The 278,365-nt window shown below is 38.3% G+C and overlaps 1 protein-coding gene across 1 annotated transcript; it reads left to right on the forward strand.

Moving 5' to 3' along the window:
- The first annotated feature begins 53,941 nt into the window (after nt 1-53,941).
- On the forward strand, nt 53,942-205,398 carry MAN1A1 (mannosidase alpha class 1A member 1). Its single transcript, XM_064486733.1, has 13 exons — nt 53,942-54,217; nt 54,425-55,282; nt 92,404-92,500; nt 94,816-94,931; nt 105,501-105,581; nt 139,996-140,090; nt 176,600-176,723; nt 178,695-178,788; nt 186,619-186,734; nt 196,706-196,925; nt 197,691-197,863; nt 202,179-202,294; nt 202,675-205,398. The coding sequence occupies exons 2-13, from the start codon at nt 54,671-54,673 to the stop codon at nt 202,799-202,801; spliced, it is 1,971 nt and encodes a 656-aa protein (XP_064342803.1). The 5' UTR covers nt 53,942-54,217; nt 54,425-54,670; the 3' UTR covers nt 202,802-205,398.
- Nucleotides 205,399-278,365: the final 72,967 nt, after the last annotated feature.

The following is a 278,365-nucleotide window of genomic DNA, read 5'->3' on the forward strand; positions in this document are numbered from 1 at the left end:
GAACATTTCAACTTTCAGTCTCTCACTAAGTTAAGTATTTAATGATCTATAAATAAACACTTAAAAAGATGCTACTTAAGGGGACTCTGATCCCTCTGTAGTTTGCTAAATGAATGAATTCACTCTTGAATTTATCTTCAATTTTCAAGTAATCTGCTACAAATGTCAAAAAATGGGGGCTGAAGGTTGGGGGGTGTTGAGGGGAATGAGGCATCGCTATAGAAAGTGTTTGGGTTTTTAGCCCCCACACCAACTGGGGGTACTGTCTTCGCATAGAGGCTCTCTGGCCATCATAACTGGCAGGAAAGGTTAACAAAGGGGAAAGAAAGCAAAAGTGAAAGTGGAGGACCAAGAGGACACCTGACCGTGAGGGAGGAGAACCTGTGTAAGTGCAGGTTGAAATCCAAGAGAAACAGCAAGAAGAAAATACAAGAATGAGAGCGAGCCAGAGAGATTAATTTAAAAATAAAGATGAGTTTTTGGGCAGAAAGATATAATGCCAGAGAAAATATTAAAAAGCCAACAAGGAAAACAGAACAAAGGTGAGTAGGAAAGACAAGGATGTGATAAAACTACTCATTATCTACACACACTTCAGATTCTAAGAATGAGATTGAAGTTCTGCAGGTTCTGATGCTTGGAGCACATCCTTTTGAAACATGAACTTACCTGAGAGCTTCCCATTTCTTTAGAGAACTAAAATGTATCCCTCAAAATAACCAGTTGTCACAGGACTGTCATTTTTTTTTAATAACCACTCATGCCTCTTGGGTCCTTTTTAGAATCTCAGATTTTAAGATTATACTTTTTGAAAAGTCTGCCTCTACCTAGAAGCTAGAGTTCTTTCCTCTGGCTGCTACATATATCAGACATAGTCACTTACAGTTCAGCAATTAATCTTCCCTATTTTGTAAGATTTAGGTGCAGAGTGCCAGTTCCCCTTTTTACTTCTAAGAAATGAAACTGTCAGGAGGGCAAGTCAAGTATACTCAAATGTTTTTTTCGATTCTATTGTCATCACTGTCTCATCATAGTCGAAAATCTGTCATGATGAAGTTTCAGCTACAGTCCTCAAAAATGTTTGCATGTAACTCCCGACCTGAGATCATAGAAGTAGAAACAGATTCAAATGACTTCTAAGTAGGCTGTGCAATCACTGAAACCATCACCATGCAGGCAATACCATAAGGTTTCTTGGGTTTCTGAGACTTCCAGAGCATAAGGAGGTGGAAACGAGCAGGTTTCTCAGGGCCAGCATCACCAGCATTAAGTCCTAGCCTGAAGCAATGGGAAGCAGCAGTCAAAGGGAAAAGCAAAACTGGAGATGATGAGAAACAACAAGTGCTGGAGAGAATGTGGAGAAAAGGGAGCCCTCGTGCACTGTTGGAGGGAATGTAAATGAGTGCAGCCACTATGGAAAATAGTAAGGAGTTTCCTTTAAAAAAATAAAAATAGAACTGCCATATACTCCAACAATTCTACTGCTTGATATTTATCCAAAGAAAACTGAAACACTAATGCAAAAAGATATATGTACCCCGATGATGTTCATTGCAGCATTATTTACAATAGCCAAGATACAGAAGCAACCTAAGTGCCTGTCAGCAGATGAATAGTTAGAGAAGATGTGGTGTATATACAATGGAATATTAATCAGCCATGAAAAGAATATTTTGCTATTTGTGGCAATATGGATGGACCTGGGGGTATTATGCTAAGCAAATAAGTCAGAGACAAATACCATAAGATCTCACTTATATGTGGAATATAAAAAACAAAACAAAAAAACAAGCAAAAGCAAAAAGAGAAACAGACTCACAGATGCAGAGAACAAAAGAGTAGTCGCCAGAAGAGAGGGGTGTGGGAGGATGAAAAAAGTAGGTGAAGGGGACTGAGAGGTACAGACTTCTAGCTATAAGATTAATAAGTCATGAGAGTGTGATGTGCAGCATAAGGAATGCAGTCAATAATATCAGAATAACTTTGTATGGTAGATTATCTTTAGAAACATAGAATCACTATGTTGTACACCTGAAACAAATATATTATACTTCAGGGAAAAAAAAAAAAAACCCAGGGTGGTGAGATGTGCCAAGATCCCAAATGCCTGGAGGGGAGTGTGCAAAAGCATCAAACATGGTGTGCTTCCCGAATGGTGGGAGCCAACGTTTAGGTGTGGAGCCAAGAGTTTGTTTTTTTAAAAAATGGGAGTCAAAAAACACCTGGAGCAAACTAGTGGGGTTTATTTTGATTCTGGCTCTGCTTCATCTAGTTGTGGTGTTCTCCAGGTTCATGAAAGCAGACTCTCATCCGTTTGTTCACTACTCTGTCCCTGGTGCCTCTCACAGCCCCTGGCATAGAGTGTGTGCTCAAGAAATTAGTAGTGAATCAATCAAACATCAGTGTTTTCAATTCGATTTTTGTTTTAGGTTTTTGTTGTTGTTGTTGTTGTTGTTGTTGTTTTTAGTAGACCAGCCTGGGTGTGGGACACAGTGATTAAAGCTGTTTCAGAGACAGTGCCAAAGCAGAGAGTATGCTGCGGCTCTGAGTCAACCCATTTGGCCAGGGTCTATCCTCTGTCAGAGTTACAGCAATTTATAATTTTCCTGTAGTTTCAATACCACTAAGAAACCTCTGCTGTAGAAATGAGAGAGAACCTGCATTATGTATAAGTATGCTTCTCACACTCAAAACCTAGCATTTCTAAGTCTTTATGGGAATGCTAATGTTGTCTGCGCCATGGGTAAGGTTTAAAAAAGAATGACAACCTTTTGAAATTATAATAAAATACATTTTGAATCAACTAAGCACTTCAAACAAACAATTACTTTTTTGAAAGGTCTTTCCTAACTAAGATTAATCTGAAACCTTAGATGACACTATTCAGTGTGTTTTCACCTTGGTTAAAATTGTTACTCGTGGGAGTCTTTAGGAAGGCATTAAGGGGCTTTTTTTTGTTTTTTTGTGCAGCAAAAATGAATGTATTCAATACCTAGCCGAACTGTATAATAACTTAACAATTCTCCAATTCCAAGCTAAAATTTCTATCAGGAAAATGATCTCACTGTCATCATTTATGTGGAAGTCTGCCTAGTCCATTCAAAAGATTTCAGCTTCTTATAACACTACAGAGCAAGACATTTTCATCTGATAATCTTTGGGAAGATAGAATTCTAATATCTAACTCTTTGTAACTTTAAAATGTTGCGAATCTTTTCTGTGCTGCTCTGCCTGATCCTGACCTCAATTCCCGCCCCCAGGGGGGCGTGCCGGGCACCAGAAGATGTGGCAAAGGGTGAGCCTTCAAAAACACGTTTCCCGCGGAAGGGCTTTCCTGAGTTTCTCTCCTGATAATGGCTTGCTTTGGGGATGGTAATCTTGTGGCCATGTCCTTGCTGTTGAGCAAGTTGAGCATGAGGAAAGGCCAAGGAAACTAAAGGGGGAGTGGCACCCTGGTTCAGTCTTTCTCACATAATCCCGAGACACGGAAGTCACAAGGCTACAGAAAACGAATGCACAGATGTTGTTGTGAAGCATTCCACTCTATAAAGTGAAAGGACAGAGGACTTGAGATGGGGCCTAGGCAAATGAGTGAGAAAGCTTGTCTCTCGAAATCTCCTTCCAGGTACCCACAAAATGCTAGACTTCTACACATAGCTCACACATGCTCATGGCCATGATTGGAACAAAGGAGAGAAGAGAAAAAGCATTTAAGTTTCCCTACAGACTTCCCTTCCCTTAGCTCTGACTCTGGCCACAGTCCCTTGGGGCCTTGGCTGGATATGGAATGGGCACCTAGCTGGCTGCTGAATGTGGAATAAACAGAGGTGAACTGTGATGCCAGGCAAAGGTGAAGGTTACCCTTGGAGACAGGACATATGATCAAAGGGAAGCGCATTCCTCCAAGTATGGTACAATTCTGACTGCAATACCAACGTATGCGCGGTTTCTCACAGCACCATGCAATTCCGTGACACCAGCTGGGTGTCCTACAATTCAACTCAATTCTGACACTTTCTGCCTGGAGGCTGCATCAGATACGACACATTAAGGGCTCAGTCCTACAAGACTGTCCCCATCAACTTCAGATGTCAATCACGAGTTCAGGTTGTCACCTTTTCTTCTGACTGACCCACTGTAGATCTGAGGCTCCAGCAGCCCCTCTTTGGGTTTGATCAGTTTGCTAGAGCAGCTCATAGAATTCGAGAAACTTTTTACTTACTAGATTACCAGCTTGTTATAAAAGAATATGACTCAATAATCCTGCTCCTCCAAATTGCTGTGGTGGCCTTCTTCTTTCTTCCTCTCAGTGTCAATGATTGCTTCCAATATTGTCTTTGTCCTCGTTACTAGAGGGATGGTACTGTATGGATTACACTAAAACTCAGAATATGCCACTCTTGGGCCAGAAGAATCAGTGAAGCATTGAACTGTCCAGAGTCTTCCTGAGAATTTTGAAACAGAGGCAACAACAGTCAGCAGCTGGCTATGATATTATATTAAACTCAGATATTGTTGGGTCTTTTGACCTTCTGAAAGTTCCTTGAGTATTGTTTAAGTAGAAATAAACATTAGCTTTAAAAGAAAAGAAAGAACATGACTCTGAAACAGCCAGATAGAAGAGATGCTCAGGGCAAGGTATGTTGAGCTTCCCCACCCTCTCTACGTGTGCCACTCATCCTGCATCTCCACCTGTCCACCAGCCCTGAAGCTTCCTGAACCTCATCCTTTTGGCTTTTTATTAGAGGCTTCATTACATAGGCATGGTTGATTAAATCATGGGTCACTGGTGATTGGATTCAATCTCCAGCCCCTCTTCTCTCCTTAGAGAGGAGAGGGTAGTGTTGGAAGGACTGGAAGTTCTAACCCTCTAATCACTTGGTTCATTCCACTGGCAACCAGACTCCATCCTTAGGTTACTTAGAGGCTTTCCAAAAGCCACCTTATTAACTCAATAAAAGATGCCTTGATCACTCTCAACACCTAGGAAGTTCCAAAGGTTTTAGGAGCTCTGTCCCAGGAACAGAGATGAAGGTCAAATATTTATTTCTTATTATAAGTCTCAATATCACATCTGGACATGCTAGAGAGCAAGAGAAGCTCTAATGCATTAAGACTAAGGCCAGATAGAAAAATGGAATCTGAAGCTGGAAATCTAGAAGAATTTAAACAGGCAAAACCAAGAGAGTGACTTCAGGAGACTGAGTCCAAAAATATCCCCTGACACAATGCTAAGGGGAAAGGATATTAAAATCCATGTTTTCTTAAAAAAAAAAAAATCCATGTTTTCTTGGATAGGAAATTAGGCAGGAGCAGTGAAGGGCCTCATGCTTGTCAGGACATTTTTAAGATCATACCCCCAGTTCTTTATAAGCTTATATCAAGCATGTAGTGTGTATGTGTGTGTCTGTGTGTGTGCTTCTGTGTGTGTATGTATCTACCTGGCCCCTGAAAAATTCACAATGTCTATTAACTGTCTCCCCAGATAGGCAAGTCATTCATTCTATCACTTGAGCGAAGGTAAAGCCCAGCGTTGTGCTGGAATGCCATTTTTTAAATCGATAATCCATGCTCAGAGAATGTATTTTATTCAGCAAAAGGGAAAAAAGTGATCTAGATAAAGACTTTTTTTCTAAAGAGTTACAACATTTGAAGAAGTATGTAGGTTATTGTTAATGCCATATAAGCACCCTCTTAAAAAAAAAAAAAAGAAAAAATGCTCTTGAGGAGATGGGAATTACACATACGTGGAATACCTCCATATCTGTTTACCTGACCTGAGTCACGGAAAAGGGATAATTGTGGAAATAAAACAGGAAACATGAAACAAACAAGACCATTTATAACACATGGGAAATGGGCAAGCAAGAGGGTTGGTATGCATGAGGTGTAGAAAAAGGGTGCATTTCTACCCGATGCTTCTGATGAATTGTTCAAGAACACTTCATCCTTGGAGAAGGATTTCCTCTAATTCTGTCAAGGTTGCTGTCTGCATGGGTTATGTGCCAAGTAATTGTCCGGTCACAACTTAACAGTGTCGAGAGGCTATTTTAAAGATGAATGAGGACATAAACCATATTTTGTCCTGTTCTCCACTTTGAATATGTCTCTGGAACAAAACTTGTACTTGAAATGAAATGGAGAAATATGATTTTTATGAGTTACAGTTTTTTTTTTTTTTTTTGCCTTCACACCACTGACAGTAGAACAAAAACATTTAGAGGAAGACAGCCCAATGTCATGTAAGTATTTGTATATATTTGTTCTTACCCTTACACAAGGGACATATCGAACTCCCCCCCACCCCCCGACTAAAAGCAGGACATTATGTAAGCATTGCCATCACACTCCAATGCTTTTCAACAGCTAAAGGAATTTTGCATTTCTTCCCATAGGAATTGTTAACTCAAAAAGAAAGATTCTCCTGCAACATGCTCTATCAATAGATTGTATCCATTTTACTTTCTAAAATAGTTACTTTCAAAAAATATATGTTAAGAAAAGGTGAAAGGGGAAAAAGAGGACCTCCGTTTATGAATTGTGCTCTTTTATTCAAACTATTTCCAAGACCAGGCAAATTATCATAGTCTTCCCAACAGAGATACACAATTCCACCTAAGAATTAACCATTTTCCTAAATCAGTGAAAAGCAAAGTGTCTGTTAGATGCTGAAATATATCATCTGTACGTGCTCATACGTGCACTCTGGCAATTCCTTTTGAATTTCAAGGTTATAAGTAATTCCCAAACTCAACTTTGTGTGGGATTTTTAATATGGGTTATTTGTACTCCTCTACTGGTGTCGTTTCTTTTGATTTGATCATTATCCCTTACAGGTGGGCACTAGTCCATTCAGTTTGCTCACAAGACCAAGCCATTCATCCCACCTGGGAATATCAATTATGTTTTGAAAACATATGCTTTTATTCATGCAGAAGCCACTGTATATGCATCATGGTGTTTTCATAAGACTGACTTATTTACTCTAAACAGTTTTATGCCTTGCCCTGTATGGTCGTGAAACTGTTTAACTTTCTTAAGTCTTTTCAAGAAGAAATCTTAAAGAAGAGAAAGGAAAGTTTGGCCTCAAGAACACATTTTCTGTTCTTATAAAAATCAGCTCCTCTATGAATAGCTGAGGCAACGAAATGAGGCAGAGTTTCAGAACTGCAGCCTGAAGTGCCAAACATACTATAGTGTAGAGACGGCTTTCAACCATGTCTGAATCTGCAAAAGAAAGGACATTTCTGCCAGCTGGATGTGTGTTTCCCAATATTTTCTCCTCGTGCATATCTAAAAAGGATACTGGGCTAAATCCCTAGAAGCTTTCCTATTTAAGGCCTGTTAGCCAGGGATTCCCACAATCGAATCTGGAAACACACGCATGCACACAGGCGCACGCATGAACACCCTGCCTCACTTCTCTGCTCACTGAGAATTATCAGGACTCAGCTCCCTGAGCTGCTTGATTTCTGGAAGCACAAAGAGGCTCAAATGAGCCCATCATCTGTCCCCATCATCTGTCCCCACCATCAAAACAAACAAACAAACTGAAAAAAGCCTGTCTTTTTCTATCTCTGTTAAAGGGGATCATGGTGAGTAAGGTGTAACCACAAGGCTCAAGCCCTTTGATTCTAAGACCATGAGTGTGAAGAGCACCCACCAGCACAAACACACAGACGCACAGGAGCATGCAGAAGCAGGCGGTGACGTCAGCGGGGGCCACCCCTACCTCCACGTGATCATGTGCCATATGACAGAGACAGCAACAAGCGAAAAACATTACTTCACCTCCCAGAACCAGTTCCAGTGCCGGCTTCAGTGGAAATGGCACACTTTTCTGCACGGGGGCTTCCATGTAGGAGCCAGAAACCCTGTTCTTCTGCAGAAGCATGCTCATCTAGAAAGAATGAGCTCAACTGTACAGTGAAAGACACAGATAAACAATCACAGTACAGTTAAAAACTGCTCTGTGCAGCCTGATTATCCACAGAGTACCATGTTATGCCAGGGTCAGCGTGGCGGGGGAGGGGAGTCTCCCCCATGCCATTCTTTTAGGATCGGCTGTGTCAACTCATATAGAACACTCTTCATTAAAAATAGTCAAAAACAAAAACTGATATTGCACATGAGAGAAGACAGAGGAAATATTCATTCATATTCCTGTCCTAGGTGGTCTACAGCACTGTTTTCCTGTACCTACTTACCATATTCTTTAGGATGGATTTTGAAACATGGTCAAATGGTTTTGACCATTTCCCCTCATTTTGACTCTTAAAAATAAACAAGCAAATAAGAATCCTTGTCAGTACTTCTCCAACACTTTTATAGGCGTATCGATGCATTTTAAAAAATTAAGATCATTGTATACATGCTCTTCTTAAGTTTTTTCACTTAAACAGTTTATTTTTCCACTCCATACTCCTTGATAAGACTTTTTGTGATTAAATACTCTTTGGCACAACTTTTTTGATATTTATTAATTTAATTAAACATTAAACATTTAGGTGTGATGGAGGCCTGATTTGTCTTTTTGCATGTATCTAAGAAAACCTGCAGAAGTCCAGATCCAACCTAGCACGTAGAGACTTATTTTTGTTTTATCATCGATATTTTTAAAATGGATTTATCTGTTCTCACTGACGGTTTCTAATTCTTAAGAACTTATATATCTGTCTTAATTAAGTCTAGGAATGATACTAGCTGACTGGGTGTGAAATGTTACTTATCTCATTTGTAGGAATAAACAGTTCTTCACCTCTCCAGAGCCACAGTCACACTGCTGTCAGGCACTCTGTGTAGCCCTTATAAAGACTTAATTCTGATTTTTAGGCTGAAAGAGCAGGAGTAGAGTTGGTACCCTTTAGCATCCCCTCTCTCACCAGAGAGCCTGTTGAACTCTGAACTTCTTGTGAAGACATTTGTCAAGACAAAAAGCACAACACAGCAGTGATCACATAAGCATTTTTTTTAATTGAAGTATAGTTGATTTACAGTATTGTGTTAGTTTCTGGTATACTGCATAGTGATTCAGTTATACATATATATATATTTTCATTATAGGTTATTACAAGATATTGAATATAGTTCCCTATTCTATACAGTAGGACCTTGTTGCTTATCTAGTTTATTCATAGTATCTGCTAATCCCAAACTCCTAATTTATCCCTCCCCCACCCCCTTTCCCCTTTGGTAACCAAAACCTTGTTTCCTATGTCTGTGAGTCTGTCTCTGTTTTGTAAATAAGTTCATTAGTATCATTTTTTGGATTCCACATATAAGTGATATCATATGATAGTTGTCTTTCTCTGTCTGACTTACTTCACTTAGTATGATAATCTCTAGGTCTACCCATGTTGCTGCAAATGGCATTATTTCATTCTTTTTTATGGCTGAGTAGTATTCCATTGTGTATATATACCACAACTTCTTTATCCAGTCATCTGTTAGGTTGCTTCCATGTCTTGGCGATTGTAAATAGTGCTGCTATGAACATTGGGGTACATGTAACTGTTCAAATTAGAGTTTTCTTTTTCTCTGGATATATGCCCAGAAGTAGGATGGCTAAAATACATGATAAGTCTATTTTTAGTTTTTTAAGGAATCTCTATACTGTTTTCTATAATGGCTGCACCAAATTACATTCCCACCAACAGTGTAGAAGGGTACCTTTTCTTTACACCCTCTCCAGCTTTCATTGTTTGTAGACTTTTTAATGATGTCCCTTCTGACTAGTGTAAGGTGATACCTCATTGTAGTTTTGATTTGCATTTCTCTGATAATTAGTGACATGGAGCATTGGCCATCTGTATGTCTTCTTTGGAGAAATGTGTGTTTAGGTATGTATACTCTGTAAATTAAGCCCTTGTCAGTCACATTATTTGCAAATATTTTCTCCTAGTCCATAGGTTGTCTTTTCATGCTTTTCTTTGCTGTGCAAAAGCTTATAAGTTTGATTAGGAGCCATTTGTTTATTTTTTGCTCTTATTTCTATTGCCTTGGGAGACTGACCTAGGAAAAACATTGTTACAATTTATGTTGGGGAATGTTTTGCCTATGTTCTCTTCTAGGAGATTTATGGTGTCCTGTCTTATGTAAAGTCTTTAAGCCATTCTGAGTTTATTTCTGTGTATGGTGGGAGGGAGTGTTCCAACTTCACTGATTTACACATAGCTGTCCAGCTTCCCCAACACCACTTACAAGCAGTCATTCTGGTATGAATAAAAGACTGTTGACTGTTCTTGGCCTTTAACTCTGCAGACCAGGAGCAATTATAATTTAAGCTGTATGTCCCCAAGCTGGTAATTCTTACACAAAACCTTCTTTTTAGCAACACCAAGAGACTCAAGATCTGTAGAAAGCGTCCTAAAAGATCAAATCATAATTTAAACTTCTTTTAACTTATATTTTAACTAAATGAAACCTCTTTAGGATTATTTGAAAGTACATTCCCCAGCTACAGAGAGAAAGGAAAACATCCCTCCAGTACACTGTTGACATAATTTTATCGTTGTGAACTAATAGCAGCAATAGATAATTGTTATGGCTATCTAATGATTATTAGAAAAAAATACGTAATGGCCAATAATTCTGAAGGTAGAAATCATTATTTTTGGCAGCTATTCCCTGGTTTAATTAGTTTACATTAAATAATTCCATCTAGCAAATCATTCATGTGGTTACTGAGGACCTTGGCAGTTTCATTGGGAAGCTCTGTTGCTCAGTTTTGCCAAACCAGTTGTTTCTTGAGCAAACTACTAGGAGCTCTCCATGATTGTGGCAGGCAATTGGCAACTCCTCCTTTGAGGTGGAGGGGCTTTCTATACAGAATTCTATAGCCCACCCAGACATCTCCTTTTGAGTCACCTCAGTGGAGAATTTAAATGGCCATCCATTCAGGCGTGAGTTTTAGTTAGACTCCAACAGGAGCATCCAACATGAGACTGGCTGATAACAGAGGAAGATGAGATCAGGAGAGACTTCTAGAGAGTGTGACCCCTGATATGAAGGACCAGTGGGCTGGAGTTGGGTGGGGGCAGGGGAGGAGTGGCATCCCAGGTAGAAGGGGCAGTGTGTGGAAACAGCACTGCAGCCTGGGCCAGCATAATGTACTCAGAAGCTTGCATGTTGTTGAGAACGGTAGGAACGAGGGTGCCAGAGGCAGGGAGGGTGGTGGAAAATGAGACTGGAGCATGATCAGGAGACAAGCCCTGAAGGACATTCTGTGTTAAACCAAAATGTCTGATCTTTATTCTGAAGAATATGGGAGCTCATTCAAAGATTTTAAAAGCAGGGACATGACGTGATATTGTTTGCCTTTTGGAAAGGTTACTCTGGCAACAGTATTGGAGAATGAGGGTGGATGGAACTGGAGGCAGGGAGGACAGTATTGAAGTAATACCAACCAGAAAAGGCTCAGTAAGGTAGTGATAATGAGACTAAAGAGCAAGAGAGGGAAGTAAAAGACCCTTAGGAAGTAGGATTAACAAGATAAATTGAAGGTAGAGAAAGAAAAAGAGAGTGGAATTAAGAAAGGTACTCCGGTTTCTGGCTCGGAAGATTCTGTGAATAGTGGTACCAGTCTCTGAAATAGTCAATACTAGAGTAAAATCAGAATCTTATACCAAGGTAATGAATTTGATTTGGGGTATGTTGAATTTGAAGTGCAGGTAGGATATCCAGGTAGAGTTATCTTACACACAACTGGGTTACATGAATATGGAGCTTGGAAGAGAGACCTGGGTTGTGGGTATAAATTTGAGAATCATCAATACATAGGTGGTAGATTTGGTTTGAAGGAGGTCATCCAGCTTAAGTGAATGGTGATAAGGCAGAAGGGCAGGGATAAAGATGATTCTCCACTAGAAAATCATAAGTAATCTTAATGGCAGCAGTTATTGGAGTGTTGGAGTACAGAGGGCTCCAGCAGTGAGTTAAGAAGTGAATGGCAGGTACAGAGGTTGTCAAACTTTTGGACTTTGGTACAAACAACCAATGCAGAAGCGTGGGGGAGAAACGTGTTCCTTGTCAGGGATTTTAGTCATCACTAAGAAAACTAGGAATCTAGATTGAAGACAGTAAAATAACTACTCTGATCATAACTGGATTAAAGAAGTGCTGTATCTGGAAAAACAACAACAACAAAAAGTTGTCACACATGAAGTATTACACTCATTTTGGGCACCACACCTTAAATTCCATCTAAATGGCCTTTAAGTTTAAAGATTCACTCCTCCTTTTTATCACTATTACAAAGGATAAAGAAAAGATCTGAAGTATTAAGCCAAAAGAGAAACAAAAGAATGAGATTGATTAATTATTAATTAATAATGAATTACTAATATTAATTAATTAATAATAATTCATTATTAATATTAATTGTTATATGGTAAGTGTTGGGCTCCCTAGAAAAACAGGAGAAAGTAGTGGGACCCCCTCCCTCTTACACACTCTAAACTAAAAAGAGCCACTTTTACAGGGCATTGCTGACCTGCCCTACTCACCTAGGAAGCAGGGAAACTGGAAATTAAAGCAAAATGATGGAACTTTCCATCTAGAAGCCAGGCTTCCTCTTGCTGCCATCATGCTCACTGCCTGGAAGCAGGAAGGAGTAAAGCTGAGTCTGTAGTGTGATCCATGGGGCTGAGGCTGGCAGTGAAAGAGACAGGATAGAGCCTGTTTGTCACCTTTGAGTTCAAGTAATCCTGGTCATTGCGAGAACCTTGGCCCAAAGGGCTGTGTTTTCAATAGGCAGATTAGCTGCAGCTCTTCCTCACAGTGGGCTAAAAAAATAGTGGGTAGAGAAACAATAAAAATGTTCACACCCGATTCCCCTCCTCTGTGGATATATGTGTCCCCCAGCAGGACAGCACATTCTGAGCAAATCTGGTGGGCAATAAAGGATTGAAAGCTATGTCAGCTGAGAATATTTAGAGCAAAGCAAGAGAAATGTGTACCTTAAGTACGTCAAAATGTGTATTATTTAGATGAAATTAGTAATAGCACTACTTTGCGTAGCCCAAGATGGAGAATAGAGCCAATAGGTGAGGATTAAAGACAGAGTGACCGACTGTCCTGGTTTGCCCGGGACTGAGAGGTACTCCAGGATGCAGAAATTTCAGCTAAAGCCAGTGCTTTGCCAGGCAAACAAGAACACTGGTCAGCTGGGATGACAGATTGTGCCATTCACTTATGGGAAGACACCTTTTAACAGTCCAAACTCTCCAGTGAGAGGCAGCACCTTTCTTACCACTGGAGATGCTCAGACTCAGCTCAGTATGAGGCTGCTGATAAAGAGGAGGTAGGAGTTGATGACTTTCAAAGCTGAGCACACCTATGCAATCTAGGACTTCATGTACGTACAAGGCATGTGTAAAATGAGGAGAAAAATTCCTTGAGCCATCAAGGAAAAGAATTTCTTTACTTCCAAACATGCCTTGTATTCTGGTATTCATAACTTTTTTCTCATGGCTGACTGCTCACAGCTTAAAGCAAGTGCAGAGAACAGTCCTGGTGCCCTTCCGCAGGGCCAGCCCTAGGGCCTCCATTAAAGGAGAATAACCAGGATCAGCCCACAGGAGCCACCTTGAAAGAGGGAGAGCTTTCTGGCATCCCAGCTGTGTAAAAATTTTATTGGCATATAAGCGTATAAACATTGTCAAATTATTGGCTTGCTTTGGGCATGTGTATGATAAGCTTTCTCTACGAAACTTATTTGTTCATGTCTTTCATACACACACACACACACACACAGACACACACACACACACACTTTTCTTCTGCTACAAACTGCAAGTGCATTGCAAGTAAGATGTTCTCTAAAAAGGACTTGATTTTACTTGCCATTGCAGACTATGGGTTGCATTAAACAATGGTTGGGCTGGGGGAAGGGAAATTAGTTCATGTAAGCCTCTGTCTCAGTTCCTTCTTTCTCAAAGACATGTATTGAGGACCTGCTTTATTTTGTGAGAGATGAGGATCAAAAAGGATCGTAACATCGTGTTATCACAAAGTTGTGATATTACAAAAAAGCACCTGTAGCAATTAAACACATCCCTAATTCGTGACTAACAGTGCTTTCTATAATCTTTAAGCCCATGAACCCAAGGCTGCTATGAGTTACAGCTGCAGGGGCCAGATCCTCTGTTCAGTGTGCAGGAGGCTGGACTGATCCATAGTAGTCACCATGGGAACTTATGGTTAGAATGACTGTATGTTCCCATTTTCTCAACACAGCCCCTGTACACTCATGTGATTCCAGCATGATTATTAGAGCATCCCAGTTTGGATGGTAAATTAAATGAGCACCTGGATATGGTACTTTTACTGGATGTGGTCAGAGTAGTGGCTGAAATTGAATAGCCAGTGGCATTTGATTGTCCCTCTGGATCTTTTTCACTGTTTTTAAGTTTCTAGCACACACCCATGCTAAGGCCATGTCTCAAGGAGATGTTTATGCCTGTGTGTGTATATGGCAGCTTTTTAAATCATTAAATAATGATTAAAGGAAATTCATGACCACTCAGAACATATAATAAATTTGAATTTAAAATGTTTCTCAGTTAATACCTCTGTGGGCTTCGTTTTGTTTCTGTTTGTTTAACAATAGGAGATTGGAGAGTGTAACATTGCCTGGCTAGCAGTTGGTGATTTGTTTTAACTGGATATTCTTTTTGACACTACTGGTGCTTTGCCCTGTCAAAGTAGATGAACTCACCCTAGAAAAACGTGTAGGGACACTGGTAGGGACACTCCTTGTTTTCACTATCAGTATGCTTCACTAGGTAACCAAAATTTAATGGCTAGATGACAAAAGTCAAGCCTGCAAATAGCTTTGACCCAGATACTTAAGGTTTCAGAAGACTAGAGACAAGATCTGGAACTTAGCCAGCTGGCCCCAGACAGGGAAGTCTGACAGACTTAAAGAGCAAAGGTAGGACTACGATGTTCCCAGACTGGCTCACAGATGCCTACTGATCACACCAACACAGCAACCTGTAATTAGTATTTGGAAAAAAGGAGGTTTTGAAACTGAGGATAACATTAAAATAAAGAAAGACTAGAAATGTGTGGCCAGAATGGTACAGATGAGTGGGAAGAAAAAGAGGACGAGAGAGACGGGAAACACAGAAACCAAAATGAAGCTAGTCCTAAATGGGACTCAGACCTGTCCACAAATAAGAGTGGCCCACCAAGAAGCCTCCTTGATTGAGAGACTAGAAAGCTGTACTAATATTAGAGGCAGTCAAGCAGAAGCACCTCATCGAGTTAACAAAAGCTTAGTTGTCAGAGGGGAGAGAAGATTCTAAATAAAGCATTGTGCTGTCAGTCCACAGATCCTTATTGAGCATCTGTGATGTGCCAGGCACTGTTCTAGGCGGGGGCATGAGACACCCAGGCAACAAATGAATAAGAAAAATTCAGATAGTAGGTGCTGTGAAGAAACGAAAGCAGAATGATGTAATGGCGCCTTTATGGGGGGATGGGGGACTATTTCACCTTGAGTCATCAGAGAAGGTCTGCTTTAAAGAGATGCAAGCTGAATGAATAAAGGGAACCATCCTGTGAATGAATCAACTGAAAACTAGAAAGCATCCATTGGGTTTGACAGCGTGGAACTCACTGGTGACCTTAGAAAAAGCAGATCTGGTAGAGAAGTGCAATGCGAAATGGGATTGGGCTGATGAGGTGGGGACACAGTGAATGCCAGTGAGGAAGCAGAGACAGAGACCAAGGATAGCAGGCCCCTTCAGATTTTAAGCTTCCTAAGATTTCAAAGGCTGTATGCAGCTGCAGGAGGGTTTTTAGGACAGAGCAATCTGGAACATTGCCGAGAGGGAGAGTTAGACATGCAGAAAAGAGAAGGAGAAAAGTCCTTGTAAAAAACAGGACAGAATCAGATCCAGAACACATGGAGAGCATGGTCTTTGACAGAAAAGAGCCTACTTCCTCTGCATTGAGAAAAAGGGAAGAGAGGAAGGGACTAACGCAGGGGTGGTTTCATGTGGGTCTGACAATGGGAAGTTGAAGAAGTTTCCATCTGTACGTCTGTTTTCTTCATGAAGTAAGAAAGGAAATCACCACTGAGAGTGAGTGTAAAGAGAAAGTGTGCAAGCTGTGAAGTGAGGGAGAAAGTGTAAAATAATTACCTTGAGAGTGGTTGAGTTGACTAGGGAAACACTATACTGTCACGCAGTGCCAAGTGCCGATTTAAAGGTCTTAAATATAATGATGCATTCATTTAATGTAAAAAACAGTCAGCCTAGTTATTGATCTTTCTCCTGCCAGACACAACTGTTCAGGTGCAGGTACAAATGAGGTAGATGGTTGGGCTCATCCAGTGCTAATGTCAGGTGAGGGTGAGAGGCAGAGAGATGAATAAGGGAGTTGAGTGTCTCTCCAAAGACATGTTTATGATTTCAACTATGAAAATCTAAGCTGGGCAGAAAGAGAAGTGAAGAATAGTTGATGGATAATGAAATTATGGTGGCATTAGTGGATGTACCCTAAGACACTGGGCTGTGATGAAGTAGTGAGATGTGTGAGTTAGAGATTTCAGAGGTTGTGAAGGTTGCAGGATGTGTTGTGGCAGTGAGGTACCATGAAGAAAAGCAGAGAAGACAAAGGAAAAAGAGAAAGGGTAGGGAACGAGCCAATCACATACTATGAAAAAGCCTAGAAGAACTTAAGGAAAACTGGCTTCAAAGGCTGTGTGCCTTTGAAGGATATCATTACTGAATGAGGAGAGGTCAGTAGAATGTCGCCTGGCTGTGCATAATGATTAAGGATACATATTCTAGGCTCAGACTGCCAGGGTTTGAGTGCCAGCTCCCCTACCTTCTCAAAGTCTCCTTGGGCAACAGAATAACGGCTAACACTTACATGGTATTTACTGAGCTCTTTATGTCTATTATACCTCACAGTAAGCCCACTGGGTTAGGCACTGGAATGTCGCATTATTCACGTGAGAACAAGTTTCTTGACCTTTGTAAACGTCATGATGATATGATAATAATAGTTTCTACCTTACGGAGTTCTCAGTGAGATATTCTGTACAAAATGATTAGCACACTGCCTGGCTCAATAGGAGTGTTCAATAAATGTTAACTAATGTTGTTAGAAGGGAGAAAAGGGCTAGCTTCAAAGAGCAAAGTTTTAATGAGAAGGAATAATGGTCTGGAAGTAACATTGGGAGGCAAGGAGGACAATGACCCTTCTGGCCTTGAAGAAGATGGAACATGACACAAACAAGGAAAACACTACATCAGATTAAAAAAAAAAATCCTGGCTAAGAGTGCCCAACTGGGTTTCAAGCAAGGAATGGAACTGGAGAAAAGTCTACGAACATTGAAGAGTTTGCTACTCAAGAAAGAGGAGTTTTAGAGCATAGAGAAGAACAAGGGTAATGGAGAGTGTTGAGTTGAAGAGGAAATATACAGGGGAGTGTGAGTGGGGCTACGAGCCTGGTGGGAACTCATCACGTGCACACGCTTATCTGACAGGCTGACGTTAGATCTTAACCCTTAGGGAAGCTGTGACTCCACTTAGAGGTCATGAGACCAATCCCATGAAAGTGACAGCTGTTCAAAAAGGAAAAGCAACTTGGAAAAACAGGAAACAGGTGGCTCATTTTCAAAGAACAGTGTGTATATTAATCTGACCAAGAAAGATTTAGCCTCAATCCCAGCAAACTTTTCTTTTTTTGAGTAGTTGCTACATGCCAAAGCCTGAGCTAGGTATATTGATGTGTATTATCTCATTTAATCCTTACCACCACAAATCAAACTCTATATATATTAAGATTGCAAAGGTTTAATATTAAAACATAGTGGATTGGTCAGCAGATAAGCCAGAATGCTTCAGAATCCTCCACCCAGTTTGCCACCAGGGATGTAATGATGACTTTGAAGGAGACAAGTGAGACCCACCTATCTACATTCTTTCCCTTGATTCCTTCCTTTAGCCTTCCTCAGTGGTTCTCAAAGAATTTCTGTGCAAAAATGTATCCTCAAAACTATGTACACCATCCTGTATGGATAATTTATAGAATTTTCAAGAGTAATTCTGATTTTGCCTTAAACATTACCTGTATAACCCAATCCCCAAGTAAAGATACGTACCAATTTATTGGTACTTAGAGAGGCTTGTGTTTTGGGGGTGATAACCCACACAACAGGGACAACAGGCAAAATGGAATTGTTTTTTACCCCGTCTCTGATGGTTTAAGAGCTAAGTGCCCTGCAGTCCCATTATACACTGGGACACAAGGCAGCGGTACTTTGGCAACTTTCTAATGGGATATTACATCAAAATAAAGAGAGAATGTCTCCCTCAGCTGGCTTAGAGAAGACAAATCTTGGGAGCGAAGCTGAGGCAGGAGGGAAAACAGGAGGCAATAGACATGGAAGAGTAAGGATGAGGCCATTCAGTAATTCATGAGATGTGTGTGTGTGTGTGTGTGTGTAGACTTCCAGAAATTCTTGGGAAGAGGGAGTTTATAAGAGGCTACAGTCTTGCATAAGCAGGTAGAACAAGGTTACAGGTGGAAATTCTCAAAAACAAGGGAAATATTTGTGTGGTGGATTTTAGAAGGATTTTGGGCTTTGTGATTGTTATTTATATTTTCGTTACTTCTTTATTTTTGACTTTTTAGATTAAGGCATCATTAGGCAAATCAATTTATCCAACTGGTTTACAAATTTACTTTGAATTATAAGAATTTTTTTTTTACCATTCCACAGAGGCCAAATAATGTCTAAAAACCAGGTATGAATGCATACAACTGCAGCACCTAACAATATGTTTTCAGCCCCTAGTGATTGCAGGACACCAACATTACTGGCTGATTTATTTATGATTCCAAGTGACAGAAGCAAAAGCCAAACCCATTGTCCTCAGTTAAGTAGACAAACATTTGGGTGCCTAAATTGGTTTACTTTTCGACCATTACATTTGACAATGTAGAGACAATATTAAAATGGCAATGGAAACTTTTTTGTTTGTGGTTAATAAACTTAGTAAAGTATTTCAGAACACAGAAAATAAAAAGAAAGTACTTCTTCCCTTGGACTTTGAAACCTACATAGTCACAAACATTCTTATTTTGTTCTTTGCTAATTGAGAATATATAGTAATATTATTGAGAACAATAGTAATGTTTGAACAACATTACAGGTTACAGTAAAGCCAAGGAAATGCTAATTTCTCTAGCAAAATATCTTAGGAAAAGGTGCATTACAGTGGATCAACTTCTATATACATTACACGACTGAAAATAAAAAGCAAGATTGTTGTAAGAGTTATTATCAGACAGTCTTGCATCCTGTCTTTTAATAATGTTTGTATACGTATATATTTGTTTGACACTATAAAATATAAAATATGTGTGCCTAGTAGATACAGTTTTAACTTATAAAATATATTCTGGTCCTAAAATTCAATACTTAAGAAATTTATTGTCAAAAGCTTTCAGAAGGAGAACTAGAAATCATCATCACAATTGATTCTGTCTTCTAGGTAATGAAATTGAGTGGCTCTTTCAAATCTCAATGTAAACTAGAACAGGATCTCAGAGTTCTTTATCTGGCTCTAACAAAACAGCTAATTTTTTTTTCCAACTTCATTCATTCTTTTTCCATTTATTGAACACCAACTCTATCAGTTACTGTGTTTTCAGCCACTGAGAAATCACAGATAAAGTTCCCTGACCTCCAGGAGTTTGAAGAGGAAAATAATTTCAACATAAATGAAAAAGTACTGTGATCTAACAAAATGAACTCACAAAACAGACAGCTAAACCACTGAGAAGTTTCTCTGAAGAGTTGATTCCAGGCTGAGTTTTGAAGGATACATTGTATGAAAGGGGACAAGAAAGATGTGCCAAACAGCAATAATAGGATTTGCAAAGATACAGAGGCAGGAAAATGTCTGACCCTTTTCACAAACTGAGGGAGGCTTAATATGATGTGAGTAAAGGCTGCAAGAAATAAATGGCAGAGTGCGTTAAGAGATGAGTTTGGAGAATCAGAGAGGGACCAAATAATCTTTACTATGCTAATGAGTGGGATCTTTTTTTCCTAAAAGCATTGAAGGACTATTAAAGATATTAAATTGGATTATGACATGATATAATTTGAATGTTAGAAAATGTTTTTAAGATGAAGAATGGACTTTATGAAATCAAAGCTGAAGTTAGAGTAGTAAGGTGATTGTTTCTATCTAGGCGTGATAATGGTGAACCAGTGACAAGAGAAGACGAATTCAGAAGATATAAAAGAGGTAAAATTGACAAGACTCTGACACTAATTAGATATTATGTGAAAAGGGAAGTGCAAACCTAGGCTGTGTCCCAGTTTATCTTGGGTAACCGGATATCTGTTGGTCCATTGAACAGGAGACCACGCAGAAGAGAATCAGATTCAGTAGACACTCCAGTTTTCTGTTAGGTGTGAGGTACCTGTGACACAGTCAAGGGCAAAGTCCAGGAGGGAAATCTGTAATGTAATGTGGATGTGAGACTCATTATCATGCAGATCATAGTTGAAGCCAGCAAAGTAGAGAAGTTCTTTCATATAAAGTGGGTAGATTAAGAGGAAAAGAGGTCTATGCATAAACTATTAGTGAGTACCAGTGTTTAAAGGAAATGTTAAGGAAGAAAGATGCCAAATAGATATCTTGAAAACCATGAGAGATTAGTATAATAGAAAACAAGATGAAAAGGTTTCATAGATAAAATGGGCAAGAATGCTCAACACTGAGGTGAGAAGCAGTAAGAAAAAGACTGAAATGTGTCACATTTAGCAAGGAGAGACCTGATAATTTGGGCAAAGAAATTTTAGTTGAATGATGGAAGGAGACTGCAGTGAATTCAAGTGCAAAAGAAGAGATGAAGAGGTAGACACAGTGCTGTCTTCTTGGGAGAATTTTACGTTTATAAACGAATTTTAAAAATAAGCTAGTACACAGAGGGTGCAGTAGAGTCAATGGAGGGTTTTGTGATGGGGTAGATTTGTGAATGTGTTTGTTTTCCCTCTGATATGGAGACTTCAGTGTGTTTATATACTGAGGAGGAGGAAATCCTGAGAGGACAAAGATGAAGGCAAGTTGGGAGAATCAGTGGTATAAGAAGGTACAAAGAGGAGTTGGATCAGTGGAGCAAATGGAGAGTTAATTTCTGACAGTATGGAAAACAATTCCTTTAATATGGAGGGAGAAATTATGTCCTGGTCTAGATAGAGCTACCTTAGTAGAAGCGGGTGGAGAAAGAAATAGGAAGTTGAGGAAGTTGCCTCCTGATATTTCAGAGATAAAACAATAATCAGCTGAGAGATGGGGAAGCTGGTAGGATCTGGTCTAGAGAAGAATGCTAAGGGTCTGAAATAGCTTGATAAATGATGGTAGTGCTTGTCTGCTTATTGGTAAAAAGCTTACTGAGAAAAAATAATAATTTCACAAATAAAAACATTTGTCAAAATGGAAGTTAAAAATTATATTTGCGAGTATTTCCACTCCCTAACTTTTATTTCATATTTCACTTGAGTCTTTGTTTCCTGCCAATAAGTGGCACCGGTTCTCTAAGGCTAGTCTACACAATCAGCAGTGTGCTTTCTATTAGGCCAATTGCAACACTGTTGCAATAAACATAAAAAGTATTGTCCCAGCATATTTACTTCACTTAGCATTCTTACATTTAGCATTCTTTTCCAAGATGATGAAATTCCTTTCCAATACTAGTGGTGGGAGATAAGCCTGACTACTTTAATAAGAAAACTGTAAATTTACTTTTACATGAAGGAAATACAATGTAACACAGTATACCTAACTCTTTAATAAAGAGCTACATCGTGATATATTTTCACTTGTAATTTTTTTCTCTTATTCTCTCATTTTCTTTTAATTCCACTTTAATTGCATTTTGATTTTCTGAAAGGGAAGAGTAAAATAAAATAAATGGCACAATGCTTTGGATGCAGCAGTAGTTTAGCTTGGATTACAGGTTAATGATATATAACTAAGGTAATTGAAATATGCTACATGGGTGAGATTTTAAGGGGAAAAAACTGCCTATATTTCATGTATGGTTAATAGCTGAAGTCCTACGGAGTCACATTTCTAAGCCAGAAGTAATGATCTAAATCTGAGCAAAAACTTTTGGTGGAAATCTCCCAATAATTCATTGAGGATATAAATGCAGTGAACTGTAAATTAATATCTCCTACAAAGATTGAGCTGGATATTTCTCAAAGTAATAAATTTGCTCAATACATTTTTTAAAAAATTTGTTTCAAAGGACAAATGACTACTGAGAATGACAAAAGATCAGTTAATCAGCCGAACACTGGTACAAAACAACATAGTTGGCTGTTAGATGTATTATCTTGAAGTTGTTACTACCTCTCCAAAGCACTTCTGTAATTGTACTGTATCAAACTTGGGTTCAAACCATTTTCATTTTACAACAGTCAACGATTAGTCATTGGCAAAAACTAGTGCCTCTTTCTAGTGTTTATAAGAATTGTAGTAGATTGGTGAACAAGCAAGCCTACACATGCAATCTCCTAATTATAGTGCAGTGCCTGATAATAGAAAATGAATTTGTAATTGTAAAATGACCAATCTGTTGATGAACTTTACCTATTAAACTTGAATGCACAATTTAAGCAAAGTGGTTAATTTCAAGTGAAATTCCCGTTTAAGTCCCCAGCTTCCAGTATCTATAAATGGAAGGTACTTTTTTATGTCAAAAACATTTTTTTTAATTTAAAAGCAAAATGAAAAAAGGAATAGAAATGTATTTGTATGTTTTCTCAATCTTTAAACTTAACAAGATTAAATAGTGTGATTGGGGGGGTTTACATAACACTGATTGCCAAGTACTTAGCAAATGAGCTATTCTTTATGTTTATAAAGCTGCCCTAAAGGCCTGCCATTTAAACTTTCAGCCCAGTAGCAATGCCATGAAACACTGGGCAAACATTCAGAAAATAGCTGGCCATGATAACTGATGAAGAATCAGAACTTACAACAGAGGAAAAGCTAACTGGCTCAAAGAAAGACAACGACTGTTAAGCTTTGGATTAAAATTAAGTTTAAGGTCAGTGTTAAACTTTATTGCCTGCTTTAACTAATTGAGTTAATCAGTCGTCATACAGTGTTTACTTTTTTAAAATTTTTGTGTCTAATTGTAAAAAAATTTTTGTTACCATTTTAACCATTAAGTATACAGTTCAGTAACGTTAAATATATTCACATTGTTGTACAACTAATCTCTAGAACTTTTTTATCTTGTGAAACTCAAACTGTATGCATTGAACAACTCCCTATGTTCCTTGTCTCCTCAGCTCCTGGCAAACACCATTCTACTCTCTGTTCTATGAATTTGACTGGGTATCTCATTTAAGTGGAATCATACAGTATTTGTCTTTTTGTGGCTGGTTTATTTCACTTAGCATAATGTCCTTAAGGTTCATCCCTGTTGTAACATGTGACATGACTTTCTTCTTTTTAAGGCTGAATAATATTCGATTGCTTGCACATACCACATTTTTTTTTTATCCATTCATCCTTTGAACATTTGAGATGCTTCCACTTCTTGGCTTGTGAATAATAACAGCAATGAACCTGAGTATGCAGATTATTTATTTGAGATCCTGCTAGTGTTTATCTTTCTTCTTTAACCAAATAATATAAACTACATAAAACCTGTTTACAGAGGACATTGTTTTAATTCTTTAATAACCAGATCTTTTATAGAGAAAAGGCCCAATCAAAATTATGACTAACTGCACCCACCAACCATTTTCACTATTTAATTGGGCGATCACATTGAAAACAATAAGTACATCTCAGCTGTTTGTGAGGTTTTGTTTGTTTGTATCTTTTAGGGCCTTGTCCAGTGTTTGACTGACTTTAGCAATCAACTTAGCAATTAGTCCAGTTCAGTTTGTTTCTCTGGCCTCACATCCTGGCAGAGCAGATGGCTGAATGCCATTCTGGGAGAGGTTCAGATGAGGTTTGCATTAAGGTCTGATTATGAGCAGCATGACTGAGAGGCTCCCTGCCATCCCAAGTCTAGAGGCAGAGGATTCCAGTGGGGGGGGGGGGGGGGCGGGCGGGGACACAGAAAGATGAGAAGAGGCTCTCACTCAGCAAATCGTTTATACTGTTTGTCTTTGGGGTCTGACTTGTGGAGTATGGCTTATGTTCCAATTCCTCTCTAATAAATTTACTTATCAAAAGACAGTGGAACGCTCAGGTTGGAAGAGTTTATTTAAAGGAGGAATGAACACCATTCCAAAACATTTTCATTTTAAAACTAAACTTACAGAATGAGAAAAAAATCAATCATGGCAAAATGTCTAAATTAATAGTATTGCTAATTAACTTCCAAAAATTCTTATTCATATGCTTGACTCAAAAGATGACAGCTACAGATTATTGATAGTTATAGGGAGTAAGTAAAATGGATTCAGTAAAATGAAATTTCAAAAGGCATCAAAATATGTGTCCAACAATGTATAGATTTTTTTCCCCAAATGTTCTGCTATGAAATTCTTTTATTTTTATAAGAAGGAAAAAATATAATAAATACTGTTTTTCAAATGCACAGAAAATCAGTGAAAACAGTCCACTGACCCAGCAAGTGTTTGAAAGTATGGATTAGAAAAATACTTCATGTTCACAGACTGAGCTTGTTATGGTCAGAAAAAGTGAAATTTTGAGCCTAGAAACCAAACAGCGCTGCAATCAAATGTGGGCTTTTTGGTGTCAGGTGGACCTTCTCATCACTAGCATGCTGGTTCAAACTGTGCTCTGTACACTGTATTGAAAAACTGTTTCCTTGTAATGGCTGTATGGTGATTCAGCCTAGATTAAATATTTAATATTACAATCTTAGTGCAACTAACACTGCTGAACTTTATGTTCACAGTCCCAAAAAAGATCCACAGAAAGACCACAATCCCCAGCCACCCGAAGTCCAGGGTCTTGCCTTCCAGAGCCAGGTTAACATCTGTCACTGAGATTGTCTAGGAAGCTGATGCTGTTTCCTGTCTTGGAATCAGTTTGGAATGAAAACTAAATATATACGCCTGCAAAATTGTCAGCTAGCACTTCTCAAAAACCTACAAGTCGTGTACTAGGACTCCATCTTTGCTGATTTGTCAGGGTGTTAAGGGGATTGGAGGAAATTTTTTGAGACTATTTTCAGGGCATTATTACTCCCTTTTAGCAAATCTAATTAGTGAACAAACAGGAGATGCGTTGCCCTGACTTAATGGGAGAGGAATAGAAATAAACATAAATAAATAATCAATGCTAGAATGAACAGAGAATGTGAGAATTTGGGCATATTTCCAAATATTTACCTTGGCGAGAAGACAAAACCACTAATATAATTTACATAAAACATTTTTAATTGTGGATACATCTTTTTTTTCCCCCTCTACTTGAAATAAAAGCCAAGAATTCTATTTTAAATCTTTCAACAAGCAAAGCTGCCTGAGAACCCATATCTTGACTCTCTATCCTGGTGGTTCTCTGGGTTTGCAGACTTTGTGAAAGAATTAATTGGATGTTTATTAAGATGCTGATTCAGGGGCTTTAGCCCTAGAGCATCTGATACAGTAGGAATCTGATTTATCTACATATACCAAGTGATTCTGAGAACAGTCTGGGAAGCAAGACAAGCTATGTAATTTGTGGACCTGAGTGAAAAATGAAAAAGCAGGCTCCTTGTTCAAAAATAATTAGGAATTTCAAGATGGCAACAGCAGACTGTTAAACCAAGAGCAAGGCCCTTCTAAGTGTGGGCCCCTGTGTGACCACATCGGCCAGACACCCATTAAGTCAGCCTTATTGGGGAGTTTAGAAACACTGCTCCAAGTAGAATTGAAGCCAGACAGTCCTACATGTCTCCAGAGACCCTAAAAACCTCCTCTACTGCACCAAAAACCAGACACTAAGCCAGAAGGGACAGCCAAAAATGGTTTCTCTTTCTCAGAAATCCTTGAGGAGTGATGACTTAGGACCTTCTTCTAGAATGGAAGGATATCTTTTTAAACCCAATTTCTGGAAAAATTCAAGAAAGCGTCAAATGTCAATAGCCCCTTGGGGGCCAAATCTGTTTATTTTCATTTTCCTCTTTGATAACTTCTACAGTTCTGTTTCACTGATGAGACCACTATGAAGTATAAAGAGAGACAGAGAATTTAAAGAACAGTGTGGTCTGAAGTTTCTCTCCAGCTGTACTCAGACCTGGCCATGAGCCCCAGCATGGTTTTAACTCCTCAGTCAGAAAATGACTGTGGGCCAGGATGTCCACTGTCTTCAAGGACTGTCTGTCCAGGGGCTTTCTGCCTGGATCCACTTCCTCTGCACCCAAAACCCAGGCACAGGATAACGGCTCCTCCCCTCATGGTCAGAGGAAAGTCCAGGTGAATCATTGGACACAAAGGTCACAATAGAACATGCAGAAAAGTCTGAGCCAAAGTGGCAGTTCCTGGCAACTGAAACAAGGAAGCCTTAGATTTGCTTACAGAGGTCAGGAGGCCACAGAGAATGTGTGTACTTAGGTTACATGGCTCAGAACAAAACAGGCGTGAAAGAAACCAAGCCCAGCACAGGGATTGCAACAGAATCCAAGAGCTCTGAACAGAAAGTAGCAGCGCTGGCAGTAGAGAATTTATTGAGGCAGGTAGTCATCATACTGAACCAATCATGAAGGATAAACTCTTAGAAAATGAAATGCTATGGTGAAGAGCCGGTGAGGATCAGAGGAGAACAAGGAGGGCCCTGGCCAGGGCTCAACACTGGTGTTAGTCCTAGGAAGAGGGAGATGTTAAATGAAACCTCTTTAGTTATATTTATTGCAATGAATTCTCAAATAGTTTCTTTTGTTTTCTAATACCCTGAGTTTAAAAGAAAGAAAACCTCAAGAATTATAAATAAACATATTAAGCCAAAATGGACCCCACAGACAATAATATGCTTTTAATTCCTAATTGGGGAATTATATTTTCCAGGTCATAAATTACACATAATCCCTGCTACCCTGTTAATTAACTCAAATCAGTTTGGTCTTGATTGAGCATTTCCAGATGATTTCATTTTATAAATTGTGTCAAAATAAAACATCCCAACTTGGGTTTATCAAGACAAGTCTTTAAAACAGTGTTATCAAATAGTACATGGTTGAAATAGCTTGTATGTAATACAAGCTAATGAGACAAAAAGAGAGGGGCTGGCAGATGGAAGGAAGTAGAGAACAAAGCTATAGAGTTACATTGGAATGTGGACAGAAAAGGGAATTACAATGAGGAAAACAATCTCATGTTATTCTACTTGAATATAGGCTTCAAAAACTCTACTATGCTACTCATTAGAAGCATATGTTCCATTAGAAGCAAGTATCTGGGGTTTTCACAAGACTATGGTCAAGTCATGTAATTTTTCTGACTTCTGTCCCATCAATAAAATGGGAATAACCTTGCAGAGCTGTTAAGATTAAATTAAACAATATATGCACCAGGTTCTTTCAAGTTGCAAGGGCAAAGGATGCACAGTCTAGTTCCTTCAGTCTCAACAGCTGCAGCTCCAGGCCTCCTGGACAGAAAAACACCAGCCCCCTCACAAGTGAGCCTGCTCCCTCTCTAGCAAGTCTAGTTACTCTACCAGCTTCTCTCTCTGTCTTTGCCTCTGCAGCTTTTCTCTCTCTGATTTGCAACTTTCTCTCTTTTCCTATGATCCTCCAGCGTCCCGTGGCTTCTGCTTCCTCCTTTCTGGGCACACAGGTGTTAAAGCACTCCTACCTGCCCTGACAACCAACATTCAAACTATTGAGAGAGAGACACTGAATAAGTTAGTCAGACACAGCCCACAAAGTGCATTCCTGATGGACAGAGTTTGCTTGCCAGGCCCATTCAAGGTCACTGCCTTGCCTGTGGATGGTGCCTTCAGATCAGTCCTTTGTCCCACCAGCTATTGGACAAATCAGGAGGAATAACCACCTGCAATAACATTCCTCAGAAGGAGCAACAGCTGGGCAGGCACTTGGAGCATCCAGTCCTGTCCCTGAGAATGCTGAAGCTCTTAGCTCAGCAAGGAGCATGAGTGTAGATCCTTACTGAGCTGAAAGTATAAAATAAAGGAGTAGTGATTGGACTCAGCCATGCTGTTCTGTCCGTTTTCAAATGGCACACACCAAATCTTGACCAAATGCAATCTTCATGAATACTAGGAGGCAAAAAAAGAAGAAAATGGTGTGAGTGGGCTTCAGAAGACTAGGAATGTGGGAAAGAAAGAGTGATGAGGAAGGAGAAAAGGAGAAATGTGTGTGTGCAGAGATAAGAAAGGCAGTGAATAAGGATGGTTGACAGAAAATGTGAGCAAAGAAGTGAAGGGATGGACCTGGAAAAGGGGAGAGGAGAACAGTCCTCGGGAAAGGAAGGTGAACCAGGAGTGCTTGACTCAACAGGCACGGAAGAATACAGCTCACCACAGAAGGCCAGCCTCCTGACATCGTGGCCTCTGTGTCCATCTTCATTCTCCATCAACCTCAGAATCCAATGGCGGTAAAGACAGAGGCAAGAGCCCAAGCCGGCTTCACCTTCCTAGGTGTTTCTCGCTTCCTGCCTTTTAAAATGCTGCTGCTCTTCCCAGATGAATCTGTTTCTGTGACTTTAGAAACATCTCGTCAGTCATGTGTTAATTAGAGGGAAACATAAGAGCCTTTTGCCTTTTTGCTGTGCTCAGGAATCAAGGACTTGATAAAGACAAGACTGGCAGTGCAGGGAGAGACATAAGGGAAAGTCTCTTCTCTCTCTTAGCTTTTCCTCCTTCTGACCCCTCTACTCCCCCTCAACCTCCTAAATTTAGGGATTATCAGAGCAAACAGGCATATTTATCAACTCCCTTGAAGTTGATTCAGAGCAGACATAGTGATTATAACCAAAGTAAAGCCGGTGGCTCCATCACCCACCTCCTTTAAAGATGGTTTCTACACAGTATATCCTGTTCAAAAGATTCACCAATCTGACCTCCAAACACCGATGAAATCTTTATTATAGTCTCTCAAAGATGTCTAGGAGTCATTACATTTATAATGTGCAGCAAAACTTCAAATTATTCCTCCCCCCATCTTTCACCCGGTGTTTCATATACCATGAAGAGTTCTCTTCACTTCTAGTCCCCAAATCCCCCAAATATTTCCCCTCAAGACCAGCCCTTGTTGAATTTTTTCTTTCTCCTCCTTGCATTTTTCCTTTTCTGGATCTAGTCTGTTTTCCCTAAAGAAACTTTATGCTCTATCTAATCTAAATCAAGCAAATCTATGTCACTTCTGCATTTTTTTCTCTTACCTGTTATCTCTATGCTGCACAAAAGCCCAGGGTTGGCCCAGCCAAGGCCTCATGGCAGAAAGGAAGGGGGGGAATTGGAGGACATTTCTACATCAATTATTTTCTCCATCACAATCATCCAATTTTTTTTCCTAATTCATGACCTTACAACTTTAGATGGTCTAAAGCAGGAAAAAAAACTTCTGTTTTATCCCTTTAGTGGTACAGGCCCAGAGAACAAAATTCATCACTGGAAGCTTAAGGAAAGAATTTCTTTAGCTTAAAGAAAGAATCTTCTTCAAAACCTAACTTGGTAAGCAAGAAGTTTTATTTCTATCCCAGCTTCAAATTTATGCACCTCAACAAAAATTACAGTTCACGCTTTGTATTTTGTTAATGTGTTTGAGAAATCTTACTGCTCACGTAGTTTATTTGAGAAATTGTCTTCTTTCTGGCGCCTTCATCTTCTCTACAGAGGAGAAGTAGGAGGCCTTGTCTGTCTGGTATCTTACACCAGAACCAATAAAATAAGTCAGGAAAACTTAAGGTGTCAGTCCAGTCTTAAGCAAGCTTACCAAATAACCACCTGACTCAACTAAAATTTGTACCCAGTTTTCAGGGAAGACAAACTAGACAAAGCAAAACAAACAGTCAGGTTTACTAAATACATTGTGAAAAATGATAAAAACATTTCATGTTTTTTTTTTTTTATTTGAGAATTTTAATCTATGTCTAAAACTTAACAAATGTAAGTTCACTAAAACCATCATCCCACAAATACAGGTCATTTTTTTTCCTATGAAAAAGTGAATTCCCAAGTTGTCCCCATATCCTATGAACTATGTTTACTACTAATGAGAAACACATCCATTATAATAAGAGAAATAAGTAACATATTAAGGTATCTAGTGAATAAATCTACATAGCTTCCCACATCCATTCTTCTTAGAAAGACAAGAAGTTAGCTCTTTAGAGGCACAGGTGTAAGGTCATCTCCTCTCTGGCTCATCATGTTATATTTTGTCCTCAGGAACTCACAAGATTTTCAGGTCCCCCTGACACAGGACACCAGGCAGCATCCCATTCTATTGTGTCCTGATTAATATTTCCAAATACTGCAGAGAGAGCTGTCCTTCCAGGCTGCTTGGACTCCCTGTCTTGCCCTGTCACAGGAGCTCCTCCTGACAGAAGAGACAGTTGGGGGCTCCTAGTAGTCTGGGTGTTTGGAGTGTACATCCAAGCCAAGGCTTCCCCGCTGAGACCGTGGACTCCTTGCTCTAATGCTGGTCTCTGATCCGGGCAAACTCCAGGTCAGCGCTGCCTGCTGTGTGGCGGGATTCGAAGGATGGTGTTGCTGTCATGCTTGCAACAGAGAGAGTAATCTTTTCTAGCTTAGTATAATGTATCAGGACATCCTGGGAGCCTTTTCAATAGCTCGCTTCACCTTTGAAAACGGAAAGGAAAACTGTAGGTTATTTTTAAAGTTTATCATTATAAATACAACATATTCTGTTTTTTAAAAAGTTAGAATATACCCAAAAAAAGCCCCCCCCCAAAAGTCATCTATATTGTTTACAAAAACTATAATGTGTGAGGAAATATTTGTGATCAAAATTTGGCAAATTGACTAAAACAAGAAATAAAGTGGCTGATTCTATTCTTACTTCCTTCACCTCCCATTCAAATCATCAGAAAGGATATCAAACTGAAAGTCACCCTGCAACTGCTACCATTTGGTTTAACTACAACCTCTTTCTAGTCTTCTCTCTGTGTTTTTTAGTGTCTCCTCTCACTCACACTTTAATTCCTCCCCAGCCACACTGCCCTCCTGCCAAGCACATGCTCCCCTCAGGGTTTTTGTGCTTGCTCTACCTTGTACCTAGACAGCTCTTCCCCAAACTGTCACTTGTCCTGCCCTCTCATTTTATGGAATCAGCTCGTCAGAAAGGACACACACACACATACATACACATTACTTCATTCTTTATGCTTTCTCAACTTCCTTTTCAGAGCTCTTAATGCTACCTGAAATCATATTGTGTTTCTGTTATCACTTGTTTCCATCATTAAAATTAAGCTTATGAAGACAAGACCTTTGTTTTGTTCACCCATGTATCTTCAGTGCCTGAAACAGTGGTGTCTGGCATTTAAAACTGGCTTAGTAAGAAAACTGCCTTTCAATAACTACCTGACTTAATTCTGATAACTATTAGTCTCCTGTACCAAACAAATTCTGAAAAACAGGAAGGGTAGATTCTGGAAAGCATTCAAAAATAATATACAAGTTTGGCAATCTTGAAATTGGAGTGTCTTTTCTATTAATCTAAATAAGCTAGCTTTTAATTTCAAAGTTATAATTAGGATTCTGCCTCAGGGCAATAGAGGGTAAAGAACAAAGGACAAGAGACTTTTTTCTTTTTAATTATCTTTCATCCTCCCCAAACCCCCATATTTACTGAGCACACAGAAGCATTAGAAAGGAGGGAAGGGAGAGGAGGATGAAGTGCTAAACTTCCTTGGGAGACAGAAGGTGATGCCTCCCAACCCTCCTCCCACCATCAAAACCTGACAGGTTCAGACAGATTTCAGAGTCTGAGAATTTGGAAGTGAATAAACTCCATGAAGCCATTGCATCTGCGAGTGGCTTGTTCAATCATTTTATCCACTCAACTGGCTAGGAATTAAGTGATGACTAGGCACCTGTACTGCTGAACCCAGTCAAAGGACCAGCACCAAGGTCCTCTGTCCATGGCTTTTCTATTTACCTTTTCTGTATCCTCCTAGGACAAAAGAATCTTACTGAATTATATCATTAGTCCCTAATTTATAGTTATTTTTGGCTTACACTATTCTTAGTCATCATTTTCTGTGACTTATAGAGGTGAATTTATGCTATATAAATTCTATCCAATGCAAATAACTTTGTATTTTATGTTTTTTCACCCACAAAAGGTATTCATACTTATAACTAGAGGAGAAACCATTATAAATTGTTAATGGTAGTTAATTTTGGGTGGGGCTCACAAGTAAGAATTATCCCCCAAATTCCTTTTACCACATTGTGTTTTCATAATTTATATAGTTTAGATGTATTGTGCTAAATAACTGGAGGAAATAAAGATACCTCCTTTACATTGGATCCATTCTTTTCTGTGCTCCAGGAATTCATGATTACAATGTTTTGTTAGATACTTTGTTAGATATTTTGACTATCCTGGCCTTTATTACATATAAATTGTCTAAAACCATTCCTATGTGATCCACGGTTTGCTCATAAGATTATTTCAAAGATTTAAAAAATTTATGTAAAACATTTAACGTATATTAAGCATTAACAATATTAGGTAGTTTTGATTAATAGGTGATGATATTACACTTACATAGACTTATCTTATCCAGAATATTATAAAATGACTCTCAAAACACTGCTTCCAGTTTTCAAAAACCTAACTTACAAGGAATCACTAGTCAAAACTACATACAATGAAGGACACAGGATGTTTTTAAGAAACAGTAAATAATTTTATTATTTCCCCAGTCTATCCTACAGTGGGAGAATGATAGAAACATTTTATTCATCCCACAAATATGTATTGAGCATGTATTTTGGGTCAGGTGCTAGGACACAGCAGCAAACGGCACAGGTAGGCAGGCCCCCTGCTCCCAGTGAGCTTGCAGTCTATCATGAAGAGAATTATCAAGTGCATGACTTACAAGTGTAAAGAGTATTAAGAAGGAGAAATGTAAGCAAGTAACAGGCCCCTAAACCAAAGTTCATCTGGGTCAAGAAAGGCTTCTTTGAGGAAATGACATGTCTTTGTGTATTTCATTCCCTTAGAAATTTTGAAATACTGGGGACTGAAATTTCAAACTCACATATGTGGATATAATTAATTGTAATAAAGTCATCTTAAGCAGAAGTTGGATTCTGCCATTGCCACCTGGTTATGGTATACAGTAAAAATTACTTTTGGAAACTCCATAAATTACTCCCCCAAAATCAGTGTATGTAGTAATATTTATATACTATTGACAATGTTGAATTTTAACTGCACCCTGTGCTCCTGGAAAAGCAAAGTTTAAGTGATGCCTCCCACCTATTTGTGTTGCAAGAAATGAATCACTACAAAACGTGACCCTTCCCCAAACAGCTTAGATAAGAATTACAGATGCCCTCTGTCAACCTAAATAAAGAGGTAAACTGAGACAAACTCAAATTACTGGAAATTGAGCTTATTCAGGAATACCAGAGGAATTGCAATTCAGGAAACACATGCTGTAGCAAGTTATAGATGAGTCCACTGAGGGTTTCAGGTGGGCTGTATTCATGGGTAAGGAGCACAAAAAGGGGAGAAGTCCAGCCAGAGTCCAGGCAGTAAGTTCACTGGGCTTGAGGATGGAGAGAGATTCTTGGCAGATGTTCACTGGTCAGGGGATAAGTCTCTGTCTTCTGTAAATCAGGTATTTAGGGAAAATTATCTCTCAGTTCTTAAGCTGGGTTCTTCTGAAGACACATGCATGGGATTCTCCACTTCTTATTCTCCAGTTTCATTTTAGATTGAAATCCTTTCACTCCCCCTTGTTACCTATGATGAGACCTTCCAAGTTCTCATTCTTTGTTTCATAAATGATTAGTTGAACTGCGCATCCCCACTGATCAATGTTAAGAAAATGCTTCTTAACCAAATTTTGGTAACTTCTCTCCTTTCCCAAGGTTCCTGAACTTTGGTTCACCCTCAGCCTGAACCAGCACACAACCCACCTGAACAGACTGGCCTCAGAATAAAACATCCTCTGAACTACTACCAGATCATGCCACTATCTCATTTCACTTCTCCCCATCTGGCTCTTTCTAGTCTTGTTTACTCCTCTCCATAAAGTAAGCCAACTCTTTTTGCCTCACTCTTGAGATGCTTGCCATTCCCACATCTTGCAATAATCCTTTCAAATAAAGTCTCTCCTCACCAAGTCTGGATTTTTTATTTGACACTAAACACTGGAAACCAACACAATATCTCTCAATAAGTACAATACAATCAGGCTTTACTCCAGCACTTAAAGAGTTTAATGTTTTCTCAGTTGTTCAACGGATAAAACATTTATTTGGTAATAGAGCACAAAAAATATGTGCTTTCAAATGCTGCAGTCATAAAGATGCAGGAATCATGAGAGCCCTAAGAGCAACTGAGATTGAAGTAAAAGCAAAGGCCTGTCTTCCATCCCAAGCTCATGCCAAAATATGCACTCACTGCTGGAAGGGCTGGTGGAAACCCCACTAGGACTTTTTCTTTCTTTTCTTCCTTTTCTTCCTTTTCTTTTTTTGGTCTGGATATATATAATTCAGGTGTGAAGTGATAAACCTTCTCCATCCTCTAAAACACTACAATAGAAAGAGAGACAAAAGAAGAAAATACAATAAAATCTCCTCTATCAGGAATCCTTAGAGGATGTGTCACTCCGAAATGGTGGAGATTTGCTCACTTAAATCTCTTTATAGAACTCTTTCTGAATGGCACTGCATATTTTACTGCTTTCTTCAAAAGGTACTCTAAATATAACTTAACCTTTTCTTGGATGATGTACATTCATTGTTATTTTGAAAGAAAATTCCACTCTAGTCTAATGCAGTGATGATTGCATGACCAGCTGTGGTGCACAGGACTCTGTATTGCTGCGCTCCTGATTTCTTTCTTCCTCCTCTTCCTCCTCCATCTCCTCGTATTTCTCCTTCTTCCTTTTTTATGGCTACTATCTCCTTTCTACTATAAAAGGTCCAAGATTTTTTCCCCTCTGTCATTGTATCTGCCTATGACAGGAACTCTTCCCCATCCAAATGTTACTTATTATATGCTTTAGATTTAGGTGGGGGAAATAGGGAAGAGCTGCTTCTAGGACCATTCCTCCCAGGGAGGACTCCAGGAGCTTTGCTACATTAGAGACTATTCATCTGTGAGCAAATTACATGAGCTTTAGCACTGGGATCTTCTTGTTCCCACCTTGGCTGTGCAGAGCTGTCTTTGTTTCCTGACTTCCAGCCGTGTTCCAAATGTTGAAAAAGTAAAGTATACAGAAAAGAACATCTTAGAACAGCATGATGATGATACTCAAGGTAAAGGCTATTTTTTGGAGAATTTGAAGGAGCAGGCTAACAGATCATGTGAAACAATTTGATTGGAAAGACCAGTTCCCTCTCAGGTAATATTTCCAAATCAGTAGTTTTTTTTTTAAATAGATAGAGGGATCTGGAAGTATGACTTAGTGAAAAAGAACACTGAACTTGGGGCAGAGTACTTGGTTCAAACTGAAGACCTGTCGTGTATTAGTTGTGTGACTTTAAATAAATGATTTGTCTCCACTAATTTTTAGTTTCTCAACTATAAAATGGAAATACGAGTAGTTGCTCCATCTATACATCAATGTTGCTGTCAAGATCAAAGAAAGTAATGTAATTTTGAAGTGGCTTGTAAACCTTTGAAGTATTAAAAGTGAGTGGGTTGTTTAGCTAAACACTGTTCATCATGAATGAAGCACCAACTCACAAGTTTTCTGTGATTCAAGCCTATCATTGCCTCCATGGCAGGTTCCCTAAATCCCCTGATGATACCAAGCACCTAGCACAGTGCTTCTCAAATATTAAATGAACATGAATCAAGTTAAAATGCATGGCTCAATGCAGGTTCAGAGTTGGAAGGCTATCGCAGGGAGAGTTTGCATTGTTAACAAACTTCTAGATGATGCAGATGCAACTCCCCTGGAGACAGTTCGCCGCCTACCTGCAAAATCCCTGGGCACCCTCAGACCTACAGAATCAGAATCCACACTTAATAAACTAACCAGGAATTAGTATGTGTCTGAGAGTTTGAGAGGCATTTTTACAGCTTATAGTACTGATTCTTAAAGTTAGAATGGCAAATTCTCAAACCTTACTCCTCCCAGACTGATGAGGTCCCAGACAAAAATGAGGAACTCCGTATGGTGCTTCTTATAAAGTGGCAAAGAACTTGGCTGAATTATATTCTAGAGTTTTGTGAAAGGTACAACTTTAGAGCAATGAAATTGAATATTAGCAGAGGAGATTTCTAAGCAAAGTACTGAAGGTGCAACTTGGATCCTCCTTACTGCTGTAGTAAAATGTGAGAGGAAAGAGATGAATTAAAGAAGGACTTGGTCCGCAGAAAGGAACCAGAACTTGAAAACGCTTAGCCTATCCATATTGCAAAGAAAAAAAAAAGGTGGGGGACGGAGGAAGCTTGTTTGGAAGACAACACTAGGGGTGTGGCTGAGCAACTTTTGGTAAAGAGGTCATCGTGGGTGTGACTCATGGATTTAATCAACCATCTCAGTAGAGCCAGCAATAGGGACGCAATTATATCAGCAGTGATACTACCAGTTTGGACCAAAGGAAGGGCAGAAAAAAGTGGGGCAGAATGAAGGAAGACTGTCAGACTTCTTGAATTCTACAGGATGGAACCTTAGAGTTATCTGGCTACAAACATGCTTTATGCTTCAAGAAAAGGGAACAGTGACCCCAAAGGTGATTCAGAGATCATCAGGACCACCAACTCAGTTTCAACAGGCCAAATGGCCTCTGTCTGACATGAGACTGTGATCCCTGCCTAAGGTCCACGTAGGCAGGGCCACCACCCCAGTGTGTCTGAAAGGCAGGGCATCAGACCAAAGAGGATTATTCTCAAGCTTTAAGATATAATGAAATTTGCCTTGTTAGGTTTTGGACTTGCTTGGGAGCCATCAATCCAGTCTTTCTTTCCTATTTCTCCCTTTTGGAATAAGAATGTCTTTCCTATGCCAGTCACATCATTGTATTTTGGAAACATGTAATTTGTCTGGTTTCACAGGTTCACAGCTGGAGAGGAATTTTGCCTTACGATGAATCATACCTTGAATCTCACTCATATCTGATTTAAATGATATTTAGATGAGACTTAAGACTTGATGCTGTAATGAGCTAAGACTTTGGAGGCTGTTGGGATGCAGTAAGCGTGTGTTGCATGCAATAAGGACATTGATTTTGGGATGCCAGGGACAGAATGGTATGGACTGAATTGTGTGCCCCCAAATTCATCTGTTGATGTCAGTCAGTGTGATTGTGTTTGAAGATAGTGTCATTAGGAAGATTTTAAGTTTAAATGAGGTTACTAGAGGGGGCCCCTAATCTGAAAGTACCAGTGCTTTTATTATAAGAAAAAGAGATTCCCCACCCCATGTATCTCGGGACCTGTGCACTCAGGAAAGGCCATGTAAGAACACGATGAAAAGTCAGATGTCTAAAAGCCAGGAAATGGGCCCTCACCAGAAGTAGTGTGTAATGTGATCAGAATTTACATTTAGAAAAGAATGGATTAAAGGGGGAAAAAAGTGCAGGGAGGCCAAAAAGGTTGTTGTGGTCCAGATGAGATATGATGGTGCTTAGACTAGGGTGTTGATACTGATGGCGGTAAAGCTATAGCGAAGTGGATAGACTCAAAGGGTATTTAGGAGGAAAAATCAATAAAACTTAGTGGTGGATTAGATGTGGGGTTGAGAGAGAGGGGTTGTCAAGGGTACACCCTGGGCTACCAGCTTATTCAACTAGATAAATGATGGTGCCATTCACTGAGACAGGAGATACTAGAAGAGGACCAGGGATATGGAGGAAAGAGCATTACCATTTAAATCTGAGTTTCTTAGGATACAAATAACATATGCAAGTAATACAAATGAACTCTGACTCTTTAAGTGCAAGAAAATGGAGAAGAAATATTACCAAGAGTTTACCAAATCAAAGGATACTGAAGCACAATGCCTGGAAACCAGATAGGAATTAAAGCAGGTCCAGAAGTCCAAGAATCAGGGGGCATAAGAAGTATCTTTTAACGAGAATCATCTGAGCAGAACACCCCGACACTACAAGAATTACGCCACTGTACTACCAAAGATGGATCCTCACCCTATCTTTATTTATGTGCTCCATATTCAAATTTACAATCCAAGGTAGTAGTGTCTAATTGGCTAGGTCATATGCCTTTTAACCTGTCTTCCAAGGGCGGGGAAAGAGAGGAGCTGACATCTTCAAGGTCAGTTCTGGGAGGTGAAGTGCTTATCCTTTCCAAGACTATATTCACTGGGAAAGGCCTCAAATAGAAATATAGTTAAATACTAGACAGTCAGAAATCAAATGAAAAATGTATGGTCCACAATCTCATCAGTTACTCTATCCGGTCACAAGTCTATAAACTCCAGGTAATGCTTCTTCTTCCTCTAGTTTCATTGTGATATGTATTAGACTAAAAGATAAATTTTAGAGTTAACCACCACTAATAAGCCATATATATTATACCCTAGTATGGAGTGTAAAGAAAAGAACTCCACCAGACCTGTAATTTTGGGCTAGAGAAATAAAATGTGACCTTCGTAGATTGTTCTTCTATTTCAACGCCAAGGATTCTACAACCAATTAGTCACAGCAAAGTTCCCTATAGTAAGCCCATTTCATTCATGCTGCCGTTACAGTAACCAGGCCCACCATTCTTCCATGGGGAGTGACCTGTCTGGCTTCTACCACCTTAGAGACTCACTTATCCTACTGAAATCAGGAAACCCATTTCTATTTCAGCTTCACCCACAGCCTCCAGGGGAGCCACTACACCACTTATGTAATATGCCAGAGCGTCAACCACAATGTATGTCTCAAAACCACAGTGAATGGAAAGTCTTTAGGACCTGCTTGAGGAATATATTTACTGGATGAGTGGACAGGATAGCTCAAATAAATCAAATCCCATATTCCAATCCCCCAATTCTTTGAATTATTTTCTTTATATTATTCTAAGACATTTCTGACATCTCCAGTTCAGTTGTAAGTCTGGGGTAGTGTTAACTAGCCCAGCATTTTACTATCACATGCCATCAGGAATCTCTGACAAGTGAACTCACAGCTTAAGTTCAGTCTGATCAATCATGTTTCTCCATCTTTGGTTATATACCTTAAATTTCTATGCTTATATATGTTTTCTAAATTACTGCTGATGTAAATCCCACAATTTTTTGATATCTAAGCTTTCTCCACCAAGATTTCACCTTTATAACTGGTGCCCTGGGGCTTTCTAGGTTCTAACTCTGGATACAAGTCTACATATAATTCTAGTTCCCACTAGCAGCATAACTGCCTCATTTAAAGGACTAGTAGTCACACGCTGATTCTAGGAATCCTATGTATCCGTCTAGTAAGTCCCTCTACTCTCCTTTTACTGGTGGCCAAAGGAGGCCACCAGTATGATGGTCCTTTGAATTGATTATATTTTAAAGAGAAAAAAAATTAGGCAGCTCTCATCCTAAACAATTGTCTTGATGGTACCTACAGAAAGATCAAGATGAAAAGTAGATACAAAGGAATAGAACACTAGCCTTCGGGCGTTTCAGCCCTTAACTAGATGAAAGAACAGAAATTAAAATTAAAACATCCAATGTAAATTCCCCTTCTTAAAATCTGGCCCCATCTCCTCAACAAATTCCCTTACCTCCACCAAATCCTCCACCATCCTCAGAAAATTCCTTAAACACCCAGCTATTTATTTTAACTTTCCTTTCCCTACAAGATTTACAGAGAGTCTAGTCTCAAGGCCCAAGTTATACAAGTTACCAAGGTAAATGCTGAAAGCCAGGAAGTGAATTTAGCAAAAGCACCCAAGACAGACAGTAAAAGTTGCTTTGCTCTCCCTTAGAAAACTCCACTTTTCCGGGCTCTGTAATCAATCTCTGCCAGCTTCAGGCCTTCCTAAGCAAAGCCCTTTGCAGATATAACCTAGACCCCCACCCAAAGAGTCCATGTGGTCTAGACAGCAGCGAATCTTTTGAAGGATAAAGCATTTTACCTCCAGTTTCAGAATATCCTACCAAATTTGAAGATGAATTAAAAAGATTAATGGCCACTTACAGTCCCACTCTCAGGGACCTTGTCTGGCTGCTAAGGGGTGTCCTTCCCACCCATGATTATACTGTAGTTATCAGACAAGCCAGATGGCCCCCTGGAAAAAACCCTCCTCACAGAGGAAACAGATGGCCAAAAATTCTCCCAGGCCCTCCTACAAATGATCAGGAAATGGCTCAACTGGAGGCTGATATTCAGGGACTAACAGAAACATTAGCAGAAGTTTTGTCCTCTAAGGTGAACTGGTTTAAGGTTAAATCGTGCTCTCAAAAAGCAGAGCATCCAAAGGCCTTTCCTGAACGCTTTGTGCAAACTTTTCAAAGGCATACGGCACAAAATCCTAAAGCTCCAGAACGTAGAAATCCTCGAATTTCTCCTGTAACAGGAAATTTTCTCCCTGATGCACAAAGACAAACTCAAAACAGTGTGCTGGGTGGGCTAATCAACCTCTAAGCATCATCATAAAAGCAGCTACTAAATTCTTTGAAAACAGAGTGCAAGAGCACAACAGGGGGGGAAGAAAGGAGTTAGAATCAATAATTCGTGATGTGCAGCTTAGATTTTTAGAGAAACAAAAGCATAACTCCGAGAGCAACTCAAAATCCACTCACCCCCTTTCCTACTTGCCTTCAGACATGTGCAAATATAAAAATATCGGGACACTGGAAGTACAATTGTCTTGCACATAAGAAAAAGAAGGAAAAATATAATAGCAATTGCCTAGACTACTGATAATAGACAAATATACTCCAAAGCTCCTAGAAAAAACTTACATTCTTTCTCTGTCCCTTGAAGTTCTACATCTTACCACGTCTTTGAAATAGTAACACCTCCAAAAGCAACTAAAACACACTTCCCCACTCACCAGAGACTGAAAACAAAGGAGGGAAGCTTTTTACAATACAGACTGCTAAAGAAGCTTCATTGCTCAAAATCTAGTCCACAGCCTCCATAAGATTACTCGTCAAGGGCAAATACAAACCTTAAACACCTTCTCCATAAATGTTAGTAAAAAGCTTTAACCATTTGAGCAGGTAACTTTAACTTGTACTATCTGGCAGAGATACAGTTTGAATTCAACTGTTATTTATAACTAGTGAGTTTTATACTGTTATAATTGACTTGCGGGTAAAATTTTAGAATAAAAGTTTTGTGTCTGTCTGTTTATGTATGTTTATATATGTGCATTACAAATACAGAATTTTTCTACCTTCAGATGATACTGCCAATTAATCTGTAAAAGAGCTCTAATTAATTGGCTTAAAATTAAGTGCTTACAAATTAAGTATTCCTAAAATTCAGAAATATAGAAACAAACCCAAATGTGTTTTTTTTAAGTTTATGTGATCTGGGATAATCTTCGATAAATAAAAGCTAATCTAAGTTTGGCGGTTTAATTAAAACAGAACTGTCTTCAGAGTTATCAACATTAACTATAATGCAGATATACAACTTTTATTCTACCTGAGTTTACTAGTCAAATAAGTTCATGTTATCTTTTACAAAATTTATCAGCATGGAAAATAGCTTGGGATGATGGCTGACCTTGCCTAATTTCTCATGAGGTTTTCAAGTATAGTCTAAACATCATTGTTGGGAACAAATGATTTACATGCATATTAAGTGGGATAAAGGTTTATAGGTGAACTCTTCATCAATAATTATGTTTTCTAAATATTTTTGGTAACTTGAAGCTTGAGTAAGTTAAGTGATATTTATTAAATACCTATATCATTTCCAGTTAAGATTAAATACTGAAACATATGTTTTCCACCTTTGGCATCTTATTAAAGAGAAATTGAAGATATTTGGACCTGTCAATCAGCATGTTTTGTGCCACATTTTAAAAATGTACTATGAGAAAGTGTATGCTTCTTGAAAAGTATTCATAAATTTACCAATTTAAAGAATGCTGATTTGACAGTTCACAATTGCTTACTTCTTAATTTTCTCTAGATATTAAGGTTTTTAAGGGTTAAAAATTCTAATGTAATTAAATATTGAGAATAGTAAGAGAAGCTACTCTTTATGCAAGGAAAGTTAGTTGCATTTTTGGTTAAGAACAAGTATGAAGTATAGAGATGCATTTTTTTTTTTTTTAAGGAAAAATGAAGTAATTTTGTCCTAAAGTAAAGCTGATTATTTCAGAATGGGAGAGAGGAGGATAAAGGACATAGAAGTTTGGGAAGAAAGACAAAACAAAAGAGACAGGAAAAGAATCTTCTGTGGTCAAGTTGGCTAAAAATTAAATTATTATTATAGGGGTTTTTAAAATAAGCTTAATATCAGTAGTGTCCTTATGTAAAACTAAAAATTAATTTTCTTTCATCTGCTAAAAGGAAAAAGTTTTATTGAATTATTAGCTTACTCTTGATAAGATATTGTGAAAGGTTATTTTTTTTTTAACTTTTTAAAGTAATCTTCCTAGAAAACAAATATTTTATGTTTTATCAAAATAATTCTCTATGCTTTATATTATCTTTAATATCAAGTCTTTGATTACTTAAGTAAAGAGCTAAGTTTTGCTCAGCACTGTATAACCTTCTGTATTTGCCTTTAAAATATTTAATTGTCATTTGATTAAATGGTTAATTATGTATTGTTTCTTAGTTGACTTGTCATACTTTTAATTTGAATGTCCAAAACTTTTAATATTTTTGACAAACTTCCCAAAATCAAATTCTAAATGAAGTTTGTTTGTTTGTTTGTTTTGTTTTTGACCTGAAAGTGCCTAGAGATTTTTCAGAGGGCCACTAAAGTATGTCAAAAGATTTGTTTTCTCTCCTTATAAACGAGAAATACCAATCTGATTTGTCTTATTTGATGTGTTAATTTACATGGGAAGCATTGTCAAATAAGAAAATAATACTAAGCCTTCTTTATGTTATATTTATATAGGTATATGTCATAAGTGTTCCAGAAATTGTGTGAACTACTTAGAAATCTGATATGTCTTAGCATGTTATCACTTGTAATTCTAATTACTATCTATAAATACATGTCACAAAAATAACCAAAATTTCCTTGTCAAAAACCTTGTAATGAGCTCTCATCAGATCTTTAAGCATGGGTATTTTAAAAAAATTTTAATGGAGAGAAGGTAATTTTAGGTTTATTTATTTGCTTATTTTTTTTTTAAACAGAGGTACCGGGAATTGAACTCAGGACCTTGTGCATGCTAGATATGCACTCTACCACTGAGCTATACCCTCCTCCCCCCTAATTATGGGTATTTTTAAGTCTTCTGCATTTATTGTTTTTCTCTGATGCTTTTGCAAAAGTGTTCCATCTTCAGAGAAATTCATGGAAGTGACTCTAACAAGTACTCTAGAATACTGATCACTTTCAGATCATATCATTGAATTGGGTAAGAATTTACAAAACCCTAATGGAGAAACTAATGGCTTTCTAAAACTGCTAACAAAGATCAAGATCAACAAGAATTAATTATATTGGACTGAATGACTTGATGAGGATGATTATAGTTTTTTGTTTGAAACATTGCTGGTTCTTTAATGTTTTGTTTTTCCAGATTTAAGAAAATTTTTTTCTCTTTTTTTTTTTTTTCAAATTACTCCTAACTTAAAGCAGTTTGGTAAAGTATACCTTTGTGAACAAAGATAAAGCAATTACTTTTTCTCCCTACCTGATCCCTCCAGAATTTGAAAACTCTCAGTAAGTGTTCTTATTTTCATGGCAATACAGTTATTTGAATAAGTTCAATAAGAATCTGTTCTCCTTATAACAGGGCACAACTGAAAACACTGGTTGTATTACCGAGGTTTTGACTAGAATGTCATATTTGAGAGAGATGTGCATAGACTTGGATTTGACCAGTTTTAAGGAACTAAGATTGGGTTTATGGAGTCAGTAAAGCCACTTAGAAAACAACCTGGTATATTTCCCATAGCGTTCTTGGCAGCCTTATCAGGTAAGGAAGGTCACTTACTGGCGGTTGCAGGAACATCAGGATTTGGGGTTACCTCAAGAAGAGAGGAATGTACCCAAGTCTATAGATAATTGCAGGGAAAGTTTGATGGCAAGTTCCTGACTTGGCTTCTTAGCCTCAAGGAACTTTTTAGAATTCAATCTGAGACTTTTTATGAAAAGCTCCAGCAAAGCAGATTCAAAAGAGCTTATATGATCATTCACTATTCTTGCTACACTTATGTAAATAAGCAGCTCAAGTTTATTAAATTTGTTTATTGCAAACAAATTAGGCTTATTGTGGTTATCTTTAAAAGAAATGGGGGTAATTATAGGGAAAATTATATTTTAGTAGTACACTTTTGTGTTATCAAATTCTAGTGCTATTAATTGCCATTGAGGTTTTGTTCTCTGCCTGTAAACTAGACGGAATCTTGAATTCTAGTTTTCTCCAGTATCTAGTGACAATTCTCTAAACTAATATTTCTAATTTTTCTCCCACCCTTCTGACTCTAACTCATGGAGAACTAAAACTGCCCTTTTCCTGAAGACATGCAAGCTAAAATAGGACAAGCTGATATAAGCTTCAGATAACTGACCACAACAGCTCATATATGGACAATCTTTGCACCTGCTGCTGTGTGGGCCACTCAGACAGTCAAAGATATTCATACCACAAACCTGGAAAATCTGTCAGATGGCCACTGCCTGCTCTTATCTATCTGAAGATGCTCTGAGCCTGACGTCTAGTAATCTTCTCTACTGGCTCCCTTCAGAACTCAGAAACTAGATTTATGGTCTATTCCAGTTATTAACCATTGATTTTCTTTTATTGCAATCTAAATGCCCCATTAAATACCTGAGAGAGCTTGCACAGCACAGGCCTAACTTTGGGCACCCACCTGCATCACCAGCGCCTGAAATGAGTTTATCTGAACCAATCTATTATCAGGAATAAGCAACAGGTTCAATGAGATGGAACAATCTACCAAGTCAACTTTTGGAGACTAAACTTCTCGGGAAAGTTTCAAAGGCAGGACTGAGGGCAAACAAAATATGCTACCCCAAAATATGTCACTTTGATTATTTTTAATTAAAGTTACTTAAGAGCGAGCCAGTGCAAGAAGGAAACTTTGACCCTCCTTTGTCCCCCATGAAAGTAGGAAATAAATCTCCCATGTGAAGCTATCTTCCCTATATCAGGAAGGTAGAAGGCATTCTTATTACCAGAGATAGGAAATTCAAGGCTGAGAAGACTGTATAAACAAACTTTATTACTTCTTTATTAATTTGCTACCCCAAGCCCAAACCCCTTTGTTTTGTCAAATCTTCACAAGTAATTGTTTCTTTACCTGAAAGGTATAAAGGCTGCCTGCTTTGGTGACTTTTTTGACTCTCATATTTTTATTAGCTCCCATAAATACAAAATTAAATTTGTTTTTCTCCTATTAACCTGTCTCATGTCAATTTAATTATAAAACCAGCCAAAGAACCTAGAAGGGAAAAGAGAAAATTTCCTCTTTTATATAATATATGTACAAAGGCATTGTTGTGGGGAAATTGTTAAGTTTTTTTCTTTTTGTTGGGCCATATCTTCTAAATTTTAATAAATATGTATTATATTTAGATAAGTTTATAAAACTATAAAAATAAAAAGGTAAAAGTCAATTTAAGAGGAGAAAATGTAAGGTTACTACATGAAAACAGAAAAATAGAAAATTTCTCAGGATGTCTGATTTTTATTATTTATTGAAGGCATTCAGAAAAAAATGGTTTCAATTTGGTAGAATTAACTGAATACAGAAGAATCAGACATAGATTCTGCTATATATTTGAAAATATTAAATATTTGTGATTTAAAAAAGTAATAGTAGTCAATTCTTCAAAATATTTAAACTTTTTGAGTTAAAGATCTTGGAGATAGATGATAGATGAAAGGAAGAAGGAAAGAAAGAATTGATATAATAGATACAAATTTTATCCTTTTGGTCTTCTCAGTAATCATTGTATTGGGATTCTGATGCTAGATTTTCTAAGTGCTTAATAATTATTACTATAGAATAATAATAAAAAAACTGGTATTAACATAGAATATTATTATATCAATAACTAATAATATTATTAATAGTTATAATATCTTAGAATTGTAGAGCATTCTCTGATATACATACAGTATCTAATTTGATCTTCAAAACTTTTTCAATTAGGAGTCCCCATTATTTTACAGGAAAAAATTGAAGCTGAGTGTTTGAAAATCCACAGAAGTCAGAACTAGTTTCAAAAACAGGTCTTCTGATTCCTAATACAGCTCTCTTGCCCTTGTATCATTTTGCTTAGATTAAGGTGTCCATTCTGAGCAGTTAACTTCTTCTGGAAACATTTTGGTCACTACAGTGCTGTGAGGGACAGTTATTTTAATGGTAATTTTCCACACATCAAAAAATATGAGTGGAATTACTTGTCTATGTTTTACTTCATAGGAAAGAGTGTAGAGTTATAGAAGTGCTTCATAACTTTAAAACATTCTCTTGGTTTGACTACTCAATAAAAATATATCTTTCTCAAGCTGAGAATTTGTAACATTTTCCTCAGTGTTCTTGAAGATCTTTTTTGGCTTTATACTCTCTACTTAACTACTTTTTGGACTTAAATATTTAATAATACCATTTAGTGTGTTGTCAACTTTATCTTGTTTTTTTTATCTTTTTTTGCTTAAGGTATTCCATAGTTCTTAAGATTCTTATAAACAAGTTCTGAGAGGAAAACATTCTTTTTGTAATAGCTTTATTCAAATATAGTTCACATAAAATAAAAATCACTCATTTAGAGTGTACAATTCAGTAGGATGTATTATATTCAGAGTCATGTAACTATCACCACAATCAATATTATAATATTTTCAGTGTACAATTCAGTAGGATGTATTATATTCAGAGTCATGTAACTATCACCACAATCAATATTATAATATTTTCATCGTCCCCCCTAAAAGAAACCTTCTATCACTTAGCGGTAACTCCCCATTTCCCCAGGACGCCAGCTCAATGCAATCACTGATATACTTTCTGTCCCTATATATTTACCTATTCTAGATGTTTCTACAAATGGAACCATACCATTTGCGGTCTTTTGTAACTGGTATCTTTTTTTTTTTTTTTTTTTTTTTTTTTTAGTTTTATTTGGGAGGGGGTAGGGGGAGGTAATTAGGTTTATTTATTTATTTTTAGAAGAGGTACTGGGGATTGAACCCAGGACCTCATGCATGCTAAGCATTCACTCTACCACTTGAGCCACACCCTCCCTGCTGTAACTGGCACCTTTAACTTAGCATAAAGTATTTAAGGTTCATCCGTGTCATATTATGCACCATTACTTCCTTCCTTTTTATTGCTAAGTCATATTCCATTGTATGGATATACCACATTTTGTCAGTTGATGATATTTATGCTGTTCCACCTTTAGCTACTAAGAATAATGCTGCTACCTATTATGAATAATGCTGTTATAAACAGTCATATACAGATTTTTAATTACACAGATATTTTCATTTCTTTGGGGTTACACTTAGGACTGAAATTGCTAGGTCATATGTTAACTCTATATTTATCCTTTTAAAGATATGCCAAGCTGCTTTCCAAAGCAGCTGTGCTGTTTTACATTCCCATCAGCAGTGCATGTAAATTTGAAACACTTTTTTAAGGAGAGGGAAATGATGAAACTCTACACACTTAATAAAATGTACTCTGGCATATTATGTCTAGTCTATTCATTAATTGAAAAGTTTCACAAATTTACATTTCCTGACTTTCTTCTTATAGTAATTTATTCTATCCTATAAACATCTGTGGAATAAAAGAAAATAGCTCCACAATTACTTAAGTAAACTAAATTCTTACTTTTAAGAATATTGAAATTAATTTCTTGATAGAGATATGGATTTTAATATTAAGAATTTTTTTAATGAATGGCACTTCTAGGCACTTAGTATTTTCATTTCTTATTGGTTATTGTTCAAGATATGATATATCATCATAATAGAATGCATTATACCCACTTAATATTTGGGAGAAACTGGAGTACTTAATGATCTTAGTGGATGTTCAAAAGCTGCTAATAATCCAAGAGCCAGAATAAATGTCTCAAACTCAACTGTTGATATTTTAAGCCCAGTAATTTGTAGAAACCCTATATGAGACCCAGCCAGTTCCAGACCGTTAAATCTGATAGATATTTGGGTCACTGGCTTGGAATTCTTCTCTTCTCCTTTCCTATGTTAATTTCAGTGTGTTCCTCCCATTCCCACAGTCCAGACTGTACTAATTATACTGAATAAATAGACTACCAGTCACACATTCAGTAGATATAATTTGTTCAGGTTCTATCTTGAACACAGATCTGCTTTTACCCCAGCCCTTAAATGAAGCTACATACTGCAGGGGAACACTTCAAGTGAACTTGAAAAATAAGTTCTGTGGACAAAGAACCACAAGTTAATTCCTATTTATTTACAGAGACCCAGGGCTAAAACATAGTTCTGCCCTTAAAGGACAATATGAAAGACCAGACATGTAGTGCAAACAGCACATTTATTTTGCAACTGGGAAGCCAAGTGCTGTCGTGTCAGAGTTGTAGATAGTTTCTCCAAAATAGGAACAAGAACGTGTGGTTTCATTTCACTTTTATTTCATGAGAAAAGTTTCAATTGGGCAGAATAATGTATCATAATTTTTCCTTTTTTCTGAGTTTGGTTTTTCTGAAAAAAAATGTGATCTTTTTTGGGACAGAAATGGAGAGAAAAAATACTTTTTAAAATAAAAGGCTATTTTAAAAAAATATATAGCTAATGAATTTAAGGAAAAATTTTATCTCTTTTTCTGGCCAGAGGAAAAAAACTTTTTCCTTTAGTTTCACTCAGTTGAGATAGTATATTCTCCACAAGTCATAAAATTCATTTTATATACAAGGGCTCCTAAAGGGGGTTGTTGGCATTTTCTGCTCAGTCTTCTGGCCTGAATCCTTGGTTTCCTGAGCACTGAGCAGTAATACCATTCTCCTCACTTTGAGACCTTGCCATCACTCACATTTTCTCAAGACTTTAGGACATATAAATATGGTTAGTTGGCTTTTTGGTCCTATTTATACAAAGAATGGGGTAATATTGTAGGACCCTCTCTCTATCAAACCTGGGGCTCTTCCCCCTCACTTTTTCTACAGTGGATATTATCTCAATAGAGGACAGAAGTTGAAAAGTGACAACCATATGAAGAACCAAATAATCCAAAATTTCTGCCCTGCCACCCTTATCTGGTTCTTCTGTATAAGAATCCTATAGACACTGTTCTTTCACCACTCCTGACATATTTAGTTCCCTTTTTAGGGAAGGGGACAAATTGAATTAAATTTCTGAATGCCTATTGTGCCAGACACATTTGTTATATCATTTAATCTAAGAGCCACAGCAATGTTCTAGATGACGAATGAGAGATATAGAAGATAGGTGACTTATCACTCATGGTCACACAGCCAAGGACATGTGTGCCCTCTATAATAAATTACTCTCTCATTCAAACCCTTGCCCAGTTACCTCAGGAAAATCTCTCCAGGTGCTTATTTAACTTTTTCAGTTCCTTTGTTAATCAAATCAAAACGAAACAGGAACAAAAACACCCTAAGAGTAGCACTAGGGATACACTTCAAACCAAAGAAAGCTATATGCAGTGAAGAAAAACTATACCTAAGAACATCCATAAACCTTACCAACTTTGCAAGTTCATTTAGAATCTTCCTGAAACAATCACTGTATATCCTTGTCTTCCAAGTAAATCTGTTTGTCCTCAGGCTCCAACAACGAAGATAAATAAAACACTTTCTAATGCAATGCTGCTTTGATTACTAGCATTGCAACACTATTTTTTCCAACATTTTATTCTACCCGAGGGTCTTAGATCTTTGTAGAGCACACTAACAACCAAAGCACCATTTACAATGTTTCTGTGGAGAAAAATACTCTGAAAGTTCCAAAGAGCCAATGCACAAATATTCTGTGGAACATAATGTTTTTAAGTTGGAGACTGCTAGTATTTATGAAATGAGTGTTCAAAACAAAAACAGATCTTTCAATAGGAGCATGCAGGGACAGAGGGGGCTCCTTGATTCAGACTCTTATTTATTTCCCCCTCCCCTCAAACATACACAAAGTTTACTGGCGTGCCATAAAAATAAGCTACTCAAGCAATTCCAAAGTAAGTTGAAAAGAGGGTGGAAAAAAGAACCAGAGATGTGACTATAACCCCTCAAATGACCAAGAATATCACTGATAATTTATTTTAAAACTTTGGTTAATTTTACTAAACTTCGTGTAAAATTCAGCATTGCCCACTGAAGTATTGAAATTTCAAGATTAATGTTCACAATGAACTATTTTCTACATATTACATTTTGGTTTTGTTTTGCTTTAAATAAAAAATAGCAAAAAACCTATTCTGACCTAGAATTTGAAGACAATTAGAAAATCAGTATGGGAAGATTTTTATCAGAAATCTTACTTATTGGAGAATTTTACTAATCATTACACATACATGTTAATTCATTTCTTTTATTGGACAACTTTTTATTTTTAAATCAAAGAACAAAGGATTCTTCCATAAACCTAGTACATTCTAGAAAATTCCTACTAAGAAGTATTTTTGACAATTTAACTTTTGAGAACTTACAACTTTATAAAAACATTCATTCACCAGTTTATTTTTAAATATTGTCACTTTCCTCTATAATCTTGTTTATAATTATCTTTATATTTAATTTTAGGTATGTCTATGTAAAAGTTAAATCTACCCTTTGTTAAATGTTATTTTAAAAATAGCAAAATCCAAGCAGTCAAGAAACTTGGGGATTTATTTGTACTTTTGGTATCTCTAACCAAAACCAGTTTAAAAAATTACTTGATTCTAAACATTTTATCTTGAAACAAAAAAAAATTTACAAACTATCAAAGAAAGATACAGAGATATAAGTATTGGAAAAGGAAAAAGTAAGGATTAAGTTTGCAAGCAAACTTGCAAGAAGTACAAGGGGGTCATTTCAGGATTGGTTAGCCACATAAGAAAACATAGCAAGTATTTAAACAGAAAAACTGCACAAAATTTCTAAGGTTGCTAAATTTGTATTAGATTATTCATAATGAGAAAACAGCAACTTTATCATAATCATTGTATTCACAAAGATCATGATGTGTCTTCAGGTAGGTAAGGTCAGGTGTCTGGATTTATGGGACATAGTCAAGGTTTTATTATTTGGGGACCAGAACCAGTCCCCTTTATTTTTGCTTTATCTCAGGATACAAAACAAAGCATTGTGTTTCCAGCTGTAGAATATGAGGTGCTTGTTTGTGGTATTGAAATCAGGACAAAGTGTCAGATTTTGCTTCTATAAAACGCACATTTTTACGTATTGAACATCTTGTACTCCTCCCTTACCATGAATACATAGGCCTTTGCATGGTTATTTTGAAAGCCTTCACATGGTTAATTTAATTGGTATGTCTCTTCAAATACCTTCTCTGTGAATTTTTTTTAAACTTGCTCTAGCCCAAATATGAGCATTCCCACGTTTCTCATCTTACCTAACACAAACTGGCACCCTTTAATACGTATCCCATAATTAACCACCCATGCTAACTTCTTGTTTAACAGGTCATTAAAGCTAGCCTTCACTCATGATAAATCTGTTTTATATGAAAAATAGATAATAAGAAAGCAATATTAAAATAAGCTTAATAATGATGAACAGAAATAAACAGACCAGTTTAAAAAATTTAAACACAATATAGGTAAGTCAAATTTAAAGTTTTTAGAAAAAAAAATTATCTTTAATCTACATGCTAAATTTTGAATGTTTCCACCTTAACTGATGGATTAAATGCCAAACTGGTTTGATATCAAAAAGAATGCCAGAAATAGAATTATAAAGTCTTTTCATCGCCACTTTAACATGCACTTAAAAGTAGATTTTATTGCTTTTCTGGAATACTTAGTAATACTTATTTTAATGTTTCTAAATATTTTTGTGACTATAAGAAATAATTCCATTCTTAAAACATAATAGTTGAAATAATAAATCATCCCAAAAAAGATGATCATAAAGAGATTGGCTTTTAGGGTAATTATTATCTATTTGCCAAGAGGTAACTCAATTTTAGGATGTTGTTGGAAACAATATTCACAGTGACAAACTTTTCAGCCTATCTACAGGTTGCGGCTTGAAACAAAAATTACCCTTCCATCATTAAAAATAAAAATCATTTTTTTATTTTCAGTCCTTCTAGACATTGTTACCCTGCTTGGATATGCTGCACTCTTCTGGGCATAGAATTTCATAACAGTTATCAAAAAACCAAGCTATACAGTTGGCTTTATCAAACAATAATTACCTATTAACAGAAACTTTGGGTGTATGACTCATTTTACACAAAACAAATAATGATGGTCAAAATGAATACTTAAATGAAAACTGTAATAATGATTCTTTAATTTGATGTTTTCTCATACAGTTTACCACCTGAAACCAACTGTATTATGGGCATCTTCCTGAAAGGTGTCAGCTGTTTCCTTTTAAGACAACAAGCAGAAGCAGAGCTAAAAATCACGTTTCCAGAGAAGAGTGAGTGATAGAGAATAAGTTTGCTACAAACCAACCTTCAGAAATGGGAAATCAGCCAACTTTTTCCTCTTTGATAGTCTCATATGCAGAGCAACGGGGGAATAACGAACACATTTTGGAAAGTAACGCTGTCTTGAAGACACTATTGGATCAAGTCCGTCCTTCCTTAGAAGGAGTCAAACCCAAGACTTAATTTCAAGTGTTAAAATTTATTACTTGAAGCTATGGCAGCATAAAACTGTCTTCTTTAAATGGAAAATATGACCAACTTGTATGAGGTAAATGAATTTTGAAAGTGGGAGTGGGTGGGGGAGGTACACTTTTTTTTTTTTTTAAGGGGGAGACGATGTATACGAAGAATCCTAAGCAACCACAAAACCGTAAGTCTCTTAGGATGTAAAAGGAGGTTAAACCAGAGAGCTCAAAAGCTGAGCTCAAAAGCTCTTCGAATCACAGCTCCACACCGCTCCACGCCGAGGGACTTTTGGGTTAACCGCTACCAGGAACCGAGGGAATCCCTGGCTGGGAGTTAAAAAAAAAAAAGGGGGGGAGGGAGCGGGTAACTGGAGAAAAGACTCGCTTAAGAATGACCCAGAGTCTGACAAATCTCTGCGAGACCCTGCCCTTCCCGGGCTCCCCTCGGAGCGGGCCCCAGCACAGCCAGGCTCAGGTCCGAAAGTGGCTGCAAGGGAGGTCCCGCGTCAGCCCAGGCGCCTCCTCCGCAACTCGAGTCTAAGCACAACCTGGGACCCCGGCCGGAGGCCGGCAAAGGATAAACTCCCCGATCCGGAGCACCGCCCGCCACCTCGCGCCCCGGGCCTCCGCGACGAATCTGACTGCCCTCACTGCCGCCGCAACTCTCTCCCGCCTCGCGCCTCTGGGCCACCGCGACCCCTCCGCCCCCGGCCGGGCCCCTGCGAGGCTGCGTTTCCCGTAAACTCCCCGCCCCGCACGGCCCCCTCCCCGCCCCGCACGGCCCCCTCCCCGCCTCGGCCCCGCCCCCACGGGTCCCTGAGTGGCGCGTGATTGGCCCGGCCGCGCCATCACTCTCCGGACGCGTCACCGCCCTCATTTCCGACAGCCTCGAGACCGGCAGTGGTATTAGTGCTCGCGGGGCGGAGGCGGAGGGCGTCTTGCTCCCCTGCTCTTCTAATCGCCCGCGGGTCGGCGCGCTCGCCCAGCTGAGCGGCGACCGGGGTTGTGGAGTGGCGGGGTTGTACGCTCAGCCGCCTCCTGGGAAGCGGAGACAGCTAGTCCCAACTCCGGGATGGGGAGCGGGTTAAGTTGACGAGCCTCCCACCTACGCTGCTCCCCTCTTGCACTGAGGTGCGCTGCCCTCTCCAGGAGGTGCCCGCACGCGGCCCTGCTCCAGGTGTGCACGGGACACCCCGCCCCCGGGACCCGAAAACTTCACCTCAAGTCCAAAGAGTGGGGTCCGAAGGCGGTACCGGGAGCGGGACTCGACTCCGCGCGGGGGGAGCTGTCCTAGCGGCTCGCACGGCCGTCGGAGGGCGGAGACTGGTGGAAACTTTATCACCATCATCGTAATTACTACGTTTTACTGTTTCTCTCCCCGCAGGGGCTGCAGCTAGAGGTCTGTCGCGCGTGTTTATTTACCAAAGGAGCCGCCCCGGGGAGAAGACCGGGAGGGGAGTTGTTACCCCAGGGGATACCTGCAGTCCAGCCAGGGGGTTTGGGCGGCCTGGATGCACAAGACCCAGCCCCGCAGCCGCTGACGCCGGGCGGCGGCGAAGTTTGGCTGCTGAGCGGCGCGGCGCAAGGCCACTGGACAGCGGGCAGCCCGGCGACGGTGGCGACAGGAGCGATGCCGGTGGGGGGCCTGCTGCCGCTCTTCAGCAGCCCCGCGGGCAGCGGCCTGGGTGGGGGGCTCGGCGGTGGCGGCAGCGGCAGCGGCAGGAAGGGGTCGGGCCCCGCCGCCTTCCGCCTGACGGAGAAGTTCGTGCTGCTGCTGGTGTTCAGCGCCTTCATCACGCTCTGCTTCGGTGCGATCTTCTTCCTGCCCGACTCCTCCAAGCTGCTCAGCGGGGTCCTTTTCCACTCCAGCCCCGCCCTGCAGCCGGCCGCCGACCACAAGCCCGGGCCCGGGGCACGCGCTGAGGACGCGGCAGATGGGCGATCCCGGCGCGGCGAGGAGGGCGCACCCGGGGACCCGGCGGCCGCCCTGGAGGACAACTTGGCCAGGATCCGCGAAAACCACGAGCGGGCTCTGAGGGAAGCCAAGGAGACGCTGCAGAAGCTGCCCGAAGAGATCCAAAGAGACATCCTGTTGGAGAAGGAGAAGGTGGCCGAAGAGCAGCGGCGTGACAGGTCGGTGTTCAGGAAGCTGCCCCCGGTGTACTTGATGCCCCTCATCGGGCCGGTTGACCAGGAGCCCACCGACGCCGCCGTCCGCAACAAAAGGGCGAAGATCAAAGAGGTGAGTGCACCGGGCTGGAAACCCCTCCAGACCCGCGGTGTTTTTCTGGGAAGAAACGACAAACCTTTGAAACTCTTAAAAAGGTAACATTCTAGTGTAGGGGGACATGACTGTAACAGTACGGTGTGAGGGGACGTGGAGGTTTTCCACTTCTACCAGGCGCAGAGTCAAAGGCTCTTTCGTTTTCCTTTCTTCAGTGTCATAGTAGATGTGGCCATTTATGATCTGAGGTTGAATCCTGTTGTTTTTAACTTGCATGCTTGGGTGAGAATAAGCCACACGAGGTAGGTATTAAATACATGGGCAGGTGCTGTGCAGATCTCTTCTTTCACCGCCTGATACATGGTTATTCGTCTCTGAGAACAGTGGCAGTGAGGGTCTCAAACAGCCCCCTGATAAGGCTTGGAGTGGCTTGGAAATGAAGCGTGAATGTAAACGCAAAACACCAATCACGCATGATAATAAGGTTCTAACACTAAGCCAGCACACCTCGCCTTCAGTCATGTGGCCCCCATTCTGCCAAGTGGCATTGTGTCTGTACTTAACAGACTGTAAAGGTGAAACCTGACAACTTCCTATCATAGGGGGCATACTGTAGTTTACTTTTCAAAAAATGAAAAATGTGAAAAATCAGCCGACTGCCTCTTGCATTTCTGGTGATGTCAGAAAAAAAGAGTATTTCATGTGATGCAACAGGTTTGCCTCCACAGCAGCACAATGATGACAGACTTAATCTAGGGCAAACATGGACTTTGATAAGTCTTTCATAATTTCTTTCCTGTTATTTTCATTTAGAACTTGTAACGTGTGGTTAACTCATGACCAGCTTAAAACTGAAGAGGACCCTTAAAAATCATTTCAGACTATCATTTTAAAGATGAAAGTTGAAGGCCCAGAGGCCCAGAACGAGTTAGTGACTGAGTCAGGGCTTGAAGCCAGGCTTCCTCCTGTGACTAGGCTCTCTGTGGACATGCCTCCTTCCACAGCTACTCTCCCGCGTGAAACTATGCCAGCCTGGATTTTTACACACTCCAACAGCTGTAGCAACCATATTAAAAGCATTCTATCCCAAGTCTTGATTCTAATTTCTGCAATACATTATGAATGGAAGCAATGTTTTTTATCATTTTTTAAGGTTCGCAGAATCTCTGTGAAAACAAATTGTGTGTTTTGACATTGGACAGGTAATCAGGAAAGGAAGCTTCCTGATTCCCCCCATTTTCAGAGGGTAAAAAGAATTTTGAGGTGGTGAAGAGGTATTTAGCTTAAGTGGCTGCAGGATAGAGGCAGCTTGATTGTCGTAGGATTTGTGCTTTTATTATAAAGACCAAATGAATTTGGTTAAGCTGTAATTGAGCAAGTTAAAGTGGAATTGGTTGCCCTAGGCAGAATGTCTTCATTTGTCCCCCTGCATAGATAGCTTCCTTCCACAGCCCAACAGCCTTTCTGTTCTGAGACCCTTCCTCAGGCACAGAGCCCTCCCAGACTTGGGGGAATGGATTTTACTCCCCTGGATAATTTCTGTCTAGCAGTTTCCTTTCTCCATGAAATCCTGTCAGGGCTACAAAACCAGGAAGGTGGTAAAAGCTCTGCTTCTCACCAACCATCTCTCTCTCCTCTTCATCTCTCAGCTTCCTTGAAAATATCCAACCAAAACCTGTAGAAAAATTAGCCCCAAATCTGAATCTGCTTATGCTCCACTTAAGTTTGAAGCAGTGTAATTCACATGTTTCATGCCTCTAAATTCCCATGAGCTGCTAGTTAGTGCAGATCACAGTTGTCCAAGGAAATTATTTTAAATACTAAAGACGCATGGATATTAAAAAGCTGTTGATACTGAACAGTGGTTAAAAGTGCATTTAGAGCAGAAGCACTGGGACAGTAGCTGATTCAGGACAGCATATTAACAGTATGTATATCTGTCCCTGTTAGAGTCAGGTTATCTGTGTCTCTAAATCAAAAGGTCTTAATTAACCATGTAAAGGAAATTTATGTAGCCTTCTGTGTCCATGTGGTGCTAACATCTTAGTACTTACATGTTTTGAAACTGCCCAGTCTTGCATAAAGCGGTGGAACTAAAGGGTTTCTTTAAGTTTCATGTTGCCATGAGAACTGTCTCCCACTCCCTGCCCCCCAAAAATCCAGCATAATTAATTACCATTAGTATTTAGTCAAAAGCTAATGGGAAGAAATGGTTGTGTTTTTTCATCAGATTAGTTCAGGCAGATGTGTTCCTTTGTAAACCAAAAAAAAAAGTAACATGTTATTCTAAAACTACACTATAAGTGTTCCGTTTTGGAGAGGAAACAGTGGTATTGATGCCGTATTTTCTACTTTTCTAGTTCTCTTTATGTATTTAGATTCTCAATTACACCTGAATGTACTAATGGTTTTAAAAGTAAAATTTAGAAGCTATAAGCAAGTCTAACATGTTGGGAGCTTGGGCTATAATTTCTGAGCAAACTTTTATTTTGTAAATTTGGTTTAAAAAACAGCCAATGCTATTTTTATATTGCCAACACAGTTGTGTTGCTGATACTGCGGTTAAGTTTTTAACAAATCTGTGGCAAGGGGAAACAGTCTGTAATTTCAAATAGGATATTTGTTGCCTAGCACCTTTCACAAAAAGGTCCTGCCTGCTTTTCAGTACTGATTTGATGCATAATAAATATTTGATGTAAAACTTAAAATTGAAATAAAGACACCCCTATGAAAACTTTGTGACTAAATTAACTCTGAAATTTCCCTGAAATTTATAATACACACATGGTAGATATTTTCATGAGATTGATCCTTTTTAAAATTGTGTTCAAGTTGTCCTTAACTTTAGAGAGCAGTAGTAAACAGTGAAGTACAGAAGTTAAATAGTACCCTAGAAATTTTAGCAAAATAGTCCATTTCCCCTTCTACCCCAGTCTTTTTTAAAATCAGGAGGGTTTTTGGCAGGAGTCCACATAAAGAGCCTATGCTGTCCTTTAGGTTTAGAGCCCTAATCTTAATTTAGAGTATGAACAATTTTTTCCTTTTTTGGAATTATGGGGAGAGTCCCTAAGTAATAGGGGCTGAAGACAGATTGTCAACGGGATTCCCCCCTTCTCATTCTGGAACCCCCAGTCTAAATGGGATGGGGAGTCTGACAGCTATCTTTGGGTCTATCAGGAAAAGTTTTAGGAACAGACAGTCAGATATAGGGTCAAAGTTGTCTTCTCTAGGTTTCTCAAAACAGGCTTCTGTTTTTTATTCCAGACCTGTTTACTAAATCATAAGTTTAAAGAAAATTTTCATATAGATGGCTAATGGTGAAAGTGCATTTTTATGCCTTACACTAGCCTTAGGTTGTTCTTGAGTCTATAATTTATGTTAACTACTGACGATTAACCTTTTTATTAAAGATCAGACATAGGAATACTCAACCTTAACAGATTAACACAAAACATTCTTATTTTGAAACTTAACTTTCCAATTTATTTGTCTGGGTAGTTCTGGTGTGGAAGATGATATTTGCAAAATAATAAAGGTCACAATTTGAAGACCTGACTCTGAAGGAGCTTAGGTGCCCTTGGGTTACCTTGACTATTCTGCTCACCCTGTTCTGCAACACTGGACATTGAACATGGGCAAATGGGAGATTGCCCCCTGGTTAGGACCTTCCCTAGAGCAGGTAGGTCATGGAGTGTTTGTAAAAGATTTCTCTTTTTAGCAAGTAAATGAATAAATTAAATTTTCAACAGTGTAGGTACTAGAGTAGATGCTGACTGTTGAACATAAATATACAAAAGCAAGAAAAGATTGTTAGCAGATACATTAGTCATGCCCAGCTTGATTTTCTGTAAGCTATTGATCATTTGTATGGGAGGAGTATTCTGTCTTCCTCTTACTGGGTAATTTAACATTCCAATAAAGGAGCTACATTTAGGATCTAGAACCTAGTTAAGACTCTGGAAAAGAAGTTAAGAAAGATGCATTTTCAAGTAAATGCATTTATATTTCTTAGGTGAGCTAATAAACTAAACCACCTTGAGAAATTTACCCTAGTATTTCCTATGTGTAGAAAGTGTCTTTGGATGAGATCTGAATTTGCTAGAATTCAGTGGCTTACTTAACATATTTGTATTAAATTATTTAATAAGCTATGGCAGTACAAATTTTTTATTAGAAAGAGTTTAAAACATGTGTCTCAAGGTCAGAGGGGAGGAATACTTGCAGATCAGTGTGAATGATGAGGGCTAAATAGACGGGTAGATCAGCACTGCCCTGGACCATGCTTATACCCCACAACCCCACAGAGAACCTGTGGCCTTTTAAGTTCTTCATCACCCACAAAACCATAGAAATGCATGTGTTTGTCAAAGGGGAGTTTTAGTTGGTCAAAATAGGAGCAGCCACACCGTGAGCTCCAGGAATACTATGACATGCCTTCTCCTAAGCAGCCAGAAATGACAAAGGAGAACCAATGTTTGGTAGTTTAAGGAAGAGATTCTTTCTCTGGGGAAACTAAGTCTTAACTTTCCCCTCAGTGTTCTTAGTCTAGTGCCTTGTTTAGTGTTAAATAATTGAACTACCTCTAACCCCCCACCCTTCACTCCTAAATCTGTTTCAAGGTCCTTTACACAAAGTCTGCAAATGATTTGTTCTGTTGCCAAAATATGGCCAAAAAATATGCCATAAAAATAACTCTCTAATTTTAAAAAGTAAATGTTATGCTCTAAGTCATAAAATACTGTATCTGGGTGAGACTTTAGAGATAGATACAGTAGAGGCAACTGTGACACGAAGATTGTTCTGGAAGTCGCATTGCTAGTTAGTGGTAGAGTTGAGAATAGAAGTCCAGTCCTTGGTGAGTGTTGCTCACTGTTCTAACATGGCTTGCCTCCTAAATAAAATGCCAAAGAGGTGTATAAATTGACAGCCCATATTCATTATTTGCAGATCCTAATGTCGGGAATGTCAAGTGAGTACAAAACATGTACAATTCTGCAGTATTATAACTTTGATCTCGTATTTGTTGTTTACATTAACTATACATTAAAAAAAAATCTTACGAGCAGCATGATTTAGGAGGCCTCTTTTTAAAACCGCTCAGCAACAACTTGATAAAACATCTTTTCTCCTTTTAAGATATCTGCAGGAAGCAGAGACGTTTGTAATCACTTGGTTGCACTTTCTTTACGAAGAGAGGTGGGGAAGAAAAAAGAGGGAAGGGAGGGAGGAAAAAAGAGGGAAGAGAGGTAGCCTGGAGAAGAGGGGTGTGCTAGTGTGGGGGAGCTCTTTCACACTCAGTGTGCATGCTCTTTTGACATTGCACAAGAATTGAAAGCTAACCTGCAGGACTGTATATTTTTAACGGTGGACACCTATGGGCTCTTCATTATAGGAGCACACAGTTCTCGCCACCCAAGTAGGTCCTGGAGGTTCTCTGGATGCCCTTACCTGTGCCTGCTCCACTAATTTGTAGCAATGTGTTATGGTGAGAAGGGCAGGTTTTGGAGTCATATGACCTGGGTCTGAATCTGGCCTCTTCTGTTTATTAGCTTTGTGACTTTAAGTAGTTTGTTTAATCTTTCAGAGCTTCAGTTGTCTCACTTGTAAAATGGAGGTAATAAAAGTACATACTCTGTTGGATCGGAAAGCTCAAATGTGATCAACCACACAAAGCCCTTAGAATGGTATCAGGTATGCAGTAAGTGTGTAATAAATGCTGCTTGCTATTATTACTGTTTAGTCACTATCTAAAGCCATCAAGCCAAGATGACATTGCTTCCTATACTGTTTAATACATCAGGGAAGTGGGTAATGATGCTTCTGAAAGTTATCAAAGACAGTTCAAATTAAGTTTGCTTAAAGGGATGTATTTCCAGTTCATCAAGCTGATCTTTCCAGACAGCTGTGATTTTATTGTGCTACTGTCAACTCTGATTTTCTAAGATTCCTGCAAAATTGCAAATAAAATTTTATCTTTAAAATTACATACTTTTTCAGCTTCTGTAATTCAGAATATGTGTTAAAAAATTAACTTGCCTATTTCTCATAGTCAAAGGTGCTTGTTCCTGAAGTACAATCTTCTCAGAGTGATCACAGTTCTTGAGCTACCTCTTGAAGCATTGAAACTGTTCCCCAAAATAGAGGGAATTAGTAAAATGCATTTTAACCTGTTTTGTCTTTGGAGGAATGTTTTTAAGAAGGGAGAAGAAAATTCTTTACATTTAGCAAAAATTTATATAATTATGATTAATTCTATAATTAGAGCTCAGTCTGTCATCTTGTAGTCAGAATTCACATAAATCACTTGTACTTTGTAACTCACAGATTTGGGCTTTTTTTTTTTTTTTCTTTTGATAGCTTTGAATTTAGATTTACTAGGGTATCAGGCTCAGAAGGACCTCAGACCTCTGGAAGCCCAGTACTCATTTTACATAGGAGAAACAGGGCGCTGTGAGCTGTGACCTCCTGAGATTCCCCCAGTGCACTAACTGTTGAGCTGAGAACTGCCTGGGAGCTCTCAAGCCCTGCTCCACCTGGGATACCTTGATGCTAGTGAGAGCAAATTTTCTGGAGGCTGGCTGGCCTGGTCCTCCCCCTTCCTCAACTCTGAATAGCAGGCCAGCAGAGAGAAGCCCCACTGAGACCATCCTAGAAGGAGATGGAATGTCTTCATTTGGTAAGGTATTGCCTGAGAAAGCAATCCTGGCTAATTCTTCTGCTCTGAAGAATGCGGCAGCACTGCCCCACCCCCACGGAATCCTGATAAAGACTTCTGTGATCATTAGGTACCTGAAAGAAAACCAAATGAGATTAAGGCTTAAGAGCATTTAAAAGTCGAAGACCTCATTTCTGTCATGAATACCCTGGCAGTTGCTTTAGGTACGTTAGAGCCCAACAGACCTGCAGATAATCCAGAACAGAGATAATAAAATTCAAAAGCCCATGCATCCTTTGTATTTACTTGACTTTTGTAACTAAAATGCCTCCTTTGCTTCCTTTTTTTCTGTCGGTCTCTTTGTCTCCCTGGCTCTTAAGCTTATCAAAGGCCCCATCCCTCATTTGCTCTAATACTTTCTAGTCAGCCTTGCTCTAAATTCTTTCATACAGTGACACTCAGGCCATATTATACTAGCTTTCATTTGCACTTTTTTGTGTATATCTATGTGGATCTCCCAGCAGATTGTCTTGTCTCCAGTCTGTAGTGTGAGGGTGCTTAGTATGAGAGGAGGCCTGGAAATGAGGGGATAAAAACCTGGTGAAGGATGCCAGGTTCTGCAGGGGAGGTTTAATGACACAGCGCACTACACACTGAAACAGTCTTTGTTACAACACCGGTGGGGATGCCTGTTTGCCTAGGCCAGGAGTTTATGAAAAAAGGTGTGGCAATAATGATGTACACTGGCCTGTGAATGACTGTGGTTGAGACCTGAACCCAGGCCATCCGAAGACCGTGAGCTATTGATGGAATCTTCATATCTGGCAAATCCTTCTTTACCAAAGGATCTTTTCAAAGTCCTGTGAGGAGCACTTGATTCTTCTCAGGGAAAAGAGGGTCCAGAGATAGGAGGCCAGGGCTTTTGGCCCACACTGGGGGGTGGCCACATCCATCTTCCCTGAACTGATGTTCAGGGCATGATTGTCTGACCCTAATTAGTTCCTTTCTCCCAAGAATATGAGCTGAAACTACTAAAAGCTTGTGTCTCCTCACTGTGTATCTGCCTGTCGGGGCATAAGGCAAAAGGACAGACCTGTGGAATGATTAAGGCAGCACACGGTGTGTACCCAGTCTCAAAATCTCCTTCTCAGCTGCCTGAAATTTCACCGTCAGTGCCTCCTTTTCATTGATGAATTGCTTCTTAAAGGGTGTTGTTAAAACGTTATCACTAAAGTTGCCTGGCAGAAATTACTATCCTTTGAGATTTGTCTTAGCAAGGGTGAGAATAGGTTTATAGAAGCAAGTATCTTTCATGGTGTTATTTCATTATAAAGTGATGCTTGCTTAGGAAAGAACATTTTGAAAGTACACAGGAATAGAAGAAAGAAAAATCCTTCACAGTTCTATCACTCAGTCACAAGCAATGTCAACACGACTTCCCACCCCAACATGTTGGGTATTTTTTCCCACAGTTATAAGCACACTATGTATATATGTTTTTTCATTTTCTTTTAAAGTGCCATTTTATGGTAGCATAATATATGAAATAGAAGCATCATGATTTATTTAATCATTTCCTTGGACCTAAACATTTAGATTATTTCCAGTTTTCTGTTTTTATTTTTTTTTAAAGCTGAGATAAACACCTTTGTCCATTAAGATTCCAGCTCATTTTTCGTCTCCATCCCCCATAAGTAAGATTTCTCCTTAAATTCCTGATAGGGGAAATGAATGGGTCTAAGGATAGTAGTACATTTTGAGGGATGACTTTCCAAAAACAATGTACTTTCTCCTGTAATGTAATGAACACAGTCTTTAATTTTTATAAATTTCATAGGTGATGAAACAGTATCTTGTATATTTAGTTTGCCTTTCTTTGAGCAACACTGTCTCCTGAATTGGTTGACTGGTTGGATTTCCTCATTGTGAGCTGTATGGCACAAGGAAGTTTTGAAAGGAGCAGGATTGGGGCAAAGGCAGAACTTGGAGGCCTAAGGAGTAGGGTATCAGAGAAGCTGTCCAGAGGGACATTGGCTCCTGAAGGAAGCAAAGTCATGAAAAGCAATAGATAGCATTTAATTAAAAAAAAAAATTGCTCCTTCCCTGGGTTGGATGCCTAGGATAAAAAGTGCTCTTTGTTGATAGGTGTACCTACCACACACTTTGGAACAGCCCCCTTTCCCCCTTGCTGAGACCCAGCCAGCCAGCTTCCTTTGGCTTTTCTTCCTTATTGTCATTGGGTTTTTGTATCAGATATTTGAGGAAGGCAATGGCCTCTTCAGAGATCTTGGGAAGGAGGGAAGGCCCTTCTCTTTTTAGAATTCATCAAGATGGTTTCCTAATATTTTAAGGTCATAGTTGAAGCTCAGAAAGATTCTGAATAGAATTTCAGGAGTGATTTTAGTGATTCCAGAAAATGGCAAGTCTTAACAAAGCTGAATTCTTAAAGAAGAAAAATTAACCAAAAGGAAATTGTTGATAAGATTTCATAGCAATACACATTTTTGTGTTTGAAAGGGCAGGCTAAACTTTGTATGTTAGAGGCCTTTGGTGTTTTAAATAGGATAAATGTAGATTTTTGTCTAAGATATTTTATTTTAGAATAAAAGATTTGTTTATGAAGTTAGGCTCTGGGTTTTTGGGTTTTGGTTTTTGATTTTGTGCTAACTCCTTCAAATAAATGTATTTTTAGTCATACTTCTTTTTAAGATAGTGAAGAGCTGCACATTTTAAAATGTATTTATACTCTGACCTTGGTTAGTTCATAGAAGTCTGCCAAATGCCAGAACTGTTTAAATTGGGCTTTGAGACTGTGTTAACATGGTGAATAACGATTGACATAAATGTACTATGTTATTTTTATAAATTGTGGTTTGAGATGATAGTAATTTTTAAATATTTAGGATGCTGGTCTCTGAGACACATTATTTTTGTAGTCAACTAGCAGTGTTGTTACAATATATATAGTCAACTACAGGTTTTTGTCTCATGGTTAGAAATGCCTGAACTGTGCATATTGTGATTTCAAGAGTTGTTAGCCCAAGTGAGCAGTTTTGTAAGGCATCCTCAGTAAGTGTAAGAGAAACATTACATAGAAAGAGGCATATTTTATATTTGGCATGCATTTAATACATTGTGTGCATTCACTCATACTATGCATGTTGATTAGTCTTCATTATTTAATCCTCCTAGGATTTGCTTAACTTAAAATTTGTGATGAAGAATTTAGCTAAAAAAAAAAAAAAAAAAAAAGCCAGTGCGGTGGAGGCACAATTGGAGGAGCATAACAAGTGAAGATGATTTATTAAGTACTGTTGAATGCTGCTTTAGCAGTTAAGATGAATAAAAATTATGATTTATTAAGTGTTCTATCAGTATTAAGATAAAGTCATAGGAGAGATTAGAAGTACTTCTGTTTTCACTTCCTCTGAGTGTATAAAATGTCTGTGATGTTGGTTCTTCATAGTCATGAATCTGTTTCCTGACCATCATGCTGAGAGTATGAGAAAGGGTTGCCCCCTTATACATCCACCAGCGGGGCTAGCCCTGGACCTTGCCCATAAGAGGACCCAGTAAATATCTTGCGAATGAATACACCTTTTCAAACAAGTGTACTGGAAGGAGTTAAATATGACACCTTCCCCTCCTTTAAATAATCACATATTCCAAAAGTGGTTTCCACTCAATTGGGGAACCCTCTCTACCTGTCCTCATACGCTACAAGCCATTGTCTTGGAGTGAAGATTTGATTTTTTTTTATGTCAAAAGTCATTCAGAAGCAGATCTAGTGAATAAAGAGATTTATCAACATAGGAAACACGTTTTCTAGTTTTAAAGTTATTTTCAGAATGATTTATAAAATGAAAATCTGTACTCACTTTTTTACGTGACTTGTAAACTAGCTGTGAAGGTGGATCATCAAAAATCTTTTGAGCAGATGTAACATCACTGAAATAAATGTGGATGCTTGTGAGAGTCCTTTGAAGGTCGACTCTTACTTGAATATAAAAAGTTCTGTTTTGCTTAAAAGTTAATCTGCTTTATATTTACACCCAGCATTTTGTTTTTCAGGCCTATGATTTTTAAATTAGGTAGAGTCCTCATTTATTTTTCTTCATTATTATCTAGAGTCATGGGCTACATTTAATAAGAGTTGTCATTTTTCTTACATTTCAGCTTTATACATGATTCACCCTAAAGTTGGTGGGGTTTTTTTTTCCTATCACAACAAAAATTGTTGAGAGACAATTGTGTTTTTATAAGTAATGCTTACAGAGTACCGCATCAAAGTGAAAAATCATAGGTTAGTTGTTATTTCCACTAGAGAAATTAGAATTTAATAAAAATTTTCTCTGTAAGAAGGTGTGATATTTTGAGAAAGAACCTTGGTCCTCTGTTTCCCAATTTAATATTGTATCTCCTGAAAAGTGTAGTCTCATGTAAATAATTGCATGGTAGAGGCTTTATGAATTTCATGAATTTGCACACAGAATGAATTTCCAATTCATTCTGCAGATCACTATTAGATTAATCTCCCTAAAATACCCCTTCTCTCACGTTGCCCAACTCAGAGGTTTTGGCGGGCCTCATTTCCTATGAAGCACTGATTCACACTTCAGGCAGCTTCAGAATGACATGGAAGGCAGATTAGCACACAGATTTTTGGGTGCTGCCCCCAGAGTTTCTAATTCAGTAGATCTGGGTTGGCCTCAGAATTTGCATTTTTAACATGTTTCTGTGGGTTATGGTGATACCACTGATCTAGTGACTAAAGTTTGAAAAACATTGCTCTAGAACATCTAGAAGTCCAGACTCCTTAGGCTGGCATTCATAGTCTTCTACAAAGTCTGCCTCTTTTGCTGGAGTCATAGCCCTTAAATTAGGAAGGACTCTGTGCTTCAGCTAAACTTGCATGCTGCCTCCAAAACACATCTAATTTGAGGCTTTGATTTATTTTTTCCTTCTCAAATGGAATATCTTCTCATTTGCTCAGAATCTATGCCACCAAGAAGCCCTCTCTCACATTCCCAACCTTTACTGATCTATCCCTTCTCCAAACTCACATGCATTTGTTGTTTCTGTCTTTATGTGTTGCTAATTTCATGGGCATGTATTATCTTCCAGCTAGATTTTAGACCCCCTCAGTATGGAGATGAGTTTTTCTCTCCTTTAGACTCATGGCCCAGAATTTAGCAGTGGAAGACAGTTTGTCTTAAATATAACCAAGATGAGAAACAATTTAAGTATATCACCAAAATTCTTTACAAACTAGTCAGAATAGCAGAGTGGAAACCCTTCTTAGCCTCCCTTTCCACCTCTGTGAATTGGGGCTAATGATTCTCTTTTGCAAAGTTCTTTTAAGAATTAAAGTAGAAAATGTATGTGAATCTCTCAGTACAATGCCTGGCATGTAGCATTATTCAATAAATAGCACTTATTTATTAGCAACTAGGGATTGATTGAAGTAATAGGTTAAGAAAAGGGGTTGTTGGTAAGAACTGGATTTGAGAAGTCACTTCCAGGAAAAAGTTTTGGCTGTCGTGTTGCTATGTTAACCAATAGCTTGTATTTTCTGCTGTTACCCCCTCCTTAGTTGTTGCCAAAATCCTTGCTTCCTGTGGCAGGAAAGTAAGCATTCCTTTGCCTTGTTTAAATTGTTAGCCCACAGAAGTGATGCTTGTCCTTAGGAAAACCAGGGAGAGGGTGTCCATTCATCAGTGGCCAGTTACCTCTGGCTTTCTGGCCTGGTGTCACACAAACACTTAGATTTTGGGGGAAGGAAAAAAGTGGAGGGGAAGAATGAAATCTAAAATGCCTTAAGGGCATAGAAAGAAATAACAGAAAATGTTTCATTCAGAGATAGCTACGGGTATAAATTTAGCTCAATAATTAGGCGTATGGTGCTTTCATTTAGGAAGTATCTACACCCTCTGTGATAAGATCCATTGGTTATTAGAGCTGCTGCGGCTTTAACTACACTGGCAGCAGAGATTCCTAGTGCATTTCAAACAAGAATTGAAAAGTGAAATGGAAAACAGAATTAATAATTTGTTCTTGGTTGGTTTTAATCTGCTCTTTATTAACTTTATAGTTTATGCCTGGAGGATTAGATTTGGAAACAGAACACCAGCTAATGTTCTAAAAGTTTACTTCCTTCTATTGAAACATATTCTTAAACACTTTCTGGAGAACACTTTGGCTGAATTTAGTCTTAACATGAGAGATGGTACTTAAATTCTTATGATTCAACCTAAAATGATAGAAAACTTTTGATCTATGATTTTATTTTTAAGTTTTTTCATGGTAGATTTCAAAGTAAAATTTATTAATAAAAACTGATTGATATAAAGAAGTAAAGATATTTTTGTTGGCCATGAGTATGTTTTATTTAGTCTACTTTTATTCTAGCTTTTTATTTTTTGCCACCATATGACCTCCCTCACTCCAGCCCCGTCTTTTTTTTTCCAGATTGCTGTCAGATTGCTAGTCACCTTAATAATCAGGAATTTAAATCTGTTTGCCGTTGGTGGTAAGGAAAAAGAAGAAAAGTTAAAATAAAAGGAATATTTGTATTGCTCATGCCTTGTCAAGTGTTTCTCAAATTGATTGAAAACAAACAATTGTAATTTTATAGATAGGAAAGTGTCCTATTCCAAGATGTAGCATGGTGTGGTGACCTGAAATACAGAGCTTTAAAAACACTGCCCTCGGGGGAGTGGGGAAGAGAGATACTGCTCATCTGTTTCTTTCTTGATGCTTCTCTAGTATAGTTCATTAGAATATGCCTGTGAATCTGGGTTTCAGCATATGTGCTTCTGTGGCTGTAGTTCTCCACCCACCTGTGATCTGGAGAATTACACTCTGGGTTTTCATAAGGTAGAGGCACTAGAATTTAGGCATTTCGAAGGGTCTTTTGGGGGACTAGGAAGAAATTAAATTTGACAGACTATAATACCAGGACTGACTTAACCAGTTGCAGATTTCTCTTCAGGAAAACTACTCTGGATGTATATGTTCTTGATAAATGAAAGTTTTGACCTAAATCCTTTACTCTGATGTTGATGTGGTAACAGAGGCTTAAGATTTTATAGCCAAATACACCACAGGTAGTCAGGTATTAGCTGTAGCTGTCTCAGTGTAGCTGTATTTTTCTGTCATGCTGTTTACCCATGCTGTTAATCATCTTCCATCCTTTTCTGTTTCCTCTCAGAGAGAGGTGGTGCTAATGACAAAAAGGTAAATAGCAGAAGAGTAGCACAAGTGGGATTATAGCTGTTACACGTCAGATTGCTAGTCACCTTGACAGTCAGGAAGTGACTGGTTATCAGCAGGGACCTAGCAGCACTCTGGCTTCCTGGAACCTTAAGTGGTGGATTCCAGACATCAGCACTGAGTCACAGGCAAATCACCTTTTCCCTGACCTGCAGGCTCTCACTGCTACGCCGTAGAATCCCTGGGGGAGAAAGCTGTCCGGTTACATGATTGGTTAGCATTATTTGTGGGCCGTTGTCTCTCAGGGGAATTGCTTGAAAGCTGTCTCAGGAAGGAATGCCTTTGATCGGATTTGAAATCTCAGACATCACCGTAGTGTTGCTACAGTTTTCCAAAACACTGGAGGATTTTTGCAGACAGCACTTTCAGGAGCTGATGGGAAGGTGGTAATCTAAACTGGCAGGGAGGGCAGGTATCTTCCTCTACTTCTAGGTGAGATTACTGCCCCTGTACTTCACTCTGGACTGTCCTGTCTTCACAAACCCCAGGGGCACAGAACACATTAGTGATCATAAAAGGGAGGATATACTGCACTCCAGCTTTCTACCTTCATATAACAAGACCCCAAGTTAGCTGTTTCTTTATTAAATAGAATTTTGCCTTAATATTTTAAATAAGATTTTTATTCCTTAATTGACTCTTAAACCTCAGCTATTAATTTGTAGGTATATTTGTTTATGAATAACAACAATAATAGTAACAATGCTTGGTAATTTTCACTTTTTCTCTAGATTTAAAGTTGAGGTAGCTGTCAAGACTAAACATTTAATTAAAAAATACAGCTTCTTGGTTATACTCTAAAATATGCTCCCTTCTTTCCCCCAATAGCATGTGTGTGTTAGTCTCCTTGTTTTGAGAATAATCTTCTTAAGTGATTTTCTGCATAGCTTGATCTATATATAATTAAAACAACCAATAACTAGATTTTCACAATCTCATCTTTGCATAGATTGTGTCTCCTTTTTCTGCAGTTTTAATTCTAGAGTGGTGAAAAGTATGAAAGTAATTATAGCATACCATTTGTTGAGTGTTTACTTCTTGTTAGGCACAGTGCTAACCACTTTACATACATAAACGCATTAAATTCTCAGAACAATCCTGTGAATTCAGTATTATTTCCCCTATTTTACACACAGGAAATTGAGGCTGACAAGTGTCAAGCAAATTGCCTAGAGCTCCTGGGTGCCTCACCTGGGATTTGATATGGGGTCTGTCTGGCCCTGGCGCGTACCTACTCCCACTGTGCTAGCCCGGATGAAAGCCCCTCAGCCCCACCCCCCATGCCTTGGGGCCCCTGAGGAACTTACCCATCGTGACTCACCAGGACTCCTGCTACAGAGGCACTCCTTTACCTGTAGGAGTGTGAGAGTTGACACTATTTCTGTCTCAGCTTGTGGCAAACAACATTCTGAGTTGGGTTTAAAAAATTTTTTTTTAATACTTAATTCTGAAAGTAAAACCTCTGATCAATTCATTTGGAAAAGCTTTTCTTAAAAGCAGTATTGTATTCAATATATGTGTATACACCTCAATGATACGTATGCATATAATATATACATGATTATGTGTGTGTATATAATGATTTCAAATAATATTTGAGGCACCAGTGAAAGTAATTGGAATTTCTGGAAAGTTGTTTGAATCAAAATGGAGAGAAAAAAGATAGTCTCTGAAAGAAAGTCTGAATTTGCTTCCTGTTCTCCCCCTCGTCTTAGGGCAATTATGACTCCTAAATTTTAGAATAAATAATCTTGCAGTTACTTAAATTTCAAGTAAAACATTCCATAAAGTGTGACCATATTAACACAAATGAAATGTGAATTTTAAATTCATGAAGTATATTACAAAAAAATATGTGAGTCCACGTAATACATTGTTACTGATTTGACACTCAGGTTTTATATAGAAGTGACAACAAAGGCATGTTTAATTGGTCCTAAGTATGGTACACAGGATGGGATAACTCTTTCTAAAGTATATGCAGATGAGGCAGTACAGTAATCATGCACATCCAAACTTTTTTAAATAACTTTAATGTCATTTTCCTTTAACAAACTAAATTAAGAAACATTTCCAACAAGGTCCTTCTAGAAATATTTAGGCATTACCATCGTGTGGGAAGCACTGGAAAGACGGCAGTAAACAAGACAGATGGAACCACTGTGCATCTGGAACCCCCAGGAATAAAGAGCAGGGCCGTGTGATAAGTGCTTTGGGAGGGAAAGTACAGGGTGTGACGGGAGCATGTAATAGGAACAGTTAGCTCAGACTTAGGGGCTTCAGGAGCACTTTCCAAAAGTAGTAAAGAATTAGATATCGAATTTGCATTTTTGGTTGAGACTAGAGTCAGGGGCGTGTGTTAAAAGACTCCAGGTGAGAGATAATAATGGCCTAAATGCACAGAGGTACTGGGGATAGAGAAAGTGAACAGATCTTTGAGAAATTTTTAAAATATTTGCAGAACTTTGTGAGCACTTATATTGAGAGAGAGGGTGGATACGGAGTCAAAGATGGTGCTTGGGTTCCTGGCTTGCACAAGGGGTTGAGTGACAGTGGGGACCCAGGCAAAGGAGAGAAGTGGGGGGCTGTGATGGACTTGATTTAGGGTGCTTTGCATTAAATGAGAAGGATGTCCAAGGAGAGAAGTTCTTTCACAGGCAGTTGGAAATATATAAGCCTTGCAAAGAGAGCACTAAACGAGAGTTACCAATCTTAAGACCATCAAGCCATGGAAGTAAAAAGCTCCCTCAGGAATAGAGTCCTGTAAGAAGAGTCCAGGGTCTAAAGCCCAAGAAACACCAACATTTAGAAGATGTGCAGAGAAAGAACAGAAAGGAGGCATCAGAAGCGCATGGAGAAAACTAGAGTATGGCGCCCTGGAGCATTTTTGGATTTTTGCTGTTCTGAGAGGTGAGTCTCAGCAGTGTCAAAAGCTGCTGAGAGGCAAGAGAAGGACTGACTGAGAACTGGCCTTTGGATTTGGTAACAAGTTGGTAGAAGGAGACCCCTTCAGCAGATTCCGTTGCATATTTGGAGTGGAAGCCAGATTGTAGTGGAGGTAAGGAAGTACAGAGACAACTCTTCCAAGAGTGCTGCCGTGAACAGGACTAGAGAGATGGGATGGAAGCCGCAAGGTGACAGGGATGATGAGTAGAGAACAGGGAGCCTGCTAGGCACTGCTGAGCACACATTTGGGGCTGGCAGCCGTGGAGTTCTGATGGCCCCATCTGCTCACTTGTTTGATTTTCCTTTAGCAGGATGCAGCCGCTCTGACATATCTGGAGGAGGCAGACAAGTAGACTCACTTAGTCTTGGGGTTTTCCCAAGTGTTTGGAACTGAGAGAAGATGCCTGGTCCCAAGTGCTTTTTTGTAGAACCTGATACAAGAATCATTTGTTTGTAAGAATACAAATTCACTCAACTTAGGTTAAAGAAAGTTGGGGGGTGGTGCTATTTATTATTAAAATAAGAGGAAGTATCTCATGGATCCATGTGAGAAGTGCAGCAAGACCTTGCAGGGCCTAGAAGTACGAATCTGGAGGGCACCTGGCACCAGGAATGTTATTCCTCCAGTTTCTTATCCTGGGCTACTTGATCTTTCATCTGTAGATGTATCGGCTTTATTCTTTACTCTGCAAACAAGTTTACATGGCCAATGAGTTTAAGTACTGATGGAGGTTCTAAAAAGCATCTCAGAGACTCAACTCCACATTCCCAGAACAGAGAATCTGACCCAGCTATAGTTAGGTGTCTAATCAGCTATGGCTGGGGATGGAGAACTGACTTTTAGCACCAATGCAGCCATGGCACAGAGCCTCCTGAATGTTGGAGAGGAGAGGGTTGCCTGGCTGCACAGAGGTCTCCCACCATCTCTGCTGCATCCATCTTCATTTTTCTCAGTGGAAAACTCTCTGTTGTAGGACTACTACTTAGAGGCAGATTGTCTGGGGTTCTGGTATATGTTCACTACAGAAAGTTCTGCCTTCTTGAAAGGATAGTTCACCAGCCTTAGCATTTTCATGTTATTTCAGTAACTGTGATAACAAACATGCCTGAAAAATATCAGTTCATGAACCAAATGCACCTGCCCTGAGATGTTCACTATTTAATAACCTATCATATTGCTGCTTTGAGATGTGATGAAGTCCAAACTTTTTAATGGTGAAAACAGACACACAATAGAATTTAATTTCATATTTACAAAAAAAAAAAATCTTAGCATTCATCATCTTTCGAAATCCTATCAGCCCATCAAAACACAACTTAAATGTTATCAGTTCCACAGAGTATTACCTGTTCCTGTCCCCCTTCAGCAGAAAATCATTTGTCTTTCTGTGCTTGGTTTAAGCCTCTGTTAATATATTTATTCCAGTTTTACTGCTAAAGGCAGCACATGCAAAGGCAATGAGATGAAAGAGCTCTTGGCTTTGTCACTTATGAACAGCCTTACCCTGTGCAAGTACACAATGCCTTTGAGCCTTTCTCATCTGTAAAAGGGATGATAATGCCTTGTTTTCATGGCTGTTGTTAGGAGCCAGTGAGTGAATGGATGCAAAACTATTTGCTTCCACTATGACGCAGATACTGATTATCTAAGGAAATAGTTTGGGGGTTGAAAGACCAGGTTTCTAAACCCCTGTCAGCCACCTGGTAATTCATAGCATGACAATGGGTGAATTACTGCTCTTCCTTGTCTCAGGCATATTGTGTGTTGTGTTAGGTTTTATCGCTGCTGTAACAAATTATCACAATCATAGAAGCTTAAAACAATACAAACTAATGTTCTGTAGGTCAGAGTCTGAGTGGGCTTGTGTCTTTTGGTTTCTCTGCACTCGGTCTCATAAGGACAAAATCAAGGTGCCGGCTAACCCAGGCTCTTTTTTGCAGGCTCTAGAGGAGAATCCACTTAAAGGTTCATTCACATTGTTGCAAAATTTAGTTTCTTGTGACTGGAGGGCTGAGGTCCCCATTTCCTGGCTGGCTGTCAGCCAGGAGCCTCTCAGCTTCTAGAGGCTGCTTGCATTCATACTTACATAGCCCCTCCATCTTCGAACAGGCAGCATCTGCTGAGGGAAATGGATCTCTGACTTTCCTTTCTGCTGCATCTCTTCTGTCTCTAGCTAAAGAACATTTTCTGCTTTAAAGGCTCAAGTGACTAGATTAGGTCTGCCTGAATAGTCCAGGCTTATCTCTGTACTTTAAGGTTATCTTAATTATCCTCAAGTAACTTTCATTATACCTGCAAACTTTCTTTTTGCCATGTGAAATAACATTTTCACAGGTCCAGGGAGTGGACCTCTTTGTGGGGGGCAGTTCTCCTTAGCACCTGTGGGTATCATGTGTGATGCAATATGTGGAGCTAAGTGCAGTGCAGTCCCTTACATACATTACTCAACAGCCACTGGTGAATTATGTGGCCTGTGGCTGTGGTTTGTGATCAACCAAGCTGTTAGTCAGGAGGTATTTTGTGCCTCGGGTTACTGGTAGGGGAAACCAAACCAAAAGAAGCCAGGTTTTAGAGTAGTTCCTTCGTGTATAACTGACTCTTAATTGCTATATGCAGGTAAACAGGAAAGAAAAACCAGAGATGTATCCACATATAAAGAGTATTGATAAGTAAGAAAAATATTCTAGTCTTTATTCTTACAGCTTTTGTTGAGGCCTTTGATAAAGTATCTTATTTTCATTTCATTATCACTTTTATTTTACAAATGAGTATTCTGAACTCAGTAGGGGTGTGTAAGGTACCCAGTATTATAAACTATTAAAAATCTAGTTCTGATTTGTATTTATTCTCTGTCTATCATAGCAAGTGTGGTATAGAAGTTAGGAGCACAAACTCTAGAACCAGACTCCTTGGGTTTGACTTCCCTCTTTGCCACGTATGTGTTTAGTGACCTTGGCAAGTAACTTAACCTCTCTGGACCTCAGTTTCTTCATCTGTAAAATGGAGGTTAAAATAAACCCTACTTCATAGAGTTGTCATTGAGGATCAAATTGAGTTGTGCCCAGTACATGTGCTGTAGAAGTATTAGAATTATTATTCTAATTAAACCGTTTGTTTTAACCATTGCTTCTCAACCAGGGCTATCTTGCCCCCCACTGCACGGGACATTTGGCAATGTCTGGAGACATTGGTTGTCACATCTGGGGGTGTATGTTAAGACATCTAGTGACTTTTAACTGAGGATATTCATGCCTGACAGCCATGGGGCTCTGAGTTCTACAATAAAATAACAATAATAATGATAATGATAATAATAATGCACATTTTCCAGTGTCAAAAAGAAACCTTACTTTGGCTATCTACTTGTCTATTTTTTAATATGTATACAGATTTCACAAGCGTGTGCTTAACCTCTAGAATACATAATTGGGTGTTAGAAATAATCTGTTCTTGTGAAGAAATGAGTAGAATTTCTAATTTTCCTAATTTTCCAGTGAGTTTTCTTCTGGAGATCATAGGAAAGAAATTACTGAATTCGGGGATCTGCTGTTCCTCTGTCTGTTGAAACACGGTAACAGTCAAGATAACTACCCACTATAGTTACCAATTTAGAATTTACCTACATTGTAGCGTATGGCTTAGAGAGGCCTGAAACATGTATGCTGGTGTCAGTTTTATTTCTGAATTTTATATAAAGCTGTATTTTGTATTTGCTGTCTTCACTCCCTCCCCTTTCATTCTTACACATAGGCAATGATTTAGAATACTCTTCAGCTAGTCCTTTCCACCACCCCTCACCCATGTCCTCTCCACCTCAAGTTCAGCAATTTGAGTTGTCTCTCACTGTCCAGGATGTTTATTCCACTCTCACTTCTCATAGAATTTGTCCTTTTGATGATAGGGTCAGTTAGTCACCAGTACCTGCGCTACCACTGGGTGCACAGAATTGGTTAGACTGACATCCGGGAAGGAAAGCAAAGAATCTGGGGGCTTCCCCTTACCTTCCTCTGTGTTAACTACCTGAAGACACTGAGAAACACAAAGACACAAACACAATAACCTGTCGCTGTAAATCATCATGGATTAAGCAGAACACACATGTGCTAGGCACCAAGTAGTTACTCAAAAGTACTTGATAATTGCTTACACGATTAATGATACAGTTGCCAAGTATTGGTAAAATATATGATTGTATTATGATAGAACTAGATTTTTCTGTTGTATTTAACAAATTCTGGCCTTATATAAATATTAGCAAAAGAAGAGTGTTCTTTGGTGAGGATGACATCCACTCTGTCCTTTCTGGGTCATTATGTTATACACCTGTAGAGGTTCAAAGAGGAACAACCAGGTGCTCCATTTAAAAGGAACAAACAAAATGTTATTCATACAAACCGTACCTGCTATACTTTGTCATCAGGGCCAGAAACTGGGAAAAGCACTTTACAACAGAATTACAATATTTACTGTGGTCTTTTTTTAAACTTCACAAGTTTGTTTTTGTGATACTCTTTAGAAATGGTGGAACAGTGATAACTACTTCTTCACAGACTTCATGATTAAGAGGAATTAGTTTTTGGAGTAATTGGCATCTTTCAGGGATTTGGACAAGGACCAGCTCATTTCCTGTCGTCTCAGGCTGTGAGAATAGAGAGCCTTGACTGTCTGCAGCCACCTCACTAAGGATTTGGCTGCATCTTTGAGCACCAAAAGATCAAGCTACAGAGCCATTGAAAATGCATTAAAGACTTACTTCAATTTTGAAATGACTGTAACCCAAGTCTTATTTTGCCGCTTCATAATATAGAGCCTTGTGATGAAGACATTTTGGAAAAACTCTTAACAGCTTTACCAGTGAAACACAGGGATTGCTTAAGTTTCTCCACTGAGAATTAGTTGATCTGGGGGAGAGGGGACCTTAGATCACAATGAATCAGTACTTACATATGTTACACTATAGGAAGAACTTTGGTAAACAGGATCATTGGCTCAGCAGCAAACATAACAGAACTATGCTTCTTGCCTGTACTTGTACGTGTAGAATGGCATTTTATTGTGGAGGGCTGAGCCAGTGGCTGGAGGGGACTGGGCTGAAGGTAGTGATCATGCTAGGAAGGCAGTTCCTTTATAAGAGGTGGTTACCAGTAGTCCTGAGAATAGAGCTAAGGAGGGAGTGTGGGTTTCAAAGAATACCAGCAGCAAGGCATATTGTAGTGGTCCTGGGTCTAAACTGAGCAGATTCCAGTACCCAGAGGTGCAAGTCAGGGAGAGAAGAAACAGTGGGACCAGAATTACAGCACTTAGTAATGCTGGTCAGACTTATGACACAGACGTACAGCTGTGCACAGGTTAGCCCCTGGTGGACAGTCTGTGAATGTGGTATCAGCCATGTAGCTGTAGGCACACAGATGTTTGTGAAAGGAATGGACAGTTCAGCCTGGCATAAAGGAACAGGTGGCAGTGTTGGGAGTTGGAGTCCAATATGAGGACAGCTGAGCAGTTGCACCCCACTGGCCCACTGAATCTGTTCTGGAGTTTGCTCTCTGCCTGGCTGACAAAGGTTTCCTTCTGTGAACACATCCTACAGAAGCTGACCATTGCATGGGGTAGATGTTTGCAGGTGATATATTTTAACCTATTTACTAGATTTTAGGACCTCAGATCTTTACCAATAAAATTTTGAAGTGGGTAGTTAGTTATTGGGAGGGTGTCCTTCTAAAACAGGACTAAAGCAGCAGGCAGAAGGGACAGATCTCTCATAAATCCTGACAGAGCATCTTGGGAGAAGGCAGAATATTCTCCTCGTTCTGAGAAGCATTTTAAACAAGGATATTCTAAATCAAGTTAGAGAGTCCTAAGCCAAGGACAGTATTTTATATTCAGTGCTAGGAAAGTACTTCCTGTCGATGGTAGAAGGTCATACTTCTCTATTTGGAACAACAGTCTTGTTTCCAGAAATGAAGGATATAGAATTCTAATATTGTTCAAACAATGAGAAGAAAATACATAGTGTAAGACAGTCAGTTTATATGGAAATTGATAGTTGAAGATCACAAATATACTGACCTATTTTAAATAAGATTTGATGTCATTATAATAAAACATAGGGGAAAAAGTTGTATTCTTTCCTGTATAAATATATATACATATACATTAGAGGGAGAAAATTTTTACATTAGAGAGAAAGATATTGTAACTCAGCTATGACACTCCATAAAAGTAGATAAAAATTAAACACTTCAACTATTATTGTTAGTTTTACTAATCAGAAGCATAGTATCTAGTAAAAATATGATTTTACAATTTTTTTAACCAGAGCACTTTTTAGTTAGCTTAACAAGAATGGCATACAAGTATTAGGGTAAATCAGTTTTTACCAGCATCACAGATAGGTTCTCTTATAGAACTTATAATCCAAAATTATAACATAGCCATCTTCTTTGATAGTAATATTTACTTGAATAATTTATCCCACTTTGAATAAGTATTTTACTTTTTTCAAGCAAAGTGGAGGAAAACAGCTCAGATTGTCCCATGAAGTTACTATTTTCTGGGTGAATCCAAGAACCCTGACCACATCCTTTTTCTTTTTTTTAACCAGTTATGCCTCTCTCCCCAATCCCTGCAATACACTAGACCTTTAAAGATTGAGGAAAGGACTCAAGTACCATAATTTCTTTGATTAATCGTATTATTTATTATTATGCAACTGTTCTGATCAAACCTTTAGAGTGGTTTCAGCTACCAAACAATATTATGAAAAGAAATAATACAGAGGAAAACTTCCCATTTCCGCAGATTAGGGGTATGGTATAAGTCCAGTTTTGATATGATCACTTAAGTTTTTAAAAAGCAACCAAAGGAGAGCTCCTCAAATGTTAAATTCATTAGTGATTAGTAATCAATGAGTTAAGTAACAAAATAACCTTAAGTTTGAACTTAAATAGAAGGGGCAGGCTGTTCTGCCTCCTCCATCAGGATGATGTGTAGTCCTCCTGGATTTACGCTCATTTACAGCCGCAGAACAGCCGTGCGACAGCGCACCTACCTGCATCGCACCTCCTTTCAAGGCAGAGAGAAGAGGGACAGCAGGGCTGTTGGCAGACCTTGACAAATGTCTCATTGGCCTGGGCTTTGTCACATAGCCACCTCTAGTTGTGGAGAGTTAGAAAAGCACCCTTTTGGCTTTTGCAGCTTCTGTTCCAGGGACAAGCAAGGGAGAAGGAGATTTGGGTATGGGGTGAATTAATATGCAGGTAGAATGAATATTCATATTTTCCCATTATTATTATTTTGTAATTTTATGTAGTCTTTTTGAATAATAAAATGATTTGACCTCTCTGACAAACCTGGCATTGTTTTTCCTCTTTATGAAGATCTTTGCCTGATTTTTAAGCCATAAAATACCTGAACAAAACTGGAAGTCACTGTACCCAAAGCTAACACTAAGTAATGCAGTCTGCTTTAACAGGTCACTGAATCTGGCGTGTAATTAATTCTGGGCACTTGCCATCCAACAACTGTAGAATGAATGATGATTATCTCTTTCCACTCTTTGGGAAAAAAATCTAGGCTTATCAGAATTTGAAGTTCTAACAGAATGGTTAGAGTCATGCATTTTTAGCCTCAGGCAATACTTCTCATCACTTACAAAAACCTTTCAGGTGATCATCAATCCATGGAAAATATGGCTTATAGTGTGGTAATGACACAGGCATATTAGATGTTAATGCTTGTCTTAGAAATGACACCACATATAGTCCAAAATTACCGTGTTCTATCTTCAGTAATAACCTTAGTAACATAGTAGAAGGCTAAACAAAACTATAGGAGAAAGAGCACTGAAAAATAATCAATATTGCTATACTTTTTTGTAGGTGTTTAGCAAGAAATCTGATGTTGCCAATTTAGGGGCAATTTATAGAATGCTGTTGGCATTTAAACTCATATTGAGGAAAATTATCTTTTTTTTTCAGTTGCCAAAAAACCAAAATTATAGGGTGTTCTGTTGGTGATGAAATGTCACCTACTATGAAACTGAGAATAAAGATTATGATCTAACGCTGTAGGATGCTCAGAGAAAAATGAACTAGTGTATTTCACTGGAAGGAACTTTTAAATGTTAAAATGTATGTAAAGCAAAATTCCTGTTCAATGTATGTAAGATATCTTTTTCCACAGGGCACCAGAAGCAAGAGACATTCTTATTTTCATTTTGACTCCTTAATCTACTAACATATTTAATGTTTCTCTCCTGAATCAGCGAGGTTTTCAGAATGGAAGGATTAGAGGGTGGCTTTGTATGTCACATTTCTAAGTCTCACTATTGAAAGTTGAATTTATCCAGATAATTAGATAGGTAATAGAAAGCATGCAGGCATGTACATCAGTAACACATGAGTTAACAGTTTGTTTGGAAGCTTATTTGGAAGGCAAGTTCTCCAGATTGCAGGGCTCACATGTTTAGCTCTGGACAGTGTACAGGACAGTATGTCATAGGCTTCAGAGTCAGCCTGAATTCAGAGCCAGCCTCCACCCCTGCTAGAGCGTTGACCTTGGGGAAAATTACTTAACCTCTTGATTTCTTCATCTACTGCTTTCCTTGAAGGGTTGTTGTGAAGGGTGAGAGAATATGTAAATGCTTTACGTCCTTCCTGACACGTAAGTGTTCAGTACATGCTGGCCCTTTCTACTATTAAAGATGCTAAGACAGTGCCTTTTTGTGACACATCGGTTGATTATGTATTTTAAGTCTTAATAGACGCACTAGTTGCTACTCCAAGATTAGGAACCAGCATTTCTGGTATTTAGTATACATAAATAATACATTTCATAGGTTATTTTTAAAATAGCGCCTTTTATGCAACATTTTTTATTATTGCTCTGCCCAGATAATAGTGCCTAAAACTGTTATCTGCAGTATACAAAAGGATTACTTTCATAATCTTATAAAATTATGGAATCTTGAATAACAAGGAGTACGCCTTCTATTTATTAATAATGGACAGTTTTAAGGGTAATTATTTCAGAAGTTTTAAAAAATATTTCTCTATAATATGTGGCATTTTATAACCCAAATATTTTGTATAATTCTACCTTCAAAAAGTAATAACTTAAAAAATCATAATTCATAATCCTTTAGTTAAGAAAATAGGATTTCTGGTTTTAATTTTGAAAAGGAAACCCTTGTACCCTGAAACTCTCCTGTTGATAACAGCTTTATTCCTAATTGCCAAAACTTGGAAGCAAGCAAGATGTCCTTCAGAAGGTGAATAGACAAATAAACTGTGATGCATCCAGACAACAGAATATTATTCAGTACTAAAAACAAATGAGCTACTAAGCCATGAAAATTCAGACAGAGGAACCTTAAGTATATATTTACTAAGTGAAAGAAGCCAATCTGAAAAGGCTACGTATATATGGTTTCAATTATATGACATTCTGAACAAGGCAAACTATGGAGACAATAAAAAGATCAGTGGTTGTAGGATGGGGTGGGGGAGCGCAGAGATAGAAGAATAGGTGGAGCACAGAGGCTTTTTAGGGCAGTGAAATGATTCCGTATGATACTAAAATGATGGATACAAGTCATTATCCAGCTTTCAAAACCCACAGAATGTACAAAACAACAAGAGTGAACCTTAATGTAAACTGTGGACCTTGGGTGATAATGATGTGTCAGCGTAGGCTCCCTGGCGTAACAAATGTACCATTGTGGTCCATGATACTGATGGTAGGGGAGGTGGTACAGTGTATAGGCAGGGGGTTTAGAAAATCCCTGTACTTTCCTCTCATTTTTGCTGTGAACCTAAAACTGCTCTAAAAAGGAAAGTCTGCTAAAGGAACATACACACAAAAGAAAAGAAAAGAAACGCTTTGTCCCACAACTCTCCTCTTGATAACTGAAGCAGAATAGGGCTTGACTCTCTAGGGCTAGTTTGATTTTTTGTTTCAAAAAAATAAGAAAAGAATATAATTTTAAAAGATAAATATCTCTGACTTTTGCTTATTCTTATAAAATTTAAGCCAATTCTTTTGAATTTATAATTAATTATGTTCTAACTTCCTAATATTTATAAAGGTTTAAAAAAAGGAACCTTAGAGGGTGGGGAGTATAGCTCAGTGGTGGACTGTGTGCTTCTTGTGCACAAGGTCGTAGGTTCAATTTCCAGTGCCTCTGTTAGTGAGAAAAATAAAATACACAAGGAAAAAAATGGAAAAAATGTTTTTTAAGAAAGGAACATTAAAAGAATAATTAAGTGTATTAGTCTTTGTGGGCTTGACAAATCTTATAAACAAATCCCTTAAAGAGAACATATTTCAGTTCTAAAACATTGTTGTGTCACTACTGCCAAAAGATAAATGTAGTAAAAACTGGAAGCTGTAGAGTGACAGGCATGAGGTAAAAGAATGTTTGGACTTGCCTCTTTATTACAAATGTTAAAATTAAGAAGACATCTTTTGAAATAAGACGCTCGCTAATGAGGATAGTATTTGTTTCCTATGGGATAATTTTTTAGACCTCTGACTTAGAATAAAGGAAGTTTCAGGATATTCCAACAGGAGATAGCATTTCCTTTTGATTGCTAGGAAAGATCTGTAGTTACTGATGCTTCCCAGGTTTGGAAAAGCCCTATAAGTCTTTACTTGGGGGCTGGACAGGGAAGGTCAGCTGCCATTGGGCCTACGAAGGACCACTTGCTAGTCTCCCACTGACTGCAGAGGCCTTACTTAGCCGGGGAAAATCTAATGAAGGCAGTTTTAGGTCGACTGTAATAACCTACAATGATAAAGAATATGAAAAAGAATATGTATATGTATAACTGGGTCACTATGCTGTACACCAGACATGAACACAACATTGTAATACAATCAACTATACTTCGGTCAAAAAAAAAAAAATTAACCAAACACACACCAAAAACCCTGAGGTTTAACGTTTGAACTCGAGTGACAGCTTATGTGGAAAGAGACCAGAGTCATTAACCACAAGACAGATATTTCTGATGAAGAAATAACTGCAAGTGATAGACCCTTGGCTGATCCAGAGCTTGTCCGTGTAAAGAAATCATTCTCGCCAATAGTGCTTCTTTCCAAAAAAGAGAGGCACTAGATAATTCACATATGAACAAGCCTTTCTCTAAGGGCTACATTTTGAGATAGGAAGATACTATCCCTTAGAATATTTTAGAGATATATGCTTACATTTTAGTGAAATTTGGTTGGGTTTTTTGTTTGTTTGTTGGGGGGGAGCATAGGGTTCCTAGTACCCTTTTGTTTGATAATAGCACAGAAGATTTAAAATAATGTCAGATTTGAGCACAAAGAAAGAGAACCATTAAATAGCATATAACCAAATTCCCTGATCTAGACATAGTAAAACTGACTTTTTCTTAGGAGAGTGAGACACTTCTTAGAAAGAGGACAATCTGTCCTCCACAAGTGATTAACTAGAATTCTCTTTTCTTTAAACTGGCTTTATCAGGCATTCTGACTCTTTTTCTAAAGAGATTGCTGCTCTAACTGCTCTTTCAATTCACTAGGGAATTAATGTTCTTTGGCCCATTAGTGTTCATGCAATAATAGCCTTAAATTATTACTCCTCCTTTATGTATCTCCTGCTATCTTAAAAAAAAAGTATACTGAATGGGCTGCACGAGAATTCAGGACATCTGAAGCTGAGGAAAATACATACATATATCTATCCACTCAGTGGTTATGAGGCAGCCTGGGGTGCCTGGTAACAAACAACTTGCACAGGCAAAAAGCAGTAGGGTAGTGGAGAAGAGGAAGGAAAACTGGCCACCCTCAGCCCTGGTGGTGGTGATGCCGTTTAGGAAGCATTGGAGCTGAAGTGAGCAGGTGTCAGCACAGTCAGCAGCTTGGTGTGAAGGAGAGGGTTTCACGGTTCTCCATAAATCCAATGATGGGCAGGGTTGGAGGAGGACAGAGCCATCTTGTCTTCCCAGGTAGCCTTCACGGCCCGAGGAGAAGAGTTGGGCAGTGGAGCTGGAGAGAGAAAGCTGAAGTGGAGGGAAGGAAGGTCATGAGGGCTGAAGGATATAATGCAGGCGAGAAAAGCTGTTGCTGCAGGGTCCTGTCCTTGAGCCAATTTATAAGCCAAATTTAGTGTGTGCCATTTTGGTGGCAGGCCTGGCCGCATCTCTTTGGACCCACATAGAGCTGACCTCTGTGCATGGAGCAGGAGGAGAGCTCAGAGGCTATAGCTGACTATCTTAAATTTCGCAAGCAGCAAAAAGGTCAAGCTCTTCTAAGTGATGTAGAGGAAAGAATCAGAATGGGAGCATTTGAAGCCGTGCTTTTCCTCAGCTTCCTCATCTGTAAAATGGGCTAATAATACCCCAGAGGGGTGTTGTGAGGGTTAAATGTGTGGTAAATTGTTATCAGTTTCCCTTCACAGTGCCTGATAGGTGTTGGACAAAGTTAAGTCACTTTCTCCTTCACAGCTTCTGAAGTTTCATTTGTAGAACAGCGTCGTGTTTAGAATTCTAAATATTTTCTGAAATGTGAAACAACCACTCATCCAGCAAGAAGAGAATTGCTGAGAAGTCTGAGCATAATGCTTTAGATATCTCAGGTCTCAAGGACCTTGCTAATTCTAGGCAGAGAGACTGCGCCAGTGTCCTGGGGGGCTGGGACAGTCCAAGAGCAGGCACCGAGGTCAGCTTGTGGCAGAGTGGGCTGGTCACTGCTCACTGAGCTGGGGAAAGCAACGTGCCCACAGGCCTAATTAAGCACAGAGCAGTACAGTGTAGACATGTGCCCATAAACCATGGTCTGTGGGCCATCTGTGGCTCACAGATATTTTCTCCCCGTAGCTAGCTTTTTTTTTTTTTCCCCAGACCCCTGGAAAACCTGGCTCAGACCTTGAAAGCAAGCTTAGTTATTTTTTTTTCAGAGTTTTTTTTTTTTTTTTTTTCAAATGGCTTTAGTCAGGGCCCTCATCTTGTTTGGCCACATTCCCTGTCATTTTCAGTTTCCCTAGACCCGGCCATTCTGTTTCTTCCTGGCCCTTGAATTTTCAGTCCCTCTTTTGAGCCCATGGCAGAGAAGGGCACAAGCCAGGGAGCTAGCCCTTGACACAGAACCAGGGATTGAATGTGTCCTATCCCCCAGCTGTAGGGTTCCTGGATGAAATACAGGACTCTTTGTTAAATTTGCATGTCAGATAAACATAAATACTTTTTAGTATAAGTATGTCCGATGCAAGCTTTTTATTTCATAAGTCTGGTACCCCTACTCTATCCTCATTTGTAATTCACACCCTGCCTCCAATAGGCACTCAGTTAGTAGTACCTGTCATTGCAACATTGGGAAAAAGAACCTTGGAAATAGAACACCCAACAGCCTTGGGGAAAGGGAGAGAGAACTAATATATTTCACCATTGGATGAGAGAAATTGAGCAAGATGCTGAAGAATGTTTTAATTTGATATGGGGTAAAATTGGAAACTGTCACGGCTGGGAGGGGTTTCCTTCATGCTGGACAAGGACAGATAGAAGGTGGCTGGACTCTGGCCTTGCCCACTGCACTGTGTTAAGTGGGGAGGAACTTCCCAGCACTGTCTTGGGTGGCGTCCTGATAGCAGTTAGGTGAGAGGGTACGAAACACTGTAATTGTGGTCGACTCCAGGCTTGCAGTGTCTGCGAATGCAGTCTGCCATGCTCTGCGTTCTGTCAGCTCTGGGTGACTTTGGCCTCTTTCCTACCCTGCTAATTTCCCTCTCCCTGAATTGCCCTGTCCACTGTGAGTGTAGCTAAGTGTCTGTTTTCCTTTGGGCTGATCTCCCTTTTCTCTGTTTGTCTTCTGCACCTGGGTGGGGCAGTGAGTAGGAAGTGTGGATGAAGGCCAGGAAAACTCATTGGATGTCTCCTTCCAGACAGGTGCATTATCAGATTTGATCTCCTGACCATGATGTGAGGAAGGTAATGCTATTTCTTCTTCTTTTTTAAAAAATACAGATTTTAGTTTTTAGAGCAGCTTTAGGTTCACGTCAAAAATGAGTGGAAAGTATAGAGTGTTCCCATGAATCCCTGCCCCAGCACACACCCACTGTTAACACCTTGTGCCACAGTAGGACATTTGTTACCATCCATTATTTTTTTTAAAGATGAGAAACTCAGAGTCTGAGAGAGCAGGGACTTGGGCAGCCGGGTTCTGAGTCTCCCAGCTAAAGCCCGCCTGCCTTGCTCCCTGGGACAGCGTCCTCAGCACTGGGTCTCCTGCTGGCCCTGTACTCCTTCTGGTCCTCTCTGTCTTCATTCCCACGGGGAAATGTAGGGCGTGGGACAGCACCAGATAAGAGGACGGGGCGGCTAGATTGTTGTCTTGTGTTCACATATCTAGAAATTCTTTTCTGACAGATAAGTGAAGATTTGGAGAAGCTGTGACTTGATTCCCTGAAGTTACTTTTTATCTTCTTTCCTTTCTTCCGTTTCCTAGTCCCATCAAAGATGAAAGGAAAGATGGTTGATACAGGATCCTAAAAATGTTTTGTGTTGAGATTTTTATCTGGAAGTTTCAGAAGTTACTTTCATGTGACAATCAAGTAATTTCAGACATAGTTTGGTGGCAACGACTGACAGGCTTTTAAAATCAGCGTTTTACAAAGCACCAACTGGAAGTATAATGTTAAGAGCCAAGGCCGCCGATTTCCAGGTTAACAATCAGTGAGGTAGATTGACCTCCCCCACTAGTCCTCAGCTGAACCAGTCACAGCCCTTTGTGTCCTCTAGAACAGCAGGAATGTGAGTGTCACTGGACTTGAGTTTCTTCCCGCTAGTGCCAGATGGCAAGCTGTGACATCAGTGAGCCAAAGAAGGCCTCTGCCTTGTTCCTGAGTTTGCTCGTTTCTTCACTATGGGCTGAGACGTGTTAGCTCAAAAGGCCGTTGGCATCAAATTCAAATTTTTACACATCCAGTTATTTTTTAAATAGCCAGACAAGTAGATTTTTAGCCATTTAGAGCCTGCCTGCTTTACATACCCCTCGAAGCCCAGCATCTGTTGGCCCTTGGTAAGATAGGGCCTTGTGGTTTGAAGACCCCAAGCTGCTCCTGTTCTTCGGAGTTCTCTGACCCAGAGGCTCCCTGCCATGCTTCTGAGTGACACCATCTAGACAGGGAAGCCCCCTCTCTGACCTGCTCTGCCCTGGGAGTTCCCTTGCCTTCCTCCTCTTCTGGACGCTGGCCCCCCTCCCGTTAAGCCTCTGGACAGTCTCATGCAGCCCTGTCCAAACACCACCCAGTAAGACCTGGATGTTACTATCTCTCATGGGCATATATTTTTCCTAAATCAGCCCCCCAAATCCCTCAAACAAATCCCCTACATAAGGATGCCTAGCACAACCAAGATTTCAAGAAAGCTAGTGTGTGAACCTTCAGAACTAAAATCGACCCATGTCACCCTACGTCTGGAGAAGATCTTTTGGAGAAAGGGCCTTCATCCTTTCTCTGTCCACATTTTGGATACCGAGTAGTTGTGTATGTTTAGAGTTTGTACGCTGGTTAAACCTGGTTTTGTGTATATTTGCCTTCCCTGTTTAAATATGTTAGTAGGAATAAGTAGGAAACTCTTTCAGATTGCAAAGATCAGAGCAATGTTTAGATTTTAATAAAAATAATTCTAATGCCTGTAATTTATCGAGCACTTACTATGTGTCAGACAATGTGTTATTTTATTTAACGCATTGTTTTATTTAATCATCACAGTAACCAATGAGGTTGGTTCTTTTATTTATTTACACTTAATGGATGTGGAAAGTGGGCTCAGAGAGATTAATTGTCTCGCTTAGAGTCACACCAGTGATGGCAGAGCTCAGATATGAACCCAGTTTGTTAGATGCCTGCCGCTGGTGACCTGCTCTTACACATTCCTCCTCAAATAAACAGGAGGGTTTTCTGTAAGGACACAGAGGGGAAGTAAGTAAACAGTCTCAGCAGGCAAAGCGCCATGCCTCAGGAGGAGAGGAAGAGATTCCTCAACAGTTAGGATTCAGCAGCGTTGTCTGAGGTCATACAGCATCTCTACAAACCTGGTTCCCCTGGGGCACCGTGCAGATAACTGAGCCCCACCCCCAACTCTGCCCTCCCCTCCCCCGTCTGCCTCCCAGCCTCCTCTTATTTTTCTCCCCTTGCCTTCCATTTCCCTCATGATTTCAATTGTTTGTGACTTCTTATGGCTTTTTTCCTCTATGTATTTGTACTCTCTGCTTCTCCATCGCCTCTGGCCTCCAGATTCTCTGTGATTATCTTCCAGTTACACTCCCCGAGGTGCAGTAGATGACTGGGTTTGTCCATCCACTGGAGAGAACATCACCCCTGGGTGCCTCACCTCAAAGGCTCATGGCTCATGTCTTTCTTTGGATCAGACACCAGGGCCTGGATCAGTCAGCCAGAACCAGGAACCCAGATCATACTGCCAAACTATGGAAATTTTGTGTAAGGCCCCACAGGAGGGGCCTGTAAGTGGGACTTGAACATGTGTGCTTTTTAAAGGCACTGAAAGCCCCAAATCCTCATCAGACCTGTCTGAAAAAAAACAGATTTTCAAAAAGAATTTTAATGTGCCTTATGAATAACTTAAGATCATGTGATTAAAGTGTCAGCAAATAAAAATATTTGCTAAGGGTAGTTGCTAGTGACAAAAATGTCAATTGTGAAATGTACACATACCTGGGGAAATTCAAGCATATTTTTGTTTATTCATGGCTTCCCATGTCCTTGATTAGGGCATAAAATGGAAACAAACTGTTATTTACAACAATAGAGTTAGGCACAACATTTAATTGGTTTTCTTATTATTCTCTTATATTTATTGTAAACATTTGTGAGTGTCGTAAGAAGGGAGAATGTTAAGCTTCCATACGTTATCTATTAGGTTATGATAGACCTGCGGACATTTCTCTGTTAGTCCTTTAGCATCTTATCACTCATAGGGTAGCAGATACCCAATAATCAGCTTTGCCTAATTACTCAGCACTGATGCCAATTGAGAAGAAAGTGCTAATTGAGGAATATTCTATAGGCATAGAGTCAAGAATGCTAATTTTGATGTTTTATGCCTTAATGTCAGCTTCTCTGGGTCAAAACAATGCATTACCATTCCAGGATCTTGTATATTTCCCTTTACAGGTTATGTTAGCTGCACCTTTTACCAACACAAATATAAATATTCAGGAAAAAATAAAATTCAACAAAAATTTTCGACTTGTTTTCAGTTTGTCTTTTTTTGAGAGAGTCCGAGTTCTGGGTTTGACGTCCTAATCAACATCTAATTTAGACCTATTTTAATCTTTCTACTTAGTATGTCAGGCTGTGTAACCCTAATTAAATTGATGAAAGACTGCAAAACAAAATGAAGGAGCTTATGAAAACCGAGCGTTAATCCCTTCTGTGAGCTTCTACGTTAGTAGTTGCGTTTTAGAAGTGCCGTTCTTGTCCTAACAGCTCTTGAGCACACTGAGTCTAGAGGGAGTAAATGCTTCATTCTCACTGTCCCTCAGCTGGCTAGTGGCTTAGCACTGTACAACTAGAAGCTAGTAGCACTTCGATACTTTCAAAATTTGTGTAAGTCATAAATCAGAGTTACAAAGTTGCTTTTATATATGACTTGTGAATTTAATCTCATTGTTATTCTACACACACACACACCCCTAGACACATACACGCACACGAAGTCTTGTGTGCTTTGCGAAGTCTTGTGTGCTTTGACGTGGTAAATCATCTCCAGAGGTGAGCAACTGTTGGAATCCAGTAACAATTTGGCTGATCCTCTTCATTTCACAGATTTCTGGAGAAATCACTGTTGATGCTCCATACAGGACATTTTGACCACGTCGTTTCCTTTTTCTTTTCTAAACTTAACTCATAGAAATCCCATGGGGTGAGGAACCCATTTTGAGAAGTGTGTCACAGCAGCTTTTGAGATACAGGCAGATAAGCAATTAGTGTCAGATTTTGCCTTGAAGGAAAAAAAGATAAGAAAAGTTAATATATACTACAGAGGTAACTCAAGGAGGTTCTGTACTAGTGGCACATTGTGTAAGTGAACAGTTTTGAGAAAGCGACAGCCTTCTATGGGAGAGCTTTATGCTGTCTTTGAGTCATTAATAGTATACGGCACTGGTTTCCATTCAGCCTTGGAGCTGAAGCAAATCATCATAGCAGTTTTTCTCTGTTCTTGCTTTAGGTACATTCCAAAAGCTTTTGAATTTATAAAGTATCTTTGGAAATGTACAGGAATGAAGAGTTTACCACATATCGTACATTTAATGGGAAAACACAAATCAAATTCAGATGTAATCTCAAGGTGGTTTTGTACCTAGTGTTCGTGTCCCTAGTCTTTTCAGAGGCTCGTTAGTTTCTACTTCTGTGATGTGACTTTAATTGGTTTCAATCAGGTTTAAAATTCAATAGGTACACGATTATTCGCCATATGCCAGGCAGTGTGCCAGGTGCCATCACACAGGCCTTGCTCTTGTAGTCCTTACACACACCCTGGGAGGAATTTTGATCCCACTTTTTCTATGACTCATCCATGATTATGTGACTAACTGGTGGTATTGGGATTATAAATCAGGTTATTTTCCCTTCAAATCTCTTATACTTTTCAATAAAATTAATTTGTAAGGAGAAAGTCTTCAAAACACTAAACACATTTCATCGATTGTTAGAAGATCAACAATCTGATTCACCAAAGGAAGCTTCTGTTTTTGACTCATTAAAGGAAGCTGATGTAGTGTGGGACTGATGCGACTGACTTTGGAGCCTCAGCGAGGAACCTGGCTCCTCAGCTGTGGAGAAATATCTTAATTTTGAGTCTCAGCTTTTTCATCTTCTGAGTCTCAGTTTCTTCATCTACCAAATAATGATAATACACCTCATTTCATCGGTTGTAATGAGAAATGAACACAAAACTGAATATAGAGCATTTAGCAGAGTACCTAGCAGATAGTACAGATTTTTGATAGCTAGGATTAGTAGCAATAGTAGTGAGAAAGAAGGTAATATACAAATTGATTAAATAAAAATGTTCACTATGTATTTATCAGGGACATTTGAAGACTTTCTTATTAATAAAGTTGTATTGATTTTGCTCTAGATTTTTAGTGATAAACAGCCTTTATGTAATATTTATAGCTTTATGTGGTGCTTTTTAAGATATTTTAAAATATGGAGCCAAATTAGAATATTTCCAAATTATGTCCATATTTTAATTACTATTTCTAATGGATTGGGAATAGTGGCATGAATAAATTCTAGACAGCTGAGGAGTCCTCAACACTTCTTAAAAAATGTATGCAAAAATAATTATCTGCAGTATACTCTTGGAGTCATTGAAAATAATTTGCACAACTATTATACAGTAGTTATACAACTATTTTGATAAGCTCTTAGAGAATAATTTTTCCCCTTGAAAATCGTTCACTTTCTACTACAGTTAATATCTAGCACAAAAGATCAGAACTTTGTCTATGAACCAAAAGAAATTGGTTTTCACTGTATGTAGATAAATTAATTTTGTTAAAATTAACAACATTTTAAAATGTATACAACTACTTTATGGGAGTTTTGGACTTTAAAAACATTTTTGGTACAAGGAGTCTAGGATGGTAATATACAGAGTCAATCTTCAGTTACATAGGTATACACAGATATATATATACAGTTAAATATTAATTTTATTAAAATAGGCTGAAGTTTTCCAAAATCTCTTTATACCCATAGAGTTTCTTTTTTCCATCTCCTATAGATACTTAAAAATACTTCTCCATATTGACTTGGTCAAGATACATCAAAGTGTTTAAAGTGGTAACCTTGGATATTTGTCTATATACTAAGTACAGAGAACCTTATGCAAAAATGTGAATTTTAAATATAGAGTTATTGCAGATTTAATGTCAATAGGATGAAATAGGTGTAAGAATGGTTCATCCTTTTATGATAAGCTAAATTTCTGTTGCTGGGAACTGACTTTTGAAAATGATATGTATATTAAATAGGGCTAAATGGAGTCAGGAAAGTAAAATCTCCATTTGTAAGCATAAAGGGACGGTGTGCATTTGTGTGTTATGTGTGTGTTCTAGCTTATTCATACCATCGTCACTTTTAATTAATCATCATCCTTTTCACTAAGCAGTGACTTTTAATGTTCTAACTTTTAGGTCTTCAATATATGCTCTATTTTGAAGCAAAAACATCCCAACTTCAAATTATAATCCTATTTTCATTTCCTTTCTCAGATGATGAAACATGCTTGGAATAATTATAAACGTTACGCCTGGGGGCAAAATGAACTGAAGCCTGTATCAAAAGAAGGCCATTCAAGTAGTTTGTTTGGTGAGTAGCATGTACTTTGGTTCTTTAGTGACAGTAACTCCTCTTCAATCGCCTGAACTTGTGGGTGGTGGAGAAAGTTTGTGTGACCCTCCAGGCTGTGTTGCTAGGAAACTTGCACACCTGATGGAGTTGTCTGCAGGGAATGTGCATAGCGTGTCCTTCAGACAGAGCACTGGCTGCACATTAGAACCACCTGTGTCCCTTGAAAAAATACTGATGCCTGGGGCACACTTCCAAAGATTCTTGTTTAATGGCTATGGATGCAGCATCATGATTTTTAGCTCCCATGTGGTACCTAGCAGAGGAGCATTTGCTGGCTGCATTAACTGCTTCCTGTCAGGTGAAAGCTGTGTCTTTATCCATAAGCTGGCCAAGGCAGCCAGCCGTGGTGACCTTCACTGTATTTTAGTGACTCTCAACTTTGGCTCTAAATTTCTCCTGTTTGTGCCATGGGAGAGAAAGTGAGGATGGATTAGGCCAGTTATTTGAACTCCCGTTTATCCTCTTTGGCATGCTCTTATTGCGTTTGGTCTCTCGGCATCCCTCTGCGATTGGTTCTCTGGGTGTTACACAACATTCCCATTGTGGAGGTGAGGAAGCTAAATATCAGAAGTGGTAGGTGGATTCCTTGGGTCACAGAGCTACCCAGTGCCCTTCCCACTGTACTCAATTCGGTTTTAACTCCCGTAGTTTTGTCTGTAACAGGATGAAGGGGAGGGAGTCTTATTCTAATGCTTCTGAATTCACCATAGAAAAGGTGACTTTCTATACTTCAACTGAAGGTGTTAAATAGTATCAAATCATAAAACAAATAGCAGTATCATCTGACAGTATGTGCCACATGCCATTTGTGCATCTTCTCATTTAACCTCATTATTTTATGCATTTTATACATGAGAAAAATGAAGCTGAGAGAATAGCTTGCCCTGTGTTAGCCACCTATTAACTGGCTGAGCTGGGATCTGAACCCAGGTGTGGCTCAGGTCAGAGTCTGCTCCTAATCGCCACACTGTGCTTTTCCACTTATTTAGGACCTTCCTTGAGTTTGGCTCTTTCTCCAGCACTGGTGTTAATAGACACTATACAAGTCTTTGCAAAGTTCATGGCCTAGTGCAGAAGACATATGTGTAGACAGTGAATTATCAAAGCACTGGGTAGCTCAATAGATGCTCATACGAAGTTCTGAAGAACCGTAGGCTCTCCGGTAGGGAGAAGGGCATTGCAAGAACAGTTAGGGAGAGCTGGAAGAGTGGGGAAAAGGCTGGTTGGTCTAGTATAGTGACACACTTCAGAGATGAAGAGAGCCTGAACCTGCTGTAGTGGCAGTTCAACTGATTTCAGATGTTTCTGAAGTCATCTTCTGGGGATACAGTGACCAGTTAACATAAGTGATGAAAAGTAGGAATTGAAGAGAGAAACTCAGCAACTTCACACAGACTCAGAGACCTTAAATTTATTGTTTACTGTAATTTAAAAAAATTTAACTACACTTTTGTTTTTATCTCTATGAAAGTTGTTCATACCATTAAGAAAGCAGTTATGTGTAGATTTTGCCATAATCTTTATCAGAGAGTTTATTTAGTTCTCTGTTAATACAGTGGTGGTTTTTAATTTATTATTAAGCATTAAAAACATACTAGAATTCTTAGTATGGACTGTGGAGATGAACAAGACATGACTTCTCTGTTCTAAGGAAGTTTACAGACTGAAAGGAGATGCATATAAGTAGTTAAAATAAAAGTAAAAAGTAATGAGTGTAAGAGCATGTGAAGTCTTCCTGTTGAGGGAGTTCAGAGAAAATAATTCAGAGTCAGGACTGGCTAGGAGGGTGTGAGGGGAGGGGAGGATCTGTCAGGGTGCAAAGAGGGGGTAGAATTCCATTTTAGAGTATTGGTTTCTTAGCACTATCACTAGACAATCTTAGATCTAATTATATTTAGACAGTTTTGCATAGGTACACTTTGATATAATTACATTAAAATTAATATGTGTGTTGCTCCTTGTTTCAGGCCTGTTTTTTTTTTTTCCTTGCTAGAGAATGCAATCACAAATGAGATTTCTGAGGGATTTATTTTCTGCAACTCAGAAGAGACTCTAAAGATTAGTGTACCAATCTATAGCCTGTGATAATTTTTGGTTTGGTTTTGATGCAGCTTTTATGTTTTCTTTCACTGAAAGAATTTCAGGGCGTGTTCAGGATTCGTGTTTACTGATAAATTTGATATTACCCTCTCTCTTTCCAAGATATGGTCAATTAGCATGTATGTATCTGTCAAAAGTATTTTATTGAGTAAATGTTTTCCTGATATTTTCAGGTAATTTCAAAGGAGCAACAATAGTAGATGCTCTGGATACACTTTTTATTATGGAAATGAAAGATGAATTTGAAGAGGCAAAATCATGGGTTGAAGAAAATCTAAATTTTGATGTGGTAAGTTAAGCAAAAGCTGTTAATTCAGTTCTTAAATCTCAGCTAACATGGGCAAATTCTGTTGTGGGGCAGATTATTGTACCCTAAGAGAAACAAATAATGCAGTTTTAAATAGTGTCATACTATAGTCTTAACTTGCCCTCTCTCACTTTGCAAATACATGTCTTTGTTTTTTTGGCAATAAGAGTAAGGAATAACTGAATCACCATGCTGTACACCAGGAACTAACACAACATTGTAAAACAATTATACTTCAATAATAAAAAAAAAAGAATAAGGAAAAAGAAAATAATATTTATCAAGACCTACATGTGCCAAGTATTCTTGTTCAAGTCCCACAACAACCCTGTGAGACGGGTATTGTTTTCACACCTTTACAGATTACAAGACCGGTAAGATTTTCACAGCTTTCTAGCCTAGAAATCAGAGCCTCAGAGGCTTATCCAGACCACACAGCTCGTTGTGTGTCAGAGCTGTGAGCCTAGCACAGGTCTGTGTGGCTCCAGTGCTCCGTGGTGCGTTATTATGACGTTGTTAAATTAACATTTGTTAACTGGCGCACAGGGTGCCAGATGGTGAGCTGCAGTTCAATGGAAGGCCACAAGAGGAATTGAAATAGAGAAGTTTATTATTTACAGGCCCCAAGAAGGTACACGACTCACCTCCAAGGGTCACACAGGGAGGTCACGGCAGAGCACAGACAGAGACAGGACCTGGGGCACATGCCTTTATTAGGGTGGGTGGAGTGCTTTGGGGTTCCAAAGCTAAGACAAAATTGGTCGATTCAAACTAAAAAGAGCTAGGTTTTGGTAAGCTCTGCAGTGGTCTTTTCTAAGAGGTGCACAAAGGGATGGGCCTAGGAGGTGGAGGTCCTCCTCCTAGGACCACAAGGAGGAGTCATATTAGGAACTGACATTTGCTTGTGACTCTGCGGACTGTTGTCAAGGGCACAGTCTTGCATTTAAGGCTCCTGCAGGCCACTTGGCCAAACAAAATGGTTGCTGAGGCCGTAATATTATGAAGCACTCTCCACATGCATCCAGTTGCAGCTGCAACCACTTCCCCATAAAGAAGGCGCTAAGCTATGTTAATTATATACCCTTATCAGTATAAATTTTTGTCAACATATATTGGAAATTTTTTTTTAAATTTTACTTATGTATTATCATTTTTAACAAACCTCAAAGCCTATTATACACCAATGAAAATTTCAGAATTAAGGATAGTGGACTCTTCTAATACATCTTGATAATTTTGACTTGGGAGGACTACAGCTTGTCAGAGCTAATCTAATTCCATCATCATTGCTCATCGTAATGAGGTTGACAAAGAGCTTGTTTCAAGAAAAGTGTTGGCCCTGCTGTGTTTTAGTCATTCACTTATGTTTGCATTATTGGTATTATTTTTAATCTGAGATTACTTTGCAGAAATCCTTGTAAGCCTCTCGTCTATCTGGTAAGCATTTGATAATATCTGTAAAAACCCATGATCAAGCACAAGAAACTTGCTGTAAGTTGAGAATGGACCAAGAGTGCTTCCCTGATGCTCCCTCTGCTTTGTGGAGCTCTTGTTCTTCTACAGACCAAGGGAAGACACCAGTGTCATTCAGAATATTCAGGAAGAGCATATAAAGCTGAGTCTTTGTCCTATCCTTTTGGATTAAAAAATATATAAAAGTTCTAATATTTTGTTCCTACTCCCCTAATTAATTGCCGTGTATACCCATTTTGGAGAGCACTGCCTTAACAGACAAGCAGATGAATCTATGTCTAATCTGCCTTATAACTGAATTTAGATTGTAAATGAGACAGTATTCCAGTATAAAAGGACCTTGGAGATTGAGATGTTCAGTCTTTTTATTTCAAACATGAGAAGACAGGCCCAAGGAGTGGGTGATTTGCTAAGGTTCTACAGCCCTTTGGTTGGATATGACCTGTGGATAATATTGGGTATTACCAATAGAACTGAGTGTGAAAAATTAAAGGCAATGGGAAAAAATTTATGTTTCTTTTTGAGGGTTTATTCTTTCTTCATAATACCTCTGACCTGCCTCATTATATATAAGAGAATCCTTGTTATTTGTAAGAAAATCCAGCTACACACCAGTAAGTAATTATGGACTTGTCTTTTGCTGCGTGGAGGGTAGAAAACAGAGACTATGTTGCCTCCTCCACCCCCTCTTCTGGGAAGGGTAGGCGAATGGAAACTAGATTCCTTCAGGATCCCATGTTGAAAGACAGGAAAGTAGACTTCAGTGACACTAGACCTGAATAGTGTCCAGGTCCTTTGTTTGATGATTATAGCCTTGCTGCCCTGACTCCTGCCCCCCGCCCCCCGAATACTGCAACAGTTCTTTGCTTTCATGACCAGTGGTAGTTTGAAAAACTCTGGAATCATTTATTTAAAAGGACCAAGCACAAAGGCCTCTCAAGGTGATGAACAGGGTGACAGAAGGCAGTTGGCATGGTCTCAACCATGACCAGGTGTCGTGAATGTGTTCCGTGGACCGTGGGGACCTGTGAGGAAGCAGTGGGAACCTAATAGGGGATATCAGACTGTGTAGAAAGAAGAAGAGCAAATTCTTTGGCTTCCTTACTTGTAAGATAAAGGGATTGGACTGCTGTTGAGTGATTGCTAAGATACTGAGCTTTGTTTCCTCATTTATTTAAAATTGTATTTTTGTATTTTTATAAGATTTTTATCAATTAGTTGACAGATGTGTAAAATATCATTTTAGAACTATTATTGATCATCTTGGGCTATACCCTCTAAAATATACTTTTAAAAGTCATAGTCACAGGTCTCAAATATCTGTTTATTAGATTCTTCCTAATGTGAGAGATCTTAAAACATTTCTTGCAGTTGTCTCTTTGGATATTGCCATATTTTCCTTTAAAATATAGAAGTTTATCAATAACATCCAAATGATAGTACTTTCCATATTAAAATTAATAACAAATATAAATTCAGGACAGCTACATTGATTTACTCTTGTAATCATTTTAAAGTTCTTCATCTTACAGTTTTCCAATTGATTTTATTATATCCCATATGAGAATTTGTCTTATATTCACTCATTCTACCCAGAGATTCAAGTGATTATGTTAACAATTACACAGTTTTCCTTCTGAAAACACTGAAAAATTTTTTCCATTTATCTGGAGGAAGGAAAAATTGGAAAAACTTAAGCAAAGAGAGAGAAAACATTTTTATGGATAATATGTAGTATCATTTCATTGTGGGTAAATTATTGCTTGTTTTCAAATTAACACTTTTTCCTGATAAAGTATTTTAATTGACAGAGGGTATTGCAAAAAAAAAAAAATTAATGCATCCAAATTTATTGCAAGGGAAAAATAAGAATGAAACTGAAATAGAACCATTGTTGTTAAGAGTTGGTTTATCCTGTGGTGCTCCTATTAGCAAATCTTACCGTCAAAAATAAATTTGTTTATATGTGAAATACTCAATTTGCATCACTTAAAGGTGTAAAGTAAATGTTTTTTATTGGCTCACACTGTCATTAACTAAAACTCATTTTCTTTTAATTAAGGCATAGCAAGTTGATTGAATTTGCATATTTGGTTCAAAGTTCAAATGGATTTAATAACTGGTGTAAAACAAATCACTGGGATAATGTGTAGGATCAATGGCTTCAGGTGGAGCTTTGTATTTATTTCAAGTATCTGTAGGGGCACGTAAGTTTGGGCAGAAAATTCTAAGAGTAGACTCCAGTGGATGAGTTTTCTGGTTTTAATTCAAAGTAATCGTGGGACAAAGACTCTAATAAAACAGATCCTTGGTTATTCATTACTCATTCATTAACTCATGCATGTATTAATTATTCACTAAATACCTTTTTATTGTCAGGTACTTACCCACATGGAGTTTATAGTCCAACAGGAAAAGTAGTCAGATTGCCTAGCTAGGGCCAGGTTTTTTTAAGGAATGAAGAAAGGACAAAGGAAATTACTGTTTATGGAATACTGATGCCAACTATTATGCTAGGTGATTTTTTTCATAGATTATCTGGTTTAGTCTTTGTGATGACAATACAGGTTAAGTGGTATTTTCCTTATTTTTTTAGATGAAGAGGTAGTTAACTAATTGGCCCAAAATCATACACCAATTAAGAGCTGTGATTTGAACAAGGTCTGACTAACTCAACGACCCTGTTTTTATTGGAGAGGAAGTACAGAGTTGAGAAATGCATAGGCAGCCAGAGAATTTGAGTCTTCCAAGGTTAGGCATGTAATCTTAACATCAATTAATGTACTCATTAGGGTACGTTGTTCTGTAGGTATTCAATACATATGAATTAAATGATTGAGAAGTTGTTATCTTGACCTGCTTCCTGACAAACTGTGCTAGACTCAGCTAGAAGACAAGCTGACAGGGTGCAAGGGTAGCTGTATTGTGTCATTTTTTTATATAGTTAGAAATGATCTGGAGTCAAGTGCAATTGATCTACTTGTTTTTACCTAACTTACTTCCGGAACAGATTTGTGGTAGCTTCTGATACAGGAAGATCATTAATATAAGGACAAATGATCAAAAATTACATATTTGGGTGTTTCCAAATTCAGTCCCAAACTTTCTCCTCTTTACTGTCACTTAAAAATAGTATTAATTACCTAGATTCTTACATGAGAAATGTTGGAAACTACCTTCCATGAAACATTTTATAGAATATGTAGAAATTTTCTCCAGATAAGATAGCTAAAGCTATATTAAAATTATCATTAAGCATTTTTCTTCATTGAGGTAAACTGATATCTCTGTATGAGAGGCTGAGCTTTGAGAGTGACAAGGGATAGATGGTGAGCTTGCTCCAGACACTAGGAACACAATGAGACTGATCTTTGGCAAGTGCCTGGATTGTGCTTTTGATTGTAATGAACACTGTATGTTTTAGATAACAGAGGTATTGGTGGCAAAACTAAATTTACTTTTTTAAGATCCTGTTTACTGTCTCATCCAATTGGAGTGCCATCCTGCTTTTTAGAAAAATAAGCTGTAGGATTCCCTATCCAAGGGATGTAAATTGACCTCAAGAAGTGACTTTGGATCTCCTCAAATGCCTGAATGAGTTCTTGGCTTAGTCCAGAGCTCCATGCCAAGGAGCATGAAAGAAGTGACTTTTGCCTTAGTATTGTTCTTGCAAAAGGTCTGCTTTAGAGCAGCATTGCAACCTGATGGTGCAGATAACTAAGTTAATTATCCTGTCCAATGGAATTATGTAGTATTTTCCCTTTGAATGCTAGTTGGAGTCTGCCAAGGTTGATGATTTGGGTTTTAGCTCTAAGGATACTGAGCTGTTTCCTCTGATTGTAATTACTGATGGATTGGACTTCTACTTGAGGGCTCCCTGGACCTGCATAGTAAAACCAACCTATTGACAGAGAGAAGATGGTGATTTGCCTAACTTTGTGGCCCAGAGAACTTACACTTTGTTCATCTGAAGAGGTTTATCATGTTACTTAAATATGAAATTAAAAATTGCCAAGACATAGGTTATTCTAAGCTACACTGTTTAATATTGTGATTTAACCTGTTAAAAGGAGTTTTAATCCTCAAAATGTTAGTACAACACACACTCTGAAGTACCATTTTTAAATAAATGTGTACGCTAAGCCTAAACATAGGCAGATCTCATAGGCAGTTACCTGTCTTTGATGAATGACAAGTCCTGTGTTGTTTCCAGTGGTTCTCAGTAAGGGAAAGCATAGTTATCACGTGTGTTAGTAGCAGAGCAGTTATTAATAAACATAGCTATTGCACTGAGTTGTAGTGGGGCAGTTGTTATTAATGCTTGCTTATTCCTCACCTGTAGTTCATTGAGTAGAAAGCTAAGAGGAAGACTGGAGGAGTAGCTAGCAAAGAAGTATTCTCTGAATTCAGGGCTCAGAGAATTTACCCTTAAAAAAAAAAAAAAAACAACTCTCAGAATTGGGATCAAACACTCAGAATAGGATTAAGATATTTCTGAAAATAAAATTTCTTTTCCAAGAAGTCTTTTTCAGTTTGATGCTATCAGTCAGGTCTGTCATGCTGTGTGGAATCTTAAGAATTAAGGAGAGTCCCTTAAACTTGATGCAAGTTTGATTCTAAACAATTATCGTAAGGCCTGAGGGTTCAAGGAAACAATATATCCATTCTTCAAGGAAACCTTGTGCCTTTGTAGTTCCTCAGTCAAAAAGAAGCTGTGGCTGAATCTGTTCCACAACCTAAATTTGTTATTTTAATGGTCAAGCCTGGTATTTCACTTACTAAAATGTATTACTTAATAGATAATTTTGGTGAATAAGTTGCCTATAAAAAAAACCTAATAAATTTCTCTGAGTTATTGAAAATACTATCTTGTCTAGTAGAAGAAGGTTGGTCTTTTAGGTACTCAGGTTGAAACAGGTTGACGTGTTCACTTTCCCTCTTGTCCGGATACAGTTAGATTCTTCATGCCCATGAGCTCATGAAGGGTGCCTTCCCAGTAGAAAGATGGAGAATGATGTTAAAGATTGTGGGAGGGAGCCATACACAATGGTTTATTGAATTAAATTCTTTTTTCCATTTTAGCCATCTTTAATCCTATATCTCATAATTTTACATACAGGTATAGTAAATGAGACAACAGCAGTACTAAGGAAAGGGACAAACTTAAGGTGGAAATTATCAGTCTAAGACACCCAAGACAATATGAGCGATTAGTACTGAGGCCTAGTCTTTTCATGATTTCACAATACTCACCTCTTGACTTTAGATGTAAACTTCACTATACCATACTATGTGTGATTCTGGTCAAGTATGTTCTTTGATTCAAATGCTGTTGGTGAAGGAAAGTCAAAAATGAAAGAGCAATATCTCCAATCTACGTTGTTTTGTTGGGAGACCTTTAACCCAAAAATGTCCAACTTCCCCTTGCTCATCAGTTGTGATATTGATTAACAGATGTGTGCAATTTAAATAGAAGTCTGGATCTACTTTCCAAACTGGCACTCTATATATACTGAAACTATATAGTAGAAGCCGCAGACTACAGTGGGTCATATTCCTGGGATGCAACTTTACATAAAGATTTAAAGAACTTAATTTCACTTTAAAACAAACACAGATTAAGAAGACTATACAATTCACATTGTTAGGATAAGTCACACAAGATTTTAGAGTTGCAGGCTGTTTGGGGTTCCCGTCCGTTACATATTATCCTCTTCCTGCCCTAATCCCTCTTCTGTCATTAGAGTAGGTCACTGGAAAAGTTTTAGAACATCTTAAAAGATCCTGCATGAATATTAATAGGATGAATATCTTCATTTGAATTTAGTAAGTTTATGGAAATCAGAATCAAAAGTTTATAAAAATGGCCTAAAATTCTCAGATTGTAGGAACTCACTTTTGAAAATCCAGGTATCACATAAAGCATATCAAGCCCAAAAAGAGGTTTGGTCAGGATACTGTATTTCAAAAGAGGATTCTGAGAAACATGACTCCCATGAGGGTCAGAGAAGATATATCAGTTTGCATTATAGAATTTATAATATTATGATTCTGGAGTGTCTGATTTTCCAGTAACCCCTGTGGAAGCTAGGCCTTATTAGCTAATGGAAGCTGAGCTTCTGTGCAATATTAATGTCAGCAGCTCTTCACTGAGGGCTTTACCTGTGCCACGCACTGTTCACAGTACTTATGTTCTTGTAAGGAATGCATTGTCCCTGTTTAAAAATGAGAAATCAGGTCTCAGAATACGTGACTTGGCTGGGACCTCACAATCTGCCGGCTTCTGAACCAGCTCTTCCTGACTCTAGGGGGCTGTTTTTATGGTCTGCCGCCCCCAGTTTAGCCAACCAATTTCTTACGTTTTTATTTGCTTAGTTCTTTTCATCTAAGGATCTGTAAACAGGGACCTAAAGTGTCTAAATTTCAGTCTTCTGACCTAAAACATAATATAGCCCAGAAAGTTAAGAGCTATCAAATTAAGGTTTCTGAATAATTTAGATTTAACTTTGAAAAGAAGAAAAGAGAAAAAATTACATGTTGGGAATTGAAATGTAGTTTTGCTTTTCAAAGGAAGGTAGATATGATGACCACTGAGCACGACCAACGATGATGTGACATTCCTGAGCAAGATTCTTAAAGACAAGGACACAGCAATCACTGCATGGATTTATTAACAAGCCAGATGTGCTTTTTGGACAGGCTCACCAGACTATTAGATCCATGAAATTCAAAAGACAAAGCACCTGACTTTGAGCATGGCGCACTTGGCAAAATCATCTCCCAATATCTTACAGACAGAGCAAGATAAATATAACTTAGGTTCTATCTAGAATATATTGCTGGATCAATAACTGGTTGAACAACTATACCCAATGGGTGACTGACATCTTGCTGAAGATACTTTTAGGGTGGTGTCTGACATGGCTCAGTCTTCTACCTTGCAATAATTTTTATCAGATGTCCATATAAAAGTCCTGATTATCCAAAGTTTTCCTAGGAGGAAAAGAATACCTATCAAATGGACTGAAAGCCAGAATAAGAATATGAAATCATCTTAACAGACTTCAGTAGGCAGAAATGTGGAAGACTGTTCTTAGGTTTAAAAACTGAAAAACACAAGTACAAATTGAGAGTGGTATGATTTGTGGGTTTAAATTTATTAGATTTTATTATTAGACTTTGTTATCTTTAGACATAAGAAGTATAGCTATGTGAACCAAAATAAACTAACAATTTCCTTCCTTTTTCCTTATCAGTAATTTTGTGGAATATTAAAGCTTTTACCAATATTTGTACAATACTGAGAGTGGTACACCTCACAGATAAATTGCACCTATAAAAATGCTTTTAATCAAATTATACTATGTTCATGTTATAGATTATGAAATACAATTAAACAAACTCACCAGAGTCTTATATTATGATGCTTTTGCCTAATACTGGCCCAATAATTCTCTTTCCTAAGTAATTTTCATAATCTTCCTTTTTTTAAGAATTTTTTGAAAACGTTTTTTAACTTTAACAATTACTTAGCTTTATACCTTTTTAGAGAGAGCATGTAGAAATTAAATGAAAATATATCTCCTTTTTTTTCTTCTGGAATTGTTTTCTCCCACTAAAATGTAGACTCCATGAGCTTGAGGACCTTATGAGTCTTCATTGCCATGTTCCTAGAACCTAGGATAGTTCCTGGCACATAGTAGTTGCTCAATAAATGTTTGTTAAAGGAAATAATAGCTCAGATGATTTTGACTAAGCTCATCAGCTGGATATTGACTCCATATAGTGTAGTTTGCTGTTTGCCTCTGTGATTTCAGTGAATGGCTTTATTTTAGACAAAAGTGAACAATTATTGAGTAGGCCCAATGAACAAGAAAAGAAGTTAACTAAAGCTTGCAGTGTACCTAACATCTATTGTGGATTACACGTACTAAACAGAATGTAGGAAAAATCCCATGTAGTAGTCAAATGTTGTAAAATAATAAAAAGTATTGACAATAATCACTAATTATATGCCTCAATTTCTGGCCATTAATAAAGGGACTTGATACATTATCATGTGAGGTGATACAGGAGTCAGGATAAGAGAGCCCTAGGCCAGGAATCCGAGTACTCAAGTTTAAATCCTGATTCAACCACATATTAGTTGTCTGACCTTAAAAAAGCCAAAGTAACCCCTATAAATCTCAGTTTCTCCATTTGTAAAATGGACATAAGAATAGTCATCATTTTACAGGGTTGGTATCAGGATTAAAAAGACATAGTCCATGTGAAGAGATTAGCACAGGATATAGCACTTTGTAATAATAACATAAACAAGCTATTATGGTGTAAATAAGAGCAGTTTTAGCAAGGTGCAACACATTTTTATCTCTTTTGTGCAGAGATGAACTTTCTTCTCAGAGAGACGTGACCATCCTAGGCCACAGACAACATTTGGGAACCAGCGCTAGAACCCAACTCCTCCAACTTGAAATCCTGTTTGTTTTGTTCTTTTGAGGGGTGGGGTGTTATTAGGTTTGTTTGTTTATCTTAACGGAGGCAGTAGGGATCGAACCCAGGACCTCGTGTATGCTAGGCATGCTGTCTACCACTGAGCTATATACCTTCCTCCCTTCAAGCCCTGTTTGCGTTCTAGCTGTGCTCCTTTAACATGATATGAGAAGAATCCTAGAATAATTTTGAACTACCAGCCAAAGTATAAAGAGTCTGAATGGCCCTTCAGGAAGAAAAACATGCAAATGAGTAAAAGAACACAAATAGAAAAATAGAATGTCCTGGGTCTATTGCACCTGCATTGAGAATATTGAATAGTGTATCTGCTGTTGAATAGAGGGAGGAAATAACTTTATTTTAGAAATATTTTTATTATTTATTTTAAAAGTCAAAATGATTTTATCTATCTACATGTATTTTTGGCACTTAAAAGACAGGGCTTTTTGCTCTTGTGTATAAATTTCTCTGGGCAAACACTTAAGATTGAACAAAATTTAAATATTTAATGCAACTTTATTATGATGTTTTTCTCGTTTGTGTACTACCATATGTATGTGAATTGCCTTTATTTTGTTTCCACAGAATGCTGAAGTTTCTGTTTTTGAAGTAAATATACGCTTTGTTGGTGGACTACTCTCAGCCTACTATCTGTCGGGAGAAGAGGTAAGATGAAAAGCAGCATATGGGAAGTATAAAGTGTCTTAAAATTATATTTTCTGGGTAAAATATGTCTTTTGCAGCATCCATTAAATTTTCACATTTCAGTAGGCCACTAGCATACACTAAATTTCTTATAATATCTACTAATTATATGAGCACACTGGGAAAGTCTGGCAGAACATGTTGTCAGGAAGTGTTTAGCAATGCCTTTAAAAAACCCTGGCTCCGTTATGTTATGTGTGGTGTGATTACAACTACAAATTATATATGCCTGTGGACAGAGTAAAGAGGCTTAGTACAGTGGCAGGCTTGTGGATAAATCTGTTTCTTTAAATACTATTTTAATGTTAGTAAAATGTTCACTTAATAAAAAGTTTTTAAAGTTAAGAAAGCTTGGCAAGTGAGATACAAAAATTACAGTGTTTTAAGAAGTTGAGGGGGTAAGGGAGATACCCAGCTTCCCAGCGAGAAGTCCGTAGGCCGGTATCCCTGTGTACAGTGCTGCCCTGGGTTGAGGCCTAATTAATGATCCACTGCTCAGAGCAAAGCAGGAGTGCCTTTAGTTGATAGATTAAGAAGGGGTTTTTGTATCGTGCTCACGAAGAGCACGGATTCTATTTTCTTGAAAAGTTTTGGACAACTTTATGAATGACAACCTCAGTGTCCACTAAGAGTCACTGGACTGGGCCTCACCTTTCATGTCGACAGTGTTAAAAGCTGACATCAAGAAGAACAGTCCTGTATTTCAATTGCGTATCGATCAGATTTGTGTTAGCCGCAACACTCTGGCTAGGGGAGGAGTGGAGCTTACCTGGTGTAGTAGTTTATGCATTTCTACGCTCCTTCAGACAAATTTAAGCAGAACAATAAATGTTTAATGAGAAAGGCTGTTTTACTTTGTTTCTGTCTCTCAGGTACTTTCCTAGTCATAACAAAACAGCCTGCACAATCTTAACATTCTCTCTCTGCTTAGATTTTATTCTACCTCATAGATTTTAAAAGTCCGTAGATGGCTTCTCTATTCCCCATATCTGTCCTGTTTATGTGTTAAATTCTGTTCCTCATTATCCCTCTTATTCCCTTAAACCTGGGAATCCATATTTTTAAGAACTCATACTTAAAATTAACCACTGTTTTTTCTAACTAAAAAAACTGCTTTTAGAGTACTTGTCTTTGAGTATTCAGTGCCTGCGTATTCCCCCTGTTTTTGACATGGCATGCTTAAGATGACCTTGATTTTAACTTTCTTCATCAGTTCCGTGGGAGTGAGACAATTTGGACGAATTAAGGATGCTTCATTCTGTATCTGGGCTCAGATAGGGTAATGGAGCGTACAAAGAGAAACAATTACGTATTTCTTCTAAATATACATCATATTTAATTAAGATACTTTTTTCACTCATAACAATGCCTTAAGTTTATATGCAAGTGTTTATTTCTATATGTGTGTATGCTTATTATAGGCATATATATTTATATACTTATAAAAATATAATACCTACAGATATTATAGTTTATTGGTAAAATCATTTGCCTAAGATCTTGTAAGGGTATTTTTAAATTCTATACTTAGCTAACTTTAGTAAGCAAAGGACTGCAAAAACACCTTCACTGAAAATAATTATTCTTTTAGTACATTTGCTTTGTCCTTATCCCTGAGCAAAACATTGTTTTTATTATATCTAGATTTTCTTTATTTTAATTTAATAAAAATTACTTTAGATATTTCCTTTTTTATATACTTTCCTATGTTTCTGTAGAATATGTGTTAATTTTGGTTCTTAAGGATTCATCTTCTCAGCTTTGTTTTTGCTAACTATTCCCTAAATGTTGCACAGTTGGGTTGTTCCTAGTATTTCTGTATTTTGAATAATATAGTTATAACCAGCCAGTTAATGTGTTTATTCTCTAAATTGGGATTGCCAGGTGGGAAATGATCAGTATTAGACTATTTTACCATCATCTCCTGTTTCTTCCTCCCAGTTATCTCATCACTGTCAGTTGCCTTTCATTTGACCAGTGCACTCAGGAGACTGGCTTTCAGGAATGTGATTGAGGAGAATTATTTTACCCCAGGTCTGTGCCTAAGCTATTTGTCTCCATATCACAGTAAAAAATTAGGCAGTCATTTAATAGAAAGAACATCAACATGGCCAAATTATGAATTAGTTGGTTTCAGATTGTTGAGAAAGTTCTATACTGCATACTCTTCTATGTGGATCAAGATATTTACTAAGACAGTCTAGGAAAATTCATCTTCCTAAATTATCTCACAGAGGGGCTACTAAATCATCATAATTTAACATTCTCTTTTCATCTCTGTGGCTCAGGAGTATTCTGAGAACATCTTATAAATCACCATCAGAAGTATATAAGTCCACATTGGTATAAGCTCAAGATTCTTAAGTTTATATTGCAAAAACAGAAGAGGAAATACCACTGATTTGTGTTACATGCTTCAGGAAAATTACAAGTAGAAACACTGAATAATAATCAAGAATGTCAGTGGAACTCTATCTAACTCACGCTACCTAACTGTCTAATGAAGCCTACCAAAAGAACAATAGAAACGTGAAATACTTGTTGACAAACACTTTGATTACAGGGACATATTCAAAAACTTAAAATGTCCTAACTCAGTTAAAATATTTTGTCATGTTATTTTTTTTAAAGTCAATCCACAAGACTTCCAGAGTCTAAATAAGAAATGCAAACAACCATAGGAATTACAAACAGATGGGATAGAAATAAGATGAATACTAAATACTAAATGATCAGTATTAAAATAAAGAGATAGTATTGCTCTATTATAAGTTCGAGGGAAACTAAAATCCTCATTGGAGATATAGTGAATAGCAGTACCTAGAATATCATTATCCATTATGTTCTACAGCTCACTAGTTTCTTGAGATATGGCAGGATAAATCTGTATCTGTATACGTACTAAAAATAAATCCAGAAAAAGCTACATCCTGCATTCTTTCTTAGAAATTCACAATTCACAGAAAAAGAAACTGATTTTATTTATCCCTATGTCTTCCATACTTACTTCCTCTCTTATGTTTTTAATGTAACATCCGCTAACACTGAGTTACAAATATAGTTTCCCAGAACAAATTTTGGAAAATGCCACTGTAGCATAAGAAAAATCAAAGCAAAAATGATATTGAAAATTGGCAAATGCAAAACAGGACATCACAAAGGAAGATGATGCACGTAGAAGGTAGCATGTATGAAATTACCATGGATTATTATTTGTTTTATGACAGAAAGCAGTGGCTATGTTGAGCAGAAAGAGAGTGTAATGGAATATAGTGACACTACAGACTCATAGAGAAGGCTGAGGAACAAGTTAGAACTAACACTCTCAAGTTGCCACAGAGGATCTGCAGCTCAATAGTCACTCTGGGACATCCTAGGATTAATAATAAATATGCACTATTTTTTCTAACCTTGTAAGGACACAAAGTCCCAGAAGAAAGAGGTCAGTTGGCAATTTTGGTTACATGTGGCGCCTTGACAGTCTTGGGAAATGAAAGAGAGGATATGATAGAAGAAGTCTTCCACAGACTTTGAATTCGGTATCCTATGCAGACCGAGTATAGATAATTCCTGAACAGGAAATTGAGACCCTTTTAGAAGAGTAAGAAGAAAAGATGTTTGGGGGGGATCAAAAAAAAGACATAATTCCACTATGGTGAATAAGGGTGTCAGAGGAAATAGACAAACTGTATGGAAACTGATAATTTAATGAAATGCTTGGGAAAGATTTTTCTGATTCGAAAAACTGCTTTATTCCATAAATTGAGAACATTTAGAACTGCCAAGATATTTAATCCTTAATGGAAACGCTCGATTAGTATGTTTTAAGTATGTAAACTAGAAAAACAAAAAGTCAACTCATAAAAGCTAAAAAGATTAAAGAATGAGCTTTCAATGAAAAAAGGTAACAAGGGTACCTGATCCAAAACTGTGGAAATATATATAATGGATTCTTACATTAGATCATTTTACTCTGCCGAGATAGCCTGCATTTTGAAGGTAGCAAAAGAATGCTTTTTCCCAAATCCACCAAAAGAAACCCACTGCTCCAGACACATCAGTACAAAAGATTGCTGAAGGACTTACCTGAAAAAGAGAAGTAGCTAATGCCACTAATTTTAAGACTATCAAGGGGAAGACATGGAGGAAGGGGATGGAATTGTGGGTTAGGGAGGAGAGAGGTTAGACTGAGCGTGTGAATGTGATGGTAGAAAGATCTCTTTTCTTTCTTGTCATAGGATTCAGACATTTGTGGGTGCTTAGGAGGCTGGACGTCAACTTTGTAGAGTTTGTTTAGTGATGAATAATCATACAAGTGTTTAGAAATCTCATAGAAAATTAGGATGCACTGGTGGGGTTACCTTTCAAACTCAGTGTCTGCCACAGTCCACTAAAAAGAATAGTCATTTCCCAGAACATCTATCTGTCACGTGCCTTATTCTGTAAGGAAGCTAAGGTGAGTTAAAGAAAATGTACATAATTCAGAGCTGTGGAAAACAGCATAAAGACAATACTAAAGTCACATAACAAATAGCTGTTAGAGCAACGAGGCTCTGGGCAGAAAGTTATCGTCAGGTTTCCTGAAGGCCAGAGTGAAAAGGGGAGAGAGCTAATAGTCATTTAGTTTTAGTACTTTTATGAACACTAAAAATTTGATAACATAAAATCACCCACATATAATATTACCTATATACAGACTAAATTTTCCATAAAACACGTGATCAATTGGAGTAAACAAGAAAAAAACAATACAGTTGGATCCACCAGGAATATTTTTGCACCTCTAATCCTGCTTAAATTGTAAACACTGGGCTCAAATATATCCCTCTCTCTCAAATATATGGAAGGTAGTCTAGTTACGGTCTCTTAAAAAGTCGGTTTGAATCCAGAAAGCAGAGAGATCAAGAAAGGGCATATTTGGAAAACAAAAAGGTCAGATTTTGAGTAATACAGCTATAAAAGAGAGGCTTGATTGAAATAATGGCGCAATGAAACAGAAAAATGAAGTAATCAAATTCTTAACCAATATTTACTATGTGCTACAGATAATGAAAATTTTTCAGTAAATATATATATAGTATGTATGTATGTATACAATGTTACAATCAAAATATAATATTGGAAGTATGTGACACATATTTTAAAATGGTGAAACCACATGAAGACTTTTAAATAATCCCTTAAATAACTAGATCAGGGAATTGATCTAAAATACTAAAATAGACTACTTAGCAAATAGCTGAAGTTTTGCTTAGAGAAATACATGTTTCTAAATGTCTATATTATAAAAAATTACTGTTTGGTGAACTAGGTTTATATTTTATTAATTAGAAAAAAAAATCAAGAAAAAAAGTAATAATAAAAATAAGAACATAAATAGATTATAAAATTAGAAAAAGGGCTGGACTTACCAAGCTTCTCCCTCCTCATCAATATTCTTACTGAGATGAATTTTCTGGGAAAGAATTTGGCAACAGGAAGAACTGTAGTATTAAGTATTCATCTATTAAGTGACCAGGGGTTGACGAGGAGGAGTTTGAGGGGCCCCCTCAGCAGGAAAACGCTCACAGGTGTGGGTTTGGGAGAAACTACGGTGACATGGCGTTCGTCAGGTTGGGCCACGTCACAGAGAAGCAGTGAGGGCCACGTCCACAGACGCAGTCACGGCTGGGAGAGGTTCAGTAGATGTTGCTTGCATTCCTACCACCTACTAGACATAGTTCTTTGCCTTGAGATGCACCTGAGAATAAAATCACCTCAAATCCCTGCCTGTGGAGCTTGTCTGTTAGTGAGGAAACGTAACTCTCATAAACCAAAGCTGGGAAACTTGAACAGACCTGCATGAAAACAAGGTTTGTGTTTTGGTTTATTTTGTTTTGAGTATCGCAGGATAATAAGCAATCAGAACTGGTTTAGAGATAGACACCTGTCACACCTGACCTTCGTACTCCCAGCGTCTTCCCTTGTTAGTCACTCTCCACTTGAACACTGAAGACGTATTGTGCCCCACAGCCCTTCTTGGAAACCTCCACCGGTCCCTGTGGCCTTAAAAGTTGAGTCTTTTGACTTTGTCCACAAAAGCTTTATAATCTGGCCTCAGATTACATTCTCTGGATTTGTCCCTTACACACCTTCCTCTGTAACTACAGTGGGCTTTTTCCGCAAAATACACCAAGCACATCTGCATGCTTTTTATTTCCCTCTGCCTAGACTGGCTCTCACCTGCTCCTTCCAACTCCCCCAGCCTAGATATGGCCCCTCTGTGGGGCCCTCCCCTGACTGCACTGCCCCCTCCTCCTTCGAGGAGGAGCCAGGCACCTGCTTCCTCCCCTGCACTCTCTGGGGTTGTTGCTGTTACAGTTCCTTGTATATGGATGGGTCTGGGGTCATCTTACCTCCTCACTCCACTTTCCCCAGTAGCATTTGTGCAGCTTAAAAGTAAGGTTTAAGTTTCTTCTGTTTTTTTCTTTTTTTTTTAATCCCTTTACTTAGCACTGCATGCCTGGCACTAGAAAATAGTTAAGTGCTTGTTGACTAAACCTTTATGAGGTTTCCTGTGACCTTTATTTTTTAAAACTCCAGTAGAAATTTTCTCCAATAACTTCCAAGTAAAATCTTAACACTGATAACAAATAGACAGCTGTCCAGGAAGGCTTGAGGTAGAGTGTGGGGACAAAGAGAATGCAGAAAGGTGATTGCAAACATACAGGATCTCTAACCTCCTCTATAACCCCCTCTACAAATCCACCCTCTTCCCCACCGCAGCCCTCTCTGCACTAATCCTGGCAGAACATCTTTTCATCTGTTCTGCATATACCAGTTCTCCAAAAGAGTTTTGAAAACCAGTGAGCTAGAGACTATCCAAATTGAAATCATTACCAAATATGGTAGTTTGTTTATTTTGAATTTTTAAAATAGAATTTACATCTGAACATTTTGTGAAATTTTAAACCTAAGAAGAAAATATAAAAGGTAAATGGGAAAGAGATTCTACAATGTAGAATTAATTTGAGGAAACTATCCAGCTAAAACTTTCTAAATGGTTTAATGATATATTTATGCTAATTTTCTAGAAAGAAACAATTTTAATCATATTAATTAAATGATGTTGATTGTTTCTTTATGTTATTTTGTATTAATATGTTTGGCCCTATGATTTCTTGGAGGTTTAGATTGAGCCTTACACATATGTTAGATATTAATTTACTACTCAGCATTCACTATTGAAATTTTTATAAAAGGAATGACTACAATAAGCTAAATAGATAATATTCTTATTTAAAATGGTTTAACTTAACAAAGTGATATTAGATTCTAGTGGTTTTGCTTAAATTTATAATTAAGTTTCCATGGTTAATGAGTTATAACTGCTGCATATTAAATTTTTTGATTGGAAAAAAGGGATCTGGGAGTATATGGAATTGATTCTAAAATAATATACGTTTTAGTCAAATGAAATTACTATCTTTTTTTGTCTCAAAGTGAATTAGAAATCAGACCTACTCCTTAACCCAGATTTGCTATATGTGTCTCTCTCTGTATAAACCTCTGTCCTGTGTTTATAATTGTTTTTAGAAGCATGGAAGTTGTATTAGCTGTAAGAACTTTATCTCAGTAATTCATGAAAATAGTTCTACAGTTTCCTAATAATTCCAGCTCCAAAACTTATTTATGGCTAATGTATAAATGCCAGAAGCTGGTATAGATTTCCATCTGATTGATTAAGGTGGTAGAGCAAACAAGAGGGCTTGGGGCCCAAAGGAGAGGGAAACTCAGAAAATTAACTTCTTAATGAAATATTTGTATCCCCCTTTTAGGTGAGCATAGCACTTTGCACATAGTAAGCGGACTACAAGTTCACATCAGTGAGAATAGACCCAGGTTACGATGCAGCTGGGAGTAGCAGAAGATAAGAATTTGTGAGAAGAGAGGAACTTTTTCAAGGGTCTCCAAACTGGAGTCAGTCCTGCACCACTAGGAAAAGATGTCCATCCTGTGGTAGAAAGTAGAGAGTTGTGCCTTGGGATAGGAGTACGTTTCTTCATTAACTTTTCAAGTAAAAACCTACTCCTCCAGGACTTGTCTACAGAATTTTGCTTCTCCAGGAAACACCTCCTATGCTAGGCTTCTCCTCCAACTTCCCAAGTTTCATACAGTAAAGTTGACAGCATAAACTACCGTATAAAAAAAAGAATGCCTGTCACCAGCATTGTGGTTATCTGCTGGGAGAGCCAATCAGTGCTCTGTGGCAGCACCTGACTGTGTGGAGCAGACGCTGGGGACCTACCTGGTGCTTTTCCTCTAACCCGTTTCTCTGTGATTTAAGTACTTCCCTAAGCCAGGCACTTCTCTTTTTGCAAAAGCCTAATGTAAGAGATGAGGTAATATGTTTGTATTTAGATTTAATGTTGAATCATTTCATAATTCACAATGTCTGTTAAAACCAATACTTCAAATCATTTTTATTGCCTGAACCGTATTGACATAGATTTCTAATACTAGATTTGTGTGTGTTATGTACATGTGCGATTTAAACAGAAGTTATATTTTTCCAGGAATATTTCTATGTGTTTTTTCCTGTGAAATTTTGATGTCCTTTAGAAAGGTATAGCAAGGAACCTAAAATTTAAAAGGACTAGTAGAAAATTCCTGAGAATTGTGATAATTTACCATCTGTGAAGTCCGTTCATTTAGTGGATCAGCAGATGCTTATTGAATACCTGCTTTGAAACACTGCACTTGGTGCTACAGGAAAAACAAACAAGAAAAACAGCCTCCAAAGGGGAGAGTATAGCTTAGCAGTAGAGCCTGTGCTCAGCATGCACAAGGTCCTGGGTTCAATCCCCAGCACCTCCATTAAAAGAATAAATAAATAAACCAATTACCCACCCACCCCCCGTTTTTTTTTTTTTTTAAAGAGAAACAATCTCGATTGATGAATATTAATTCGTATAAATGTCACAACAACCCTACAAAGAGAGTTAGGAATAGTTACTGTTTTTATCCTCATTTTACATAGGGAGAAACAGAGCCCTGAGAGTTGAGTACCTTGCCCAAGGGCACATGAAGTGGCAGAGCTGATGTTCAAACTTGGGTAGTCTAACAACAAGACACCAAGTAGCAACTAGACATTAGGGATCTCAAACACAGAAGACAGATGCAAGCAGTAGACTTGAACTTAAGAGTCATTGACAACTAAACGATACTTGAAGGGATAGAAGGGAATGGGGTTGCTGAGAATACATTAGACTAAGAAAAGAGAGCATTAACATTTAAGCATTGGTGAGAGGAGGAAGCTAGAAAGAGGGACTAAGAAGTAGTGGACCCAGAAGAAGGAGGAAAGCCAATATAATGTGTTTATCACAGAAGCAAAGGGAAAAATAGCATTTTGAAAAATGTGAAAGTACTCAGTTGTGTCAAAAGTTGCTGCTAGGGCAAGATATTTAAGGAGTGAAAAGCATCTTTGGACATTGCAGTGTGGAGGTCATGGATGACTTTACTGAAAGGACTTTTGGTAGAGTAATAGCAGAGAATTTAAATTGGTTTTGGTTGAAGAGGAGAAGGTCTTTAAGAAGGTGGGGAAGAGTGGAATTCAGAGGACAGATAGCCTTAGGGAATGGTCCCTCCTCCACTGCAGTATGAAAGAGTGGAGGAGAAAATAGGCACACATGTCAGTGACTTGGTAAATCTGATAACAAAGATATGAGATAATTACTGTCTGGTGACCCCTGTTAACTGTATGAAGAAATAGAAGACAGGGACATCTGCTGAGACTCACAGGGAAAAAATAGACATTTGAGATGAGTGTATATAATTTGAAATTGTCATTCCGGAGGTGGTTGACTAGAGGATCCTGGTAGAGTTTCTGGACAGTATCTAGGTGGGTGACCATGAATTCATCATGGCGTTAATTCTCAGGCATATATTTCTTTCTCCAGCAGTTCAGATACAAGCATGGAGAAAGTAGTTGATTGGTTTGGTTTTAGTTGAGTTTTGTTAGACAGATACCAAAAAAAAAAAAAAAAAAAAAAAAGCATGGATTTTATTTAAATTATGCACATAAAGTCCAAGAATGGGTATAAGACAGTATGAAAAAAGCAGGGAATCATTGTTAGAGAGAAAAAGAGGTTAAATTGCTTGATGTTTAGTTGAAGTAGGATGGTAGAAGTAACAGTAATTAATCAGGTGACTAGAAGCTCTGAAAGTTAAGGCTATAAAGTGGAATGTATGACTAAGAGTTTTTAAAAATGGAGCAGTTTTAAGGGATGTCATAATCCAGGATAACATGAGACTGAGTGATGAAGGAGAGGTTTTGCCAGAAGCTGTCTGCGTGGCTGACTATGCAATATATTTTAATTGAAAAAAAAATTGGTTTTTTTTTTAATTGAAAAAAAACACCAAGCATCAGTGAACTTGTTTTTAAATTTGCTGAGATTTAAACCCTTTATATAATCATAAATCTGTATGAAAGTATGTGCTGAACAAAGGTCACTGCTTGAACAAAACAGAGAAAAATATTCATGCAGTGTGAAATTTAAATATATGATTGTTGGACAAATATTCATGACTCTAGAGTCTTAAGAAGTTAGTGCAGATGATTACAGTTGGCAGTAGAAATGTAAACAAAATGCTTATCCGCTAATTAGTTCAATTTGAGGCAACTATATACCTATGCAGTTGTTTCTTTTAAGCTATATACTAGATGAACTTTTATCTACGGTAAATTTAGTATATTTGATTGTGGTGTTGTAAATTTGCTTTGGATTTCCTTTAGTCAATTCAGGCTGTAATATGCTATACTGGAATATCATAGACTGGGTGGCTTATAAACAGACATTTATTTCTCATAGTTCCCGAGGCTGGGAAATCCAAGATCAAAGTGCCAGAGGATTTGGTGCCTCGTGAGGGCCAGCTTCCTGTTTCGTAGATGGCCATCTTCTTGATGTGTCCTCACATGGCAGAAGGGATGAGAGAGTTCTCTGGGGTCTCTTTTATAAAGGCACCAATCTCATTCATGAGGGCTCCACCCTCATGACCTAAGCACCTCCCGAAGGCTCCACATCAAAATTATCATTACATTGGGGATTAGCATCTCACATATGCATTTTGGGGGACACAGTCTATGGCAGGTGCCTTCCTGAGTCTTCTAAAGATTCCATTTATAAAGCTTTCTTGTGTTACCATTTTATAATGTAGATTTGTAGTTTATGTATTTCTTTAAAGTTTCTTCTTTAAAACATTTTAGAAAATAGTTCATTGACAAATCTTGGGGTTAACCATCCTAGTAACTAAAGCCATTTCTGCCTCATTTTGAAGTGTTTCTCCAAGAGAGATCTGCTGATATATCTGAATATACCACCATTAATTTTGCATTTGAAAGTTCATCTTATAATTTAGCTGAAAATTCTTTTACATTGATGATAAAGTGGACGTAAGCCTTAAGGTTAGTGTTTGTTTTTAACTTAATAATTGTTCTGATTTTAATCTGAAGTGTCACATTCCTCTGAAGCACTACAAATAGTGATCATTTCCAGGGTCCTGCAAAATGAGAAAACTTTAAGAACTCTAAGAACTTTAGTGGTATGTTCAGAGAACACAAGAATTTTTTCACAGCTCTTTATTATAAACTCTTGTTTTTCATCCATACCAGAAGGTAGAGGGTTAGAGTTAGAACAGATAAGTTGAAGAGGTTGTCATCTTTGTCTAATAAGTCCTGTTTGGTTGATATATTTATTTGTTTAATCTTTTTTTAACAGATTTTTTTAAAGTTCTTGATAGAACAGGTCACAATTGCTCTAATTTATAATTGCTACTAACTTTTGTGTTTCAATTCTTACAGCTATGCTGGTATTATAATTATTATATAGTGGTCTCTTTCTTTAGACTTCTCTTACGAACTTCCTCTAGTCAGGTAGAAAGTACACTTATTATTCACTTTATGTTTAACTGTTAATTCAGATAACAACCATAGCATGAACGTTGACTGTGTGCTATCTAATCTTTATGACTATTTCACGGTATCTAGTGCTTTATGACTAGACTTAGAATAGTATTAACCCAGAGTTTAACTCTGAAGAATTAGGGGTAGTGGACCTTAAATCTCTGTCATCTTGTCAGGTTTACAATTATTAACATGTTTAGTTGCTTATGATTCACATCTTTATTCAGCAAATATTACGTGCCAGCTGTGATTATTTTGAGCATCTATTATGTGCCAGGCTGTGTTCTTGTCTCTGGAGGATTCGGCGATGCTCTCATGAAATGTACAGCTAGCGAGGTAAAGTAATAAATAAGTTCACAGGATAATTTCAGATAGCAGTAAGAACTGTGAAGCAATACAATACAGTCCTGTGATAAAGAGTGACAGGGAGAGGGGCAGGAAAAGGAGGACTACTTTAGGGTGAACTGAAGCTTGGATCTGAATGACACTATTGAAGATTTGGAGAAAATAACATGCTGAACAGAGGAAGCCGAGAGTCCTGAGTTTATGGTAGATTTCTTTCTTCCCTTTGGGATGCAGAAGAGGAGGAGGAGGACAGTGGTGGTGATGATTATGGTGGTGATAAGACTGTTGAACTTTTCTTCACAAGTAAGTCATATAAATAATTGAAAGCGCTGAATAATGTGGATGTACATAATTTAGAAAAAAGCATAGTATTTTCCAGTTTTGAATCATATTTTCTAATAAAGAAATATGGAGGAAAATGGTAGTATCTTATTTTAAATGAAATTAGTTTGGCTTTATTAACAGACATAAATTGTGAAAGTTTACCAATACAATTGGAATGCTTTCATGTAATTAGAGAATTCCAAAAAGAATTTAGAAATAGCTCATAAGTCTACCATATGTTGACAGCACTTTAATAAAATTCTTCTGACTATGAATGAAACTTTGGAATCCAGTTACCTATTTACTTTTTATATTTTATTCACCTAGACAAAGAGAAGAAAAACTCGTATTTATTGTCATATATCATAAAAGTAACTGCAAAAAAGTGATTAAAACGCCTACTTATCATTGTCATTGTTCACTAAAGATTTTCAGTGAACCATTTTATAGTATGTTCTCCTTCTGTTAAGTTAACTGTTGTCAAAAGATAAGACTCAGAACCAGGGCCCTTAGGTTAAGCTAAGATTAGATCCAGGGACCTGGCATTCCTCCAGGAGTTTTTCCTAGGGGTTTGTCCATTGTGGAATTTCAAGATGCCACCTCAAATGATGGAGTTTAATTAGCACTCAGATAAATGGATAGTTGCCACACTTTTAAGGATTACAGTCTCGTGTCTCCACTGCCTGGTGCACACTTCCCACTGGCTTTACTCATCCATTCAGTGTTTCCCCCCCGCCATGTTCAGACAGGCGCAGAATAATCACTTACTCTCCTTACAGACACTCAAAGTAAAATACCAACACTCTGACTTCTTTATCCGCCCCCGACCTTTATTTCCCTATCAAATTAGCAAAGACTAAAAAGCATGTTAATACCTAGTTTGGAGAGAATAGGGCAAAAATTCACTCAGATATTGCTGAAGGGAATGTAATTTGATACGTATATAAGAAGATCCTCAGTAAAGGTATTTATTTAGCTCTAGTTATTCGACACTGGAGAGTCTATCCAAAGGAAATAATCCAAAATGTAATCATATTATACCTAAAGCAGTTAATGAATATATTTTATATACTCAGTAAATAGGAAGCGACATCTCAAATACCCAACACTAAAAGAATTGTGGAGCAGATCATGGAATGCCCACACGATGGCATATTGTTTAACCACTAAAGTTTATGCTTGTCAATTTATTTAATGGCATGGACAGGTATTCATATAATAAATAAAGCAAGATACACAATTTCATGTATAATTTGATTATTTTTGACCATTCTCCCAGCCTTCCACCCCCACCTCTGGCAACCACCAGTCTGTTCTCTGTATCTATGAACCTGGTATTTTTGATTGATTGATTGATTGTTTTCAGCTACAAAAATACAAAGAATAACAAATGGGAAACTATTCCCAAATATAAACAGTATTTGCTTCTAGTCGGTATATGATCTTTCCCCTGCCTTTTTGTTTTTGTATATTTATCAAAATTTTCATAGTGAACTAGTAATAATCTTATGATCAGAAAAATATTAAAGGAAAACTGTAATAAACTTGGAAAAAAATCATTACCAAACTTTTGCCCCTAGACTTCCTCAGGATTTAGTTCCAGCTTTTTTAAGATTTGAATTTTTTAAACTTTTCTTACAAGAATACACCCTGTGAAGTCTTGAAAGTCACCTTTCTCCCTTTCTGACATCTGTTTCATAAAGAAAATGACTTCACTCAGTGATAATTGAATTTCCTGCTTTATAGCCAATTTATAGATTTCCATTTCAGACGGTGGCTTATTTACAACAACATCTATTAGATGTTAATATCATCCTCAGTTCACATGGAAATGGAGGTGACACAAAGCTTAAGTAAACAGATTGTTCATAAATCCTTGCATAGTCTCAGATCCAACTATTTAGTCTTTGTATTTTCAAGAGCAGTTTAAAAAGAAAAAAAGCTAATTATAATACCAAGATTTTTTTCTTACACGCACACAGATCTATTTAAAATGTGATACAAAATAGTATGTAGAGTATTTCATATTCTTAAAAAAATGTGCATTGGAAATCTCTGCATTTTTCACCCTCAACCATTTAAAAGCCAAAAGAGTGGAATTATTTGTGATGATTATTATAGACTCACAATAAGGTGTATGTTCATTACTAACATAGAAGGAAATCTGGGACCACTGAGGCACTTGGCACAATCTGTGACTTCGTCTTTCTCTACAGGATCTAATTGAAAGAAGGTATTAGGAAAGACTTAGCAGAGAGCCATTTTCCTGTTGTTACAGCAGTAAATATCCCTTAAGAAACTTCAAAACATGCATGCTTGCTTGAAGACGAAGAGAGTAGGAGAAAAGCTGTTCAGTAATGAGCCAGGGGAAAAAGAAAACCCTGTCTGAGAGATAAAGAAGGTGACTAGAAAAAGGGGAACATACAGTCTACCAGACACTCGTGAGACTTCTCAAAACAAAATCTAGAGTCGCTTTATGATGGAAACCCAAGATAATTAGAAACTGTATTTTAAAATTTATAATATTTTCCTTTATCTTTTAAAATCTAAAGCAAATATGACTACATGATATGAATGAATAGAGCTTGCTTATGGGTACCCAGGTATAGGAAACTTCTGTGTTTTTGAAATATTTTGTTTAAAAGTAATGTTTGGGGGAATCTATAGATGTGATGAAAAGCCAACAGTGTCTTCTTTCACTTCCCTCTATCCTCACCCTAAAAGTCTGCCTCTCCTTCCGTTTATGAGGATTAGCTGCTAGTCTGTGATCCTGTAACCGGAGTGGACGTTTGTGTAATGCTCTGGGTCTCTCACTATAATTGTATTTCTAAGGGAAATTGCCAAATTTTGGACCTATCGTTAAACTGTTTGTAAACAGGGGGTTACTTGAAATACTCACTGCATTGGAGACATCTGCTTAGTGAACTTAAGAAGTAGCTCGATCTACTTTAGTGAACTTAAGAAGTAGCTCGTAGAGAGTGGAAGTTACATTGCTCCTAGAATCTGGAATCCTGGCTTCTCAGACCCTGTTTGGTGGTTGACTCACTGCATTACCTCCAGCAAGCCATTTTATCACTTTCAGTTTTTTTCATTAAAGTACTAGACTATGGAATAAATGTACACTAAGCATCTTCTAAACGCAGTGTTCTCTAACTATGGTACACTGATTTCCAAGTTCACAGAATGTTGTAAATCGGAGGAGTGAGTGTGGAAGAACTTTCCTCCTCATAACTCAAAACGTCTTAACTCATTTTGGGGTATAAACACAATGACTCCTTTTGGTGAAAGGTAGATTTGTGCTTCTGTTATGTAATGCTTAGGTAGTACAGATTTGTAAATACCTGGGAATGAAGAACAAGTAGGAAAGTTGGACATCTTTATGCCCTAGAAAAATCTTGTGTCCTATGGAAGAGAAATTGGCTGATTGATAGTAAAAGGGAGATGCTAAAAATTTAAAGAAAACAATAAACTGCTATAGACAGAGAAACAATTAAAAACATGTGCTGATTCTTTACTTATGGAATAGTCACAGTCATAACTCCTTTCTTACCCAAAATTTGAATGGAGATTACTTTCCTTTTTGAACAGATCTCCCGTTTTAATGACAGACTCAAGGGGAATTCTGGCAGCTGTAGCAAAAATGAGAAACAAGGATTTTATATCCGGCAAAACTGACTTTCAGGTTTAAGGGACACAGGCAAGAGATTATCTGCATGTAAGAACTTGGGGAATATTATTTCCCAGAGCCCTTCCGATGAACCTACCAGGCAATGAGCTTCAGACAACCAGAAGACCATGTATCATATGATTGCATTTTTATGAAATGTCCAAAATAGGCACATCTAGAGAGACGGAAAGTAGATTAGAAGTTCCCTAGGACTGAATGGTTTGGGGGAAATGAGGAGTGACAGCTAATGCGCATGGTGTTTCTTTTCGGGGACATAATAAAAATGTTCTAAAATTTATTGTGGGAATCAGTTTAGTGTGACTATAATAAAACCACTGAAATGTGCACTTTAAATGAGTAAATTATATGATAAAATGTTAAAAAGGAAAACATTGTAGCTCTGAATTTTAATTGAAAATATTAAGAGTTTATGAAATATTTTATCTTAAATTATATAAATGTGCGTGCGTGTACGTGTGTGTGTGTATCCCCTGAAAAAGCCTAGAAACAATGATGAATTCATAGTCATGAGCATCCATAGCACCCAGATTGGGTCTTATGTTTCTATTTCTTACTAACCAGGGCTTCTTGGAGCAATACCTGAAATAGAAAATGTAAAGATTAGTCTCAAACATCTCATCCAACCAGGTAACAAAGAAGCTAACAAAAACTAGTAGAGTAATGTCTAAAGGACTCAAGAGCCAACTTAAAAGAGGCTTTATCCAGCAAAAGATGAGAATTTTGAGTTTCAGTAAAAATAAGAAATGTAACAGATTAAAACTCATTAAGTATGTTTAAGTTGATAAGTTCATAGTGATGTTAAAAAGTAAAAACAACTGGACACATTCAAAGAAATAACAGGGAAGCAATTTATTATCTTGAAAACTGATAAAGGGAAAGAGTCAAGGCTTTATCTTGCCTTTCCTAAATGAACTGTATCACTGGAAACCAAGTCCTAGATAAGCCAAGTGTCTGTTAATAAAATTATTTCTGTTAATAAATGAAAGTGAACTGATAAAAGTAGAAGTTCACCCATTTTTATAATTCCTGATAAATTAATGGATCTAGGCCATGGTCATCAAAGCTGCTAACTTCTCAAAAGGAGAGCAAACCACATATGTGCCTCCTGATAAGGGAACATATCACCCAGGGTCTTGTCAAAGGGATCAGTTCTCTGGATCCGGCTTCCAATATGTCAAAAATAAAGAAAGAAGAACATATCAAATTGCACTACACGTGTGCAGAATGTGGCTCCTTTAGTTCAAATGACTCCAGTTTGTCCAGATAAACTATAAGGAAATGAAAGGGGAAAATGGGGAGCCTGTGGTGTGAGACTCAGAAGTCTTTTTTTTTTTTTAAGTGGGCAAAACTGTAGTGTCGAAGGATGTGCTGTTGGTTGATGAAGAAATATAAGAGAGTAAATGCCAGGATGTGGTTACTTTTGAAGAGAGGGAAGGAGCAATGACTGGGGCCAGCACACAGAGGGCTTCTAGCCGGGCTGGCAAAGTCCTGTTTCCTGACCTGGATAGTAATTATTGGGATATGTGTCTTTATCCTAGACTGTACATTTTGTAGGTATGTGTTATGGGTGGGAGGATCTGTATCTCTTTGTGTCTTTAGAATTTAACTGTGTTTTTAAATAAATCAATAATAAAAGCCATTACCCAGAAGGATAGTCAAACTTAGTGGAATGAATTTTGGATCTGGGGATCTATTTGGATCTCTTTCTCTCTGTAAAAGAATGTTTAATGTATTTGAATTAGCTTGATATGTATAAATTAGAGATCATATTTCAGACACAAACATAATTCAAATATAAAGTACATGTAAGTACATGTCTTAAAGTGCTGACCGAAAAGGTATTTTGATATACAGCATTCGTCATTTTACATTATGAAATAGATTATCCAAATAACTTGAAACAATTTTGCATTGACCATTTCAGGTTTAGTCGTAAATTTTCAAACCATAAGCATGCTGTATGCTTCATAGGACATACTATGATATGTATTGTGTAGAGGACAGTAAATAGATCTTTAATTCATTTCTCCTTTTACAACAAAAGTTACTTATGTTCAGAGCTGTTCTGAAAATTGGTTTCAGGGGCGTGGAGTAGTGGGGAAGACTGTGGCATTCGAATCCCAGCTCTGCTTCTTGCTGGCATTGTGTGAATGTGATCAGGGATGATAACCTTTCCCGCCTCAGAAGCTTGTTAGAAGGATTAAGTGACTTAGTAAGTGTAGACATTCAGGAGAGTTGCTGGAATGTATTGAATGCTATATAATCATCAGCTATTATTACTTGGCCAGAATCATTTATGCAGTTCAGTCTTTGGAAAATTATATGGCTGAAAGCCTACTTCTTACTCCTGGCATCCCTGAACTGGGGCGTTCTCACCACATGATTGTTTTCACGGAGGTCCTCACCCTCCTTAAGCAGCTTAGTATGAGACAGTGATATAAACAAAGCATGTTGTTCAGATTTTATAGTTTATGTCTGAATATTCACTTTCAAATACAGTTAGCATGTTAGAGGTAACTTGGAGTGGCATCTATGTTCTTTATGTCTTAAAATGTCAGTTCACAGTGTAAGTATATATTACAAGAGCTATGAAAGAGGAAGATGTTTAGAAAAGAAGGGAGGGGGGCAAGAAAGAAGAGAAAGGGAAGAAGGAAGTGGGGAAGAAAGTAAGAAAAAAAAACCTCATGGGGAAAAGGAGTGCCTTGAAATATTTGATTTGCAGTCCACTTTACCAAGATGTGGGTGGTCTGTGATTATAATTAGTTGTGTGATTATTTCATTTAAATATATTTATATTTCTTAGTGGAAAATCTTTATCATGATTTTTCAAATGTAAAAAGTTATTCGACCAGCACAAAACCAGTAGTAACCCCCTCCCCAGTTCTAGATTTTAACTAATCTTTGATAAATGCAGCTCCACCTGTTTGAAAAGAATTTGGAGAGGCCTTAGGAAACTTATAAATGTTAAAAAATTTAACTTTTCCAAGATCCTAAGGAATCTAGACATCAAGAAATATTTGCATATATCTACTAGTGCCCATTTCTTTCCTATTGATTTTCTTATTAAGAACTTGAATGGAAATTGTAGAATAGATAAACAAGATTATACTGTATACCACAGGGAAATATATACAAGATTTTATGGTAGCTCACAGAGAAAAAAATGTGACAATGAATATATATATTTTCATGTATAACTGAAAAATTGTGCTCTACACTGGAATTTGACACAACATTGTAAAATGATTATAAATCAATAAAAAATGTTAAAAAGAAAAAAAAGAACTTGAATGGAAAAAGGCCCAAAATATATCATAAGAAAGTTGTACATAAATCTTCTTCACAGTATTAATATGACATGACTCATTTTACAAATGTTTATCAATTACATTATTCCAAACCTATAGTATTGGCATAGCTCTGTCAACTGAAAAAAAAATGCACAACCTAAAAGTTGAGAATTTTATTTTATTCGACAAATTTTCTGAGAACTTAAACCCAGAAGACAGCCTCTCAGATCGCTCTGAGGGACTGCTCCCGAGAGGTAAGGGAAAAGTCAGGATACAGGGTTTGTGCAACAAAAACCAGGTAGTAGGAACATCAAAAGATTACTGTTAATTAAAGAAAACCAGACATCTCAAGTTAATGAATTTAGCACTGTTGCATGTATGGGAAGAAGCAAGAGTCTGGGCTGGTTGAAATCATTCCTTTGATGTGCACCTTTAACTGTCTAGGGGCCACCATCCTGAAGCCCCTGGGGTGCACAGCTGGGGTGTCCGCAGTGGCTGACGGCTTGATGGCTGCAACGGTCTTTGTTTACTGATATGGTGGGCAACATATTTCATCCACAGCTCTCATAGTTGAAAAATAATTGTTTTATTGTTTTTTAATGTTTTTTACCTTGTATGACCAGTTTTATGCTAAAACAAGGTTATTTTACCTGTGAACTACCAAAAATAGACACAGAGCTACTTTACATATAAATGGCCCTTTAAAACAATACTATTGTGTACTGATTTGCCACAGAGTCTGTATGAAGGAAGGAAAAAAAGCTGCTAAGTGCTGTGTTGTGAACCAATAATTAGATTCTCAATGTGGTGTAAAGTACTCACAGGAGGTTCCTTCTTGGCCTCATAAATTTGACCCTATCTTTCCATTCTACTGCTATTAAGTGACTTAGAGACATGACTTAACAGTAAAATAAGCTCCTAAGCCACAGTGGCAAGCACATAAGACTGAAATTATGCAGTGATGACTGCTGTTCGTTTAGGAATTGGCTGTCCCATTTGTTGTTAAATATCAGGCGGATGGCAAATGGAGAGTTGGCTGTTAAACTGTGAACTCAGCATCACATGGCTTCAGACCTCTCATGCTATTTGATAAACTTAAAGATTATTAAAGACTTTCTTTGCTTCATTCACTACAGAAACAGTATATATTATACCGGTGGCAATAAATGTTTTGATAAAAGTATTCTTTCCAATCAATTTCTTTCGCTAGTTCAGGGCTTCTCAAACTGTGATGTGTATCAGAATTCCCAGGAAGGCTTATTAAAACGCAGATTTGTGGGCCCCGCTATGAGAGTTTCTGACTGTAGATCTCAATGGGGGCCTGGTAATTTGCATTTCTTGTTCCTTATAAGTTCCCAGATGATGCTGATGCTGCTGGTTTGAGAATACCGTGAATCCGTCTTCTTGGAATTAACAGGATTCCTTTTTTTAAAAAAATGAACTAAGAAAATAGACATCCAGGTTTGGCTCTCACCTTTGTTGAGGAAACCATGTCCTAATTTGCTGGATCAAGAATTGAGGGAAACATTTTCTCTATTGGAAATTATAATGAGGCTCCTTTCTAAAATCTGATAAACATTGTATCAAATGGAGCATAAGCTATTTGGGGTTTCATTTATATTAAGGACAATTCCAGTTAAATAAAGCAAATAAAAAAGCCCTGCCACAATCCCTAAGGAATATGGGGCACAAATTTCTATCATTACTCTGATACGTATTGAAGTTTTTAAAGAGCCTTTTGAAATCTTATTTCCTCAAAGTCCAGGATCCATGTTGGACTTTGCTAAAATTTTTTGTTTGTTTACTTTTTTATCCGTAAAAAAAGAGACAACTTCTATTTTCTAACCCTTAAAAAGAGATAATTGCTTTTTCCCAGGGTCCTTAGTCATTTGTCTTCAACAGTACTGCCTTGTAGTGACTAAAATTAGGGCCAAAGTAAGAATACTCCACTTTTATTTTGTTAACAGATGAAATTTTTGGCATTCATGTCAAGTTTTAATCAAGTGCATTGCTGTTTGTTTAATGTTAAAAGAGCTTGACTCCACATCCTTTGCATCTTGAAGCTGCCTGGCCCTTAGACTGGACCGTGGACTTCTGTGCATCTCCATCATTTCTGTTTTACTCCCCTTTTATCCTTGACTGCCCTGATTTTTGTGTAAGTTTAAGGTGTACACAGTGTTGATTTAGTCATTGCAAAATGATTAACACAGTAGGGTTAGTTAACGCCTCCATCACTTCACATAATTATCATTTCCTTTTTGTGGTAAGAATATTTAAGATCTACTCTTCTAGCAACTTTCAAGTTTATAATACAGTATTGTTAACTGTACTCACCAAGCCTTGCATTAGATCTCCAGAATTTATTCGTCTTATGGAAGTTACACCCTTTCATCAACTGGAAGTTACACCCTTTGACCAACATCTTCCCATTTTCCCCATTCTCCCTACCCTCCCTCCTCTGCCAATCACCATTCTGCCTCTATATCCATGAGTTCAGCTTTTTAAAATTCCACATATAAGTCATTTCATACAGTATTTGTTTTTCTCTGTCCCTGAGTCTTTTTAAAAGACTATTCCAGTGCTTTCTATTGGACTTAATTCTTTTTAACAGATCTAAAAGATCAGTTCCTTAACTACTGTAGGTGATTCCCACCTGAATGATAACCTTCAAGATGTTGACTAATCACCAAAAACAAAAAAAAGGACATATGATGTGCATAGGTCACAGTGGGAGAAGTCTGCTTAATCTAAAACTGTATTTAAGATCTTCAAGAACACCCGAATGATAACTTTCTCTACAATTTTGTGCAATTGTTTTTCTGTATATCTGATACCTTTTCCCATTTTACATGGTCAGGCTAATGGCCAGGATTTGTCTGATTACCTTGTGCAGTACTACAACAGTATCATATTTGTCTTCAGTTTCTTTTTTGGACAAGAAATGAAAGTTATTACTTGAGCCTTCCCTGTATATCATAATATACTCTGTGGATGTTCTTCCACTGTCACACTTCAGAAACAAGTATTATGAGTCATTGACCACAGCTCTCTTGTTTACTTATGTATTCCAAGTGCCTTGTGCGACTTGGCCTGTAGTTCATAGGCACTCAATAAATATTTGTTGAATATTTGAATTTACATCTCTAAAAGGTCAGAATTACAGAATAGATTCCTCTTTGAAAGCTTGTAATTTAGAAAGTTTAAACTATGTTGACGTCTGTGTATGTGTGTAATCGCTTTTCAAAGGCATTCAAATAGTACAAGAATGGTCACAATTGACAAAATACATTATGTTTCATGTTAGTGATTACTTATGCTTATATTTTAAAGAGGAAATGCCCTCCAAATTATTTCAGTTTGATATATTCAAAACTTTTCTAATAAGGAAAGTATTGAGTTATGTGACATTTTGTATTCTGATGATGATTGTTTCATTGAATTATTTATGGTACTGTAAGAATGTAATACTGATCTATTAAAAACATAGTATTCTCATCATGAAATAGAATATATGAATATACTTTTAAATCTCTTAATTTAAGTGAAAAATATTTAAGATGCTTTTAGTCAAATTAATGTAATCCAGGAGTTGGCAAACTACAGACACGCCCGTTCATTTCCATTTTGTCTATGGCTGCTTTGACCCCACAACTATAGTTAGTGAGTAAATGAATGCGTGAATGCCCTCTGACCAGAAATTCCATTGTCAGACATTCAACCTGATGAAATTAGTCATGCATGCATACAGATAAGTATGTAAATGGATATTTATTCACCGCTGTTTGCAATATCAAGACAGTGGAAATCTCAGTGTTGAATAGTGGGAGATTGGCAACTAGGTTCTGACATATCCATACACTGGTATACTATATAGCTGTTTAAAAAAAGATATTACAGAAATGTATCCATTGATATAAAACAGGGGTCAGCAAACCACAGCACAAATTCAGTCTGGGACCTGTTTTTGTACTATCAAAACTAAGAATGGTTTCACATTTTAAAGGATTATAAGAGAAAAAAACTAAAAAATCTGGCAAAGCCTAAAATACTTACTCTCTGACTCTCTACAGAAAATGTTTGCCGACCTCTGATGTAGAATGATGTATTTAATGTAGATTAAGTTGCTAGGGATGGATTTAAAACATTACAAAATAGTATATATGGAAAGATGCCATTTTGCAAAACAAATACAATCAATATCATTTAGAAGATAGATGCTTAAGATGTTAACAATAATTGTGTTTGGGTAGATAAGATTAATGGGGCTCTATATTTTTTGTCTATTTGTCTAATTTTATGATTTTTCAATAATAAGAATGTATTGTATAAGAAAATTAAAATTTTTCTTGGTAAATGGGAAAATAATAGGGAAACAAGAAATTCTCTGAGTTTATGTTTCTTTATTTTGTAGATGAGGAAACTGAGACTAAGAGAGATTAATTAGCTTTCCTGGGGGGGCACAAACAAGACAAAAATAGCACTGCTGCCAAATTTTGTGTCCATCAGCATCACCCTTTGATAACTTAAAATGTTCATCCATCAGTTGACATATGAAATTACAAACTCTGCCCAAAGGCACTTGGAGGTGTTGATGCAGGAAAACAGATGTGGGGCATGAGGAGGGGCCATGTCCCAGGTCTCGGCTGAGCCCCTGGGACGTGCCCCACCAAGCATGGGTCCTTGGCTTCTCGCAGGAAAGAATTCAAGAGCGAGCCACAGTTGAGTGAAGGTAGATTTATTCAGAGATGCATTGAAAGGCAAGAGAAAGGCCACAAGGTGTGAGTGTTGGGTGCTCAGATTAAAAGTAGGTACACATTCCATAGACAGAATTCAGGCCTCTCTGAAGAGAGAGAGAGGGGGGTGGCCGGGAGGCGCTGTGTTGCTGGTTTTTATCATCTTGGTGGCTTCCTATGCTAATAAGTGGAAGGACCATTCTAAGTAGCCTGGGGGAGGGGCTGGGATACCCAGGAAGTTGGCCATTTCCCATTCTTTGATCTTTTGTGGCTAGCCTTGGGACTGCCATGGTACCTGTGGGCGTGTTATTCACCATGTTAATATATTACAATGGGCTCAAGATCTACTAGAAGTTAAATCTCTCATCATCCTGAGCCTCAAGGCCTACTGGGGGTTGAATCTTTTACCATTTTGATTTTAATTGCTGTAGCATTCCTTGAATGGCTATGCCCTGCCCCCTTCCTGTCTCAGTGTCAGTGTATAAATAAAAAACAAACAAAGGCAGGTGATGCAGAAATCAAAATACATCAGTTTAATGGGAATAGATGTACAACTAGATAGGTTTACATTTGCTTAGATAGAATGAAAAAGGTGTGGCTTACATTTTGCTTTAAAAAAAAAAGCAAATAAAACCTATGTAGACATAGGTGTTTAGGTTACCTTGTAAACTTGCAAACTACTACTCTGAATAATATACTAATTAATTGTTTTTCCATACCTGTAAAGTTAGTGGTTCAAACGCAGTCATCTGAGAAAAAACAGGGCACATTTCCTGAAGCTCACACCCTGTACTACAGAATAGACCCAGAAGAGACATTTGACTTATCCTCAGGCCTTGGTGCCAACAACTGTTTATAAAACTAGTCTGAAACTTTTTGAAGGAGAGCAAATACACTACAATGGTGAGAAACCGCCATTGTAATTAACAGAGTGCTAATAACAGAAAGAAACAGTAGACTATAGAAAGTAGACATAAAAGCTCAGCAGTTTTTGAACCATTCAGTGTAAAGTCGAATATACTTCAATTATTCCTGAGGGAACCAGTATCTTATAGCGAAGAACAATGATGGTGATAATTGTTACGCTCTTTAAAAAGCACTTGTGCATTTAATCACATTTAATCATCTTGTGAATTGGGAGATCAATCCCTATTCACATATTTAGAAACTGAGGCAAAGAGGGGGTTAAGTGAGTGCTCAAGATCATACAGCCCGGTCAGCTGAGGACCGGGAGCTCATCTTCTGGCCCCAGCCCAGGGTCTGCACGTGATGCTGACGCTGACTCACCAAGATAGGATCCGTGTACGTTGCACTAAATCAAAAAAACAGAAACATGTTTTTTAAACCGATAACAATAAAAAGGTTAAATAAACTACAAATAGTTCGAGGCTCTTTAGAGGTGAGATTCAGTACTTGGAAAAATTCGTTAGCAGAGAATGCCTCCTAACTCAAAAATGCCAGAGATTCACAATATACTTACATGGATGAGGCTGTCATTCTCTTCCTCTTACTTTTTCTCTTGAAGAAAGGTTTCTGAGCCTAGATTTTGGTATATTTCCAATGATTTGTGATGTTTACCTACAAATGTAATAATAAACAAAACAGTCCCTATTTTAACACTATGATACTAAGTATTAACAACCTTTGTAATGGTGGTTTCCACAAATTCTATTAGAAATAATAGCCAGATAGGGTACATGCTTTCATCATTCCCTGTCTCTTTAGTAGGCATTATGTTTTCAAAAAAAAGTTTTCATTTTGATGTGAAATGTATGTTCAGAAACTATTTGGCATACTTACCTAATATTAAATATTATTAACAATAAACTGCACATTTAAAACATTATGTTAGTTACTTGCCCATTTTTTTAACTTAAATTGAGATTGATCAACTCAAAACCCCATCTTTAAGCCCTGTGTAATGCTTGGACTGTTACGGTGTTATTTATTGTTCTTGGGCCAGTGCTTTAGGCACCTAAGATAACATACCGTGTCATACAGCTAGCAATAATTCTAAGCATGAATGCTGCCTAGCCATGGTTTTTTTTCTCCTTTTCTGTGCATTTTTAACTTCCATAGTGAGTGTATGTTAGAAGAAGGACATATAACGATATCATATTGTCATACTTTATCATATGATCATACTTGTTCCCTTTTTTTCCCAGCTCCACTTCTGCCCCATTTTTCTCTATAACACATGTATACTTTCTCCTTGAGGAAATGTTATTTTAAAGGACCCTAATTCTTTCTCAAGGTTTCTCCTTCAGATAGCCAGTGTAATGTTTCTTGGTGTTGTGATTTATGTATCTTTGCCCTTGCAACTCAGAAAAGTTCCATAATCAACGAGAACCACTGCCTTTCTCCCCGCCCCATCTCTCAGGACCCTGATGATCAAGAAATCCTTCCACTTGTAAATGAAGGGCACCAAGATCGTAAGTGTTGGAACCTTCTTGATCCAACTGATGTGCTTTTTTAACCAGCCCTTTAACTTCTGTCCCTGATAGTTAAGGTTATTAGCTTGCCTTCTTTCTTCTGTTTCTTTCTTGCCATTTTCTAAACCCTATGAATCTCTCTCTCCACCCTGCTCTCTGTCAGGCTCCTTCCTCTCCCCTTCTGCTTTATCTCTTGTCCCCCACCACATTAACCTAGAGTGTGCACGACATACGCATACTCACCTACAGGAGTACCCCCTCTGCCGTCCTACTCTCCCCTTCGACCTAATTCAGTCTCTCCTTTTGTTTTATTCCCATAGTTAGAGCCTATATCACTCAATTTATTCTCTACTGATCTGTTGGTTCGTATTGTTGTTTTCTGGTGTTATTTTATGTTTCTATAGTTTTATATGGTTGACTTGCCTTCCTGGTTATAAGCTCCTTGAGACAAGGATCTTATGTTTTCTGGTGTATCTCCCTTATAGCTCTTAGGACATTGGGAAACATGTTGTAAGTGCTTCTTAAGTCTTAAAACCATGCCGCATCGAGCAGAAAAGTACCTTAGAAAGTGTTTTATCTAGTGCCCTCATTTTACAAGAGAAAGAATTAGAGAAGTGAAATGATAACTAATCTTCACTGTGGCAGAACAGGTAGGTAGTAACCCGGAACTAGAACTCAGGCCCTGTTTTTCAGTGTGCCTGTTACCAGGCCACCTTGACTCTGGCTTATGCTCAGGGAAAACACAGGATCACTTCCTCAAGTAGGTGGCGTTGGTTTCTGCCCACACGGATGCTGATGATGTCCACCTTGAACAATAGCATGAATTCCCTCCAGTATTTCTCACTATTTTTCATCTTACTCTTTTAACTTTATAAAATCTTTCCCACTCAGGAGTTAGGGCATGAAATTGAACCCCCACAGAAAAAAAAATTAGTATTAGATTATAATTTTATTAATTCCTTTATTAACACTTATTTATTTTGACTAGGGGATAGTATGAAAGCAAACTTTGAAAGGTTTCACTAGCTGTTAATTTTTTCATGAAAATAAATATTTTTTAAAATCCTGAGTCTAACAGGATTCACTAACAGCACTCTGCATCTAGATTTTTTTATTAATATACTTATCAGAAGTTTTTTCTTTCATTTAATCTTTGTGCTTTCATATGTTAGAAACTCAAGCCTAAGGCACTGTTATATTGATTCTTCTTGGTTATGACCTATGGTTACTAGCTGGTTAGCATGCATATCCTTATTTATTTTGAATAAACAAGATTTTAGTGCTTTAGTTTTGCAGGAAAATGAAGAATACTCTCTTCATCTAATGGCCTAGAGGCTAAAAACTGAATTATACTGAATTACAGGGAAGAAAAACAAAACAGTTGACATAAGTTTTCATCTAATTAAATTTATACATTTTAAAAAATGAAGTTCGTAATACAATTTGATAAATACAACAAGTAATTCTTTTAATTTAGGAAAAATTCAGTTTGGGGTTTTGATTAATGAGAGAGAGAATGCAAAGAGTAGAAAGAGGCAGTGAAAGATGTGTGCACATTTTCAGTTAAAAAAGAAAAGAAAGATGTATGCACACTTACATACAAGGGACTCACAGGGGAGATCCTTCCAGATCAAAAGACTTATGTGTTATCTGAAATGGCACAAAGCTGGCGTTCACTTGGCTGTAGCTGTCATCAAACCGTCCCATACCGGAGCATTTAATTAGAGGAAGAGGGCCTCTCTCAACCTCAGTTTTCTCATCTATAAACCAAGATTATGCAATTAGATGATATTTGATGTCCCTTCCAGCTCCAAATTTCTCTTGGATTAACTGTTTTTATATGTCTTTATTCAGATATTTAAACCTTTTGAGGTTCCCCTCTAAACTGAAAAGCCAGAGTAATTCAAAAGTACTTATTGGTTGAGTGATTAAATTTGGCCCATATTACATGTGTTAATCAACTCAGCTAACGATATATGGGTTATTCAGTTATTTTCAAACAAAGACATTTATCATGTCTATGGCATTTCATGCTGGAAGCTTTATGTAGCAAAAATGAGTAATAGGTAAACTCTGCTTGTACTAATGGGGAATTAGTGTTTGATCTTTTAACAGTGAAGTTTTCAGCATAAGGATTTGAAGAAAGGCTTTGATATTTATTGTACATTTCAAACCAAAGCATGTCTGAACTGAAACTGGTTCTTTCCAGAGCTGTCTGTTCATATTCATATCTTCTTTCCTTACTCTTTGCTCTGGTGTATAAATATTCTTGTACAGTTCTTCAGGGATCTGCAAACTAGAAAGGCAAAGAAAGCCATACATCTTATTTACAGCCTTGTCTAATCCTATCTGTACAGATAAAGTAAAAAGATAAATGTTTTTTATTTGATAGGTTCTAAAATATGAAGTTTTTTTAAACTTTAGATCAAAAATAGCAATAAGACTGATGATGTTATTTAAGGATAATGAAAAGATGCTGTTTGGGTGCAGTTATTCTGAAATTCTTAACTTGAGACCATAAAAATTTTTATTTAAACCTGTTTGTTAGTTACATGCTTGAAAGATTATTTTAGAAGCTATTTCATCATATTTTACCACCCTTTTTTTCAGCAAATTGTATTAGTTTTGATTTTTGCTGTGAATGTAATCAGAATCTCTATAATGCATAATCTTTTGGAAGATTCCTTTTGGACCATTAGGTGTCTGCCCATTTTGAACTGATTGGTGCAAGTTGCACAAAAACTCTATTTAGTGGTAATGGTCATTTAAAAAAAAGAATATGTCTTCTATTATCATCATGGATTGTATTTTATTGCCTGTCATTTTTCATTTTCATCTTGCTCTCTTTATAGAATCCTCCCCAGCAAATATAAGTACCAGCAAATCCTGGAAACCAAGATTGACTAAGAGTTGGGTGGCAAATCAACTCTATCTTTATAAAAATTATAATAATTTTTCTTTTTTTTTGCCAGCTTCATTTTAGTACCAGTTTTATGACTTCTGAGTACTAGTTTTTCAGTAACAAATCAGAAGTAGAAATTATCAGCCCTGCTCTCCCATTTCTCTGGGGAAACTGAGAACCAGAAAAGTTAAACAGTGGGCCCAGGCCTCCCACTGAACTGTAGCAGAGCCAGTCCTAGGATCCAAGTACTGACCTGTCCAGTGCTGCCTCCATCATGCTGCCCCATTTGAAGGGGCACTGAATTGAAGTACCATTTTTTTAGTGTGCTCTTTGTCATCATTTGCTTTTGAGTACATTATCTAAGATATGCTAGTTAAAACTTAACTACCCTTTAGAATGATTTGTGACATTTCTCCTTCATTCTTTTAACAATATTAACTTTGTAAGCTAGTTTGGAATTTTACTACTCACCATTTTGGGTTAAAAGATGTTGTCTTTGAGACTCTGGATTCCTCCTCCAAGTAACCTCTCTTCATGTCTCAAGGAGAGGTAACAAATCAAACACTAAGAATTGGAATTGACTTAGGCTCACATGTGATTTCATTTAAAGCATCAATAGGTCAATTAATGTTTTCATCCAAAAACTATTTTGTAATTGTGCCCAAGGTTGAGACTCCAGAATCCTTGATGTAATTATTTGCAGACAATAGAAACTAGTGGAATAGAACACTTTGCAAATACTAGAATATTAGTGGTTTCTCATTCTAGTGCTCCAGGTACATTTATTAATATTTGACTCATTCATTTATTAAATGAATGTTTATTGAGTACCAGCTACTTTACAGGATACTGAGTATATACACACAGCAATGAACAAGACCAAATCCATGCCCTCATGAAGCTTACATCTGGCAGAGTTGTCCAACAGTCAACAAGTAAGCAAATAAGATAATTAGGATATGATAAATAGTGGGACAGAAATAAACAAGATAATATGATAAATAATAAGTGAGAATGGCCAACTTTATGTGTGGTTGGTAAGAAAGACCCCTCTTAGAAGGGGACGTTCAAGCAGATTCCTGAAGTTAAGAATGAACCAGTCATGTAAAGAGCTAGGGAAAGGGCATCGCAGCAGGAGGAAACAGCAAAGGCAAAAACCTTGACAGAGGAAGGGCCACTGTTTCCTGTTAACTGAGAGTGTAAGTATCTTCCCACCTGCAACTCCTAGGCATACGCTAGCAACATCAATAAATTTAATACAGGATGACCAGATCTGGGTTGGATATGTAAATAGGCAATGGAGAAGAAATGGAGATCTTTTTCTCTATTTTTAAAGATAATTACTTGGGGATGTAAGAGAGGAACATAAGGAAACATTTCGAGATGTTAATCTTGCCTTCTGTAGTCAAATGCTGCATTGTGTAATGCCAGTTGTCAGTGTAAAAGTTCACAGAAGGCAGTGATCTTGGCCTGGACCTAGGCCTGGAGAATGGGTGAATTTGGATTGGCCAACAGGAGGCAGAAAAGGGTGTTTCAGGATGAGCGAACTGGGTGAACAAATATACTAATGTGGCAGGACACACACACACACACAAAAGGTAATTATGCAAGAAGATGGAAGTGTCAACCTTATTGTGGTAATCATTTCACAACACATATGTGTATCAAATCATCACGCTGTATACCTTAAACTTACACAGTATGTCCATGATATCTCAATAAAGCTGAGGGGGAAAAAACCTTTTTTAAAAAAGATACTAAAGTGGACCAAACTTCAATGAGTGCTCAAGACCAAGGAGACTTAAGCTGGAACCAGACTGATCTTTGAAGGAACAAAAAATGATAAATGGTCCTATTCTTAGAGGTCATTGAAAAGTCAGTAATCAGTTTTGACTTGAAGTTTTAGATAACAGAGGGAATCGTTGTGGTTTCTTGAATAAGAAACTTGTATGGTAAAAAGAGGAATTTGGCAATATAGATACAGATTAATGGAGACAGGAGGATGTGAGACCAGGTAGGAGGACCTTCTTTGCTATGGTACCTGGTGATGAAAACATGGACTATACTCATCATAGAAAGGGAAGAAGCCATATATGAGACATTTCCAGGAACTTCCATGTTGATACTCAATAACTAAAGAGTAAGAAATCAAAAGTCAAAATGCAGCTCTCTCGGGCCTCATGGACTAACTGAACAGTGGTGTCAGTGATGGAACTGGGGAAGTTTACCCAGGACGTTAAATGATTGATTTCACCTTGGACATGTTAAGTTTCAGAAGACGACACCCAGATTGTGATGTGAGCATGCAAGTAGAAGTACAGAACTAAATTCAAAAAGAAAAGTTGAATTTGGGAGTGCAAACGGTGATGAGAAGGCGGGCTTAGCTCTTGAGCATGTATGCTTATGATTAAGAGTGTGTGTTTGGGGGAAAGGGGGTGTACATGCACATGCGCACGTACGCACACACACTCAGAGAATCTGAGTATAGCGTATCAAACAGCAGTTGGATTAAAGACAGAACAAGAAACATTTTCAGGCAGTAAATAGGGAAAGTATTACTTTACATGAAAACTACCACTAACCTTTTAGAGTGATTACTATGTATCCTAAGTATTTTTTTCTAAGATCTTTAAATATAATAATTCATTCCTTTCTTTCCACAACCTTTAAAATAGCAAGTGCTATTGTTATCTCCATTCTATAGATGAGGAAGTTTAGGCGCAAGGAAATTAAGCCAGTTTGCCCAAGATCATCCAATTTGAAGAAGCAGAGCTAAGATTCAACTACAGGCATTGTGTTTTCAAAGCCTCAGCCCTTAACTCCCATGCCATATGGTTATAATATCCATGATGGTGTTTTAATTACAAGTCTGACTTCCATCTTATGTAAGTTTCTTGCAAAGGAGTTAATTAATTAACAGTTTTAAAAGTTGGGTGGAAGCTAGAAAGTCAGCAGATGGCTGGGCAGTGATTGGATAATCCCTTACAGCAGAAGAGAACTTAAAATTCTCTAGGGTAAGGCAGAGAAGGAAAGGAAGACTGTACTTTTTAGTTTATTTTTCTTTCTCTTCTTCTTCCATTCACTGTTTAGTTGTTGAAACAGAAAATTGTCCACTTTAAAGAGGGTTATAATAATAATTTGTGGGAAAAAATGGTTCTGTTTTTTTAAGAGCCTCATATAGTACAAATGTCTGTGTCCTCATTTGTATCCCAGGAATACTAGTTTATCTAAATTGACTGTCAGCCAAATTGTTACATGAAAACTTAGTCTTTTCTTAACTTTCATTACAAAGTAAGATTCCAAAAGAGTAGGGTTTCAGAAACAGTGTCAATATCAACATGAGTGGATTATCTTCAGTCCAGAAGCCCCGGTGCCTGGCTTCTCTCTGTAGGGAGGCTGTGTGCTTAGAGCAGAAGTTGTGGGCTGGAACTCTTCCCTCTGAAGGAGCCCCCCAAGTCTTCTCTGACAGTGGCCTTAATGAATGCTTTTCCACACTGGGAGAGAATCTTACTTCCATTCTCCATGCTTTCCAGGGCTCCCCTAGCCTTTGTTAGGAAGAGGGAAAAGGAAATAGTAGGTTCCCAGCCCACCACGCTTGGTCACACAGTATGGCAAGGAGAAGGGACAAGGCCCTGCTGCAGGGAAAACTATCACAGTCTTTCCTTCAATGAGCACATTCACTCAGTGCTTTACTTTGGACCTAAAACTGTGAATGGATATCACAGTTCTGCTCAGGTGGACTGGCTGCTCAAAAACGTTCAACATTTTTCCATTTTAACAGAATGAAGTTTTTAGCCTTACCCTTGAAGATATGGGCTGTGTATATCTGACTTTATTTACAAGTGTTCCCCTTTTCTTTGGACAGGCAAGCTGACTTACTGCATTTCTTCTGCAGGCCCCCACTTGCGGGTGTCTGTGCTTATATTCTTACACTGATGCCTTCGGGGAGGCCCCCTCCGCTTCCCACACCTCACACGTCTCTAGTACTATTAACCTCATTACATGCTGCATACAATCCTCATCTAAATGCCATCTCCACCCATAGAGCCTTAGTGAACTCATCTGAACTCCTAGATGGTATTATGCCAGGCTCTCATTTTATCTGTGTTCCAGATATTTGCATGCATATTTTGCTTTTGTTACTGAATTCTGGGCAGAATTTGTATCTAATTTAACTTTGTATCTTCCATATCACCCACACTTGGCATCAGAGGAGGTCAAAACTGCAAAGGGCTGAGTGGACATATAGATTACTGGTAATAAGATGTCTTTTTCACAACTTCTTTCTCGGTGCCCTAGTAAATAAATGAAGCTGAAACAGGACCAGAGCTCCTGATTTTCAGTCCAGGACTTACCACCAGCAACAGTGGTTCTCTCCCTGTCTTGCACATTGGAATCACCTGAGGTCACCTGTGGTGCTTTAAAAAAAACTGATTTGGGAGCCCCAAGCCATAGAAATTAGAATCTCAGGAGTGCAACCCAGATATCAGTATTATTATACTGATACCCCCTATGATTTTAACATGCAACCAAGATAAATACCCCAAAGAACAATGGCTCCTGGACCTTTCTTGCTTTCTAGGTAAGTCTGTTAATTTGAGAAACTTTTATTTTTTCATATAAAAAAGTTTTAAGTAGAAACATGCTCAATGTGAGATAGCAGTATAGTGCATTTTGTTTTTCTTACAACAGTAGCTTACTTAACTGTTTAACTTTTCAGATATTTCGAAAGAAAGCAGTGGAACTTGGGGTAAAATTGCTACCTGCATTTCGTACTCCCTCTGGAATACCTTGGGCGTTGCTGAATATAAAAAGGTAAAATGCTTCATTTTCAACATGTTTTAAGTTGAAATATTCAACATTATGGTCTAACAAATAGACCCTGGATGGATAATTACTGGAATTTTGTTGGTGACTGACACTATTGGGAGTCTTGGCATCTGTCCTTGTGTTGGAAGTTATTAGTATTTTTCAGTGTTCCATGGCTTAAGATGCGTCCCCATCATGGGATCAAACAACCCCAAGAGACTCATCCAAATGAGACATAATCTGAGGTTTTCACTATTTCCTGGTGATGCTGCATCAATGATACAGTCTCTCTCCATAGATTCCAAGAGCATCCCGTTATTTTTAAAATTGTCATCAAAGCATTTCACTTCCAGAGAGGCCAGTTCCTCAGGTCACTTCCTTCGGTTAAGCTTCTGGTTAGAGATATTGCAGATACAACACTTAGACTGGTCCGATCTCCCGTGCAACGAGCTGGTGTACCTGATACTGGGAGCACCTGAGGCTGCTCACCCACAGCTGTAGAGAGGGAAGGGAACTGCTCCATTGACCCAGATCAACCCAACCTTTTCATCCCACTTGGGTGAAAAACCCTGGTGTGCCAAGTCCGTGGGAAAGTACCCCAAGGAACACGTGGGCTGAACAGACTTACTGGCATTCTCCTAGTAAGTGGTTTGAATTTTCATGGTAGCTTGAGCACTTTGTTAGTAAACGATTTTATCTTAAGCTTTCTTTATAACTCCTTTTCCCATATAAGTAATTAATTGCATATGTGTCTTCTTGTGATAATGATGATAATGGTGGCTCTTTTATCATCATAAAGTATGAGGCTTTGTTCTAGGTACTTTACACATATTACCACTTTTAATCCTCACAACAACTCAGTAAGGTCAGAACTGTTATCTCCATTTTACTAATCAGGAACTTCACTCACAGAGAAATTAAATCATTTGCCTAACATCATAATGTATGCAAAGGGTAGAACTAGAGTATGTACTCAGACGTTTACGTGCACACTGATTCATAGGCATAAATTAAACGGTTTTCTTAAAGTTTTAGAAATGCCTAGAGGATGTACAGGGTTACTTGGCAGGATTAACGTACCTTTCTCCTTACTTATTTATTTTAGTGACAGTCTTTCCTAAAATTAATCATGAAAAATCATGAGATTAATTGATTGGCTAATAAATCAGGTAAATGTCATGCTTCGTTTTCATCTTGTTTATATATCTATACCTTGAAATCACTCTGTACCTGTCTATAATTGTATGTATGTAGATGTTTCCATGTATGTGTATGTGTGTATGTTTGGGGCAGGGGTGGGGGTGCTGAGGAAGTAAGATGGGGAGAGTCCACACCCTGGGCATGTTAAATCAAGGTAGTTCTCCATTGTGTGATGTGATAGCTCAGGATCCATTTTTCTCTTTGGGGGCCTCTGGCTCTCTGTCAGCATGGAGACTGTGGCACATGCTGCAGGGACTCAAGGCTGGAGCAGGTGTATAAGCTTGGTGTGGAGGCAGCATCGTGTTGGGAGATTTGTGAGTTTTTTATTTGGCTCATTTAGATCACCTATATTACTTTCATATCTTCAGATTTTGTATTTATAGATAGTATTGTGACCTAGAAACTACTCTGTTACTTGAAATGAGATCTAGTTATGAAAGCCCTGTGCACACTTAACACACATTTTTCCTACCTGCCCTCTGAGAAGAATGATATGGCCCTAAGAGTACACTGAGTTTACCGGTTTTGTAGAGACCTGGTTCTAGGTGTTTTATAGCTATCCTGGGTTTGCCTTTAGAGCAATCATTTCAACTCTCCAGGCTTATTTGTAAACTGGAAGTTAGGCTAACTTAACTAGTTTTTTTTTCTGTGAACTTTTTCAGGTTCATAGCACACTTTGAAATTCTAATGAAACATGGCCCTCTTCTCATAAATGCATATTCCTGAATACACATATTTTCGCTCCATTCCCAAAAGCTAACAGTACCATAGGAGACCACCTAGGACCTAAGGACCCCAGGTTTAAAATACTGGAGTGAATGATCACTCCAAACTTCTGCTTAAGATACTGTGGAGCTAGTTCCTTATTGCTTCCTGGGAGGTGATGGAATTAGATAAAAGCTTCCTAAAACTAATACAAGTGTGGGCCTACGTCTTTGCAAAAGTTCAATTATTGTAAGGTGCTGATATCATTTAATTAGTTCTAGCCTCTCTTGAAATAAGCATAAGAAATTGGATTATTTTAAAGCATACTTAAGTTTACTCAGTGTTAATTTTTTATAGCCAAGGGGATTTTTTTCTTAGTTAAATCTATCTTCTGTATACAGTGGAGATATTTTTCAGCACATATAGGAATACTACTAAAAACTACTCAGTACTGAATCCTCTATTATCTTTTTTATCTGTATCTCTTGAAAATTCATTAACTGGGACTTTCAGCTTTTTCACAAGACCTTATTTTGAGTCTACAGTATTTTACATTAGAATTTTTGTTTAATTTCAAAGTTTACAGGAAAACTATTTTGGGTCAAAAAATAATGTGCCATTTTATTTGTGTATTTTCTGATGTCTTCAAGTTAAAGTAGAGGAAATTAGGTGACCATTTTACAACTGATAGGAACATCTAATTTCTTCTTGGCAACTTGTATGAATTTTTAATTATATATTTTATTCACTCTCAGCCCCATTTACCAAGTAGCAATGACTTACCCAAATTCATGCAATAAGCCTTGGCAAAATTAATAGTAATATCAATCCACTAAAATTCCTCCTATTCCTTGGCCCAGTCAAGTACGTTCATAGAATCCTCTCTCCTTCCAGCTGTGAAGCTGATTTATCATCTTGAAGAACTTTCTCTAGGGGACAAAAACAGCATTTCATATTTATCTGCAGTAATTACATTTCAGGATGTGCTGTTGATGTCAACCTGTACATACATGTTGTTTTCTCCAAATCTCTGTGTTTTCACATTTTGGGCCAGGGTACAAGGGACAACTGGCATGGAACGTATTTTCTTTTTTTTTTGCAGGCTGTCACTAGTACAAGTTTCAAAGGAGAAGGGGGAAAGTATGTCTGGCAAAATTATATTTTCTTAATTACCTTCTCAGAATAAGGGACTATCTATAGAAGGATGCCCAAGAGAAAAATGCTAAAGGATGCTTTTTAGAATAGCTACGTGTCACTGTTTGCTGGCTTTGAAACTCTTGGCAATAATAACGATGGGAGAAGCACAATATGCTGTCTGTAATATCATAATTCTGTTCTTCCCTCTCAATTTTGAAAATAGTTATAGAGGCTACTCTTTGCCAACACCTACAAGTTAACAAAAATGTGAACTTATTTATATTATCTGTTCACATCCTTCTAGTATTCAAGTTATTGCCAAAAGATAATTGGTTTCTTTACCTATCCTTTGTAAGAAATAAACATTTATTTTAGTCCTTGCTGTGATGAAAGTTCTATGCTAGGTCCTGGGTAGATTTTCTGCTTCTCTTCACTTTATTTAAAAAGATAACAGAATTGGTCTTTCTCTCAAGGTATTCATATTCATAACTTTGTTTAGTAAAGGAGAATACATATTTTATGTGTTACATAATACACTCAATTAATTGTATGATTGACAAATGTAAGACAGTATGTGCCAAGGAGAGATAGTAAGGACTCACCAGCTTGAATTTAAAGAAGCAGTATTTTGAATCAGGGAGGTTTATGTGTTTGGAGACCAAACACCAATAAGCCAAATTACATTTCAGTATTTTTGCAAACTGAGAATTGCAGAGAACCTAAATAATTTACTCATATCCTATATTAGAAAGTCTGTCCCAAAATCTGTTCAGAAAAAAATGTTGCAATTATCTCTCCTGCTACATCTATAATAAATTCTCAACTCAAGAGCTGCTATATTAAGTTGTAAATTAATTGAAATTATGATTTAAGACTGAGTGGTAATTTGATTGAACAGACACCTAGGTGCTATACACAGTACCCGATTAGACCAACATGCTTGCTTCACCGGTACAACGGTAAAATGAAGATGCGTGAGTACATGACACCTCTGCTAAAAGGAAAGCGTTGCCTTTTTAACAGATTAGATTTTGGTAGAACTCAGTTGCCCTGATGTGAAAATGTCAAAATTTGATGTCTGATCCTGTTACTACTATTAGCAGGAGACCCTATGCATTTTTTTTTTTCTCCAACCTGAAGAAGAAAGATCACCTTTGTGGCTTGTAAAATCAAGCAATTCACCATTTCCATATTTTTAGGTATAATTTAAACCGAAGTAGAATACATTTCTTAATTTGAGGTTTTCTAAAGTATGTTCTTAATTTAAAATAATAAGGTTAATATTCCCATTATTCATTTCTATTGCAGGGCACATAGTCTGGGCATTCCTAACAATTATTTTACCTTTATTATGAGTTAGTTTTAACTGCTTGGTGTCTTATTGCTTGTTTCTCTTTGTGGGCTTCTCTGAGCTGACACTTGCCTGGTGGCTGTATTAGTTTAGTGAAACTGTCTACAGCGTGTGCTTTTATTGTGCACATCAAGGAATGTGCTGGGAAATGACTGATCTCTGTTCCAGCTCTCATTAGTAAGCAAGGAGATGACTGAGCCACAGCTCCCTCACCTGTTTTCACTTCCTGCTTTGTAAAGCTCTATTTACCGACTACTATAATTGTCCAACACAAATGCATACTATGTCATTAGTTACATTGCAGTTTGTATTATTATAATTAAATTGCAAATTGCTTTACTTTAACTGAAATGGGGCCTTAATTAAGAATAGTACATAGCTTAATGTTTTCTAATAGTGAAAGATTATCCTATATGAAGCATGTAGTATATATATTGTAACAAACTCCTTTTTTGGGTTTCTTAATACTTTTGTATTGAATAGTTAGTTTTAATAGACACAAACTATGAAAAACAGTCTAATTAGGGTAAATATTTTCCATGTATTTCCCTGTGTTTTACTTGACAGTTGAAATATAAACTTCTGCATAATTAAATTTGCTAACCATTTTTTAAAGTATCCGGTTTCAGACTTGAAACACATGTATTACGTTTTAAAATGAAGCAGAATATAATTCCATACTTTAAAATCATAAGAATATTAAAAATATCAAGAAACAAATTTTCTGATATGAAGAGATCAAACTTACTTAATGATTTGCTAATATTCTAAGAAGCAAAATAGTACTTAGTTATCCTAAAAGTGTTCTGTAGCAGTTATGTAGCCCAGGTATAAAATCAGAGCTGCATCTTATAGTTAGTCTTTTATTTATATGTTTTGTGGATCTGTTAAGAATTCAAGGATAAGTTCTACCAGAAAAGTAAAGAAGCAGTTACAGACTTTCCAGGTATTTTAAGTTAACCTGCTTTATGCTTTTATTTTGTTCTGATTGGATGTTTTATTATTTCCCTCTTTCGCCTATTTTAATTCATTTGGCCCTTTATAGTCTTCTGGAAATAATTATAACCATACTTTGAGGTTTTAATACTGACATGCACAAAGTTACTAATATCAGACATCAGAATGTTATTAACATAGTTAAAGAATGCTATTAACATTGTCAGTATAGCTCTTAGCTTTGGATGATTCACTTAATTGAGTTTGTCTTCTTCTCCTAAGTAAAACTAAAATGACAACAATGATAGTGTCTCTCCTGATGATCTCATAAGGCATTTTTGTGGAAATCTAATGAACTAATATGTAAAAGAAGATTACTCATTGCTATGAAATAAATGTAAATTGGAATGATTATTAATTTATCATCTTGTTCTCAATTTTCATTCTAAAATAGCCTATGTATGTGTCACATATATATAAATATATAGATAAAATGATAAAATAGTATATAACTAAAACTGACTTGGTTCTGATGCCTTTTTATAGTAGTCTTCAGGTTTTTAAGCTGTTTAGTGCCCCAAACATATTCTCAAACTCGAGTCCCACTTTTCTAGGTCAGGAAGGGAGACGGTACTGGTAGAACCAGCTAGGGGTGTGGAGAGTACAGCTTCCTGCAGTCCATGTAAGATTGTGGTAGCTCCATGCTCAAACTTTTATTATTTTTAAAATTATTTTGGAATCAGCCTATAGGGTCAAAATTCAGATTCCTCTCTCAAATTATATTTATTGGTGAATGATCTCTTCTAGAAATAAGAATTGTTCAATTCATGAGCTTTAAGAAGAGTGTGAGGCAATAAAATGTAATGTTATTTTCACAAGTCCGCATTTTAGCTAGTGCTTAATTAATATGGCACAAACCTAATCTATAAAAAGGTGTGTGTATTCTTCCCATAAACATCCACAGGGCCCTACGTTCTAATTCCTCAGCTGTCCTACTGCTATTAAGGGTCTGACTGCTGTGGCTATTTTCTACCAGTGATTCTCAACCTTCCCAGGGCTTTAGAATAACTAGGCCGTGGTTTCAGTTTTTCTGTTTGTTTGTTTTTTTGTTTTTTTGTTTTTTGTTTTAATATCATCACTGCCTCTCTACCCTCCAGTCTGTTTCAGTTGGCTTGAAGTAAGATCCTGGCATTTTTTAAGCCTCTTCAGCCATTCCAATATTCATCTAGGATTGAGAATCACTGCTCTAAGTCTAATATTTTTATCCTAAGGATAGCTTCATTTCTCTTCTCAGTGACCTTTGAAAACTTTTCCCTCCATGTTGATGGTCAATTTAATTATTGAAATATAGAATATTAGACAATTGGTTTGAAAATACCCAGCTGTAAGAAAACCGTGGTTCTCAACCTTTAGAGTAAGTAAGAATTGCCTAGAGGGCTTGTTAAAACACATTGCTGGGCCCCATCCACCGAGTTTCTGATTGGGCAGGTTTTTAGTCAGGCTTGATAATTTGCATTTTACCAGATCTCAGCAGATGCAGAGGCTGATTGTTGCTTCTGGTCCCAGGACCACACTTTGAGAACCATTGTAATATAAGAAACGATTGAGACATCTGAGCTTTTGGGGTTCTTTAATCTCAGAGCTGCTCAGTGAGGCAGGCAATTCCAAACATCCATGGCATAGAGGTAGGGGTCTGGCGGGGGGCGGGAGGGGGGCGCTGTTTCTATGATTGATTTATTTTTGTTAATAATTACACAACATTTTCACTTATCCCTAAGCAGTTTGTTGGGTCTTCTCAAAGGCAGCTAATTCCAGATATTAATTACCCCAAAAGAATTTATATGTCCTTTTTTCCCTTGCAATATATAAATTTTTTAATCCAGTAAGACTAGAAAGCAAAGTGTGGGCCATTTTAGCATAGAAGGAGGGGAAAAAAGGCATTTTTAATTAAGGGCTTCAGGGTAACTATTAAAAAGAAGAGCCATTTCCTTGAAGCCATTCTTGTTGCTTCAGGCAAAGCGACTTTATTCAAAGCAGCTGGTGACCTGTCCTTATACCTGAGGGCATTCCAGGGCCCAAGAAAAGAGGCTGAGACTATCCTTCCACCAAAGAAAGAGGGAACCTAGGCTTCTTCTGAATCATTTAATCCTCTCACCAAGCTTCAGATCTCTTACGTGCATGCTAGGCACTCAGTAGCTTGACCAAATTAGAGGCATTTATTTATTGCAAATGGACAGTAAGGATCGCAACGCTTAATTTAAATGTACTTTGTGTGCAGCCTCCTTTGTTGAGATGCAAGGGACAAGCGATTCTAAGCAAAGGATGCTTTGCTGTCTCTTTGTCATGCACTGTGAGGCAGTAATTTGGAGAGCCTAAGGGTAGATGAATTCTTTGTTCCCTTTCTTCCCACTCCTCTGGTCATAATTGAAACTAATGTCCAGGTAAATGGGCTTTTCGATGTCTTTCCTTCCCTGCAGGAAGAAGCAGGCCTAATCTGTCTCTGAACACAGGCTCTAACAGTCCTCATTACTTCTCCACACCACCCACCTTCTTTCTCCACGATTCCTCACCTGCCACAGACCACTTCTGCTGTGCTTCCAGAAAGGCAGTGGCAGAAAATTGACATGTGAATGGAGTAGACTGGCTGACCTTTTACCCAACCATGAATTAGATATTGAAAAAATATTTTTTGTATATTTTCGTAAGGTTCTGCATTTAAGGCTCAATTACAGCAAATGAGTAATTCAAGTGCAGAAATACATTAAAGGTGATATGTAGGCAATTTAGAAACACTCTATCCCAAGAGGATTGCTTAAAGCCCTTAAACAACGACCTGTAGTATGTGGAAATTCTGTTAGGGTACCTTCCTCACTCTTCAGTTTTGGGCAAGATAGATCCTTGGTACGAAACCCACGGGATTGGATTGTTAGATATGACCGTGACTTTCCCCACAGCAGCCCCACTGTTTGAGTGGTTAACTCACCGGGGAGTTTTTGTTTAAGAACAATTACAGTTATTTGAATACAGCAAACTCAAAGTGGCTTTCATCTCAAGATTTTCAAATGCTCAAAACTCGTAGTGTTTTACCTATTCAGCTTTGTTCACTGTGTTCACACATTTGGTAGCAAATCAACCTGGGCAATTGGAAACGTATTCTGTGTACAGAAATTAGATTAGGAACAAATCAGAACACATAATTCATACAACGCCTTCACAGGTCAGCAGTGAAATAATCTTTTCAAGTAGTTACAATCCCAGGATTTTAATGAAGCAGCAATCAGTTTACCTGTGATGACTCTAAAGATCAGGCTCATGTTGTTAGTATGGTGCAGACCTTTCAAATACCTAGTAAAGTTTAGTTTAAAAGTTATGAAATCATTTGAACAGGTGTTTGAAAATCAGCCTAGGTCTCAAGACACTTTGTCAGCCCTTATAATTGTTAATCATTGTAAATGTTCAGCTAACTCCATTGAATCTTTGAGTGGGAATTGGAAGGTCAATATAAAATATTTATGCTACAGCCAATAATTTTTAAAAGCCTCACAATCTCCGTGGGTCCATTAACCACTCCGTGTTTCCTGCCTATGCAGTAATAGCTGTAGCTGATCTGTACTGAAAACTGGGATGAACAATAATTGATTGCAGTCTCTTTTATTAACTAGAAAAAGAAAAGTGATGGAACAATAGTAAGAATTAATTATAATTTACTAATCTGGAAATTAATGTGCAGCTGGGCATGAGTACAGGCAGTGCAATTTGGTGATTTAGCAATCATGACAAATTATCTTTATCTGTAAGGTGGAAAGGGTTGCTAGCTTTCCATTATTTGATTTTTAGTAGCAGACCCAGTTTCAGGAAGACTTTATATGAATGCTCACGTTGCCCTTTTATCCTGGAAATGTCAATGGGAGTCTAGCATTATTAATTAAATCTCACTTTCCCTCTTTGTCATGTCATACTACGGTTTTTATGGAACATTTGTACAAAACAGTGATTACTGGTAATTGACCTGCATATGTTGAATAATCTTAAGATGCTACTGAGAGTTTAATGTACCTTGTAAATCGAGAGGCTTCCAATTAAGTCGAGTTCTTAAGATAATCACTTTCAAAACTAATCAAGTAATAGGATATTAGTAAAGCTCTTATTGACTTAATTGTGACAAATTAATAAACAGACCCAGTGCAATTACTATAATGGCTTTATCAGTGAGCAGTTTTCCAAAATTTAAGCATAAATCTATTCTACTCTCTAGAAGTACAATAAAAGTTGGATAAGCTGTTTTAAGGTAGATATTACTTCTAATAGTTGTGTGCGAGTACATTGTACAAAGAGCATGGACTTTTTGTGTGTTTCTTTTTTAAAAAATATGATTACATTATTTCAAAGGTCAGTGAATCTACTTGCCAATCCCTTAAAGCATAAGATTTTATAAATGATCTTTTATACACCTTGGACGAAACTCTTACACACTCTCGTGTTCTCTCATCTCCGTTTTCTATGCCTGTGCCCTTGGGCTGTTGCCCTCTTCCCTCAGAGAGCTCCAGAATGCCCTGTCCCACTCTCTCTGCCCCAAACTGCTGTCAGCATAGTGATTTTTTATACCTGGTTGGCACTCTGCAAATGGACTTTGGAAAATAAATGAATTATGAATTATAGATTTGCCATAATTTTTTAATATCTGACAGTGCCAATTGCTGTAACTTTGCCAATTGTGAGTGTTTAAGAAAAAGGCAGCAGAAAGAACAGGAATACAATCCTGCTTCCACTACCTTAAGAATCGTGTGACAACTGTATATATATTTCTCAAAACACATCAAACTATGTGTTTAAGATTCTGTGTTGTACTGAATATAAGTATAATTCTATTAAAAACAATGTGGTCACATATCTTCTTTCTCTAGGTCTTGGTTTTCTCATTTGTTAAAGTGGGATTAATAAATAGTATCCATTTTACAGGGACAATGTTCATGACAGGCCCTAGAAATTCGAGAAGTCGCGGGTTTTTTAGACCCAAAAGAGTGGATCACTGTGAAATTTCAGGATCCTGACATCATTATGGTATCCATCCATATCACCTGTGTTTAAGTTGGGACTCAAGAATGGATTTTCAAGTAAAGAACTGTGTGTGTGATTTGTGCGTCTGTGTGTATAATATGTATGCACACATCCGTAATTCTAACAAGCCTCCCATGTGTTCAGTTTATAACTCATAATCTTCCTGAAACAGGGAAGCATTATAGAGTCCTCATAGTAATTGTCAGCATCTGAGACAGCAAAGGATCGTACACAATGAAACTGCCCAGCTGAAGAAGGGTTATTTTTAAATTATTGGAATACCCTAAAATAAGAACGAAAATTGTGGCAGTTTCCTTCGTTGTGAGGTATAGAAATCGTGGTTCCTGAATTTAACTGGAAAAATTAATGTTAACACTGTATAAGTGCATTACTTTTAGCCATTTATTTACATGCAATTACTTTAACTAGTTGTATGATAGAATTTGTGCTGCACAATTGTATCAGGATCATAAGCTTTTGGTTGTTAAGCCTTTTTTCTCTCTTACCAGTAATATATTTTGGAGCATTCACCCCAGAACATGTATTTTTATTTATAAATTATATAATACATGTGCCACTGTATTAATATGTTACATTCATTTTAAAACACTCAAAAATTAGAATTGTAGAAGGACAAGGTATAGATGAGGAAATAAAATATCTTACTAAGAGTCAATGAATGATATTTTTAGTGAGAGCAGTGTGAATTTTTTTTTTTTTTTTTTGGTTTCAATTTAATGCTTGTGAGACATTAATTCAAAGATCTTGTTCTGTGTTTATTTCAAAACTTGGATTTGTCCAGGTGAGCAAATTAAAAAGTTGTGTTGATGAGAGAAGTGTGGTATTGGCTAATCTCCCTAAAATATGATGCTTGTTTTTGTTTTGTTTTTCTTTTTTAATGCTTGTTTTAAATCCTATCCTTTAATTATGCAAAGAATATTCTTGTAATTCTGCTGGAAAACTTCAGCCTTTCCTGATATCATCATTTGTTCTTGCAAACTAATAGAAAATTAGAAAAACCTCTGGAACTCTAACTTTGGGAGATTTAAAAGCAGGATAGAAAATTCCATTCCATTTGATACAAATATGAGTTTTAAAGGTGAATCACATTAATATGTATTTTCATATACATTCAATTTCAAAATGATCTTTCCTTAGAAGGAGTTTCTTTCAAGTTCATGTTTTTTATTCATGTTAAATTGTTACCTTTATCTTCAGGTGATAGATGAAGCATGTTTTCTGTTTCTTTTCTTCTTCCTTTTTTTTTTTTTTTTTTAAATTATCTGGTAGGTAGCATAATCCTGACAACTACTTGTACCAGAAAATATCAGCACATAGGGACACATTTCTTTTGTGAAATATCAACTCTTGGTTAAATGCTTTGCCTCAAGACAATCAGAAAATCTATTTAGTGCAGAATATTTGCATGGTCACTCTCCATCTCTTTACAAAGTGTTGTAATACTGTAACTGCTCTACTGTGTAGAGGTCCTGGACTTCAAAATTAACTGCATCAGTGACCTTCTGTAGCTCTGAAACCCCAATACATCCAGAGTTGCTGAGAGCTGTAGAACAAGTAGTGGTCCCACTGCAGGCCTCTGCTCATTGTGTAGCCTCTGCAGGAACCTCTGGGTATCTTTTATATAATCACCAAGGGAAGAGAGCAGTATATATCTGAATATTTAATTTAATAAAGCTTTTTTTCTTTTAGATAAAAAATTTAGAAATAGCAGCTTTGATAGTTTCTTCCTGCACTCTAATTAAGAGTCTTGCATTCTGCTTCAGAGGCTGCTGCCATAAACAATAAATGTCTAAGTGTCGTTTGCCTTTATCAAGCCCATACCAATGTCTTATCATTTGGCAGTTTATAATGGGCATATTGTCTCATTAGATTAAGTGGACTTTCATCCTGTTTAGATTACTCTAGAGAATATTTTTTAAATTGGTTTCAAGGGAAGTTCTAAATTACTTTTAACCAGATCTAAATATTACAAGACTAAATAATCTTGTGGTATTAATTTTCTCCACTTTAAAGTGGGCCAACTGTGAAAGTGTGCCTGAAAAAGTTGTTAATTAGATCAAGAGCTTTTCTTAGGTGAGTTATTGGTTTTAATATGAAATAGGTCAGAAAGTGCTTAAAGACATTAATCTTTAATATTGATTGGGTAAGCAATAAAATGGCTGAGCGTGTCAGTCTATACTGGAAGAGTGATATTTTAAAATGAACAATGTATTTTGTGCTAGGATCCAAAATATTTGCTAGATTCAAAGGACTTCAAATTACAGAATCTGCTAATTTGAGTTTCTGAATCTTATGGCCAAGAGAATGGTGATTTCATGTTTGCATTTTAAAAAGATGTTTCAAAACTAGAATTTATAGATCTTTAAGAATAATAAACTTGCTTTTCAAGTTTCTCTAAAGACAGTAAAGCCTAGGGTTTCTTTTCAAACGAAAGGTGCTACAAAATACATTTATTATTATGTTGATCCTAAAGGAAAAGATGTAAAGGGGAGGAGATGGGGAGATGGGAAGCAGGAGGAATTATGAGTGTCCAAGCTACAGGCAGCTGGACAGCTAATGTTAATACCTTCTGCTTCTGCAACTCTGACAAAGGAGTTCCAAATATATGAATATATTAAAACTTGTATTAGTTTGATTTAATCTAGTCGGACACAGACATAAATATACAATTCTGTAATTCACATTCCCTTTTGAAATATTTTGGAACTGTTGGAACTAAAAGAAATAATTTTATGCTTTTAAATTTTCTGTTACCTGGCAGAAAGACAGGGAAGAGAAAACTGTCCTAATATTTTCTTGCCATGGTAGGCTGTCACCATGTTTATCTGTTTTTACTATATTGATCATTCAGCACTCCCAGGTTATTAAGTGTTTTAGATGGGCTTGGTTGAATTTCGCATACCTCCAGAATGAAATTTCACCAGTACCTTGCGGTTAGATATATACGTTTTGTTAAGCCCACTTTCACTATTTAAAGGTAAAAATAAATGTAAACAAATAGAATCTCCTTTCTAAAAAGTTAAAAATAGAAAATTAGGTGGCAAGCATCTTTCTTACCTGGATGCAAGAACTAAGATTATGTCAATCTTCCTTTCCTCTTCTCTTTTAGGATAAAGAACCTGTATTCTTTTCAACCTCTTTTGTTAGAGCCAGTTTTTCTTCTTTCCTGCCATCTTAGCGACTCCTCTACTTCTGTACTTTCTCCCCATCTTTGTGATAGTGTCAAAATGATCAAAATTTGAAACTGTATTCAATAAGAATCTAAGTGACACAGGAAGAGTGAGAGCATTTTTCTACTGTTCAGTCTCTTCCTACTTCCTTTAGACAGTGGCCAGGCCCTCGGTGCAGTGAGGAAGGACTTTGCATCCTCTTCTCCACCTGTCCTGACTCTTCAAGACACCAGTCCTTCTCTCTTCATCTTTCATACGACCTACTCATCAACACCTCGTCCTCCCCACTCTGTAGAGATGTTAAAGTATTCTCCTATGACCCTTCTCTACATAGAAACATCTGGTTATTCCACTATTAAGTCCTAAATTTATGGCAGTCACCATCCCTTAACCCAAATCTCTAGCCCAGTCCTTACTGAAGACTGTAATCCCTATATCCTTCTTAGTACCAGGCAGCTCCTAAACTTAACCGGTCGAAAGTCACCTGCATTATTTTAATCCCCAAACTAGTTTCCCTTCCAGACTGACCTTTGTTGCATCAGTAACCACAGTTCAAACATCCCAAGGACATACTGAAATACATTCCCTGATGGCTAGTCTGTCATCAGATCCACTTCATTCCCATTATATTTTTGACATCTCTCACAGCCGCACTTCTTTCCCATTCTCATTTCATCACCTAGTTCTAGCCCCTGTCAGTTCAGTTCTGGGCTGCAGCAATAGCTTTGGAAATCGTTGCCAGTTCCTCTTCCCTCCAACTCAGCTGCACACATGTATCTATCACAGCTAGTCATCTTCTCAAAACACATTATCCTTCTGCTCTCCACACTTTTTTCCTCTTATACAAGAATCTTTAATAGTTATCCAAAAGCTGGCAGGCTTTTCTTCAAACATGCACTGTGCTCTCAAACCCCCATGTTCGTGCATATTCGGTCCCTTTGCCTGGAAAGATCCCTTCACTGCCAACAAAACTGCCATTTTTAAGGATCCACTTGTGTCACCTAACCTGTGAAAGGTTTATTCAGTTACTTTCTTTCTACCTTGTCCTTTCCCCACCCTGGACAAGTTTAATCATCTTCCTTTGTTTGTTCTAACATTTTGTTTACTTCTACAAATATAAACTATACCACTGAGTTGCAGGATCTCCAAAAGTTCTCCATAAGGATATGCTGAATTCATGGAGATGAAAGTTCGTGAGTGAACTAAGAAGTAATGTGATCATTTATTTTTTCCCCTATAACAAAAAAAAAATGATGCATTGAGGTATGATTAGCAAAAGTATCTTTTTGGTTCATCTCTGTTGTATAAATATGGTATTAATTATGTAGTGAAATAATATAGGCATCTTTTCACAAAGTGGTGTTTCATCATTTGCTGTTTTTTTCTGTTTTACGTAACTAGAGAAGAGACTGAGGTTCCCCTATCATCTAAATCTAAATATTAAACTGGTGCACCAAGTCCAGTGATTTGTCTTAATAACATTTAGATTATCTTATTCTGACATAAGAAAATTAGACTTCCAAACATAGGAATCATAGGAGAGATTTAAATTAAATTATATCTGGATACTTTAAGAAGGATGGAAGAAGAATGTAATGGAAGAAAATGGAAGACAATGTTTGGTTCAGATAGGCTGATTTGAAAAGTAGAGATACCACTTTGGGAAAACATTCTTCATAAGTTTCTAGTATGAAAGCATTTTAATTAAAGGGTGGGGTAAAAAGCAAGTTCTGTTAAGAATATGTATATGCGTGAATCTTGGATCCAGTGTATCTGAAATGACAGAGGTGGAATACCCCAGTGCAGTGTGGCAAGTACTCCCCATTTATCACCAATCTACTGCCCAGACAGTGGCCCAGTAGTGCGTTTCTCTTACCTTTGCCTTTTAAACTTTAGGTAAATTCCTTTTGTGTGAAATTTTCCTAAGACTCCAAAATAGTTTTAACACTGTGATATCTTTACTCAATTACAGTCTCCTTTCCATTAGCATTTTGATAAGCGGTTTCAAGGGTTAATGACGGTAAAATAAGTATCAGTAATACTTGCTTTGGCAAGATAAGAAAGCAAGCATGCTGGTGTGGAGCAAGCACAGAATTGTATAATCAGCAGAAGGACCATGTGGTCCAAGACAGATTCTTGCACTTGTTATCTGAGGTCCAGTTATGTATTATTGTAGTCGCTACAGTTATATTAAACCGGGGTGAGCACTGGCACGGAGAAGCTGCTCTGGGACAGTAGTCTGGGAGCTAGACCTGTGCTTCCATCGCAGTAAATTAAAGGAACCTGCTCACTTATTCAGCAAGCATCAAGTGAACACTCTCCTCATTCTAGATCTTTGCTGGACGCCAAAGATAAACTGGTAACTATAAACACTTTCTTGGTGACTCTCATGGAGTTTACAATCTATGAGAGAGACAGACATTAATTAATCACTATAACATATCAAATTTCAGGGAAGTCAGAGGCAGCACTCCTGAAGAAGTGATTTTCAAGCTGAGATCAAGGGGATGCATAGGTGAGATCTAGATGAAGAGGGAAGAGTGGACCATCCAAGCAGGGAGGCCAATGGATGGGAATCTCTGTGTCAGAAAGGACCAGGGTAAGGCCAAGATGCAGAACAAAGGCAAGGCTGCCTGGGGCCAAGAGGAGCAAGGTGTTTCTCTTGGCATCAGTGGGAAGCTGTTGAAGATTTTAAGCAGGGTGGGCAACATGATGGTGCTTGAGGTTAGCTGAGTTAGGCTTCCTGCTTATTCCTGCCTCGAACGCCATAAAACATATGATCAGATTGTGCTGACTCTCAGAAGTGATAGTTTTGGATCTCTGTATCTTCCTTCTTTCACGTTTATTTAACTTTTCCCCAGAACATAAGCCTACAGTCCTACTTGTGAAAGTTCACAGTCAGTTAGGTCCTCAAAATGCTGGGTGCAGTTTTAAACTTGGTCTTTTATCATTGGTTTAGTTATCAAGCAGCAATTTCCAAGATTTCCATTCAGTTGAAATGATCTCTGAAATTAGATTGTTTGACAAGGGACTGATACCAAAATGACTAACTTAGGAGGAAATAAACCTATGCTTTATACTACTAGCAAGTTTGCATTTTTCAGTTCTCTTTATTTGTTTCTGTTAGTCAAAAATAACTGAAAAAGGAACCTGTTCATTTAATTTGGAGAAGAGAGCATCACGTAAAATGGATTCAGGTTCAGAATTGCTGCAGCTTGGGATGAGTCCCACCACCAAAATCTAAACCTTTATCAGTTTGTTTTTTACATTTTCAAAATAGATAGAGAAGAGGGGGATTACATAAGTTGAGAACGACAGAGAAAGTGGCACTGCAGAGGAAGAAAGTTTCATGAAAGATACAGCATTCCTCTCTGATGTTGGTAGAGCACTTACCTCATAGGATATGAGTGGGTGCTGTTGATTCTCAATCAGAAATGCTTGCAACCCAATTGCATTTGTGACATATATATATTTTAAACCAACATAGCAGAATTTATAGGTAAGTTGTGTTTCACAAACTGTGTTTCATAGAATATCATGTCCTTGAGATATTAATTGGTGATCTATGAAAAGAAAACAGAGCTTTACTGTAGGTAAATGTGAACCCTGGGTTACAGAGACTTCCTCACCCTAAACTTCTCAGAGCATTTAGCTAGCCAGTGTGCAAAGTGCAGTGTGCATTGCTAATCTCTGGGACAGAGCTTTTTTACAACTTTCCAGACTTCTTTCATGTGGGACTTCTTTTATCCAGAACAACTGTTGCCATTTCTGATCCACAGTTGTCTCCAGAGCACTTTCATAAATTTCTGATTCAGATGAATGCTGTCCTACGTCCTTCAAAGTAGTCATCTTGGTAAATACATTATTATTCTAGTAATAAACTTACTGCCCAAAATATATTTGGAAATGAATTGAGATGTCATGTATTATTCATTTATGTTAGTTACTAATGGGGATACCATGTGTTTAGCAATATGAAATTCTTAATCTCAAAAAGACCCACTGTAGAAAATTAGCATTATTGCTTGTATTTATGATTCTTTTTAATAGAAAAGGAGCAAGCTTACATGTTTGCCCTCAGTGAGAGTTTTGAACTCTGGGAGGTTAAGTAGCAGGAGTAGTTATAGAGTTATATGCGTAGTCAGCTGTGTGAAGCTTTGTTATGGGCCATTATGGGCCACACTTTTTATTTCTATATTTTATAATTTTTAAAAGGTACAAGATTGACACAAATGTAACTGTTTTCATCTCTGGGCAGATAAAGCATCTGCTTTTTATTTAGAAAAAATTTAGTATTGCCTCCACGTTTGTTTTTTAAAGCTTCTTAGATTTATTCCAATTTCCATAATCTTGTGACTAAGAATTTAGTTTAATAATTATCCTCCTAAAAGAGTCTGACCTTCCCTAAAAAGTTTGAGCTATTTATCTCGTAAGAAAAATTTAAGATGTATAGTTGTAAAACACTTATCTTCCTAAATTACAGGTACCTTTTGTGTGCTGGTAACTTATTCCATGATGCATTTTTGAATGGCCAGTCAAGATGGTTGAGTTTCTCAGCAAAAAAACTTAAGAGAATCATTAAAAGATGTTTGGGACTTATCAATATATATTAAAGAAAATATTAAGTCAATATCATAATGTCATGATATTGTCAGAGTGTGATTATTTTTATTGACCAAAGCTTTGGATTCATTGTAAACACATGCAATACCAGTAGGGTTAGAATGAAATTAATCAGATTCTTTGCCCCTGAACTAAAAGTAAAACTTTCTTCAATTGAATTATCAAAGAATAAATATGCTGGTGAACAATCAATAAGTAATTACCACAAAGCTATATTACAAGGGTCTCTCTGAACCATGTCACTGTCACAAGTCTAGTAAGTTAAATATTCCAACATTTAACTTTCAGTTGAATATGTTAACCTAAGAGCTAGAAAATCAAGCATTTTTTGTTGTCTCCTTTTTCATTCCAATAAGTATTTTTACATTTTTAGAAAAATTCTGGTTTTCTAAACATTAGTGTAGAGCAATGAAATACTATGGATGTATTTCTCTCTACATAATAAATTTTTAATAACTTTAAAGGTAAATAAATGATCTTTGGTTGAGTGTATTTTTAATATATTTTATCGTTTTTTCTTATTGTAAAAGAAACTATTTTAATTGGAGAAAATAGGAAAATGAAGAGAACAAAAAGAAGAAAATAATCATTCACAATTTCAATCCTGTATAAACACTTTATGTATCATTCAGTTCTCATTTTTAGAGTCAACAATAAAATCATATACTTTTCCCATTCTTTTTTCTTTTCATCCACTTTATTAAGGTATAATTTACAGCTAAAAATGCACCCATTTTTAGTGTAAATTTCAATGAATTTTGACAAATGTATATACTTTGTAACCATTATAATCAAGGTATACAGCATCATTTCATCACACACAAAACTTGCCTTGTGAACTTTGCAGTCATTTAGCCCCTGTCATTTGACCCCAACAACCACTTATATTTTGCTGTCACTAGAGATGAGTTTTGCCCTTTCTAGAATTTTATACAAAGGGAATCATACAGTAAACGTTTTCTGTCTGGTTTCTTTCATACAGCATAGTGTTTGAGGTTCATTAATGTCATTCTGTATATAATAGTTCATTCCTTCTTATTGCTGACTAGTATTTTATTTTATGGATATACCATGGTTTTTCCATTCTCCTGTTTTACGGGCATTTGTGTTACTTCCAATATTTGGTGACCATGGATAAGGCTGTTTATGAAAGTTCAAGACTTTATGTGGACCTTTTATGTATTTATGTCTCTTAGGATAAACACCTAGGAGTGGAATTGTTGAATCCTATCAGGTTTTTTTCCTGATTGTCTTTTCAAAGATGTTTTGAACAGCCTCAGAAGATAAAATATCTAACGTGTCTTCTTCTAGGGCAGTGGGCAGTTCTGTTTTGTTTGGTTTTGTTGTGATTTTTTTGCTGTCCAAGATAATAAAGATAATGTCCCCATTTGGAGCAAAGATTGGGCAAATTTGTTAGTAGCTCCTTTAAAAGATTAAGGTTCTCTACTGTAATACAAACACACACAGCATCCACCCACCCACTGTGCCTCACCCCTGAGTGATGTGAGGGCACGGGACCTGATACCCATATGAAGTTCATGCTGCCTGCTGTTCTTTTTCTTTTCTCCTTTCCTGTATTATTATATGTGAACATATATTTTATATATTTACATATAATATATATAATATCTAGATATAGATATGTAGTTGCTTTAGTCTATTTAGAGTTCTTACTCTATTTCAGAAAAATTATATAAACTTTACAACAATATATAGTCAGCTCTTGGGACCCAAGGGGAATATATTTCAGGACCTCCTTCAGATACTAAACTCCGAAGATGCTCAAATTCCTTATATAAAATGGCATAATGTAGTCTACCCTTTGTATCGCTGAGTGTTAGTTTTCTGCTGTTATTGCTGGCAACAAATAACCTCAGATTTTTGCTTATCTGAAAATACGTATTTCCTTTTTACCTTTAGAGGAAGACTTCATTAGATGTAGAATTTTTAGTTTTCGGGTCTTTTATCACCATTTTGAAGATGTCATCCCTTCAGATTGTGGCCATCATTGATTCTGATAATAAGTCAGCCGTTATCTTGTCCTTATTTCATAACTTGCTGTTTATTTTCTGGCTGCTCTCAAATTTTTCTCATTATCTTTGGCTATCAGGAGTTTGACCCTGTACCTATCTAGGTCTGGGTTTCTTTGTATTTATCCTGCTTGTGTTTACTGATTAGTAAATTCATGCTTTTCAAAAAAATTAGGAAGTTTTGTGCCATTATTTCTTCAGATTTTTCTTCTTCTTCTTTCTCCCTCCCTCCTTTGGGAATTTCAATTACACTTGTTTGACCTCTAAATGTCCTCCACAGGTCTCTGAAGCCCTGTTCATTATGTTTAAACTATCTTCTTTCTGTTCCTGAAATATGATCATTTTTATTGCTGTCTTCAAGTTAACTGTTTCTTTTGCCCATTTCTTTGGCAAGTTTCTCTTTAATTCTTTGAATGTGTTTAAAGAGTTGCCTTGGAGTCATTGCTAAATCCAGTATCTAGACCCATTCAGAGTCAGTTTCTGTTTAACTCTCCTTCTTCCTGAGCATGGGTCATGTTTTCCTGTTTCTTTGCATATCTAGTAATTTTTGGTTAAAAACTAGATATTGTGGATATGTTTAACAACCTTTGATTGTTTTATCTTCTTCTGAGAATTATTTTGTTGTTTAGTATGCAGCTAGCTCTTTTAGACTCAAGCCATTAACTCTTTCTCCCCTGCAATGTGCAACCGCTGAGATTTCTGCTCAGTTCTTTTAGTTTCCAGCTTTTGTTGTCTTTAATCTGGCCTCCCGGGGAACTTTCTTGTACCTGTGCAATGCATGTTAATACAGTCAAGGTTTGGGGCAAAGTTTGTGGTAGGCCATCAACAAGCTCTGTCCTCTGACACTTGAAATCAGTAAGGCTTTCGCTTTCTGCCTCCTGGGTTAAGCATATGGATTCAGGAGTAACTTGAGTCAGACAAAGCAGCAAACTCACAAATCTCATTTAGTGCAGTTCTGCCTTTCAGAGGTAAATATGTTCCCCTTCTTTCGGTCAACTGTTTTCCTGGTGACCTAACGGTATCTTCTTTAGTGGCCCTCCAAAGATTCAGGCAGAGATTAGCCTGAGATTTTTTAGTCCCACTCCTTCTATGGCTCACTCATTTCTAGGACTATCCTCTCCCCTTTCCCCCCCACCACCAGATTTTCAGCTGCCTTGCCAACCTTTAACTCTGTCTATAGTAAGACTGAATTTTTGTGAAATCAGGGGAAAGAAGTCACTAACTTGAATTCCAACTCATTGCAGTGGCTGTCTTTCTGTGGTTAATACTTTTTTTTTTTAGTTTAAGCCTAATACTGATCACTTTCTAGTGCCTTTAAATGATTGATAGATAGATAGATAGATTAATTGATAGATAGATAGATTATATCTGATTTTATAATTGTTATTTCCTGGAGGATTTGCCAACCAATTCCCTTCACCATTACTAGAACTCAGAAGTCCCTTCCTTTTTAAAAAAGTATTAGGAAGAAAACTACATATTGTATATTTTCTTACAACATGGCTGCATGCTATTAGATCTTCTAAATGGGCCATCAGTTTAAAACTTTCTCTTGTTAGATAGTTAAGCTCTATTCAGTCTTACAGTATATAAATAATACCCTAATATGTAAGTTATTTATTTATACTTGGGAATATACATGTTTATACTTATGAATAAAATTAAAATTACTTCTTTAGGGTACATTTCTGAAAATAGAATTATTAAATTAGTGACTGTGAATATTATTCATACTTTGGATACATTTTACCAAATATCCCTGCAGAATGGTTGTACCAGTTGTCAGTGTTAACTATGAAATTAAGATTATTTCCTTCCTCTCAAGTCACATAACTTTAAATTTATTATGATTTTTTTTAGCTTAAAAAATTATTTGGTTGGTTATTATAAAGCAAAAAGTCATTTCTGATTTCTCTTTTTTTATAAACTGTTTCCACATATAATGCTTACGTATACAGTAGTCACAGTTGTAATACGGTTACATAATCAAAATAATAGAGGAATTTTAGTACTTTAGTTTAATTATTAGGCACTTTTTTCAGTAGTACAAATACATAGAAAAATTTTAAATTCCACTTTAGGGAACTAATTCTGTTCACAGGATTTTTTAGGATGAAATTTTATATGTATTCCCTCTCTTCTCTTTTCAAAACTGCTTTATTGAGATATAATTCACGTACCATACAATTCACCCATTTAGCATGTACAATTCAAAGGTTTTTAGTATATTTACAGAGTTGTGCAACCATCACCACCACTAAGTTCCCTTCCTTTTGAATAATAAAATGAGAATACTAGGTAGAGTCCTGGCAGGGTCAATGAGTAGAGTTTGTGGAACTGAGAGAAGGAAGACCCTGCCACAAGAGGGGGCTGGACTTTCTCCTCTCCACTTCCTACCTCTGCTCAGGATGTTAGCTATAATTATATAAATAACATTTTTGAGGCAATTTTGTGCATGTCAAACTGTGGAAGGCTACCCATGGTGAGGAAAATTTCCTACGCTAATGTCAAAGAGAAGTTTAGTCAATATTTTTTCATAGAGATGAAAGGTGCTAATAAAAATAAAATGACAACAACCACCAAAATGAAAAATAAACACTATAAACTTTTGATATTAGATAATATACCTCTTATGTTAATAATACTGCAGCCAAAAAGATAAAAAATAACAATTTTGTAAAATTCTGTAAAAAATAACAATTCTTTACATTTTGGGGTCAATTAATTGATGAAATTGAATAAGGACTAGGCATTAGAGGATTTGAAGAAATTATTAATGTTCTTTGATGCCATATGATATTGTGATCATACAGGAAAATGTCCCTACTTTTTGATGAATACTGAAATACTTTGTGACTTGATGTCTATAATTTCATTAAAAACAATTCCCCAAAAGAATACTAATATGCTTACATATAGATAGACAGGTGAAGCAAATATGGCAATATAAATATTAATAGTTACTAAATCTAGGTGGTAGGTATATGGGTAAATCTGGGTGTTTATTAAAACTTTTGCTTTACCTTCTCTATGTATTTGAAATTTTTCATTAAAAATAAAGTTTTTTAAAAGTTTGAAGACTTTTTAATATTTTATTTTATTTTATTTTTATTGAAGTACAGTTACAATGTGTCAATTTCTGGTGTACAGCACAATGTCCCAGGCATGCATATAAATACATATATATCAAAACTTTATTTTTAATGAAATTTTTTCATTAAATTTTTTTTTCAATTTTTAAAAATGGGTCTGTGAATATTCCAAACATGAAACAAGAATATAGTCTTAACAGTGTTTAGTCTGCTACTATTTATGTAAAAAGTAATGGATATTTGTTCGTATTTGTTCATATATGCAAAAAATTTATCTTTGAAAAGCAATTCAAGAAACAATAATGTTTGTAATATGTCATTGGTCTATGCAGCTCTCTTACTTCTAGAAATAATTTTGAATTACCTTTTTTCCAGAGGACTTGCAAGAAATAAAAGAGCTTTCTTAAAGTGCTACATATATGGTAGCTGTACAGCAATTAAACTGCTTTAAGAAAGTTGACTGTTAACAGTAGCAATTTGTTATATTTTTAAATCTTGGGAATGCCTTACTTTGTTTCCTTATTACTTGTGTTGTAATATCTATTTCCAAATAAACATTTGGTTAATTTATTTTTATTGAGTAGATATCTCTAAAATTGGAGAGAAAAACCCAAAAGCAGATTTCTTTTGGTTAGCTAAATGTCATTTGCTTAATGCAAAAGATAAGAATAATTTTCTGGGATAAACTATATTTTCAAAATGCTTTCACGTGTTTGTCCTGTTTGATCCCATTAAAATCTAAGACGGTGGGTTGCACAAGTGTTACTTTGTTTTAAAGATCAGGAAACAGCTGCCTTAGAGAGTTTAAGGGACTTGCCCAAGGTCACAGTTAAAAATTCTCTAAATGCACAAATAATGTTTAAAGATTATGTAGCCCATTCTCTGATTTACTTATAGCCTCTCTGTTGTCTTTCTGGATAAAATGTTCTCCATTATTGTTTAAATGCAACTTTTTTCTTTTCTATTAATGAGGAAATATTGATGAAATTGCTAAATCTCTATGGGGAAGAAATCAGTAAAGATTAAAGAGAAATACTGAGAGAAATTAACTTTAGAATACTTAAATATTCAACAGCTATAATTAACTAAGCTATTGAACAGGTGAGCTGAATACAATTTTTTAAAAGATGTCAAATGACTTGAGAAACAAAACACTTATAGTTAACAATATAAATTTTGTTTATATACAATAATACTATGATTTTCACTATTGAATCTAACTTAAAAAAAAAGTCATTGCCCACATTTTCAGGATTTTTAAAACATAATCTTGGGTGAGGAGAAAAGGCTTTCTATATAGGGCACAGAACCCAGAACATATATAGAGGTATAAATTGGAAATTTTTACCAAACAAAAATTAGTAGAGCCAAAAAAAAAAAAAAAAAAAAAAAGAGCTGAGGGTAAAAGCAAAAGACAAACAGCAACTTGGAAAGAAAAATTGGCAAACACTTGATGGATAAAAGGCAGGTATTCCTAATGTATAAAAAACTCTTTCTAAAAGCATTAATATGAGTATGGGTGATTAATATGGCATGACTGTAGTATTTAAAAATTAGAATAGATCTACCTGTTTATCAGTAGAGGATTGGCTTAATGAAATGTGATTATCCATTTTATGGAATATTATTGTGCAGCTGTTAAAAATGAGCATCCTAAGAAGTGTCTATGATAAGCTGCTAATTGAGACAGGTGCCTTACAAAGTAATAGATACAAGTAATCCCTTTTATTAAAAAGAACAAATCCTCAAGATATGTATCTACATAGATATATGTCTCTGTATGCATGTATGCATGTGGGTGGATGACATTGGTTAACTAGGATTGACAGGTGGGAGACATTACAAGGGGGTACGGGTACAATATTAGCTGTTTCTCAATTCATCTTTACATTGTTTCATTTACAAGAATGTATATACATTACTTTTAAATTTTTTTAGTTTATAAAAGGTAACAAGTGGGAAAGGCAGCAACACCACATAAATGAGACAACTTCATAAACATGTATGTCTCAGCAAAAGATGCACATTGGCCATTAAACATCAGAAGCTCATAAGAAATGCAAATTAAAATAGCATTAAGATGTTATTTTTAACCTAGCAAATTCACCAAGTTTTTAAAATTTGATAGATGCTCAGAGTTAGCAGCTGTAGTATTCTCATGCACATTTAGAGGGGGTGTATATTGGGACAAACTCGGAAGGTAATTGGATGGTGTTTATTAAATTTGAAATACATGCTTTATCACCTGGAAATTCCACTTGTAGGATTTTATCCTAGAGACCTACTCATGAATGTGCAACATTGTTTATAATAGCAAAACTGGAGACCAAAGAAAAATGACTGAATAAGTCACTGTACACCCATACACTGGAATACTATGCAGCTATAATGAGGTACAGCACCAAGATACTTAACTCTTTCATGAAAGACAGTGTATAGTAATACGTATAGTATATTTTCATTTGTATTTATAAAAATTTTTCTAGTGCATGCACTAGAAATTTTGGAAGAGATTTCAGTTAATTATTGATGGTGTTTACTCTGAGAAATAATGGTAGGATCTAGAATATGAAGCAGATTCATTTCCATTACATATTCTTTTTTTGTTGTTGTTATATATTCTTTTATATGTTTTTAATTTTTTTCCATATGTGTGTTATTTTCATAATTTTAAAATAATTTCAGAAAAGGCATTGCAAAAGAAAATTTCCTCAAATTAAATACACTGATCTTTATAAAAAATTGAAAAAGAAAAATTAAAGTGATCAAATTTGGCTTTTTCCTCATGATTATAAATGATGGTTATTATAGCAAAATTCAAAAGACAGAACTCAAATTTTTTTAATCATGCCTGTTCCTACTTCAGTCTTTTGCATCTTCATAAGTGGCATCAGTATCCACCTAGCTGCTAAAGCCAAAAAACTAGAAATCATCCGTGATTCCAGTCTTCCCTCAGCCCCAAATCCGGTTCTTCCTGGCAGCTCTTTCCTCCAGACGTAGCCTGAATCTGTCCGCATCTGTCCCCCTCCACTATTAGCACCTAGTCCAGGCCACCATCTGCCTCTTGCCTGCATGCCTGTTTGCTTGCTTACTTCCCGTCTTGCTCTCCTATAGTCCATTCTTCCCACAGTTTCCAGAGTGAACTTCAATAACACAAATCAGATTACATCACTTCCTATTTAATACCCTAGAGTGAGTTCCCATTGCACTTAGAGTAAATCAGATGCTTGCTCTGGCCTGTGGGTCCTTGGGGATCTGCCCTTTTTTATCAGCTCTCAGTGTCCCTGTCACTACAGTCCCTGACACATTGTCCTTCAGCCACACAACCAGCCTCTGTTTGCACACTTTGCAGAGTCATGGCCACCTTAGGGCACTTGCAGAAACCGTTCCCAGGTCCTCACTGAAAGATTCATTTTTATATTGCTGGTCTCAGCTTGAAAATCTCCTTTTCCACATGGCCTTCTTCCCAACAAACCCATCTAAAGAAGCTCCCCATCAGACTCTGCCACTTCATCCTGTTTTATTTGCTTCTTAGTGCTTAGCATTAAATGATAATTGTGCCATTTTTCACATTGGCATCCTACAATTAACAGAAGTAGGTAATCTTAAATTCCAAGAAAGTGCATTTTCCCCATGACCCAAGAGAAAGTTTTCATTTTGAACTGGGGGAGGAAGGTGGTCCAGAAACATTGTTATTGTTCTTAAACTGACATTCATGGAACAAGAAGGCACTCATCAAAGCTGTAAGATTTATTTTGTAGCAAGAGTAGCCCCAATCCTTAAAACCCTGGAATCCTCCTGCTAGTTCATTGTTTTATTTCACAACAGCTCATTTCAGACCAGATCTGTCTGAAAAGTCTGGTCTTACTTATTCTAGTATAGTTTGTCCTAAGTTTACCCTCTCCCCTTTCATTCCAGATTCCTGTATCTCTCAGAAATTCTTCCCATAATATTACCAAACTCTATCCTTAGTGGGTTAAGAACAGCAGTGTTTGAGGCCTAATTATTACATGAAATTCTCTGAGCCAACAGTTTGTACTGTATCTTAAATGCAGTATAAAATCCAAACTCCATTAGCAAAAGATAAAGAAGGAATTTTTTCTCTTCCTTTTTCTTACAGGTAAAATGAGAGTGGTTACCATTTCTAATTTCAAAATACTGCTTTGATGTTTTCATCATAGCATTTTATAATGCTTCCTAACAAATTAAATTTCCCCAAAACTACATTTTTTGTGTTAGCACTCACTTATCTGAGTATTTCCTTAAAGGTAAGATAAGAATGATTGTATGGTCTCAAAATACTGTACTGACTATTCACTTCTGCATTTTACAGAGCTAACACACATTCAATAAAAAGTTTTTAAAGTTCGTTATGTTTGTCGACACTCAAATTTTAAATATTCTATTAGGAAATAGGTAGTTTTACTATCAAAGTTCCACCAACCATTTACTTAGTATTTTGAAACACTTTTTGAATGGACAGATTAGCATTAGGAGTCTACCAGAAGTTTAGACGTTGTAAACTATTTGTTTTGATTATTCTTACTTTGTGAAAGTTGCTTGGAGTTTAGTTACATTTTTCAGTATTTTTCCATGTGATATAAAGAATCTTAATTACTAAAAGTATCTAAACATGCAAGTTAAAGGTAAACATAAATTAAAAGTGTCAATAAATGTAAAATATTTTAACTATAAATTAAAACCCTTGCTTAGACTACTTCCTGAATTTTATAGGAAAAAAAATGAATTACAGAATTGTTAGAAATGGATTTGTTGCTGAAATATACAAATGTTCCAATCATCTAGTTATGGCACCTACTATATGAATATCTTTCTGCAGAAAGAAACAGAATTCTATCTCCACCTTTAGATCTTATTCTCCAGTTACGGGGATGAATTTAAGCATGTAGAAAGTTAAATAACAGAGAAGACGTCACAAGGCAGCATATAGCTAATTATACGCAGATGATCCTTTAGCACTGACTGTTTTATATAAGGATGTCACTGACAGCCAAAACAGAACAGATGCTGATTTCATCATAATAGTTCATATTCTGTTGAGGACACCTGTCTTTATTGTTGAGTTTTCCTCAATGATTTATTTTTCCTCTTTATTCTTTATTTTCCATTGTCCTCTTTATTCTTTTGTCATGATTTTTGCTAATCTTTATGTTTTTAAAACCTTAGTTGCCACACTGTTTTATAACACAGCTTCCCACAGCCTCTGAACCATACGTTGTAGGCAGAAGGCAGGGAAATGAGAATGCAATAGCTTGGTAGCTTTATTCTCCAGCATCTGTTCCAAGTATTCCCTGAATCTGTTTGTTCTTCCCACAAGCTATGCACACATTTTTGTTTGTGTAATGCCTATTATATAAAAATTCAAAACTAAGGAAAGTTACCATTTTAAATTATAAGGTGGTTTAATTAACTGTGGTAGTTTCTTTTGGTTGCTTAGATTTCCATTAGATAGTAAGAGAAATATTTGAATTTGCATAATACAGCTTAAAAGAACACACTAATTATTAGCTGTGATTACCCAGATATCATCTGTTTTCTTGAACTTTCTTGCTTATTTATCATTAGAAATTTGAATAGCATTTGTAGCATTAAGCTATATTTTCCCCCTACAGGTTCCATAATTTTGCATTTATTTTACTGATCTTGCCTTAAAAACAATTTGTTACCCACCCTGAATTATAGTAATAGCTAATTTATTAAGCATTAGAGAATGAATCTTTCCCAGTTACTCCCAAGTAGTTTAATACCTGGAAAAAACCTCCCTACAGTCAGGATCTACTGAACTTGGTAATGAGATAGAGGGAGAGTGCTTTATATTCAGGTGAGATGAAATTCATTTTCTTTTATAAAAATTGAATTAGACTCACTTGAGTTTTTCACTAAAGACCTCAGAGGAATGGCCCTAGGAAGAACAGAAATGGTTCTCTAAGAATTGTTTTACCTATACTCAAGTGACTGCACAAAAATTGTGTTGAGTTGCAACTGATACCCCAAATCTCCACATTTCAGAGCAGGCCATCTTGACCATTAAAAACCTCAGCATGCATTTTATAGCGTTTGATGTTTGCTTTGCACAGCGCCTGGCACTTAGGAAGCACTCAGTAAATTATGGTTGACTGATTGGCTCAGTCTTACTTGCTGAGTTTGGCAAGATGTTCCCCCAAAGTGCTTATTTTTTTAAACTGTTGAACAAAATCATTTAATATTATCCTTTTATACCTCAGAATTTCTGCCAAAAACTAACATTAGTTTTGGCATAATTGATAGTGACCTGTTCTTTCCAATAGTGATTCTCCATAGCTTCAACTGTATCTTAAGGTCACTGGTGCCAGACTTTTCGCATTCATGGACAGAGTAAAATTTCCCCAGTTAGTGAAACACTGTCCCTAGGTTGCCAGTGTTTCTATTTGATCAAAAAAGGATACCCCTCCTCCTAAAAACCCTCAAAACAAAAACTACCTACTGTCACTATTTCATTTAAAAAGATAAGCTTAACATCACAAAAAATAGGGAAGGTGTAAATTCAGGATAAAGGCAATCATTTAAATAGAGTACATTTTAGCCTTCATAAAAATTTACCATCCTGTCCTTATTTTCCTCATTTCACCACGTCTCAACTCTTAGAAATCACAACCTCAGACCACTTTAAGTTTGTGATAGTAAACTATGTGATCAGCCCAGTGAGAATGTTTTTCTCAAATTGACTTTGAGGGTGTGCATGTGGTGACACTAATGTAGGATTATATTATTTAGATATAAGTTAGGGGTAGGCACCAATAACACAACCCTTTCCTTTTTTTTTTTTTTTTAATTGTATTTAAGGAAGCATGTGTTGAGCACTTTTCTTTCTTGGCGGTGCCCTAGACTTTGGGATTACACAGGTGCATAAAGCAGAATCTATGTCCCTGGGGATCTTAGAATCTAGTAGAAGGGAACAATCCTGGCCATGCTGGTTATGAAAATAAACTAGAGTATAGCATTTGGAGAATTAAAAGCCTGGGGTCTGTACTGATTTCGGTTAGCTTGATCCATAGGTGATCGTTAGCTTGACCCATAGGTGATCAATCCATAGATCCATAGAATGAAAGGCAAAGAGATGAATAAACAGCCAAATTTGACTGTAGTCTTGGATCTTAGTAATGTCTTGAAATAATGCTGTGTGTTAAACTCTTACAGTAGTGGAGCAGTTGTATCTAAAATCAAAGGAAGGGAATGTCTGGCAAACCAGTATTAGTGAATTACCATTTCTGAAGATACGGAATATACTATTCTGTTTCATCCTGAAGTTTATTAAAAGTGTCTGGATATAAATCCTTGCTGTAACTTCCCCCTTTCCAATTTTAAAGGACTTAATGTGATGATTTACAGCAAATGAACTTGAGAGATCCCAAGAGTTCTAGAGGCTACCAAATGTGCTGGGATATAATAGGCCTACTTTGTAAAGAGAAATAACTCATTTCTCTTTCTGGACATTTATAACTTCAATACACATTCCCAAATCCATCCTCATTATCAGTTTAGACAATTCAACTAACATCTTCCAACCTGAAATGATGTAGACATTTTTATGTAAAAATAAGTTAGCTTTGATTTAGTAGACATACCACTAAATTATTTTAATGGTAAAAAATTAAAAATGGAAAATAAATTAGCTTTGGTGTCCATCAATAGGAGTATGTTTAAATAAATTAGAATATATACATTCAGTCAAATACTATGCACTCAACACTCAACAACAATGATGACAAACATGATTTGCATGGGAAATGTCAGTAAGAAATGTATATTTAAAACAACAGGTAGAATATAATTTTTTAAGTATGATAAAGTAAATGTGTATGCATGCCCACACGTCCTGAATGCACTGAAATACTTTCTCATTAGTACTGCCTTCTGGTGGTGTTCCCCAACCTAATGATATGATATCCCAGTTTGCCCAGTTACTAGGCAGAAAACTACATTCAGCTTATTCTCAGTCTGTTGAAAGTGGTTAGCAAGGAGCTACTCATACTCAAAGGGTAGCTGTAAAACGGAATTTTAGCATCTTTGGACTCCAGGAGCAAGTTAGTTATGGAATTAAAGAGTATTTCTCATCACCTCAGTCTTTGTAGCATCCCCCCCAACCTCTCCCCCAATTCAAGAAAGCCAAATACAAGGACAGCAGTAATGAATATGAGAATAAACTAAAATAATAAATATTCAATTTCAATTCTGTGTAAATACCCACAAAATGAAGCAAGATATGGATAATTTTGAAACAATATTTGGGCCCTTGGTTAAAAAATTTAAATGTGAAAATTCTTTGGAGATATAATCCACATATTGCTGTTCAGAAGCAGTAACTATTGGATTACGAATTAATTCAGTCAAATGCCCTTTATTAGCCAGCTTTACCCAGTGAGATAGCTCTCAGGGGAGTAGTTCTCCCCAGTCTAAATTTCAGTGCATGACCTCCCTGTAGAATCTTGATCAGTCATAGAATGCCAGTCCTTGGAATTGTTAGTCCAAGTCTTAATGAGGTCTTAGATTACAAACATGAAAGATCAGCACTGTGCAAACCTCTTCAGGAAGGAAGCATTTGAAATAAGTGAAGCTGAAATTGTTTAACCTCAAAATCAACTAGCTTTGGAGTACAGTTAAAGGAAGCAATCATCGTGAACTTTCCAATTATGTTTTTCCTAATTTGTGCTAAAATCCAAAAAGAATTATTTTTGGATTATCTGCTCTTTTGAATTAAGTATCCCTGTGTGCCCCTTCATTTGTGAATATAAGTAGAGCTTTACCATGATGTATGGAATGTGAGGAATTTTTTTCTTCCAAAATTTGTTAACTCCATAGCCCTAAGGAATAACCTGTATTCTGGACTTTGAACTTGAAGGGAGTTTGTTTACTGATCAGCTAATCAGAAATTACTCAGGCAAGGATCCTCAAGAAATTTCTTTATTGGCCCATTTCCCATTTTGCATGGAAGAACAAGCAGCAAGAAAGAGTAAATTGAAAGTCTACAGCTTATCAAGACTTTAGAACTATTTAATGTTTTGTTTATATATTCACCTGGCAATTTTTTAGAGTTGTTTCAGTTGTTCTATAAATTCTTTATTTGTTAATGTTCCAAATTGTATCTGGGAAGTAACTATGACATATAACTTTAGGTACCTAGATTTCAGATTATTTTGAGGGGATATACCATCAGTCCAGAACAGCCCTCCAGCTACGTGATTCATTATAAGCTCTAGCAAAAGAGAAAGCAGCTCTCCCATGGGATTCAGACGTGGGTAGAATAGCATCATTAGCACTGTACTTTCCTTCTCTGGCGCTATTAACCATTCCCAGGAGAGAGAAGGAAAACCTGTAACATCCATTGCTTATCAGAGTTATGAGTTCAGTAAATAATTAGACCTTGTTGCTTTTGAGTGCAGTAGAATGAGGAAGTATATTCCCAGTGCTAATAAACCACATTCAAATTACATTCGCGAAAGCAACAAAATAGTATTCCACGTTTTCAAAAGAATCATAGCAACTCAATTTTCTAAAAGACATGTTTCTAATTGCAGTTGCCATAATCATTTATTTTCTAATGTGATGTTTTATGTTCAAAGAATTATTGCCTTTCTAGAATACTGAAGTTTTACATTAAATTTAAAGTTGAGGCTTATATATTAAACAATACTCCAGTTTAAAATGGAAGAACTGGAGATTAAAGGAAACAGAAATAAATGAAATCAGAATGATACCAAAGTTTGAAGCTCTATTCCAGGATTCTTTGAACCAAACACTTGGCAGCTCCCCAAATCATGTTCATTGCCTTTTTGTGTATACATTTCCATATGCTGAGTCATCATTTTGGCTTAAAATGTAGTCATAACAACAAGATTGGCAGTATTTAAATATTCTCCCCTTTCATGCCTGCCTTATGGAACTTATAGTTTCTGAACACAAACTGTTATCTTATCTTTAAAATATTTCTCTAAAATATTATTAGTGCTTATAAAATAATGATATTTTAAAACAGATAAAGAACATCATGATTGCCTTTAAATGCTGTAATAACAGAACTAAAGTTAAAGACATTTTAAATTCTCTGCTCTCTCAGGTGAAATTTGTTTTGAGCCAGAGGTCTAGAAAGCTTAGCCTTTGGTATCATGGGATGGATGCCCAGGATGCCTTGGTCTGACTCCCAGACCAAGGGAGCAGAATCTTTCTGGACTCAGTTCCTTATATCACAAATCCACCATTTTGGTGTCAAATGCCCACTGTCCTTATATATTATTTTAAAAATTAGAACCATATAAATATGTATATTTCTCAGTAGACTCATAGAATTTAGAAACAAAAAAAAAGGTCTTAGAAAGCATCCTGTAAGTGAGCAAAACTTGGTTCTGACTCAGTGCACATTTGCTGTGCAAGGAGACAGCCCTTTCCCCGACACACACGTACTTTAGCTGTGATGGCCATGGCGTGTGCCCCGTGCTCTCCAGGCCAATCTCCATGTCTTTGAAGCTTTGCCTAAGAAGAGGCAGGTGACCTTCTTTAATATCTAGATAAAATGATGCCCTACCTGATTTCCTGAAACCCTTGCCTGACTTACATTTAAGAGCCAGCAGAACTGTTGATCTTATAATTTTACCAGAATACATTAATTCTGTTGGCTCAAAGAATGGTAACCAAAGCCATCGTTTCATAGAAACATACATGTGTTCTAAACCCAGCTTCTTTTTTGTTCACATGACATATCCTTTGCTAGTGCCTTTAGTGTTTTGCTCCCTGTATAGTGATAGAGTGCTGTTTTTCTTCTCATAGGAATTTGTGCAAAGACAAGAAAAAGAGAATGAATATATGTATACATATATATATATATATATATGTAAAATCCTTTTTAAATCTTCATTTTTAACATATTGAAAAGTTTTCTGTATATCTCTAGTTTGTTTGTTTTTTTTCCTGACTGACCACATTAATAGCAGAGAACAGATGCCTGGATACAAAAGTAATTTGTATTTTATTTAGTACATCTACTGCATAAGTTTCGCATCTAAGCGTGCCACCACACCCTCTAATATCCTGAACTGAAAAAAAAAAAAAAAAAAAAAAACAGCCTCTGAAGATCTGGAAACTGGGCTGTATTCCTTGGCATGCTGTCCTCTCCCTTCTCCAAGATGAAGTCATCATCCCTCTTGCCCTGATATTGTGGCTTTGTTTTTTATAGTTTCTCTAGAACATGGGAATCTGTAGTTTTGCTTAATAGGTTTATTGACTTTGGTCAGTGATGGAATGGTTGGAATAAAAAAATTAATATGTCATGACAGCAAATTAATGACCAATTACTATGTGCATTTGCCATATGTTAATACAATTTGAAAGTAGCTGTTCATCCTGTTTGGATGATTGGCTAGTCCTTTTATCTAAGCCAACCGTGAAAATAAAAACTGACTCTCATTCCCAGAAGTTAATAAATGTAAGACAGTTTCTAAAATAAATGCATATGTGGTTTTCAGATCTCTGTCTTTTATTCCTGTTTACTTTTGATTAGGTTTACTATAAATCTATGTTTGGGAATAAAATTTAGATTCTGCTCTAAAAAGAATCAGGGACTGAGAGGAAGGCAGTCTGGACTGTCAGATACCAGTTGTCATCAGTGTTCTCTTTTTCATCAGCGTCCTCAGCAGCCCTGCAGCAGAAGCAGTGACAGAACTAGAAGCTTTTACCTGGAGTTGTGAATGACATAAGGCAAAAACAAAGGGGGTAGAAAACCTGGGGGACAGGGAACACCAATAGCAGTATGTCAGTAGGACCGACTTAGAAAGAAAAAAGTGAGAAATTCACAAGCCTCTGAGTTTGGCTTCAGCTTAACCTGCAGCCTTCTCTCCTGCTACCTTCTCCTTCCCTCCACTCACCAGTATCAGGAGTTACCTCCAGCTCCTGGCTAGCCCTTCTGCTGTGTGTCTCCCCGTGTCCAGATTCTCCCTCTCTCCATTCTTCCTTCACTACTTCTTACTTACCCTGCAATAATCAACTCAGGACTCTCCTTGAAGAAGCCTTCTGTGATCCCTACCATGTTGGCTTGCATGTCCTGGCTCTAGGTGCTCAGAGAACACTTAACACATTTAACTTGGCACTTGCTATATGTGATTGGAATTATTTATGCTTAGGTCTTTCTCTCCCATTATGCCAGAAGGTCTTTTAAGTAAAGAGCGATTTATTCATTATAAGCATCCTTGTAATCCACTGCCCTACATAAGTCCCTGGCAAATAGTAGGCATACAATAAATGTGAGTCTGAATGAAAACCAAGATGTGGGTTTTCAGCTTTCTTGAAGGGAATTTATTGACCAGGAGTATCATTGACTTTATTCTGTATTTGAATTATCACCTATGTTTGACATTTTAAGTAGCTCTCCACAATAAACTGTACTCAAGGGTATGACCATGTCTCCAAAGCCACTTTCTGTGTCTTTGTGCCTGAGTGTGTTTAGGACTAACTCTTTTTTAAAAGCATTTCACTGGGATGGGCAACAAGGCAGTAATTTTTTAAGCTTATGTCTCTTTGAGATTTGAATTACATAATTTTTTGAAATCCTTGAGCATAGATTAAGTAGGTCACAGGGTACATGAGTGCCTTAGAAAACAAGTAAAATTGTGTGAAGGGAAACATAAGAAAGGAAGTCTAGTAAATGCGGGGAAGGTTTGAAGCAGAGTGGAGTGAGTATGTAACTAGTGAATCTTTGAAATATAGCCAAGAAAAATGTTGTATATAATCAGAGTATCTATAAAAGTCCATAACCTCTTGAGCTGAAATTAATTAAAATGTTGAAAGGCTTTATGTGGGATTTGGAGCATGGTGGGAGTGTTGGGCTCTGATTTTGTTTTATATTCTACTTGGAATGGTTGTACATGTCTATGTGGCACCTGTACCTTCTAATATCTGTTCATCAACGACAAGCACATAACAACTTCTTTCTGACTTAAGTCAAAAGTCATTTTCAATTTGGTGCAGGAGTCAAAGCCTGAAACCAGTAGCCAAGGAAAACAGCACTGGATATTTTAAAATATATGGAGTGTGCGATAAGCTAGTTGCCATTATTCAAAAGCTGTCTCTTTGACTTGTACTGTTTAGAGCTCCAAAAAATGGAATCAGTCTGACCCATAACCCTTCACTCTCTTCCCTTCCTCAGTGGGATTGGAAGGAACTGGCCCTGGGCCTCGGGAGGCAGCAGCATTTTGGCAGAATTTGGAACTCTGCATTTGGAGTTTATACACTTGAGCTACTTGTCAGGAAACCCCATCTTTGCTGAAAAGGTGAGATTCTCCAATATACTTTGCATTACAAAAAAAGTACTTGTGAGAAACGATACCCTCCCTGGGGAGATTTAGTAATATGGGATGTGGAAAAGAACCGCTGCGTTTAATGCAGCCCTTTATGAAGTTTGTTGCTGGCAGCATTTCATTTCACCCAACTGTAAACCCCTCTTTTCATGGCACCCATTCTAACTCGGTGCTGGAGGGCCTGGCTTACCTGTCTGACTCTCTACACCTCAAGCAGGTAACTTTACCTCTCTGAATGTTTCCCTTATCTAAAAACATATCATTTGTGTGGACTATATGAGCCATATATGTGAAAGATTTTTTTTTAAATCAAAGTGTTTTACGAATGTGAGGTAGCAACTGAATCGATTTCTAATTTTTAGGAAATAATCCCATAGATATTCGAATAAGTTCGTATTCACCCTGCTGCTCTGCCCCTAGCTTTCACCCCCACTTCTCAGCATCGCTTCACAGCAGAATTCCTTGGAAGAGTTGTCTGTGTTTATCTTGTCTTCTTGCCTCTCACTCCCTTGAGCGCTTCCCAGCCGGGCTTTTCTCCCAGCCACCCCATTGAGCACCATGCTGGCAGATCCAGTGATCATTCTCACCTCTCCATCTTCTTCATCCTCTCAGCATTTGACACACTGATCACTTCCTTTTTCATGATGCATTCTCTGCACTTGGCTGGGGACACACAGTACCCGCCTGGTCGCTTCCTTCCTCCCCAGGTGCTCCTTCTCCGTCTCCTCCTTTGGGTCCTCCTCATCACCCCAACCTCTAGACATTGGAAAGCCCTAGGACTCAGACCTGGGCCTTTTCTTTTTACATTTACTCTCCACAGTATTTCATCCAGTCTCATGGCTTTACACAACATCTATACACTGCTGACTCCTAATTTGTAATTCCAGTCCCAACCTGTCCCCTGAACTCCAGACTGTGTCTCCAAGTACCTGTTCAGCGTTTCCCCTGAGCAGTCTGTCAGACAGCTCCCACTTAAAATGCCTCGGACTCCATCCCCAGACCTGCTTCTACTCTAGTCTTCACTGTCTGGGGAAATGACACCCCAGTGGCTCAAACCAAAAATCTGGAGATCATCCTGGTTCCTCTCTTTTTGGTAAACCTCAGGTCCAGTCCACCAAGAAATGCTTTGTATCCTGTTACCTGTGCTGCTCCCCTGGCCCAGGGATCCATCATCTCTCACCTGGACAGTGCAGTAGCCATCTGACTCCTGCTTCCTCTCTTACCCCCTCAGTCACAGCCATCCTGTAAAAATACAAGCTTTCAATGGCTTTGCATCATGCTCAGAATAACATAGCCCACATTTTGGTCTGTGAGGCCTGCAAGACATGGGTCCCGGCTACCTCGGTGCTCTCTGACATTCGCTCCTTTGCTTCCTCGCCTCCAGCCTCCGTGGTCTTGCCAAACCCACTCTCTTCTCAGGGCTTTTTTTGTACTTGATCCTCCTCCTGCCCAGGTGCTCTGCCTCCATTGCTCTGCATGACTTGCTCCTTCGTTCCGTTAAATTTCTGCTCACTCTCCGAATACCACACCCCCCAGACCACCCCGACTAGCATAGCACAGCCTCACCACCTCTCATCCCTCTCTGTCCCGTTACCCTTTTGTACTTTCCTCACAGCTTTTTGCCATTGGACATACTTGCTTGTTTCTTAGCTGTCTCATCCCACTAGATGCAATTCCAAGGGGGCAATAACTTCGTTTTCCCATCGACATAACCCTAGTTCCTTATATGGTAACTGACTTATGGTAGATCAGTGTGACTATTTTCACTTACTGTTACTGTTTTTGTTAAGCTGCTGGCGGCTGTCTTTGTTCTAATTCTACATCATTTATATCAGGTCTTTTTTTTTTCTAACGTGGAAAAATGTAATCAAGAAAGAGAGAATATGAATAGCACCAAAATTGTTTTCTTAGATTTTTGTAGTAACTTTTGATTTTCTATTGTAGGTGATGAATATCCGAAGAGTACTGAATAACCTGGAAAAACCACAAGGTCTTTATCCCAACTATCTGAATCCCAGTAGTGGACAGTGGGCTCAATGTAAGTCACAAGTTCAGCATTGTTTTAGCTCTTTCTTTTTGTTACCCAGCACTGTTTTAGTAACAGAAAGAACATCCAAAAAAAGCGATAAATCTTGTTGGAGAATCTTTAGGAATAGGGGAAAGGGAACATGGTTCCTTTAATAAGTAGGCTTCTGTCTTAGGGCAGACTGTAAATGTTACCGGGGGAACTAGATCATTTATTTTTCATGTATAACTGTGAGTATGATGGCCTGTACACATTTGAAGCTGTTCTGGTCAGGATAGTGTGCGGACGCTACTGTAACAAACTGGTCATGTAGATGGACGGGGAGATTGTCCCTTTGTGCTGATGACTAGCAGGGCTTGCACAGAGTAGCTGGATCATTCTGCTTCGTAACGTTTTCTCTTTCTGCTTGGCTACAAGATAAGAGAGGAGCCTGAATCGTTAAGGGTTGGGAAATTGGAAGAGCAACAGGGTACTTTCTTTAGTTAATTTTAAGCCAGCAGATAAAGGCTTCTTGCCAGGAGAGCTACCTTCACCACAGGAGGAAGTATTGTGCTCGAAACCCTCACTTCACGTCCTTAGGGACTTTGACCAGAGGTACAAAGACTCCGAGTAGCTGAAAGCCATGCTGTTGAGCTGACTTGGAAGAACAGTGGTAGATTAAGCAGCAACTGAGAGCAAATGAAGAACACTGAGTGAGATGTTCAGCTGTGCCAAGGGTGTTAGCGATGCCTCAAAATTTTACTCTAACGTGAGTTTTTCTTTATATTTAAGTAGGGTATTCTTAGATGATTATGCCTCACTGTTACTTTAAAAATACTTTTCTTAAAGAATAATTTGGTAGAAAAAAAATTGCACTGCCATCTATGTTTACATGTTGGTGATGTCCATGGAAGGCCTAGCGTTGAGACCGTAAGACCATAATCAAGGTTGTCACTTAACCTATGTGTCGTCTGCAGATCCCTGGATGTCCTTGAGACCTCTCAGGAGATCTACAATATCAAAGCTATTTTTATAATAGCAATAAGACTTTCTGTCTTCTTCCCTGTGTTGACATTTGCAGTTCTGTTGCAAAAGCAATGGTGGTAAAACTGATGAATCCACAGTAAGAGCTTTGGCAGAGACCAAAGGGTGGTAACACCAGACATGCCTCAGAGACATTGCCGTTTCAGTTCCAGACTGCTGCAATGAATCAAGTATCGAAACAAAGCAAGTCTCACAAGTTTTTTGATTTCCCAGTGCATATAAAAGTTATGTTTACACTATACTATAATCTATAAAGTGTGTAGCATTATGTCTAAAAAAAATGTACGCACATACCTTAATTTAAAAATACTCTATTGCTGAAAAGTGCTAAACATCTTCTGAGCCTTCAGCAAATCATGGTTAACATCAGAGATCACTGATCACAGATCACCATAAAACATCTAATAATAATGAAAAAGTTAGCAATGTTACAAAAATTACCAACATGTGACACAGAGACATGAAGAAAAGCAAATGCTATTAGAAAAATGGCACTGATAGACTTCCTCGATGCAGGGTTGCCACAAACTTTCAATTTGTAAAATTTTGTAAAAAATGTAATATCTGCAGAAGGCAGTAAAACGAGATATGCCTGTCTGTGGTCATATCCTTCACCACAGATAACAGATAACAACAACAAATAGATACCAGTATCACTCGTGAATGTTCTTAATGAAGCAAAAAAAACCTTATCAATTCCAGTGAATCTAAATCGTTGAGTATACATCATTGTACTATTCTGTGTGATTAAATGGAAAGTACGCTTAAAGCACTTGTGCTGCATGATAAAAAATAGTACTTGCCTCATAGAAAAGCACTTGTGTGGTCGTTTGAGTTGCAAGCTGAGCTAGCTGCATATTGTTTTATGGGTCACCATTTTCAGTTGAAATACTGCAGACAAATTCTGGTTATTCAGACTTGGATAATTGGTAGACATGGTCCCAGAAATGAGCATGTCACTTCAAGGAAAACTGACAGTATCTATGCCAAAGATAAAACTTGAGCTTCTAAATTCTGAATTAGAATTTTTAAAAACTTGCATTTGCCACCATAAGCTTAATGCCTTTCACCAACACTAAAAGACTCTTCTTCTGGGATTGATAGTGGTATTAACAAATATGTTTTTTTGATGTTGTATAATCAAATGTGTCATCATCTGGAAGATCTGTGTAATTCAGTGAACCTTCAATGTTTTCCAAATGACCAATGCCTGCTGTGACAAAATCATATTATGCAAGAAAAAGTACATTCAAAGTGCAAGATAGCCCAGTGGATTTTAATGTAATAGTATAAAAATTTACTGACGTGGTTTCTAATTCCACATTGCAACTGTTAAGAAACTTTGACCACTTGTCAAATTTTGTTGTAATACCAAAGAAAAATTATCCATAATTATCTGAAAAAAACTTAAAATACTCTTCCCTTTCCAACTGTATAAATGTGTGAGGCTGAATTTTCTTCCTGTATTTCAGCCAGAACAACAGATAGCAGCAGGTTGAATGTAGAGCACGTATGAAAATCCAATTGTCTTCTAGTACAGTGAACATTAAAGAGATCTTCAAAAATGTAAAACAGTGTCGTTCTCACTGTTTTTGTTTTTTAAAATATAATACACTTTTATGAAAAAAACTATATTAACACAATGGGTATATTGTTACTTTAAATAAACTAACAAAATATTTTAAATTGTTTTAACTTCCAACATGGTAATTATTGATAGATACTACATGAACAATTTCTTTAGGGTTCTTATTCATTTTTAAGAGTGTAAAAGGGTTCTGAGGCTGAAAAGTGTGAGGGCCTCTAGAGTATTTGGGATAAAACAGATCTTGAGTAGCTTTCTAAGTGCAAGGTAACGAGAGAGGATTCCCTACAGGTGTTTTTAGAGTTCCCCTTAGGAAAGATTTCAGAAGTTGAAGAAAAGTTTCTATGATTTACTGTTTTCTTCCTGTGATTTAGGATTTAGAGGTCACTATGAAGAGGGACAAAGGGAGTCAGTTGTTCTGGAACATCCTGGCTTCACCTTCTGGGTCACCAGTATACTATGTATTAGGCCATGCTTCCTGGTACAAAGGGCCCTTTATAGTTGGATTGCTTATGGGCCAGTTTCCTGATGGAAAAACAAATAGGGTTCGTGAGTCCCCGGTCTCTCTTCCCCTACCCCCATCCTGTGCTCCAGCACTTTTTTTTTTTTTTTTTTTTTGATCAAAGTCTGCTTGGCCATATCCAGGTCATGGCTCGTGCTGTTTTCCTTGTCCTTTTACTGCTCTTCTAACTCTACCACGCGCAGCTTGGTCGCCATTTCTTCCGGGCGGCCTTCTGCAAGATCCTGGTTAGAAATGCTTAGCACCACTCCTCCTCTGCTCACCCCCTACTTCTGCCCTGGCCCAACACTTTGAGTACTTCCCTATCACAACCCTTTTCCTGATGATTCATATACATACCCATCTTCCTAGGGATCTACAACCTCTAGGGACAGTGACTTAGTCATACTTGTTAACCCCAGCAGATAGTACCTTACAGCTAAAGGAGTTTACTTAATTGAATTTTGTGGGCACTCATGCCATCTATCCAATCTGACTCTTTTTGCCTCTGCTTTTAATGATGGTTCTGTTTTTCCTCTTTGAACAGTTTGTCTCCTGCTTCTCAGTTGTGGCTGAGAGGCAGCATCTGGTCCTGGTCACTGATAATATCTTGTGACTGTTGAGGCCAGATGTGGGGCCCCATGTCTATAAACAGAACAATGATCACCCTACTTTGATTAATGTAACAACATTAATATATATATGGTGTTACTAGCATCACTAGGGGATTGCTTTGAGAAGTTCAGACTCAGATGAACTCTACAAAATATTAAAAAGTGAAGCTGTTGAGTATTTCATACTTTCGTCTTGATTCTTTTACTATTTTTTCTCTTTTTAAGTATTAGGTTTCACATATGAGTGATATCATGATATCACTCACTTTTTTTTTAAAGATATCATGATATCTTTAAAAAAAAAAAAAGAGGACACTAATGAACTTATCTACAAAATAGAAACAGACTCGCAGACATAGTAAACAATCTTACGGTTACTGGTGGGGGAAAGGGGTGGGAAAGGATAAATTTGAGACTTTCCGACTTGCAAATGTTAACCACTATATATAAAAATAGATTAAAAAAACCGAATTTTTTCTATATAGCACAGGCAACTATATTCAATATCTTGTAATAACCTTTAATTAAAAAGAATATGAAAACAAATATATGTATATATATGCATGGCTGGAATATTATGTTGTACTCCAGAAATTGACACACTTCAATTTAAAAAAAATTAAATAAACTGTTTTAATTAAAAAATCTTTATAATATTAGGAATCATTTTATGGGACCTATTCCTATTGAAAATAGAAGAATAAATTACCCCCTTTATAGAAGAACATACTATTTGAGTGGCAATGGTACACATTACCTTTAGAGCTTTTGGGAATAAGAACATGATATATGTTCTTTCTAGAAGTAGGCAGTCCTTTCCTGCTGGTAAAACCAGGCGTGTTCTCTCTTACATCCCCTAAGATATTTACATAGGATTTTGTTGCCAACACAAATAGTCATCCAGATATGGGGGAAACTTAGTAAGTGATACGCTAAATTATCAAAATAAAACTTTCTCTTGTTTCTCCTCTACATTCCTTTACTTTGATTCTTTCCAAATATGAAAATTTTATAAGTAAGAAATAAGAAAATAGAAAGTTAACTAGCACTTTGCAACATTAATTAAAACAAGTTTATAAACCCTTTTCCCTTTTTAAAAATCACCAAATGCCCAAATTTGCTTCTTCCTCCATTCTAGAATCATAACCCAAGGGGGAAGAAAATGAAGCTGCATCTGGCTGTTACTTTTCAAGTCTTATTGCTTTAACTCTAAAGGACATGTCTGGATCATGGCCATCATTTCCTATTACCTCATTTGGTCCCTGTTATTTTGACAGTAACTGGACAGTGATTTGCTTTAGCGCACATCACTTGCGCTTGTCTCGTGCAATCATGTTTACAACAATAGGGCTTATCACTGATGAGATACTGCTTAGTCTGTTTAGTTTGTAAATGTCAGAGGTTTCTTTGTTGATTTATTTAGAAAACTCTAAAGGTCACTTCAAACTACTATTTTAAGAGTCACCCTTACAATTATAAAAATAACAATTTTACATTACAATTAAGACTATAATTCTGGACTTCCTGCAAAGGCAAATCAAGTATTTAACTACTTAAAAATAAATCCCTTCTAAACTTAATAGGTGTAGTTCCTTACTAAGATTGACTTAAAAGGATTTTGCTTTGTTCATCAATTATTTGCTGAATACTTACTATGGGCAAGATACTTTTTAGGGGCTGATGTGCACTGGGAAACATAATAGGCCTGGTCCCTGCCTTCCTGGGTCATAATTTCATGGAGGAGACAGAAAAAATTTCACCATTTTATGAAAGTACAGGTATGGTAGACTGCGCTATCAGAAAGCATATAATGAGAAAACCTAGGGGGCAGTCAGGGAAAGTCTCTTTGGGGAAACAATATTTGATCCCAAATATGAAATATGAGTAAGAATTATTCAAAGGGGAAAAGGAGTCAGGGAGTGCACTGCAGGCAGAGAGAACAGTGCCTTTAGAATCCCTGAGGTAGGAAGGAGCCTAATGGTTTTGAGAAACCAGAAGAAGGGCCAGATAGCAAGAGAGCAGAGAGCAAGAGGAGCAGGACCAATGGCAGAGAGAAGACTGACATCATTACAGGGCCTCCCAGGTCTCCGAAGACCCAGGATTTGCATCTTTGTCATTGAAGGCTTCAAATAAGGGATGATCCGATCCACACATTAAAAAGGTTGCTCTGGCATTAGTATGGGAATAGACTGGAATGGTACTGCCCTTGGAACTTTGTGTGGTGATGGAAGTGTTTTATGTCTCCCCTCTCAAGGGCAGTAGCCAAAGGACACACGTAGCTATTGAGCTCTAGTATGGCAAAGGAACTGGTTTGTTTTGTTTTGTTTTGTTTTTGTATTTTAACTAGTTTAAATAGCAAAGTGTTGTCACAGTGCAGGAAACCAGATAATTTACCATTGCAGACTCAGGCAGGACATAGTGGTAGCCTGGGCCAGAATCATATTAGCGAGGACAGAGAGGAGTGTGTAGACTCGAGAGAGAGATTAGGGGTAAAATTAGTAGAGTTCGGTAACTCATTGAATATGGGAGTAAGGGAGAAAAGAAGTAAAGATGCCTATCTGATGTCTGACTTGTGCAGTCGGGAGGATGATGCTGCCACTTAGTGAGACAGGGACCAAGGCAGAAGATAAGGTTGAGGAGGAAAAGGTAATGAATTCAGTTTTAACCTGCTCAAGTTTAAGTCCCCATGTCCAAATGGAGTTGTTGGGTGGGTCTCAGGAGAAAATTGTCTTGAGACTTGTGTATAAAAACTGATTTACTTTTGTGTAACTAAGTCAACAAGTAAAGGTTTTATTTTTTATAGATACATGAAATTAGTTTTGAGTTATAAAACTTCAAACACAGATTTCCCAAATAGGACCATCTTATTAATGCTCAAATTCACTATGAGTTCTAGGAATGATATTTCAGATGTCTCTGTGGGTAAATATGCTTCAAAAATAAAAGTATTAATTCAAGCAGTAGGCAAAAGAGTATTTACATTTAGTTACATGTTGGAGAGCAAGTGATTCCAAATTTAAGATCCTTTGTGAGCCAAAGAGTCAGCTGGCACCTACCAATGTTATAATCTCGTTTAGACCCTCTAATGTCAGTTTTCACTTTTAATGAGGGTTACCTATCCTACAAGTTGCAAGATTGTTGGTAATATATATAGTCGATGGCATAATACATGGCAGTGGAGGGGGATTGTAGAATGGAGTACAGGCATCCTTCTGTGTCTGCAGGGGATTAGTTCCAGGACCCCCATGGATACCAAAATTCATGGATGCTCAAATCTTCATGTAAAATACATAGTATTTGCATATAACCTATGCACATCCTCAGGATACTTAAAATCATTTCTAGATTACTTGTAATACCTCATACAATGTAAATACTATGCAAATAGTTGTAAATACAATGTGAATGCCATGTTAGTAGTTGGCCATACATAGCAAATTCAAGTTTTGCTTTTTGGAACTTTGGAATTTTTTTTCATGTTTTCAATCCACAGTTGATTGAATGGGGACCTCACAGATATGGAGGGGTGACCTCACAGATGGGGACCTCACAGATATGGAGGGGTGACTGTTTTAGGAAGAAAAACTTCTACTGCCCTGCCCTCTTTCTTACTGGTCTCCCCAAAAGGATTTTGACCCTTCAGATTGTTAAAACTAGAAAACCTACCAAATAATAATAATTACAAGTAGCTGAGGACCTTCTTGTTATATTGCAATCCAGTTGGGTTTTTTTTTTTTAAGATTTGATTATACCCATAGCTTTGACATAGTTTCTGTTATTGAGAATCAAAGCAGTTAAGAATACATTTGAATATATATGATGAAATATTTTAATTTGGTATTTTTACTAAAGAAACAGTTTTGGAAATTGGGTTGATTATTTTTTTTATCTGAATGTTTACAAAACTACATTGGTATTTATTCAGAGTACATCACATTAGTTTATAGCACATCTGTTCATTTCAGAATATCTTTCTGAAGACAAGGGATTTGTTGGAATTTAAATGTAACATTGACTTGCAGTTGACATAGGGTTCTGCATTCTAGTTACTAATGTGATTTTGCTGCATTATCTGAATTGAAGGCTGAATCACTCTAAAATTCATTTCCCTCTCTTTGCAGATCATGTATCTGTTGGAGGACTTGGAGACAGCTTTTATGAATATTTGCTAAAGTCGTGGTTAATGTCAGACAAGACAGATTTAGAAGCTAAGAAGATGTATTTCGATGCTGTTAAGGTAAACCCAGATTTAAATCATCTTTGCCACTCAGTTAACTTATAAGTTGCATATTAATCAAGCTTTAATGAAAAAAAATGGAATACTACCTGAATGGGTTACAAAATATTTCCAGTCAGATAGAAGTTAATGGGTGCTAATATAATTATAGTAATAATAATCATACTTGATATGCTGAGTTCTAATAAGGCAGTTAAAAGTGTTTTTCATGGTTTAAACCTCAGCTAAGATTTACGTATCTGATAAAGAGATATTTTTCTTCATTGAGTATGAGTTTCCTGTTAGAGTCACAATTAAAATTATGGGGAGGAAAAAATCCTGAATTTATATTCTGAATATTGACTAAGTTAGAATTGCCAGATAATACTAACGGCTGCTTCTATTTGAAGTAAACTTATCTCCAGAGATAGATGAATGGCACTTTCAAATAAATCTGAGCTAACCAAACTAGTATTTAAGATTATTAACAGTTTCCAAAGGTCCTTATGATGGAGGAGGAATGAGAGGGAACAAATATTTGTTGAGTTGCCTGCTGTGTACTAAGTAGTGTATTAGGTAGATACTTTATATAATCTGTTTGTCTGTTTCTTTACAGTCTTTTTTTTAAATTGAAATATAGTTAATGTACAGTATTATGTTAGTTTCAGGTGTCCTACATAGTGATTTGACATTTGTATGTTATAAAATGAACACCATGATGAGTCTAGTAACTATCTGTCCCCGTATAAAGATATTACAATATTATTGACCTTATACTGTATATTGAATCCCTGTGGCTTATTTATTTTATAAAGAAGTTTGTACCTAATGATCCCCTTCACCTATTTCCCCACTCCCCCATCCACCTCCCCTCTGGCAATGACACATTTATTCTCTGTATCTGTGAGTCTGTTTTCATTATGCTTTATGTTTTGCTTGTTTGTTTTCTTTTTTAGATTCCACATATAAATGAGATCATATGGTGTTTGACTTTCTCTAACTTACTTCACTTAGCATAATACCCCCTAGATCCATCCATGTTGTTGCAAATGACAAAATTTCTTTTTTATAGCTGCGTAATACTCTGTGTGTGTGTGTGTGTGTGTGTGTGTGTTACATCATCTGTCTATCGATGAGCACTGAGGTTGATTCCATATCTTGGCTTGGAAAAACTGCAGCAATGACCATGCAGGTGCATATATCTTTCTGGATTAGTGTTTCTGTTTTCTTCAGATAAATACCAAGAAGTGAAATTGCTGAATCATATAGCAGTTCTGTTTTTAATTTTTTGAGGAAACTTCATACTATTTTCCATAGTAGCTGTACCAATTTACAATCCCAAAATAATGCACAAGGATTCCTTTTTCTTCATATCCTCCCCTCACTTGTTATTTGTTGTCCTTTTGATGATAGCCATTCTGACAGGTATGAGGTGATATCTCATTGTGGTTGATGTGCATTTCCTTAATGATTAGTGATGTTGAATGTCTTTTCATATGTCTGTTGGCCATCTCTCTGACTTCTTTGGGAAAATGTCTATTCAGGTCCACTGTCCATTTTTTAATGGGGTTGTTTGTTGAGTTCTTTGTGTATTTTAGATATTAATCCCTTATCAGATATATTTGCAAATATCTTTTCCCATTCAGTAAGTGGCCTTTTCACTTTTTTGTTAGTTTTCTTCACTGCAGAAAAGCATTGTAATTTGATATAGTCCCATTTGTTTATTTTGGTTTTTGTTTTCCTTCCTTAAGGAAACAGATCAAAAAAAAAAAGCATTGCTAACATGAGTGTCAAAGAACGTACTGCCAATGTTTTCTTCTAGGAGTCTTATAGTTTCAGTTCTTACACTTAGATCTTTAATCCATTTTGAGTTTATTTTTACATATGGTGTGAAAAGGTCGTCCAGTTTGGTTCTCTTTCATGTAGCTGTCCCGTTTTCCCAACACCATTTATTGAAGAGGCTATCTTTTCCTCATTTCTCATTGTGTATTCTTGCCTCCTTTATCATAGATAAACTGACTAGGCTCTCTATTCTGTTCCATTGATCTATGTATCTGTCTTTGTGCCAATACCTTACTGTTTCTATCACTGTGGCTTAGTAGTATAGTTTGAGATCAGAGAGGGTGATATCACCAGCTTTGTTCTTCTTTCTCAAGATTGCTTTGGTTATTCGGGGTCTTTTGTGAGTCCAGACAAATTTTAGAATTATTTGTTTTGTATCTGTTAAAAAAAAAATGCCTTTGATATTTTGATGGGGATTGCATTGAATCTATCAATTGCCTTGGATAGTATGGCCATGTTAACAATATTTATTCTTCCAATCCATGAACACAGTATATCTTCCCATTTGTTTGTGTTGTCTTCAATTTCTTTCATCAATGTCTTATACTTTTCAGAGTACAAGTCTTTTACCTCTTTGGTTAGATTTATTCCTAGGTATTTTACTCTTACTGATGCAAATGTGAATGGGGTTGTTTTATTAATTTCTCTTTCTATTAGTTTGTGATTAATGTATAGAAATGCAACAGATACCTGACTATTAATTTTGAACCCTGTGACTTTACTGAATTTATTTATTAGTTCTAATAGTTTTTTGATAGCATCTTTAGGATTTTTCTATATATAGTATCAGGTCATCTGCAAAAAGTGACAGTTCTACTTTTTCCTTTTCAATTTGGATTCCTTTTATTTCCTTTTATTGTCTAATTGCTGTGGCTAGGACTTCCAAAACTATGTTGGACAAAAGTGATGAGAATGGTCATTTTGCCTTGTTCCTGATCTTGTTGCTTTCAGCTTTTCATCCTTTCAGCATTTTATTCATGTTAGCTGTAGATTTGTCACATATGGGCTTAATTATGTGAAGGTATATTCCCTCTAGACCCACTTTGTTGAGAGTTTTTATCATAAATAGATGTTGAATTTTGTCAAAAGCTTTTTCTGCATCTATTGAGATTATCATATGACTTCTAGTCTTCAGTTTGTTAATATGATATATCACATTGATTAATTTGCAGATATTGAACCATCCTTTTCATCACTGGGATAAATCCCACTTGCTCATGGTGTATGATCCATGTAATTTATTGTTGAATTTGGTTTGCTAATATCTTGTTAAATATTTTAGCATCTATTTTCATCACTGATATTCACCTGTAATTTTCTTTCTTTCTTTTTTTTCTTCCGGTTTTGGAATCAAGGTGATAATGGCCTCATAGAATGAGTTCAGAAGCATTCCTTCCTCTACGATTTTTGAAATAGTTTGAGAAGGATATGTGTTAACTCTTCTCTAAATGTTTGATGGAATTTACCTGTGAAGCATCCAGTCCTGGACTTTTGTTTGTTGGGACTTTTTTAAATTACTGATTCAATTTTATTACTAGTTATTGGTCTATTTATATTTTCTATTTCTTCCCAATGCAGTCTTGGGAGATTGTATGTTTCTAGGAATTTTTCCATTTCTTCTAGTTGTCTATTTTATTGGTATATAATTATTCATGGTAATCTCTTATGACCCTTTGTATTTCCATGGTGTTATTTTAACTTCTCCTTTTTTGTTTCTGATTTATTTATTTGGGCCCCCTTTTCTTCTTGATGAGTCTGGCTACAAGTTTATCAATTTTATTTATCTTTTCAAAGAACCAGATCTTAGTTTCATTGATCTTTTCAATTTTTTTTATTTTAGTCTGTATTTTATTGATTTGTGCTCTAATATTTATGACTTCTTTCCTCTTACTAACTCTGGGTTTTGTTTCTTCTTTTTCTGATTCCTTTAGGTATAAGGTCAGGTTGTTTATTTATTTTTCTTATTTCCTATAGTTGGCTTGTAGTGCTAAAAACTTTCCTCTCAAAACTGCTTTTGCTGTGTCCTGTACATTTTAGATCATTGTAATTCCATTTTCACTTGTCTCCAGGTATTTTTTTATTTTTTCTTTCATTTCTTCAGTGATTCATTGGTTATTTAGTAGCATATTGTTTATCCTCCACATGTTTGTGTTTTTTGCAGTTTTTTTCTTATAGTTGATTTCTAGGCTTACACCATTATGGTCAGAAAAGATGCCTTATATGATTTCAGTTTTCTTAAATTATCTATCCTGGACAGTGTTCCATATGCACTTGAAAATAGTGTGTATTCTGCATTTGGATGGAATGTTTTTTATATATCTATTAAGGCTATCTGGTCTAATGTGTCGTGTAAGGCCAGTGTTTCTTTATTGATTTTTTTGTCTGGATGATCCGTCCATTGATGTAAATGGGGGGTTAAAGTCCATACTATTGTTGTGTTGCTATCAATTTCTTCCTTTATGTCTGTTAATATTTGCTTTATGTATTTAGGTGCTCCTATGTTGGGTACATACATATTTACAATTGTTTTATCTTCATCTTGGATTGAGTCCCTTGATCATTATGTAATGCCCTTCTTTGTCTCTTTTTACAGTCTTTGTTTAAAGTCTGTTTTGTTTGATATAGATATTTCTTCCAGCTTTATTTTTGTTTCCATTTGCATGGAATAACTTTTTCCATCCCCTCATGTTCAATCTGTTTGTGTCTTTAGATTTGAAATGAGTCTCTTGCAGGCAGCATATATATGGGTCTTGTTTTTTCACCCATTCAGACACTCTGTCTTTTGATAAGAGCATTTAGTCCATTTACACTTAAAGTAAGTACTATAGATATGTATTTAACTTTGTTAACTGTTTTCTGGTTGTATTTATAGTTCTTTTTGTTTTTTCTTCTTCTGTTGTTCTCTTCCCTTGTGATTTAATAACTATCTTTAGTTTTATGTTAGATTTTTTTCTCTTTTCTTTGTGTGTATATATTATAGGATTTTGGTTTGTAGTTACCATGAGGTTCATATATAATGTCATTCATATATATATATATAGGTAGGTATGTAGATAGATAGATAGATAGACAGACAGACAGATGATTATTTTAGGTTGATGATCTCTTAAGTTTGAATGAACTCTAACCACTATACATTTTTATTCCCCCACCACCTGTAATGTTTTTGACATAATATTACATTTTTTTGTGCATCCCTATTACTTTTATGGATATAGATGATTTTACTGTTTTTGCCTTTTAATTTTTCTACTAACTTTTTGTATTTGATAGACTACCTTTACTGTATATTTGTCTTTACTAGTAAGATTTTTCCTTTCATAATTTTCATATTTCAAGTTGTGGCCTTTTCTTTCCTGCTTGGAGAAGTCCCTTTAACATTTCTTGTAAAGCCAGTTTAGTGCTTCTTAACTCTTTTAGCTTTTGCTTGTCTGTAAAACTCTTTATCTCCCCTTCAGATCTGAATAATAACTTTACTAGGCAGAGTATTATTGGTTTTAAGATTTTCCCTTTCATCACTTTAGATATATTGTGCCACTTCCTTCTCAACTGCAATGTTTCTGCTGAAAAATCAGATGATAGTCTCATGGAAATTTCCTTGTAGATAACTAGCTGCTTTTCTCTTGCTGCTTTTAAGATTGTCTTTTTATCTTTAATTTTTGCCATGTTAATTATGATGTGTCATAGTGTGGACTTATTTGTGTTTGTCTTGTTTGGGATTTTCTTTGCTTTCTGGATCTGGATGTTTGTTTTCTTCCTCAGGTTAGGTAAGTTTTCAGCTATTATTTCTTCAGGTAAGTTCCCTGCCCCTTCCTCTTTCTCTTTTGCTTCTTGGACCTTGTAATGTGAAAGTTAGTATGCTTGACGTTTTGCCAGAAGTCTCTTAGACTAACCTAATTTTTTTAATTCTTTTTTTCCTCCTTTCTGTTCAACTTTGGATGATTTCCACTATTCTGTCTTCCAGTTCTCTAATTCTTTCCTTTGCATCATCTAATGTACTCTTTATTCCTTCTAGTATATTTTTTATTTCAGTTATTGTATTCTTTGGCTTTTTTTCCTTATATCTTCTAACTCTTTGTTGAAGTCTCAGTGTGTTCATTCTTCTCTTGTTAGTGAGCATCTTTATGATAATTACCTTGAACTTTTTATCAGATAGATTGCTTATATCCACTTCATTTGGCTCTTTTTCTATCTCCCCTTTCCTCCTTGTGTTACATAGGTAACTTACATATCCCGATCTTGGAGAAGTGACCTTATATAGGAGATGTCCTATCAGGCCCAGCCACTTACAGTAGTTTAGATATGATTCACCCAGTTTTACAGATAAGAGAACTGAACCTCAGAGAGGTTGAGTGTGGAACCAAAATTCAAACTAAGATTTGTATTAACACCTATCTGTTTCTACCTCACCACTGTGGATTTGTGAATAAGAATTTCCATACTACACTTAAATGTCTTTCTTGGCATAAACTTCATAAGATAAGTTAGAAACTACTTAACAAAATCTGTAAGAGGTGGCCATTGTAAGAGTAAACTAAGCCTTAGTCAAATTTAAGCCTTAATCAAAAGTGAAAATAAAACTTGAAAATAAAGTTTAAAAAGAAAATTATTTTATATAAAATACTTGAACCTCAAATCCAACTTTTTAGGAACAAAAGCTTTTAGCAGAATCAAGTAACTTTGTGATTGATAAGTATTTTATATGGTAGCTCATGTTTTTTAATATTAATCATTATCAGACATCTTAAATAATGTAATTACTAAATCATCAGAAAATTGACTTTTTTATTGACAGCTTAGAAATTATTTTTATAATCAATAGTAGTAATTTGTAGGGGGAAGAATGGAAATCTGTAATCTCAATGATGTTACCATTGTTCTAAAATTAATGTTCCTAGAAAGAGTTCTGGGTGGTTTTGAAACAGGACAACTTACTTATTTAAATATAAATACAACATACTTTGCTCTGGTTGACCAGATTCAATATTACATTGGTTCCCTCCAAGGTAAACAGTGAACTTCACTAAGTAGAGCAAATACTCTGTACTATTCACATATAGAAACCAGAACACCTTAGTTAGACATTGGCCATTTCACACATTCACAGCTTTGAAGGCACATGACACATATTAAAAGCAAACTAGGATATGGTCCAGATGGCCTCCTCCAGGTTTATTTTTCTTCAATCCTATGAGGTTTCAGGTTTTAACTTAAGGAGTTCTCTATACAGTGTGGTTTCCATTATGTCATTTTTCATTACTGTCCTGGCAGATATTTTAATTATTCTAATCTTAAAGTCCTTCCCTAAGATTTTGAAGTACCAGGAAAGGCAACTTTAAAATACCCTCTGAAATACTTTCTCCCCAGTTTCTAGAACTATACCCACACAGCTTTCAACATATTGTATTTAGGCAGACCATGGATAGGAAAATCCATTAAGAACAAATGAAGTCGAAGTGTTTCCTGTTTCTCATAATAGTAAAAACATTTTCAATCCATTGTGTATTTCCAACTTAGCAAAGCTAGAACAATTACACTTCTGGTTTTAAGAAGTAGTCATGTCTTACATAGTAAAGTTTCTTTGTGCTGGTTGTACTTTAAAAGGTCGTTATTGTGAAGGAGAGAATCCCTTACAGTATTGTTTTTGACAGTTGGGTTACTGGAGATATAGTTCATCAGTTTTAGCTTCCGGTGCATTTTGAGAATCATTTAATCCCAGAGTGGCATGTTTTCTTTAGCTGTTTTAATAACAAAATACTTTGAGTTTTCAATTGGCTGTTATGGCCTCATCTGGAGATCATTCTGAGAATCCATAGTGGTATATGTTAATGCTGCCAGAAGTCCATTGGAGTGAATGATACCTGGGCAGGTGATGTATTAGGCATTTAGGATTCTATAGGCACAGCCAACTAATTTTTTTCAAATATTGGAGGATGAAATCACAAAATACATAATACTCTCTTTTCCTAATCAGTTCTCACAGCTCTCACATCAGCTTGACACAACATTTTTAGAGCCACTAAAGGCTGTTTTTTCCCCTTTATATTTTTTAAAATTTTCCCATTGCCACACAAACATTGTTTTAAAAATCTTGGAACTTCGTTGTAGTTTATTTTGAGAGGTAGCAACTTGGTCAGAATTATGACAAAAATAATATAGTACTTTATTCAGGATCCATAACAGGGTAATAATGGTTCTGTAATCCTTGCTCAAAAACCATTACTCTTGTCATGTAGAAAGAATCATTTCTTGGGTGATGAACAAGTATCTGCTTGAAGGACTTTATTGCAATTTGTGCTATAAATGTAAATAGCTAAGATATTCAGTTGCATTAAATAAGAATGAAATATTAATGTAATAACTAGATCATCAATAAAATTAGCTTAACCACAGTTAATGAGCACAGTAGTGTGTTCATTTATTTACCATCTTGGTTTAATTTATTTCCAATAAAGGTGGGAGAGGTTTCATCAGTGTATCTATTCATTTTCATTCATTCTTCTCTATCACAAGTTTTGTCTGTACCTGCTACAAGCATACCTCAGAGGTATGGTGAGTTCAGTTTCAGACCACTGCACTAAAGCAAATAATACTGTAAAGCAAGTCACATGAGTTTTTTTGGTTTTCCTGTGCATATAAAAGTTATATTTTCACTATACTCTAGGCTATTAAATGTTCAATAGCATTATGTCTAAAAAAACAACATATATACCTTAAGTAAAAGATACATTATTGCTAAAAAATGCTAACCATTATCTGAGCCTTCAGTGAGTCGGAATAGTCACCTCAAAGATCACTGATCCCAGATCACCATAATGAATATAGTAATAATGAAAACGTCTGAAGTATTTTGAGAATTATCAAAATATGCCACAGAGACATGAAAAGAGCAAATGCTGTTGGAGAAACGGCACTGATAGACTCATGAACTTGATGCAGGGTCACCACGAAACTTCAATTTGTGAAAAATGCAGTCTGTGAAGTGCAGTAAAGCAAAGCACAATAAAATGAGGTGTGCCTGTATTCCCAAATGTGCTTCGTAAAATCCTCTCTCTTTTTTTTTAAAGCGTCTCTTTTTTGTTAATAGTATAACAGGTGCAGTCACAGTCACAGTCTTTCTCCTTCCATGAAGAAATTGGGTGGGGGGAGGGCATTTCCTATTACAGTAATTAGAAACAGTGATGCCAAGCACTTACACTACATTTTTGTTTAAAAAAAAAATAAGACTTCTTTTGTTTATCTAATCAAAAGAATATCAGCAGTCCTGGGCAGAAATAAAAGGTGTTTAATAAATCATTCTTGTAAACATCATCTCTCCCAAATTTATAGACCTTATTCTTTTTTAAAAAAAAGTACTTATTTATTATATATTAATGTCCTTTTTAAATAGAATTATTATGAGGAATTTAATTCAAGTGTTGGACCACAGTGGAGATGTGATCATGATAAGTGACCTTTATCAAGTGCTAATCATAGTACTGATCTCTTTATAAACAAAATGTTGCCATTTTCACAGTAGATACTACTATTCCCATTTTCTGGATAAGGATACTGAAATTTAAGGATATCGTAAGCAAATAACCCACAAAGTTTACAGATAGTGTCAGGGCTGGAATTTGAAGCCAAGCAATCGGACTCAGGACCAGCTCCTTTTTCCCACTGTGTTCTGCTGCCTCCCCACGCCTAGGAGAGGGAAAGGAAGGGAAGTACCGCCAGGTTGGGTTTTACTCACAGATGTGCTCTGTTCATCATTCATGGTACAGCCTGTGCTGCTTTGTGTTGTTTCTTCATTTGTGAAAATGGAAATACACTAAAGCAACTATTACCACTATACCCATGGCCTGTCTTTGAAAAAGAGACAGCCTTTGGGGGGTATAAAGGCTATAAGTGTTTAGTTAGGGAACCAAGCAAAGCCAACCGGGCTGGCCCAACAGCGTTAATTCTGACTAACCAAACTAGTGAGGCATGGGCTAGAGGAAATACACAGAAAGCAGTGACATGAAATTTCAGGTTGAATTGACTTGTAGCACCGATTTCAAATTGTGAATGATGTTTTATCCTTTTCTTTTTTTTTTTTTTAATGTTGGGGGTGTTTTTAGTATAAATTTGAGAGGAGATTACAAAATATTAAAAGTAAGTATGATTTTCAGGCAATTGAGACCCACTTGATCCGGAAGTCGAGTAACGGGCTGACTTACATCGCAGAGTGGAAAGGGGGCCTCCTGGAACACAAGATGGGCCACCTGACCTGCTTTGCTGGGGGCATGTTTGCACTTGGGGCACATGACGCCCCAAAAGGCCTGACCGAACACTACCTTCAGCTCGGGACTGAAATCGCCCGTACCTGTCATGAGTCTTACAATCGCACATGTGAGTACGCGCTCGTCTTCATTTGCAGTTTGTTCCCGCATGCTTTTTGCTCCATTCAGTAAGGAACTTTGTCCATTTGTTGTCCATTGTTGCCCTCAAAAGAATATGCCTGATGAAACTTGGTGTTCGTGATTAATATCATAAAGGAATTTATATTTTTACTTTAAGAGGCACTGCTTTCCTACATAAAAATATTTACCTTTCATTTACCAAGAAGCAGAAATCCAGGCCATGAAGTGTTAAATCAGTCTGACTTATTGGCCCTGCTTTAAGTAAATAACATTGGTGAGAATCTCTGTCTCAGTGCAAAAGAAACTTAGTATTTTCTAAACTATTAATTGATCTTCCCAGAATCTCCATGAAATAGATGATGAAGAGTCTGGCTCCCTTCTTATAAAACAGAAGCTCGAAGCACAAAGACTGAATACCCTTCACGATGTAATGACTTAGAATTCTCCACCACAGATTTTCTAGCTCGCTAGTGAGGTGGTGCTGTGCACCTACCCATTGGGTACTCAGTAAATGGTGGCTAAATGAAAGAAAATAAAGGATCATTACCATTTTCTAAGATGGACTCTTTTTGATGAATAAATTAGAAAGGTATATTTAATATTGCTTATTATACAATGTTGATAACTATTCCATAAAATAATTGTTTTGGCATCTCTCTTGAATGTTATAAAGTACTTTCTAGTTTCATTTTAGTTATAGACACTAAGCATTGTCTAGGACAATGACCCTTGTCACCTGTTGCATGTCCTTTAGTTATGAAACTGGGACCAGAAGCTTTCAGATTCGATGGTGGTGTTGAAGCCATTGCTACACGGCAGAATGAGAAATACTACATCCTACGGCCAGAAGTTGTCGAGACTTACATGTACATGTGGCGACTGACTCATGACCCAAAGTACAGGAAATGGGCCTGGGAAGTCGTAGAGGTGACGTTTTAATTTGCTCACGTTTCTTATATATAAATGTCTCTGGAAGAAAATGTTCAGTGCTACCTACAAATCTAGCATATCAACTTTTCTATGATTTTTAAAACTTAAAGCTTTGACCAGCCATTTTTCCATTCAAGACTGAGTATTCTCAGTTAAGTCATCCTATATCCCTGGATTCAGGTTTGCTTTATGTAACAGTGATGTAAATATGCCTGCTTTGGTATTGAAGGACAAATCTAGACAAGAATATTATAAAATTAAGTTCTCACGACTGTAAAATGATGATCACTTAATTCCACAGAAGGTTACTGGCAAGTTGGAAATAGTCAACCCCTGCCTGTTGTCTGTTTCAAGAAGCCACTATGTGGTAGCTTCTTTTAGTCTTGGGGCATTGAAATGATAATATATGGTTTTACTTAGAGTAAATTAGCTATGCAGATCTTTTAGAAAGTACTTATAGAGGAACTGCTTTGTACGAGAATATTCCTTCACTAGTGTCCGGATTCTCTGAATAGCTCTAAGCTTTCTATCTGTCCAGTGTGTTAATTATCTTTGTCATTTCTTGGGTCTCTTCCTGTTGAATGTTTTGTGTCATCTTCCTAAACTAACCTGCTAAACACTTTGTGTGCTGGATGCCAGCGGAGGCACCCTCCAGGATATGCATCAAACAATGTCTAGTTTTAAGAGCTATTATTCCAAAAGGAGTGGTAGGGAATTCAGGGGGTAAGAACTAGCAAATGCTTTAATTACACTCTTACTGTCTAGCACTCTTTGTGAGAAAGTTAGTTTTCTTTTAAAACTGTTAAGAATAACTTCTCTCAGGAAATCTAAAATGAATATTGCCTTTGTGTAAAATTTAACTAATATCTTAGGAAGCCGTTGATGCATCTTGCCCATTACCGTCTTCATTTTGAGCGTGCCTTATCACCAGTTGTCAGTCATTTTAAGCAATAGCAGCTTTTAGGCCTCTTTTTTTTTTTTTGCAAAGTTTTCTAATTATGTTTAGTCAATGGTAATTCCAATTTCTTTAAATTTATCTTTTTTTTCCTCTGAGAAAAGTATATTAAAATTGAGATTCATCTAAGCCTTAGTGATGGGAATTACTTTGGTCTTCGATAGACCAGCAAAGGAATTAACGTTAATATTCACTTTGAAAACATCAGATAAATTGAAAATATCAGGAATAGCGTATCATTAAGTATAAGACACCATAATTGATAAGAAATACCGTTATTTTATATACCACTAAGGAAGCATGACACTACCAATTAAATTATGGCATGCCAGTTTTAGAGATGTGAAAATGTGAAAAATGTATGATGGGATTGATCAAAAATGGAAAGTCAGCAAATCTCTACCATCTTGTGGGCAGGCAGCTTTGATTTGCTTGGTTCTTCAGGGGTGTTTGTTTATTTGTAGGGGAATAAGGTTGACTTTATGTGTTAGGATTTTTATCTATTGTCTACCTTTAGTGTAGCATATGATGTTAGATTGTTTCCCTGTGTCACAAAGCAGGGATTCCCCCCGTTTCTGCCATTGGTACCTTCTGTTAGGACTTGAGCTGTAGTGGGGAGGGAGGAGTGCTGGAGGCTCTTGCCTTTTTTAAGCACAAAGATCATAGACTTAGAAGGTGTGGCGGCCGTTTTTCCCCTTCTTTCCTGTATCCCATCCCCCAGCCCCACCCTGTGTCTCAACTTTGGCTGCTGGGGCACCGTGGCCTCCTGACAGCATCACCACCCAGGGCTTCTCAGCTACTCTGACTCTGAGCCCCTTCCCAGGCAGCTGGCTGTGGTCTGGGAAATGTGGAAGAGTTAGCGGCCCCAGGGGCAACCCTCAGCCAGTGAGGTTTTGGAGTTGATGGTAACTATCCCAGTCTTACTCCTCTGAAGAATAATTCCAAGATGTGTCCTACATGGTTCCTTAGAGGGTTCCTGGCAGGAGTGAGCCCCCAGTGCACAGAGCGGTGACCTGTTCCGTGTCTTCCCCTGGCCCTTTTCCCTTCCTTCTTTCCCTCTCCCCGCTGGCTCACTTCCTGATGTCACCTCCCAAAAAAACTCCATGCATCCAACCCTTGTTTCATGCTCTGTTCTCAGAGGAATCCTATTCCCAGAGGCTGAGAATCCCAAGAACAAGTTGTAGTCAAATGATGTCCTGATCAGACTAAGTGGCATGAATACACGACCACTTCTGCTGTGGAGAAACTGTAGAACCAGGCCTATTGGGGGAGCCCAGGAGAGCTGCTTGTCCCCAGCTTCACGTCCCTAAAGTCTTAAAATTTAGACTTGACTTTTTTTTCTTTTTTTACCGATAATTTTTTTGCCTACACCATGTATCTGGTATTTGACTTTTTATCAAAAAGAACTGTTATCAAAAAAGGAAGAAAGGAAAACTATAATAAGACCAGAAAGTTCCTTTCTTCAGGCTTTTCCCTGACTTAGCTCATTGTCTGCAACTGAGAATATAATCAAAGCACTTTTTTTTGTTGTTAAGTTGATTGTTCTTATTTTCCCCAGGGCTTTTAGAAAGTACCACATCATGAGACGTGTTCTTTATTCAAGTAGGCTGCCAGTTAGATTTCCTTTAACCTGGTAATTAAATGCTTCTCCTCACGGCTCCCTTCTGCCCTCCAGCCCTCACATGCAGAATCAATATCCTCATTATCAACGTCCGCAGATGGAAGCTGAGCTCTCAGCGCCCCGTTCCTACTCCCTGGGTTTGCCTCCCTCTCCCCTCTTCCAGGCCCCGGGTCATTAGAGCTATACTTTCCTCCAAAGCCCTTTTCTAGCCAGTGAAGATTTTCTCAACTAATACGGCAAGATCAATGCCATATCTTCTTGGTAGTTGGGCTAAGTGGGAGGAAGATGGAATATAATTATGCATGTGAAAAAAGAGGGACAGGGTTGTGACTTGTGAAAGAAAACTGAAGAAGAAATGAAAAAATGACATGAGAATCTGAGAGTAGCTTTATCTTATTGGCGTTTCCTATGTTTTATCTCGTTATAAATATTAGGGGGTTTATTTAGTCTTATTATTTTTGTCATGTTCTATGAATTATAACCAGATTTCTGATGACAGTTCTTATACAATGGACATCTTTATTTGACCATATGGTTAATAGATTTAATAAGATATAATGAGTAGAAAATAACTTTCCTATAGATGAATATGCCTGGTAACTAGCAAAGCAAATCAATGTAATTTCAAAATACAAACAACAGTCACGTTAGTGACAGCTAAGTGGAAGGCAAATTGTTTTAGGTTCTTACCTAAATTTTCATTCCCACACTGCCCAATGTTTTCTTCCCATCTCGGACTATGATACTCACTAAAGTCAGGCAGCGTAGCAACACAGGATCACGTCTCTCTGGTTACCAGTGGATTCATCCCATCTTCTTCCATCCCAGACTAAAGAAAAGAAAAATATAGTTCAGAAATAAGACACCAGCCATGTTTTTTTCGCTGCTTTCCATTTTTTCCCTTTATATCTGTCAGTCACCAGTATCACTAATTAGTATTCCACAGTCAATTTTTAAGGAATAAGATGTTCTGATGACAGAGGCAGCTGTTTTGGGTCCAGTACACTTTCTCAAGCAGTGGTGTAGGATCCCGATTGGCATTAACAATCTCTCTAGACCAGAGGTCAGCAAACTTTTTCTGGAAGGGCCAGAGAGAACTAGGCTTGGGGGCCATACGCAACTACTCATCTCTGCCACGATAGTGAAAAAGCAACCACATACAGTATGTAAACAAGTGGGCATGGCTCTGGTTCAATAATACTTTATTTATTTTTTTAATATATTTTGATTTAAGTATAATCAGTTTACAATATTGTGTCAACTTCTGGTATTCAGCACAGTACATCAGTTGTATAGGAACATACATATATTTGTTTTCATATTCTTTCTAACCATAAGTTACTGCAAGATTGAATATAGTTCCCTATGCTATACAGTATACTAAAGAATGCTTTATTTATAAAAGCAAAATTTTGGATTCTCCTGTGGTCTATAGTTTGACCAACTCTACTCTAGACCACAGGAGGAAATGGTAAAACTCACTGAAAAATTATTCTAAAACTAAATGTGAGAGCGTTCCCAGTTAGATGAAATAGATTGTCCACATGTCCTTTAACTTTTCATACTTTATTTACACTTTCCTGTTACCATGTTTGAAATTTTTGCCTGAACCTGTAGCTGTCTGTCATTCAGTTTGAATCCTTGTTTTATTTAAATATGACGATCTATAGTAAAAATTCGTGACAATCAGTTTACTGAAGAGTGACTGTTTTTCCCTCCTCCTCTTGGTGCGTTAGGCCCTGGAAAATCACTGCAGACTGAAAGGAGGCTATTCAGGCCTCAGGGACGTTTACCTGAGCCGTGAGAGCTACGACGACGTGCAGCAGAGCTTCTTCCTGGCAGAGACGCTCAAGTGAGTAAAATCATTCTGAGCATGTATGACTGGGATACCTGGACAGATCTTTCTGGTTGTCTGTGTCGTGAGCACACTTGCATAACGTCAGGCATGACTGCTTCTGAATGCCGTTGTACATGCGTGGCGATAATTGCAGGTGTGCCTTCAGTCACGTGTAAGCCCGACGGCCTGGGGCCGCTTTGTGTGGCTCTCAGACACGAGCAAAGCAGCATCTTTGCTCAGCAGTGAGTACCCTCCTCAGGGTTTTGCTTTCCCTGACTGTTGTCCATGGTTCTCCGTAAGATGAAGGGAGACATTGATGTGGTTTTTTTCTGTCTTTGTGGTTTCATTCCTTGGCAGAGTCTCCAGGCCTCATACACCCATGTTTCTCTTTCCAGATATTTGTACTTAATATTTTCTGATGACGATCTACTTCCCCTGAAACATTGGATCTTCAATACCGAAGCCCATCTTCTCCCTGTCCTCTCTAATAATATAAAGAAAGCTGAAGTCAATGACCAATAAAAAGACATTTTATGTTTTACTCTACTCCACTCCCTTCACTGCATACCTTAATAATTCCTTTTCTGGTGTTCAGGCACATGCTGAATTTTTATTAATAGGTCTGTGATTATCCTAAGTTCTAAAATCGTTTTGCAGTCTTTTATGTTTATTATCATAGGCATCAATGGACATAAATTCCTCATTGTATCCTTTATTATTCAGTCAGTGAATCACAGGTTTGTTTGCTTGTTTTTTTAAGTAATCTGTTATCTCTGGAGTTCATGAAGGTATGGTATCATTTGTGTTAAACTGAGTAGAATGGTATACCAATGACCTCTTAATTACGATTTTGATTTGACTGCAAAACTTTTTCCTCCTCTATGAGGAGATGATGTCTGCTTTAAGCTGTAATGTTTTGCCATGTTGCAAAAAGCCATAATAATAAATTAAATAATGAAAAAGCTCTTTCCTTTTCAATTTTATGTTAATCTGGTTTGTCTATCCACCAGAGACAGATCTTATAACTGTGACAGCCTCCTTATGCGGGTCTATCGTTATTTGATAGAATGTCTTCTAAAAGACTTCACATTGTAATTCAAATTAGAATCTCATCCCAAAAGGATCATCTCCTGTTGACCTCATTTCACTGGAACCACGGTGTATTTTTGTTGGTTAATTATATTAGTGTTTTCTAATTTGGGAATTAGTTCCCAAGTTTGACATTAAATCAGTTTACTCTGTTTCCTACCACACAGCAAGGTGAGCTTTCCAGTTTTGCAGAGCTCTGCTATTACTGAATTATATTTTTTAAAGAGAAATTGTGTAACTTTTATAAGTGTGTTAGACTTTGCTTTTATCTGAATATATGAAGAAAATGCGTCTCTCCACAGAGAGGGTGAGTATTTCATATGGTTTTTAGTTTGCATTTCATCTTCAATTGTTTTCTTGAAAAAAAGAAAGCATTACATTTGATTCAGATTTTTCAGATTTGAAGAGGGCCCTTTCTCAAATGTAGTAAGTCACTTCATTTCAGTTTATGAAAGCAGGATTTAACTCTGAAAAATGCTAATGTATCTCTTCACGGTCAATTGAGGAAAATCTAATAAAACTTTCGGCCAAATTAGGGTATAGTGTATTTTATCTGGTTAAATTCAACATAGAGATCTCCGCTTAGAAATAATACATAGGAATGGACACTCCCAATCCTCCACAGTCCTGTAGCAAATCAAAATAATTATATGGTTCTTCAAAGCATTTTTTTTTTTGAGATATGAGTTGTTTTCCCAAGAATAGATTTGGTGACACCTTGTGTTTTCTTATTTTATATATATTCTCATGAAAGGGCTAATATGATGATGCCTGTCCCAAGGTACAAAGCTTTGACCACCTGCATTTTCAGCCTCCCGTGGTCGGGCAGGTCAGTGCCACCCCACAGATTATCCTGAAGCACATGAAATGGAAGCGTTTTTACTTTAAAAACTGTTCAATACCAGTCATTTCATGGGGCTCAACCTGGTATTTTTTAAGACAATTATTTTCTTACATCTCAACAGACTTAGTTGTTTTCACTCTTTCAGCTTTTGAAAGTGTTTCTAAAGATTTCCTTCGTCTGAAAGGACCACCTTGTATGACCTACCCTTTTTTCAATATTATACATTGGTATATGTCAAAGAATAGATCAGTACAATTAGTAAATGAAAAAGATCTCCTTTAGTACATCATGATTGCTATGTTAATGTGTTTCTGTGACACAGAATAATTTCTTCCACTCACATCTTCAGCTCACCCTATGAAATGAATGGATAGTGCCTTTGCTTAAAGGCAAAATATAGAAGATTCTTGTCAAAATTGGACCATATATATTTAGATTATAATTTTCATATGAACGTCCTTGGACTAGCAATTTTAATTAATTTATTTTCTTTGCTTTTCAATCTGATTTGAAAGAGCACAAGCTAATAGGTATTTCTGCAGCAGATAGGATATTAAAATCAGATTGTATGCACACACTGCACTAGGAGGTACCATCCGTGTTCTGGCATTAACAGGCGAGGTGACTATACTACATGCTGCTCAGCCAATGGCAAGAACAAAGTTCTTTCAATTGTAGAACTTGGATTTTTTTAACGCAAGTCCCAAAACACCAAAAATGTAAACAAGATAAGAGATTAATATTATGATGGTATAATTTAATTATATAGTTTGTGTTAATTATTTTAAACAACTGAAGTCCTTAGGTAGATACTGTCTTTCATTTTCAGCAAAAACTGTGCAATGAAGTTTACTTATGTATTCACATCCCAAAAAGTGAATAATTAAAACAGCATTTAATTTTGTGTTTCTGCATATGTTTTGGTATAGTTTGTGCAGTTAATATTACACGTTTAAGTTGTATGGCAGTTTACAGAATTCAGTGATGTTTGTCATGACGCCTTCACATGTGTTACCCATTCCTTCCATTGACTGTTCTTGATTTGTGCATAAATCCATCCTGTCATTTCCAACTTTATATAAATCTCTAATGTTATGGGAAACATAATAGATTGACACATAATTTTTAAAAATTATATTTGTAAAATTTCTCTATTGTAAATAAAGCCTTTTAATATATCTCCTCATTTGTTATGTTTTTCTCCTTTTAAGGAAGCTTTTGTGTATGTTGGGATGAGCGTGTACTGTCACAAAGGGAAATACGAGGTCCTGACAGCGATTCAATGCCACACCCAGGGAATCGTGACAAGGAAGTATTTCCCATTAAAAACTTCAAATTGCAACTAATTTTGCACACACCACCTTTGGTTAATCAAATACTTTTATTAAGAATCTTAGCATATGTTGAACACTGAGGCACATAGGGTAGAGGCAAGAGTTTGGTATCAGAAATAGCACACAGTATCATCCTTGTTCTAAAGTTTGCAGTTCAATGAGGGGATCACACTCCCTTCACCACCAGAAACAAAACAAAACAGCATTTCATGGTGTTCAGTGACAAGTTAGATTTGCTGTAGGAGTTCAGGGCAGCAGGAGGTGACTAGAATTTGAGTGGTCAAAGAGGCTTAGTAGAAAAGACACAACTTAAGCTGTAGGAAAGCCTGCAATATTTTTTTTCAAAGCCTAGGTTTTCCAGATTCATGTTGTACTTCTTAGAATGTTTCAGATATTTTGGTTGCTGTTCTCTCTGCCTGGAACTCTCTTTCCTAGATGTTTTCCTGGCTCATTCCTCTCTCCATGCAAACCTCTGCTCAACTGGCATCTTATCAGAGTGGCTTCCTTGGCAAATCAACATAAAATTCCCCATCACCCTTTGCCCCCTCCTCTTTTTACTTTCTATTTAGCATTTGTTATATAACATATTTATTTCCTTATGTATTTATTGTCTGTCTAACCTCTTAGAATTTAAGTCCCACGGAAACAGAAGGTTACTTTATTGGGTCTTTCTCCCGCTGCCATCTCCAGCACGCAGAGCAGCGTCTAGCACTTGGTAGCACACAGTGTTTGGTCAGTGGGCGAATGAATGCATGAGGTTCTGCCTTATCTTCATAGGCTTTGCTACAGCTATTTGCACATGTCTTAATAAGCAGTACTTTTTAAAAAAATATTAAACACCAGTATTATATAACATGCTGTTTTAAATAAATAATCATAAGAATGGGCAGTTTTTTTATTGCTGCCTATAGTAGTTTTAAGGAAATGTAGAGAAAATTAGTATTTGTGACTGGAATCAACCCTCACCCAACAGATTTGTTTTTAAGCCGCTTACATCATTAAGGTACCATGTATGGCCTTGTGTAAAATACACACTCAAAAAATTGTAAGTCATGATTTCTGTAATATGGAGTTTTTTCCCTGTTGCTATTTGAATAGCCTACTACTGTTTTCTATAACTGGATCTCACAGTCCCTGTCTTATATTAAAAAAAAAAAAAAAAAACCTATTTCAACAGCATCAAGCAAAGAAATTGGTTTTTCATTTAACATAGAGTTAGTCAAATGGGAACCATCTGAATTCAGTTATTTGTAACACAAATGATGTTGGTTGTGTTTAGTCTGTTGTTGACAGGATTATTAAAATGGAATCTAAGAGTGATTTTTATTTATACTAATTGTCAACCATCCACACAGAGATGACAGCTCAGCAATCAATATATCTAATTTCTGATAATTATGTGTAGTAGACAGTTGCTTAAATTTTTAAGTAAACAATACCTTTTTTTATTTAAGCATAGAGTTCGTATATCTAATTGCCATTCCAGCTCCTTAGGTTGTGGCTGAAATGAGAAGGGAGGAGAGTGGAGTTATTTAATCTTTTAAACTGATTTAATGGCCCAAAGACTGATTTCTGTTTTTCCCTGGCTCATTCCATCCACATTGGCCAACACATGAGTCATAATCTTTACGAAATATTTGCTAGGCATCAGATATGCACATAAAGTATTAGAACTACATAGGAGTCTAGACAGCATTTAGTCCAGCTCTCTTATATTAAATGTGAGGAAACTGGGAAATTTTTCCAAGGTCAGGGACTGGTTTCTATCCTAGCTCTGTACTACCAGGCACAGGGATTTGGTAAGATTTATGTTTACGTCATATCCAACCAGCCACTCCAAAATAAAGGTGTAAATTCAGAGTTCACCCTTGGAAATTGGTCTAAGGCTGTATTTCTCAAGGTGTGAGCTACAGTTCATTTATACTGGAACCTCTCGTAAGTCTTGTTAAAATACAGATTCCAGAGCGTTACCCTAAATTTAGCAAATCAAAATTGGGGGGGTAGCCTGGAATATCCATGTTGAATAAGCTCTTTCTGTTATTCCTATGCATGCTAAAGTCGAGAAACACAATTTTAAGTTACAGGTTTACAGGTAGGTGGAATTCCCAAGATAGCAGAAGAAATAATTAATTAATTAGCAAGTCATGACAAGTATATGTACCTCTTTCAGAATTTTTGTTTCTACTTCAAGGTTTAAGCACAAAAGCAACTTGAAGCATAATTCGGACCACTGTGGAAACATAGATTTATCCTTTTACAAAAGCATTTCTGAGAAGTAAGCCATATATCTAAATCTTTTAGAAACAGATTTACATTGGATTTTTAAACAACTCTTTCTTATTGAGAGAATCTTAAAAGTATTAACTTCAATCACCCCTATTTTTATTCAGTCACTGTTTCATTTGCTTTCTTCTCTTAGTAGCTGCTTTTAAAGTCAGTTCTCAAATTGTTTCTTCTGTTCTTGTTGAATTTTAACATGACTGCCACTTGCACAGACTACACAGAATTCCTAGTTTGGTCACATGTCATGTAAATATATAAGATGTTCTTGGAAATGACCTCTGAAATGCACCTTCATTTCCATGCACATCCCCCACCCTCCGTGTTTTTACATTTGTTGCAGTGCTAATTGCCAGAAACTTTTTTGACTTATTATGATGATCACTTTAAATCCCCTTAAAGCATGCCATTACTTACTAATAAATTAATGTAAATTTGTGTTACGAGTCTATTTAATTCCCCCAGTGAATGCAAATTACAAGAAAGCTCAGAGAAGAGTGATGGGTGCCTAACAACTTTTCCACATCCTGCAATATTTCAGCCTCAGGCTATGAACACATATTAATTTGTAATTCTGCAAAAAAAAAAAAAAAAAAGGCCAGAAATGTACTGATTTGCAGGGAAAATGAAGCAAAGATGAGATGAAGTATGCATTTTCAAAAATGACTGGCACTTGAGAGTTTTTTGTTTGCTTTATTTTGTTTTCTAACTCTCCTAGAAGTAAGTGAATGGTCCTCATTCACAGAATCTTTAAGAACTTTGTTCCTGACTTTGGACTCTTATAGTTGTTGGTGGAAAGTGGAAACACATAGTGTAGAATCACCTCTTAGAACCAGGGTGGGAGGGCACCTTATCAATTTCCTAAGGCAGGCACAGTGCTAGTGGTCCCATTTCATGCACGTGACAGCTCTGGCTTGTTGAGACCCAAGGCTTCTATTTAGTAAGTGACAGAAGGATAGGCGAACTAAATCTCTTCCTTCCTTGTGCAAACCTCATCACCAGTGTGCCAGTCAATACAACACTTTAACCTCACTGGTTAAATAAACCCTGAGTACATTTCACTGCTATCCACACTCCTATCTGCTATTTCCAAGTTGATAACTTTGTGACTTAACGTAGTCTTAGCCAGGAGCTGCAAAATTATATACGTTTTAAATGCCACCATTAAAATTAAATCCCTCTGGACTCTTTTCTTTTTATGATGCAGTAGAGAAGGGGTAGGAAGTAGGTACAGCTGGACCAATGGGAAGCCAACTTCACTAGGAATCGTGACAGCTGAGTTCCAAACTTGGCTCTGTTACTAACTTCCTGCATGATTTGGAACAAGCCCTTGAAGTCATCACATCTCCGTTTCCTCATCTGTAAACTGCAAGGAGTCATCAGGCCATGTAGTAGCTAGGCTATGCCTTCAGTGATGTCTGTTGTGGATGCTGGAGTGAGAAACAGCAGGACGCAAGCCAGGAACTTTCCATCCATGGACTAGGGATCACCAGGCCCAAATTAAAAGACATCAGAAACCTTAGTTTTCTCATCTGTAAAGTTGGAATAATAAGACCTGCATCATGAGGACTAAAATATGTACATGTTCTTAGCTCCATATGTGGCAGGATTATGCCTTCAATCCATGAATCCCAGCTCCTGTTTCTAGCACGTACATCCTGCAAAAGAATCATCTCTCCTCTACCTTGGGAAGCCTCCAGCTTGTTTTGTTATGACAACACATTTGCTATTATTTTGCTTGCTGTTTCCAACTACCCTAGGCTTTTTTGGATGCCGTCCTTCAATCAGACTGCTTCAAACACATGTTATTGTTCATCTTCCAAGGTCAGAGTTTAGTTCTTGTTTTCTGACACAAGAATGGAAATATCTCACTCTTTCATCATGCTGGTATGATGCACTAATTGAAGACTTTTCCACTTATTTTTTTTTATTGAAGAACAGGAGGTTTTCTTTTAGCATTTGAAGATGAAAAGAAATAGGGATCAACCTCCATGACTGTTGCACTGGTAAGAACTCTGTTATCAATTGTGTCATTGATGTATTCAGATAAGCCGGTGAAAATAAAACAGTGACTGCAAGTTAAGAACTGCTTTTAAATTGAAGTATAGTTTTGTTTTCATCCCAGAGTAGCTTTGGAAACCAACAGAATCGATTTTATGAACTAGGAAGGATTGCTGAAATAACTTCTGACAGAGCCAGCACTGCTTCCCAAATCAGCTTACATGTTTAAAAATCACTTATAGTGACTTAAAACTAACCACATCCAAAAAATAATGCATAAAGTGATTTTGATTGAGAGTCCACTTACATGCTCCGTCTCCGGAAAAAGAAAAAAAAAGCCTTACTTTCTACAGCACTGGGGACATGAATTATGTGAGAGTGACACTTTCTTTTCTTCTGGTACTCACCCCCAATGATGGAAGACTGTTAGCTTTGGAAGAGGGACTTGTGGTTCTGCCCCAGATCCTACTTACCGGAGGAGTACTCTCAGTTCCCCTGCCCTCCCCCGCCACACCCTTGCTGACCTTCGCTTTTCTGTTCTCTGCCTGAAGCCCTCCCCATCTGTCTTCTACTCTTCTTGGAAAATATCTACTCCTCTTTTAAGTCTTTGTTCACATGTCTGTGGCCTGTCTGCCTCATTCTTCCCTCAATTTGTTCTTGCTTCTTCTGGGTCTCCAAGAACTCCATGCAAACTCCTATCCACATGCCTCACACTGTAGTATCATTATTTGTTTACTCATTCATTTGTTCGACATTTATTAAGCATCCAGAGTGTTTCAGACTCTATCCTAAGTCCTAGAGATTTAGCAGAGAACAAGTTAAATTTGCTTCTTGTTTGCATAGAGCTTAAGACTAGAAAAAAGGTAAATATGCAAAAATAAACAAAATTTTTAATGGAAGCTGCCATGGTTTACTCATTAATATAAATACAGGAAATCTAGCATCTGGCACATATTTGTTTTCAACCCGGTTACACCCTTCCATTCTGCACTAGGAGGCACTCAGCATTTGGTAAAGAGTGAACAAATTGTTGGAAATGGAGAAAAAGTTAGTCTTAAACTTTTGTTCAAAAGATATAAACATAATTTTCATCTTAACGTTTGCCTCAACAGAACATAAGCCCCTACGAGGCCCTACTGACTCAAAGTGGCACTTCTGTCTGCAAAATTGAATGCAGGTTCTATTTTTAGTGGGTAATCTAGTGTTTACCTTAACTGTGAGATACCTAATTATAAGCTGTCATTAGAAAATTTTCATCACTGTACTTGCAAAAGCAAACTCACCAAAAATAGGATGGTTTTCTCATCTTTTAGTACATTCAAAATACATCAATTGTCTCAGGGACAGGAGTCCACACTGTATTCCTCCATTTTAATTGCTTCTGGACCACACACTGTTGGTAAGATCCACAGACACACCAGATGCCCTCTCACCATGAGAGTTAGGCTTGTTTGTTTATTTTGTTTTGGGGGAGACGGGAGGTTGTTTGTTTGAGCCATCATAGATAAAGGCTACGCACACATCTGAGACTGGCTGCTTCTGCTCAGTGAAACAGCGGAGGGACACGGTCAGTGATGTAAAGCAGAAAGAACTCCTCTGTAGTTACTGCAGCCTTTTCATAATCCTCTCCAGTAATGGGACCAAGAATTCTAGGACTAAAGAAAATCCATTAGTAATTACATTGTTACATTCTTCCTAATAAGTTCAGCTTCCTTTTCCCAAGCTGGCCTTTCTTCAGCCATTCTAACAAGTGACAAAAATGACCGATTAGAATTTTCAATCTCATCCTCCTTATCTTCTTGTCTCTAACTTCTAGGGGAGGTGCTAATATAAACGAGCAAATAACAAGGAGAAAAGCAAAGGATCTCAGAGAGATTAATCGGTCCCTGAGAATCTGAAAGTGACTTTTGTCATTATTATAAATCAATACACAGAATTTCTTCAAACACTAGATAAAAACCATATAATATGCCAAAACCATGATTAAAAGGTAAATAAACATAATTAGTTTTAACAAAATCTTGGACTTATTTTGCTGTTTGAAGTAGATATGGAATAGATTGTTTTCTTTCTGTCACCTCATACAATGATGCTTGCATTAAGGAGAAGTTTCAAATTTTCCACATTGTGTATCTGGGCTTGTAACCTCTCCCAAAGATCAGATAAAGACTGCCAAACCAAAAAGCATTCTTGGCTCAGGTACACAGCTCATTCTTTAAATAGGAGATTCAGCACGTCCGAGCAAGAGCAAAGACTTCTCTAGGGTCTTTATCTATTGATTAACTGTAGAGTATATTCTGTTTAAAATGAGTCTTGAATACTCTCTAAAACAAACGTTGTATTCTTTTTTGGAGTGAAAGGTGTAAAGGGAAAGATGAGACATACATACCCCTCCCCTACTCTGCAAATATATGCTACATTATACTGCCCATGATATTTCTATAAAAAGCTTGAGGCAAGAAAAAAAATCCACTTGGCAATGAGATTGTATTTTTCCTCCTGAGATGAAAACCCAAGACCAAATGCCAATTGCTACTCCACTGGACAGAGGTTGCTGGGCGGCTCCCCAGTGCACATTAGGAACTGCCCTGAGACCGTTGGTTAAATTGCTAATGTGCCCCACATCTCAAAAGAAGTTGGGGAAACCTTTTTTCCATTATCCTGATGGCTATGATACCAAGATTCCTAGGTAGAACCCTGAGGAGCAGGCATCAAGGTGTGAAGACAGGTGTTGAAAGTGGGAATTCCTCCAGTTTCTTTTATGGTCATTATCTTTATAATTATTATAAGTGTGTGTCAGCCAGGAAAACCAAAACCACTCTGTCTCAAAAAGAAGAAATTTAACGCAGAGAATTAGTTACATAGGTGATAGGAGAGTTGAGAAGCCAAAGAGTGGATGGTGAATTCTGATGGCAATTCAGAGATGAGCGGCTGCAGTATGCCACGATCTGGGGGAGGAGCTGGAAAGACACAAGGTGGAAGTGATGCTACCAAAGAGGAGAAATGGTCAGAGCATGAGCTAGATTGACAATGAAGGACTTAACAGGAACTAAGACCACAGACAGGAGGAACAGTCCAAGAGGAGGTAAAATTGTGAAGCTGATGCCGCAACTGCCAGAGGCACCACAAGAAGCACAATGAATGGGAGAAATACCCCAGCTTCTCCCTTTCTGCTACCTTACAGTCTTCTACCAATGCTTCCTATTGGTCAAGACTACCAGGAAAACAGCAAAACAGCCTGGGAAACATAGTTCCCTGAGATTCAGAGTCAAGCTGAGGAAGTTCATGGAATAGAGATAAGAGAAAACAGGTAAATGTCAGGCAAACGTAGCTGTAGCTAATCACCATTTGGAACCTCCACGTAGCTTGAGAGGACTTCATTTAAAAAAACAAGCCTTAGGAATACCAGCTGCTAGAAACTTAACAGGTTGAGAGCTTTGATTGCAGTGATCCGTGAGCCCTCCCTGAGTTGCAGAGCAAAACTATTGGACATATTTTTGAGCCTTCATATCTCAGTGATGGACATACTAGTGAGATGCCACATTTGCCCATCTGTGAGAGATCCAAAAAGTTTAACAAATGCTTTCAGTCAGAGAACAGACTTCAGAGAAGGGAATCTGTGAGTCCATGAAGCATTTTGTTTTTGTTTTTGTTTTTGTTTTCCAGAGAATTAAAGAATAGATAGGCCTAAAATAAAACCTGCAGAAGGCATGGCCATCAAAATGACCATTTTAATGTCAGTGATTAAACTTTGACCACCCTGCTTTGGATCACAATTGATCTTAACTCCAGATTTTCACATGACTGATAGCACTTTTCAAAGCCTTTATCTGCCAACCCAAATACATCAGCCTAGTTTTATATCCTACTTAGTGGAACATAAAAATGATGAAAGCTAAATGATCTTGCATGAGAGAGAACTTAGATTTTCTTTTAAAAACACTGACTCTATTAGTTTAATAGCATAGAATCCTATGATTTAAAAGTGTATTTATTACTTAAAGACATCTTGGAGTATTATGCTCTGCATTCTTCACTGGGTTTAGATGGAAACGCCTGCTCTTCCAAGCCCAGTTCAAATGTCACCTAGGAACTTTACCCTGTCTTCCTCTTTTTTGTTCTTTTAGCATCTTGAATAAGCCTAAATGGTATACTTATTACATTATATTGCAATTGTTACCAGTCACCTCTCTCTACTAGTGATTTAGACCAAAACAACTTTTCAAAAGCAATTTAACTTTATAAATTGGACAAATATAAAGCTGGTCCACATCATAAGTTGGTCAAAAATTAATATCTTAAGTCACTGTTGCCAAATTTGGTCATTTTGTTGTAGAATGGTGTTGTTTTGCAATGATTTGTGGGTCCAGAATTTAAGTACTTCTTGTCATTTTTTTCAGAATTGAGACTGGAGCATTTCTCATTTTTGCTAAATTATTTTTTTCAGCTAGTTGTTGCTACTCTGTGTTATTTGTAAAAGTTGAAACAACCAAAATATCCAATTTAGGAGATTGGGTGAAACAAATGTTTAGTACCAGGGGACAAGATGGAGCCACTTTGAGGTCCAAAATTGATTGCCTAGAAAGTGATATATAAGTTCTGTTTTCTTTTTTATAGAAAATATTATAATGATGCCTGTTTATCTTTGACTCTAGCCCATAGTATATAATAAGCATCTAATAAGTAAATAAGGATTGCTATAGACTGAATGTCTGTGTCCCCCAAATTCGTATGTTGAAACCTAATTCCCAATGTGATGGTATTTAGAGGTGGGGCTTTGGGAGGTGATTAGGTCATAAGGGAGGAGCCCTCATGAATAGGATTAATGTGCTTATAAGAAGAGACCCCAGAGAGCTTCCTCATCCCTTCCTCCAAATGAGGACACAGCAGTGAGACAGTCATCTGTGAACGAGGAAGAAGGCCCTCACAAGACGTGGAATCTGCAGCACCTTGACCTTGGACTTCCTGGCCTCCAGAACTGTAAGACACAAATGTTAGTTGTTTATAAACCACTCTGTCTACGCGATTCTGTTATAGCAACCTGAATGGACTAACAGTATGAATCTAATTGTGCTCTTTTTCCTTCTGAATTCAGTTCCTGTCAAAAGATGGCAGCCATTCTTTCAAGCATTCAACAAATGTATATATTGAGAGGTCTTTCTCTATCAAAGATTTTGCATGAGTCCATTAGTTCAAATTTGGTGCTAGTTCAAACTGGATTCTGCTGAGCTAGGATGCTATTTTTCAAAATGGGAAATAAATGTTTCCCTACTCTTCTCTCAGTGTGTTTCTGCAATTCCCAGCTCCCCCATTTCCTACTGCTCCTCCCCAAACGTTAAGCAAAAGTCTCACTATCCAAAAACTGTATGCTAGAACAAAGTTATCCCTCTCATAAGTTATTTCTCCTCCCAACTGTAGGAATTTCCTTTAGACAACACTCCTGAGGACTCCCCACGTCAGAGCTGTATGTTACCACTAAAGGCAGGAAGAGGAAAAGAAGAAGGAGCAAGCTCAGAAATTGTTCTTGAGTGGCTATCTACTTCTAAAATCACACAGAGAGTGTGACTCCAACAGGCATTCTCTATAACGGATCCAATCTAAGTGTGGACTGGTGCTATTTCCAGTGAATGCTGCAGAAGACGTGAAATCTAATTTGGTTCATTAATAAACGTTAATGGTCTATAATCAGTTTATAACAAGAAATCAGTTAAACAAACAAGTAATTGACTTGCTTAAAATGTAATTAATAAAATGACTAATTCAGGTCAGAATTTAATTGCTTTTGGCAGGATCTTTGTTGGAGTTACAGTAAAGTGCAGACCTACCAGGGTACTACTGAGAAGTAGCTTTTTCACAGAATGAAAAAGGTTTACATACAGTATGCACTCGAAAGCACCTGTCTCAGAAAAATTGAAAAGTAAGTGTGCTGTGATTTTTTTCAAATGATTCGTTAGAATGAAGCAAGAATAAAGAGGCATTTTGGATTGTGAGAATGTTAACAGTCATATTTTAGAGCAGTTTCCATAAAACAAATTATTTGCTGCAACATCAACCAAAAGCTTTAGTGGTGAATTTTTAAATGGCCGATGTAAATAATCATAGTAATAAAAACAATAACTATATCAACATTCTCACAGTTGGCTTTTTATGACATATCTTTTCATTATTTCATTTAGTTATTCTAATAGGAAAAATGTCATATATATACTTGTAGTGTGTATACATGTTTCAGTATAAACAGCAGACTTTGACACATTTCCAGAGAGCACACCAAAGAACATAAACACAAGAAGTTTCTGGCAATTGTCAGATGAGCGATTGATGACCTAAGAGTCTATGGATGGGGCCTGGGAGTGCACAGGTTTTCCCCGGTATCTGAAAAACCTTTCATAAGCTAAAAAGGTGTAAAGCAAAGAAGCAGATACCTTAGGACACATCTTGCTAACAGATGCACAAAGTAAATGGAGATAAAGCCCAGATGCTCACAGACACAGTTCAAAACTATGGCGCCGGATGTTGAGATACTGAATGTCGTTCTCGGCGAAGGAGCTTGGAGAGGGACACTCTCGCTGCTCAAGGTGTGCGCTACCTCCATAACAGCCCACTGCAAAACACATGCTGAACGCCATTTTCCCTTTTTTTCCTTTTTTGTAAAACTGAAAATCCTCCCTGGGTTTCTTTCAGTTAGCGAAAACAGGTGCCAATGTAGGTCTTTCCTAAAAGTGAAATGGTATAAAGCGAACTTTCAAAAAGTGGAGGATACCCATACGTGCATTTTTCAAGAATGAGGATCTAAGACTTTAATCAGATTATCAAAGTGGGGGGAAGAGAGTCTGTAACCTGAAAAAGACTGGAAACCACTGTTGTAGATAGATGCTACAGTTAACAAGTAAATGCGGCAGCTCAGTTAACCTAGGAGCTCTCCACACGTCAGTTCATCGCACTGTTTGGACCTGGAGAATTCTGCTACAATTGCTCATTTTTCTTCTGTGATCCCAGTTAACATATGGTGAAGAAGTTGAGCCTCTTTTTTTATTCACTTGGGAGCTTTTATTAGAACACCAAGGAAGAGCTGCACATGTTAAAAAACAAACAAACAAAAAAAAGCCTTTGCTGCTGTGTGTAACACCCCATGTGTTTTCTGCTAGACCGGGCGATCTGGGGCCAAGGGCATTCTGCTTCCTGGTGAGCTATACACTTTGGGAAGCCATGCAGATTCTCTCAGGTCACCGGGTGCTTTTGAGAAGATTTGTTTTATTTATTTGTTAGGTCATTAAAAAAATGACAATCTCAATCCTGAGACATACTCCTGTTACAAAGCAGCTCATGAACAGATAATGTATATCTCTTGGGAGCAAAACTAAATCACCCAGAATCACCCAGCATTAATTGAAACAATGCCATGCTCATTCCAAGTACTGATGTTATCTGCAGATACCAGCTTCCTGCAGTGGGAAATCATATAGAAGTGATTTATTTTCATTAAGTCCATTTTCTAAGTGCTGCTCCTGGGAACACCCGTTGGTTTCCTGTATGTCATCAGCCAAGGCCTGATTTGTGCCTGTGTTCTGATTTTCCTCATCATGATATTTCCCCAAATACTCTGTTTTATAGTTATATGTGCAATCAATCTCTATATAGAGATTTATGTTGAAATAGATGCCACCAGCTAGGAAATGCTAAATTAATCCCATTACTCTTTCGTGGGGAAGAAAATGCTTGTTGTTGACCAAATACTAGCCTAACTGGCAGCTCTCTGACTGGGTTAATGTGTTCCAGAATGGTGTTCCTGAGCAGTTGGAGTGTTCATTGAAACATTCATTCTGGGGCTAGCCTAGAAACACTAACAGAGTGAACCAGTAACTATGAGAATAAAAGATGAATGCTCCCTTTCACCCAGAATCCATACAATGTGTGACTTTCTATTACCGAGCTATTGAGATTAGCAAGAAAACTGTCCTCAGTGCCAACATAAACAAGGTGAGCTAATAACAGGAACCAAAACAAAAACCAAGACAAACAAAACAGAAACTAGAACCAACAGCATAACATGTAGAAGGACCGGGTGAATGGAGTTCAGGGAAGAATTTGTTGTGAGGAAACTGACTATGAAACGAACAGTGAAATGTCTGCATCCTTCAAGCAACTGGACCCGCCTTGACCCAATTCTGCCCTCGCATTATAGAGTTTCTTCACACCATTTCCAACCCTAGACCCTAATTAAAAACAGAAACGACAAAACCACTGCAGCACCCCAACCCTCTGGTGCTCAGCTGCACTGCTGCCGAGAGAGCAGCCACTCAGATCATGCCTGGTGTCCCTGCTCTACCGGCTTCTCCTCACATGCTCCCAGGCTCTGTGCTGCCCTGCTACCTCCAGCTCGTGCCTAAAAAGCCCCAGCTGTTTCCCTCCATCATTTCCTAGAGAGCAAACCCTGGAAGCAAGGCCGGGAGCCAATTCCGTATTTGACAGGTGTCTGACTTGGAGAGATCTCAAGCATGTGTCTTGAGCACTCAGCATGGGGCCAACAGCTTGTGTTGTTTTCAAAGAAGGCTCATTCAGGACATTCCTAAGGACCACAGAGCTTGGTGCCCTGTGACCAGAAATGTGCCATCTCATCTAGACACACAGGATGCCAGCAAACCTGTCACCCAAGAAAAACAAGGCAAGGTTCAGTGCTCACAGATGTAGCTCTGGTATCCCTGCTATGAGGTAGCAGTCTGATGAGGAAATCTAATTAACAGGCATCTCTTGAGCTGCCAATAATATGCTGTTTACCAGGACGGGCCATGGGCTCTGAGGTGGGAAAGCAAGATGACCAGCTTTGGAATTCGAATTCAGCTCCATCTCTTACTATACTGAGGCTAGGGTGACCTTTCATTAGATTGATTCCTTGGCTGTTGAGTACCTGCCATGTGCCAGTCACAATTCCAGGTGCTTCAGAGACAGCAGTGGACAAATAGACCAAGCTCCCCGTTTCCTGGGCTGCTTATATTCTAGAAGACAATAAATTTCATAAGTAAGGAAATAATATAAATGTTAGAAGATGAGAAGTATAGAAAAATATAAAATCAGGACAGGATAAGAAATCAGGAGAGCAGGGGATGGTACCTGCTATATACGTTGCAGTATGAAGATAAGGTGGTCAGAGTGGACCACCACGGAGAATGGGAGACTGGAGCAAAGGCATGAAGGCTATGAAGAATTAGCCAAGGAGTTATTTGGGTCATCCAGGGGAAAGTATTCCAGACGAAGGGACTGGCTAGAGCTAAGGATTTGAGAAACGATGGGGCATGGAGTTCAGGAGACGGGGCAGGAATGGAGTGTGTGCCGGCACAGTGAGAGGAGAGGGCTGCAGGAGGGGCGTGGAGACCACTGTCAGGAGCAAGCCCCTCCCCCCGGCTCTCCTCTCCTCCTGGTAAAACAGATATGAAAGGGCCCTCTGCCAGGGGCCGCGACAACGGGATAATAGGTGTGAAGGGCTCCGCGGAGCACAAAGTAGAGCCTCCGTAAAGATCAGAGCAATTTCCTTCGCCTCTTTCACCTCAGATGGCGTAACTAGTACAAATGAGCCCCAAATTAGGGCTGGGAAATGCGAGCTGTGCCCCACAACAGAGTAGTAGAGGGAAAATATTTTAAAACAAAGCGTCTTTTCTCCAACAAATTTGAACCTTTTCACCGGCCTCCACTCCCACCACCCAGGCAGCAGTCCAAGCTCGTGGCCACCACTGTCCCCCTGGCGGCAGGTGGAGATGGTACGAGACTCACGAGCAAAGGAGAGTCGGAGATGCAAGAACTTTTGTTCCCCAGGGATGCCCTTCCCCTGTCTGGTCTCCCTTCCCCCGGCCCCATGAACTGAGGGGTGGGGTTTTATATCACTGCATAGTGTCAGGTGGGCCCCCCGGTTGTGTGCCGCTGCCTACAATGAAGAGTTCCCCACTTCTTTGAAGAGTGAGGTGGGTGTGGACCATTGGGTTCTTGTGAAGGGGCGGGGCACACTGAAGAAGGGATGGCAAGCAGGTGGAGGCCTTCCCAGGAGAGGAATGCTTGGTGCCAGAGCGTCTGGAGGGCTGCCCCTCTCTGGCATTTCTTGGGTGGGTGGTGAGGTGTGGGGCAGTGGGGAGAAACTAGGTGGCACTGCTCTCTGGCTGGAGTTTCCCCTCCCTCTCTCATTGCCAATGAGAGGAAGTGAAATGCTGAGGTGAAGAGAGAAATCCCCCTTCCTACTCCAGGGGTGCAGATGCTTGGATGGGCCTCTACTACAGCCAGACTTCCAAAAGCACCATCTTGTAGCAAATGCCCCTTTCCTTCACACAGAAGCTCCCTACCCAGGGAGGAGGCTGACACAATGAAGTGTTGTGGATCCCTTTCCAGCAAGGCCGTAGGCTGTGGTTTCCTTTCCAGCCCTGACCTTACAGCCCGAGAAACAAGACGAGGAGTGAGGAGAAGAGGCAGGAGCCCTGGTGGCGCCCCAGGATCTGTTCCACTTGTGTGTTAATGAGCTCCAGGAATTGTTCATCCTAGTCGTCAGCCAGCAGCTACTTTGTTCCTTTTCCTCTTCCAAGAACTAGCTGTCCCCTCCTGTTCCAGGAAGGTCACAGCTAAAGACTTGGGTCTCAGGTAGGAGGCTCAATAACTGAACCCCAGGGAAAGCTCGCCCTTGTCTGTTTACCAAGATGGGGCTTCAAAGAGAAGAAAACGAAGTAAGCAGTGACTCTGATCTCAATGCATTTTTAAGTGACATGAGGGAGACAAAACTGACACAAGAGACCAAGGTGGGCTGGGAGAGAGTGTGCAATTAATGTGTGATGAGCAGCGATCAGAAAGGAAGCGATCCCGGAGACCTGGAAGACTCTATGGAAGATGAGATGTCTAAGAATCAGGCCAGCAGCGTGACCGAGGATGGGCTGTTGAGGACAAATATAAAACAAGTTGCATAAACAGGGTAGGGCCAGACTATGTAGGGGTTGAAAGCAGGGGACAAATGTTTAGAATTCTCCGTTAGGAAATTCCCCATTAGGAAATACAGGGTCACTGAAGGTTTCATGTGTGGGGCTGATGCTGCTGAGAAGGGCAGCCTCACGGCCCTCCCAGCTGCACATGCGCACGAGGCCTCCTCCACACAGCGCATCACATACTTCGTTCATCTCCAGGAACGAAAGCTGGCCGGGTCCCGGTGAGGGGCAGCCACCGACGACGGTATTCCTGAGTGGATCGGATCTCTAGGGAATCTTCTAGACTCCAAGACTCTTGTTTCTGGCAGCCAAAGTCAGCTGCCAGGATATGGGGAGTTCTGCATATGAAAATAATGTCAAACGCCTCTGGAGGAGAGGTTGGAAGCAAAATCTGGAAACTCACAGATGGCAAGTACAGACGGCGCTGTTTTGGCCCCCTCCATTTTTGTTCTTTTATTCTGCGTTTCCAGGTTCCAACTACCGGGGCCGGGAAATATTTCACGGAAGAGAGCTGGGTGGGTGGAGGGATGGGGCAGCGGGGAGGGACTCCAGGGCCTGCTACCACTTGAGAGAATCCTCTCCTGGAACGTGGCCGAAGCCTCGCCTGCCCGCAGCAGATGTAGCCAGGACTGTCCCAGCTGCCCCCTTGCCCTCCACGTCACGTCCCCCGTGGTTTCCACAACCCCCCCCCCCCCCCCCCCCAGGAAGGAAGGAAGACTCTCCTCCCCTTCTTCCACCTGGCAAGGACGACCCGCAGGTCAGGGCGGCACAGCTTAGTCTTGATGGCGGGGAAACTGCGGGGGAGGAAAGGGAAAGGGAAAGGGAAATGTATCCGCATGACATGTTCCTCCGTGGCGGTTGGCGCGGGGAGGGGTGTTGCTGCTGGGAAGAGAACTATTGCTCCTATGAAAAATAGTTCCTCTTTCTCTCTTTCACAAAGAAATCCGTGGTTGAGAGCACTGACTTCTTTACGCAGTGAATAGTTAGGGCACACGTACTGCATGCTCTGTGGCTGGTGCTGTATGTTTATGTTGATGATCTGTGTAGTTTCCGTACTAGTAACTGTCAGGGTCATCACCCAGCACAGGTCCGCCCATCTCCCTACGCCCTGGGAGACCCTGTGCAACACCGCAAGGTGAGAGCCAGCTCTGCGGAGAACCTATGGAAACAGCCAGATGTAAAGAACCCATTTGCCCACTTAGCAGCCTCTCAGCTCCCATCTGGTTGGGTTACCAGTCAAATCTTAGACAAACTCGCAGACCTCTGCATCTCCTGGTACTAAAGCACAAGCTGAATCACAGCTTCCTCATTAGGCAACTTGGCTAAATGTCAGGGAGTCAGAGAAGCGCCAGTCAGGCAGGAAGTCCCACTGGGCGTGGTGGGAGCAGCATTGGCCAGGAGGGCGTCTATTAAGGCAGGCAGCCGGCCTGGCCTGGCCACGGATGCAGTGAGCATTTGGCGGATGCTGGGCCTGTTTGGAGGTCGATGATCTCAAGGAGACCTGCTCCAGGCTCCTGCAAGCGGAGCTCCAGCCAGCGCTGAGATTGGCTCTTGGAAAAGATCACTGGCACTCTACCAGGCAACACACGCCGAGGCAAAGGTTAGGCCAGGAGAAGTTCCCAACTTTAGTTATGAGATATTCTCGTGGTTTTAAAAAACAAATCCCAGTTCTTGGCTTCCCTGCCCCCAAATAAGATGTCTCACTTGGCCTGACTCTCCCACTACACACCATCAAAAGTGTGGAGATGAGGTGCTCAGCATGAGGGTCTGGATCCCCCCAGTGCATCCTGCTGCCACCGACATGTTCCTGAGCTGTGTGGATCGTTCCCCTGGTATTGAGTCTTTCACAAACACACGGTGCTGTGCTCTGTACCACGATATTCCAGAATAATCTGGCTCATTGTCACAGAGTCTTGGCAGTATTAACGGCATTGGCAAGGGTGGTTGGCCACGTGATATACTTTTTTTAAACCACAGTGTTTGGGCCACAATTAAGTGTGTGTATCACTTATTTAAAGTTCATGCTATTAATTAATAAATGTCTGCTTTAATCCTTCCTGTTGTCTATTTCCAGGCCAAGTGTTTCTTTTGCTCTGAAACCAAAAATCTCCAGAGTAGAAGGAACTAGTGGACTATGGACTTGGGCGAGTTGACAGGTACCTGCACCCTCCCTCTCCCACCTTTCCCACCCTGTCCTTGCCTCTGTGCTCATCTCATACCTGGGACATGCAGTGTCCCTTTCCAACACATGACTCCAGTTCCCCTGACTTTCTAAGGATTTCCCTTCTTCGGGACCAGCTGATTTCTCCGGGAAACACCACCCATAAAATGTCTGAAAGCAGAAGTGGTCACTTGGTCAGTAACCCTCTTGACGCTCTCCTGAGCCACGTGACCATCTTGAGCACCATCCAGTGCCGTTAGCTGTGACTCATTACTGAAGCCACCAGGCAGCTGGAGACCACATGTCAGCAGTGGTAGAGATTTACACTGAAGCCTCCCCAGGGCAGAGCTGGTGACCAGAACCAGTTCTGTGCCGTTAGCCTCATGGGAATTTCTGTTCAGCCCAGTTTAAAATCTACTGTAGCCACTTAGATCTTACCCATGAAAGGACTACCTCCAGGCAGTCAGGATAAGCTGTCTCTCCTGCTGTGGCGGCCAGCATTCTTTATGTAATGTATTGGGCTAAAGTACACACCCATCTCCTCTTCTAATGAGATATTTTAGGCAGAAGGAAGAAAGGATGATCTACTGCCATGTACGGTGTTTACCAGCATGTCCTTGAGTTTGTATTCGAGTCCAGAGCAGTTTCAGAGGGTTACCAGGGGCATAAACTCAGGGAGTTGGTTAGGTCAGTAGGTGTTCAGGATGACTGAAAGCTATCATAAAAATGCACTCACCTTTATCCTTTCCACCTAAAGAGCACACTCCCGAATGGATCCCATCAATCTCAGCTTTTCCAAAACCATTCTTTGGATGTCAGGGAAATGTCCAGAGTGTTCAGACAACCCTGGAGGGAGGGAAAGACTGTAAACCTGGCTGAGGTAATGATTCAATTCAGAAGGTAGTCACAAGCTAGAGGAGTAGGAATAATTCAGTCTCTTCTTTAAAAAAGGGCCATTAGCAAACAAATAGCTGGTAACAATGCCTACCTTTACCCAAGGTCACTAAAGAAAGGCAGGATGTACCAGCATTTACTTAAATAAACTGCCCTGAACAACTTGGGAGAAAAAAGATTTTCAGAAATCGATTTTAAGCACACAATCAGAAATGCAGACAGAAATTTATATTCAGTTTTCACTGCAATGTTATTTATAATAGTGAAAAATCAAAACCAACCTCCAGTAGAAGTAATAAGAGAAATAGCTAAATAAAATTAAGGCACATCAATAAGTCAGAATATTGTATAACCATTAAAAAGGATGTTAACTAAAAAGATTTAACAATGTAGGGAAACATTCATGATTAGGTAAAAAGCAGAATAAAAAATGGTGTGTTCAGTATGAGTAGGGCTATATTAACAGTTCTTAATTTTATGTGGGAGGATTCTGTATCATTTTTATTTTCTTCTTTGTTTTTTAAATTTTCTGCCAGAGATATGTATTACTTGTGTAATCAGAAAAGCCCTGAGATAGGACTAGAGATTTTAAGTGGATAAGATGGTCATTTTACATAGGATATGTTAAACGTTTCTCAAAATAGTTAACTTCCTTATTGCATGAAAATGTGATTTAATTTCCACATACAATTCATTAATTGAGTAAATATTTATTAATGCCTACAATTTGCTGAGTAACTTATTCATGTAATGAATATTTATTGGAAACTGAGTAGGGAATAGAGAAAAGAACAAAATGTGTTGTCTGCTCTCTTGGAGCTAATCATCTGCTAAGATTTAGTGATACTGAGATTAAAAGATTAAAAAAAAAGCAAGAACCCTCCCCTCAAGCAACTCCAGAAGCCAGAAAGAGAGACAGACAAGGTAATAAAAGATGGTGCTACACAGCGTAGGGTGATACTCTCCTGAGGGTGCATGGGCTGCCATGCGAGGAGGCCTTCCAAGAAAGGAGGGGAGAAAGCTTAAGAGGCTATTGGTCAGGAGCCCAGGCCTCAGCCCAGAAGCAGATAAACACCTCATAGTTTCTTTCCCCCTTTTGGTTTATATTAGCTCCCTAACAGTTTAGTAATCCCTCCTACTCAATGGGTTTCAACTATGTTCAAAAAGTCAGCCTAAAAAATAGAGTCCATTTTTAATTGAAAACAAACAAGTAAAAAAAGAGCTGGGTTCTCCATGTGGCTCCCACCCCACTGCCAAGCAGAGGAGTCTGCCATGGCCACAGAGTAAATGTTTTTGTCCTCCCCAAATTCACATGTTGAAATCCCACGTGTTGGTATTAGGAGATGGGGCTTTTGGGAGGTGCGTCAGGCATGAGGGTGGAGCTTTCATGAATGGGATTATAAAGTGCCCTTTATAAATAGACCGAGAGAGCTCCCTCGTTCTTTCCACCACATGAAGACACAGCAAGACAGCAGTCTGTGAACCAGGAAGCAGACCCTCACCAGACACCAGATCTGCTGGCACCTTGATCTTGGACTTCACTGCTGCCAGAAGCGTGAGAAATAAATTTCTGTTGTTTACCAGCCACCCATCTGTAGTGGTGTTACAGCAGCCCGAGGAGACTAAGACAGTACCGAGTAGACAGACACCTATGTTTGTGAGGAGCACAGAGGAAACCTTGGTTTAACAAGAGTGCCAAAAAGCCTAGAGCCAAAACAAAGCTGGAGAAGGGACCATGTGTGTCTTCAGTCTCCTCTTTCCACCTATTAGACAACTTCTAAATGTCACAGTGACACACGGATGAAGTCCTACATTTATGTAGCACTTTACATAAGAGAGCCTCATAGAGGTAGGATCCCAGAGACCGTAAATGGGACCCTGCTTTCATGTAATTAGCAGTGAGGGACCACTGACTACCCCCTGCCCAGGTCTGTTTGCACAAAGGACATCTAAAGGCCGCTGTTCCTGTTTTGTGGTTGCTGATCTGTTACTGCTTGCGAGGGCGACTGGAGGGAACATGGAGATGCAGGGAAGTGGAGGAGACCAGTAGGTGAAACACAAGGGGCTAAGATGGGTAAGTGGGGGCCAGAACTTTTGGGAAGGTGTATTATTAATGAGAATGTTACCTCATTGCCCCACATGGGGATGGGGCTAAGGACATTCAAGTTCCACACATCATCTCTCAAAAGCCTTATCTTTCTCTCTGATCATGAAAATCATGTAACTGATCCTTGACCCATGAAGTTTCAAGAATCTCAGTCACATTTAAAGCCTAATTACAGAAATTAGGTAGCTCAGCCCACCTCACCCCCCGCAACATATTTTTCCTTAGTCTTGACTTTCCTAGTATTGTATGTAATGTCCTTAATCCTGATTCCTTAATTTTATTTTACCATTATTTTCTTATATGATACCTGTGGTCAGCAGACAAACTTGCTTCGTGGAAGGCTGAGTATTTACTAATACATAAAAATGTGATTCTTAACAATAGCCCTAGGAAATAGTTATCCCTGTGCTGGGTCTCTGTTTTCCAGCTGAGGAAACTAAGGGGAAGGTGTCAGGTGTGTTCCCTTGAGTATTTGCATGTTGGAAGAGGGTGGTGCTTCCATAAAGAGGTGAAGTACAGAGTGGAATTTCTAACATCAGTGGGGGAGACTGTCTTTTTCATATACCAATAACCTTAGTCCTGCCAACCAATGTCATACTTCTCTTACTGCAATATAACTAAGTGATTTTTTTTTTAAAGATGGAAAAAGAATTATCAGGTGATGTAGAAAGTAGCATTTGGTCTCCAAAAGTACACAGACAGGAGGACCAGTTTCTGAATGAAAAGTGTAAGGGGTGAGGGAAAGCAGCTTCCAGTGAAAAATTAAATTAATTTTAAAATCTAATTTAAAGCAAAATAGAGTGGCAGATGTGGAGGGAGTTAAAACTCCTCCTTGGATTGTATTCCCTAAACTTTCCTGTTCTTTCATTTGGCTTGAACATCATCCTATTTATACCAAATAGCAAAACTGGATTAATTAAGAAATAAAATACTCCAGACAGTTCATTTCTAGGGATTGTTTGTACACTCCACATCAGAGAGGCAGGGAATGCTTGTAATTGTAATTTCTCCAGAAGGAAAGACCACCGATGCTTCCTACCTGAAATTTTTAAAACATATTTCTGGTGAGACTGTCCTAATGATCTTCAAGATTGAGAATCAAGTATTAGTAAAATAGATATTTATTTTTGCAGTTCACTTACTCTTCCAACGCAAACTTATGGTTAAACAGCCTCTGTGAGTCAGAGGCTATGTGAGCTTCCTTGCTGTGCAGGTGGTTTTAGGGACAGTTTGGATGTGAAGATTCCAACTCAAGTCACAGGCCAGATCGATCAAGACTTCCAAGTAGTTGTCACCAACCAGACAAGTCATACCAAGAAAGGAGAAAGTAAAACTGCTTCTTCCGTGTTGTCACAGGACAAGTGTAAAATAAAGCAGCCACTGAGGAGTCCTGATGGAACCTTGTGCTTTTCACGAGGTGAACTCCACTCCCCAGAGATGTGTGACAAGCAAGTCAGGATGCCCCAACCTCTCCTTGGAGCTACTGATATGTCTCCTGCTGGCCGCGGGCCTGACACCTGCCAGAATACCTCACAGTTTAATCAGGGATGTTTTCTGGTTCCACCCTCACCTCTTATAAAACCATTCTTTAGACACGGGGCTTTCTATTTAGTGATGCTCTGTTCAAGGTGTTTAGATGTTTCAAAAACCTAAACAACAGCTTGATTGAAATCTGCCTTTGTAAATTCCTTTCTGCACGTATTTAAGCATCACAATAAAATGCATGTTCTACTCACCAAGCAGGAGAAACTAGGTAGGAATATTTGTGTGCAAAGGAAATCGTCTTAGAAAAGGTGAGAAATCTCACTGGCCAACAGCATCAGCAATAATATCTAACATTTACTGAATGCTTACAAGGTGCCAGCCACTAGGGTAGTGCATCCAATACTGTGTAAGTTTTGAAGGGAGGTGGGTGCTGCTGTAACAAAGTACCACAAATTGGATGGCTTGGCAGAAATTTATCATCTCACAGTTCTGGAGGCTGGAAGTCTGAGATCAAGGTTCCTTCTGAGGGCTCTGAGGGAGGATCTGGTCCAGGCCCCTCTCCTAGCTCCAGGCAGCTTGCTGGCAGCTTCGGCATCCCCTGCCGTGTGGCTGCCTCAGCCCAGTCTCTCCCCTCGTCTTCACATGGTTCTCTCCCTGGGTGGCTGTCTTTCTGTGTCCAAACCTTCTCCTTTTGTAAGAACAGCAGCTGTATCGGATTAAGGCCCACCCTAACGACTACATCTTAACTTGACCATCTGCAAAGACCCTATTACTAAATAAGGTCACCTTTGCAGGTACTAGGGATTAGAACTTCAGCCTCATTGAAGGAAACACACTTCAACCCTTAATACATGTATTATCTCATTCAGTGTTGTAATGGCTGCAACTGTCACCATTACAAACTGGAACACTGAAGCTTGGAAAGATTTGTTTCCCTTTTCTGAATTCATCTACTGCACAAATGGCAGGACCAGGGTTTGAATTCAGATCTTTTGACTCAAAAGATCATGCTCTTCATCACCACATTTCCAGAGGTTTCCAGAGGAGCGTGAGGCACTCTCCTGACCTTCCAGTCGCTTGGCCGTAGGTTATGCTCTGTGAGCGCCCAATCTACTCTCAGAAATACTACCTACTTAATGCCCCTTCTATGCATATTTGCCTTATTTAATCCCCTAAAACAATTCTAGAAGGCAAAGACTATACCCTGGTTCACAGATAAACAAATGAAAAGTCAAGGACGTTGAGACCATTTGGGCAAGGTCACAAATAAAGTAGGGATGGAGCCAGGATACAGATCATTCCCCTCCCCCACCTAGGTCCTGAAGATTGATTTCTCCCCACTGTTTTGCTGTCTTTGACACAAAGTTCAGAGAACAGCAGGCTATCATCCAGTCATGTTAAAGAATAAGAAGTCCAGTAAATCTCATCAGTGCTGTTTTTAAAACCATGCACAAAACAAATCTCAATTCCTAAGAATTTGAATCAGCCAGGGAAGGTACAGGAAAACAGCAAATGTTTGTATGATTTCCTGGGCGACCTTGCCTCTGCTATGTAAATATGTAATGACTAATCGGCCAGGGCAGCCGAGGGATTTTTCTAGATGTGGGCAGTTTTCATTTGTGCATGTTTGCTCAGCTCCGTATGTGGAAAGGGAAAAGACTTCTAACTGTTTAGCACAATAACAGACCAAAACAAAAGGAGCAATCATTTCACTCGTGCTTAGGTAAGACATTTTAATCTTTCTTAAATCTCCGTGTGTGTATTTTGGGGCCTATAGCAACTGGCAGACTATTTAGGACAGACATGTGCATGTGTTGAGTGCAAAGAGAAGAGAGCCCCGGGCTGGGGGGTGTGTGCTGAGGAAGGATGGTTGACCTCTGGCAAGTATCAAACACCAATAGCCATTGATTAGGAAGAGCCCTGGGCAAAATAATATTAAGATTTTTCTGGAGGTTGTGACCGTTACCAGTTTTCAGTTTTCTGACATTTCACAAGAACAGAAAAACACAGATCCTGACTTCTTGGAGCTTTGCAGTTTGCCAACGCTGTTGAGTACATCAGCGGCTTTATAGCGCCACCATGTGGTCACTTCTCAAGCTGTTCAAACACTCGTCTGGAGCCAAGCCTGGCAGGGAGATTCTGATTCAGACACGACTGTGTTGGGCGGCTTGTGAGAACAGAGCTGGCTAGTCCGGCATCTGATACAGGCAGCAATAGTATGTGTGCTGGGTGGGGGGAGTAAGGGCTGAGAAGATCCCTGGAGGCAGAGCAGGGGCGGGACCAGGAGACCCGAAGCAGCTGGACTTGGCCATGTAGACAGGCAGCGGGGGAGAGGAAATCTACCCATGGGGAGTTAAGACCACACTAGTGGACCTGGGCTCCTGAGCCAGACTTTATCTATGAGAAGGAGGAATTGACAAGAGTAAGGCGAGGCCCCAACTGCCGTGGAGCCCATGGGACTGAGACATGAAGTAGGAACCAGAGCTAAACCCCAGTTACAGTCCTGCCTGGTCACTGGCTCTTACAAGAAGCCAGGGGACCCACTGTCTCACTCAGGAGAGCTCCAGGAGTCCAGCTGAGCCCTGCCAGCACCCTCCCCTGGGGAAGTGCTCCTGCAGACACACCAGCCAGACACACTCTTCTCCCAGCGGGGGAAGGGAGTATTGTCCGCAGAGGAGAGTGCAGAGTCTGGAGACTCATCATGAGGCAAGGCACTGGGACGATAAGCAGGTTTCAGACTCTATGGAAATAAAAGAAAACCAAGCAAATGAGAAAAGCAAAGGCTATTTATTATTCTGTGCTTTCTCTGTAGTCAGGGAGTCAGCCACCATCACTTTCCTTTCGGCAGAGGCTCCAAGGCAGGCAGAGGAGTGGGACAGCTCTATAGAGCAAAAAAGGAGAGATTTGAGGTGTGCCCTGATCAGAGGCTGTTGGCCTGGGGAAGCTGCAGGCAGGCTATCTAGAGTGGGGTGTCTGCGTGACTGGTTAGGGGTACATATTTGGCTTTCTCCGGTTGATCCTATGTTGCAAGTGGAGACAAAAATCAGGAAAACTGTCAGTAATCAAGCCCTGGCCATTTAGGGGTCACTCGTTACAGAAGGGATTGCTTAGCTCCCTGGACTGTCATCAGAGAGGGCAGCTGGCTTCCTGCAAGTACGGCTTACAGCGGACTGGCTTCCTGGGTGGTTTATTGTAGATGAAGAGGTTGGTTTCCTGAGCAGGTTGCTGCACACTGTGGGTCAAAGTTCTGTTTCCACATATGGTTGGACCCATTTGTACATTCAGTCTCTCAGCTCTGAGGGGCTAGGACTCAAGGATTAGCCTAGAAGCAAACGGTCAGCATTGGAGGCCTCCTCTCGAGTCAGGCAAACAACGAGAATTCGGAATCAGCCAAAACAACCCTCACCCCACCCTGTCCACAGTCAGAATCAAGTCCTCAAGGAGACAGGACAAGTTGGAAGCTCAGTGGTCAGTACTGACGTGTATCATGGCTCAGGTCAACAGCAAGGGTGGACCCACATTGAACCCCTCCCTGGCCACTATATGCAGCTTCATTATTCGCTGCCTTAGTCAGGAGTGGATGAGGAACTTGGAAGAAACTTAAGCTTCAAGAGAAGAAGGAGGACGTGGTGGTGGTGGTGGTGGTAGGGTGGCCCATCTTGTGGGCAGCTGGGGGAGGTAAGAGACATGAAACAGAGCCTGCCACTGTTCCATGAGGTGTCTTAGTGCCACTAATTAGAGTCTAGGGGCCTTGCCCTATCCTGATGAGAAACTATATTTGATTTCTTAGAAATGCAGTGGCCATGATTCAGAAAGGGCAGGGATGCTGAAAATGCCCAGCTGGGGAGCCCCAGGGACAGGCCCTCCTATGCAATCCAAGTAGAGCAAAGGAAGCTCTGATCTGTGCAACAGGGGGGCTGAGGACACCTCTCCTGGTGGGGATTATGACTCTGCTCCCAGCAGCCCTCCACTAGGACGTCGTGTGTGAACCAGCACGACTCCTGTGTCATACTGACATCATTGTCATCTCCATCCAAGCCACCTGGTGGCACAGACACCTCAGTCATAGCAAAACTGACTATATTATAAACAGTCTCTGGAAATAGGCAAAATATAGGGACATTTGGGAGCAGATGGATATTTAATTTTTTGGTTTCTAGCAGAGCCTTATTCTCTGTAGACTCTTGGGGCCCCTGAGGGCCAGTGTGGAGTCATAGTGTTCCTCACGTTTCAGTCATAATTTTGGCCACACCCGAACTCAGCCTTTGTAATGCTTCAGTATATTTCTTTAAATTTATTTACTCTTTCTCATTACCTTTATTTGGAAAAAGAAACTAAATCACTATTAAAAGTGGAAATTTAATATCACTTGTCCTAAATAGAAGGTAATCCTAAATATACATAACTAATCAAATGGAATACTTTGCCCATAGACATCCCCCCCACATTGTCTCCTATGCCCCCAGTGGTACAGGGGCCACACTGGGGGAAAATCTCTCAGTCATTACAGCTTCAAGCCCTGGCTCTGGTGTCTGGTTCTGAGCTTGAAGTCTAATTGTAAAGTCCTAAGCAAATGTTTAACCTCTCTAAGTGTGGTTTCCTCGTTGTATTATAAATTATATTCCTCATTATTATAAACAGTAAGTGTTAGCTGTCACTCTGATTGTCACCATAATTGTTATAAATAGTATCCTTTTGGACTAGCTCACCAGTGTGTAGCTCCTCCTAACAGCTGGACCTCGAAACATCCACACTTACCTGTGGACAGGAATCATGTTCAGAATATACAGAGCATGGATGTCTTTTTGATAAGACTTGCAGGCTACTAAAAATAAAAAGCCATAGCTTCTAGTCAATGGGTCTATTGAGCCTTTCATGTTAAAAATTCCAGTCAGTGATTCAGAGAACCTAAGTATATCAATCAACTCTTGACTTGTATTTTTTATATTACCTGTCCCTTCCCAGCCCCTTGGTTCTCTAGGATAATATTTTTTCCTCCTGGCACTCACTGTACCAGTCAGAGTCTCAGCAGGAATCAGATGGTACCCAAAGGAGTAATTGAAGAGACTAGTAATGAAATTAGTAATAGAGCTGTTTATGGAGGTGTGGGCAGGAATTGAAAAAGATAAGGAAGCACCCAGGGCCCAGCAACCATAGGAAGCTGTGACACCCCAAGGCCCAAAAGGTAAGAAGGATGTTGAAACAAATTTCTAGGCCCAAGATGGAGCTGCTCCTGCCCAGAACCATGTCAGCAAACTGAACTTTCCTGTCTCTGCAAATGCTCCACTGGACCAGAAACACAGTCCATGCAGTCATCCGATCCCCAGACGCCGAGCCAACTTTGGGCACTACACTTGTTTCCTTATTCCTTGATCTTTCTACGTAAGGTCAGATATGCAATCCCAGCCAGTCATGCCCTGTTTCCACGTTGTGACTTCTAAGGCTCCATAAAACTCACCCTTGCTTAAATTCCCTCGGGAAGAGTGCTCCCCAGTCCACTGACTCTTTTCTCTCAAATATAGGACATCAAACTCATTGCTGAGATGATTTAGCTTGGTCATTAGACAGGAGGAAGCTGCTGCTGGAACCCTGGGAGCTCCAAAGCCAGAAGAGGCCACCCTGCTCTGCCCTAACAGGAGCTGTGTCCTCAGTAGAGAAGGTCGGTCACAGGCCAGAGCAGAGTGCCTACATGCACGGACTCTCCTCCTGCCTGTCGTACCCCGCCAGGGCTTCCAGGGGCTGAACCCAGTTGGAAGCGAGAGGGCAAGGGGAGCACTGGACATGTCATCCCTAGAGGCCAGCAGAGAAGCGTGGAGAACAGACCTAGAGGGCCAGACGGCGAGTAACCAACACATTCCTGTAACATGTTTATCCATCTGTGATGCCCCTTTGCACCCCTTAAACTTTCAGAAGAGTGGGTTGTAAACACCAAGTGAATCAGACTGTAAATGTGTATGTCAATGACACAAACACAAGTAAAGTCACAGGCAAAGATAGAAGCGTGTCTCACCCATCTAGACTGCTGAGAGAGCGCCCCCTGCAGGCCAGGGGCCACCACACCAGAGCTCGCAGCAGCTCAGCCCTAGGTTCCCACAAGGGAAACAGAACTGAAGTCATCTCTTAGACGCCAGTAGGCCATAGCTCTGTTACCAAGGAGCATGACTCTGGAGGTGAAGAGACCAGTCCGTGGAAGGAACCCCCACAACTCCCTTCTTCGCCACAAGCCAGCAAAATCAGGAAGCAAAGCAAGGAAGATGGCTCTCCTACTAACAGATGGGGGATGCGTTCCCCATGTGTTTTGAGAGAAGAAGGCAGCAAGTAAGTCTGGGTGGATGTGGTACCCCTGCCTTGAACAGCAGTTTGGGGGAACGGTGTGTGCTGATGGGGTGTGTGCTGGGGTGCAGGGCAAGGCCGGCACCTGTCAGGGTGGCAGGGCTCCCTGGAGGAAAGCAGGTGACCTCATGGAGGAAGGCAGGTGACACCCTTTCGAAGGCATCCCTAGGGTGCAGGCCCCAGGCAGGCAGAAGCAATATTTTCCTGAGTGTGGAAACCAATCTGGCTGCCTTCGCATTGCGAGGCCAACCTAACAGTCATGTTATCAGAGCAAGCTCCCTCCACATCTCTCTTTCTCTCTTTTTTAAATTGTGGTAAAATACACATAAAATTTATCATATAATCATTTTAAGTGTATAGTTCAATAGCGTTGAGTACATTTCCACTGCTGTAAAACCAATCTGCAGAACTCTATGCACCCTATAAAACTGAACTCTGTACTCATTAAACAATTCCTCACTGCCCCCTCCCTCAGCCGCCAGCATCCAGCTTCTGCTTTCTGTCTCTAGGGATCTGACTGCTCTAGAGCCCTCATGTAAGTGGGATCGGACAGTATTTGTCTTTCTGGGACTTGCTTATTTCTGTTAGCAAAATGTCCCCCACGGTTATCCATGTTGTAGCATGTGTCAGAATTTTCTTCCTTTTTAAGGCTGAATAATATTCCATTGTAGGTATATTCCACATTTTGTTTATCCACTCACCCATCCATGGACATCTGGGTTGTTTCCACCTTTTACCCATTGCAAATAATGCTGCTATAAATACAGGTGTGCAAATATCTGAGACCCTGCTTTCAATACTTTTGCATATATACCCAGAAATGAATTTCTACGCATCTCTTTTCTTCACCTCCATGTCAACTATTTTTAGAGGTCATGTAGGGGGAAGGGCCTAGGATTTGAAGTCACAGCTCTGGGTTTTAAGTCTCCACATTAGCCTTCTGCTGGCTATGTAATCCTGGGCAAGTTTCCTAACATTTCTGAAACCTGCATTTTTCTTCCATACAATTGGAAGTATATCACCCACAGTATTATGTTTTGAGGGATGCCAGAATGAAGTACTGTAAACTGGGTGCCTTAAAACCACAGAAATGGGGAGAGGGGATAGCTCAAGTGGCAGAGCGCATGCTTAGCATGCTCGAGGTCCTGGGTTCAATCCCCAGTCCCTCCTCTAAAAATAAATAGATAAATAGACCTAATTACCCCCCCCAAAATTTTTTAATTTAAATTTTTTTAAAAAACAAAAATGTATTCTTTCACAATTCTGGAGGCTGAAAGTCCAGAGGCATCAGCAGGATTGGTTCCTCTTTGGCTGCACAGGGGGCGAATCCGTTCCCTGCCCACCCCCCAGCTTCTGGTGGTTGCTGGAACCCCGGCCCCCTCGGCTTTTGGCTGCATCACTCTCACTTTCACACGGCTGTCTCCCCTGTGTGTTTGTGTCTTCATATAGCAGTCTCTCCTCTTTGTGTGTCTAAATTCTCCCCATTTTACAAGGACATCAGTCACTGGGTCAGGGCCCATTCTAATCCAGCATGACTTCATCTTAACTTGGTTACGTCTGCAAAGACCCTCATTCCAAACAAGGTCACATTCACAGGTGGTAGGGTTAGGATTTCAACATGACTTTCAGGAAGACATAATTCAACCAGCAACAGCCACGCTCCAGGATCTCTGTGAGCATTAAGTGCATTTTGTAAATGCGCGAGCGGCATACTGGATGGGAGTAACTATCCCGGCGAAGCTGACCTTCAGCTTGTGTGTCTTCTGACTTCAAGGACTTCCTTCTCCCTTTACTGCTGGGTCTAGAGTGTGAATGCTTACTGAATGCCCCTCTGCTTCCAACTGGGACTGCACTCGCTGTGTGTTGTTAAATGTTCAATGTCATTTTCATCCCTGGGAGAAGGAAGAACATTAAGCGTGGACTTCGGTAGATCAAGCCAGCTCTTGACACATTCTATTTTTTGTTGCTTTTGATCTCTGAAGAATGCATCCTCTCCTGCTTTTCATTACCTGCCTTGTCCCAGAGGACGGGCAGAAATGTTGTGCCTGGATGCTCCTGGGAAGTGAAGCCATCAGGGCTGCAAGGTCATTGCGTCCTTCCCTGGCTTATTCAATTGTCACCATCTCCTTAAATACCGCACCCTAGAGGAGCCTAGGCTGCCTAGCTGATATATTGTCTTCAGATGTTTGTCCGTGTCCTCCATAACATTCTTCAAGCTGGGACACACAAAACAGATTCACCAGGAGTGGGAACAGAAATGAGCCACTCTCAACACTTTAACGGTATTGCAGCTAAATGGTTTATTTACCCCTGCACCCTATTCTCTAGACAGATAACCATTTTCCAATCTATGAAAATTAGCATTTCTAGACGAGGTAAAATTAAAAGATGATTATTTGTGTTTTAAAAGGATTTGTTATGATTCCTAAAAGATGATTGTAACAACCATAATAATAATATAAGATTTCACTTAAAATTCTTCTGAGCTCATCTGTTGAAATAAGGTGCTACTGCTTATCTACCACACAGACCCTTCCGAGATACACAACTCTGGGGCCCAGAGGTGGACTTTTAAAGGAGTTCAGCTGATCTCCCCCCTCAGCAGCTCAGCAGCCCTGCAACCAGGATGCTCACTCTATTTGGTACCAAGCCTGCACTTGACTGCTGAAACTGCAGGTAGCCAGCAGAAGTGACACAAACTTCCTAGATGCTTGGACCAGGCCACCTGGTGATTTATTGACAGAGGCAGCTTTGCTTGAAGATCAACACCAGGCAATCTGACTAGGCAGGTTGCTAAACCCTAAGGCCGTCAGAGTTTTAAAATGTAGTTTTTTATGCTCTCTATGTCTAGCTAGTTTTAATGAGCTATGGTTTTCTTGTGCAAGAATTAAAGAGCAATTCCTCATAGGAACAAATCCAGGCAAGGGACCAGAGACACAAATGGCCCCATTTTCCCCTGGCCCCTGCCACCTATTCGAGGCCATGTGAAGTAGCCCCGGATTTCACACCTCCAGACAGGCAGAACATCAGCCTGTCTCCAGTTGTAAAGGCCTGCTGACTGCTACTAATAACATACGTGATTCTGCTGGGAAGCCTGAGGAGGAATCGTCCATTTATTACCTAGTGAATCAATTTTAACTTTGAAAGAAAAGACCTAGACTGTGGACCGCAGTGCACAGTGGAGTACGGCGTGGAAATCCTAGCAGGGTTTTGATGCCCGGTTTCTGAAAGGGAAAGAGAGGCCCTTCCCCACCTCCCTTTCACCTGTTTTTCTGCTCAGAGTGTGGGAAAGGAGACCTCGTTCCCGGCAGAGGCAGCCTGTGCTCTTCGGCTGGGGCCCTTGAGAGCCGAGACTGCGGCGGCAGGGAGCGAGGGCTGGGGGGGCCGGGGTGCAGCATCGTGTTGCCGGCCGCTGAAAGGTGCGGATGAGATGATGCTGATTACAAGGACTGCAGGAAAGTGGAGAGCGAGCTTCTGAAAATGGCTGAGACAGGAAGAAAAGAAATGCCCTGTGCATCCAGGAAAGCGGATAGTGCGTATTGGGTGCCTCTTGTTTGTTGGTCATTCAAAGATAAGGCCCGTCCCACCTGAAGTTAGCCTGGCTGCTTCTCCCAGGGGTCTTCTCAGAGGCTGGGGAAAATGGAGTATCATTTTCAATGAAGAAGCAGATCGGACTGGGAGACCCATGAGCATAAGCCATGGGGCCAGAAAGTGTGTTCTCCTGACCCATTTCTCAGCACAGCTTTGCACGGCCAGCTCCTGTCCCTGTCACACAGGAGGCAACACACGAGGGCAGGTTGCTCTGTGTTCCTCTGCTCCCCGGCAGCACCGGGATCGGTCCGTGGCTTGGACACTGGACCCTCTTGCGAAGAGGGAGCTCTCTGCGATTCTCTTAAAACCTCTCAGACTCAGGAAAAAGAGATGGTCCAACTTGGATGTCACTGTGTTTCACTTTACTGCTCAGTCACACCTTGAGAACAACACAAAAAGGAGAGAAGAGAAAACTTTCACTTATATGTGGAATCTAAAATAATGACAAATGAACTTACAAAACAAACAGACAGACATAGAAAACAAACTTATGGTTACCAGTAGGGGAGGGGGTGGGAAGGGATAAACTGGGAGTTCTAGATTTGCAGATACACACTACTATATATAAATAGATAAATGACAAGTTTCTACTGTATAGCACAGGGAGCTATATTCAATATCTTGTAGTTACTTAAAAATATGAAAACAAATATATGTATGAATATGACTGAATTATTATGCTACATGTACACTAGAAATTGACACAACATTGTAACTGACTATATTTCAATTTAAAATTTTTAAAAATTAAAATAAAATAAAAGGGAAGAAAAGAAAACTTGATTCCACATCGTGATTTGGACAGACGAAAGCTGCTCTGGGAGTGGGGTGGGCAGAAGGCAGCCCTGCCCCCAGAGGCGGCCCTGTTCTCAGCCTCAGAACCTGTGAATGCGTTACCTGAAGTGGCAAACAGGATTTTGCCTATGTGATTAAGTGAGGGATCTTCAGGTGGGGAGAATTTTCTGGATTATCCAGGTGGGCCCAATGCAGCAAGAATCCTTATAAGTGAAAGAGAGAGGAAGGAGAGAGTGTCAGAGTGATGGGATGTGGGACAGACGTGAATGGCTGTTGCTGGCTCGAAGGATGGAAGGGCCTGAGTCCAGAATGTAGGCGGCTTCCAGAAGCCGGAAAAGCTGAGGAAACAAATTCTCCCCCAGAGCCTCCAGAAGGGATGCAGCTCTGCCGTTTGCCTTGATTTTCGCCCAGTGAGATCCATTTTGGACTTCTGACCTCTAGAACTGAAGGTAATACACTTGTGGTGTTTTGAGCACTAAATTCGGGGTCATTTGTTACAGCAACCACAGGAACCTAACACAGGGCAGAAGTTGAAAACCAATATTCTCTGGAAGGCAGTGAACTAGAGGTCCCAAGGCTTCCCATTTGGGTAGTTTACATACCTCATTTGACCCGACCACAACCCCACTAGAATGTAAACCATTTTATTCTTGAGTCAGCTGTGTGAGGGCAAATTCTGTGTTTCGTTCACGGCCCCATCCTCAGCACCTGTTTGATGAATGTTGTTGACTTCATTACTCAGGAAATAATCACTCTGGACCAATCCAGTAGGTGTAATGTAACTGGCAGGCATGATTATCTTGGTTAGAAATGACTGACACGTTTGTTTATCGCTGCTCTCCCCATCCTCTTCCAAACCACCGTGCTCCCGAGCCACTTCTCTGATCCAGTCTTAGCCACCCCTACCCCTCTCCCAATACTCCTCCATATTCTAAGCCGAGTGATCTTTTGAAAACATGTATTGGAGCAAGTCTTCTTACTCCCAACACAGGTCCTGGGACAGAGATGTTCCCTCCGTCCTGAATGTGTTTCCTCCCCCACGCTTCCCTCATAGTACTTTTAGGTAACTCCTGCTCATCCTTCATTTTCCTTATCAAAGGTCACTTCCTCTAGGAGGCCTTCTGAACCTACCCTGCCAGATTCATTGCCCACTCCTCACCCTCCCACCTGCTCTCATAGCATCCTTCACTTTTCCTTCATCACACGTATCACTGACTTCTCAACACTTAGCCCCAAATATGCAAGTAAGAAAGCAAGGCACCCTTGTGGCATAAATTAACTCAGTGAAGTTAAGTGATTTCCCTAAAGGCACACAGCTTGTAAGTGCGGGAGCCAGGAAGAGAACACAGGTGTTCTGACTTCCACATTTCCATGATTCCACATGGCATCTCTAAGCAATTCCTGTTGGGGTGTCTGAAAAACAGAAGAGGCAGCACTACCAAGACTGGAGGACTGAGCGCTGCAGAGCTGAAATGCAGAAAAGTAATGGACTCGGACAAGCCAGCCGGGCACATGGATGTTAGACACGGGGCCTCTGGCTTTGAGTACAGTGTTTCCTGTTCCAGGAGGAGGAGAGGCAGGGCTCCCCAGAGAGCATGACAAACCCCAGACAGATAACTTAGAAAACGGCACATATTTACCAGAATTTGCAGTCAGATGTGTGCATGAGAACAAGAAGACTATGAAAAGAGAGTTAGCAAATTGTGAGTCCCATTGTTAATATCTGACAAGGACTGAATTGTCTCCGAATTTATATGCTGAAGCCCTACCCCTCAATGTGACTGTACTGAGTGATAGGACTCTTAAAACATAATTAGGATTAAAAGCAGTCATAGGATTGGGGGTCCGGATCCAATAGGATTGGTGGCCTTAAGGGAAAGAGAGAGATAGGAAAGACCATGTGAGGACACAGGGAGAAGGCGACCGTCTACAAACAGGAAGAGAGCTCTCACCAGAACCCGACCTGCCAGCACCCTGACCTCAAAACTGTGAGAAAATAAAGCTGTGTTGTAAAAGCCACCCAATCTGGTGGATTTTGCCATGGAAGTCTGAGCAGGCTAAGACAATGCCCAAATGTTTGTAGCATTCATTTAAATTGTGCAATGGTTCTGGATAAGAAGATTACAGCCAAATTCATTTCAGCTAAAAGGGTTTGAGTGGATATCTGCTTTTTCCAGCTCAGCGTCAGTACCCCCTATTCTTTTAGTAATAGCACCTGATTTTCCTTTGGAAAATTCTGAATCTCTTCCCATTACCAGTCGTCACTGCAGCAGTCTCAGTGGAACTGTCAGTTACGTCATACCTTCCTCTTGCCAAAAAGTGGCCCAGGCCAGATTACAGCAGAAATTAGAAAGTTGAGCACAGTGACAAGATCTGAAAAATACTGAAGGTAATTTATTTATTTTCTTTGTTTTTGTATATATATTTTTATTGAAGTATAGTCAGTTTACAATGTTGTGTCAATTTCTAGTGTACAGCACAATGCTTCAGTCATACATATACAGACGTATATTCGTTTTCATGTTCTTTTTCACCATTAGTTACTACAAGATATTGAATACAGTTCCCTGCACTATATAGTATGAACTTGTTGTTTATTTTATATATATATTAGTATCTGCAAATGTTGAAGTCCCAGTTTATCCCCTCCGCTCCTCCCCACCCCGGTAACCAAGTTTGTTCTCTGTATCTGAGTCTGTTTCTGTTTTGCAAGTAAGTTTGTTTCTCTATTTCTTTTTTAGATTACACATATAAGTGATACCATGTGGTATTTTTCTTTCTCTTTCTGGCTTACTTCACTTAGAATGACAATCTCCAGGTCCATCCATGTTGCTGCAAATGGCATTATTTTATTTTATTTTTTTATGTCTGAGTAGTATTCAGTTGTATAAATATACCACAGCTTCTTTATCCAGTCATCTGTCAATGGACATTTAAGTTGTTTCCATGTCTTGGCTGTTGTAAATGGTGCTGCTATGAACATTCTATTCCATTGATCTATGTCTGTTTTTGTACCAATATTACACTGTTTTGATTACTGTAGCCCTGTAGTATTGTCTGAAGTCTAGGAGGGTTACTCCTCCAGCTTCATTCTTTTTCTTCAGTATTGCTTTGGCAATTCTGGGTCTTTTGTGATTCCATATAAATTTTAGGATTATTTGTTCTAGTTCTATGGAAAATGTCTTGGATAATTTGATAGAGATCACATTAAATCTATAGATTGCTTTGGGTATTATGGCCATTTTAACAATATTGATTCTTTCAATCCAAGAACATGGGATATCTTTCCATTTTTTAAGTCATCTTTAATTTCCCTAGTAAATGTTCTCTAGTTCTCCACATATAAGTCTTTCATTTCCTTGGTCAGATTTATTCCTGAGTATTTTATTTTTTTGGATATAATTTTAAAAGGGATTGTATTTACTTTCCTTTTCTGATATTTCCTTGTTAGAGTAAAGAAGTGCAACAAGAAAGAAACTACAGGCTAAAACCACTGATGAACATATACGCAAAAATTCTTAACAAAATATTCAACAGAATCCAACAACACATAAAAAAGATTATACACCATGATCAAGTTGGGTTCATCCTAGGGACACAAGGATGTTCAACATATGCAAATCAATCAACATGATACGCTACATCAACAAGAGAAAGGACAAAAATCACATGATCATTTTAATAGATACAGAAAAAGCATTTGGTAAAATCCAACACCCATTTATGATAAAAACTCTAACCAAAGTGGGATACAGGAAACATATCTCAACGTAAAAAAAGCTGTTTATGAGAAACCTACAGCCAGCATAATACTCAATGGTCAAAAGTTGAAACCTTCCTGCTAAAATCTGGAACAAGACAAGGATGTCTACCCTCACCACTTCTATTCAATATAGTACTGGAAGTCCTAGTCATAGAGATTAGACAAGAAAAAGAAATAAGAGGAATCCAAATTGGAAGAGAAGAGGTAAAATTGTCCTTATATGCAGATGACATGATACTGTATATAGAAAACTCTAAAGGTTCTACACAAAAACTACTAGAGCTGATAAAAGAATAAGGCAAGGTAGCAGGAGCTAAGTTATTTTGATAGTAGTACCTAGGGAAAAAATCCTGCCTGATACGTTCCCCTCTGTAGATCCCTAGAGCTACCTAATTCCTGCCCTTTCCAAAGTCTGGTTGGTCCATTGGTTCTTCACTTTGGTGAGACACCCAATATCCTCACAGTAAATTCTTTTCTAGTTTCAATCAGTCAGATCTGATGTTGGTTCCTTACCATCAAAGAAGCTTTGACTAATATGTGGGTCTGTCAAATCTGTGCTACTGATTTTTTTCTTAATGCTTATATGCTTATGTTTATACAATTATGCCACTAAAATGCATATGCATTATTGAAAACTATGGTTTGGAAAGAATTTATTTTAAGAGTTTAGTGATTAGTGTACCACAGAAAAATATACTATGTTTCTGGAAATATTCTTCTGACTTTTTTTTTATTAACAGGAGAACCCTAATATTTAGGGCTTAATGCTAATGTCTGAGTAACTCCTCTGAAGTTGATGAGATTTGTATTCTAAAACATTTACAGACCAATGAGTAGAATAAAGAGGGTAATATATGTTTCAACATTAAAATGGTGTGGATATCACAGACCTGAGAAATAGTATGATTCACCTAGCAAATCAAACTCTAATCTTTCTTTTGCATAAAGTTTGGATCTGGGCTTATTATTTTTCAGTCTATTTTAGCTGTTCTCCTGAAGATCCACATCAAAGATCTGGAGCCAGACAGTGAATCAGTGGGAGCTCTGAGGGCAAATTACCATGGATTCTGTGGTAACATTTGTGAACCCAGGAAACTTGGCTCTCTTTTATAGGCTTGGTACATTTATACTTTTCAATTTTGATGAAGAGGAATGGAGGATGGGGAGATGCTTGGTGTGCAATGCTGAATATTTAAGAACAATTTGTTTGCTCACTAAAATAGCCCTGATATTTAAAATTATTTTTAAAAACACTTTAATTTGCATTTTTATCGTGCAGCATATCCATTTTACAAAAGGACTGTATAAAATATATCCATAGAGGTTTAAAGAACATAATACACTCCCATGGCATTTGAGAAACAGAACATTACCAGTGCCTCTCTCCAATTACTTCCTGATCCTTCTCCTACAGAAAGAGCTACCAGCCTATATTTTGTATTGATCATTCATTCTGTTAACTTTTCTTCATAGTTTTATCTCACATATATGGACTCTAAAGAATATATTGTGCATATCCTTTATGACTTGCATCTTTTGTTCAACATTGGTTTTTTAGAGTATTAAGATTGATGCATATGCCTTAGTTCATTCATTTTGCATAACTATATAATTTTCCACTTGATAAATATATCATAATTAGTTTATTCATTTATGGATTATTTTTACAATTTTGCTCTTAAAAGTGAGGCTTCTGTGAACATAGTTTTGCACACATGCAATAGAAAATATCTTTGAAGTATATACTGGGAGTGGAATTGCTAGATCACGGGTTGTACAGAAGTTCAGCTTTCCTAGGAAATACAAATATTTTTGACATATTTGTGCCAGTTTATACTCCCACATGCAGGTGACAGTTTTCATTGCTCAATGGCCCTGACACCTCTCTCTCTCACCAGAAGGATGACAAGAGGATAGGGGACCCCTTCTGAATTAAAGTGACTCTTCCAGCAGCTGGGAGCATGGCTAGCAGATAGCCCTGGACTGTCAGCCTTCAGCTGAAGAGAGTCGACCTGCCCACATCACGCCCACTTCCTGGGGCAGCTCACTGGGGTGGCTGGTTGACATGAAGTATAAACGCTAACCTGCTCACCCCAAGTCAAGCCATCTTCACAGGGACACCCTCATTCCAGAGCTCTCTTTAGGGCTGGCCACAGCTTTCCCTGAGGCTACACTGCAGCCCAGCTACTTCCGTCCTTTCTCCTCCACAGGTGCTGACACCAAGAACACTCCCTAATAAATTTCCTGCATGTTAACCTCCATCTCAGACTGTTCCTCAGGAACTCAAGCTATGACAATGACTGTTTTCAGTTTACCCAAAATTTTTCTAATCTAAATGAATGTCAAGTTTTTCTAGTTTTTTTCTGCATCTGTTGAAATAATCACATGATTTTTCTATATTAATTTGTTTATAAGATGTCAGACAATTTAAAAGTAAAGAAACTTAAAAGACATATTACTAAATGAAAGAAGCCAGTCTGAAAAGGCTACAAACTATACGATTCCAACCAAATGACATTCTGGAAAAAGCACAGCTACAGAAACAATAAAAAGATCTTGGTTTCCAGGGATCTGGGGAGAAGGGAGGGAGGGAAAGATGAATAGATGGAGCACGAGGAATTTTTAGGGCAATGAAATTACTCTGTATGATACTATAGTGGTGGCTACATGTCATTATGCATTTGTCAAAACCCATAGAATGTACAACATCAAGTGAACCCTAATTTAAACTATGGACTTTGGTTGATAATAACGTGCGCATGTTGGTTCATCAATTGTATGAAATATGCCACACTGATGAGGGATGTTAAGGGTAGAGGAGCATATATGTGTGGGTGGGGAGGGCTATGTGTGAACTCTCTGTATTTTCTGCTCAATTCTGCTGAACCTGAAATTGCTCTACAAAAAAAAAAAAGTCTATTAATAAATTTTTATAAAGTAAACCAATACTACATTTGTGGGACAAAGGCAATTTGATCATAACATACTGTCTTTTTATGCATTTTCAGATTCAATTTGCTGGTATAAATTTTGTTTAGAATTTTTATCTATGGTCACAATTCAGATCGGCCTATTTGGGAGTTTCAGGGGATTTTGGTTTTGTTTGTATTATTTTCATCTAGTATTAGTAATCTTCTTATTAGTATCTGTGGTCATGACTGAGATTGGCCTATTTCGGGGGTTTGGGGGTTGTAGTTTGCTTGGAATGTCTTTGCCTGGACTTGGCATCGAGGTAATTAATGTTGGCTTCATTAAATAAGTTGGGGAATAGTCCCTCCATTTCTAGTCCTTGACAGGGTTTGTGTAAGGCTGAAATTATCTAAAGATCAAATTTTCTTTGTGCAAAGGTTTTTAACTATTTCATTTCATCAATTGTAATAAAACTATTCAGATTCCCTTTCTTCTTGAGATGGATTTAAGAAGTTGTATTTTTACAAGAATGTATTCATTTCATATAGATTTTAAAATAATTGACTTTTTTCTCATGATTTTGACATCCTTAGTCATATCACTTGTTTTGTTCATGATATTATATAAGAATACTCTCCATTTTTGTCCTTAATTTTCCCGGAGGTTTGCTCTTTTTTCCAGTTTTTTCAAAGAATCGGTTTTAGATTATGTTGATCCTCTCAACTATAAGTTTGCTTTCTTTTTCATTATTTTCTGCTCAAATTGCATTACTTCTTTTCTTTTTCTTTCCTTGTGTTTATTCTCCTGTTCTTTTTCTAACTTAAGTTAGATATTTAACTCATTAATTTTGAGCCTTTTATTCTTTTCTAAATTTTTTATTTTTTAAGTTGATTTACAATGTTAGTTTCAGATATACAGCACAGTGATTCAGTTATATATATACATACATATATATTTTTTCTGATTCTTTTCCATTATATTTTATTACAAGAAATTGGATATAGTTCCCTGTGCTATATAGTAGGCCCTTGTAGTTTATCTGTTTTACATATAGTAATGTGTATCTGTTAATCCAAAACTCCTACTTCATCCCCCCACCTGGCCCTTTCCCCTTTGGTAACCATAGTTTGTTTTCTATGCCTGTGCATCTGTTTCTAAGCTGTTACTCTTTTTCATGTAGATTTTCTCTGAGTACCACTTTATGTGAAGCCCCAAAAATTTGATGTGGAGTATTTTTGTAATTGTTCATATCTTAACCTTTTCTAATTTCTATGATTTTTTTCATTGACCCTCAGACGTGTGGTTTTTCGAATATTTAAGTGTATAGGATTTTCTTAGTTATGTCTGTTTAACAGGGTCTAATTTAGTTGCTTTGTGTTAGGGAAGTGGTCTATATGATACCAGTCCTTTCATGTGAGACTTTACGCAGAGTGGGTGTGTAAGCTCAATGTCAATTCTCAGTGTCAGTCTTCATAATGTTTCATGTGTGCTTCAAACAACTGTGGGAATTAAACTTGTTGATTTTGCCCTTTAAATCTTCTTTATCCCTACAAATAGTTAGTGTGCCTTAGCTATCATTTATTATGAGAGATATTTAATATTTCCCGCTATGCTTGTGGATTTAACATTTATCTTTGTAGTTCTATTTTTGTTTTATATATTTTGAGATTTCATTAAGTGCATACAAGTTTTGACTTGTTCTATCATCCTGATGAATTTAACTTTTTCCATCATAAAGCAACTTCATATTCGACCCTTAGTTGTATTTTGTCTAGTATTAATTTTGCTACACGAGTTTTCATTTAGGTGTTGCCTGAGTATCTTTTCAATCCTTTGACTTTCAATCTTTTTGTGTTTTTATGTTTATGTATATCTCTTACAGAGAACACACAGCAGGATTTTATTTACCAAAATGTGCCTTTAACTAGAGAATCATTGTGATTATTTACGTATTTGGATTTATTTCTAGCACTGCATCATGTACTTTATATTTGTCCTAGCTTTCTTGCCGCCTTTTAGATTTATTAAAATCATTTTGTTTTCCCTTCCTTTTCCCATCCCATTTTCCCTTCTCTATACCTTTGGGAGTTATACTATTTCTAGCCTTTTAATGGCAACTTAAGATATTTTAATGCATATGCATAACAGCTAGAGTTAACATCTCTATTCCCTTTTGAATAATATAAGAACCTTAAAAAAACTTTTAATTCCTTACCTCTCTGTACCTTATAAGCTATTGCTGCCTAGTCTTTAAGTTTACCTTACTTTTTCCCACACATGAAACTTCATGATTGTTTTATACAGTATGTGTTCCATTTATCCAGATATTTAGCAATATTTCTGCTCCCCCTCCCTTCTTGCACCTCAGACCTTCCTTCCCCTCAAGGTACATGGAAACTTCAGAGATTTCTCTAATGAGGATCATTTCACGGCAGCGTGCCATGTTTTTTTATAGCCTGAGTCTCTCTAGAGGGGACTTGGGTTTGTTTCTGCCAGTCGTCCAGGAGCACCACCAATGAGATCCCTTTAAATTACAGTCTACACGGAAGGCTTTCTGTGGCCACATGAGCAGCACGATTTCGGAACACGCAGGGTTACAAACTCTCTACAGAGCGCTTCCTCACCTTTCCCTTAGTGCCAGGATCAAGACAGACAGGTTTCCTTACGTCCCCTTTCAGTGCAGGGGGTTTAACTTCTAGTCACCCTGAGACTGAGGGTGTAGCTCCTTGGGGTCTCAGTTTTACATGAATGCCTCATGCCAGTTTTTACTCTTGAAGCAGCCCCTTGGCTTCATCTCCTGTCCCCTACTCCCTGCATTGATCAAACGGATCTCAAGGTCTCCCAGGTTTGACAGGAACCCTCAGAGGGAAGATTGGTTTGAACTTGCTTACCTCCCCAAATTCTTTCTCCCTCTTCTGTTGGGGAGGTCTCTGGTTTTCTTACTTTCATGTCAGTTTATAATGCAGATGCAAAGGGAAGGAAACGTTAAAAAATACTATCTAAGATTTACCTGTTTCAAATAGAAAAGTCATTCTGGCTTGCTAATCTACCGCATTAACCTTCTAACATGTTTTAATCAATGAAGATAATTCAGAATAAACTAGTAAAACAATCCAGAACAAATTAAAACTCACCTGAAAAGGCCTGTATAGGAACATAGCTGTAGAATGCAGATGGCAACAACCAAGTAGAGTTTACCTATGTCCCAAACATTTGGCCGAGGTTTCTCCTCTGAACACATGCTCTGTCCTGAGAATTTACTAATTTTCGAACCTCTAATGAGATGTTCACCCATTGGTCGCACAAAAACATCCACAATTGAGCATAAACAGGCACAATCAAACAAGATTTATGGAACCCAGTTTCTCAGCTCAGTGAGAAGTCTCAAGCCAGTGATACTTACGAACAAAGTCAGTCTTTATTGCCTGGTTTGACTCTTTGTCCCTTGAAATTTTCAATACTAAGTGTTGATTAAAATGAAGGCTGCATTAATGTGAGCATCTGGGTCCCACTTCAGCCTCTCCTGCAAGCTCCTTACTACCAAGGGAAAAACGAAGTGGAACCTAATGGTTCTGGAAGGTATAACTTAAAGCCAGGGTAGTAAATAGATTTCACCTCAAGTGCCATCTTCCAACAAATGGTAGGAACTACCTGGATTACTGTGCTGGAAGGACTTCAGGGCCACATCCCAATTCTAAGGAAAAGAGAGCTGAAATCCATTAGCTGTGTCTCTCAGGGTTGGCATAGGTAAAGCAGGAAGGGGAAGTGCTTAACATGTGAAAACAAAATCCAGATTGAGTAAATAAGAAATTTGCAAATGAATGAAAATGGCATTTACAATTGGAATTACCTTTCTCTTCAAAAATGTAGGTTTGGAGTTAGTGAACCTGGGATCTGGGCAGCTGCTGCAGGCCAGCTGACAAGTTTAATGATCTCGTGGGGCTGGAGTTGTACCAGAACCTCAAACAAGGGCTCTTGTCCTCCAGCCAAACCAGCCTAGTAGGAATTACTAAGGTTTGCAGCCAACTAACTTACTGTAAATTATATTGCATTTGCAACGAAAGGGCAGGTAAGGGCAGACAAGGGATTGAAATGGATTCTGCAGTGAGTAACAGTGTAAATTTATTATGAGAAAAATGACATATACTCTGATACTCAATATCATTAAGATCTGTAGGGAGCTTGGCATTTGTCATTTTAAAACAGAAAAAAATGAATTTTTTTTTTAAACTTAAAAATTTTTATTCTCAAAATGGGACATGATTATATAGAGAAAGATATACAGTTAAGTTAGCTAGAAATGGAATTTTGTTCATTTGTGTGCTTTACTCCAAAGAGTCAAGTGTAAATTACTAAGTCCTTCTCCCTCATGTAACCTCCCTTCCAAACACTAGTTGGAGAATAAATTAAATAGGAGTAAATTTACTCCTATAACTCCCACCACCTCATCTCCTAATACTGTACTGTTTTTCTGTTTTGAAATACATCCATAACAGAAAACATACTACAGGATTTTGTTTTCTGATTGAGTAGATCAGGTTATCATAGTGTATGAGGACCCTCCTTACACGAGAAACAAACCTTTGAAAAAAGAATAATGAAGAATTCTAAGATTGTGGCCAACCTGCCCAGATTTCTCAGGCAGAAGCTTCAAAGAAAGAGTCTTGTTTCTGTACATATCAGAGTAGGTTGAATCTATTGGATCTTTGAACTTTTTAAAATTACTGCTTTGTTTAATTCATCCAGAATAATCTTTGAGGAGAAATACTTCAAATTTGACGGTTCTCAGAATCTTTTTGTCTTTAGATGGAGCCAAAAGGAGGTATGCCTTTTCACCTTTGGCTTAGGAATTACACTGGCATCAGGAAGTGCAATTCTGACCCGGAGATTGTAGCAAACACCCAGGTACAGGGGACCTTGGTGGGGTGTTTTATTTGCCATTCAGGTTAGGTTTCAGAGACCTGTTATTAAAAACCTACTCTTACCACAAGGAGTCTGGCTATCCGAGGTTTATGTAAACAAATAAATTTGTAAATTTCCACAAGGCCAGCAGCATCGGAAGGGACTAGATTTCTAATTTTCTTGGTACCATTTGGGTTTTCTAACACACTTTCCTACAAATCAATCAAATTACTTTCATTTTATTTTAAACTACTTTTTATGGAGAAAGAATTTATTAAATTCTCTCCTGTGGTGATCCACGTGCCCTCTTTTCTTTAATTTTTTTAAGCTGCTTGTGTCTTTGGGCCAGTGCACCAGCACGTATGTGATGCGATGGAAACATCGGGGCCTAATGGCAGTCGGATCCAGAGTATTTATTTATATTCCCCTGAGAAGATCCACAGGAATCTGGTGATCTTTCACGAAATGCTTATTTCAGAAACAATGTACTCTTTCCAGATTTGAGAATTCCCTAAAATCTTACTTCTGGAGCTTGTCTTACAGTCTTACTGTAAAGTTAGTTTTCAGATTTTCCTCTGACTGTATGTAAATTATGTAGATTCTACTTAACAGTTGAAATTGTTTAATTGGAAAATTTTGTGACTCAGATTCTAAATATTGACAGTCTCTCAGTGTTTAATCTATTTTTTTTTTTAATATTTAAACCCTTGTGAGCCTCTGTCCCTATACCTTGCAATGTATACTACATGAAGTTAATGCATCCCTGTCCCTGCTCTTGGTTTTAACTTTGTACAGTTAAGTGCACTTTCTTTTTACAAAGGCAGGCATTCCACCAACCCTTGCAATAGAGATTTCTTACCCCTGAAAACTTCTGATTTTACAAATCTGGGGCTAGGCCTGGAAATCTATGTATTTTTAAAACTCCCCTTCAGCTCAGTTTTGCTGTGAACCTAAAATGATCTTTAAAGGTCTACTTTTTAATGCAAATGAGTTACAAAGCAAAAACAAAAACAAAAAACCCCAGTGATTCTGACAGTAAGCCCACTTTGAGAACCTCTGGAAATTTCCCTAATATGAACAATTTTGAGATCCTTAGGTTAGACTTGTTTGCTACAAATTCTAAATACCTCTGGCTCCCTCTAGTGGAGCAAAATAAAATGCACTTTCTACAATTCATCTGAGCCAATTATGAGAGGGAAATTAGATTAAAATGCACATAAAGACAAATTATGAGATACATTCAGAAAAAGGCAATATGCACCCAGTGAAATGAACCCGAGTTTTAGAAGGATGGGAAAGGCCCTACATATCTGCTTCATGGCTGGGTTGCTGGAGGGAGCCCAGTTTGGCACTGGGTAGATAAGCCACAGGCAGAGCTTTCCCATTGCCATCCCCTGCAGATTGCATTCAGGAATCCCTGCCCAGGCACAGAGCTCCACTCCTGACTGCGATCTCTGAGGACAGAGCAAAATGAAGTTTATAGAATGCAATACAGTTTATGTTGAATCTATGTCATTCACTGTACTCAACTCATCTTCTTCCACTGAGAGAGGAGAAATTAAAAGGAAATTGACTGTGATTGAATACCCCCATGTGCTCAAGGTTGATAACTCTGCCACATAACACAATGAGCAAATTCCAGAGATATCAGGCTGTGAAGCCGAATTTACAGGCATGACTGTCTCTGGCTACTTCCACCTTTGCATTACTCCTGGGATCAGAGTAGTTACAAAAGTTCTTCCTGTAGGGTAGCACTTGATCCAAATGTTCCCTGCGCTCAGGGTACTGTTGGTTCCACTGTTACTACAGTCAGCAACTCGCGCCGGCCTAGGGAGAAACCCGAGGGAGCCCAGACTAGCCTCTGATTGGCTTCCCTGGGTTCAGGGCAGTCAGCCCTAGAATCTGTATTTGAGGTTTGCTCCTTAGTGATGGAGGTGGGTCTCCTAATTCCTGGCCTAAGTCCTTTTCTGTGAATTTCAGTGACATTGCCAGATACCCAGAATATGCCCTCTCATCGCCTGCATGCACTTAGAGCAGAGAACAGTCTGAGCTACCAGGTTCCCTTGTCAGACCCAAGACCTTGTGCTCCCACTGTTAAACCCCCGCACCCACTGTGGTAGGCAGGATGCCAAAGCACCCCACCATCACCAGCGTGGACACATCTTTTCCTAGTTATTCAGTGAAACCCTAACCTTGGGTGCTGCTGTGAATGGACTTTGAGGCCCCAAATAAGTGGACGTTCAGATGGGGAGATTATCCTCGGGACAGCAGAGGAGTCGTGTGGCTGGGAACAGTGGGCAGCCCCTGGGAACTGAGACCAGTGCCACCAGCTACAAGGGGCAACCTCAGGCTTGCAAACATTAACAACTGTATTCTGCCAACATGAATAAACTTGAAAGATGACCACAAACCTCAGGGGAGACTCACGGCCCTGGCTGATGCCCCAGTTTCCATCTTGGGAGACTGAGCAGAGAGCCCAACCGTGGCATGTCCAGACTTCTGACCTACAGAACCGAGCACTAATAAATGACTGGTCTTTTAAGCCTCTGAGTCAGTGGAGGCTTAAAAGTAGAAAACTACTACACTCTCTGCACTGGAACAGCAACAGATCATGTTCAGGAAAATTCTGTGGGAAATATGGTGGAAATTAAGTGCACAGGCTCTGAGACAAGACACCTAGATTCAGATACAGGCTGCTCCGGTTACTCGCTGTGTGAATTTGAACAAGTCACGTAACCTCTCTGTGCCTCAGTTTCTTAAACTGTGAAATGGAAATAGTATCTATAGAATTGTTATAAAGAGTAAATGAGATTTATGTTATGTTAGGTGCTTGGAACCAGGACTGGTATGGAATCAGCAAACTGAAAAATACCGGCTACTATTACCTGGTCCACCTCACAATTGGTATAAGAAGGCAAAACTTTACCTCTCCCTGACTTAGTTTTTCAGCTGGGACTCTTTAACAAAAGAGAAAAACACTTTATTAACACATGCAGCACACATCACATAGGAGAAATCTAAACCAAAAGTAGCTCAAAGCAGTGGCTTAGAATTTCAGCTTACATAGCACTTTCAACAAAGAACAATAAATTTGTAGAGAAATGACAGAACAAAGTTAAGCAGTTTTAGGCTTCCAAGGATGACAAATTGTAGGAAGATAAATATGGGGGAAGGAAATATAATGGAGTAAGTTTTGTTTACAGATTCCTCTGGTGCCTTCTCTGGGCTGATAAGAGTTTGTCTCCAGGAAGAGGAGAATTTATATCCCACTTTGGGGCAAAAAAGATGGAACTTTTTCTGTGTTTACCTCTTCTTAATTGCCTTCAGCTCAAAATAATTTCTATGTCAAAGAGGCATATTTTAGTTTCCTTCAATGATTAAAATTAGTTTATATCACTTCTTTTATTCAACAAAAATTTATTTTTCATTTACTATGTTCCATGCACTGTGCTAAGTGCTAGAAGCAGAGTCCCTGCCTTGGTCTGGTAGGGGAACTCGTCAGACATAATGTCAACCTTTAAAACGAAACGGTAAACAGTTCAGCCAGCAAAATCCAGTTTATTTGCCAATAGCAGAAGAATTGCAGTTCAGGACATGCAAACTATGGCAAACTGTAAGCAAGTCTGCAGAACAAAGGAGAGGAGCATTCTTTCATAGAGGAAAGGAAGAACTTGTTTCGAATGAAAGTTCACTGGTGGGGAGCAAGGGTTCTGGGTTGTAGCTTCTCACTGGCTGAATTGCAAAAGTTTTTCATTGGCTGGTTGTTGCTGGGAGAGGAGAAAATCTTCCTTCTTCCTGCTGGTGTATGAAAAGTAAGCTACGAGGCGTGGTATGTGTGTGAGAGCGCCTTCCTCAGGGCTTCTGGACTCCATTTTGAATGAGGTTTTTTTTTTTTTTTCTTCATTTGTTTTCACATTTTCCTTTATGATCAAGTTCTTTCCTCAAAAGCATCATTTATCAAAAATCAGGTTTTCTGTATTTAGTGGTTTTGTTTCTTGATGGTGGGAAGGATTTTTTCTTGGTTGTCACGTCCCACATAGGAGGGAAAGTGTGCAGTCGGAAACCACCAAGGCCACACTTGAGCAACAAGGAAGAGTAGGAAGGAGAACTCTCAGGGATTTCCCATCTAAAGTCTGTTTCATTGAGGTCATAAGCATCTTGAGGTACTGAGCTAGCATTTCCTTATTGGGTATATTGTTTTGACAAGGGTTTGACAGGCAAAAGCTTAAAAATGACTATGCAAAGCAAAATTTTTAAATATCCAATTTGTATGATGGTCCTAAACCAGGACCCTAGACTTGAAGGCAGCCAACTGAACAAGTCAAAGGACCATGGAGGGTCAAGTGAAATTTGTTGTAACCAGTAAGTTTGTCCCTTGACTTTAGGTGATTGAGTTTCTGCCTCTCCAGAGGCATTTATCCATGTGCAATAGGTGATGTATGCTGTGGCACAAATGTCACCCTGTTCAGAAGTAGGTAATCAAGGGCTATGCAGTTGTCGAAAACTGCTTTAGCCAATGAGTCAGATGATTGCTGTCGGGCTGTGACTGCTCTGGCTGCAGAACTGGCTGCTCTTCTAATGTTAGGGAGCGATTCCCCATCACACATTCATTGGCATTTACTCCAACACAAGGGAGAAAGGCTCACCCTAAAGAGCCAAATCCCGGTCATATATGCCTCCTGGATGCCTTCACTTACAGCAGCCATGGAAGTTTAATGGGGTGGACCAGTGGGAGGCTTCTAATGTGTTATGGGTGTTAACAGGGACAGTTAAATGTCCCAACAAGCTTTGACCTGAAGAGTTGTTTCTCCAGGTTTATTAAGGGGAAGGATTGGGAGAAACCCCTGTAGTTCCTCAGAGTCCCATCAGTGGGGATCAGGAGAGCATTGAAAAGGCTGAAGGGGCCTGGAGCACTTAAGCTTGTAATGGTCTTTCTTCCAATGTCCTAGATTTTTGCAATCATGGCAGAGCCTGAGAGGGTTTTGATTTTACTTAGGGGCTTCCATTTGTTGGAGTTGAAAGTTGAGAACATTACTGGCGTTCCTTTTGGTCAAATCATCTAGGGTGCAGGCAAGCTGGTTTGCTAAATTAACTAAATCTGGAGTGGACATGGTTTCCCATTCCATCTTGGTCCTTTTAACTAGAAGAAATGTCCAGTTCAGCATGTTAATGAACATAGTTAAAAGCTTCCCTAGTGGATTCAACACTCAAAAACAGACCAGTATTTTCTTTAAAGACAACTCAGAGCTGGCTGTAAGAATCAAGCATGGGCTCATGGGGCTTCTGGGTACAAGCCTGAATTTTATTCCAATCAGTCGGCTTTGGGAAAGCCCTAGGAATTGCCAATTGGAGTCGCCTAGCAATTCCCCAAGTCTGATCATACAGTAAAGCAGAGGGGATTTCTTTGTCTCCAGGCTGTAATTCTAAGGACTTCTCAGGACCATCCAAATAGCAGTTTTCATCCACTGTTGGGCCTGGCCTTCCCAGGCAAAGCATATGAACTAGCTGATAAAAGTCAGAGGAAGCAAGCTGATAAGTTCAAATGACTGTATTAAATTCCTCAGCAAATCCGTGGGGATCCTCAGTTACTTTGGGAAAATCTTTGACTATGGCTCATAGATCAGCTTTAAAACCAGGGAACATAAGAAATTAGGAATTTAGCCTTTATATCCTCAGAGGGTCTGATTTTAAAGGAGCCGGTTTTAATAGGTTCAAGGGAGGAAGAAGCAGGGAGAGGTTCAAAGAAAAGAGAAAGAAAGGAAAAGTTTTCTGTCCCTATGGTATTTTACCATAATTTTTTAAATGCCATCCATGACTGGAAAAGGAGGGATTTCACACAGTTAACTTCCAGGTTGAGGGCTGTCTAGAAGAATATTTCCTTCGCCCTAAGAGCCACTCTCCACCTGTTACCACTCTCTGCCCAAGGAGGCTGACCAGTAGGGATTTTTATTGGTTCTTGCTAAAAGAGAAGCCAACAAGGGATCAGAGGTGGGAGGAGAGTGACATAGAGATACTTACTGCCCTGGCTCCCTCCCAGTGGGGCCACCCTGGGCTGGCGTGTCCCTAGGCAGAAGATGACCTGTTCTCTACTACTCTTTCCCTTCCAGCTTCTGGGAACCACTTCTTTGTCATGGCCCCTGAGGTCTAGGGATGGTGACAGTCCCATTTAGTGGCCCCAGACTCCTGCACTATTGTAATCACTTTTCTACCCCATCTCCATTTTTGTAATTGTAATTTGTAACTTTGTATCTCTTTGTACATGGACCCTTCTCAAATTACCCTAATTTGAGTGTGCCACCTGTGTCTTGCTGGAACCCTGAACAATTTACTCACTACTCAGAAACTCTTTCTTCAAGGTAGCATCCTAACTTCCACTGTCAAACTTGCCCTGGCCAGCGTGCTGCTGGGAAAATCTCCCGCTTGCAGGCTTGCTATTTGCCACTTCCCTGACACACGTGATATGAGCAAGACTCTGAAAACTCCTCACAGAATGTTGACCTATGAACACCGTGTGGAATTCAACCAGCTCTCTGGGAATTCAAAAACAATTTGCTGGTTGTAGGGGCAAAGTTGTAGGTGTGAAATTTATATGCCAGAAAATGCAAAATCTCCGACACTGATAAGCAGATTGGTGTGTCCATCTAGGCTCTTCCGTGAATGTAAGGGAATAAACCTGAAGAAAAAGGTAATGATATTTCACGTTAATAGAATTGCCTAAAGATGGCCACAACTGTAATTGTTAACTGTATATTTGCTGATTGATTGATTAACAAAGCTGACTCAAGTCTGAGATCAGACTTAAATGCAAATTTTCTGAAAGTTTATCCTAAGAAAACATTAATGAATATTATGGACTGAATATGAATTAAAACTTCTGAATATAAAGCCACAACAATGTTTATAAAGAATACTTTACAACTAATATCTTTCAAAGCATTAGTGTAAGTAACTTAATTACAATTAATATTTTCTCTGTGACTAACAGAACAGGATTTCTAAAGAACTATGAATCCCAGGAATTTTTTTTTTTCTTCTTCTTCTTCTTTTTTTTAACATCTTTTATTGATTTATAATCATTTTACAATGTTGTGTCAAATTCCAGTGTTCAGCACAATTTTTCAGTTATTCATGGACATATACACACTCATTGTCACATTTTTTTCTCTTTGAGTTATCATAACATTTTGTGCATATTTCCCTGTGCTATACAGTGTAGTCTATTCTACAATTTTGAAATCCCAGTCTATCCCTTCCCACTCTCCACCCCCCTGGTAACCACAAGTCTGTATTCTCTGTCTGTGAGTCTATTTCTGTCCTTTATTTACGCTTTGTTTTTGTTTGTTTGTTTGTTTTTGTTTTTGTTTTTTAGATTCCACATATGAGTGATCTCATATGGTATTTTTCTTTCTCTCTCTGGCTTACTTCACTTAGAATGATATTCTCCAGGAGCATCCATGTTGCTGCAAATGGCATTATGTTGTCGGTTTTTATGGCTGAGTAGTATTCCATTGTATAAATATACCACCTCTTCTTTATCCAGTCACCTGTTGATGGACATTTAGGCTGTTTCCATGTTTTGGCTATTGTAAATAGTGCTGCTATGAACACTGGGGTGCAGGTGTCATCCTGAAGTAGATTTCCTTCTGGATACGAGCCCAGGAGTGGGATTCCTGGGTCATATGGTAAGTCTATTCCTAGTCTTTTGAGGAATCTCCACACTGTTTTCCATCGTGGCTGCACCAAACTGCATTCCCACCAGCAGTGTAGGAGGGTTCCCCTTTCTCCACAGCCTCTCCAGCATTTGTCATTTGTGGATTTTTGAATGACGGCCATTCTGACTGGTGTGAGGTGATACCTCATTGTAGTTTTGATTTGCATTTCTCTGATAATTAGTGATATTGAGCATTTTTTCATGTGCTTTTTGATCATTTGTATGTCTTCCTTGGAGAATTGCTTGTTTAGGTCTTCTGCCCATTTTTGGATTGGGTTGTTTATTTTTTTCTTATTGAGTCGTATGAGCTGCTTATATATTCTGGAGATCAAGCCTTTGTCGGTTTCACTTGCAAAAATTTTCTCCCATTCCGTAGGTTTTCTTCTTGTTTTATTTCTGGTTTCCTTTGCTGTGCAGAAGCTTGTAAGTTTCATTAGGTCCCATTTGTTTATTCTTGCTTTTATTTCTTCTAGGAGAAAATTTTTGAAATGTATGTCAGATAATGTTTTGCCTATGTTTTCCTCTAGGAGGTTTATTGTATCTTGTCTTATGTTTAAGTCTTTAATCCATTTTGAGTTGATTTTTGTATATGGTGTAAGGGAGTGTTCTAGCTTCATTGTTTTACATGCTGCTGTCCAGTTTTCCCAACACCATTTGCTGAAGAGTCTGTCTTTATTCCAATGTATATTCTTGCCTCCTTTGTCGAAGATGAGTTGACCAAAAGTTTGTGGGTTCATTTCTGGGCTCTCTATTCTGTTCCATTGGTCTATATGTCTGTTTTGGTACCAATACCATGCTGTCTTGATGACTGTAGCTCTATAGTATTGTCTGAAGTCTGGGAGAGTTATTCCTCCAGCCTCTTTCTTTCTCTTCAGTAATGCTTTGGCAATTCTAGGTCTTTGATGGTTCCATATGAATTTTATTATGATTTGTTCTAGTTCTGTGAAATATGTCCTGGGTAATTGGATAGGGATTGCATTAAATCTGTAGATTGCCTTGGGCAGTGTGACCATTTTAACAATATTGATTCTTCCAATCCAAGAGCATGGAATATCTTTCCATTTTTTAAAGTCTTCTTTAATTTCCTTCATCAATGGTTTATAGTTTTCTGTGTATAATTCTTTCACCTCCTTGGTTAGATTTATTCCCAGATATTTTATTACTTTGGGTGCTATTTTAAAGGGGGTTGTTTCTTTACTTTCTTCTTCTGTTGATTTATCGTTAGTGTAAAGAAATGCAATTGATTTTTGAACGTTAATTTTGTAACCTGCTACCTTGCTGAATTCTTCAATCAGCTCTAGTAGCTTTTGTGTGGACCTTTTAGGGTTTTCTATATATAATATGTCATCAGCATATAATGACACTTTTACCTCTTCTTTTCCAATTTGGATCCCTTTTATTTCTTTCTCTTGCCTGACTGCTGTGGCTAGGACTTCCAGGACTATGTTGAATAGGAGTGGTGATAGTGGGCATCCTTGTCTTGTCCCAGATTTTAGTGGGAAGCTTTTGAGTTTTTCACCGTTGAGTACTATGCTGGCTGTAGGTTTGTCATATATAGCTTTTATTATATTGAGATATGTTCCCTCTATACCCACTTGGCGAGAGTTTTTATCATAAATGGGTGTTGAATTTTATCAAATGCTTTTTCTGCATCGATTGAGATGATCATGTGGTTTTTGTCCTTTCTCTTGTTGATGTGATGTATTACACTGATTGATTTGCATATGTTGAACCAGCCTTGTGTCCCTGGGATGAACCCCACTTGGTCATGATGTATAATCTTTTTTATGTGTTGTTGGATTCTATTTGCTAAAATTTTGGTGAGGATTTTGGCGTCTATGTTCATCAGTGATATTGGCCTATAATTCTCTTTTTTTGTAGTGTCTTTGCCTGGTTTTGGTATCAGGGTGATGGTGGCTTCATAGAATGAGTTTGGGAGTATTCCCTCCTTTTCAATCGTCTGGAAGAGTTTGAGAAGGACTGGTATGAGTTCTTTGTACGTTTGGTAGAATTCCCCAGTGAAGCCGTCCAGTCCTGGACTTTTATTTGTAGGGAGGTTTTTAATTGCTATTTCTATTTCCTTTCTAGTGATCGGATTGTTCAAGTGTTCAGATTCTTCTTGTGAATCCCAGGAATTTTTATGCACAATTAGGGGTGCACATATGCATTTCCCTGGGCCAAATGGGGTCATCACTCTCCTCAGATACATAATCCCGAGAAAGCTAAGAACAATTACAATACTGTAGATGTTGTATCTATTTGGAATATACAGATTAGTAATTGTTACCAAAAGTGCTTTAAAGATGTAAAATAAAATAAACCATTAGGGTCATGGCTTATTTGATTTTCTAATTGGGCTATTAATTTGTTCATGACTTAACATCTTTTCAAGTGTCATTAGATTTGCCAGATGGAAAAACAGACCTCTACTACCAGAGCATAACCTACTTTTTGTACCCATTATCATTTAGATGGACCCCTTGTAAGCAATGATTTCAGCATGACTCATTTTAATAGCATATAAAACTATCATCTTCTTAATAGAGTACGAGAAGGCTTTTTACACCCTCAGGTAAAATTTCATAAGTAAACGTAGATTTTTTATTATGATTATAATTACTGGCATACAGTTAAACCCAATGGACTAGTTCTGATCATTATTGCCTTGATTTAAAAATTCAAAAGATGCAATCATAAGTTTCAACAAAACTTAATTCTAAAAATTGCATAAAATGTTGCTAGTCAATAAAAGTTGTTGAACTTGTAAGACAAACTTTGATACTGTGAAGCTCTCGGCATCATTAACATACGTATGTAAGAAGTCTTCAACACAGTGACTAAGAACTGGAGTAGTAGAAATCTTGCCAGAATTTAACTTGTTTATAGGTCATGTTATTAAACCAAATGAAAAGATAAAAATCCTTTGAATTAAAAAAAATTCTTTGTCATCTTTAACTCTATAAATGCTGATTAGCTAAGGCTATAAATAGCCAAGAACATTTTACATCTATTAAGAAATAAAATTAAAATTTTCAAGGCCAATTTTAGTTATAGTCAGTAACATAGGGTTCCATAAACAGTAATTGATAGTGAATATGCTTTGAGGGTGCACTTCGTAAATGTTTGTGTCTGAAAATCTATCTGTACATGTGTTACATTGTAATGTAACCCCACAAAAAAGTGACATAGAATTAAAAATAGAGTAGGGAGGAAACAAATGTTTCCAGATATTGTTTCTCTACAATTAAAAAAAATAACTGCCTAGATTTATTTCCTAAATACCTCTGTCTCACCAAAGATTCTGTGACTAAAACAGCTATAAACACGGCAAACAGCATGAACAGCCGTCAGCTTGTCAACATAAACAGTGGAAGTTTGAAAAAGGAGCTCAATCTTATTAGATCAGCAATACCTGAATCCCTCTAGAAGCCCTCTTTATGCAGGACTCGCCCTTCAGAGACCTTTTCCCACTTCTTTCTGGCCACTGAGGTTGGAAGTTCCCATACCGAGAGGGCTGTCCATCTGGTGCTTCTATAAAGATCGGAAACCCTACACAGAAGAGCAGTACTACTGGAGAATGAGTCAATTAACTCTCAAAGAAAAAAAGTTGCACAAAAAGTGACAAATAGTCTACTTAGAAAGGATTATGAATAGAGCCAAATTCTGTTAGGTACTGTATCACTTCCGTAGCAAAGCAGAGTATACCACTGTTTGGTTTCATTGACATTTCAGATCTGCATGCCTCTTTAAGAAATCACTTTGCCTTATTCTCCCTCCACTTAGCCTTCTAATCTATTTAGCATGAAGCTAAGCATAAAGTGATACAGCTGATGAGTTAATTTACTCTTAAATATCAAATAATCACTCAACTAAGAACAAATATCTTAGAGGTCTGCACTAGAAATTTGGTGCTAAAACATTTGTGAATAAATCTGGATGCTTCTGCAGATTTCCAAGCATCACTGAGTTTTGTAAATTCTGGATCAAGCAATTTCAGGGACTATTTAAAATCAACAGAAGTGGCACTCAAACTGAAACTTCCACACTGCTTATATATTTAAGATTTTGTTTTCAAAAAAATTATTCTTCATAAAAAATGTAACACATTTCTCCACTCAGCAATAACTCTGCAATAAGTTACCACTTCACACTGGGCTGGCTATAATAAAAAAAAAAAAAAACATAGAATAACAGGAGTTGGTAAAGACAAACTTGGAGAAATTTGAATCCTCATTGCTGGGATTATAAAATACTATGATCACTTTAGAAAACTGGAAGATCCTAAAAATGCTAACATAGAGTTACGGTATGACACAGAAATTTTACTACTAGGTATATACCCAAGAGAATGGAAAACATATTTTCCTGAATTTGGACACTAATGTTAATAGCAGCACAATAGCCCAAAAGTGGAAACAACGCAAATGTCCATCAACTGATGAATGGATAAATAAAATGTTGTATGTTCATACAATGGAATATTATTTAGCTGTAAAAAGGAATGAAGTACTGATATGTGCTAACACGTGCATGAACCTATTTCAACAAAACACTATGTTAAGTGAAAGAAGCCAGACACAGAAGGCCACACAATATATGATTCCATTTCTATGAAATGTCCAGAATAGGCAAATCCATAGAGACAGAAATTAGATTCATGGTTGACAAATAGCCAACAGTCAGATGAAAGGTGCCCAGCATTACTAGCCATCAGGGAAATGCAAAACAAAACCACAATGAGATATCACTGCACACGTTTTAGGATGTCTATTATCAAAAAGACAAGCAGTAACAATTGCTGGTGAGGATGTGGAGAAGAGAGAACACTTGTGCACTGTTGGTGGGAGTATAAACTGATACATCCACTAATGGAAACAGTATGGAGGTTCCTCAAAAAATTAAAAGTAGGAATACCATATGATTCAGCAATTTCACTTCTGGGTATATACCCCCAAACCCAAAATTTTTATCTCAATGAGATATCTGTACTTCTAAGTTCATTGCAGCATTATTCACAATAGCCAAGACATGGAAACAACTTAAGCATCAATCAATGGGTAAATGCATAAATAAAATGTGTGTGTGTATGTGTATATATATATAATATTATATATATACATACATATATACATATATATAATATTATATATATACATATATATATACACACACATATACATATATATATACACACACACAATGTGTGTATGTATAATATATACAATGGAATATTATTTAGCCTTTAAAAAGAAGGGAGTCCTGCCATTTGCAACAATATGGATGAAGCTGGAGGGCATTATGCTGAATGAAATAAACCTAAACCAGACAGAAGAAGACAAATACTGCATGTTATCACTTCCATGTGGAATCCTTAGGGGAAAAAAAAGTGGAACTTGTAGACACAGAGAGCAGAAATGTGGTTACTAGCAGGAGTCGGGGAAAAAGAAAGTTTGGGGGAAAAATGCAAACTTTCCATTGTAAGATAAATAAAGTCTAAGGATGTAATGTATAACATGGTATCTATAGTTAATTCTGTATTATATAATTGAAATTTGCTGAGAGTAGAACTTGTGTTCTCATCAAAACAAAACAAAAGACCCTAAATTTGTGAGGTGATGGGTGTGTACATATACCAAGTCATCACATTGTATGCTTTACATATATTACAATTTTCTTTGTCAATTATGTGTCAATAAAGCTGGGAGGGAAAGCCATACATGGACTTATGAATCAAAATTAAAAACAGAAACTTCATATTAAAAAAAAAAAACACTGATGACATGTTGGAAAATTTCCTTCCGGGCTCTTTTTTTCTTATCTTTTATAGTTGTGAGTATACTGTGTTCCCATATAATTCTAAAATTGTGCCATATTATTACAAACTCATCAGAAATATAGTTTTAATGTCTGTACAATATTCTATCAAAATAATTGACCACAATAATAAAGATAATTATTATGGAGCGCTTAAGATGAGCTAAGCATTGTTCTAAGTCCTTCATATACATTATCTAATTTAATACTGACAACAACTTTATGAGGTAGGAGAGTTTATCCTCACATAGAAATTCTATTTCACATAGGAAGAAGCCAAGGTTGAATTAATTTTTGGCTCATGAGTGGTAAAGCCAGCATTCAAACCCAGAAATTCTGCTCTAGAGTCCCAAAGCTTGAATAATTAAGTTACAGGTACCCCTTACCCATTCTGTACTATTTTTGTGTTATTTTGCACTTAAGTTCCTTCTAGTTTTTTCACTGTTTTAAGCAATAAGAATTTTCCTTGATTGTTGAAGATCATAATTCCTCTGCCTCTGTGGGTAGGTCATAAAGGCCTCCTAGAAAACCATCTTTCATTAATTAAATACATTACATAATTTTAACTTAAAAAAATTCCCAGCCCTATGAAAACAAATGAAGCTCAGTTTTCTTGCCAGCAGATCATTTCCACTCTTGGACAGCAGGAAATGTCAACCACACCCACATGAGAGAATTGTTGGGGGAAACTGCTAGGTGGTGAGCTCACTGAAGGCAGGAACCACGTATTTTCCTATTTGCCTTCCCAGCACATGCCAGATCTTCTGGTACAGGGTGTAAACTGAATGAACAATTGATGAACAAACTACCTTGCAGGAAACAGCAGCTTCATGAGCAGAAGAATTAACGATACTCTCAGAAGATATTACTGATCTTCAGAATCAGAACTCTGGAGAGAGCTTCAGGCACTGCTTTAATCCCTTGGTTTAGAAATGAAGACTGCTCTTCCCTTTTGCAGGAACTTCTTTCCCAGCTCTTCTCTTCAATATAATTAATAAACAGACCATTTAAACTCAAGAACATGCGTGATTCTATTATCAGTCTCCAAACAGTTTGAGAGTTTACGTGGATTTAAATGCAGACATGAACATAGGTGTAAATTTAGAGAAATTCTTGTCAAAACCAGTCTAGCGCCATGTTGAAAATAAACAGATTGCCATGGGCATGTGCTGCAAAAGGAGCCTCCATTGTTCCAAGTCCAACATTTGATTCTTTGACAGCCAGACACAAGGGACAACAAAGGATACTGTTCATGATGCTGCTCTGCTACACGTGGGCTCTTCACAGGGGCCTAAGGACTCTTCAGTTTAAAAATATAAAAGGAAAAAATGACAGTAAGAAAAAACTTTCTAAATCTGCCACTCCAATGTAACTATTTTCATTTTGCATGTTGCTTTAAAACCTTATTCATATTAATACATAATACTTTCCTGTTCTGTCTACTTTTGTACCCCAAAAGTTTAAAAATCGTATCTACCACATTGTATAGGCTCGAGAACCAGATTTAGAATCATGACACATGGTGAGGTGTTTGGATTACATTCTAAGTGAAATTAAGGCCATCGAGAGTTTTAAGTAGGTAAATAATGTGATCTGATTTACTTTTTTAAAAGACAAATTTGGTTGCTAATGGTGAATGGTTTATAAAATAGAAAAAAAAAAAAAAAAGACAAGTTAGGAGGTTACTGCGGGAGGATAGGTGATGAGCTGGCTGTGGAGCCGGAAAATGGATTCAGTGTAACTTCTGAAGACAGAGCTGACAGTACTTGCACCCGTACTGAAGGCGCTTAGTGAAGGAATGGAGAGAATCAAGGAAAAGTCAAAGGTTTCTGGCTGAGAAAAAAAAAAAAATGTGTTGGATGAGATATGGATCTACTGAAAAAGGGAAACTAGGAGAGGTATTGGGCTGAAAATGAGTGATGTGGGGAGGGGGGCTTCTGCAGCTGCCTGAGGTGACTAGGAAGGTGAAGCTTGCTGATTGGATGGGCCATTCTATCAGAGAAAGAAGGGCTCAAGCATTACCATCCTGAATGCTTAGCTTGATACATTGGTGTGTTTACTGGAGTGTGAACTGGGACTTCTGAGAAATTGACACCAAAATGGGTTAGATGTGCAAGAGATTTATCAGCAGAAGTGCTTGTGAAGGATAATAGAGAGAAAGCAGGAGTAGAATGGGAGGGGCTTCAGACTACCATGCAGGGTCAACACCTGCGAAAGGAGACAGGAAAGAGCTAGGACGGCGTGGGAGCCTCAGACTGTGCAGCCCACTCCTAAGAAAGCTTCCCCAGGCTGGTGGCAAATCCACTGCCCAAAGCTGCCCCCAGGAGCAGGGCCCCATCCAGGGGAACTGCACTTGGGCCATGCCAAGTCATCGGCTGGAGCAGAAACCTGGGGAAGTGTGGCCCCAGAAGTGACAGCAGCGAGCTGTCAGTCAACTGTGCCCCTCTCTGCCAGACAGACAAGTAATAAACTCCCCGCTTTTATCCTAAACAGCTCCCCTTAGCATTGCAAATAAGGAAACACGTATTTTCAGTGGCTTTTCACAGCAGTTAGCAATTTTATTGCTGTTCTTTGCAGAAGTCGTTCTTCCTCTGTCTCACACAGATAAATCTTCCAGGGATGTCCTGGTGCCTGCATCTGTCCTTTTTCATCTTTCCTGGTATTTCAGGTTATCTTTCTCAATTGCTTTTTTATCTTTTCTACAGGTGTTTCTTTAAAAAAAAAAAAAAAGGCAGCAGGACTATCTCGAGTAATGAAACAAGATGGCAAGTGAATTCCTAATTTCATTCCTAAAAGAATAAAATTCAGTTTCTCTTTCGAGTGACTTTGTCAGGTGGGCCACTCTTCAGGGGCACAAGGGGTAACAGCGTCTGGCGATCTGAATCACAAGTGTGGAAGTGGAAAGCCATTACTGAAAGAAGAAAAAGATAAGAAGCCTGCTTTATATAAAACCCATTAAACTTTCAATGACCAGAAAACTAAAAATATTATCTTAAACTTCTTTTTTAATGATTTAAACATAACTCGGATGGAAGCCATTACATATGTCATGCTCCATTTGAGATATGACCACTCAGAAACTCTATGTAATAGGCCATTTCATGGACCTAGGAGATTCCCACCTTCTTTCTTTCCAGAATAAATAAAATTCAGGGATTATCTAGTTTTTAACAGTTAAAATATTATGTACATAGGCATGGTCTTGTTATTTTGCTGTATTCTTAAACTAACAAAAGACGATAGAAATGATTTTTTTTTATTTTCAACAGCTGTTACAGTCCAAAACCAATTTCTTGTAATGAAAATATTCAGCTCCATATACCAAGAAATTGCTTTTTTAGGGAAATATGAATTGGCCAAATTACCCTCATTTGCCTTCTTCCCTGAAGTTGAATCTGCTACTTGCTTTCTTGTAGTACTTAAGTTGCTGTGTTCCTGGCATGGCCGAAACAATTTGTGTAGTGATTAGAACTTGACAGATGCTTCATCACCAGGCAAGGGATCTACTTTGCCAGGACCAGAAGAAACCCAAAAGCCTAGTACCAAGTTGTCACAACATGGTAATATAAATCAGAGTGTGCCCCGTTTCTGTATTCTACAGTATCAGCTTACTCGCTTCCCTGGAAATTCAGTATTTTAAAATTTGTTTTTATTGTCGTAAAGTATACATTACATAAAATTCACCATTTGAACCATTTTTCAGTGTACAGTTCTGTGGCATTAAGTACGTTCACACTGTTGTACAACGATCACCACCATCCATCTCCAGAACTTTTAAAATCTTCCCTCAACTGAAACTGCACAAATGAAACACTAACTCCCCGCTCCCGCCTTCCTCCAACCCCCGGCAACCCCCCTTGTGCCTCCTGTCTCTAGGAACCTCAGATAAGTGGGATTACATGGTATTTGTCCTCTTGTGAGTGGGTTATTTCACTTGGCATAATGTCTTCGAAGACATTCATTATGTTGTAACATGTGTCAAAATTTGCTGTTTAGGGAAAATGTGTGTATATATGACATTTTGTTCATCCATTCATCTGTCAGCGGACACCTGGGTTGTTTCTACCTTTTGGATGTTGATATAATGGTGCTATGAAGATGGGGCGCAAACAGGATATTCCATTTTAAGTAAGCACGTGGCTGCAGCAGTGGCGAAGATGCTTTTGTAATTCTTCCTCTTCACTTCCTGGGTCACGATGCCCCAGTTACAGGTAATGACCAGAGTGAATATCAAGTTTAAACTGCAGGTGGCAGCAGATATCAATAAACTTGGCAAACGCTCACCACAAGCACGGCTGCTTCTTCCTGTGTGAAGTTTTGGCCCTTCCAACAGAGTCAAATCAACATTTTTCTCTAGGTCCCCTATGTTCAACGTAAGGAACTCTTACTTAGGTTTAATAAAGAGCACTGTAACTGAGAACTATAAAAGACGAATGAGTCAGTGAGAGGATCTGTGGCCTTGAAATTCTGCTCGGAGCTTTCAACAATCTTGCCTGAAGTGTCTCAGCCAACCACACATATGCTGTAATCTCCCTGCCATGTCTTGGAGCTTTGAAAGGAGGTTAAATCGTTCATGAGTGATTTGCCTCTGGCTTTTCTGTGATAGACACTGCTAGTTTTTACCCAATATCCTTCTCATCTTCTTCCATAATAATAAAAACCCCAATTTTTATTAGGCTCACAGTGTACCCAACTTAAAAAAAAAAAAAAACCACTACGTTTTCTCACCTCCACTGCAGCCAGAGGTGACCACGTGACAGAGTTCTGTCCTTGACCTGTAGGCTCAAGTCTGCTGCAGATGGAAAGCTGATTTCCCTGATATAGGCTCTTTCTCTTTCCTTGTTTTTGTTGTTGTTGTTTTCTTTGTTGTTTTATTTTTGCTTGTTTGATTTGTTTGCTTCCTACCTAAAACTTGGATGGGAAATAAAACATGGAACAGCTATCTTGTAACCATGAGACCACCAGAAAAATAAAAGGCACATGTTCAACATTGCAAAGTAGAAAGAGAGGCCTGGGGAAGATGACCTGGCTCAGGTGCCAACCGTCGCTGGGCTCCCCACTTTCCAGCAGGACTTCTTACTTCCTGTCTTGTGAGAAAAAATATTCTCCTGTTTGCTTAAATCCCCAGTCAGCTTATGTCGGTGAAGCAGAATCCAATCCCTAAGTCAGGGGGATGGGCACTCTGAGATGGGTAGATGAATTAAAGTTGTGTTTAGGGACAGAAATAATAAATATACTTGGTTTATTAAATTGAGAAAATGTACCTCAAATATAGTGCAGAATTACATTTTAATCGGATGTGCCTCTGAAAATAATCAACTAAGGCAGACATTTGTGCAACATTAAAAGTAACAAGTTAGTAGACCTTAAGATAAATGGAGTGGCATTAACGAGTAGAAATAGCAGAAGAGAATGACTTTTAAATAATAAAAGTAGAGTTGAGTTTCTTAACATTTCTCATAAAAATCCTCATGAATGTGGATGTCCCTATTCATTAGAGTTCACTTTGTCAGATTTTACCACATGCTATAATAACTCACTTGTGAAATGCCACAAGGTCAAGATAACACTGTTTCCATCCATATCCTATTATATTTTATGAGAACATTTGGTGGTCTGTGTACATAGCTAATATATTCATCCTGAGAAGTGAACATTTATCAACATCCAAGAGAGAGAAACAGAAGGGTCCATTTAAAAAGGAAGGTAAGAGAGTTTAGAGGAAACATTCTGCAGTCAGACCACCTGGTAGAATAGAAGTAAACAGGAGGAAGGGCAGAGGCTCAAATGCTAAAACCAGCTCTAAATCTGTGACCTTCATTTCTTTTCTATACTAAGCACAGGCTTTTGCATTTGTAAAGTGAGAGATGTGAAATGTCTCATGACACTTATAATTTAGTTGGAGAAAAAAATAAAAAACTAAGACGTTAACACTAGAGCAAACAATATGGCACAATATGTAATTAATACCTAAATCATATGGTTGAGAGGATTCATGCTACAGAAATGGAGAAGATAGTAAGACCAAGGATATCTGAGAAAGGTTTCCTGGAGGAGATGAGATTAAGGGGAGTTTATGAAGAGAGGTTTAAAAAAAAAAAAAAGAACTTTCCAAATAGGAAGGAAAGGCAAGGAGGTCTGAGCATAATCAAGTTCTTTGTTGGATGGGGAGGAAAGTTTGTTTTGGAAAACAGTGAGAAATAGGTTTAGATTTGTAGTATTGGGTCAACTCATGGGTGCCCTTAAAAGCTAGGAAGAAAAAGTTTTGAACCTGACTAGGAGAGGTCAGTCCTATTTCCTAGAGAATAGAAATTCTTGTTTCCAGCATTCCCAACTCCATTCAAATCCTTGATGATTAGAAAACCTAGCAGCATCCTTGGGTGTCCGAGCTTTTACTGGGTCTCAATTCATGGACCAGCAGCTCTCTTCACTCACCATCAAGCCATCCATCAAGGCCTGGCTGACTCCTTCCAAAACAGAAGCCAAGCCAGCCTCCAGGGGACACTGTCATTTCCAGTCCATGGAGAGGGGCTGGGAAACCAGAAGGTTTCTGCAGTTTAAAGAGAAATATACAACTTGAAAAGGCAGGTAGAAAGTCCTAAAAAAAAATTCAAGAAAAAGTTCTCAAGAGTACAACCCAGATTGGGTATAGAGTATTTAACAGTGTTTCAGAACAGAGAAGCATGCAGACTTTGCCTTTTCAATTACGGGAGAGGAGCAGGACAAAATTAGGAGGCAGTGCAAAATATTATATGTCCAGTTCATTTGTTAGAAAAGATTCAGGGAAAGTCTCCTTCTGAGGAGTCCCATCCATGATTTCCTGAAGCAGGAAAAAAATTTTTTTAAAGAGAGGGAGGAGTGTTAATTCCTTCCTCTAGTATAAGATGTTTGTTTTGTATATTGGAAATGAGGGTAGTTTTCTCCCCTCAGACTTAATTGAGATATAATGACATATAACATGGTGTAAGTTTAAGGTATACAATGTAGTGACTTCATGTATGCACATATTGCAAAATGATTACCACAATAAGGTTGGTTCATCACCATATAGTTACAACTTTTTTATGTGTGGTGAGAACTTTTAAAATCTACTCTCTTAGCGACTTTCAAGTATACGCGACAACATCATTAACTAAAGTCACCATGCTGTACATTATATCCCCAGGATTTATCTCTTACAATAGGAAGTTTATACCCTTTGACCACATTCACCCCTTTTCCTTACCCCCACCCCCTACCCCTGGCAACCACCAATCTTTTCTCTGTTTCTATGAGCTTGTTATTTGTAGATTCCAGATGTAAGATCATTCAGTATTTGCCTTTCTCTGTTTTATCTCACTTAGCATAATGCCCTCAAGTTTCATCTATGTTGTCACAAATGGAAGAATTTTCTTCTTTTTTTAGCTGAAATAAATATAAATATAAATTATATATTAATTTTAATATTAATTATAAATTATATAAATTAAATAGTGTATATATATAAATTTTCTTTATCCATTCATCTACTGATCAGTAATAGCCAGGTCCCTGGACCACACACTCATAAACCATTTCTTGGCAGGGGGATGGGAATATCATAATTGACTCACACCAGTTAAGTTTGACCCCTGAGCAGAGGATCACTCTGTAATCCCAAGTAGGGTAGATGAGTATCTAGACAAAACTGGGCTCATGTTAAGAGAGAATAAGAGGGGACTGGATCGTGTGTAGGAAACCAGAGCCTACCCTACGCTCTTCCCAGTGTTTCCTGGCAGGTGCGTTGATTTAAACCTGCTTTTAGAGTTCATATTGGTTTTCTCTGACTTTGCTACACACTGCCTTTTTTTAATACTTGCAAAAATCAAGAATTTCTTCTGGGTAGTGGCTCTCTGCTTTCCTGTTGCATATTGAAGCTCATTTTTGCTAAATTTCCTTTTACTTTGCAAGCCTGATGAGACATAGAGATGATTTTAGGCACAGGTTTCCTTTCTCATGCCTTCTTGGTCTCTGGTTTATGATAATTTCTTGGATAATTTTTCCCCTTCACCTCAGCTCAAAGAAAGTACTGCTTCTTACCCTAAGGAGCCAGATCTCTTTAACTTTTCAGAGATGAGACCCACCCACTCTGCATTCTGCTTTCCACAAGGTCCACTGCTATGAGAATTGATATATAAAGATGCATTGAGCGTATCTGATCTGGAGTGAGAGATGTGTTTCGAATATTCAACAGTGAAACATAAAATCCTTTATGTTCTATACTTTGAGAGACCTCTCTGTACACCTTCTTAACTTTATATATTTTCTTAACATTGCCTTAGGCATTCAGTGTAGGCAGGCCACAGGCATCTTGAGAACACAGAAATGACACTGTCGTCACCTATTAAGTTTACTCCTGGTTCTCAGTTCTTCTACCAGTAATTCTCTCTTCTACTTGTCAGTGATAGTTGGGTGAAATTATTTCACTAACCGTTTGCCTACAGCAAATCCTAAGTGGCCAGTATCTTATGTTTGTGATCAACTTCACTTTTCATGAAAATTACACTCCTGATCTTCTGATGAGGGAAGGAAAATGATCTGCTACTTCCTTCCTGTGCCCTGCCTTGACACCCATTCCATGTTAGAATGTTGTTCAGTTTCTTCCTGTTCTTTATCTCTTTATAATGGATTTACATATCTTATTCTTTAATTTCATTTATATTCTTTATCATGGTTCCTTGTCTCCTGTCATATATCCCAGGTACACCAGCTAGGGATATGAGTACAGAAGATTCACATAAAAACATTAAGATGATTTGTACTTAATATTTAAGTGTTATTTGTATATTACATCTCACATCCATGCTCAATAAATGTATGCTATTATTGGAGGCAAATGTGAGTATTCTGGGAAAATCACAAAAGTTAGCATCAAAAGAGTCAAGTTTGAGCATCAGTATCTCACTTGTTTTATGACCTTATGGGGAAGTATTTAACGTGTCTTAGCCACAGTTCTTTTATAGTAGAGTCAGGTTACGAATATTCATCTCAAGGACTGTTTTGAGATTAAATGAGATCATTGATATGAAAGTGCCTTGTGAGAAACAGGAGACATTATAGAATATGACTATTAGTATAGAACCTACAAAAACATGAGAATATAGAATAGTATTTTTAATGTTTTAAGAAAAATAAAACCATCAATACAGAGAGATAAAAAGCTAAATTAGTGGATGGCTTATTCAGACAAAACTATGCAACTCTGACATCGACGCCCTGCTCAGATCCCCTCAGCCCACCCTGGAGGTCAGCTGTTTGGGTTAGACCATTTGCTGGCCTCCAGTGACTTCTTAGCTTAAGCATTTCTCTGCCTAAGGGCTCCTGGGGAGTTAATGCCCAGGGAGAAACTTCAGCCATTAGTGAGTGGATATAGATGGGAAAATACTCCCCCTTCCTTGTCCATCATTGGGATTCTTTCAAATGTGCTTTACACAGTCTCCCGAAGTCCCACAGTGGGAGTGAATGCCAGCTGTTCCCTGCAGTAACCTTGGCAGTAACAATGCACCATTTTTGCCCTGTCTCCTCCCATTTTCTGCCTCACTCCGCCCTCCCTCACCCTGCTTCCTGTGATTACTCCCAGAATAAACTGCTTGTACCCAAATCCTAGTTGCAGAATCTGCTTTGGGGTGAAACTCAAAGGATGACCTCTCAGTTTTTCATTTTCTGAATTCAGTGGATTTGTAAAACCTCTTACAGGTGTCCGTATGTGATGGCTCTTATTTTGTTTCAGTCTTTGCTTTTCATTGCCCTTTTCACAAAGTAGCCTGAGAAATTAGAGAGTAGGACAGGAAGAGGAAAGAGGAAAAGAGGTGGAGAATTGCAAGCTAAGTTCCTTTACTTTAGTGAATAAGCATTTTTGAAAAAGGAAGTAGCACTTTTCAAGTTGTGAATAAAAACAGTCATGAGGCAGAGGTGAGAGAGAACAGTGTGAACCACTTGATGGAAAGGATGGAAGATAATGTGGTTGTTGTTCTGACCCCAATATTCCTTTAAATATAATTTTTCTAGATCTGGGCTCTTCTCATTATTGTGTCTTCTGGCCCCTCCTCTGCACTCCCTTCATTCCTCCTTCTTAACCCCGTTTCTCAACCCCCAAAGTGACACATCAAATCTCCAAATGAGAAAAGAGAGGGAGCTTTGAGCAAGATTATGCCAAAATGCACTGCATTGTCTCTAAGTCCTGAACTTGGATGGGCTGCCTGGAGACCAGCCCATACCTCCCAATGCCAAGGACAGGCCAGGACCTGGATGAGCAAGTGGGAGATAAATATCTATCCAAATATTTACCCAAAGTGCTTCTTTCACTTACAGTGTGTCAGAGACCTTAGAGAAACACGGACTCGAGAAACCAATTTCATTTTTTAAAAACAGTCACTCTTGCTCAGAAGAGGCAGGCAAGCTGATGGATTGACCAGGCACACTGGTCAGAAGTGAATAATAAATAAAATTAATTGATGATTGTATATGATTAATAATAAGTACTGCTCTTTTTTAAACTTCATTGGGTTATAATTGACCAAGAGTAAATTGTGCATATTTAAAGTATAGGATCTGGTAAGTTTTGATACATGTTTTATCCACATGAAACCATCACGTCTGTCAAGATAATGAACATACCCATCACTCCTAAGCTATCTCTTACTCATTTATAATCCCCTCCCTCCTCCTGTTTCTCCCCTTCATACTCTCATTCCCTCCCCAGGCTACCACTGATATATTTTCTGTCTCTGTATGTTACTTTGAATTTCCTAGAATTTTACATAAATGGAGTCATATAGTACACACTTTATTTTCTTGGCTTCTTTCACTCAACATGATTGTTTCGTGATTCATCCTTGTTGTATCATGGATCAATAGTTCATTCCATTTTATTTCTCTCTTTGCAACTTTCAAACGTGTAATACAGATAGTATTATTAACTATAGTTGCCAGGCTGTACATTACATCTCCATGACTTATTTACTTTCTAACTGGAATTTTGTACCTTTTCACCCATTTTGCCCACCCCCCCACCCCTCACCTCTGGAAATTACTAACTTGTTTTCTATATTTTCTGTATCTATTAGTTTGGTGTTTTCATTTTATGTTTTTAGATTCTAAGTATAAGTGAGATCATATGGTATTTGTCTTTCTCTGTCTGGCTTATTTCACTTAGCATAATGCCCTCAAGGTCCATCCATTTTGTTGCAAATGGCAAGATGCCATTCTTTTTTTTATGGCTAAACAGTATTGCATCACATTTTCTTTATCCATTCATCTTTGGATGGATATTTAGGTTGTTTCCATGATTTGGTTATTGCAAATAATGCTGCAGTGCACATGGAGGTGCATATGTCTTTTTTAGTTAGTGTTTTTGTTTTCGTGGGATAACTACCCAGAAGTAAATTGCTGTATCATGTGGCAGATCTATTTTTGACTTTTTGAGGAAATTCCATACTGTTTTCCACAGTGGCTGCACCAGTTTACATTTCCACCAACAGTGCACGAGGGTTCCCTTTTCTCCACATGCTGGACAGCATTTGTTATCACTTGTCTTTCTGAAAATAGCCGTCCTAACAGCTGTAAGGTGATGTCTCCTTGTGGTTTTGATTTGTATTTCCCTAATGATTAGTGAGGATGAATAACTTTTCATGTGCCTGTTGGCCATCTGTATGTCTTGTTTGTAAAATGTCTATTCAGATCCTCTGCCCATTTTAAAAATTGGATTTTTTTGTTTACTATTGAGTTGTATGCATTCTTTATATATTTTTGGATATTAACCCCTTATCTTTATGACTTGTAAATATTTCCCCCATTCACTCACTTTTTCATCTTTCTTCTCTCAATAAGCTCACTCACTTCCCCCCTACTTTCTGGAGTCATCCAGCAAATTAATTACCTAAACTCAAGTCTTTACTTCAGGCTCTGCTTTTGCAGGGCCCTGAACTAAGACAGTAATACCAGATATAACCCTAGATAGCAGACCCTCAGGATACTATTCTGAAAATAGTTTATTCACCAGTCAGATGGAAAAAAAAAACTGCATTGCTGGTGGTAATTGTAGTGTCCATATCTCTGGCATAAACACCAAACTCTCCACTGTGGCAGATGGGATGTAGGGGGGTGCTTTACTTACCCAGTGTCTCTAATACTGGAAGGAAAAGGGGCAGTGGTGCTTATACATGGAGTGACATTGACTGGCTTTTGTAATCTGCCTTCAAAGCCTTGAAGAATGCTTTAAAGGAAGAAAGATAAGTTCAGTTCAGCCAACTGTCAACTCATGGCATTCTGAGAAAAATCAGACTCCTCTGTGACAGAAAGTAAAGAGACCTTGTGACAAAAGGGCAGACTGTGCTAAAAGCCAGGTTCAGGATTTAATCCTAAAATTGACAGAATGGCAAAGGAGACTGAACATGCAGGGCTCCTATGTTAAAGATTCCTGCTCAAGGGATGGCTTTGATAGAAAAAGCCCAGGATCCCAACACTTGGGATATAGGCATCTGTGAGGAAATGTATGAGGACCTTAAACCCGGGATGCTCTTGAATCACAGAAGCTGTAGGAGCCAGTCTTCTCCCCGTCGCTAGAGGACAGCAATCCTCCCTTAGCCCGAGGGGATGAGATGGAAGCCTTGCAAGATGACGCTGCCCTCCTTGGGATCCCCTCCGCTGCTCCTCCAGCTGCTTTCAGATTGACAATGTGAGTCAGGACCTAGGATACCATAAGAGGGAGGTGCAGTCTTGGCTATGGGGAGAGATAACTTAAGGGAAAAAAATCACAGAATCTCGTTAGCATGTACTGACAGGAATGAGGGAGAGATCTTGGGAATAGATGAGAAGGTGTTGAATGGAGCGAGTAGGATATAAGGATGAATAGGGAAGTGTTTATTGGACCATACAACACGACACAGGGTTTAACATCCTTTCAATAGCACCTGGAGCCTGCCCCAACACACTGCTGAGGTGGTGCTTTGGGGCTTGGACAAGACAGTGATGTAGAGATGCCAGAGCTGCCAACAGATTATCAAGGAACAGGTCAGAAGGCTCAAGGAAGCAGGCATATTCTAATCAGGTTTTTATGTGAGACCCACTGTTTCACTATATTTCTCAGGATACTCCTTTCACTAGGGCAATAAGAAATGCACTGGCATGTTTTAAAATAACCCTATTCTATGAACCAGGGTTCATAGAATAAAATGCTGCCACAGAATTGGGTTCCCTCGGGTCAATGGGCATGAAAGAATTTCATAATATTAGAGGCCAAGTAGCTGCACTTAAACGTCAAAGGCATAATTACTGTAATAGGCAATAAGGGAGTCTGGACCCCAGGGATCTGGAGTAATTGCTAATAGACCTTTGTGTCCCTAGGGATAAGATAGATAGGCAGCCTGCACAAGTTTTACTTGACTTCCTTATTCAGAAAAAAGAATAATAAAAGCAGGTGAGCAGCAGGCTAGCATCAGCAACCATAATAGAAAATCATCATCCTTTGCTGAGTTTCCATATCTGAGATAGTTCTCAGACCCAGAGCCCACTGACTGAAGGGGAAGCCTGATCCTCCTTGAGGAAAGACCCTGCAACCCCATTATAAATATATATAATTATATATACTCATATATATTTATATGTATGTATGTAAACTCTTCAGTTCTTCCCCTAAAGAACCTATGACCCATTTACCCAGACCTTCCAAGGGCCATTAGACACAGAATCTAAGGCAACACTAATAACAGGGGACCTAAATGCTATCATGACCCCATCACTAGAGTGGGAGCTTAAGGAGGCCAGGGAATAGAGTCCTGGACAAGGCGTCTCCAGTGGGCTTGCGGGCCATCTTGTGGTCACTCTCCCAAGACCAAGGGCACAACTTGAATGGATATACTTTGTTATTGAACTTCACATTCCTAAAACTTAGAAAGAAGTACAGCACAATTTTGGCCTTTTTAAATTTTGGAGGCAGTAGATACCACATGAAGTATATTGGTCCAAGCCATTTATTGAGTGATTCAGAAATTTTCCCACTGCAAGTAGTGCCCAAATCAAGAGAAGACTGTACAGCAGGTTTGGGCAATGGTGCAAGCTTCCTTGTTGCTAGGACCATATGACCCAACCGATTCTGTGGTGCTAGAGATATCCAATGGAAGAGTGGCAGCTCAGAGCTCTGAGATTCTGAGTTAAGGCATGTCTCCCGTTACAGTGGACCACCCACTGTTTGAAAAACAGTTTCTGCTATACTCCAGGGTCCTAGTAGAAACTGAGAATCTGACCCTGGGACATCAAGTGGCTGCAACTGGAAACATGTTGTCAAATCATGTAAGTGACAAGATGAACTTGCACAGCAGCAATCAACCGTATGATAGAACTGGTACATACAGGAACGGGCCTGAGAAAGCCCAGAAGGCACAAGTAAATCTCATAAACAGGTGGCCAGACTCTCATGTTACTACCCTCTGTTGCATCAGTGCGTCTCTGTCAGTCCACACCTACGGCCTCTGTGACCAAGTGGCAGAGGAGGGGAAAAAAAAATATCCGAGTCTACTTTAAAGATGGCTTAGCTCAGTGCATTGGTGCAAGTGCAAATGGTCTGCTGTTGCCCTCTATCCCCTTCACAGGTAGCCCTAGAAGAGTGGCGAGGAGAAACTCTCACAGTTCTCAGAGCTTAGAACAGGCACTTGGTGTATAGAGGAAGAACTAGCCTGACATAAGGATATACATGCTCTCCTGTGCAGTGGGGAATTACTTGTCTGATTCATCAAGGGCTTATGTGAGCAAGATTATGATATTTAGGATAAAAAGATTTGGGGAAGAGGCATATGTGAATACCTGCAGGAGTAGAAATAAATATGCACATCTTTATGTCTCACACTAACATCGATCTGAGAGCATCCATCACTGAGGAGGCTCTTAAAAACCAGGTAGACAGGATTCTCCTCAGGTAAATGTCAGCCAGTCTCTATTCCTGACACCTCAATGCTAGTGCCACGGACCCATGAATATAGTAGCCTTGTGGCAGGTGTGGAGACCACGCATGGCCTCAGCAGCCAAACTGACACGGCTCCTTCTCACCAAACTGACATAGCTGCTGCTTCTGCAGAAGTTCTGACTTGTCAGCAGCAAAGACCA

Source organism: Camelus dromedarius, chromosome 6 (assembly GCF_036321535.1).
Source record: "Camelus dromedarius isolate mCamDro1 chromosome 6, mCamDro1.pat, whole genome shotgun sequence".
Lineage (NCBI taxonomy): Eukaryota > Metazoa > Chordata > Mammalia > Artiodactyla > Camelidae > Camelus > Camelus dromedarius.

Bases quoted from the DNA above. Each gene is read 5' to 3' on its own strand.
- MAN1A1 (XM_064486733.1), top strand. From the start codon at position 54,671: ATGCCGGTGGGGGGCCTGCTGCCGCTCTTCAGCAGCCCCGCGGGCAGC. The intron at 55,283-92,403 runs GTGAGTGCACCG...TTCCTTTCTCAG, and splicing joins AAAGGGCGAAGATCAAAGAG to ATGATGAAACATGCTTGGAA. The intron at 92,501-94,815 runs GTGAGTAGCATG...TGATATTTTCAG, and splicing joins CCATTCAAGTAGTTTGTTTG to GTAATTTCAAAGGAGCAACA.